Source organism: Tripterygium wilfordii, chromosome 23, assembly GCF_013401445.1.
Source record: "Tripterygium wilfordii isolate XIE 37 chromosome 23, ASM1340144v1, whole genome shotgun sequence".
Lineage (NCBI taxonomy): Eukaryota > Viridiplantae > Streptophyta > Magnoliopsida > Celastrales > Celastraceae > Tripterygium > Tripterygium wilfordii.
The window spans coordinates 2,880,634-3,158,829 of NC_052254.1; the positions used below are offsets into that span (position 1 = coordinate 2,880,634).

Here is a 278,196-nt window from a genome sequence, read left to right on the forward strand (position 1 = left end):
AAATATATCGTTGGATTAGTAAGACCGATCAAAATAAAAATATTTTTTTTCAAGTTTTTACAAAAATGTTTTCATTTTAGGACCTCACTTTAGAACCTTATAAGAGAATTCCTCTATATATATACACAGAGACTTTTGGCTCAAACAATTTGATCAAAATTTTACATGGTAGATATGAATATTCTCTTTCTAAATAAGGGTTAAGTAGTAGGTGTCATTGTAATGAGTAGAATTTGAGTTCTTGAATGGAAATGATTCATTCTCCCCCAACTCAACAATTTATCTTTTTTTGCCAAATGACTGACGATTTCTTTTGGACCTAATTATGCAAAATTCCACTAGTGGCATGATTTGTCAAATTCACATTTCTTTGGAATGGATATAATTATTTCCCAACATTTTTGGGACTTTGTTTATTGTGGGAAGCAACAAGTAGTGGAGGATGCATAGCTTGATGGAATCCCTTTCACTTGCCAATATTATGCTTATCTATGCATATATTTAGGAGGAATTTTGTTTTTTCCAAAAAAAAATCTTATGTGAATGTGTGAGCTAGTTAGTCCAAATTGATGATTCAAGCAACTTAGCATAGTAGTTCACGATTCAAATAACGTTTTGTTCATACATTTGGTGTGTTTCATGGGTGGTTAGTGGTTACAAGATAATAATTGTATAGTGTCAGAAATCACGGGGGTGATGGCCTAGTTGGTGAATCTCTACGAGACCAAATCATATGATTCGAAAGGTCATGAGTTCGATTCACATTGGAAGCAACCCTTATGGCCATGCATTACCTGTTGTCAAGTAGGAAACTCTGTGTGCACGAGCCTGACGGTCTGAGTTTAGGCTCATATCGAATGTATATGTCTGCTACTAAAATATCGTGATATAGTTAATTATTATGAAAAAGATAGCACTAATAACTCCTACATACATAATGTCATTCATGAATGTCACCCTTAAATCATAGCTTTGATTAGGAGGAAAAAAAAAACAACATGAATAAAATTTTGTTCATAAAACAAAAGAAAAAGTTAAGAGAGTGATGGTATGATTGAGTAAATTAACATAATTTAATTTCAAATACCCATTTTTGCATCATTATTTAATAGATAATGTGATAGTTACAATCTTGTTTTATTGAAACAAAGTTTTTGACCCCAAAAAAAGCTTCTTTGTGCCTTTCATTGTTGAAATCAAGCAAGATAATTAGACCAATAGAGAATGAGGATAGAAAAGGTTGAATTCCACTAAAACAACCCTCTTGGCTCTTTAGGCCTTGTTGTATTGCCTTTCAAGTGTCTTCAAAAGATAAAAGAGAGTTGAATTCCACTAAAACAACCATCTTGGGTCTTTAGGCCTTGTTGTGTTGCCTTCAAGTGTCTTCAAAAGATAAAAGAAGAACCATTATATAAAGTGCTTCCCCATGTACCACCCACTAAGGCCTATATATATCCAAAGAAGCTTCTACTTTACTTTATAAGCTAGCTTGAATTATCTTGTAGCAAGATTTAGATGAAAATTCAATAGTGTTTATGTGTGTATTATATATATGTATATTACAAAGCTAATAAATATTTGTAGCTTAATTGATTTGGTTGGAGTAAATGAAATTAATTTGATCATTTTAGGTTTAAATTAGTTCCCATCACTTGGGGTTAGCAATATGAAACTTGTTACATATACTTTTAATTAATATGGTAGAGACCTAATAAAAAAAAGATGGTAAAAGAATAAAGTGGAGTGTTGTTGCCCTAAAAGGAATTTGTTTCTTTATTTTCTTTATTTTTTTTCTTACATTAAACAATTTAAATTTTAAATTATTTTTTTCAATATATATGTGTATATATATTGAACAAAAATATAAATTTTAAAAAATATTACATATAAAATTATTATTTTTCAATATATTTGTGTATTGTAGTAATAAGATTATAATCAGTACTAATAGAATGATAAATAAAGTGGCTCATACTAGAAGTATTAATTAACATCTAAGAGCTCTAGCAAAGGGGAAGTCGTGCAAGAGGGGAGCGTAGCAATCATGAGTTCAATCCCACTGTTTTAGTACCGTCAGTAGAGATCGGGGGTGCGGGGGGCGGAGTCCCGTAGTATGGTACGATATTATTGATGTAAGTTGGCTATTTTTTTGTATAGGGAGTATAATTGTATTTTGCGTGCCCGAGTAGCTAGCTATAAAAGGCGAAACCATAATCGCAATTGTACCATTGGAATTCTCTTATTGAAAACAACATTGTTTCTGTGAACATAGACACTCTTGCCGAACCACATAAACCTTATATTTTTATTCTTTCTCTCTATTGTTTTGATTGTTCTGCTTGTTTATTGTTCGATTGTCTGTTGTCTATGAAGGACCTGTTTCACACAACATACAATTACCATACAAATTACATGGATTTTTATTTTGTTTCTTCAGTAAAAATAATTTTTATTGACCACGTGTCGCAATATATAAATTCTAAACATTTCATAGGTTTTAATTATTGTAGATAGATTGATGTCCATGTTTTGATGAGAGAAGAAGCATACACACAATAAAGCCATGCACTAGGGAGAGAATCTTTTATGGGAATCCTTCTCAGAATCTCCAACATAACATAGGCCTCCACCTCCATTATGCTACCTACACAGATTCCTTTTCAATTTGGAGAATCATTTGGATTCCATCTCATTAAAAAAAAAGAAGCACTTGTCTTTTTCTCTTCTCTTTTTATTTCTTTTTCTTTTTTTAGGTTTTGTGTATTATTATGTAGTTGGAATCATGAGTTTTGTCAAAGGGACTTTAATTACTTCGTTAGAGTTTAGGTCTGATGGCCTGAGTTTAGGCATACATCAGATGTTCAAAAAATAAGTTTGTATGGTATCGTTTTCGGCTATCAAAATAAAAATCTAACAAAACTCGTGTGGGCCAGAATCCAGGCCTTTCCTCATGTCTAGCCCAAGGGGCCCAAGTAGCCTGGGCCATTTAGTTGAAGTGGCCCAAAAGGTATAAGCCTTCCAAGGTTCCAATTCATTCAAGCCCAAATATCAACTAGCTTTGATTTTGACTCTACTAACATAACCAAAAGACAAAACGAAAAATAAATAAAGGAGGAGATAAAACAAGTAAATAATTTTTATCCACGTAATTTATTCTGTAGAAAAATTGTTTGTATTTAGTTTATCGTCCAAGAATTGTTGAGTTGGGACTTGGGAGGGTGACAAGATTCAAATATTCAGAACTTTAGAAATAAAATAGTCACTTCAAATACGGACCTATGTTTTCATTATTGATCTAAAACATTGGGAACCCAACACAGCGGGTCTCACTTATCAACTCACTTATCCACACCTTCAAAAATGATAAAATGGTCCGCATTTTAGGTACTTATTTTAAGTTCGTCTAGGAGAATTCCGGTAAGTGTGTATATATATATTTATACATATAAAATTTGTTTAGCTTTGGACGACTTGGATGTTGCTTTGTCTTTGTTCTAGTCCTATGGCGTCATGAATTAGGAATAATTCGCTGGAGATACATAAATGGACGTGCATGCACGTGGAGTGGGTAAACCTGCCATTTGACTTGGCAAAATAATAAACCATACGTTATACCAAGTCAGCGTAATAAAACCATACCTTTGTTTTCTTGTATTTTCTTCAACAAATTCTACGCTTGAATCTCTATTACATCAACCCCGGCCTTAAAAATGGAAAGCAATCCCAGCAAATCTTTATTGTTCGCCTAAGTGATCCAATCTGTCTCAACACCAAAAATAAAGAAACACAACTCTCTCTCTCTCTCTCTCCTCTCTGCTCTTGTAAGGTTTCAACAAAGGGGATTAATTGATGTGTCCTCTAAGGTTCATCTTGGTGTTTTTCTCAGCATTGTTGGCCGGATATTTGACATGGAGGACGGTTAGTTCTTTGCCGGAGACCGGTTTCAATTTGGTGGAGGATTCTGGGGATGATGCTAAGAAGGATAATCAAGAACAGCAACTCAATACACACAAGCTTTTCAAGGTACCTCCTTGTTTTTCTTTTCTTTCCTTTCCTTTTCTTGGATGGTAAAGTTTGTAGACTTTGTTTTCTTTTTTTATTTCTGAATTAACTAACATGTTGAATGAACTTCTATATGCAGGGGATTCAGAATGGATTCTGGGTATTCGTCGACATGGCCAGTGGAAGATATTTGTGGAAGAATCTCAAGGAAATGAAGAAAGATTAGCAGGTCAACTGTATTAGATTTTTGTCTTAGTTCTGTCAATTGTGCTACAGATACCTGTAAAGATTTTTTCAAGGGGACAATTGAAAGACCAGAAGCAAATTTGCTTATTCACAATCTATGATGAGTTTTTCAATGGAAATAATGCAACTATTTTGTATTCTTTAACCATGCCAAAGCCTTCTTAATTCCAACAATGTTCTAACAAGTGCCAAAGTCAGACTTTCACATGATAAACTTCTAATTCATCATTTTTATTCAAAAAGAGAATTATAGGATTCATCATTTGTATCAAAATCTCAACAAAGTTCGTGACAATCTCTGCAATGGAAAGACCTAAACTGGATCTTTAGAATCCATAATCTTGGCCTTAAAAAAAGTTTAAATAACTCAGCACTCAGCGATGGCTGTGCAATACACCGGGCTGACGCTGAGTGCATTACTCAATGAAACAACATATGTACAAGAACTTCATAAAAAGGAAAATGTAAGTGAATATATATCTAACATGAAGCTAACAAATCATCAGCAACAGCTTTAGTTCAAATCGACTTGCAGATTGATAGACATGTACAGAAGTGTAAGTAGGGCACCATGTGGAAGTGGAGCATACCTTGAACGATGGGAGCCAAGCCACATAGCTTTCACTACCAAAGCAACTGCACTACTGCTTGTTTTCCCGCAAACCCAACTTGCAAATGAAAGATACAGAGAAAGCAGAATGCCTACCCTACCACCCAAAAACAAAGCAATTATGCACCCAATCTTATATCCAGCATCCAACTTATGGTCCAGCATAGCCATCAAACAGCTAAAGGTAAGTGATAATCGAGCTCCAATGGTCTGCAGCAAAAGCATAGATATAAAGATGGACCTAAGCACCTCACTGAAGGGTCCCTTTCTTGACCAAGGACCCCCTTCTTCAGCTTCACTTTCTGTCTCCTGGGTAAAGGATGGTCCCAATATCTCTTATGTTGCATTTTTTACCAGAATTCAGCCCACCTATATGCCCTAACTTTGTCTTCAAAATCACTGTGGTAACCTTTTCCCTCTATATGACTTGCCTGTGTCCTATTGAAATTCTAGTGCTCTATCATACCGTGCCCTTGATGCTTCATTAGAGAATACCTGTTTGAAGGAGGAAATACAAATATACAATGTTCATCATCAAATCCAGTAAAGCTAAATGAAAGGGGGTTCATGGATGGCAAAAATCTGTCATGGCAAAAGCTGGTAGTCGAGTTGTTTCCCCTTTGTATTCCCAGTTATATTAAAACTTAAAGGCAACATTTATAGTAATGGAAACAAAATGATTCATCTGAGTAGAACAATAACATTTCTTAGTTAAAAGTTGGAATTCCATTGATACATATCTTTCAAATGGTTCATAGGAACTAAAATTTGAAGTTGCAGATACAAAGTTTTCAGCTATTTAGATACACCCATGTGCTCTCAATTTATCAAAGGAATTCAACACTAATATCTTTTTCTTGGGCAGAATATACATGTGTCCAGAAAAGTCCTTGAAAATATGTGGTTAGTTTGCGAACCCATGTGGCTTTAGCAATTAAAACCTATACTGTTTACGTAGTTCATAATGTAAAATTTTGAGTCCGCAACAAGTTGTAGAGGGAATGCATATCCAGTGCGCTGTGTCAATCATAAAAGACCAACGTTATCAATATTTAACCCTAGTTAGCCTAACATTAGCAGTAATTTTTATATTGGAGGCCGCATAAAAATTATTGGTCCTGCTAATCATAGCCAAAGCAATTATGTATTAAAGCCATTAAAGCTTCCTCTAGTTATAAATAAATGAGAACTCAATGATTTGAAAACCTCAAGTGATGTGGCCCAAAATAACGAGAATTCCATGTTTTCTGCATATATATACAATGAGGTTCTGGTTGGGCAATAGATAAATACTTTCCAATTTGAAAATGTTGACAAGAGAATATTCAATTTTTCACCCAAACCTTGGTATGAACTGCCAGGCTGCTCACTCCTAATATTGGAGATCCATCTAATTCACATGCAAAGTCAACCATTGCCCCTGATGGATAACCTTCATTTTCTGCACATGAAAAGCAGTTGCTACAAGAGAAACCACAAATGATACAGCAGTCTACTCAATAAAGACATGATGAAATATCAGCCTGCTTGCAAGAGGCAAGGAAAAGCAAAATATAAGAGATATATAACGATATCATCAGAAATAAATTTACTGAATTAGTAGGCATAGTCAAATCACTGTTACGAGTGTATATTAGTTCAAGAGGATTCTAATTCCACAGCAAAATAACCGTGTTCTTCTAATTTGTACAGGAGGATCACCGAGTTCACATGACAAAAATATTTCAATATTATTGGATACAAGCTGAAATTTTGGACGTACAACCATGAGATGACAAAACTTGATACCAATTAAGTGTTGTAATTTTCTTAGTTGATTTTGATAATTTTCCTTCATTTTAACTTCCAGCTGATTTGCCTAATTGACATGTTTGTTCAAAGAAATCTCAACCTCAATGCCGCTAAAACAGACACATCATATCTGAGTTAAGAGACCTTGCAACAAGTCGCTTCAATGTTGTTCGATTATTAAGAACTCATAGAAAATTTGGAAAAGAACAAACGCCACAATGTAGAACTGACTTTGTCCGAGAATCCTATTAGCCTTCAAATACAACAAAAAATAATCAACTAAGAAGTCTTCCCAACTCTTTGAATTTGTTCAATTATGCAGAAATTAAAATGACACACTAACATAAACCCTCAAGTTCAATAGATAACAGCAGCTTTGCATAGACTCTAAGAAAGAACAAATGAGCAGCAGCACCAAAGAAGAAAGTTTCTTTCTTTATCAAATTAGTTTGAAAACCGTAAATGATGGAAAACATTTCAAAATAACCTGAGAGAAATTGGAAGCATGCCGTGTACACTATGAGCTAGTAGTAGTACAGCTGGGTGGGAGCCGAGCAGCCGCTTTCTGCAATAACAAAGTTGGCACCAATTTGATCACCGCTCGTGGTTCTGACAACAAGTTGGGCCCTTCGGCCCTCCCCCTAAAAGGCCTATTAAGAGGAGGCAGGCTTGCCTCATTTATACAAGACAACAAGAGCCATCCCAGCCGATGTGGGATTTTTAACACGCCCCCTCACACATGGGCTGGGCACTCCAGTCCCCCATTTTTTTGGGCTTTTTCCATGTGCGGGATGATACGTGCCGGCTTCGATACCATGACAACAAGTTGGGCCCTTCGGCCCTCCCCCTAAAAGGCCTATTAAGAGGAGGCAGGCTTGCCTCATTTATACAAGACAACAAGAGCCATCCCAGCCGATGTGGGATTTTTAACAGGTTCACCCTGTTTAGTATTTCAAACCTCACCAAAGCTATCTCAATTATCAAAGACAAAGAAATGATTTTTCATTCGAATCGAAAAAATCCAATCACAGACACGAAATTCCATGGATCTTCAATCAAAATATTTACAAAAAAAAAAAGAAAGAAAGAAAGACGAGCATATCCATCATCGATAACACATTAGACAACAATTATACAGAAAAGCTCAATCAGAGTGCGAATCATCAACGTCGTCTTCGTCGGATAAATTGGCGGTGTTGTTAGAATGAAAAGTAATTAGGCTCCAGAGATGGATTGCGAGGCGATGAAATTGCTGGAAAGGGAAGCAGAAGAGGAGATACAAGACTCGGTCGCTCCTAATACGCTCCGGATTGCAGGCTAGGTATTGGCATAGATTTGCTGATATATCCGCCACCATCACCACCACAGAGCCATTCAGCACCATTGTCGGAATTGTCCGTCTCTCGATCTCTGTCTTTTCTTGATCGTTTCGGTGATTTTGTTGGTTCGCTACTTTTCTAACGACGCCGTCGGACACGGATTCAATTTTAAAGGCGAATCCTTTCATGAACTCCAAATTTAGGCCCAGTGTACTTGATTGCTGTTAGTGGGCTTTTCATTTCCTGGCCGATCCTTAAACTCGCATTGCATAAAAGTCTCTTTGATCAAAGTCTGGTGCATGGCTACAAGACAGGGTAATTGCTTCCGGCGATAACGAGCCTAAACTTCAATCGTCAGACCCACGCGCACATAAATTTCTAACCTGATTATATAGTAAGTTGAGTCATAATCCTGCACGTGGCCACAAATGTATTATTTTCAATGAGAATTGAATTAAGAATTTTCCGAATCCATATGATTTGATCCAAGAAAATTTACTACTAAACTATGATCCAAAGTCGTTGCTTTGAAATCCTTGAGGATGAGTGAAGTTTGTTTGCTGCACAAGGACTACAGAAATTTGGAACTTTGTTTTCCTTTGATTGATTCCCCAATCCGTGACACAATTGGCACTCAAACAGTTCCAAATCTCAGACCTTGTCCTCTTGTACAAAGTAGATACTCAGGGCATGCATTGTGCTTTCCATTACATCTTGCAATACAAGTAGGTTGTTTTACAAGTGTAGTGTTGCTTCTGTTGTCATCTTCCTTTTGTTATGGATTTTTCATGAGGTGTAATCTTTCAACCTTTTTCTGTGTAGGAGCCACAACGGCTCTGGAAGACTTGCAAATGAAGACATAACACTAACTAGATCAGTAACCCATGTTTTGAAACGGAGGGGATTCAAACCTTAATCACGAGACTAATATACACCATCCTTACCACTTCAACTAGTGACTCGGTAACCCATGTTTAGTCACAATTGTCATAGGCAAATTTACTCCGCAATTTACAGTTAACTTTCTACTTTCAATATATGAGACTCAAACCATGGATGTGGATATCCTCATAGATCAATCACCAACCAGTGAAGACATATCCTAGATCTTGTACTTACAGATATCATGTTTGCCCTCTTTTTAAAGACAACTGTTGTATGAATCTGGTAAGTACTCTCATAAGTCAACATAACAATTCTGACTTACATAAAAGAAAAATTTCCAAATTTTCAGGGAAATTAGTAAATTTATGAATTGAAAGAGGGGAAGAGAGACTTTTTTTTTCTTTTTTTTTCATTTGCAAAAATAAAGGTTTGCTTCTATACAACAAGCTCTGAAGAGAGACTCTTCTTCCACCATTCTATGATAAACCCTACCCCACCCTCCCCTCACCTCACCTCCCCTCATAACATGATGTAAAAGATGCCCTAATGTGAGAGAGCCTTCCATCATTCTGAGTCACTATCCATGCTTCCCATGGCCTTCAATCCTCTTGGTCTCTGTATCACATTAACAATACAAATCACCCAAAAACATTACTTACAACAAAAATCAAAGAAATGGGTAGAAAAAACATAAAAAGAGAGACAAAATCCAAGTACCTTCTTGGTACTCTTCTTCTCCCTAACTTCATATCTTTCTTGGCACATATCAGTCAACCAAGCCCCCGGACTCACCAACTGCCACCAACCCAAAACATCAAAAAAGAAAATTTTAAAAAATCAAAGATACAGATCATAATAACCAAATCCTCTCTCTCAACCTAATTCTTCACGGGGAAAAAAAACACCCCAAAAATGATACAAATAAAGAACAGGGGGAATGACTTACAAGCAAACTTCTTTGGATGATTTTGGCCCTCTTTTTGGGTCTTTGAGGAGGTTTACAACCTTTCATTGCCATGAAATCCTCCTCTTTCTCTTTGCTTGATAAACTGATATACAGCTTTGGCCACACAAATCCTTTCTCCTCTCCATTGTTTCCGTCCAGTGAAACCTTGCCATTCTCATCAACCCCCACCACTGATCCTCTTGTGGTGTAGTACCGGTCCTCCTTCTCTGGGGATGATGATTTCCGGTGGTTCTCGTTCGATCCTGACCGTATTATTGTTGCTGCCTCCGAATTCCTGTAACAAAACCAATCCAACAAGGAATCAAAATCTCCAGTCACTACAATCACAAAAATTTTTGATGAGATTTACTACTTTAGATCTCATTTTGATGAAAAATCCTTTAATCTATGTTTGGTTGGTAGATCTCTCTTTCTCAGATTTCTGGGAATTCTCAGATGGGTTAAACCAAACACCATGAAAACTCCTCGAAAAGCCCTCAAATGACCAAAATTTGCAGACTTGGACCAAACAGAGGACAGAAATACAGAAGGAGATGTGACAATTACTCAACCTGGTAAGGCGATGGGATTGAAGAAGGGAGGACCCCTTCTCTGTGTTCGTGACTGCGAATCGTTCAACACTACGAGCTGTGATTTTCCGACGAATTAGACCGGTAGAACGCTGTGAGATTGCAGGGTCTTTGACTCTCATCCCTCTAAGCCTTTTCTTGTTCCCCCACTGCAACAAAAAATCCGCCTCTATCGCTCTACATGCTCTCTGGTTCTTCTCTTCCGTGTCCATTTCTGCAACACACAAACCCCCCAAAAGAAAACAAAATTCAGTCTGTGTCGAACCCAGAAGTGAATAAGAGAAACAACAATTTAGATTTTTTTGCTCTTTTTGTAGACAATGGATTTGGCTAAAACTGGAATAGATTGAGAGACCCAGAAGAGGAAAACCGAAAAAAGATAGAAGATTTCAAGTCACCTCTCAAGATCTGCAACCGTTGAAGATTTCTTAACAGGAATCCCTTCTAAATCTCAATCTACTCTGCAATTCAACATGATTGAGTTTTAAACAAAGTATCAGAAAGAGACAATGAGGAGAAGAAGACAGAGAAGAAAAGGGTCAAGGTTAATTAGAAGATATCTTACCATCAGAAACTCTCAATGAGATTGGAGAAGAAAATCAAAAACATATTCTGGAGAAACCGATCTTCTCAACACAAACAGAAATATCTATTCAATCTCCCAAATGGGGAAAAGAAATTTGAGATGATTAGCAGCACAACAATTCTCTCTCGAATCCTCTCGGGTGTGATACAGGAAGCTTGTCTCTCTCCTTCCTCTGTTTCTCTGCGTTTTCTTCTCTCAGTGTGCGCCTCCGCAGTTTGTATCCTCTCAACCTCTCTGCAGATTCTTCTCCTCTGAGAAAGTCTCATCTCTTCCTCTGTGTCTCCCTATTTATCTTTACTAGTTAAACAAATATGGCAAATAACTGAACATAAAAGTAACCGTCAGATTGAAACTGGACGGTCAGATGAGATTATGCCCTATATCTACTTAACCACCTAACTCTCTCTAGGTTTAAGTTGGGTTAAGGCTTGGGCTTGGGCTCTTAAGCCCAAAAAACCTTAGTGACTAGGCATTCAAGTTTGGGCTGGGCCCTGCAAATATATGTTTAAAATGGGTCACAGAATGATGACTAGCCCATCATGTTTTATGACTTGTATTATATGGTTTACATGTATAAGACTTGTATTGATTCTATAAGGTGGATTTGGAATGAATTGCCTTTGAATTGTTTTTATAAAATTCCTGTGTGTGTGGACCTGATGGCTCGAGTTTTGATCTTTATCGAATCTCCAAATGACAAGTTTGTATAGTATCGTTCTTTCGAGTACCAAAAAAATTGATGGATCCAAGTAATGATCCACAAACTACCGATATCAAGTAAGTACGTAGTATTCCAAATATGAGTTCAGTAAGAATCGAACCACGAATTCTAATAAGGGAATACTATCTCCTAAACCCTGAGTCCTTAGTTTCATTAAGATATACCTAACAATATGTCAAACTCTGGTGCTATATTTTATCACTTTGTTGAAGAAAAGTAATGAGGAGGTAAATAATGGAGTGAAATAAAATATTACCGTTGGAGAACTCCTCCTCCCAACTGCTATTAGACGTGTGGAATAGCCAACATAAGTGTATTTAAATGGAATGGTAGATGAACTCACCAAATTCAATACATGTAATTCAACTCACCAACACCATAAACTCAACAACGCCATATCAATATTGAACAACCAAAACAAGCTTTATCACCCTACAAATTTGTTGGGAACGGTATCAACACACGGAGAATAAGCGAAAATAGAAATCAAAAGAACAAGACACCAAGATTTATAAGGTTTTGGCCAATTATGCCTACGTCTTTGGAGTTTCAGAGAGGTTTCACTATTTCAGAGAAAGAATACAAGAGATTTGCGGTTGTAGGGTTCACAATTATATACCCTAACCTTACTTAATCAGCTGGACCAAAAATTACAATAAAGGCCCCAAAAAGTTTACGCTCAACAGTTACTTGACCTGTGCTCCATAGCTGCCTACCCAATAGTCGTTCAACAAACGCTCAAGCGTATACAAGTCTAGATTGGGCAGCGACTAGTGCTCAACAGGCATTCAACAACTGCTCAACATGATTCACAACAATCTTGGTTGGATCATCAAGTCGGGTCACTGCGCACAAAAACATGCTCCATACTAAAATCCCAATAAAAATCTTCCTATAACAACCGACTGCAAGAACAAACAGGAGGCTTCCAGATTCTACAAGCATAAACTCCCCAACACCATACGAGCATTGAACAATCGAAAGTGCGTCTGCTCAAATATGCAAGCCAAGTTGCCAATCTCAAGGTTTATGCCTCATAAATCTCCCCGCAACAACCGACTGCACGAAGAAACAAAGACTTCCAGATTCGGTCTTCATTCTTGAGGTATATGAATAGGCTAGGGTTTCTCTTTTTATATACATGATATGAGATATGGGCTTGGGTTAATACCATTCGGTCTTTCAAAATGCCAAACCTCTTCATCAGTCAAAAAAACAAAGAAACCATAGTGAAACAAGTGTTGTTAATGCCCATTGTTGTTGGCTTAAGGGATGATAGCAAACCCTCTACCAACCAGGAAAGAGCATTACGTTAAAAAAAAAGTCTCAAAAGAGATGTCGAAGAAGAAAAAAAATAAAAGATGTTGCTTAGGGGTGAAGTTCAACTTTCGTATAAGAATTTTACAAGTACAAGGGAACGTGAAAAAGAAAAAGTTGAGCACCATGAAAGAACGTTAAAACAACATCAAGAAATACTACATATTGAGCAACAACGTCTCAATATGGATGTGATTCGAACTAACACTAGTAACATGGACCTCAAACAAGCAGCGTACTACGAGCAACTGAAAACAATTTTAGCGTCTCCCTTTGGAACAAAAACCATTTTACCACTCTCATTCTATGCGATTCAAGGTGCTAAAAGCCTAAAACAATATACCACTCCGTTTTACAACCCTTGGAGTTGCTCTAAACAGCTTCACCCGAAGATAATCAAAAGAGACCAAATCAATTAATATAGAAAAAACAGCCAACAAGCATCAAAACCCATCTCATCACAAGCTCCGATGATTTCATAGCCAAGCTAACATTGTGATTGCCACTTCTCCAAAGCAATGATATGATTACAAAGACAATGAGATCATTAGAGGATCCAGGTCATGATCCCAACAGCTCATACACACAACTTAATAATAAAGAAAACACATTCATACACCTTTTCTAACATTTCCGGCAAAACCCAGAAAGCAAGGAAAAAAATTTCAAGCACAATGAAATCCGACAGCTACCCTCACTTAAGCCGCTAAAAATTAGAGATGACAAAATTACATCCGGTTCAGATGATCGAATTTGTCTGACTCATATTGAAGCAAATATGAACATAAATTATATATCCGGCTTAAAGCCGGGTCCGATTTCAAACACATAAATCTTGTTCGGATCATAACTCGTATTATGTTATTGTCTGGTTTACTTGTTCCAATTTAAACCAATCCACATTAGGGTTGGATAGTGAATATTTTGTAAACACGTGATGTTATCCGACCCAAAATTGAATTTTTTTTTCCATTCCTAAAAAACAAAGAACATGCCTTGAGATAAGGTCATATTTGTCCTTTCAACGTTTTCTAAAAATAAAACAGCAAAATATTTGGGCTCCACAAACAGCCGGATGGCACCAAGAGGCCAAATCCACCCTGTCCAACGGAGACCACAACCTTAAGCCTTGTCCTTGATAAAGCAAGACATGCGCATGTGGTTGGACCAACGGTTCCTTCGCTCCCCTAATTTTCTCTCACAACAACTATATAAACAACACAAGCACCCCCAACAAATTCTTGCAACACACATTGTGCTTGTTTGTTCTCCTTTGCTAACACAAGATTTTCCAGGGAAATTTTTGTTTCCAGATCAAGAGAAATTTCAACGATGGAGGCATTGAAGATGAGAGTATTCATGGCCATTGTGGTTGTGCTTATGGTCGTATCGGCTATCCCAAATGTGGCGGCAGCGGACTCCCCTGCGCCTAGTCCTACCTCCGATGCCGCTGCCATTGTTCCCGCTGCATTTGCGTCGCTGGCTGCTCTTGCGTTCGGGCTTCTTTACTAATTTGGATTAATGTTAATTGATTCTACCAACTTTTGCAAGTCTTATTTGAGGTGATGGGTGGTTGATTGGCGATGGTGGAGGGAGAAAATTGGGGGTTTGGCATCTTTATAATTATTATTTTTGAACAATTTGATCTGAGAGATTTATGTTGTTATTAAATTATCATTATCATCAATGTTTGTAATTTTTTTTTTTGGGTTGTGACTTCATGACATTGATTAATGGAAACATATATGTTTGGTTCTTATTTCTTAAATTTCTCATTTATGTTAATGTAATTGTTGTGAACCACTTGGGTCATAATTTAATGACGAATCTATTTGGGTCAAATTGTATGGATTTGGAATGCCATGAGTTTAATTTTATTGGGAGCATTATTCTTGTGGTCATACGATGATCTCTGGTACAACTTATCCTGTCGTCAGGTTGAAAATTTCTATATGAGCATACCAGATAACTTAAGTTTAGTCCCATATCGATGGTCCGAAGAACAAACCTGTCGTTCTCGATTAAAAAAAAAACAAGTGAACCCTAAATAACCAAATTAATAATAATTCTTTAGAACCTAGAGAGTAGAGATTACGAGGGAACATTCAATTTTGGGCCTAAACTTGAGGCAAAATTGGGCCTTACAGGATTAAACATCACATTTAAAGGCCCATTTCTAGAAGCAAGTACAGTGACGAAAGCCCGGAGCCAACATAAACTCAAAGTCTAAAACCAGTTTGTACTTTGTACTAGTAGAGCTGTTGAGCATCAGAACTGGAAACTATGGCAGGGGTATTATGGTAATTGTATGAAAAGTTTTCTGGTATAAATTTATTCCAGAAACCCTAAGTACCCAATTTTTTCTACCAGCCACCAAATTCATCTAGCCTTGTCTCTTTGGCTTCAAAGTTTGCTCTTTTATGCATTGCCTCTTTGAGTAGCCAGATGGGTTGATCTTTAATTTCATATCTGGCTTAGTTAGGAGGCAGAGATCGAATTTTGAGGTGATACTTCTGTGTCATCTCAATTTGAGGCCTTTTGGAAAGGACTCTTTTGTTAATTTCCATCAATTGTCCTCCAAGAAGCCTTGGACATCTGCAGTTTACTGTAATCATTTTTGTTTGTCCTATTTCTATGTTTATTTTTGTGTGTATATATGTTGGTGTATGTATTGCCTTCGAATAACCAGAAGGTGGACTAAATGATTACACCGTTTGGTTCAGACAGAGGCACATAATAATTAATCCTGATCAGTTTGAGGGTAAGGAAACTTTATTTATGTATTCCTTTCTTAGATTGATTTGGACATTCTTTTGGTTTCTGGTTGTTTATTATCTTTAATGTTTATTCAGATGCTGCTATTTTTGATGTTTCTGTGAATGAAACTCAATAATTTAGTGTCAGAAAAAATGGATGGGATATTGGCATATATTCATTGTTGAGTGTTCTGATTTTGTTAACAACTTATTATCATAAAATTGTCTGTTTCTGCAAATTATGCAGATTAGATCCGCTTATTTACAGTTTCAATGTGGCCAATGCAAGACTGAAAATACTGTAAATGTGAGTTCAGTAGTTGATATTGATAGTGGGAATTCACTATTGTGATATTGACTATCATTATGATAGTGTTTAAAACATATTCGCTTAAAAAGAGATGTTTTGATCATTAGTCTTGTGCTAGTTCATTGCAGGATTCCGTATCATTTCTCAAGTGCAAGCATTTATGCCTATGTGTTTATATTTCCTATGTTGCATTCCTATATGTGATGTTGGAAACATATTATGGCCCTTCTTAGTTCTTATGTTCTTTAGGTAAGTAATTTTGGAGTTTCGTCCTAATATATCACCTTGTATTAATATTACATACCAGGTTAGGCACTGCTTTGAATTTTTTTTTAATTAATCTAGCACTTTGCGCTATTGCCAATTACGTGATTAGTGTTGCTTGTTAGTATACTTTTATGTTAATCATGCCGTTTGCAATGGCTTGATTATTCATTTGGTGTGATTGAAAAAACACAACACTAATCACGCCGTTGGTATTGGCGTGAAGTCCTAGATTGGTAAAAAATTTCAAAATAATGTTGAGAGGATAAGGAAACTTTATTTATGTATTCTTTTCTTAGATTGATTTGGACATTCTTTTGATTTATGGTTGTTTATCTTAAATGTTTATTATGATGCTGATATGTTTGATGTTTCTGTGAATGAAACTCAATAATTTAGTATAAAGTGGAACATGCAAAGAACTCCTTTTGGGCTCTAACTAAGAGGGTATACCCCTGATTCAATTTGAGGGTTAGGAACTTATTTCCTATGTTGCATTCCTATATGTGATGTTGGAAATATATTATGGTCTTTAGTTCTTATGTTCTTTAGGTGAGTGATTTTGGAGTTTCTTACTAATACATCACCTTGTATTAATATTACATACTAGGTTATGCAGTGCTTTGAATTTATTTTTTTTATCAATCTAGCACTTTGCGCCATTGTTAGTTACGTGATTAGTGTTGCTTGTTAGAGTATTTTTATGTTAATCATGCAGTTTGCAATGACTTGATTAGTCATTTGGCATGATTTAGATAACACAATTCTAATCACGCCACTTGCAATGGCGTGAAGTGCTAGATTGGTAGAAAATTTCAAGATAATGTTAAGTTGGTAGATAATATTATACCGGATGATATGTTGGTAAAAAACTCGTGACTTTATGGCTAAGAGATTGACATACTCAATAGATACTTGGATTCCAGGCTTCTTGAGTCATTCACTATGCGTAGGTGTTTTCTTTATGTTACATACCAGGTTAGGCATTGCTTTGAAATTTTTTTATTAATCTAGCATTTCGCGCCATTGCCAGTTACGTGATTAGTGTTGTTTGGTAGGATATTTTTATGTTAATCACGTTGTTTGCAATGGCTTTATTAGTCATTTGGCGTGATTGAAAAAACACAACACTAATCACGCCACTTGTGTTGGCGTGAAGTCTTAGATTGGTAAAAAAATTCAAAATAATGTTAAGTTGGTATATAATATAATACCAGGTTATATATTTTTATACGCCATAAGACCTGAAAGTGTATGTAATCTTTTAATTCTGCTCTCATGAATGAACCATTTTGAATGTTTTCTTACGTAATTTCAATAGATAAAACTCGTGACTTTGTGGCTAAGAGATATTGACAGACTCAGTAGACTTGGATTCCATGCCTTCTTAAGTCATTCACTATGTGTAGAGTTTTTCTCTATGTTACTGCAAATAAAGGTTAATATTTTTGAACTACAGTACATCTGTTTGGCTGGTTTATTTGTACGTCATAAGTCCTGAAAGCGTATCTAATATTTTAATTCTCATCTAATGAATGAACCATTTTGAACATTCTCTTATGTAATTTCAATAGATAAAACTGCATCTTTTGCGTAATTGTAATGTGCTTGGTGTATGTATTGTGATTTATATTTGATTCAATGGGCTTAATATCATTTTGACCCTTTCAATGATGTGTTTGCTTTGAGAAAATCTGATTGATATTTGCATTGCAACAAAGATCAATGCAGGTTGATTTCTTTTCATTTATTTTTTGTGATGTAATGCATCTATTTTTTGTTCTCTCTTTTGAAGTAGGTCATGCACATCAGATTATGTGCGAGTTAGAGAAGCGTTTTGATGAACTGGAGTTGTGGTAACTACACTGACCTTCGGTTCAAACAGAGGCCGATCGTAAGAGACTAAGAGTGTGTCCTGAATCTCTGCTTGAAGGCAATGAACAATTTCTATCTTCTGCTCCTTGCTCAACTAGCTATATTGTTTGTCCGGGGGGTTTGAACATTTCTTGTGTCTTTTAAGCGGAATACTTGTTTCATTTCATGAAGAACTCGTTCATATATTTTCTCTAATGCTTGCTTGTTTTATTGGACTAAAACTTTTTAAGGGCTTGGCACTCCTATTCCACCGATCAATTCGATGTTGTATTGGATTCATCGGCGAGAAAGGTGCGAAAGTACATGGTCTTCCCATGAATTCCCATGGATATGTTCAATGCGGCCAATGCAAGACTGAAAATACTGTAAATGTGAGTGATAGTGGGAATTCACTATTGTGATATTGACTATCATTATGATAGTGTTTAAAACATATTCGCTTAAAAAGAGATGTTTTGATCATTAGTCTTAGGCTTGTTCATTGTAGGATTCCGTATCATTTCTCAAGTGCAAGCATTTATGCCTATGTGTTTATATTTCCTATGTTGCATTGTTATATGTGATGTTGGAAATATATTATGGTCCTTAGTTCTTATGTTCTTTAGGTAAGTGATTTTCGAGTTTCTTACTAGTATATCACCTTGTATTAATATTACATACTAGTTTAGGCATTGTTTTGAATTTTTTTTATTAATCTAGCACTTTGCGCTATTGCCAATTACGTGATTAGTGTTGCTTGTTAGTATACTTTTATGTTAATCATGCCGTTTGCAATGGCTTGATTATTCATTTGGTGTGATTGAAAAAACACAACACTAATCACGTCATTGGTATTGGCGTGAAGTCCTAGATTGGTAAAAAATTTCAAAATAATGTTGAGAGGATAAGGAAACTTTATTTATGTATTCTTTTCTTAGATTGATTTGGACATTCTTTTGATTTATGGTTGTTTATCTTAAATGTTTATTATGATGCTGATATGTTTGATGTTTCTGTGAATGAAACTCAATAATTTAGTATAAAGTGGAACATGCAAAGAACTCCTTTTGGGCTCTAACTAAGAGGGTATACCCCCGATTCAGTTTGAGGGTCGCGAACTTATTTCCTATGTTGCATTCCTAAATGTGATGTTGGAAATATATTATGGTCCTTCTTAGTTCTTATGTTCTTTAGGTAAGTGATTTTGGAGTTTCTTACTAATACATCACCTTGTATTAATATTACATACTAGGTTAGGCATTGCTTTGAATTTTTTTTTTATCAATCTAGCACTTTGCGCCATTGTTGGTTACGTGATTAGTGTTGCTTGTTAGAGTATTTTTATGTTAATCACGCAGTTTGCAATGGATTGATTAGTCATTTGGCGTGATTTAAATAACACAATTCTAATCACGCCACTTGCAATGGCGTGAAGTGCTAGATTGGTAGAAAATTTCAAGATAATGTTAAGTTGGTATATAATATTATACCGGATGATATGTTGGTAAAAAACTCGTGACTTTATGGCTAAGAGATTGACATACTCAATAGATACTTGGATTCCAGGCTTCTTGAGTCATTCACTATGCGTAGGTGTTTTCTTTATGTTACATACCAGGTTAGGCATTGCTTTGAAATTTTTTTATTAATCTAGCATTTCGCGCCATTGCCAGTTACGTGATTAGTGTTGTTTGGTAGGATATTTTTATGTTAATCACGTTGTTTGCAATGGCTTTATTAGTCATTTGGCGTGATTGAAAAAACACAACACTAATCACGCCACTTGTGTTGGCGTGAAGTCTTAGATTGGTAAAAAAATTCAAAATAATGTTAAGTTGGTATATAATATAATACCAGGTTATATATTTTTATACGCCATAGACCTGAAAGTGTATGTAATCTTTTAATTCTGCTCTCATGAATGAACCATTTTGAATGTTTTCTTACGTAATTTCAATAGATAAAACTCGTGACTTTGTGGCTAAGAGATATTGACAGACTCAGTAGACTTGGATTCCATGCCTTCTTAAGTCATTCACTATGTGTAGAGTTTTTCTCTATGTTACTGCAAATAAAGGTTAATATTTTTGTACTACGGTACATCTGTTTGGCTGGTTTATTTGTACGTCATAAGTCCTGAAAGCGTATCTAATATTTTAATTCTCGTCTAATGAATGAACCATTTTGAACGTTCTCTTATGTAATTTCAATAGATAAAACTGCATCTTTTGCGTAATTGTAATGTGCTTGGTGTATGTATTGTGGTTTATATTTGATTCAATGGGCTTAATATCATTTTGACCCTTTCAATGATGTGTTTGCTTTGAGAAAATCTGATTGATATTTGCATTGCAACAAAGATCAATGCAGGTTGATTTCTTTTCATTTATTTTTTGTGATGTAATGCATCTCTTTTTCGTTCTCTCTTTTGAAGTAGGTCATGCACATCAGATTATGTGCGAGTTAGAGAAGCGTTTTGATGAACTGGAGTTGTGGTAACTACACTGACCTTCGGTTCAAACAGAGGCCGATCGTAAGAGACTAAGAGTGTGTCCTGAATCTCTGCTTGAAGGCAATGAACAATTTCTATCTTCTGCTCCTTGCTCAACTAGCTATATTGTTTGTTCGGGGGGTTTGAACATTTCTTGTGTCTTTTAAGCGGAATACTTGTTTCATTCCATGAAGAACTCGTTCATATATTTTCTCTAAATGCTTGCTTGCTTGTTTTATTGGACTAAAACTTTTAAGGGTTTGGCACCGCTATTCCACCGATCAATTCGATGTTGTCTTGAATTCATCGGCGAGGAAGGTGCGAAAGTACATGGTCTTCCCATGGATATGTTCATGACAGAATGCCATTGGCAAAGATGTTGTATTGGGGTGGCATTTGTATCATACAACACCTTGGGAACATTTGATTTCATGCCCTTTTGAGATCTTGATGTTTTGGCCAAACAAGCATTTGTGTACTTTTGGTTTGTTTTTAATTTTTTGCTTTCTGTTCTTGTTGAATAATTTCTTTACACAGTTCAAAATTGATATATTTGTTATAGTAAAATTTAATTTTATCCAAATTCATGTTATACTGCCTTACAAAAGGGTAGCAAATGAAGTTATAGCATAATGAATTGGGCATTTATAGATTGGATATAAATTTGAAACATTTGATATTTCGATCACGATCACATTCACGATGAATTTGACACAGGTCCTCCTGGATCCACGAATCTAATAATGGACAACCAAAACACTGATTGCACAAAGTACCAAATACAATGTTAGTATTGTGGTTGCTGTTTCAATAAGGCCTACAAATATGTCAAAACATTGTGGCTCAATCACCATTATTTTCTTCTATCTTGTAGTCAGTCAGATGCCATGATTTTGATCCAGTATATATATTGTTCCCCACCAAGTTCTTCCAATGAGAATATGACAATCTGGAGTGGGTAATGAGACTATAAATCTTTATTTATTTGGATGGTTATGTTGTTCAATCAGTCATTTTCTTCTCCTTTAATGGCCTTAATAAAATATCTTCTAAGACTAGTAGGAGGGATTTTAATATTTCATTAGTCAAGGTAGTGATCTGCACTCAAGTTAATTCACTGAACCGACCAAAACTATACTAGAATGACATCCTCATGAGTAATGAAGTCCATTATTAGGAGTTTCTTAAAGATTGTCTCGGACGGGAACCACGAATAACTCATATGACACTTACGTGTATAGTATTTCACAGAGGTTTTGAGTACGAGTCTTCTTCATCCACAGAAGAAAAAAAAGCTTACACCATTTATAGATAAACTTAAGTTTCACAGTACAAACAGGTTCCAGAATCTATATATAAATACAACCCACATATTATCATCTAAATATATAAAGACTTATGTACAGAACCCATCACAAAAGTTGACTTTGGGGAACCATCCAGATCTTGACAGAGGCAAAGGACACTAAAAACCATCATAGTGGCCCCCAATGGTTATCTGAGCTCTGTTCAGAGGAACTCCTCTAACTGCTGACATTGCTTCATTAAAATTTGTTGCATGGTGAACCACTTGCTTGATCCTCTGCAACCACAAAAGCACCCTACTTTCACCACAAAGAATCCTTAAATTCTGGTATTTAAGCAGCTACTCTAATGCATACCGTTTCAAATTGTGTGAGAATAGTTGAAATGAAGAAAACCCATGTCATGAAAATTGTTTTCTCAAGTCTTTTTGTTAAGTTGATAAGATCACAATAGCTCCATTATAGTGCAGTTCCATCCAAAAATCACCTTACAATTCCCTAATAAGCATGCTAATCAAATTTTCCGTTGAAGAAATGACCAATATCGATGTATAGATTGAGGGTAAGAAAGTACTCAACTTTGGTTTCTATGGGAAAATAGATCAAACAGGTAGTGTGCATAAATTTTCAAGAACTGAAGAATTTTTCAACCTTGTTATCATCAGTGTAAATCTGGAAGTTGATCTTCTGGTTCTGCTGCTGCTGTTTGTCTCTCTGATGGCTCCCCAGAATAATGACACAAAAGGTAGCAGCAGCAACACCAAATGAACAGATGGCTCCAATCCCATTTAAGCTCCACTTCCATATGTTCAATCCAGCACTACTGTTCTCCTCCCAAGTGACCTCTCTTATATCTTCATCATTTTCAACTTCCTTTTTTGGAGAAGTAACGATCTCCATGGTTTCACTTCTGTCCTCAAACTTGAATGCACCAGCATCAATTTGAGGCAGGACCCCCCTAGGACTGGCCTTGGGGGAGTAAGTTTTCATGTCGGCAAATTTATTTTCCTTCAATTTCTTGAAGAAAACTTGAGCAACCTCATCCAAGTCAGAATCTTTGACCTTCTCAGTGGTTGCAGAGGATACAATATTAGTATCAGTAGGTACCTTAACGACTTCTTTGATCAATTCAGCTTCTGGGTCCTTACCAATTTTGGGTTCCAATCGAATTTCAATTGGAAAAAGTTGTTGGTTAGGCAGCAGCAACCTTGGACTTCCTGTTCTTGGTGGTGGTGGTGGTGGTTGTGGTGATGAAGTATAATTGAAGTGATTCTTCTTGAATACACTTCTTGGGCTAGAAATACTGAAAATTTTTCTCTCACCCTCTTCTTCTTCTTCTTCATGATTGTAATCAATGGATCCATCTCTAGGAAGAATTTCCCAATCAAGATCCATTTTTTTTTCAAGTGGGTAGTGATGAATTGGATCAAAGAGAGAAATGATGAAATGAAATGGAATGAAATATAAAGGGTGTGTGATTTGAGAAGTGATGAATTATTGGAATAAGAAAAAGGTGTGCTTTTTTCATGGAATCTTATGTGTAATTTTCTCAATACTTGCGTTGCAAAGCATCCACCGCCACCTCCATCACCTCCTCAACCATGGTGTCCTTTTGCGCCCTTTGTCAGGAAATTGAGGGAGAACTTGATGCCTATCCTTCTAAAACTGACAAATGAAAGAATGGTCCAATTGGGGGTCCCTCTTTTATCAGAATCCCTTGTTTGATAGGTTTCCTTTCATTTTTCTTTTCCAATTTTTAACGCTTTGATTACTATATTGTTTAACTTCTGATGAATATGACTCCATAATAGTATTATGTTCAAAATAAGAGCACTGTATATATGCCTTTTCAAAAAGTTACCTCATTTGACCTCTTTATGAACATTTCTTTTGCGTATAGATTTCTTGAGAAGGCTCATGAGAGAGAGAGTGTAGGAGTGGCAAAAATTTCGTTATGGGTCGGACAACCTCATGTGTTAACGAAACATTTACGTGTTTAGATCCTAATTTGGATTAGATTTCGGACGTACTTAATTGACCAAACCCAAATTGATTTAAATCTGCACAAGTAAATCGGATAATAATATAATCCGAGTGAGGGTCCGGACAAGTAAATCGGGCAAGATTTATGTGTTTGGATCAGATTTTAAATCGGACAAAGGATTTGTGTTTGAATCAAGATTTCGGACATATAACTTATGTTCATACTTGATTTAATCCAAATTAGACAATTTCGATCATTCGGACTGAACAAAATTTTGCCAACCATAAGAGAGAGATAGTTTGGGTTGCTTGTGTTCATGGGCTGGTTGTATGTATCTTCTTTGATATTTTTTTTTATATATAAATCACACACAAGTTATATGACTATTCCACTCTCATAGTAGACTTCGACAATTGACATGGACGTATAAGGAATTGCCAAGTGGCAATAAAGTTCTAGAGCTACATGTACAATGGAGAAAATTACATGACAGACCATAGTTTTGCTTACATCATTTGTAGCTTTCCGTGACAGACAAGTAGATAACCTCTTGCTTGTAGTTTAAAATGTGTGAATTGTGGAAGTGTTTGGCTTGCAAGAAACTGCTTGGGTTTGTCTTTGTGCGTTGTTTCCAATTGTTAACTAAAACACGTTTCAAATGGAGAAGTTGATTGGGATGGAAGAGATAATATAAACTAAGCTAGCTTGGTTAACAGCATGTCAACATCAAGTTTGGACCAAAACCTAACTAAACTTGTTTTAAGTTACATGCTAATGTCAATTGTAAGAAGATTTGAACAAGAAAAACACAACAAATCCAGTTGATACACACAGAATTAAGGTCATCTGGTTGATAGATCAAGCTACCTTCCTTTTATATAAAGCCCCTGTCCAGCCATCTTTTGTGGTAATAGCCCACTGTTGTCTTTTCATGTATAAGTTTGACAGTGTGTTCAGTTGCAACACTCCTTACAGCACCACAATTTTTTGTGACACGCCAAACAGCTTTTGCGTTCCAACTCACCTCACAGCACCACAGCTTTTTACCTCACAACACCTCACAGCACTCCCAAACGCTTACAATATATGTTGAATTGTCCTACGTAATCAAATTAGGTCAATTATTTTATTTTAGATTAATGTACAATGTAAACCTTAAGTGATTTTATATTAATATTATTAGTCGTCTAATATAACCATAATTTAGATACGCCAAACGCACCTCAAAGCACCACACCACAGTTTTAAAAGTGATGCGCCAAACAACTTTTTGCGTTCCAACTTACCTCACAGCACCATAGTTTTATAACTCACAACACCACACCACACCTCACAACATTCCCAAACAAGCCATGTCAAATCAACAGTTTGATTGTCTAAAAATTGAAATATGTCTAAAAGTGAATAATGTTAATAGTGGAACAAATTTCAATTTTAGATCATAAAATTGAAACATTTGAACATTCGATGATTAAGTTAGACATGATGAACTCTTTTAGTGACGAAAAATTGTATTACCTCCTTCGAATCTAAGACCATGAGATCCTGGGTCAGGATGGGATAGCCCATGAAGTCAAACTCACCCAAGAAGGCAATTTACAAATTTGGCCTTCTTCTGAAAAGTTTCTGCTGCAAAAACCCCTGGAAAACAAGCAACCATACCAAAAGTGGGAGAGAGCAGGACCATTGACAAAAGCTTCTGTTGGAAGCAGAATCATTAGAAAAACAACGCGCACCAAAAAGCTACAAGAAAAACAAGGGAAAAAAACCCACCATCCCCAATGTTTTTAAAGACTGACCATGCCATCAAAACAATATATAACCTACACAATTTGTTCCATACCTTCAAGTTATTGAATGAATACTACCCACAAGATCCAGAAACCAAGAAGTGAAATAAAGCAAACCGACATTAATGGAAATTCTTGCTGAGGGCCACATAACAGAATCAAAACAAGAAGGAAAAGAAAAGCTATATGGGAACTTTGGACATGACACATGTATATGACTGCTACCTAATTTCTTGTCATCAAAAGTTCAAAATGGTATCATAATGTCCTACTTTCAAAGTTGTATGGTGAGCTAAGGTGGTCCAGGAGCTCAATAACATTACCTTTTTAGCCGGCAACAGAGAATAATCAATGGAAAGCAAAAAATAAGGGAAACATATTCAAGGTCCCAGGACAAAGAAGAAAGTAAAAGAAGTTTTCAAAGGAAGGGACATATAATATATCACCTAAAAAGATAAATTAGGCCATGTTTACACAGTCCTTACCTTACCAGCATATTCTTTTTTGGGGCAGAGGAGAGAGAGAAATTAACATGTTTACATTGCACTTATGTGTATAGGATAGATGATCCTCAAAATGACAACTATTTAATTATTTATACACAAAACAGAAAGCGGTCCTCAAATTTACATGCTCCCTTGCTTCCTCTCAAAAAAAAGAACCCAACTCTAACAGATGATAACAGCTTCACCTATGATCACTAAAAGTTACCATTAGGTGGTTGAAATACCAGATAAATAGAGAGACTACCTGTCCAGGTTCATTAGAGCAGTTTGTGATTTATTTCATCAGATAAGTAAGCTCCTTAATTCCGTCAACCTGACTCCCTGAAGAAAGAGTTACACTCTAGGATGATGATCTACCCGATGAAGATTCACCCAAAGAAACAGATGCAAAGGATGATGCCCAGACCCGTGCATTCTTTGCTCCTTGATGGAAGTTTCTAGTCTTGAATAATCTGAGCTTGGTCCAAATCCTTCTCACATCAATCATGTGAAGAGCACGGCCAAACAGTTGACGGGTCTCACCAAATATTCCCAAATTCAAATGCGGAGCATATGAGATGCAGAAAGCTTTGAGATGCGATACCACTTTTGGGAGAATATACAGAAGCAAACTCAAGAAGATGAACAATGTAGCCAGTACTAGGTAGGGCTCCCTTTTTATCATATCCCCCAAGGAGGAGCTAATCCATGGCTGCATGATGAATTGTCCATCATCCCTGAAACTAGCTGGCTCATCTTCAGTAAAATATTGAACTGGTTTCAGTCCTGAATCAAAAAACACAGAACATTAACAATATCAGCAACAGCCAAAACCAGAAAATCTAATAGGCTATGTTAAAATAGTCAGATTGACCAATGCCATACAGCAAAAATTGCTTAAAACAGGGCCATCCATCATAAATTTGATTCATCAAGAAGTCATTTACATAATGGTAAGTGAGTCAAAAAAAACTGATTATACAGCACAACCGGTTACCTGTGGTTCTTTCATAAAACTTCACAAGTGAGAGCAGATTTTTTGAACCATGGTATCGAATCTTTGATGTCTGGTTCACCAGCAATATTGCAGGCAGGCTATGGATTCCATATCTTGAAAATATGCTGTGACAAGTAGTAGCATAGATGTGTGAGAGTATGAAAATCTGTCCAAAGACTATTAGTGTTCGTTTGAACTTCAAAAAAGTAACATTAAACATACAGCAATCATCACAAACCATATTGCTGGTCAGGGGAAGCATTCAGTTCGGAGAAACAAAGAATCTGCTTTATAGAAGTCTAGACAAGAAGAATTGACTTAAATAGAAGCATGCCCCAGAACTTTAGTCATTACATTGTTTTACTTGTTTCTGCTAATGAGTTTTCAACACAAAACCCAGGTTTTGTATCACCTTGCAACCATCAAGGATATAGACACAAAGATATGGCTGTTCCCAGGGCATGCCTGTGTATCTAAGTACAACATACAGCTTAGCCATTTTTCCAAGTGCAGCTTCTGCAGAACTTTCTTCATGAAAACTCAACTAGTTATAAGTTCGCGAAAATGAAAACACAGATGCCACCCACAATGGATGGAGGAACCAGCTTCATAAAAGCAAAGACTTGAACAACATCACTTTTCACACCCCTCCAAAGTGAGGGAAAAATGTATAATAACATAAGAGGGGAACAGATAAGTCTCTCCAAAGGATGCTTTAAAGTACAATTGTTCATGACGTTCCATGGACCAAAAATTATCTAAAGCATAATAAAGTCATGTCAAGCAAAACAATAGTTACTTTGTATGATTATAATTATAGCTCTCTCTGTCAATACAAAAATTAACTCAAGGACAAGTCCTAGTTGAGGTCCATCAAAATTTCCATGATCCATATAGTGAAGAGAACAGGGCCAATGATTTACAAGTATAGTACTTGAAGCATATCAAATCAATAGCAACACACCTTGGCAAGGCTGAAGATTCTTCAACTGCTAAATGCTCAACCTGAGGAAACATAGAACTGAGCTTTTCAAATTTTATGCGCATTTGGCGAGAAAACGGACACCAGGAGGCATAGAAGAGCACAGCAGCATAAGCATTCCTCTGTTTGGAAGTCAAAGCTCTGTCAAGGAAGTTGCCATCCACCTACAAGTGGAAAATAGGATATATAACTAAGTGCCAACAAAGTGCTAAAATTTATGCCAAGGGATGATCTTTTACTTAAATCATACGAAACTGTAATTAAAATTAGCTATTCTTACAAGAGTGCCAGTCATATCCTCAAGTATCCCACAGATCAATGTTTCAATGAAGTATTCTACAGTTAGATTATCATTTTTATTTCATTCTTTACCATGCATTTTATCACAAGAGTCCCATGCCAAAAACCTGTAAATACAGCCTAAACTATGCCGTGCAGAACATTGCGACATTCACATGAAAAGTAACTTCCCCACAATCTCTTCACATGTTACCTAAGTGATCCATGATATAAATCTGAGCCAGTTTGATAACTTGTTGAGTGTCAAGAGGCAAACCCTACCTAGCATCCTAAATACAAAATTGAAGAACCAGTAGTAGCCTAAGACTCAATTTCAAAGCTTCTAGAAAAGTAATAAAATCAAAGTTCTGATACAACAGGAATATTACATCCCCTTTCTTTTTCACCCAGGTTCGTTGCCATAAATTTCATCAAACAGCCTCAAATCAGCAAATCAACGACAAATCAAACGTAACAGAAACAAGGAATGAGCCACCGATCATACCAACAAATACACATGATACCAACAAAAATAAAAAAGAAGCAAAAACACGAGAACAATCTAAACATCAATTGAACTCAAAAAATTGCATACCTCGAGCGGTGGATTTGGAGAGATCGAACTAGGGCACTGAGATTGTAGATCGTAGATAAATAAACCAGGTTTACAAAGGCACGTCGACGGTGACTCTGACTCTGACTCTGACTCGGACGCGAAAGTTAGCGATAATAAGGCGGTGATGCAGAAAAAGATAAAATATCTTGTACAGAAGGAAGCCATTATAGAGGTGAAGAGGACACGGCGAGAGACTTCGCAAAGACGGCTAGGGTCAGATCGGCACGGGAGGAAAAATTCCGAAGATGAAGGAGAATAAGAAGGAATTACCAGAGTAGGTTGTAGGTTGTAGGTTGTAGGTTGCCGTTGTAGGTTGGATGATTCCGACCTTTTTCGATCTTTTTTATTTTTATTTAATTTTAGTTGCAACAACAAAAATTCCCCCAAAATTTAAAAAACCAATTAAAAAAATCTGATTTTTGTTTATAATTTGGTTTTTCTTTTATTTTTATAAACGTTTATAATTTGTTTTGGAAACAAAAAACTATGGTCCCCAAACTTAGGTCATGCGCATATAAGTTTATCATATGACGATATAAGAACATCTTATATGGACGCAAAAAATTCTTGTGCACATATAGTTGGACACAAGAACATTGTTGTTAATAATAATCAAACTCAAAACATCTCGAGTCCATACATATCGACTTAGAGAGATTTATAAACTTAATGATCACAAAAATTATTGCTCTTTATATAGAACATGTCGAGTCCATATGATTTGACTAGGTTTTTCTTGTTGATTTATTTATGTTTTTTCAAGTATGAAATATGTAATTGGCTGTGAATTCTTACATTGTTAAAAACTTATCCAACAATATTATCCGAAAAATATTATGGATAATGCATCAGTTTATTTACATTCAACTCTATTATTTAAAATAGTAGAAAATAAAATGTATTGGAAAAAGTTATTCTTTTTTTTATCCTCAATTTTATTTACCGAAAACCTGCGTGTCCTTTCCAGTCTTTCTTCTCCAGAATTAGGGCTTTGGGTTTTAGTGTCTGAATTTGAAAACCTCAAATGGAGATCACGGAGAAGAAAGAATCGGAGATCACTAACGAAGATTACAGCACCGACAATACGCAGGTGGTTGTTGATTCTACGTTGACTGATAGTAATGACAAAGAGGCCGAAGAACGCCAAGCACGCGAACTCAAAGCTGGCTTGCATCCTCTCAAGGTTCATCTCTCTCTGCCTCGATTACAATTTGCTAACGGAGTTTTTTTTTTCGTTTCTTTATTGATGGGAAATCTAGGCGAATCATTTTTCGGCAGTAAGGATGAGTAGTATCGCATTCATGCATTGATGATTAATTGAGCATTCTCAGAAGTTTGGGGGTTTCTCTAGGTGATTGGGCTGGGGCGGAGAAGTGTTCTTACGTTGTGAAAGAGGGGCGTTTAGGCGATGTTGAACATCATGGCCTTAGCAGTTTCTACGTTTAATATCTTTTGAATGGTTTTGTTATACGGTTATGTTTTTTCACTTTGGTATTCCTGTTGTCAGCACAAGTTTGTATTTTGGTACACTCGTCGAACACCTGGGGTTCGAACACAGACATCTTATGAGGACAATATAAAGAAAATTGTGGATTTCAGTACGGTAAGTTCTGTTTTTTTTTAAAGATAAAGTTCCAAATGTACGACTGTTCATAATTTACCCTTGGTGTAACTTATCTTCCTTGTTTTCTTTTGCTGATAATTGTTTGATCATTATGTGCATGTAGGTTGAAGGTTTTTGGTTCTGCTATTGCCACTTGGCCCGACCCTCTACCTTGCCAAGTCCGACGGATTTGCACCTTTTCAAGGATGGAATCCGTCCTCTATGGGAGGTAAGATAGAAAAAACAAAGCTGCACATATTTTGTGCTGACTGCTGACTGCTGACTGCTGACTGACTGACATATTTAGGTTCTATAATTCTTTCATTTGTAACTCTTCATTGTTTGCTACTTTTTGATATTATATGATAGGCGATGTGATGTATCTGTGCATAATTTTCTTGAACTTTGTTACATTTCAGGACTCCGCGAACTGCAATGGTGGCAAATGGATAATTCACTTCAAAAAGGTTGTTTCAGGCCGCTTCTGGGAGGATCTGGTGAGAAAATATTTCTTCATGGATACTGTTGAGTAGCTGTACTTTTGTAACATACTGGTTGATATCATGTCTAGCATTAATTTGGGATTTTGACTGATGAACATCTAAGCGACTTATAAACTTTGTTTTGTCTATGACAAACTTTTAATTTGCTCTTATCCATGTCTCAGAGCATGTGTTGATTTTGAGCTAATTTAGAATTTGTCATATTTCGTGATAAATTCATTTGCCACAATATACAGTGGAGCTTCTACCTTTTTTTTCTCTCTTTAATAAAAAGCATGGAAGATTATCATGAAGTATCTCAACACACTCAAATGCTTAATAAGCGCTTTATTCTTATGGATTATTGTTTTCCTTATGTTTAGGTATGAATTATGGGAGCTTTTTTGACACTTTGGCACTGGATCTAAATCTTTGATTAAGTTTAGTCTTGGATAATAGCACTTGCTTTAGGTATTTAACATTTCTTATATGAGGTCTGCTGAGTCACTGGAGAAGTGGAGCAAGTTTTAGGCAGTTACCTCCTTGGAACTAGGACTGCACTACTCACCTCCTTGAATTGTGGGAGCTTTTTTGGCACTTGATCTAAATGTTTGATTACGTTTAGTCTTGGATAATAAAACCTGCTTTAGGTATTTAACATTTCTTATATGAAGCCTGCTGAGTCACTGGAGAAGTGGAGCAAGTTTTAGGCAGTTACCTCCTTGGAACAAGGTTGTTTCTTTCACAATCTTGTTTGGGTATATTAATTTTTTGCAGAGGGCAAATCTCTTGAACTCGGTCCAGAAGCCACCACCTCTACTTTAAATATCTCTATTCCTTGTTTGCACAAGTCAGAATCTGGGTTTTGTTTGTGCCAACATGCCTTGGTGGAGATGGACTTTTAACCATTTTTGGGATTAATCATGCTCGTTTTTATGACTTTTTGAACTTTTAGAATTTTTGGGATTAGATCGAGATGAATATTTATTTCTCATACAGATCACGTTTTCTCAATGAATTATTTGTCAGCATTGAGGTATTTGTCCTTGTTTTACTTGGTTCATGAATTGTAGTATGAGATGTAATCACGTAACATCATTGCTTGCAGGTTCTTGCCTTAGTAGGTGGCCAACTTGATTACAGCGATAACATATGTGGTGCCGTTTTGAGCATTCGTTTCAATGAGGATATATTAAGTGTGTGGAATCGGAATGCATCTGATCAACAGGTAAAGTTGTTCGGCTTGCAAGTTCTACCTGTTTCTCTTCTCTTTGTTGCTATAATCACAAATCATCCTTTGTTCTCATAGGCTGTAATGGGTCTGAGAGATTCAATCAAACGGCACTTGAAGCTTCCACACAGCTATGTCATGGAATACAAACCCCATGATGCTTCTTTACGTGACAACTCATCATATAGAAACACATGGTTGAGAGGCTAAAAGTCGCAGCATCACACAACCTGCAAATTCATAGCTGCGTGGATAATTATTTGGACGGCCATGCTTCATACGGAGTTTATTTGCGTATTGTAATATCTGAAAATCTGATTATGAAGTAGTGACCCTTATTATAGCCTTTTTTGCCAGGATTCTGCAAGTTGCTGAACTTATTAGGCCATCTCTATCAAAACTGAACTTATGTTTTTTAATTTTATGAAGACATAGTTGTCTTGTATTTGGATTTAAAATCCTATGTTGAATATGGCTTGTTTGTAGATATTGTTAAAGACATGTGAGATGCAATGGCCAATTATGTAGGATGTTTCTCTCTTAGATTCTCATTTGTCAATAGTAGATAACTGCTTATACAGTTTCAGACTCAATAATCTTTTTTACACATATGAAGCCAGTTCAAAGTTTTACAAAAACTTTAGTTGATTTGGAGGTCAGCAACCGGCCGGATCGGTTAAATTTATGTCGAAAACTAAAAAAAAAATTAAATTTATGTAAAAAAAATTTTAAAAAAAATCATAACCGACCGTTTTCGCCACTACCCAACCATGATTTTTTTTTTCCAAGGCACCAATCATTTAGTTGGAACAAAGACCCAATTATTTAAATGTAATTTATACTTCTCCATTATGTTTTAGTTGGTTACAATTATTGGCTTACATAAGATATGGACAGTCCACCAAATTAGATAAAATTTTCTATTGTCCATGAGGTGGCATAGGACATGCAATGCAACCACTAGATCTATCTTATGGGGACAAAGTTAGATCCAATATTATTGAGCTCAATTTGATTGAAGCAGTTGATATTTCATAGTTGTCATATCAACTAATTTAAGTTTCAAGTACCAAATTTTACAGCAATGCAATGTGGTGTCTCTGTCAACAATCCTCAGTGGAGGTGATTAAGGCATATACTCGTTTCGTTTTGATTGTATCCAAGTTCGAATCCTCCATCCCGTTTACTTACCAAAAAAAAGTATATATATCTTTCAATCAAATGAACGAGACCAATTAAGATTGCCCTTTAAACATTCCGTATGGATCTAAACTCGATTCGTGAGGCCTCGTACATTAAAGTTTCTCACCTGACGATATGTAAGTTCGACTAAAACTCAATATGTGGCCGAAAGTACTATTTCATCAATTCACAATATTATTTTTTTGGCTCGACCACACATCAATATCTAAGTTAGGTTTGGAAATAGAGTTATTTGATATTTTCCATTCCGGTACATGAACTTGGTTGTTAGATTCATTCTCTCATTGCCCAACCATACATTGCTTTGGGTGTTTGATTAATTGATCACTACAGATTTAGATCATTAAATTAATTTATTACAAAAGTGCTATGAATCCTAACAACTGGGATTCCAATTATTCCAATTCTTATCCCAATTGTTTATGTGTATGCACAAGATTTAATATGTTTGTGATAAGCTCCACATACACATTAAATCCTTAGCATACACCTTAATAACTGGGATAATTGAGATTTCAATTTTTGGGATCCGTAGCACTTTTGTACTACGAACTATTCCAAATAGGGTTGGCAAAACTCTGTTCGGGTTGGATGATCGAATTTGTCCGACCCGAATTAAAGCAAGTTTAGATGTAAATTATATGTCCGAAATATAGATTCAAACACAAAATTTTTATTCGATTTAAAATCGAGTCCGGGTTAAAACATAGAAATTTTGTCCGGATCCTAATCCGTATTTGATAAATTAAGTAAAATTTGGACATATAAATATTTTGTAAATATTTTGTAAAGTTTGGACATATAAATATTTTTTGTCATCCCTAAATCACCAAAGCCTAGAAGGGTCGGGCCAGACGCACCGACGAAAACCAGCTGGATGAAGCCGAAATAAGAGTTGGCGGCTAGTGGCGGGCCTCACCTGGCATGACCCACAATACAACAATAATAAACTTTTAACTACTCCCTCCCTCTCTGTCTCAAATCCACACTTTCCTCTTCGCTGCTCCACGGCCAACATCTCTTGAGTTATTTGCAAGTGTGAGAGAGATAGAGAGAAAGATGAGGGAGATAATTAGCATACACATTGGGCAGGCGGGTATTCAGGTCGGGAATGCTTGCTGGGAGCTTTATTGTCTTGAACATGGAATTCATCCTGATGGGATGATGCCTAGGTAATTATGTTCATCTGTCATCTTTGTGCTAATTTTTGTGTCTAAAATGTAAATCATCCATTTGAGAATTGGGGTTTTTTTGGGTGGTCGGATTTGTTTCGCTCTGATGATTTTGGTGTTTCTTGAAGGATTAAGTGGGTTTTGCTCTATTTTGTGAGACTGTCAACAAGAGTGAGAGTAACCTGTGTTGCAGGGCCTGATTTGTGTGGAATCAAAGTGATTTAATTTTGGTTTGTCTCACTATTGTGAATGAGAATAGAACAGCGTATTTTGATGAAGTATTAATGCTTTGCTTGCAAAAATAAAAGCTTGTGTCATTTATGGCAAGCAACTGAATTACGTTTGGTATTTGGGGTAATCACTTTCACTATTTAGGACTGAACAAGGAGTTGTTGGGTTAGAATTTATTTCAAATGTAGCCAAGATCTTTAAGTCCCATGCCAAAAATTTCTATCATTTTTGGTCGGTTTGTGCATATTGTGCCAAGAAGAAAAATTTGCTTCTCGGGCATCAGTTGGACAGCTACATATTTATCCCCAAAACAATGCCCAATCATTGACCCTTGTTGTCTGATAGTGAAGGGAATGCTTGTAAGTTTCAGCAAAGTGATCTTTGATATTGTGTATGCCAATTTAGTCTATACTTGTGGGAGTGGCCTACAAATAGGTTGATTGAGATGTGTATTGTATATTTGTATGTATCATTTGTTCATATAAAGATAATGGTTGTGTGATTTCATATAGCTGCTTCTGTTAAACTTTATGTTGTTTCTCCTATATTTTCTTGCAGTGATACCTCAGTGGGTGTTGCTGGAGATGCTTTTAATACATTCTTTAGCGAGACAGGATCTGGCAAGCATGTGCCTAGAGCTGTGTTTGTTGATCTTGAACCCACTGTCATTGATGAAGTTCGAACTGGGACTTACAGACAACTTTTCCATCCTGAACAACTTATTTCCGGCAAGGAAGATGCTGCCAACAACTTTGCAAGAGGGCACTATACTAGTAATTGCATTTTCCCTGCACCAATGGAAATGACAATCTTCTTACAATCATCTATTTGTATTAACTTACTGTTTTGGTCTTGTGTGTTGCAGTTGGGCGAGAAATTGTTGATTTATGCCTTGACCGAGTGAGGAAATTAGCAGACAATTGCACTGGGCTGCAAGGCTTTTTGGTATTCAATGCCGTAGGAGGTGGCACCGGTTCTGGTTTGGGCTCACTACTCTTGGAACGACTGTCTGTGGACTATGGGAAGAAATCCAAGCTTGGTTTTTCAATATATCCTTCTCCTCAGGTATGTATGTACCTAAAGTCCTAGACTAAAAGTACTAAAGAAGTGGAAAGGAAGAGACGCCGACACTCCTGCTAATAATAGTAGAGCATTTAATTTGAGTTGAAGATAAAAGGGTAAAAGGGGAGGTAAAGGGGGTGACTGAAGTTGGAGTAAAAGCCAAACCTGATAGGAACTTTGGGGACAATGCTGTTTTAAGAAAGAAAATTTTGATTGGTTCTCTTATTAATGCATCTTTTTGGTATTTACTTGTACCAAAGGTCGTGTTTTCTTGGATAAAAATTACTGGTATGATATTTTCTTAGTCACATTTGCTTGATCATGCAGGTTTCTACTGCCGTTGTGGAACCATACAATAGTGTGCTCTCGACTCATTCCCTCCTTGAGCACACAGATGTTGCAGTGCTTCTTGACAATGAAGCTATTTATGATATCTGCAGGAAATCCTTGGACATTGAAAGGCCAACTTACACCAATTTAAACCGCCTAATATCCCAAACTATCTCTTCTTTGACCACCTCATTGAGGTTTGATGGTGCTATTAATGTTGACATTACAGAGTTCCAAACTAATCTTGTACCATATCCTCGTATCCACTTCATGCTTTCATCCTATGCACCAGTAATCTCAGCTGCAAAGGCCTACCATGAGCAATTATCAGTCCCTGAGATTACAAGCTCTGTGTTTGAACCCTCAAGTATGATGGCCAAATGTGATCCGAGGCATGGAAAGTACATGGCTTGCTGTTTAATGTATCGGGGAGATGTTGTCCCCAAGGATGTTAATGCTGCAGTTGCTACTATCAAGACAAAGCGAACGATTCAATTTGTTGACTGGTGAGTTGACACTCTTTGCATTTTATTTTATAGAAGAAATTAATTTCAGAAACATGTACCCTAGGATATATGGAATGGAAATTCCCATCCCCCTACCCTGCCTCCATTTGAATTTCCCAGCACCACCTCACTCCCTTCCACCATCACCCAAATGGTTGCAATTGCTGTTTCAAGCAGGGGTACAATTGTTTATTCGTTGCACATTAGATGGTATATGGTTCTTTTTTAAAATAAAATTACTAATCCAACATTAGTTATATTTTTGTTGTAATTTTATCGTTTTCATGAGTTGTGTCCTGGCATTGAAATTATTGGGCGATTTTGTGCCTGTAACTTTTGAATCACTCCCATATGTAAGAATCAGAATCACATTGTTAAAGAGGACATACTTTACTTTGGTGATAGGATGCTACCTAAAGTTACAATTAGGGTGTCATTCAAAAAGGAGCAAGGATGGATTTGTTGCTTTAAAAATAATGTTTTGATTCGCTGCTGTGTGTACATACTTCTGCAGGTGCCCAACTGGTTTCAAGTGTGGTATCAACTACGAGCCACCAACAGTTGTGCCCGGTGGTGATCTCGCCAAGGTGCAGCGAGCAGTCTGCATGATTAGCAACAATACAGCGGTGGCGGAAGTTTTCTCTCGAATCGACCACAAATTTGATCTGATGTATTCAAAGCGGGCATTTGTCCACTGGTATGTAGGTGAAGGTATGGAAGAAGGTGAGTTCTCCGAAGCTCGTGAGGATCTCGCTGCTCTTGAGAAAGACTACGAGGAAGTTGGGGCAGAAGGCGTCGATGACGATGAAGATGAAGGGGAAGATTACTAAAAATCTACGTTGAGGCATCGACAGCTGTTTAATGTTTCTCATCTGTTATTCATATCTGTAGCTATTTGTTGTTTTTGTCACAACCTTTGTCCAATGTAATGTGGTCTTTAAATTGTTCTGTCTTTTACATTGTGGATTTGTAATAACAGTTGTTTTGGAAGTACACTGCTTATTTTTGTCTTTGTGAAGTTTAGTATGCTTGTTTTGTCAAGTTATGCCTAGCAAAAGTGAGATCCCGGTTGACAGTAGCGGATCCAGAATTCCAGTCATTGGGCTTGGTACATTTTGCCCATATAACGTGTTTTACATGGTTTCACTGACTTGGTACATTTTGCTCAAGACATAACATTGGTGTGGCGCCGGCTGGAGAAGCTCGGACGGTCAAGTTAGTCAACGGTTAGATAATTTATAGTGAGAGAAGTGAATGATTTTTAAGGAGAAAAATAGATACCAAGTAGTTGAGAGCCTTCAATGAAGCTGGGGTTTCTTGTATTTATAGTGCTCTTGGTCACGTTACCCGTACATGTCCACCGAACAGATAGGTCTTGGATTTTGAATTGGCCCAAGGGTCTTGGAGAGAGCTTCCTAACCACGGGCTTTGAACCTGTGGAATGCATGGGGCTTTCTACAGGCCTGCTGAAATTGGGTTCTTGTAGGCCTCTTTATATGGGCCTAGACTTTGCTATTTTTTTTCCCAAGTCCGGCCCGAAAGCCTGAATGTTCAATCCTAACTTGGGACCTAAATTTCCGGGCTGGGCCAAGCCGGCATGATGCCACGGCCTAATTTTTGGTAATGTGAAACCCACCCATCTGTTCACCAGACAATTGGTTAGTAAATCTTGAACCGCATGAAAGACCTTGCAACCTCCATTGACCAATTGAGACCTAAATTGAGGCCCAATGCAAGAGAGAACGCAGGACGACATTCACACACACTAAACTGAGCGAGAGCTTATATCGCAAATTGCGATAATGAAAACACTAATGGGACTTAAACTTAGCATGTCCCACTTGTGCTAAGAACCTAAGAGTTAGTGCGGTTAAATTCTCATTTCACCTGGTCCAACCCATTTTAGATTGTTTATTGATTTGTAAATAGCTCTTTTGCTAGTCTGCATCCTAAGTTTGCCAAAGCTTGAAGGAGACTTATTGGCAAACAAATACAATTACACTAATGATGCTACACTTCAGTTTCGGTAGGAGAAACTTTATAAGATGGCAGGAACCTGATCAATCTCTTGCTAAGTTTCATTCACATACTAGTAGTCTGTCTCTTTGAGACCAACTTCACCATTTAAAATGCTGGGACTATAAAATTGTTCTTTGAATATCAGAACTCTCCGTTAGTTACAACAATGTTGATTTCTCCATAAAAATGATACAAAAGTGTATGTATTGAACTCATAAAACATCAACTTATATAAATCAAGAAGCTCAAAATTTGCAGATATAAGTAGAAACACTTGGTCCAGATGATGCTAAAATAATGTGAAGTAATATCTGAAACTGAGTCACTGTCTTTCTTGGTCAGAGCTTCAAAGCTGTTTTAGCCATGGCCACGGCACCCTCGAAACTTTGGTTTCCACCAATAAACCCACTGCTGTGGACAAAAACACAGCCAGGAATTCCTGATTGTTTCGATAATTCGTCATCCCTTAGACCCCGCCATTGAGAAGGAAGAGCCTTTCGACTTTCAAATCCATCAAGAGATACTGCTACAGCCTGTACTCGCCAACTTTTGCTTCTATCATCCTGCATATGATATCGAGTTCATCAATATAGAACCCCCCTTGAGTTCATAATGCGTGTTTCATAATCCTTAACATCCGGGGGAAAAAAAAGAACTCAAATCTATTAAATGTCACCCCATCAAAGAAATTACAGAACATAACTACATTGGTTAGCTCCAAATCGCCAGACAATTTTGCAGAGAAAAGAGGTGTTTCAGGGAGGTGTTTTGACAAGATATTTCCTTGAGCCAAGAAGAGCTATAACACAACCATTTGCAGACGTCAACTGCCTCTGATGATCAGAGTATAGTACATTATGAACTTTTTTTATGAAAGGAAATAGTTCATGATTTACTTAATAGTCAACAAGATAATTACTTTCTTTTCTTTTTTTGAATGTGATTCACATTTGTGGACACAGTCACATACTTCTGCAATTGATATGCTGAAAAGCAAATGACATGAAAACAATATGCCGCACTACTTGGCCGGTTTTTTACAATCTTGGGTTGCAGCTATATGTTGGTGAAAAGGAAAAGAACTATTTACCTGAAAAAGAACATATTTAATTGGAGGGTCAATCTTCTGCTCCACCTCAAGCTCAAACAAGTGAAGCTTCCACTGTAAAGTCGAAAAACCAATTCAGGATCTTCCAAGTGAATAATAATAGTTATAAAAGCTTACACAATACTTCAACCTTATTTTTACAACTAAAATTTCACTATAAAACAATGGTACCTAATAAACTTAGAAACTTAGCTGTAAGATGATTAATACACCCAAAAGAAAAAGGAAATGGAAAACAACATCAAGAGACAGCACTAGATGTACGTCTGAAGTGCCTTCAATACTTTGCTGATATATTAGACAAACCAAATAACGTACAATGACAAGAAGCTAAGCATTGGCTACTTACAGGACAAAACCTAGTCAAAAAAATTATTTCACCACTGGGATCAATATCAAATCTCCCTGCAAGACATTCCATTACAATTGACCTTGCAGGTAACCATGATTTTGCATGATATCTGACATTCTGAAAAAGAAAGAGAAAGGGAAGGTTACATAATTTCGTAAAAACTTCAATTTAAGTTGCCACTGCCATCTCAGAATTTAAATAAGTTTAAAAAAAGGGAAAACAAGAGGTTTTTTCTAGCATTTAAACGTAGAAAATAATCTCACCTCTAAAAACTCAGTTCCAGTCAGAGCCATTGCTCGTGTAAAAGCTTCATTCTCCTTCTCAGTTGATTGATCGGGGTCTATCCAATCCAAATTTAATCTTCCTACCCTGGCAGACAAATGTGTATTATTTACATACCTTGGAGGCTGGTCAGTATCATACTGATTAATTCCATTGTCAACAGCATCAATTGCCTAACACAAGATAAGTATAACATAAACACAATGAATCAAATGAAACTGCGACTAACTGACTAAAATATGGGAAATAAATGCTAAAGAAATCAGGGTGCTTCCACGCATCCATGAGTCTCCGTAGAAAACTTGAAACTAAGGAAGTGACCAAATAGCTCTACTAATAACATTAACAACTGCGTATGTTGTTAATGTTCAGAAACCAATGCACCAACAAACAGATATAACAGTATCAAGATACATGCATAAGTTAAGAAACGAATGGGGATCTTCTCAATATGGCGCATTCAATGCTAACAAGGCAAGAAGGGATGAAGAGCAAATGCAACCAAAACCAATGAGCAGCAACAAGTGCAACAGCATCCATCATACAGAAGCTTATTAACTTCTTGAAACATTTTGAAAGAACCAGGCAACATGCTTACAACTCCCTTGCACAAAGCTCTTGTTATGGGCGAGGTCGGGACAAACATGATATACACATACCTTAGCCCCACATAATATGTAGAGAGATTGTTCACGGGAATTTGACCAGTGACCTCTAGGCTGCAGTGGTATAGTAGTTCAAATTCCTGAAACAATCTCTCCACATAATAGGCCACATGTTCGCCAGTAGCAGAGAGACAATAAAACTCGTAAAAAAGTTTAAAGCATGAAATGACTTGAGAAATAATGCATACCTCCATGAAGCTCTTGTAAACAGCCAGAAATAAACGATGCACATCAGGATGCTCTTCGTCGGCTCCAAGCTCCTTTGCTATTATCTGCTTCCCAAAGTGCTAAAGATTGGAAAAGAACATAAATCAAACTTCAAATTCGCAAAAATAATTTAAAAAAACCAAAAAGAAAAGAGTGTGGGAAGGAAAAAGGTAGAGGGAGAGAGCCAAAATTTTGTTTGCAAAGAGGCATGCCTTATAAACAAGACCGGCACTACTGAGCTTGGTGGAAAATCCATGTCCAAACACCTCCTCGAACCCTTTTTGATGATGGTCATAGCGGTCATGACTTGGGTCATACACACCTCCAACATCAAGAACAGCATCAAGACCCTCTAGCACCTGTAACCTCAAATAAATTTCAGACCAGCTTCACAACTCTTTTGAGGAAAAAGAAGAAGAAGAAGCTCGGATTGTCTCAGCTGAACCATAACAAATAACTCAAACACAAAACCCAATTACCCCCGATTCAGCGACCAGTAAGAAAAATTCATAAATGTGGAAAATACTACTACTTTCTTTCAACTTCACTGAATCAATCCTTCAACAACCAATCCCAAGAGCCAACTCACTTTCTCATAGCAGAGAATCAGAGTTTGCAACACTCACATTACTTCAGTTCAGTGAGCACTATTGCCCCTCGCCATCCTATTCAAAAAAAAAATAGGAAGAAAAATCACCTGTGGATCGCGGGTGCGGACTATCTCAGCGTCAGAGAACTTGTCTGTAAGGCGAATCATGAAGCAACCAAGGGCCTCATCGCAGTGGAAGCTGCCATTGTGGGTTCCCACGCGCTTCGATGGTGACCCAGTCGAATAAGTAGGAGACGAAACCCTCAAGGGTGAGTTTCCGGCGGCCGCCATGAGAGGAAGATGATGAAGGGTTTTGGTGAAGAATGAAGTAAAACGCTTCGGGTTTAAGGCTCTGGTCACAGAAATTGAGGACAACATAAACCCCTTCGTAGTAAAATTTGCGAAGAGCGAAGGCGAGAGAGGAGAATTAAAAGCTTCAACTGTAATAATGGGCCTTCTTTCGTTTCTTGGGCGGGGCTGGATCAGTAATGGGCTTCTTTCTTTTCTTGGGCTGGGCCTCTCCGGCCCAGTAATTAAAATATATTTTTCGATGGCATAATATATTTCAAAATTAATGTGCGTCCTGGCATTTTCAACCAATTAGAGCATGCCACAATACAAACAATAATTCAATAAAACAGTGATAGATTTTTTTTAAACAGTAATATTTTTTTTTTTGGGAGCATAAGTACAAATACAACAAGCCTATGAAAGTACAGGTGTCAACAGGCCCCACGCAGGAGACACAAATCAAGCCCACGCAGGGGCAGACTAAACCCACACACATCCTTATAAATATTCGGAGGAGGTGATACTAAAACCCATGACCTGAAGTCAGGGACATATAATGTCATTGTCACTCAACCAATGACTCATTTGCGAACAGTAATAGATTTTGATGTCATGTTTCTTTCTAGCAATACATTATTATTCATGAAGTATCAATCAAGGTATAGTAAGACCCACTTATTCCGACATTGTTAATTCATTAATTTATCAGGTTGTCACATCTATGATTACAACGGGGAGGATTCGGGTAGGTTACCCTCTTACCCTCATTTTCACCCTCGTAACTTACATTTTTACCCTACCATCACCTTAAGGGCATTGGCTATATTCTTATCCTCCTCCGCACCCTACACGAATATGCAATTTTAGTACCCTCACCCTCGCAAGTAGAGTTTGCGTGTACCCTTAGATTAGGGTACAATTTTCATCCCTAGAGACATCCCATTCCTATTAAAATTAATCAAAATAAAAACATATATGTAACGTCGGGTTTCTATACACACATGCCCGTGAGTTTTGTGATTTACGAGCTACAAATCTCAACCGTTGGATCACTCTAGGATTATCGTGCAAGGGTGAGTCTCATGGTGGATGGATTCTTGATTGGGTTCAATGTTACAAAATAAAAAATTCTGTAATATTAAAAAAAATAATATACCCAAAATGTGGATTCAAACTTCCAACAATGAACCCACAAACAATTTTCCTTGGACCCGGAAACAATTCCATAAAGTACAACTACAAGGTGGTGTCTCATCTCATATATAAGGTCATAAAATTATCCACATTTGTCGACTTTCTTTCTTCCAAAATCCCTCTCCCTTTCACCATCATCTCCCCCTTTGATCATTTCCTTCTATAGAATCATCACAAAGAGAAACAAACAAACAAAATGAGGAATCCAAGTTCATCAGGAGCTCCGGCAGGAAGGCCCACGCCATGTTGTAGCAAAGTGGGGATAAAGAGAGGACCATGGACACCTGAAGAAGATGAACTCTTGGCCAAGTACGTCAAGAGAGAAGGCGAAGGCCGGTGGCGCACACTGCCCAAGAAAGCAGGCTTGGTTCGCTGCGGGAAGAGCTGTCGCCTCCGCTGGATGAATTATCTTCGACCCTCTGTTAAGCATGGACGCATCAATCCTGATGAGGAAGATCTCATCCTTCGCCTCCATAGATTGCTCGGCAACAGGTACAATATATATTAGGGTTTGTTCTAATTCTACTTCTTCAGAGTTTCATATAGGCTGTATATTCAATTGGTACGTATAGATATATATTTTTCCCTTTTCACTATCTAGGGTTTTTGTTTATATAGATAGAAAAACCTGTTTGAAGAGCTTTTGGAAATAATAAGTTGTCATATTATCCATATCACTCCCTCAAAACAACTTCAATTCAAACTATGCAAGTCGCGGTTGATTCTTCGTAGTACTTGGATCGTCTCACTCTCTAAACTCATGAAACATACATAAATATGTGCTTTAGAGCTAGGTCTTAATACATCATCTCTGTGTGTGTTTGTATTCATTTATGTATTTAATTTCTTGTGATGTCTTAGGTGGTCTTTGATAGCTGGCAGGATACCGGGGCGCACCGACAATGAAATCAAGAACTATTGGAATACCCATCTTAGTAAGAAGCTCATTAGCCAAGGATTAGATCCTAGAACCCACAAGCCATTAAACCCTAATTATAACAATCCCAGTACCTCTCAAATCCAAAACCCTAATCCTAGCTTATCTGAATTTGGGGAAACAAGTGGCAGCACTATTAAGCAAGCCAAACCTACCACAAGCAGTGAGTATATCCCAGCCACTAACCATGATGATGATGAGAATAAGGTTGTCAATGGTGCTACTAATGAGGTTAATTGGCATAGTTTTGATGGATTTGTGATGGGATCTCAAGGCCATATACAAGGGTACAACAATAAAGAAGAAGAAGAAGACTATTTGATGGGGAATTACTGCTTCAATTATGAGGATACTAGATTTTCTTCATTATTTATGGACTCCATGATGGATGAAAATGGGTTTGGAAATATGGTTGCACCCACATCCTTTGATCCTACTCTCCATTCATCTTCACAAGCCTTCAATGTTCATGATAATGGCACAATTTGGGGAGATCAAGTGTTGTCCACAATAGGAGCCTTAGTTGATCATGAAGGAAGTAATAATATTCTTAAGGATCATTATCATCCTTGATCATGCATGGAGAAGCACAAAGAGGAGAAGAAGAAGAAGGGTTTGATTTTATTCTTGTGTTTTTTTTGGAAGTTTTAATATCCAAAAAAATAAGTAAAGGGTTGGTATGTTTTTAAAATTATTTCTGTGTGTGTAGATATTATTCATGATGAAACCATATAGATATGTAGTATTGAGTGATAAATGATTTCTGTCAATTATTGTATTGTGTAATATATCCTTTAATTAATTTGTTACTTAAACTGTATTTCTATAATTCATGCATTTATAATTACGGAAGCACTACATGTCCATAATTTTGATGTCCATAATCTAGGTGGTATGAGGAGAAGTGTGGAGACCATTTTGTATAGGGTCAATATTCACTATCATATATATATATATATATATATATATATCATATTTGTTTTGAAATTGAGGGGATTTTGAAAATTAAATTTCAACATCTAGTGGTTGGCATCTCATTTTCTTGACCCCTTGTAAGGTCAAGATTTTAAATCCCTCTCCCAAAGACACTTGAAAAGAAAAAATAAAAAATTTATTAAAATTTGGAAACAAAATTGAAAAGATAAAGATGAGATGAAAGGAATTAAAACTTAAAAACACACACATTAATTACATATCAAATCCGCAATCAACATCTTTTGGGTTTGTATTGAGTAAACTAACAGTAATACCTTGCAAACCACGATTATAAGACAAGTAATTCTATTTCGGGTTCAAATATGAATTGAATCCACAACCTCCAGAGAAAGAACTTCCCTACTAAGTGTCACATCTACTGAAAAGTAGAAAGAAGATGAGAAATACTTAGAAAAAGATAGGAAATTTGTTGAAATGGGAAATTAAAAATCAAGGAAAAGATAGGAAATTTAATTCCCAACTTGAGTTAGAGAGAATAAAAATATGATAGAAACTTGGAGTTCGATTACATATGTGACTAACCTGAAAAAAAATGAAGTGGGACTTTGAAGTGCGTGTATATATATATGCACTAGTTTTGGTTCTTCACCATTGAAATTTAGAGAAGAAAGGTTTGGTCAACCATATATATATATATACACATACATACATGTGTATATATATATATATATATATGAAGTTCTTGTGTAAGTCTATCACGACATTATTGGAGGAGTTAGAGTGTAAGTCACATGCAAAAATAAGCCAAGAGAAACTAACCAAACTTTCAAATAGAGAAAATCATGGTTTAGTAGATGAACCTAGCTTGCTAGCCAGCTACCCTTCCTTTACTTTTTAGTTCCAAACATATAATTTGCAATCTCGAATTGGACATCAATTATTTTGGTCGAATTATATCAACCAACAAAATTTATAACACTCTGAGAACAAGATAAAAGTTATTAGATAAAACGTAACCATCTTATGAAACACCTTGAGAAAAATGAAAAAAAAAAAAAAAAAAACGGTGATGTTAAGACGAAAATATACCACATCGATTGGGTCTTAGTATATATTGGTAAAGCCTCTCCCTTACACTCATCTAGGCTTTTCCATGAGGAACAAACTTGTGAGGGTAATTTGATGTATCCACGAGAATCGAAAACTCAAACCGGACAATAGAGTTGGAGTGTTGATTTCTGATAGGGAAAATAAGAAGATAATGTGTGTTTTTTAAAATTTGTTGATGAATTAGGACTCACTCTCCATAAAAAGGGGGAAAAAAATAGAATTCATTTGGTTTATTTTTTGTGTTTTCATTTTCTATTTTCAGAAACAGTAGTGCTAGATAGCCCATATAGTGATAGCTCATGGGAGCCCAAGTAGCTTAAACGAAATTTTAAAACGTTTTAACTCTCAAAATACATGTTAAATTTTAAAAAAATTACATATTCAGAATCAGCGCATAAAACTCTTTCTAACAAGATCCATTGTCGATGAGTTTTATCGGATAAATCTTAATTTCATTGTTTTTTCAATAGAATTTCTTAATTCTATTGTTTTTTTCAATGAAATTTCAAAAACAAATAAATTCCGAATTAAAACAATAAATTCTAAACTGTGCTTTAAAAAACAATAGAATCTATATTAAAACAATTAATTTTGGACAATGAATTATGGGATAAAAGAGTGTTGTTTTCTGTTTTGAAGTGATTTTATCTTTTTTGTGTTTTTTAAAATGAAAATCACAGATGTTTTTTTCGGAATCTTTAAAATAAAAACAAAAATTTAGTGAAAAAACAAGCATATCAAACAAATTTTGTATGTTTAAACAAGTCCCTCATCATGATGTGTGATGACCACATCATGAGTAATGGGCCACCTGGCTGGGCTACAAAATTAACATGGCCCAACTTTAGTGGTACCCAATTAATGCATACCACCAACATGAAAAAAATAAATAGATATTTTGTTTTTTCGAGGTAATATATTTTTATGTTATGTTCTTCTAGTAAATACATGGAAAAGAATATATCTCTATATATTGTTAAAGGGGGAGTTAAGATCCTTAATCTAGAATCATGATGTTGTTTGTTTGATTTTTTTTTTGTTCAGTCTATGTAATCCAACGTAGTCTGGTGGAATACGGTGTCATTCGACGGTTATATGATATAATACAGTGTCATTTAGGAGTGTCCGACAATGACTATTATTTGTATTATTTTTTTAAAAAATTCTCTTGTAATTCATTTTTTTTTAAAATGGTCCCCCACATTTCTCCTCATGCCACCTAGATTATGGACACTTATGGACATCAAAATTATGGACATGTAGTGTTTCCGTACTTTCTTACCCTTCCGATGATTGAATACAATCGATCCATGAACTTTTTATTTTTTATTTTTTTTATAAGCGAGAGGATATATTGAAAGAAAACAAACAAAAGACACAACATGGCATAAGAACCTTTTTTTTCAAAAATACATGGAAAAGTAGGACCCATTTTAGTTAGATAAGGCTTAAATCAAAACTTATCCATATTTTTCCCTAAATTTATTATTACTTCATGAGGAAGGTTGGCACCTCTATGATGGGTCACATCTACTCTTTTTTTTTTTTTAAACGGGAGGGGGAATTTGAACCCTGATTATCAAGGGTGACACATCAATCTTACCACTCCAACTAGTGGGTTGTTTCGTGTAAGTCACATCTACCTTCCTGTGACAATGAAATCAAGAAACAATATTATTTTGTGGGACTAAATATTCAATAAAACCACTTGCAATGTATTCAATAAAGTACAATTGGAATGGTGACTCATATGGTCATAGAACTATCCACATTTGTCCCAACTTTCTTTCTCCCAAATCCCTCTCCCTTTATCTTTACACCACCGCCACCATCATCTCCCTTTGATTTCCTTTCTAGAATTACAAACAGAAACAGAAAAAAAAAAAAAAAAAGAAAGAAGAAAGAAAGAAGAAGAAGATGAGGAATCCATGTTCATCTAGGGCTGGAGCTGGAAGGCCAACCCCATGTTGTAACAAAGTGGGGATAAAGAGAGGACCATGGACTCCTGAAGAAGATGAACTCTTGACCAATTACATCAACAGAGAAGGAGAAGGCCGGTGGCGCACGCTGCCTAAGAAAGCTGGCTTGATTCGCTGCGGCAAGAGCTGCCGCCTCCGCTGGATGAATTATCTCAGGCCATCCGTTAAGCGGGGGCGCATCGATCCTGATGAGGAAGACATCATCCTTCGCCTCCACAGGTTACTTGGCAACAGGTACTATTAGCTAGGGTTTAATTTGTTGCAATTCCTTTTATTCATAGTTAATTTCTCATAGGCCGTATGTTCAATTGGTGTATATATATGTATATATGTATATAAGTGAGTGTGTATAGTTTCTTTTTTACCTATCTAGGGTTTCCTTGTGCTCTCTCTATATATATAGACGTAGATATGTATACATATATAGTACTCTGTGTGTATTTAATTTTTCTTGTGATGTCTTAGGTGGTCTTTGATAGCTGGGAGGATACCAGGGAGAACCGATAATGAAATCAAGAACTATTGGAATACTCATCTTAGTAAGAAGCTCATCAGCCAAGGAATAGACCCTAGAAACCACAAGCCATTGAACTCTTACAATCCCAATTCTTCTGGAATCCAAAACCCTAACCCTAATCCTAAATATTCATCAGGATTAGGAGAAACTAGTGGCAGCACTAATAATGATCAGCAAAAACCCACCACAAACACTGGCTTATATATCCCATCATCAGTCCCAAATAACCATCAAGATGAGAATTGGCGTAGCAATTTTGATGGTTTTGTGATGATGGGGTTACAAGGAGGCTACCAAGGGGAAAGCAACAAATTATTAGAAGAAGACCATCTGATCGGGAACTATTGCATCAATGAGGATACTGCTGCATTTTCTTCCTTTCTGGACTCTTTGATGAATGAAAATGTGTTTGTGAGTAATCATCATCAACAACAAGAGACAAATATGGTTGCATCCACATCAATATTTGATCCTACTCTTCATTCATCATCACAAGCCTTCAATGTTCATGATGCCACAACTTGGGAAGATCAAGTGTTGGCCACAATGGCAGCAATAGGGGGTGATCAAGAAATTAAGTAACATACGTACGTTCTACCACAATCTTCCGGCTAGATGAAGCATATATTAAAGGGTTTGATTTATTCTTGTGATTTTCTGAAGTTTTAATTCAAAACATTAGAGGGTTGGTTTTATATAATTATTTATGTATGAACGTATTATGTAGACATTTTGGTTTGTTTGTTTGTTTGTTGTTTGGCTTATTAGTTAATTACATTGTGGCCATTAAGAAAACATATATAATTTTCATAGTAATTTATGAAAAATGCAGTGTAGACCCCCAATTTATGATCCCCATTTTATCCCAGATCCATCTAAATTGTTAGATGTGGAGCCCTACACTTGTATTTATAATCAATGAGTATCCCATGTGCCACATAGATTGGGGGTCGATCTATAGCATCGATCTTAATTTATTTATAATGAAACCAAGCATATAAAGGGGCCCTACACATGTGTTTATAATCAATGAGTATTCCACGTGCCACATGGATTGGGAGACTATAGCATTGATCTTAATTTATTCAAGATGAAGTCATGAAACCAAGCATATATGTGCGTGTTAATAACTGTCTTAATTAATTTGTTATATATATCTTTTTGTTACTTAATTTTTATTTTATGATTCATGCGTTTAATGATTACAAGGAAATTAATAGGATCAATATCATAATCAAATTTAGGAGGATTTGGAAACTAAAACTTGTAACATTACTTCCTGTAATTACACGGTCAATTCTGTTTTGATTTGCTTCAAAGTGCATATTAATATTGTAAGTTTGTAACTAATTAAAATGTTGAAACTAAATTAAGAATATGACATGAAAAGTTGTGGAAACTAGAACTTACTCAAACACACTAATAGAGGGATATGATTTACTTTCATCACATATTACTTGATGCACCCACAGAAACAAAAACAAGTAGTTTAGTAGTGTTTTTGTGGTAGTGATGAGAGAGAGAGAGAGAGAGAGAGAAGAGGAGGAGGAGGAGGAGAATTGAAGAGCTAGCTTAAAGATTTTTGATTAGAAGTGTCATCTATTATACATGAACTATGAACTATGAAGTACAAAGAATGGCAGATTGTAAATTGCATGTGTGAAGTTGATACCATTTGAGTAGGTGGAAGCATTTGATTTTTTTTTTTTTTGGTTTTTTAAAACTATTTGGAGGATTGCATGTGTATATCATTCATATATAGAAATACATTTTTAAATTATAGAAGTTGCATACAATATCCGAGTGAGTGTGTGTTTCTAATTAATACTTGATTAATTTCATATATATATTTAGACATAAACATCACCAATAATGGAATTCCCAACAAAAAAATCACATCTACATGGTGTTTTAGGCAAAGGAAAAATGTGATTAATGGAGCTTAATTAATTAGTTTACTTTGAGAACTTTCACAATATTAATTATTTAAAGATTACTAATGAATCTTGTTAAATTAATTCCAAGTCAGTATTACAATAATGAAAAATATTTCAAGAAATAATTCAAAGTCTGATGTGACTAACCTGAAAAAAAATGAAGTTAAAAGAACTACTTCTCTTTCATCACCATTGTACCTCAAAATAAATAATATTTTTTTTATTGTGAGTGGAGAGTGTGCACAAAATTCAATTGCACCATAAAAACATTAAAAATTTGAGGAGATTTGGTGAACCAATGCTATTTTTTTGGTAGGTCAATATTAGTAGTACTCTAGGGGAGTTAGAGAAGTATGTCACATGCAAATAAACAAACCAAACTTTCTAATTAAAGAGAACCATAGTTGAGTAGATGGACCTTGCTATAGCTACCATTCCCTTATATTCTTTTGGTCAAAGACTCAAATCACCATTGCTAAAAGCTAGGAATCCAACCCAATCTTAGATTGATTGTACAAAATAATTAATTATAGACTTACAATATCAATTATGGGACATCTGATTGGCATTTATAGGGTGGAATGATGGTGAGATCGATAAGGATAGGCATTTAGAGAGTGGAATGAGGGTGGGATTGATAAGGGTGAAAACCAATATTCATTCCCTCTTGTTTGGTTAATTTTGGAAGGATGGATTTCAAAACTCATTTCACTTTCTATTTTCTCTTGTGGATGACAACCAAACTCACCAAAATTATGAAAATGACTATCATCTGATTCATCTCACGATGGAGAATGAGTTTTGATATGACAAAAATACTATTATACCCTTATTTTAATTTTATTTTTCAAAAATGAAAAAGAAATAATATGAAGATTGTGCTATTAAAATTCTCACATTTATAGTCCCTATTTATTTTTCATCAAATATGATCATGCTCATCCACACTCATTGTCACTTGTCACTTGTCACACTCACCTCATGCATGTACCAAATGCCCCGTTAATATGATGGGGACTATTTAATTTGCACATCAGAGTTAGCTAAGGACACCTCAAAATCACAAAAAAACCTCTATTTAATAACATCCCAACTGACCCTACCAATTCTCATTCCTCTCATTCCCTTCACTCTCCATCTTCCCTTCACGCTCCATCTTCCCTTACAACCCAGAGAATTGAGTGAGAGAAGCAGAGAGGGAAGAGAACAAGATTCGCTACTGAGAATTGCTAAAATCCCTTTACAGGCTTGCTTTCAAGAGTGGGAAATAGAACAGTTTTTGATACAGCCCATATTGCCTTTTGCCTAAAATCCCATACCCACTTGACTAACGGACTTTCTGACTCTCACAAGAAAGGGACTTCTAGCTATTCCAGCCTTGGTGTGATCAAGCTTGTGAGTTTTCAAGTAGTCCCTTTACCGCCGAGCCAAGAGCTTCCCTAGGATCTCTATCCTTAGCTTTCTTCTTCGTCGCCTAAGAGACTGCTGAAAGCAACAACTTTCGCGAAGGCAGATAGAAGGAATGAAACTATTTCAACTTGATCCACCACTGCACTGGCTACAAAGCGAATCAGTCAAAGAGTAGATATTCCAAGGAAAGAAGAATTTTGCTTTGAAAGGCATGAAAATCACTCCAAGGGCAGCCTGCAACCGCTGAAATTTTATTTTGTTATTTTTTGTTATTTTCTTTAATATTAGTCGTTGGTGAGATCTAATGATTGAAATTATGAATAGATTGTAAAATTGGAAAAGAAAATAAAATTGGAGTATACTAATAAATGTTACGGTTTTAACTAAGATTTATTTAGAATAGAGTGTACTTAAATAGGGAGTGTAAATAGTCCTCATCCGTTAATTAAAACCAAGATTTATTTAGAATAGAGTGTACTTAAATAGGGAGTGTAAATAGTCCTCATCCGTTAATCTAGAGATATAAATAACATTTCAGCCTAATAAGAAAAAAAAAAAACAGAATATCAGATGTGGTACATTCCACCAGAGCCACCAAACAAATCTCCGGGTTCTCCTCTCCGTCGCAAACTCGTCCTTGCATTTCCACCACTAGAATGTAACAGGCGACTCTCAACCTCGGGTCCTTCTTCTTTATACCCACAAATTTGGCTCTCCTGACCTCCCTTTTCATTCTCTTGTACATTTACACTACTAATCTCTTCATCTATCACCCCCAACACCATCCCCATATTCGCCAAAATTCTTCACTTGATTCCTCTTCAATCCCTCATTCCACTCAGAAAAGAGCGACCCCAATTTTAATACTAAATGGGTCTGTCAATTTCCACACGAATTCCCAAAAAGGAGCTCCCTTGGTGGGAGATGGGAGTGATGAAAATGTTGGGAGTCAACGGTCTTCAAGGGCTCCATTTCACTCAAATGGTATGGGATTTTTTTGGTTTTGGGTATTCTATTTGACCGCGCATTTTGCTTGTTCTTATGATGGATAATGGATTGTGAATGTTGAGTTTTGTGCTTGAGGGTGTTGATGAATTGTTGAATTTCATTGATATCTTAGGGGCTGATTAGTGTTTTAAGTAAATCATGTAAACGATTACCTGAATATTTAGTGGGAAATTAGGGCTGTAAAAGCTTCTTCTTGTAAGGAATTGAGGCTAAAAGCCTTTAGAAACTTGAGTTTGTTGCTCTAGAGTCTAGACATTTGATGAATCTTCCATGTTGGGAAGGACTCCTTGAGTGTACCAGAGGGTCAATAGAGGCTTGCATGGTAATTGAATTTTGAGTTATATTGTATTGGTTATTGATTAGCTGTTGAAGATTTTTGATACTTTTTCTGTGATTGTGCATTAATGGTTATCCTTGGAGTTCAATTGGGGTAAGATGTACCAATTTTGATTTTTGAGCCTTTCTCCTATAAGTATTTTCATGCTTATTATGTTGCCTGGATTTTATAGACATATTTTCTATCAGGGGTTAAAGTTTAGTTGAAATGTTACTTGAGGGGATCTTCTCTTGTGCTATAGTTGATATTTTCTTACAATAGGTTGTCATGTAATCTTCAGAAATTCAGCAGTATCCTCTAAAATATTGACTATCAAATGATGAGACAATCTTATTGCTTAACCCGACATATGAGACTCTTTCTTAACCAGATTTTGACAGAGGCGGGGGTATAGCCATGTAGTGCAGTTAAAGAAAAGTTCAATCATGCATAAACTTTCATTTCTTAACAACAGGATCTGGAAAATGTTGGTTTTTTTTATGGTTCAGGAGAATTTGTCAGTTACAACGAGGTGTTCCATGACAAAGATATCTTTCTGGAAGACCATAAAGAAATGAATAGCTTTATTACATATGTTTATCCTCACAGGAGAAATGATAGCTTTGCAAATGCACTCTTGCCTGTGGATTTTGAATCTGGGGGTAATTATGCCAGTGATTCAAAAAAGTCCTTATTAAAAGTCACTTTCTCACAAAGGATCCAGAAAGGGCTTGTCTTTTCTTTCTGCCTTTCTCGATTGCAAGGTTGTGGCATGACCCAAGAATTGGTGTTCGAGGTATCCAAAATTTTGTAAGAGATTATTCAACATTAGTCAGAGGTACACTTACTGGAATCGAACTGGTGGAGCTGATCATTTCTATGTTGCTTGCCATTCCATTGGACACTCAGCCATGGAGAAAGCAGACATAGTGTGATATAATGCCATTCAAGTTGTCTGCTCTTCAATCTATTTCTTCCTGGGTACATTGCTCACAAGGATGCATCTCCGCCTCAATTTTGGCCAAGACAACGAGATCCTTGGAACTTTGCGTCATTGAAAAGGTGATTGTAACTTCTCTGCGTCTGTAGGTAAAACCGTCACTGATATATATTATATAGAACCCTATATCCTTGCTCATAAGACATTATATTAAGTTGTTTACGAGATAAAACTAATTATTAGACTGTAATATCTAATCCAGGGCGACAATCTATGCAGCCTTACCCCCAAAAAATATAATATGTGGAAGGATTGTTTTTAGGAATTGAATTTGTTATCTCTATGTTGCACCCTTGCAACTCTATCATTGAGCCACATTTTCGCCCGTAATCTAGGAATAGAATATTACGTTAGTAAAAAAAAAAGTTTGATTAAGCTAATCTGTGATTTTTTTTTAATTACTGTTTCTTCATTCCTGACATTTGTGAGATTTAAAGTGTCTCGAACTCTAACTAGTATGTAGATAGTCTTTCTACTTTAGCAAAAGAATGGCTCAACTGTTTATCATACTCCTAAAAAATCTGTGTGTAGGAGAAAGCTTGCACTCTTTGCTGGATCAATCAACTCTCCTGTTCGTGAAAAACTTATTCAAGTTTGGGGAACTCTGAAATTTTTCCCACTTTGGCCGGCTTAAGACACCTTATGCAGATGAGCAACGGCAAAGCAAGTTCTGCCACCATGTCAAAGGCTTTGAAGTAAACACAGCTTGTATTGCTGACTCACTGTATTTGGGTTGTGTTCCAGGATCCTCGCCAATCACTATGATCTTCCATTCTCGGACATACTCAACTGGCAGAGCTTCGCTTGCCACTTAAGATATCCCATTGCTTAAGAAAATGCTGAAAGGAATATAATCAAACCTCTGCCCAATATCTGATGTTGCAAAGAAATGTTTAAGAAGTACGGAAACATTTCTGGTGGCACCTTTCGCCGGTTGATTATTATGCATTCTACATGATTATATGTATGAGTAATGAGTTATGGCTCCAATAAGGGCTTCCGCAGATTTCAATGGATGACATCTTTGTCTGTATATGTGGTGTGACATATTGTAAATGACTCACTGTTTTGTTTTATTTTAAACCCAAAGAAATATTTAAAGGAGCAACGAACCGAACCTTCTCTTCAGATTTCATTTTCAACTGCCGTTTTAGTTCATCAATCTCCTTCAAATATCAAATCTAACCGAACCAATCGAATCTGCAAATCATTCTCTTGCATATAATCTCTCTCTGAGATACCATTTTCAGGAAGGAAGCGATTCTTGATTGCCTTTAAAGCTTCCAAATTCCCGACCCTGTTCGTTCTCGAGAAAAACCCAGTTTCGAATATTGGGGCTTTTGTCGCGTCTTGAGCTATTATATACTGTTAGGAGATTAATCTTTTAATGTCTTTGAAACGGCAGTGTTTCATATTTTACTTGTTTGGCTTCTCACGTGGCTCAATTGACAAATTACTTTGCTGCACCTTCTCTATGCGGCATCGTTTTGTTTGTTTTTTTTTTGCCCGTTGCTTGATAAGACTAGCCACTGCTGCTTGATAAGACTAGCCACTGTTTTCTTTTCTTCTCTACTGGTCCTTGTGACCGTTTGTTCTGTCAGTAGCTTATATAGCTTCAGCGACTTACTTTGTAAGTAAGTTCTTTTTTGATAAATGAAACTTCCTCTCTCTTCTTTCAAGTCTTGCAAAATTTAAGCCTCTCAATTTCAAAACAATTTTATGGTATCGAAGCTTCAGGTTTACTCAAGAGGATCTTGGAGAAAAAGAAATCAAAATCAAATGGCAGAACTAAATCCTTCTTCAAGCTTACCTGTTGTTCAAGAATCTCTTATTGAAAACTCACAAAATGCCCACCCTTCCTTTCAACATTTGAGTCAGACAACAAACCCTTTTAGAAACCCATTTTATCTTACCCACTCTGATTTCACTTCAAATCTGATCTCACTTACGTTGACTGGAGGGAATTTTCACTTGTGGAGCAATCATTTGGTGACGGCTCTCAAAGCGAGAAACAAGATGAGTTTCATCGATGGTACTCTTCAGATGCCAGAGACCGATCATCCAACGTTTCAAGACTGGGAACAATGTGATAGCCTGGTAAGAACCTGGATTACAAATTGTGTATCGCAGGATATAATGATAAGTGTTTCAACAGCAAGGACTGCCTATGAATTGTGGACAGATCTCAAGAATAGGTATTCATCGGCTAATCCTACAAGGGATTTTGAGCTGGCTCGCTTGATTTCCAACATTAAACAGGGCACTTCCACAGTCACAGAGTATTATGCAAGGATTAAGGCGTTGTGGGATGAACTTTACCAGTATAAAGAGGTGGCATCGTGCAAATGTGGCAAATGTACCTGTAGTGTTGGGAAGACAGTGATGATGCAGCAGAACAAGGATAAACTAATCCAATTTTTGATGGGGTTGGATGATTCATATGAACATGTCATTAATCAGATATTATTAATGGATCCACTTCCTGAAGTCAGCAAAGCCTTTGCTCAAGTGGGACAATTGGAGAGAAAATCAACAGTTAATCAAGTCAAGAAACAAATTTCTGTCCAGAAGGACACGCAGGAGCCAATGGCAATGCAGGTATCCAACAAGAACACATTCGTTGGATCAAAGGACTTCAAGGGAGGCAAGAAATTCCAAGCAGACAAGGAGAAATTGTTCTGTAAGTATTGCAAGAAAACTAACCACACGATTGACAAATGTTTTAAGTTGGTGGGGTATCCTTCTGAGAGTGAGAATCCAGCAAAGAGGCAAAGACAAGGAGGTGAATGGAAGAACCACAATGTGAATCATGTGGACTCCAATGCGAAAAATTCTCAATCATCTTCCTTGCAAATGTCTGGTGACCAATGTCAACAACTTTTGGCATACTTGAAGGCTAACATGACTGGAACGGATCTCTCAAACCACCAAGCATCTGTGTCAACCGTGGGAGGTAAAATTAATTTAAAGTCAACATGGATTATAGATACAGGAGCATCTAGTCATGTTGTGTGCATTCTTGATTATTTTCATAGTTATAGAAAATTGAATAATGCCTACGTGACTTTACCTGATGGTCAAAAATGCAAGATAGATTACATAGGAGATATTAAACTAGGCAATGGTATAATCTTGACAGAAGTATTATGTGTTCAAAAATTTAACTTCAATCTAATCTCTGCAAGCAAGATAGTATCAAATCCGAAGTATAAGCTGATCTTTTCCCATAATTCATGTGAATTGCAGGATACAATCACATTAATGAAGAATGGGATGGGAATCATGCATGAAGGATTGTACTACTTGCTTGAAGAGTTGAAGCCTTGTAGAAGAACATTAGCTAGTATCAACTCTGTCAAATCAAGTTTTTTGTGGCACAATAGGCTAGGACATCCTTCATCTAGAATTTCAGAAATGTTGCCTTCAACTATTTTGTGTAAAAACTGTCAAAATTGTGATGTATGCCCCCTAGCTAAGATGAAGAGAAAAAGTTTTTGTACTAGCCAGAGCAAGAGCACAAGAATCTTTGAATTAGTGCATTTTGACATTTGGGGACCTAATGGTGTAATTTCTATTGATGAATATAAATATTTCTTGACTATAGTTGATGATTTTAGTAGAACAACATGGGTGATATTGATGAAAAGTAAAGCTGAAGTAAGGAACAATATTGAATATTTCAATGGCTATGTCAAGAATCAATTTAAAACTAGCATTCAAATTGTTAGAACAGATAATGGTGTGGAATTCAATATGACAGAATTTTATAGAAGAGAAGGAATAATACACCAAAAGAGTTGTCCTTATACACCACAACAAAATGGGGTGGTGGAAAGGAAACACCAACACATACTTAATGTTGGTAGAGCTCTTAGATTACAATCTAAGCTTCCAGAAATTTATTGGAGTTATTGCATAATGACTGCTGTTTATTTAATAAACAGATTGCCATCCAGAATACTAGACAAGAAAAGCCCCTATCAGATTTTATACAATAAGGAACCTGATTATGATGTTCTTAGAGTGTTTGGGTGTTTAGGATATGCAAAGATACTTAAACCTCAGAGTTCTAAGTTTAATTCTAGAGCTAGGGCCTGTGTTTTTCTAGGATATCCCACAAATGTAAAGGGATATAAACTCATGGATTTAGAGACAAAAGAAATTATCATATCAAGGGATGTTGAGTTTCATGAGGATAAATATCCTTTCAAGGATACTGAAGTTGAGAAATTGAATGCACAGATTGAAGATGAGGCAATTGTGGATATAAGCACTGATATAGACATAGATGAGCAGAATCAGATTCATAATTTAAAAAGGAATAGAAAACCTCCAGCTTATCTTGATAATTATGAATGTAGTGTTTCTGGAAATTTCAGTCAAAACATAATATCTTATAGTCATTTTTTGGCAGCCACTACCACTCATCTTGAACCTAAAAGCTACCTTCAAGCTTCACAATCACCTCATTGGTGCGTAGCTATGCAAAATGAATTAAATGCCTTGAATGAGAATAATACATGGTCTCTGGTGAAACTTCCAGTTGGAAGAAAAGCCATAGGATCTAAATGGATTTACAAAATAAAGTACAATCAAGATGGTTCAATAGAGAGATACAAGGCTAGACTTGTAGCGCAAGGATTCAATCAAAAACTTGGTTTTGATTACCAAGAAACATTTGCACCTGTCATTAAAATGGTGACAGTTAGGATTTTTTTTGCTTTGGCTTCAATGAATAATTGGATAGTTCATCATATGGATGTGCATAATGCTTTTTTGAATGGAGATTTGAATGAAGATGTTTACATGAAAATGCCACCAGGATATGAAATGCAGAAATCTGATTATGTTTGCAAACTTAATAAATCTTTGTATGGATTAAAGCAAGCATCAAGACAATGGAATTCAAAATGTAAAGAAGCATTGCTTAAATTTGGTTTTATTCAATCAAGGTGTGACTATTCTTTATTTGTTTACACTAAGAATACTTCTATTGTGTTATTGTTACTTTATGTGGATGATATGGCTATTGGTGGAAATGACATGTCATTGATAAAAGAAATCAAGAAATACATTGCATCTTGTTTCAAGATAAAAGATTTGGGTGAGTTAAAGTACTTTCTAGGTCTGGAAATTAATAGAACTAAAAATGGCATGACTGTATGTCAAAACAAATATGTTGTGGATTTGCTTGTTGAAACTAACTTCAGGGATTGCAAAGCTATTGATTCCCCTATGGATACAAACTCAAAGCTGCTTGCTGATCAAGGGGATGCTCTTCAAGATCCTATGGTGTACAGGAGACTTGTTGGGAAATTGATGTACCTGACCATCACCAGACCAGACATCTCTTACACAGTCAATACTCTAAGTCAGTTTATGAGGTCTCCTTCTGATCAACACCTCAAGGCTGCTCAAAGGGTTCTTCGATATTTAAAGTCTTCTCCTAGCAAAGGACTTTATTTCCCGTGTGACAACAATGCAGATATTCAGGCTTATTGTGATTCAGATTGGGCCTCTTGTCCCAATTCCAGGAGGTCTATTACAGGATATGTTGTCATGCTGGGAAATGCCTTGGTAGCTTGGAGATCAAAGAAACAACAGACCATTTCTAGATCATCGGCTGAAGCGGAGTATAGATCTATGGCATCTGTTACCAGTGAACTAGTATGGGTCAGTGCTTTATTAAAAGACTTCAGGAGTTTCATGAGCAAACCAATGAAACTCTACTGTGATAGCAGAGCAGCGATACATATAGCCAATAATCCAGTTTTTCACGAAAGGACAAAACACATAGAGATCGACTGCTATTTTGTCCGAGAGAAAGTTGAGAAGAAGGTCATTCAGCTTCAACACATACGCACCACTGAACAACCTGCAGACATGCTCACAAAACCCATGGCGGTCTATCAACTACATAATTTTTCGTCCAAGCTCAACCTGGTTGAAACTCAACCAGCTTCAGCTTGCAAGGGGGTGTTAGGAGATTAATCTTTTAATGTCTTTGAAACGGCAGTGTTTCATATTTTACTTGTTTGGCTTCTCACGTGGCTCAATTGACAAATTACTTTGCTGCACCTTCTCTATGCGGCATCGTTTTGTTTGTTTTTTTTTTGCCCGTTGCTTGATAAGACTAGCCACTGCTGCTTGATAAGACTAGCCACTGTTTTCTTTTCTTCTCTACTGGTCCTTGTGACCGTTTGTTCTGTCAGTAGCTTATATAGCTTCAGCGACTTACTTTGTAAGTAAGTTCTTTTTTGATAAATGAAACTTCCTCTCTCTTCTTTCAAGTCTTGCAAAATTTAAGCCTCTCAATTTCAAAACAATTTTATATACTTGTAAGTAACTAGCTCTCCTATTCGTATCGGGATTGTAGGGGTTTTGTGGTATTCAATTCAAAGTATATTATGTCGTGAGCGAAGATGGTGGTGTTCACTAGAAAGCGGATGGTTTTGTTCGTGGTGTTGTTATCACTTGTATCTGGGTTGGTGCACCTCGCCATCACAAGCAATTATAGGTTGAGGTTGTCTTGGGATGTGGATACTCCTTTATACGCGAAGAGGCCGGTGGGTTCCTTTTCAATTTGTTGTCTTCTTTCTTTTACATTTCCTTTGGTTTTTTTTTCTTTCTAATTTGTAGGGGGTAATGTTACAGCGTCCTCTATGGAGGTTTTACCAGTGGGAGCCTGTGAAGTCTTTGGAGCCTTTGAGGCCTTATGCCAACCCCAGAGGCAGCTATCCTGGTAATTGATTTTGTTCAAGCTGGCAACTTTTATTCACTTCCATTCTTATTTGTTCTCAGTTTGAGCGAGTATGTAGAATTTCTTCAGTCTGAAATAATGAAATACCAATCATCTTTATCACTTGCAATTTATATGTATAGTTACCGTAAAATGCATGCAGATGAAGTACATTTTGATTGTCTGGTTATGGGAAAAACATTTATTACTATTGTCATTGGAGTACATTTAAGTGTCCCGTTGAACTCATATTCCCCAATTGCATTTTTTTAGAAGAATCAAAGCCTGACTCAAGCTGGTCGATTGGATTTAGTTTCATCTAGCTGTCTTTTCTCATTAATTATGTGTTGCTAACAGCATCAAATTCCTGCTGGAATACCAAAGATGGTGGAAACTGGAAACAAAATAGATTGAAAGCTAGTTCTTTTTGTCTTTACCTTGTATGATACCCTTTTATCAAAGCTGTAGTCTTTTCTCGGTTAAAATCTTCATTGAACAAGATAACTTTGCATGCTTTAGTTGTTCTCTAAGGCTTCATTAAACTATATGATTGGATCTAACCCTGGATTTTTGACCTTCTTGCTTTCTTTTTTCTTCCCTTGTTTTCATTCTTTATAATTTATTTTGACAGTTCCAAGAGAAAAGAACAATGGTTTCATCTATGCAAAAATTTTTGGTGGCTTTGCAAAAGATAAGAGCTTCGGTATGATTCATTTCATTTCTGTAAACCATCCTAAATTTTAAAGTCAAAGCAAGTTTGTAACAATTTTGTTTATTTTCTAGATCTGTGATCTTGTCGCCATATCCAGGCTTCTAAATGCTACTCTTGTCATTCCAGAGATCCAAGAAAGCACTCAATCGAAACACATTAGGTATTTATTCTGTCTATGTTAGTGGCTTCAACTGTCATCTTTTGCTGCTCCTCAACCTTGTTGTTTTCTGCTTCTTACATTTTGTCTATGACTATACAGTCACAAATTCAAAAGCTTTTCGTATCTCTATAACGAGGATGAGTTCATAGCATCACTCTCAAAAGATGTAATCATTGTGAAGAGCCTACCTGAGGATTTGAAGGCTGCTAAGAAGAGGAATGAGATCCTCACATTTAAGCCAAAAGGTTTTGCTTCTCCGAATTTTTACATGAAAGAAGTTCTGCCACAGCTTAAGAAAGCAAAGGCTATCGGACTGGTTATTACTGATGGAGGATGCCTGCAGGTTGGCTAATATCTTTATTATGTTTCCTAGTGGTAGAGGTTTGGTTATTTCTTAGCTGGGACAATTGTTTGGTGCTTTGCATTTTGTATGATGGTTTTCTTTAAAGTACTATTGTAAAGTATTTTAATATGGTTTATCCAGCATGTTAGTGATCTTTCTACCATCATCATGTAAATGGCAACGACCACGTGCTTTGACTTTATTAGTTGACAACTGCTACTTTTCAACTTTGCTGTTATGTAATCGCTTGCTAAGTATAGAGATATGCTTGGCCTATTGGCCATCAAGCAACACGTTTTCCCCAAGCAAAAAGCAAATGCTAGAGGGGGGAAGAATCCTAAATTACTTGATCAAATTTCTCAATATTAAGAGAATAAACTTCCCTTTTGTTACTTTTACTTCACCATGATGCTTTAAGATTCGAATATATTATAAAATAGAGTCCAGCCCCCTTCATAGCCCCTTTAATTTGTTTTCCTCTTCAAGTAAGGTGTTCATAGATCCCGATTGGCACTCAAGTGGTAGTTTCCTTTACTGGAGGTATTAAAGTAACTTCTCAACATAATTCCATATAGTCAGTGTTTAGGGAAATATGCACTCTACCAGCACCCTTTAGTTGGTTGCCCAAAATTGCCCATACACATGCATTGTGAAGGACTATTCCTTGTGGCCAAGTCTTTTCATTCCAACAATGAAAGCACTTTCTAAGCTTAATTAATATCATATAGGTAAACAACTCCCGTGCACAATGCTCCCTCAGTGGCTGGGTAAGGGACAAGATAATTCTATAATAATAACTCCGTTTCTCTCTTTTGTTTCCTTTATATACATATTTTATTTTTCCATTTCCGGACTCTAGATTTGTTTTGCGATTATCTTTTAACTAAGAAATTCTAAACCCAAGTCGGGAATCCATTCTTGACTTAATAGTTTGAGATCTCGAAAAACTTCTTATATAGTCTTCCGATTTCGGCAGATTTAGTTATTTCGCGCTTAAGTTTTGTACGCACAAGCTATGTTAGTGTGTATTACATTGAAAAATTGGAACATACATTGAGGTTCTTGAGTCAAAAAGAATAAAGAATAATAAAAGGTAAAAGGGTAAACAACTCCCATGCACAAGGCTCCCGCAGTGGGCGGGATGGGAATAGGTAGGACATACGCATACCTGATCTTCACTAATATGTGGAGAGGTTGTTTCCAAGAATTGAACCTGTGACCTCTAGGTATGTGCTCTATAATTCATTAGTGGTTTGTTTTTTTTTTTGGATTTTGTTCCTCAGGTTTCTTCAGTGAAAAAAGTGATAAGTTTTGTTAAGCCTTATGCAAAAGTACTAATATTTGCTTGGATTTTTCCTTGGTGCTTTAGTTTCTTCATCATCATCCTGATCTTAACTACCGTGACATTTGAAACCATCAGATATGGATAGTCTGTATGTTTGATAATAACTGAACTTTAGCCTATTGGTTGCATGGATTTTTATAAATTGCTAGGATCTTTGAGCTCCATTTTTCTTTGCAGAATGTATGACTCTTTTGCAATGCCCCATTAACTAAAATTCAGCCAGGAAAAGATCTGGATCATAGCTTAGAAAGGGTAAAGGTTAAAAAGGAAGAAGGTTTGGCACAGCTGTGCAGAAATAGCTGACTTTGTGAACTCTAAGTGCCGGGATTTACCCTTGAACTGATTTTCTTTTCCTCTAAAAGGAAAAGGTTTGGTACAGCTGTGCAGAAATGGCTAGGTTTTTGGACTCTAAATGCCAGCATTTTCCCTTGAACTGGCCTTCTTTTCCTTTAGAACTTGTTGATAGTTTTGAGATCATGTTGTCTGAACTCTGAAGAAGAATAGTGACTGCTGGAGATGCTACTTTATTATCTCCCGCCATATAAACTTGCCCTCTTTTGACTCGGTGACAGCGAAGCATATTTCTTAATTCCCATTCTGGATGTCCCCAAATGATTCTAGGGTAGGAATTAAAGTGCTCTTTGTTATGCGTTAAATTCAATTTGCCTACTGATCTTGTAGGAACTTGTCTTTCATCATTTGATCCATTACTTTTTCACTGGGCTGATTGGAACTTATTATTGTTATCGTCAGTGATTCTATGGTCGTCTCCGTTCTATCACACAGTGGTCATGTTTGATGATATGAATATTAGCATTTGTAATTACACTATGGTTATTGGCTTATTGGCTAGCCAAATTGCATTTTCTGCGATAATACTTCTTCCTTACACAATCAATCTTTTTAAAAAAATATTTTCGTTCTTTATTTTTTCTTGGAGTTTATTTACAAATCAATGATATGTTTCCAGTCATTGCTTCCACCCAGCATGTCTGAGTTTCAAAGGCTTAGATGCAGAGTTGCCTTCCATGCTCTCCAATTTCGCCCAGAAATTCAGAAGCTTGGTCGATTGATAGTAAATAAGTAAAACTCTCTCACTTTCTTCTTTTGATTAGAATGTAATGCATGTTGAATATAAGAAAGAATGATGTATAGAGTGGTGATGTTATCAAATAATATGACCGGTGTTCATATGAGGGAAAAGTTCAACAAATGTTCTCCGTGTTGACACTGGGGCTACCGCAGTTGATGTATTGGTCATCCTGATCTTTTTCTTCTACAGGCACCGTGAATCGCACAAACCTTTCATAGCATATCATCCTGGACTAACCAGAGAGACGTTGGCATATCATGGTTGTGCAGAACTCTTTCAGGTCAGTCATTTCTGGTCGTTCTTTTCTTTCTCAGGCAAGAGGTGAAACAGCCATTTTCTTATTGTGGTCTTTAATCTTACATTGCATTACATTTTTTAGTGTTCCTTGCTTCTTTTAAAGAGAACAAATTCTTTGATTGGATTACTTATCATAAACTTTGCAATCAAAATAGCTCCAAATAACTGAATCAACACATTTTCTCACATCTTGATAGTTTTCCTGACCACATCTTCTCACTTGGTACTTCTAGGACGTGCACACTGAACTCATACAGTACCGAAGGGCACAAATGATCAAACGAGGGATTATTAATGATGAACTTAGAGTAGACTCCCACTTGCGACGAGATAATGGCTCATGTCCCCTGATGCCAGAAGAGGTATGTTGGGTAAAACTATCAATTGTTGATGATTTTCCTATTTTCTTTTTAGTAATTGTTTATGTTTTCTTTTGTTCCCATAAAAAAATTTCCTGCTAAATAAAAATTTTGGCAATCTTTTCGGTGTAATCCTGCATGTCCCGGACCCCGTCTACTGTGCAAGCCTTGTGCATGGGCTTTTTTTACCTTTACCTTTTCAATGTAATCCAAAATTTTCATGTTGGTTTCAATGAACTACTACTGTATATATCTAATTTCCTGTAAGAGGCTTCTAAATTTGATGAAGTTGCTGAACATCCTTTTGAGCGTAGGGGAAGTTTTATTGGTTTTCTACCCTTCCTGTTTTTCTATGGAAGAAAAGCAGCGTTATTCTCATTTTTAGAAGAAATGGGAAAAAGAGCACCTTGTTTCTTTGTTCTTCTGGCAACTTGGTTTGAAAGTGCTCTTGTTTATCTTTTATAGTTGGAACTTTTGCAGGTTGGACTTCTCCTCCGAGCCATTGGCTATGATCGTCAAACAAATATATACATAGCAGGTGCTGAAACTTTTGGCGGGCAACGTTTCTTGATACCTCTGCTTGCCATGTTTGAAAATGCAAGGGATCGTACTTTCCATGCTAAGGCTGAGTTGCCTGATTTGGTTGGTCCTGAAACTCATATTCCTTCGAATAATTTTCAACCATCTCCAGTCAAAAACGAAGAACAACTCAAAGAGGAGTGGAACAGGGCAGGTCCTCGCCCTCGGCCCCTTCCTCCACCTCCGGACAGACCTATGTACCAACATGAAAAAGAAGGGTGGTATGGCTGGATCACAGAAACTGACACTGAACCAGACCCTTCACCTATGGATTTGAGGCAGCAAGCACACAGGTTGCTTTGGGACGCTCTTGATTACATTGTTTCTGTGGAAGCAGATGCATTCTTTCCTGGTTTTCATAATGATGGTAGTGGATGGTCAGATTTCTCAAATATGATCATGGGACATCGGCTCTATGAAGGTGCTGCTTCCAGAACATATAGACCAGATAGGTAACATTCGATGAACTTGGCATTGGTTAAATAGAAAATAATTTACAATTTTACATCTATTTGGAACATTAAAAAAATTCAAATCAGATTCAAGGAAAGCAGAGATATTTTACATTCTCTTATGTTTTCTCGATAACGTGGACTCATTTGAGAATATTTCTGCGCTTCTTTCTTTCTGGGTCTCTTTATGATTACTATTTTATATGCGAACTGCTATCTGCTTCTCGTAACAATGATTTTGCAAGTTTTCTCCTCTCTTTTGATCATGCCATGAGCTTGAGTAGCATAAATATTTATTATTGCACTACAAGAGTTCTGTATATCAATGTTTTAATTTTCTGGCACAGTATCCTATTTTCTTAACAGGAAAGTTCTTCAAGAGTTTTTCAACATGATCCGTGATGATCTGTACCATCCCAAGCATAATTGGACACTTAAAGTAAGGGAACATCTTTGGAATAGCATCGCTGAGGAAGGCCTTGTCAGGCAGTCTCTGCTCTCAAAACCAACCTCATTCCTGTCACACCCTCTGCCTGAATGCTCTTGTAGAGTTCCATCCGAAGATTCACATCAAGTAAAAGGTGATGATGGTCGATTGCTGTATGGAGGTGAGGTTGATTGCCCTGAATGGATGCCGCGTAAGCCAGAAACTTTTACTGTTTGGCAGACTGTAGAATTTGCAAAAATTGAGAATAATGGATCGTCAGAAAATGGAAGTCCAGTGGTTGAACGGCCAGAATCTGATGACAGTGTCGAAAAAAGCAGCACATCGTTGGCTCTTGATCAGGATGATGAATGGGATCCCAACGACTAGAATTAGAATATAATGTGCAGAAGATCCAGCTTTCTAAAACTAAAGCTCCATATCAAGTATACCATCTGGAATGGATTTTTTTGGGGAGGAATTTTTTTTAGTTCTTTTACATTACAATTGCAGCTTACTCCTTTGCCGGAAATAATATTCAGATTTATTCTTTTGAGTAGATTTAAGTAAAATTAAATTATTTGTATACCTTCATACATGGTGGGACTTGGTGGACATGGAAACAGTACAAAAAGGTTCAATACACTTGGGAAGTTGGAACAAGCTGAAGCATAGACTCTCTCTCTCTCTTAGCTATTGCTAACTCTTAAGGCATTGTTATCATGAGGATGATGTTGTAGGGGTCAAGAAAATTTTTATGGTCACTTGCATCTGAAAGTCCTCCTGTGTTCTTTTCAGTACTAATCTTGCTTCTTTTGTTTGTTGAACACTGTATTTCTTGTTTATTCCAGTAACATTTCCAAAGATACTACTGGAAAAATATGAGTACAGAGGCCTTGATATGGACAAATTGATGAATGACGAGAGGATGGGTGCGTATTGGGTACTTTCGAATTTTCAGTTAGAACATTCAGTGATTTTCCTTTTTCTTCTTCCATTATAACTCTTAAGGATGCTATAAGCTAGTTTTTGGGTATTCAAGCCCTGAATAAAAGTTGCTTCTGCAGTACAGATTAATGCTTCTTCAGGTCTGAATCTGTCAGTGACTTCTGTATCAACAACTTTGATTCAGTACCGTTCATCTCTTGGATTTGGTTCTTGAATTGGACTGGCAAGTCTGATTCTGGAGGTGGGTTTTAGGCCTTCCTGACCTACAATTGCTGCGTCTTTCATAATCTCTGGCTTCTTCAGTCTCGTTTTCTCATCATTGTGATCCTTCCATATGCATACTCCCTTGTTCTTACTGAGATTCCTATTGTGTTCCTCAATTATTGGCTTTCTTCCTCCAACAATGCTTCTCTTCTTCATGAGAAGTTCACTATGAAGAACCTCCCTGCATTCCCCCCATCAGTTTTCTTTCATTATCGCCTCTCTGAACATTGTTTGGAGATCCCAAAAGTCGATACAATCTTCAGCTTCTTGGGTTTCTTACTGATTTCCTCAGCAGGCTTTGTTTCTGATTTATGTGCCTGAGCCACTGCATAACTTCTAACGAAATTGCACTTCTTGAAAGGAATCAGCACCGTCTCTGTCCATATCTTCTCAAACCCAGAAAGCAAAAACAGAGGGACAGCTACACGAGCTCCGAAACCCAGAAAAACCAAACAGAAACTGAAACAACAATTGTGTCTGAGAAAGTGAAGTACTGAAGTTCCTAATAGGGGTATTTGTGTAGGTATATAAAGACAAGTGAAAATTCAATAATTCATAGCAGTACTATGAATTCGAAGAGGACAAGGATTTGTCAGTGAAATAAACATATCATTTCCTTGAAAAAATGTTAAACAAACAGAAATTGAAGCTGATTTCAAACACAAGGTAAACAATTTAACAGAGATTGACGGATGAGTTCAAGAAGTATCAGTGTCTCGACGCGTATCTTACATTTATACAGTGTACAGATGGCATGCCAGCTAAGCACCGTTGTTCTTATTCCATGGCTTGACCACAGCCACAATGATGATTGCAACGATTATGAGAAGGATGATAATGGCGATGCACATCCATTTCCTGGAGCTCTTCTGTAGCGACTTTGCCTTTTGAAGTGCGGTATTTCCTGACTGCACATGATCTACGGCACTCGAGACCTAAAAATGTCGAAGACGAGCGTAGATCAGTAATTAGAAACCAATGAATTCTGCTGTGTCACAAAGTTCGCATCATGTACGATTAGTTACCTGTGATTCTATATTGTCAAGCATGTCTCCTTGTGCATCCACCAAAACAGCCATGTCCATGAAAATCTTCACAAGACAGATTAATAACATCAATTCCAGAATCATGATTTTAATAATGTTCAGTCTTCAACATAACTGTCATAACATAAACATGTTCCCACACATTATCCTCCCTCTTCCCCCTGAAAAATTCTGCAGAAGAGATATGGATAATCACCACCAAAAAATTGGAATGCTGGGCCTCTTTGAGGCTGTTTCACGTCTTAAAAATGGTGATGACTCAGCTCAATAGCTGCTTGACTGACAAACCTTGTCAATTTTAAGGAAATTGCACTAAGTTTAGCAGAGATCTTTATACGATGACAAATAATGATATGAACCGAGTTCCCTGTTGACCATTAAAGTAAATCTAAAAATTGAAAACCATAAATTGGATAGCTGTGGTGTCGTTCAGCATTGGATGTTCTAAATTCTAATAGAATCAGAAAATGTCAATACAAAGACCGAATGAAACACCTGTTGTAGCTCAAGAAGCTTTTTCTCCAAATCTCTAACAGCAACATGGCGCTCTTGAATTTCTGCGACAGTGTCCACTACCTGCAAACACAAGAAAGAATTTATTGGGATCAGATACGACTAGTTAAACTTTACTTGAGCTAATGCAAATACTGGCCAACTGACCCAGTAGTGATTTTTTTCCTTTTTCTGAGCAACAGAAGTAGCAGTAAACATGATCACAATGTTGGGCGAGCAGTAAAATAGACCACTGAGGATGAAATATATGGAGGATTTATTAATCTTTCAAAATCACCTCTCAGCTCCAGGGTTTGGTGAAAAACTAAATCATTCAGAAGACTCAATTTCCTCAACAGGAATTCAACTCTAGATTCTAAACTAGCATCACACTTTTCAACTACTGAAGGACAAAGGGAAAAAGTAGGTGGAAAAAGAAGGGACAAACCTGGCCTCGTCCTTGCTCATGAATTGCTTTCTGGAAAATTTGCTCGCTGTCTCCAGTCTCAATCAATCTATCAATTGTCTGTACATTGCTGAATATCAGAATGTAGCTTATAGAAAAATTCAGGAAATTTTAAGTGTGCAATGATGCTTCACCTCTTCATCAGCTCTTGTGCCCGTCACTGACAATCACAGAAAACACAAAAGACAATGAATAATAACTCACCATATCATGCAATTTCAGGGTGGGTGTCACGTGACAGATTGTACTATGATCAAAATGCATCGAGTAAGAGTACAAACCTGTAAAAACACGCCTCTCAACAACCTCCCGGTACTCTTGATGAATATTCTCCCTTAAAGTCTGCAAAGCGTATTAATAATAACAGGTAAACATTGAGAGACCACAGAAACAAACACAGGGAGTAAAGGGAGGAGAATCTCAGTTTATATAGATCTGAGTCATCTGACAAACCTGAGATTCAGTCATCTTGTCTTTGAACTTCTTCTTTAAAGCACTGTAAAAGTATATAGCAGAAGGTGAAGTCACATCGAGGTATCGGATAACTAGGAGGCTAAGAATGTAATGCTCAGCCTAAAGGACAGAGCAATGACAATAGCAATGATAATAGGATGAAACTCAGCAGGCAGATAAATAAAAGTTCATCCATTCAGCAATACCATCAATGGTGGCTACAATGTGTCTATCAGTATTGAAAATTTTAGTAATTCGATACAAGGACTTCACTTCAAAGAGGCATAAGAGCTAATTTAAGCCATTGAACTACTGGGGCGTTGGTAAAAGTGGGGAATAACAAGAGTCCAGTGACACGACCCAAATGTTTTTCATCATAGTATCATATTTTATAAACTTGAGGGTAAAATGCAGTCATGCAACATGAGGTTTTTTTTGCTAATATCCGTTTATTTGAAGTTAGCAAGATATTGCAAATACTTTTGCTATCACAAAGCATATTTCTGTGGTCATCAATTTTGTAATAAGACAAAATAAACTATTCTTTCTCTATTCCTAGCACTGCAGGGTGTAAAACAAAAAACAACTCTAATTTTTTAATCAATTCAGCCTTTCTGTTAAGGTTTCACCTCTCATGTCCCATGTAATCCTAAAATAACTTAACGCATGGGATACATCAATAAAATGTTAATATCAGAGTTGTAGTTTCACTTACATGGTTGTCGCCGTTCTTGAGCGGTCTACCCCTGTTCCTTTTCCACATCCAGGCTTCTGCCTATTTGCCAAATTCTGAACCGCATAAAAGAGCAACACATCAGCAAAACAAAAGAATCAAACCTTTAAAACAAAATTCAGGTTTTGATCTTACCTCTTTGTCAAGCTGCTCGATTTTTGTTTTAATAAGACGGGCAACTTTCCCAACTTCATCAACATCTTTCTCCATTCGCTGTTTGATAGCTGTGGTCAAGACGGGTTCAGGTGAGTACAATTTAAAAAAATAATATTCAACGATGGAAAACACATGCAACAAATTAACAAGCACATCATATTTGAAGAAAAAAGAAATATTTACCACTATATAACAGAAAAGCATCTGCCAATGTGATGGCATACTTATGCTTATTACTTCATGAACAAATATGAGGCTTATGAAATAGAAACTTCCTTATTTATAAATCCTTTGAGCATTTCTCATTTGAAGATTGCATCAGGGCCATATCAATACTCAAAATTGAAAAAAATTCTGAATGAAGATACACATTCAACTGATTGAAAGTTTGTAATTAGCTATTAGTGTAAGAGATTGTTTGTGTTTTGTACACTTAGTTCTGGTGTGCTAATCTAGGAATTGAACATCAGAAATACAGAGTTGCACAAAATGGTACATGCACACGTATGCGCAGCTCTGTTCTTACGTATATCCAATCCCCTTATTATAATATCCTGTTTATATATTTAGTTTATGAAAAATTTAAACTAAGTGGCATTCTACAAACAAATGATGACCATATTTTAATTAAAACGCAAGAGGTTCTTGATTACCTTTCATGGCAGGAGCCTTTGTCACAGCCTTTGACTGCTCATGAGCATCCTGCAGACACCAGTTTTTTGAAAAAAATAAATAAAGGAATTGCATCATATGCACTTAGCAGAAAGTCTGCTAAATTAGGTTAATCTGCATTCCCTAGACAATGGAAGGACTCAATGCCAATGCTTTCAAAGATGACAATACATTATTTAATTCTAAAATGTGCAAGCTTTGAGAGACCATTTAGCAACACCCAAAACTAGAAAAGGAATCTAAGAGCCTTAGCATATGTTTCTTCTTCTTCTGTATCCCTGAAGAGCATTTAACTGCTCTCTCTCAAACTCTAACACCTCGAGGGAAAATTTTAAGATTATTTAGGGTTTTTTTCTTCCAATATATTTTAATTCTCCTATCTTTTCTAATCTCCTCTTGCACAAATCCCATCTGCTAGGATTGCGCTATTCTTTTGAGGCAGTCGGGCTCATTATTATTTGGACAATCCACGTAACCATCTATTTCCTAGGCGGAAATTCAGGTACCAGGGGGACTAGATAACTTTTTAACCAGAAATGAAAGGCCCGACAGCATCCATGGGAGACCACTAATGTAGAAGGAATATTCAATTGGTAACAAATCCCTAATAGTCCTTGTACAAATAAGTACCTAGGAAAGAGAAAGCATAATGGGAAGGGAAAAAGTCCTTGTACCTGGAGCTTCTTAAGTAGCTTATCAAGCTTCTCATTTTGCTTTTCAATCTCTTGGACCTGGAATAAATCAGACACTTAGACCGTATTATACTTAACAAGGAAATCAACAATCAACAACTTAGTTCTACAAAGAATATCTCTAATGTAATCTATAAGAAGAAAGAAAAATTAAGAAAACACTATCGTATATTGATCATTCTTCTTGCTTAGGCATTCAAGGAATACTCATAGAGAAAATCTGCAGTACCTTTTTGAAAAAATCTTCCAAGCCTAGATCTCCCGAATTCATTGGAGCATTAGTTCCCATCTCAATATCTCCACCTCTAGAAGGTTGGCCCCGAGGGATCTCAAAAGAATCCTGCAAAACCATCATCAAGCTAAGCCTTTGCAACTTAGGAAAGCCAAGCCTCGACCAGATATACTCAACCCATTTTTACAGAAAAAAGGGGATAAAACAAAAACAAGTCCATTGCCTCTATTAAAATAATTAGCATGCACAGATAACCATTCTGAACAGATCAGACTTTAAAGCCGATAGAAAATTGGGAGCTAAAGAAATGAGACTACTTCAAGATGAACCTTTTTTTGCTTCTTGCACTAAATGGGATTTCTTGAATCCACAATCTAAGACAGTGCAAAAATATTTAAATTTCAACCGAGTAGAATGACTTTAGAAGAACTGGAAATCGTTTAATGCAGGTATTGTAAATGTAATGACCAGAAACCATAGTTTCAGTTCCAAACCAAGTAGCTCCAAGTACCATGTGAAAATGTCTTAATTGCTTGCAAATAGAAGCAAGCTGGTAATGTGTTTGTAACTCAGCAAGATTAAAACAAGCTGATATATATTATATAACAAAATAGCAATTCAATTCTAGAAAATAAGTAATCATAGAATTACAGCTTGATAGCCATATAAGATGGAACATGTGATTTAATTTTTAAGTGGGGCTGCCGACTCTATTCACTTTCTACAATTATTACTATTTCTTTCTCAATGGAAAAGCAAAGCAAAGCATTACAAAACATAAAAACAGTGTCTATAAATGTCCAGGAAAAGAAAAGCTAGCAACTGCAGCTCTTTGAGGCACCAAAAACCACAGATTCAATAGTCGATAACTAAAACAGAGGCCTTTTGATTTTCATTCTGGCGAACTTTCTCATCAACCAAATAGAAAATTCCTGAAAACCTATAACTAAAATAACCAACAATATTCAAATTCTCAATTCTCCTTATTAAAAAAAAATACCCAATTGATTTTAATCAGCTATCGTAATCGAGCTTAGATTAAGACAAAACCAAGGAAACCCAACTCTTAAACACGTCCAACCAACTACCAAACAAAAAGAAATTCATATATGAACAAAAAAATCCAAAATTGAAAGAACACATTACCGCTAAAAGGTCATTCATTGTCGAAGACGGAGCTCAAAGGACCTCGCGAGAGAAATCTTACAAATATTCTGAAATTCAGACACCAAAGGGGGTCGGGAAGAAATTAAACTGAATGAGCTTAAAAACTCAAACTTTCGGATCTAAATTGTTGTTGAACAAAATTCACGCAAGACCTGGTTTTTGTTTCAAAAACCAGGCCTTCTTAGGGTTCGTAATTTCTGTAATCCACAATAATTTCGAGATCCAGAGAGAGATAGAGAAGGAGAGAGCCCCCTGTTTTCGTGTTGAAACAGCGAGTGGAGAGAGAGAAGGAGAGGAAGGTGAGAGAGCGTGAAGGCAGCTTTTTATGGATATGATAACATACAGCGCAGTCCATGAATGTAATAGATATGGACAGTGGATCCCACAACGTGTTTCAGTAAATGTACGGCTGTGATCTTCTAGCAGTTTTGCTTCATTCCCTGTCTGTCTGTCTGTCTGTCTGTCCGCCGCCAGTCAGGGAGGTTTGTTTTTTTTTTTTTGGCAGTATAAATAAAGTCATTAATGGTAAAAGAAATAACAAAATTACGGCTCTGTTTGGTAGATTATCTATCAAAAGCCCAAAAACTGCTCATAAACCGCCTTACATATAATAAAATAAGTTGGTACCAAACAAAACCCAAGAATCCTAGTAATCCTACTACCAATTTGACAAAATCCATTGTAACCCAAGTAACCTTGGCATGTTTGAGCTAGGAATGAATGAGAGCACAAGATGATGGTGCCTGGATCCATTAGTCCAAAGAGCAAAAGAGCTATTCAGTTCCAAAGAGACTAGTCCTCAAGTTGCAGAGTTGTGCCTTCGTGCTTTGATTGTTCAGCGTGCAAGGATAGCATCAGCATTCACAGCCGATTGGTTTTGGTTCAACCCAAAATGAACGCCAGCTACAGAAGCAGCAGCAGGGTGGCGTCTGATCTTTCGTATTGCTCTTTCAGTATTGTGTTTTTCCCACCCACATCATATTGCGGCAGAAAACCTTTTTTGTAAGGACCGAGAAGAAGATATCTACAAGGAAGATGCAGCAAAACATAACCAACTTTGATAAAGAAAAATAACTTGCTTGTTATATCATTAAAGGAATGGCTCCTTGACCTGTTACATTACAGAATATATTATCATATGAATAGTCCGACGTATAACCAAAGCTTCCAAAGTTTATAACAAATCAAATGAATGAGAATGACCCAGATGACAGTGAATAAACACATGAATTCCAGAGAGGAAGAAAGACACTAGCGTTCTTCACTGATAAAGACTTGCAGATACTTTTAATCAAACCACATTAAGTCTATGTGCTGGTGAACTATGAATGAGAGTGTCAATCTACAATTTAGGCAACACATTCTAGGTTAAGTTGTAATTGCAAAAAACAACAGGTCAGGGGCAACCACAAATACAGTCCAAGTTGGTTGTGTGGTCGAGTTGGAGGGCTAATACAAAGAGGACTTCATTGTTGACATATCAAACAAGAGAGAGATTCCAAGAACACAGGTATTTTGTTTCTATATGAAAAGTCTGATACATACCTACGAAATAAATCAGTCAACATTAGTGTAAGTGTGCGATTCTCATCAGGATCATGTTCCAGTGCAGTTTTCAAACTCAAAAAGGTAGCAATTGAGTTACTTATACATCTGTTTTTGTGTAATCCTCTATTGCAGGAAATATATTACTGGAGCCAGGAGCTAACCTCAGGTGGATGCGCAGTCACTTCACAACCATCTTCTCCTCCAACCGTGCATGCTGGCAGCTGAAATGTCAAGAAGGCAGCCAAAGCGGCAATATTGGCTGCATCCACAAGATTCCTGTTTCAAAAAAAAAGAAACGTAATTGAAAAATAAAGGTAACTGGCTTGAGCAAAGGAAAAGGGTCAAACAACAATTAGCAACAAGGGAAAAGAAGAAAAAAAAGATCATTCCCCATTATCAAGAATAAGGAGATCGACGGTTCAACATGCACTGCCATTACCAATTTCCCAGTTCCTAGCAAGAACACAAAGCGACTCCATGTCAACTTCCCTGCTTTCCCTGCAAGACCACTCCAAATATCAAAATAAGGTTATTCCAATACAGAATTCACCGCAAAAGTTGTAGTTGTCCAACTAATGTTCAGAAGCTAACATTTCCATCCTGCTGTGATATACAATGATTATAAGAATACCTACTTGTTTACAACAAGTCAACAACTAAACAGCAAAACATCAATCACCTTAAACAACGATCAATCATGCGCCCCCGACTCCACTCAGACTCTCCTGGATGGCATGGCTCAAATGTAGAAGGTTCAGCCATTGGGGAGAATCAGTAAAAATTGTAAGCGTCCCTTCATTTGGTCGGTCTCGATAAGGTTGAACTAATTGTGAAGTCATGTCTGGCCTATCTATACCTCTGATGACCCATTATCTCTAGAAAGTTACAACAATATCTAAACAAAAATTTTGATCAGATTGATTCCACATTCCATTACAAAGAAAGCCAACTATACAAGTACACTTGACTGCCAAAATCGATGCATAATTCACGACATTGGAATGGCCAACCACCATCGATTCAGAGGTCGGAAAGCAAAGCAGTCTCTATAAATTTCTTCTTATTCACAGTTAACAGCCAGATATTGGTTAATCACACATCACCAATCTTCTATACAAACAAAAGGGCAAACAACAGAGTTGAATTGGAGTAGAAAATATTCAGCTCCTCAAGCATTGGAGCAAAAATAGCAGCCCAAGCAAATCAAGCAACCCAAAATCAAAAATCAAATAATAACCCCATCAATCACGTTATGAAGCAATTAGGTTTCACAAGTAAATCCAAAGTTCACATATTTACCAAAAATAAACGGAAAAAATGTTCGAATTTGTTGCAAGGGACAACCTTTGCTGGTAAACCAGTGATTAAGCAACAAGTTCACATATTCACCAATCAATGACGTTGACACATGGAGTCTTAATGTTCGATAGAATTCAAGTTTACCTCTTAGAAGAATACACTGGGAAGTGGGATAGGGGGGGCTGGAATTGCCAGTTTGTGAAATTGTGAAATTTTTTAAAATCTGAACCATTGATTCAATCTTATGGCTCAAATTAAAACTCTCCCTCATCATCTTGATGATAGAATTATTTTCTGTATATTGTTTTCCCCTTTTTCAAAATTTCATTTTACTTTCTTCTACCTCCCTTCCATCCTTCCTTTTACTAATTGCAAGATCTCCTTGTCCAGGTTTTGGTTCATCTCTGATTGAAGAGCCATCACTCATAGCGGACACTTTAACTAGGTAGGTTCTCATTTTCCACCCAAAGAAAGAACAGTCAACGGGTATTGTGTTTAAGATTAGGGAGAGGCGTTTGATGTATGGTTCTTCCTCCTCTCTTATGTCGAACAAGAAATTACGATGGAGGATTTATAAATATGTAAAGCCAACATGATTTATGAGTCTGGGAAGCCAAATGTCCATCTCCACACACAACAGAGAGAGAAAAAGCTGTATCTTTAAGAGAGATTCTATAAAGAGAAATGAGACTCTTTTAATCTGAGCCATAAGATTGGATCAATGGTTCAGATTTAACAAAATTTCACAATTTCACACACGGGCAATTCCAGCCCCCCCCAATCCCATTTTCAGAACCCTACCGTACCACCGGTTCTACCGAAAAAACCATGAACCAACAACACTCACGTTTTTTTGTTACTATCATACCGCACATGTACTCAAACCGTGCGACTTGAGGTTAAACCGCGGTATTTCGTATAAACCAGGAATCGTCGGTTTACAATAAAACTTACAGGTTTTGTAATTACTACCGAGTACAAACCTCAGGGCTTCACACCTTCACCTTCAAATGACCGCCTGAGGGAGGTGCGATTTGAGTCTTCGACTTTGACAGTGATACAAGCAGCGACTTTAACAATGATGACAATGAGATATATTCGGCAGCCTTCAATGGTCCATTGTCTGATGAATTAGGGGCAGAGGAGAGCGATTGATTTAATATGGAAGTGGATGAACAGGCGGTTGCAATGGAGAGCGATTGATTCAGGCTGCTGTAGCGATTTTCTTTGTGGGAGACGTAGTGGATGAACAGAGACAAAATCAAAACCTCGATCAAAGTTCTCAGATCTTGTGCTGGAAAAAGATGCTAGTGTGAGTGTGCTTAATAGTTAATAGATGTTAATGAGATAAGCCCAAACATTACATGGCCAATGAAACTAGTAATATCATAACCGCAATGAGCCCATGTGAAGTATACATTTTTTTAATTATATATGTAATATTACATATTATATAATTAAAAACTATTAATTTATTATGTATTATAAGCAAGCAGTTCAACCTTCATCGTACTGGTTAAATCTTGAAAACCTCGAACATTCAACCTACACAATTTGATGCACGGTACGGTTTTGAAAACTATGAATTGCACAGTACTTGATAGTTAGAGTAACATAGTCGATAAGATGTTTTTGGTTAATGGTTGTTTGAGACTCTAATTATTTACGTTAATAAAATTTTGTTGTGGCTTTAAACTTTTACAAACTGAATCAAATGAATTATAGTGCAGTAGTTGCTACAGCTATACCATTGTAGTTTGTAAAAATAATGTTGGGAGTAAAGAAAGGTTAATATTGAAGAAGTATGTTCCCCGAGTAACTTAAAAACTTTTAAGTTTAGACTACTTGAATCATTTAGCATCACCACAAAAACACAAGAAAAAAATGGGGAGGGGCTACCAATCCTCGAGGGTGATTCTTTGCTAAAATCAATTCAGAGAAAAAACAAAATTTAGAGATAAACTTGCCAAGCAAGAGAGGTGAAGACGATTGTGCCTAGTCGGTGGCATGCTCTAAAACTCGCGACTCTTCGGTGATATATATGCATAAAAATCAGTAGCGTAACGTCGATTCAGTCAAAGTGACTTTCCAGTTTTCTTGATTGAGAACAACTCTAATGGGCATATTTTCAACATCTGAAAGTGAATGTTACGGAAAATTTAGAGTGCTAGAACTCTACAATGGATGAAAATGAACACTTGAAAATACATGAGATAATACCTTCTTGATAATAACACTTGTTTTATAGGTTGTTATGAAAAATAACACTTAAAATATCGAATATGTATATAATTGATGAATAGTAAAGAGAGACGATGAAAATGAAGATAGAGGTGATGAAAATGAAGAGAGATGATGGAAAAGAAGAGAGAGAAAATAGAGAAAATGAGTATGAAGTATTAGAAAATATGAAGTGTTATGAATAGTGCATATTGTAAGATCCACTCACCCAATTAAATTATGCCACCTAAGAGAGAGGAGAATAGAAATAAATGGTTTTGGAGTAGTTGATATTTCTGTTGTCATTGGAATTACTCTAAACATTATGAATCAGGGAAAGCGCGTGCAGGAAGAAGGAGGGCATGGGGAAAGGAAAAGTCTTATGCGGGAATCGATAATTCAGCCATAAAGTGATTTTAATTCAATTAAATTTTGAACATAATTACGTGTCTAAATCCATGTCGTAATGTAGTATTAGATAGATAGATATAGATACATAGATAGATGGATAATATTGTGTAGACAGATAGATAGATAGATAGATAGATATAGATAGATAGATAACCATGTTGATTTACGCGTCGTGTTCTTTACGTGTCATATGTGAGTATGTGACCGACTCGGGTTCATTGCGGGCCCAGAGGAGACAAAACAAAGGTGACACAGATCCCCAAATAGCTATAAATGCATATTCTACACAGCTCCATTTCTCATTTATATTATTTTCTTCATATATCTGTTTGTCTTGAGCCATACAGACTCCTCTGGAGTTTCAAGAATAGTGAAGGTACGAATCGTGGGTTTTTTTTTTTGTTGTCTGATGTTTGATTTGCTTAAAAGTCTGCTATGATTCTTACCACTTGATCGCTTAAAATCTCTTATATTTTGCCAATTAAAGAGAGAATTTGGAAGAACAGGATCGTTTTGATCTGGGTTTTATTGATGTTTGATTCTTTTTAATAGAATTAGGAAGAACAGGATCGTTTTGATTTGGGTTTTATTTGATGTTTGATGTTTGATTTTCTTTTACATGATCTTAGATGTTGTGATATGTTCTTAATCGACTCAGTTGGAAGAAATTTAGCGGTGTTTTAAAGCTTGTTATTGCCTTCTCTTTCTGGGTATATTTTAATGTCAATTATGTGCTGATTTGGTCACAGATTCACTGGTTCTTATATGCTAAGAACTTTTGAGTAAACCTAATTTAAAGGAGCCAATTTATTGTTTTGTTTGGTTTACAACCAGGAGGTAAATTATCAATGATGTCTTAAATTTGGTTTCTTTATTGTTTTGAAGGCTTCATTTTGGAGAAATTTAGGTGGTTCATCGTTTTCAAAGGTGGTATATCTATCTATCTATCTATACACGGAGAAGCTAGATGCAATAGGTTATGGTTGTTTGCAAAAATGGACTTTCAATCTCTGAAATGATTTTTTTTTTTAATTAGCAGTTGATGAATGTGCATAGGTAAACAACTCTAGGGCAGTACATTTCCGCAGTGGCATAGTTAATAAATTTGCAATTTTTTAGTCTTGGTTTTGGCATGATAACATGTAGCCAAATTAGACTGTAGGATTAGTTCTCTTGTTATGGAATCTTCTCTGGCAATGAAAGCCTTTTCTTTTCTCCTTGAAATATCGGCATCAATGGAAAGATTTGGTTGCTTGTATGTATTTTTCATTGTTTCACATGGAAGTTACTACTCAACTCTATAAAAGTAATGGATAATTATGCCCACCATGAAAGCTCTTTTCATACGACCAATATAGGCTCAGTAATTGGAAACCTGGGATAATTATCCTTTTATACCATTTCAGCTGCCATCCCTCTTCAAAAGAGAGAAAGTATATGCAAAGTGTTCCCTTGTATTTAGGTGAAAAAGGAAAGGAAAAGGCTTCGAGCCTGGTGATTGTACTCAGTTTTAGTCCTGCATTTTTGGCTTCGGTCCCCGTTTATCTAGAAAGAATAATGCAGATTGTCATGAGTTCATCATGTAGCTTAGGCACCTTTATCTGCTTGGTCAGTATCTTTTTGCGATAAACTATAGAACAGTTTATTTCTTATTCTTACCCCATATTTGGGATTGATCTCTTACCCATCTGCTTTGTTGATTTCAGGAAATTTGAGCTTAAGTGAGAAAGCGTTGATATTGCAATTTCGACGTGTTGCAACAACTCATGACATGGAAGACAAATCTGAATATGTTATGGTCGAAGAAGAAAAACCCAAAAAAGAAGAGTTACATGTCAAAGTTCAGACAAAGGATATACAAGTTGCTGGTGAGAAGGAAAATAAGTTAGAGATAGAATTTGAAGAGAGAACCAAATCAGTGGAGAAAAAAAAGCTGAAAGGTGATGAGAACAAGGTCGATAAGCATAAGGAGAAGGAGGGGGGGGAATCCAAGAAAAAGGAGAAAGAGAAGGAAGATAAAGAGGTAAAGTTGAAGGTAAAGGAGAAAGAAAGCAAGGAGGAGAATGAAGATGAGCATAAGGAGAAAAAGAAAGAGAAGAAAGGAAAGAAGGAGAAGGAGAAGAGTAAGAAAGATGATGGGGACTCAGGGGAGAAAGAGGGGACGATGACAGACGTGAAGGACAAGAGGAAAGAAGTGAAGAAGAAAAAAGATAAGGAGAAGAAAGTGAAGAAGCAAAATGAAGGGGATGAGAAAGTAGAAGATGAAGAGAAAGAGCAAAAGAAGAAAGACAAAGAGGAGAAAGGGCAGAAGCACAATGAAGGGGATGAGAAAGTAGAAGATGAAGAGAAAGAGCAAAAGAAGAAAGACAAAGAGGAGAAAGGGCAGAAGCACAATGAAGTGGAACAGGGGATGATGACAGAGGTGAAGGACAAGGGGAAAGCAGAGAAGAAGAAAAAAGATAAGGAGAAGAAAGTGAAGAAGCAAAATGAAGGGGATGAGAAAGTAGAAGATGAAGAGAAAGAGCAAAAGAAGAAAGACAAAGAGGAGAAAGGGCAGAAGCACAATGAATTGGATGAGGAACTAGAGGATGAAGAGAAAGAGAAAAGGGACAATAAGAGAGGAGAGAAGAAAGACAAAAGGCACAGTGATGAAGTGGGTGTGGGAGAAAGAGAAGAGGAGGAAGTAGAGAAGAGAAAGAAGAAAGACAAGGAGGACAATAAGAAACAGAAGGATGATGCCAACGAGACAGCAGGTAAGGAAGGAGGAAAAGAGAAATCAGAGAAGAAGAGTGACGATAAAGATAAGGAGACGAAGAAAAAGGAGGAGGAGAAGAAAGAAAAGAAGCAGAAGAATGAGGAGGGAGATGAGGATGGAGAAGAGAAAAAGAACAAGAACAAGAAAGAGAAAGTAGATAAGAAGAACGGGAAGAAAGAAAAGGTGGACAAGGAGAAGAAGAAACTTGATGAAGCGGATGAGCCAACATGCGACGTTGGAGTTACCTCTAGGGATATTGTAATTGAAGAAGGGGAGGAGAAGCAGAAGGATGAGTTAAATGAAGCTAAAGACAAGAAGAAAGAAAAAGACAAGAAGAAGGGTGAGAAGAAGGATAAGGGCAAGGATATTGGTAAGCTGAAAAAGAATTTGGAAAAGATTAATGGGAAAATAGAAGCTCTCCTTGAGGAAAAGGTAGATATCATGAGGCAAATCAAAGAAGCTGAGGCTGCTGGTTGTGTTGTTGCTGAGTAGGAAAATGGGTTTTTGCAGGCTGATATGTCAGATGGCATAGCATGTTAGCTTTCTTACTCTTGACATTTCTTTTGTCTATTTTGCAATACTATGTTCATATAAATGTTCTTTCTTTTTGTGTCTTATGAAGAAACTGATTATATGAAGAGAAATCTTTGTATAAGTGTAATGGCAGGTTTTGTTGTGGGTTCAACTTCTATAAATAAAAAAATTTCCTATTTTACCTTTTGTGTTGGATGTTGAATTAAGAGTTCCAAGCAAAAGATGAAGATACCCAAATCATATTATTTTATTATTGTAAAAATGAGAAGTTACAATCTATAACATAAGGCCCAACAAAAGCCCATATTTAGTGTTAAAAAAACCCTTAAAAAGCCCATTAAGGGTCTTGATGAATGTGAAGAATATCAGAGCTTTGTGATTTTGGCGAGGCAATTATCTTTGGGCCTTGGATCCGGAAAGTACACCATTGGGCACCCAGGATGAATCCTCTCCAGCCTGAAACATCATATTTTATATTTATAAATTAAAAAGAAATTATATATTTCAAAAAATATATATTTTCTTCTTTCTTTCCATTAAAAATGTTGTATATATGTTGTTTCATGAAGAAATAGTTAAATTAAATACTATGTGAATAGAAAAGAAGGACTTACTTGTAGTGAAGAAGGAAAGAATGGACAAAAATGCAAACAGCATTCTTGGCTAAATCACTCCCCGCACAATATCTACTTCCTAGTCCAAATGGAAGGAAAGCTCCACGTCTCATTTGCTTATTCTGCTTCCAACTCAAGAAAAAAAACTCCCATTATTATTATGTATATATATAGTTCGCCACCCTTTAATATATATATATATTATGTTAAGTGAAAACACCTACATCCCATCTTGAAGGATCAAATTCTTTTGGGTTTGGATGGATTTCAGGGTCCAAATGAACACTTCTAATCATCACCAAAACTTTCCATCCTTTCGGTACGGTATATCCTATACATATATATATATATATATATATATATATATATATATATATATATATATACACACAAATGAAAAATGTTAGCTTAATTATAGCATATGACATCAAATATTAATAATCGTACTTAATTAGTATCCAATGAATTTAAAAAAAATGATCATACCATTGATGTTTACATCGACTTTCGTCTCTCGGAAAAGTGAAGTTACGATATTAGCCCTACGCAAAGCTTCTTGAATTACCTTAAAAAAGAAATTAATTAATCAACTTATTAGATTATTTGATTGAATTAATGTTGTATAATATATGTACTATCAATTATATATATATACCTTCATGGTGTAACTCATTTGTTTAATTTCCTCCATAGTCAAACCTTTTTGTGTAGCTGGTCGATTCCTTATGATAGCCTCTTGTTCTTCCTGAAATACAGAGATTAAATCAATATAATAGCAATATTAGTTACTATAATTCAAAATAATCCTGAAATTAAAGGGGGTTGTAGAGTGTTTTTTTTTTTTTTTTTTTTATAATTACCTTGACTTTCTGAAGGATTTGTGGATGATCATGGAGGAACAACATAACCCACATTATAGCACCAGCAGTGGTATCATGACCAGCAAACAAGACTCCAATTAAAATATCAACAATTGTCTCATTGTCTAATTTCTCACTATCTTCATTCTCAGCCTCCAATAGTAAATCTAACATGCTTTTCTTTTCCTCCTTTGATTCATTACTTTTGTTTCTCACTCTCACATCTTCAATAGCAGCGTCAAGGATCTCCCCCAACTTTCGACGCGCCTAATAATACACAGTCAAAACCACAAACACGTCAGCCAATTTGGTCGAATTGATCGACAACTTTTAACATGGTATTAGAGCAGAAGGAATCTATATATACGTACCTGAACGGCTTTGTGAAACGCAAAGCCGGGAAGATTTATACCCAATTTGAACACTCCTTGAACAAGATCATTAAAGGGATTCTTCAATGATTCATAGATGGAAGACCCTAGTTGGGGTCCAAAGGAGATGTTTGTGATGACCTTAAGGGTAGCTTCTTTCAATACATTACGAAGCTCGATAGGGTTCCTCATGCTTGACCATTCATCTAATGAATCCATCATCACATCCTCAATAAACCCAATATACACTGATAATGCATCATGGCCATTGATTGGACTTGCCGTTAGTCTGCGTAGACGCTTGTGTTCTGTGCTATGAAGTGTATCAAATAATTTCTTCCCTATTAGCGCAAAAAGACTTGAGTATCCAAGTTTGTAGTTTTCGTCGTCTGTTAACACTGCCTTGCATGTTTCAGGGAGACAAACTATGGCACTTGGACTGCCAAACAAATGGGTCTTGTAGATACCCGTTTTTCCGTACCTATACCCACCGTTGGATCATAACGTAAATTTCATTAGTTATGATAGGGATCTCAATTGCTGAGTTGTATGCATAAGATTTCATGTAAATTATGTGGGACATGTAGAACCTACGAATTCACTTGGATCCTTCAACTACTGGGATCTTTAACATTTACGAATATTCATAGACTGAATTCTAGTTCTTTGATTTCATGGTAGGTATGTTATGTAAATAGTCAAAGATAATGAGTTTCTAAAATATATAAGCTTAAACTTTTAGGAAAAAGACTCGGAGAGTGAAGAATACATACCGTTGAGCCAAGTTATTGATGAAGGAGTGTGGTTCGTCGGAATCTCGAAAAGCTTTCAGGAAGGAAAACATGTTTCCGATGATCGGCCATCCCATGTCTCCCGGAGGAAGAGGCCGCGGTTGCTTGAATCCTAACCGTTGAATGTAACAATAGTACAATTCATTTGCTCTCTTGAGGAACCAAAACACAAAAACATAACCACCTAATATGAATATAACACCCATTCTCAAGTACTTCAAGTAGTACTCCTCCTCCATTACTTGTGTATATGAATATGATTCTCCAATTCTCTCCACTCTATATATGGAATAATAAGAAGAGCATTTGCATAAATTTTTAGGCTTCACTTGGTGTATTGATTTCATTATTATTTTTTATTTAAATAAGTTGAAAAACGTTGTCTCTAGAAAGGGACCATTATATATAATTGATTTGAACAGGATGAAATATTTATAAATGGTAAGAAGTCAACGCTCTTTAATTATGATATATATTTTATTTATTTTAATCAACTTCGGCTAAACATTGCTGAGGTAAATCTTTCGGATCTACTTTGAGTCATTAGTTGGAGTGGTAAGATTTGCTATAATTATGGGTTGTCCAATAACAGTGGGAAGGTGTGTAGACTTCGGAAGGCTCTATATGATTTGAAACAATCTCCATGACCACAAGGATGATTTGGGAGGTTTACTGAAGCAATAAAGAAATATGAATATTATCAAAGTAACTCGGATCATACCCTATTCATCAATCATTGGGATGAAAAGGTTACTAATTTGCTAATAATCTATGTAGATGATATAGTTGTTAAATGTGATGATATTGATGAAATTGGTAAATTACGCAAGTTGGGAATAAGATATATATATACCAACTTGAGAGGGAGTGTTGAGGTGAGTCACGGGAATTAATTAGGATTCTAGCTATTCCTCATAATTGGCTCCTTGTTGTAACTTGTAAAGGTCAATTGTGTATGTATATATATATATATATATGTATATATATATATCCTCCTTGAGCAATAACTACATATCCCAATTTTTGACCCTATGTTACTTCTAATCCTATGTGATATGTGTGATAGTTACACATATAGGATCAACTCGATCAATATCTAACACTCCACATATATTGGGGATTGGAAAAATGAGAGCTATAAATTTAGGGTTTCAAGCATTTTTCATCTTCTTTATGGAGGAGTATCAATACAATTAACAATTTAGTTTGAGTATGGGTAGTCAAATTTGAGTTGGTGCCTTCTCATACACAAAGATGAGGATAAAGAGAAGTAATAATAATAATAATAGTTATTATTATTATTTTAAGAATAAGAATAAGAATAAGGTGGCCTGTAATAATCATAATAACGTGTCCAAGAGAAGTACCAATAGTTAAACTAATGTTGCAGTGACCCAGCAAGAGATATGCATATCTTTGAGTAGTTAAACTATGTAATGTAATACGTAGGTACATTCGTTGACAATTAATTATAAATGTAATTATTAATACATATAGAACATAAATGTCAACATCTGTTTCCAATTTGTAACTTTAATTTAGTACTCTTGCATATGGAATATTCTTGACCAAAAAACAACAACATAGTAAAGAAATTAACAGGTACTATGTTTCATTATTATGCAAGGTTGTAAAAATCGAACCGATCATTGAATCAGAAAATTCTTCAATTCACGATTCAAAGGTTTAATCGGGGTTCAAACCGGTTCAACATAATGAATTATTAAATATATAAATAATAACTAAAAATATCATATTTTATAATACTTAAAATAATATGGAAACAAATGTACGTACTACGGTAGGTTTTTGTTATTGATCGTTAGAGGGAACTCGTATAAGGTATAATGTCCACAAAATATTTGAAAAAATATATTAATGGAATCATAATCATTTTTAGTAAATTAAATATGTTTACTCATCTTTTTTATAGATATTTGATATTATTATTGTTGCAATCAAGGTTTACAAATTTAATATTTGAAATATATGTTTATATATATATATATTTCTACACACACACATTCAACAGATAAGTTACTTTAATACAAAATAATGTGTATATATATATATATAGAGAGAGAGAGAGAGTAATTCTTCTAAAAAATATATATATAGAAAGTAATTGTATATACATACGTGTATAAGAAAATCTTTATTTTCAAATGTCATTCCAATAAGAAATGGTAATTTTAATACAATATATACAATTAATGTGTTTGCTTAAACAAAGCAATGAAGTGGATTAGTTGGTTTGGGAACTTGTTATCCAATTTCTGTTTGGTGCAGTGGATCCGCTGCACAACCTCTATGTTGTGCCATTGCACCAAACGGTGCAGCGGAACTAGTGGATCCGGTTCCAAAAAGAAGCTCCCTTAGGAAGCTTCTTTTGACAGTGGGAGACGTTTTAGGCTTTTGTTTTTTATTTTTTTTGAAAATATGGGCCCATGCATAATTATATGGTTTAGATGTGGGTCCTACTTGTATATAAGTTTATTAAAAGATCATTTTATACAAAATATGTCATTTAATTGATATATTACTAATAAATCATATAATACAAAATATGGGTCCCACTTTTATTAATTAATATTTTTATTAATATAAATATTACAATATAAAGCTCACAATAATATAATAAAAATATTTATTAATTAACACTTAAAATTAATTTTAATAAAAATTAGATTTAATTTAATATTAAATTTTAATAAGAAAATATTTATTAATTAATACTTAAATTAATTTTAATAAAAATTATATTCATTAGATTTAATTTAATATTAATTTTAATATGAAAATCATAAAATCTAATATTATAATACTTTATTTCAACAGCTTTTCCGCTAGCGTCAGCTTGTACTTCACCAAACATTTCACAGCTTTAAGCTCAGTTTTTTTTTCATAGCTTTTCCGCTAGCATTGAAAATCAATCTTTCCGCTCTACCAAATAGGCCCTTAATATCTAGCCTTGGGTTCTACTCTTACCAAATCATTAGGTATTTATCTAGGTCAATTCGGTTGAATGAATTGGCGGGTTTAACGGATTGAGAATCATAGGCTCTCCTGAAATTGACCGAACAAACTCGACTAGTTTGAAGACCTATCCACAGTTGACCGGCTGATCCAGTCCGGTTCTCATGACCTTGTTATTTTGATGGATATCTCCTAAGTAGTTTCATTAGCTTAGCTTATAAAGTTATAATGATTTGTCTATGAGTGGCTTTTGGGAATTATTGAAAAAATATAATGACAAGTATTGTTGTGAGTTCGCTCCAAACCTGCCCCGTTGACATCCCTAGTTGAACCTCCACAAATAGTAAAATTTCTTATTTTACCTTTGTAAATTGTATTGGATGCTTGCAAATTTTCTTTTCTTTTCTTTCTTCTCCTATATTTGTATCTTGAATTAAGAGTTCCAAGCAAAAGATGAAGAAACCCAAATCAAATATTATTTTATTATTGTAAAAATGGGAAGTTACACAATATAACATAAGGCCCAACAAAAGCCCATATTTATTGTTAAAAAAAAACCCCTTAAAAAAGCCCATTTAGGGTATTGATGAATGATGAATGTGTTGAATATCAGAGCTTTGTGATTTTGGCGAGGCAATTATCTTTGGGCCTTGGATCCGGAAAGTACTCCATTGGACACTCAGGATTAATCCTCTCCAGCCTGAAACATCATATTTTATATTTGTAAAATTAAAAAGAAATTATATATTTGATAATATTTTCTTCTTTCTTTCATTTAAAATGTTTTATATATCTATATGTTGTTTCATGAAGAATATATATATATAAAAGAGCTTACTTGTAGTGAAGAAGGAAAGAATGGACAAAAATGCAAACAGCATTCTTGGCTAAATCACTCCCTGCACAATATCTACTTCCTAGTCCAAATGGAAGGAAAGCTCCACCTCTCATTTGTTTATTCTGTTTCCAAGTCAACAAAAAAAAAAAATCCCATTATTATATATATATTGTTACTTGTTAGCCACCCTTTAATATATATATATATATGATTTGAAGTAAAAACACTTACATCCCATCTTGAAGGATCAAATTCTTTTGGGTTTGGATGGATTTCAGGATCCAAATGAACACTTCTAATCATCACCAAAACTTTCCATCCTTTCGGTACAGTATATCCTATACATATACACATGAAAAATATTAGTTTAATTAATATAGCATATGACATCAAATATTATATAAGAATGGTAGTTAATTAATATCTAATTAATATAAAAAATGATCATATACCATTGATGTTTACATCGGCTCTCGTCTCTCGGAAAAGTGAAGTTACGATATTATTAAATTATTTGATCCAATTAAATATATGTACTAATAATATCACAAATATATATACCTTCATGGTGTAACCCATTTGTTTAATTTCCTCCATAGTCAATCCTTTTTGTGTGGATGGTCTATTCTTTATGATAGCCTCTTGTTCTTCCTGAAATACAGAGATTAAATCAATATAATAGCAATATTAGTTATTATAATTCAAAAACATTTGTTAAAAATCTATGAAATCAAGAATATTAATAATAAAGGGGGGTTGTAGAGTTTTGTTTTTTAAAATTAATTACCTTAACTTTTTGAAGGATTTGTGGATTATCATGAAGGAACAACATAACCCACATTGTAGCACCAGCAGTGGTATCATGACCAGCAAACAATATTCCAATTAACAAATCACCAATTGTCTCATTGTCTAATTTCTCACCATCTTCATTCTCAACCTCCAATAGTAATTCCAACATGCTTTTCTTTCCCTCCTTTGATTCACCACTTTTGTTTCTCACTCTCATTTCTTCAATGGCAGCATGAAGGATCCCCACCAACTTTCGACGCGCCTAATAACACAATGAAAACGACAAACACGTAAGCTTTTAAGGTCGAACTGATCGACGACTTTAACATGGTATCAGAGCAGGATCAAGGTATCTATACGTACCTGAACAGCCTTGTGAAACGCGAAGCCGGGGAGATTTATACCCATATTGAACACTCCTTGAACAAGATCATTAAAAGGATCCTTCAATGATCCATAGATGGAAGACCCTAGTTGGGGTCCAAAGGAGATATTAGTGATGACCTTAAGAGTAGCTTCTTTCAATACATTACGAAGCTCGATAGGGTTCTTCATGCTTGACCATTCATCTAACGAATCCATCATCACATCCTCAATAAACCCAATGTACACTGATAATGCATCATGGCCATTGATTGGGCTTGCTGTTAGCCTGCGTAGACGCTTGTGTTCAATGCCATGAAGTGCATCGAATGATTTCTTCCCTGTGAGTGCCAGAAGACTTGAGTATCCAAGCTTGTAGTTTTCGTCGTCTGTTAACACTGCCTTGCATGTTTCTGGGAGACAAACTATGGCGGTTGGACTCCCAAACAAGTGGGTCTTGTAGATACCAATTTTCCCGTACCTGTATATATTCACCATTGGATCATATATAACATGATTTGATTGCTTGTTAAGTATGTTATGTAAATAGTCTAAGGTTAATTCATCGATCGGTTTTTAAAATTGTTGAAATTCTCAACCCAAATATACGGAAGATATTATCCGTTCTGGGGCATGAGCACGCACGAATTTGTTTTTCATGGGTCGTCGCTATTGGTACTTAAGCCCATGAAAACAAGTCTATAATATGAGAAGAGTTGGGCTTTGCTTATAAACCACTCGGCTAAGTTATGTCAGACCGATGTAGGTTTTTTAGTCTTGACACTCCCTCACACTTGTGGACTGCGTTATATCAGACCCAACAAGTGGATAGGTAGAGACCCGTCCAACTAGACTGAGATATTTCACCGATATAATATTGATTATTGAAATTCTCAACCCAAACACATTGAAAATATTGTTCGTTCTAGGTCACATGCCCGCACAAATTTAATCTACAGAGGCTGTCGCTGTTGAAAATTAAGCTCGTGAAAATGCGTCTACAATGTGAGAAGAGGTGTGTTTTGCTTATAAACCACTCGGTTGATTATGTCAGACTGGTGTGTGATTTCTAGTATTAGAAAATAATATAAATATATAATTTTCATTCTAGTCAATCGCTGTTAGGAAAAGGACAGGAGAGTGAGAATACATACCGTTGGGCCAAGTTATTGACGAACGAATGTGGTTCGTCGGAATCTCTAAAAGCTTTGAAGAAGGAAAACATGTTTCCGACGATCGGCCACCCCATGTCTCCCGGAGGAAGAGCCCACGGTTGCTTGAACCCTAACCGTGGAATATAACAATAGTACAATTCATTTGCTCTCTTGAGGAACCAAAACACAAAAACATAACCACCTAATATGAATATAACACCCATTCTCAAGTACTTCAAGTAGTACTCCTCCATTAATAGACTCATGGTGTATATCAATAGGAATATGGAATTCTAGCTATTCAACTCTCTCTGACACTCTAATCTCTATACATGCAATAGGAAGTATGAGCACTAATTTATAGCTTCACTTGGTGTATTGATTTCAAAGTTTTTTTATTCAAATAAGTTGAAAAACGTCATCCCTAGGATTTGAATAGAATTAGTGGTGGCAAAACTCCATCCGATTCGGATGATTGAATTTTTTCGACTCAGATTAAATTAAGTCTGAACATAACTTGGATTAGGTTATTGTCCGATTTGTTTATTCGGATTTAAACAAATATGAGTTTGGTCAATTAAATACCTCCAAAATCCAATCCGGATTAAGATGGGGACATGTAAATATTTCGTAAACACGTGATATTGTCGGACTCATAACCGACTCGGAATTGATTGATGAGATATATATATATATATATATATATATATATATATATATGGTCAAAAATGAACGCACTTTATGGTTTTTTTTTTTTTTTAATTTTTAGCCAACTTTTCATTTTTGCCATCTTTGACCGACTTATGATGAGATAATTCAATTCAGATCCCCCAAAGTCATTTTAAATTTATTACATTTGCACACCTTTCGAAATAGACAAGATCCCCAACATTATATATTTTTTTATGGAAAAGTGTATTTAGGGATGAGAAAAATCTTTCTTTTATGAAGCCATCATCCACGGATGGGTAATTGCTTTGAAGGACAAGAACAAGAGGTGGCTGGCTATATATATAGTCAAATTTTAAGGTTGTGTTTGATATCACTTCCAAAAATTTTGAAAACAAAATTAAAAAACAAAAACATAAAATTGAAATTTGTTTGATTGAACACTTAAAACTGACAAAAAATGAAAGCATAAAATTGAAAAAAAAGAATGTGTGTTTATGATTTTATTTTCATAATAATGGAATATATCCACACCATTATATTTTTTATAACTGCAGCCTTTGCCGTGTTTCACCATTGAAAACATTAGCAGAGAGAAAAAAAGATAAGAAATAAAACAATAACCCAAAGTATATTTCATCATTGTCTTCATATCTCTATACAATTTACAATTTAAAATGTTAAAGAAAGTGTAATCTATAATAAGTGTAATTAGTTCTGTTTCCAAAACTTTTAAAAACCTTTTTTTCTTGTTTTCAAAATTTTTGAAAACCTGTTTTTGGTTTTCATAAAAACCAAAACATAAAATACAAACAAACAATTTTTTTTTTATTTTCTATTTCTTGAAAACTAAAACAAAAAACAAGAAACAAAAGCGATACCAAACACACCCTAAATTTGTGTAATGGCGTCTTCTCATACAGAAAGACAAATCAAACAAGTAACAATAATAAGGTGGCCAAGAGAAGTACCAATGGCAATCACAAGAGGGCAATGATATAAGCCATCACAAGTGGGTTATACTGGTAGTTGCCTGGAAATGAAATAGCATTAATTTGCTCTTCTAGGATGAAGTAATTACGTAGAAATTCTTCTTTTTGTCCTCCCTTGATGTAATATCGTGACTTTGAACTCCGCCTGTGTTTGCAGCCGATTCCAAACCAAGAAAAAAGAGGAAAAATACAGTAGGTCAGCAGTCAACATGAAATTACGTTTTTGAGGTCTCTTAAATGATAGATATATTAAGTTATATGAGTCTATACTAAGTTTAGTCTTCATGGTTATGAAGACTAGGTGTTCTAAGGTGTTTGTCAAGTTGGAGAACATATTTGAAAAACTCTGATCAAGCATGGGCTTTTCTAGATCACTACCTCAAAACCCAACACATAAAAACATACCAAAAAAATTACGAAAGTCGAGCTCGTAAACATAGTAAATAATATGGATCCTAACACTTGGTATCCCAATTACAGAGTTGTGCGCACATAATTTTATGTGCATAATGTGGGACATGTGAAGCTCACGAATTCACTTAAATTCTGTGCGTCTAACTCACTGTTGGGATGGCTTGGATACTAACCAACCACTAAAAACTTTATCATTTTCATTTATGTTAGCTGTATTAATTTTTTTTAAAATTTTTATGAATCTTTATTCCCTCAATGTGCAAGATACTTCCATTTGTTGTCAGGATTGGCACACTATTCCACTTAATTGGCACATTATTCCACAAAGGCACACAATTTGCTATCCACCTATTTCCAAGAAGACCCATCTGAAATTTCCTCGATCAAAACTTACATGTGCAATAGTCTGCAAACTATAAGGGCAAATGCAATAAGAAATAATTTATTGGGCCAACATTTTTGTTGGCCCTGTCCCACCTCTATTACACAAAAAGTCAAGTCAAACACGTATTCTAATACAGTCACATCAGCAAAACACAAATTTCTATACACTTTTTCTTCCCACACACTTTCTCTTTCCACCCAACCCAACAACATTCCATTCCTCCATATTATCCACAACAAAACTACACCAAAACATTAAATATCAATACATCCACATCAGCAAAACACTTATCCCAATACAGCCACATAAGCAAAACACATTTTACAATACAGCCACATCAGTAAAAGACAACATCTTTGTTGGCCCAATACCACTTCACCATTGCATTTGCCCTAAGTATACATAACATACAAACATATGAAAATTCCAAACTAGATGTGCAATAGTCTGCAAACTATACGTATGCATGCTAGACAAACACATATGAAAATTTCATGTATGATCTCCCATACGACTTCTAGAGATGACTCAAAGTAGATGTTTTACAACTTTTAACTAGTTTCTTGTGAAAGGAATAAGTACTGAAATGATCCGTGCTACTTTTGTTTCGAATTAAACAAACCCCTATACTTTGAAGGTTGTGCTACGTTGGTCGGAAGGTTGTGCTACGTTAGTCTTCCGACCAAATTGATATTAAATTTAACTGATGCGGACTCTAATATGTGACATCACTTTGAAGATGATATTCCATGTGGTGTAGGAAGTGAATATGCCTTATCTAAGAAGCATCGATATAGGTGCGGAGATACGTGATACGAAAAAAATTTGTCATTTCTTTCAAAAATTAGGATATGAGTGCGACAAGATACGACTTATATAAATATTTATATAAAACATTAATTAAACAAAATAACTATATTATAATTCAAGTATTTAATTTTAGTTTAAACTTTAAAATTAACAGTCAAAATGGAAAACATTTGTCCCACAAAGAGACTTGGTCATGTAGTGATGATTGATAACATGTGATTAATTTATCTAAGAAGATTGTCATGTGTCATTTCTTCGATGGCTCGCATGATTCTCACGATAGAAGAAATCTTGTAGTGATAACGTGTATAATAAAAAAAACCCAAGTTCCAACACTGTTGGAATCAGTGCTGGACTATTTTGGTCATTTGCTGTACTCCGCCAAATTCCAACGTATCCTAGCCGTATCCCATTAAAAAAAAAAAACACACTCAGTACGGATGCCTCGGGGAGATTGCCGTACTAGTGCTTCCTAGTGCCTTGTATATGTGGGAAAAACAAAACTGAATCTTGCATATAACTAATGCACTTCATGGTGAGGTAGTGAATGAACATATTTGCAAGTCCCTGCTAAACTGAATTTATTCAACCAGGAATTGATACTCTAACTTCCAGAAAGATTAAACAAATACTCTAAATTTGCAGAAACTTAATCCTACAGGAAGATAATCTGTACACTTGAATATACAGATGTGCATTGTTGTGATTCTATTCAAGAAGATTAGTTCTTGACTATCTTAACACTGCTGTAAAAGCGCCTTAGGTCCTTCACAGCCTTTTCCTCGATCTGAATTGAACGAATTGACGAGGGTATGTCAGTTTCCGGTTTGAACCAGCGGTTCATCCCAGGAGAATCTGACGGCGATCCCTGACTGGTAGAAACTGAGAATCCAGCCGTCCTTATCTTCGGACTGTGGGAAAGACTCTGCGGATGTTTTCCCTGATTCAAACCATAAGCAATGTTTTAGATAATAAGTTGCAGATAAACAAGAAGTTGAAGTCACAAGATTGTGTATGGCAGAGAATAGAGAGGTCATTGATGCCTACTAGTCCGGGAAAAACAAGGAGAAAGATTGGCATGATGGCATCGCAGTCTCGACTCTCAAGTATATGCAAATAACATAAGTTCAAAATAATATCGAGTTCAACCATACTTTTCCAATAAAAGCAGCACTCCGTAAAGTCATATGATAAAGAAAATAAACGGCACAAGGAAATAATACTTCAGAAGCATAAAAAATGACCATAATACAACGTATATATAAAAGATATCATGTTAACAATGCCGATATGTATTGTCAGGGAAGTGAAGGAATTATGTGTAAATTTACATACCTGCTGCATCTGAATGTCCCTAAGAGAAGGCCGAGATAGATGAGGAGGAGTTCCAGAAGCCCACGAAGGTGTGATTCTTTCGACGTCAGAAGCCAGAGATGCAAGGGGTGGTGGCACCACAGGGATTGGCTTTGAAGGGAAAAAAGAACTCAATGAAATTTTGCTGTCGCTTTTACCGTCACACAGATCTCCAACATGATCTACTTTTCCTGACTTTAGGTTGCCCTTGGTTTTACTCTGCTCATCCTGGATTGCGCGAAGTGAAGCAGAGTCCTTTGAAACCTTGGTCCCACCCCATGCAGGACCCTCCGCTTTTGGTGTTGGTGGAGGGGTAACGACTTTTGGGGTGTCATCAAGAGCACCACTCAAGAACAAAGAAAGTCCACCCTTCCTGTTCTTTTTCTTAGATGCCGACTTACTTTTGGTCGAGTCAGAACCGTCTTTTTTCTGAACAAAGAAAGCAGGCTCTTCAGGGGCTTGGCTAACCATGCTCACTTCAGACATGGCATCTTCCTCCTGCCCATTGCAGTTAACCAAATAACCAATGTAAATATATTTCTCAAATCCCATTTTACCTCTACTGACTCTCAACTAATTGTGTACTGTAATTCAATAATCTCCAATTCGGAGTCTGACATTAATATAATCAGTTTACCTGATTCATAAAAGGAAACATATTAGGCAAGAAGAGCTTTTACAAATGTCATTTTTCATTTCAACGGCCAATTTCACACGTGAAGTACAAGAAATGGAAGGACCAAGAAAAACAACTAGCTCTAACTAGAAAAGGAATGCAGAGTACCAAGAACCACTGGACTCTATTTCTTAACCAGTAGATGCAAAATCATTTTGATGTTCTATTAAGACAACTAACATAGGTGACCTTAAGAACAAAAGGTAGACTCATTTTGAGTACTCTCAAAATAATAAGCCAATGACACAGTTCACTCGGGGTTAAGTACTGACGTGTAAAACAACTGTCTCAGGCCTTAGAACAACACACTCGTATACATCTTCATTTGGCTAAAAATTCATTTTGCTCAAGAATACTTCTTAGAAGAAGAGCATCCCCAAACTACTCTTTTAAGTCTTAACTAGACTAAAGATGAACCAAGAACAGTGCATTTAATAAGATACAACAAAGCTAAAGGGTTTACAGAAAAATTTAAGGAACCTGACCTTATTGGAAACTTGGGAGAATTCAGAGAATTCGACATTCAAGAAATCCTTCACAAGTTTTGGATCTGTTGGAGTCTCACCAATACCATATACTGTTTCTACTTTCCCTGCCTTCTGTTTGCTCTTTCTCCTTTGTTTTTTTGATACATCAGCTTTCTTATTCCCTTTTCCATCTGCCAAAACTGAAGGTGATGGTTTCACCTGGAGCGCTTCCCCGACAACACCAAGGTCAACAAGTGAACTCTCAAGAGCTGACTTTGTTTTAAGCTTTGCAATTTGCTGGTCATCGAGATGTTGCCCACTCAATTGCTTTGTTTCCAACATCTCAATCTGTTGCAACTTCTTTCGTAGAGCGCGAACCTTTCTGCAACTGCCATGATTAGGATAATCATCAGGTTGAAGAAAGGAATCCAATCTCCGGTCTCTTTCAACTTTCCAGGTGGAACTATTCATATGATTATCCCGAATCCTCAAAACCTCGCTGTCACTGTCCTCTTCTTCACTATTGATGACAACAGGAAAAGTAGCGGTTGGAGTTGGAAGCCTGCGATAACTCCACGATTCAGATGACTTCTGGTCCAAGAGCTTTTCAAGATTAGCCAAAATATCCAGTGAAGCACTTGCAAAAGCATGCGATGAGACAGTTGCAACATAGTCAAGGTTGCGAATAACAATCTCCTGCAGAGAAGAAAAGCTACGAGCTTCAGAATTTAGAAGCTATACAACCCATATACATATCCTCATTTAAGACATCAAAAAGGTTATATTTAGGGGTGAAAAGCAAAAGAGAACAAAAGCCAGGGCAGTACGAGAACTTGAGGTGAAAACCACACCATGCTTCAATCCTCAAGTGCATTTAATGCATTTGTCAAACAAATCGTGGCAGTGAAAAACAGCATGCCAATGATGATAACCATCTTACTAAGAATTTCAAACTGATTTATTGCGGGGATGAAATCCCCATGACGTAATGGTCGTCTCTACTGTCACCAAGAGCCACTGAACTAAAAGTGCCGAAACAATTTCACATCATTCTGGTTCACTTTGCCAATCAATCATATGTGTTACAAAGACCGTTCTCTTCAACCACAAGTAACTGCATGGGGCTTCAGGGACATTGGTGGCAAAAAATAGTAAACATTCGTTAAAAGAGGAAAATTGTTAGATTATTCTCCACATGACTCCTGATCATTTTTCCAGTCTTGAGTATGAGAACATAATTGGAAGGCATAAGGTGAGCCAGTTTCACGTGGTTGCAAACCGGACATAGCACCCATAGTTTAGGCCGTCTAACATAGTCCATCATACAAGAAGATACTACAACACAAACAATAACAAAAACATTAAAGGTTCTGGCACGACATAAAATTTTGTCACGGGCATGAAGCTCGAAACAAGCCATACCTCACAATGCTTCCTCAGATTATCTGCTTCAAGAGAATCTGCAATTTCAAGCATTTGGATAGCATTTCGAGGCTCAACTAGACACTCTGCAGCAACTTTTTCACATAGACTTTTCAAGCTTGGTACAGGCCTTTCCTTAGGAACATCCTTTGGTGCACTAGATGAAATTCTATCAGCCTCCATATTGTTAAACATTAAAACTTCATCAATCTCTTCTATTTCATTCGCAGCATTCAACTTTTGCTTCGGAGGATTTCTGATCACATTGGGAGGATAAACAGGATGATGGAGAGAAGCGACAATGAGTAGATGTGTTTCACCAACTGCGACTGAAGTAGCCCTCTTTACACCATGTAGCCGAGTAATAATTGGTGGCTTATCTTTGCTGTTCTTTCCATCCCACATGTAAAGATCCCCTGTAGCGATAACTGCTGCAATCCAGTACTTGCCTGCAGATATTCTCACCACATTTTTTCCAGAGAGCGAATATAGCTACAAATAAAACGAGCAAGCATGACATATAAGTGACGCTTCTTTTCTGGAAGCAAAGAGAACTTTCAAAACAAAAGTCATCAAATTAAACCTGTTGACATCTAAGGTCATGATCTGATGAAACCCAATAAAATAATGCACCATCTTTTGTGAGAGCCATGCTATGCACCATTCCTGCAGCTATGGAAACCACATGTAGCCGTTCCATGCGATGAAACTTCAAAGGTGCACTACCAACTTTCTTCAAATTTCTAGCTACAACAACACGCCTCGGTGTAACAAGCCGATGACCCCAAGTGTACACCTGACATACAAAGTGCAGAATTAATCTAAATATATTTATGATAAAGGCTCAACCACAATAATAACATAACAATATAAATCTATTTAGTCTACCTCTCCATCAGTTCCTAAGACAATTGTGTGGTACTTTGCTGCTGCAACTTCAGTGAAAACCTTGCCTTTCAGGAATTCAACCACTCTTGGAGTGTAATTTGATGCTGAGTTAGAGGTACCATAACCAAGCTGGCCCTCCCTGTTGCAGCCCCATGTGAAAACTTCACCAGATTCAGAAACTACAGCCGTGTGTTTGTTTGCTGCAGCCACAGTAACAATCCTAGACTTAAGTGAAGTAACTCTTCGTGGTGTTGGTTGGGTATCCACGGAAGTGTAGCCAAGCTGCCCCTCTGCATACCATTTGTAAAGAGTCAGGACCTCAATCATGTCATAAATAACCGAAGCCAGCAAAACAATGAGGCCAGAAGACAAAACATATTTTGTCTTTTGGATTTTTCATTTCACATAAGAACCACAAACTGCAGAGTAAATGAGTCATAACGGTGACATGCAACTGAACTCGGGAATCACATTATCAACATTTGGACAGTCAATTTTGTACGCACATATTCTCAAAAACTCGGCAACTTGTACCTCTATTAGATCCCCAAGTGAATACTTCCCCGCCTTCTGTAGCAAGAACTGTGTGATGTTTAGCTGCCGCAACTGCCTTTACACGGCGGCAACCTAAACCAGAAGTCACCTGGCGGGGCGTGATTACAGCTGCCTGACCACTGAAAGGAATAAAATCGAAAGGCATCTGAATTTTTATTCACGGTATATTGATCATAATTAGCTAAAAGAATCCCAAGCAAGTGAGCAACAGTCCTGTTTCCACGATACAACGCACTATGATTCTCAAATTTATAATTTTTCTGTCGTCTGAAAGAGGGCACCTACTCTTATCTCTTAGTTAGAGTGAAATGAAGGAGATAAAAATGGAAACACTTATTGCACTCATACACACACACACACACAAAAAGTTCAGCCATTTATCATCACAATTAATTCAAAATACACATGTACATCTGCAAATCAAATCCACATACATCTGATTCATGGTTAAGAATCTAATCTCCGACTCCAAGAAAAAATAATTTAATCCTAATCTGTATATGCAAACTTACAAAACATTGCAATCAAATTATGCACACAAATTCGATGGACCGAAATTGATTCTATCATTTGGAAATCGGTTTTTAATTCACACAGAATTTTATTCCACGTCATTGTAAGAGGCAATGTTTGCCATCATTGATTTAGGAAGATATATGGAAAAAAATACCTATGGATGTCGAAATCAGGGTGTCCAAGACGGCCCCCCCTTCCAAATCCCCAAGTGTAGACTTCTCCACGAGCAGTGACAGCTACACTATGGAACTTTGCAGCAGAGATCAACTTGATAAAAGAGCCATGAAGTGAATCAACTTTGCATGGCAACTTCTGTATGTGTTCATTTCCGGTTCCAAGTTGATAGTTGGCACCACTTCCCCAGCTAAACACCTCAGTAGCTACTGCAAGACATATAAAATGTCACAGGTTCAAGTTGGATAAAGAATACCTTCTCACCAATCACATAAACATAAAGCAGTAGATACCGGAATTTTGTCCACTTCCAACAGCCTGCAACACAGGCCCAGAAAGAAGATCGACAGGAATTCGATATTTAGAGTCCTCAAGAATAGTAGAAACGCCAGATTGAAGAAGAATACTTGCTACAGCGAGATGTCCAAAGTGCAGGGCCCTATGAAGGCTACTCCATCCCGATTCACCATCCTGAGATAGATAATAATAGGATTAGTCATCCATAGTGGAATTTAAAATGCTTTTAGCTTTATCAAGCCCCCTGAAGACATACCAATCACAAAGCACAGTTAGAGAAGGATAAGACTTACTGAAATAACAACCTGAAAATGTTTATAGAAACTCAAATACTAGCGGATTATTTCAAGTACCAATAGTTCAAGCGATCAAGGTTCTCAGCAGTCAAAAGACTCAAAACCCTCCCTCAAATCCACATCCTCAATATTCATTAACAAATGAAAACATTAAAAAAATGAGAATCAAAACAAACAACGAGAGTTCTGACAGATTTTCAGTACAATCAATCAAGTATGGCTATTTAATACTAACAGCCATCTAACAACCAAAGAACTTTGAGATCTAACATCAAAACGTCTTCTGATTTTTCTTTTAAAAGCAAGATGAAATAAATGATCCGTGTAACTACTAAAACAGAATAAATGAATAATACGATCTGCAGGAAAAGAAAATATCAAGTGAGCTAAGGGCTAAGAAAAGCAACACACCCGAGCATCAGGGTCAGCACCTGCAGCAAGCAGCCTCCTAACAATGGGAATATGATTTCTCCAAATTGCAATATGGAGAGGAGTCAGGCCAAAAATGTTCCTCGAATTGATATTTCCTCCATTCTTCTTCAGTAGTGCTAATGCCGAATCCACATCAGACAGGGACCCTTCTCTCACTACAATACATAGATCTTTTCTGAAGCTGCACAATGAGGATTTTCGGGAAGGTGTTTCGAGATTCTTCCTTTGTCCTTGAGGTGACAATAACATCTCCATTGTTGGATGTCTTCAGAAAACACAACCTTTTTTCCGTTTCGCAAAAAAATTCACGTATATCTCAGGACTGCAGCTGGTGCTTCACAACATATCTACCTTCGGCCACAGTATCGGATCTGAGGTCCTCTTAATAAATAAATCAAAGCAACTAAAATCAGACTGCTCCCATGCACTTCATATTATAGCTAATTTCTGATCTGAAGACCAAAAGAATCAAAGAGAAATATCTTATGCAGAGACAAATCAATACACGACTATTACGCAATCATCATCACCATCCTTATTATTTACAAAGACCAACTGAAGCATCCATTCACAGATCCCTGTTACAATTCATGTGCCACTGCCATAGAGTGATATCCTGTAAACAGGGCACACACATGATATTTTCAGTTAATCTCTCAGTTAATATACTTAATAAAGGGAAATTTTTAATTGAACTAGAGACCATTAACACACATCAAAGAAGTAGCAGATCATAAGATTTTGAGCTGATGCTCACATCAAATCTAAATGACAGTAATAATTAGAAATCAAGGAAATTTTATCATATCTATGTCATTGACATGACCCCCAAATGATCTGAGGTAGTATTTTCAAGAATTGCTCAAAATTTAACTATAACAGAAGGACGCAACAATCTGCCTCTGGTACCCGAAAAAAAACTTAAAACACACTAGTGGGGGGTGACAGTTTTTTAATTGACATCATTCCTGCTTTTTTAAAATATAGCCCTCCATTATATGTATATTGTACACAAGACACTAATCCCACATGGAAAGAAAACCATTACATCGAATCATCGATATTCAAAGAGACTAGAAACCAGACAGTTGAAGGACAAGCATTTCAAATAGAATAACTTAATTTGATCTCGTAACCCAAAATCTAAATCTGATCTGCATATCTAAGAGAACACCAACAAAGAGTGCTTTTCTAGGACAAAATTCTCTACCTAAATCAGAAGGCTTGCAAAATAGAGGAATCAGAAAGCGTGAACGCTGTAAGTAAACATTGCAAAAAAAAAATATAACCAGCTCGAATCAAGAGAACCAAAAGCAAGTATTGTAGAAAAACCAAAGAAATTACCACAATGACCACACATTCGATCAAACAACATGTCCAAATATCCGGATGCCATAAACAAAAATAACCGGATCAATCCCATTAGCTAAAATCATAAATAACACACAAAAAAATCGCACATTTCAACCAAAAATAAGTAGTAACAATCAAAAACAACGATATCACACCTGCCCACCTCTATATGATTGCATTCAAGCACCAACCCAATCCATAAATCAAATCATAACAACAATAAAACAAAATACCCATCAATGAATTCACACCGAACTTCGCAACAAAAGACTGAGAATACCCAGAAATGAAGAAGCTAAATCAGATTGAAACAAATGAAGTTACAAAACAATATTTAAAAAAAATTCAAATATATGTTGTTATACATCACCTGCGACTTTCACATAAAAAAGCGGGGCAGGAAACTTGGAGTGAAGAAGAATCCTCTATAAAAGAATGCTGATTTCAGTTGCAGAAGACAAGGGAATAGAACCCAAGAATATACCGACGAACAAAACCGCATAAAGAAGAGAGAGACGGAGGTCGAGAACGGAAAGGGCAGTGTAGTAATTTAAAACTAAACGATTTAAATGACGATAATGCCATTGCATCTTCGCCACGTAAGCCGCACATGTATGTCAGTCTCACACGTGTCGAGTCACAGGGTAGTGAAGTGAAGGATCTAAAAGAAGCGAAACCTGAGGAGCTGTTTTTGGGTATTTGGGTGCTTTTTGGTAATTTTGTTTTATGTTTTCTGGTCGGAGACTCAAACTGTCAGTGTCAACCCCGTAAGTCTCGTGTGCTTAAAGCCTTAAAGACCGCAAATGACTAATATGCCCATCTACCTTTTGACTTTCACTAAATAACCATAAATAAATTATAAAAAGAAAATTATAGTATTATTTCTTTTGAAATACACATATAAATATACCTAACCCGATTGTCAACCTTAAACACAAATATACCTAACCCGATTGCCAACCAAATCAATGCTCATTGATAAGAAAATTATAGTATTATACTCCTTTTGATACCAAAATTGAAATAAATTAATTTTTTTATCATATCCATTTTTTTTGAGAAGGGTATAAACTCAAACAACCCACCTCATGATAGCAAAGTTACATTAAGCATCGTGATAGTAGCCTAAGAAATTACACCTAGGCAGGAGGTTCGTCACCGTCCTCCTCCCCTTGTCTTGAAAAAAAAAACTTCCAAAGTTCATGGAGTTTTAAGAGGGAAAACGCTCATTTTGAGAGAGAGCGGCTGAGCTTAGAATCCTAATGACAAGTCTTTTTATCATCACTAAATTAATCATAATAAATTAACACTACATAAGTTTTTCCTTTGGACATCCGATATGACCCTAAACTTAGGATGTCAGGCCTGCTTATATAGGAATCCCCCACGTGACGATCGACAACACGACAAATTAGGCCAAAACCAACCCAGTTGCCACAAGGATAGTACTATATTACTCCCCCGTAAATAGACCTGCCCCTAAAGAGGATTGAACATTCTGTAACATACATCATGGTAGGGCGTATACATATAACGTTTCAACTTCATCTCATGTCTATTATTCCATGCGAACATTGCGTATATAACAACTCTCCATCACTAAATCTCCATGAGTCTCACTAAATCTTTCTCAAATTTTGATTGCCAAGCTAACACCGGACCTGCCACCAACAGCTATGGCTCTAATTAAAAATGGGGCAATGGCATCTTCAAAGCAATCAACAAATCAGAACATAAGAACAAGTAATGACAGTTGGGATCATTTGGCATCACATGCACCCACCAGAAAGTGCTGCTAAAGGAAAGTATAGGAGAAAGATTTCTTGTTGGCTTGTTTCACTTCACATACTGATCATAATGGTCTACAAAACAATCAATGGCCTCTAAAATATCCAAAGTCAAATGTTAATGGAAATTGTCAATAATTTTTGGGTCCACAATACCCAGAAAGAGGAAACCTTTACACATGAAACTTGCAAAGTGCTTGTTACTCAAAAATAATGTTTTTTGTTTGTCATAAAAATAATAACGAATCCAATGAAAACTTGACAGTAAATACACAAACGTTAGGTACAAGAGCTTTCTCTTGGTTTTGATTTTGACCTCAGAACCAATGTTACAACAAGAAGTACAAAAAAATTAAAGAAACCCCACAGCCACAATAATACCCTATGAATTAAAGAATATCAAAAAAAAGGGGGGGGGGGGGGGGGGGGGGGGGAGGGAGCAATAGAATTTCATGCACACATAAACCAACTATGCATGTAGCACGTGTTTCCAACTGATATCATGTCTGCAACTATAATTTTGAACCCATCCTCCATTCTAGTGATGAAAGCAACATCATCACGCATGCATTTGTTAAACAAACTTCCAGCAACCTTGAGGGCTTAAGCAGCAATAGGGGAATCCTGCATTCAAATGATGTGAGACAAATTATGCAAGGAGATTCTGAAGCAGACCAATTATGCAAGGAGGTTTTTACTCATTAGACAATAAAGAATATGGTCCGTCCTTGGACAACACTATCTACTTACTAACACCCCAGATGTTCCCGAAAAATTGAATATTTGACTTATTACTTTCCCAGAAAACCACATAACATTCTTTTTTGCATTAGAAGCAAATTACGAAATAATACTAGTGTCTTGCCATGGTTATCCTAAACTATGGAAACATCATGGGAGTAAGACCCACCCCTTTTGAGTCTCGAGTTCCAGATCATAAAGAAGTCAATCCTCATAATGGAGAGCATAAAAGGTTCAATGCCAATATTTTACAGTGCAAACAGAAATACCCACCTTGGAGGTCAAGTTTGACACAGCCATATGAAACTTCTCCCTAGTTTTTGTGCCTGCACTCTGACCGGCTCTTGCCATCTTACTGAAAGCGCCATTTAGCCAAGATGTTCCAGCACTCACATACCTGTCAAGAACGAAAACAAAGAGTCAATTACCTTTTCTTTTCCCCATCTTAAAATCATAACAGGAATAAAATAATTTAACATACAACCAAAATGAATAGAAGACATCATAAAGCATCCATCAAATACATAAATTATAAAAAAAAAAAATCCTGAAAAAGATTTTGGGTGCCCAATCAAAACTCACTTTACAAGTTCTGTACCAGTACATCTTTCTGAATGAATCTCATTTAAACAAGAAATTCTATTCAAGTTGATTCACGCAACAAAGTTATAGAGACAACTAACGGGTGATGAGTAACATCATAAGAATATAACAATTACATCGATGCAGATCAAAGAACTAGCAAATATGGTTTCAGGGAGCTGATTTACACCTGCTTGATTTGACAGCTGATCCTGTATTGTTTATTTTCCTCTCAGCTGCAAATACAGCAGCCATTGCTTTGTCTGAAACTTGAAGCCTTTGGTCAACAGACTTCACCTTCTCATTAACAACAGCAATCCCAACTGTCAGTTTTTCAGTAAGACCAACTCTCCTGTCAAAAGAAATAACCTTGGCAGATGCAGTGGCCGTCAACCGGTGCTTCTCATCAAATGCTTTAGCCTTACTCACTGCTTCTTGCCCAATTGCTGAACCTTTTGCCAGCATATTTGTAACCGCATCTTGTGCTTTACTAACATAAATTCTTCCACTGCCAGGTGGGCTATGTTGCTCCTGCTAACAGAGACAGCTTAACAAATAAGCAAACAAATTTGAACTCAACTAATGTTCAAGGTGTAACTGAACAGACATAGTGAGGGAATTGGAAGACAGCAAAGTGCAAAATAGATATATTCCACATGACTTTTCAAGGCTGTACCGTCATACCCAAAAAAAAAAAACCCGAAAATAAGGCCACAGATCGAAGTGTTCAGCATTACCTCAACATTTGGCACCACATGCTGAACAGGAGAAAAAGACAGAGAACTGTCCAACACCCTCACTGCCTGCACAAGTTTCACATGGAATAATAAATTTCAGCCACAACCTGCAGAAGGACTGCATAGACTTCATAATCTACTCACCTGCACCTCATTCTTTGGCACATAATTTTCTGCTGCAGTTATAGTAACAATCTTATCTACTATTGTTGCTCCCTACAGCAAAAGAATACAATATTTTTAGTATCTTGGTCTATGTGTGAAGATTGTTTGATAATGGAAAAGAAAAAAGAAACACAGACACAATTTGGTGCCTGTCGATGAGCGATGCTAGATGTAATTTAAAAATTCAAAGAGTAAGCATGTCATAAGGGTTTCATTGGAATTCTGGTGTAAAAGTTATCAAGCTATAGCAGGGATCACTGTTCAATCTATCAACATCACAAATAGAAAACTCCTTTAAATAATTGAATCACAAATCAAGCACTAGCTTAGTTACACAATCTCTCTGAAGGAATATGATAAAAGGTTTTAGAAACATTTGGGGAATTTAACCTATTTCACAGAAAGTGAAATCCACAAGAAATAGTATGATGCAGTAATTACCAAAACGAAAGTGAGAAATAGCAATGCATTAAACCATATTCTGTTCCTTCTAGGCAACCTAGAGAACATAATTCTAGTTCCTGTTTTCTTTTCATATAGATACCCATAATGATCAATGAGAACATTTTGAGCAATTAGAACACCATAGGTTTTTCATCGGTTAAGATTTGCCAATTTACTTGGTTCTAATGTTTAACTCAATCCAAAGAACCAGCAAGAATTGCCTAAAAACTACATTAAGGGACCATCCCGAGGGGTGAACTTGAAGACAAACATTCAATATTTGAGTCCTCCTTCCATGAAATGTCTTTAAATTCACTTAACATTGTAAATAAAACAAGTATAACAAACTTTTGCTTATCAAATAACAGCGACTCAAAAAGAAAAAGATTAAGAAAATTAAACAAACCGATAACAACAATGCAATTTCAAGTGCTTTTGGATCCTTGAATGTTACAAATGCTGTCTTTGATTGTCCTGATTCTCTGCATAAACAAAGGGCATAGGCTTAGAAACCTGAATTAGTCATCACTCTTAGGCTATTATTACTCAAAATTCGAAAGAACGGAGTATTCAAGTGAGCCAAAAGTGTAATTAGCTCTAGTTAAATGAGCATGTTAGCATGTGAAAAATCCAAGGAAAAAAAACCCCACACAATATAAAAATCATAAATTTGTCTATCAATTTCCTGCCTTCCACTCTCATTCCCAGTAACAATGAGGACAATAACAGAAGAAAACGATCAAAAAACTGCATTTGCTTCATTCTAGTCAAGCTGCTCGTAGGAAAACCAAATACTAAAACTCAGACCAACAAAAAAAAATCTCCTTTCCCGCGTTCTTCAGCGACCAAGCAGAATTCCGAAAATACTCCAACTAATCAAATCTACGGAACAAATTTAATAAAAGAAAATCTCTTAGAATGTGCGTGAATGTTCAACGTACTGGAGGATCTCGACGTCGTCAATATCGCCGGAGAAGGAGAAGAACTCGTGAATCTCTCTTTCAGTCGCTAGATCTGATAAGTTCTTCACTTGAACAGTTCTCGTCTACAGCAACATCAACAACAACATATAATGAAACTGAAAAGGTCTCGATTTAGGTCTCAGCACTTCAAAATTATACATAAGAAACTTCACTTACCATCGTAATTGACTACACAGCAACGCAATGTCCGCTTATTAGCTTGTTGCGGCTTACAGATATATATATATAAAGAGAGAGAGAGAGGGGGGTGGCGAACGGGGGAGAGAGATAGAGAGAAAGGCTTTCAGGTAACACCAGACAAACTGGACCTGTAAGGCTGTAAACAAGAATGTGAGTTGGAGAGGGAATGTGATGGAACTATGTTCCATAAATGCCCCTGACTCTTGACATAATTACATCTCCCAAATTTCCCATTTTACCCGGTTGTTATGGAAAATGTTTTTTTTTTATTTTTTTTCAATTCCATGTACGTAGGAAAATAATACTTCTTCTAAATAAAGCATGCATTGTCAGGGGTGGTTACCGAATAATTTGACATAGTTTAACTCGGAAATTCATCTTTTAAACATTTCATGTTAAGTATCAAATTATTAAATTTGTTTCAAACTCATCACATGAGTATATTTCTATTTTTAGGACAGATAATTTTTCTATGTGACAAATAATACTCAGTGACTAAAAGTGTTATTATCTCATTGTCAAGTTGGGATGGGATAGGGAAATTGCACATGTTTAATTTAATAGTCAAGACAAATATGGGACATTATCATAAAAAAAAATCAAGAACTTTTTATTAACAATAATATATATATATAAGTTGAAGAACAAGCATGCTTTGTTTGAATGATACACAACTCTTTTGACTTCAAATTTAAGTCTTCGAGAGAAATTTTATAACAATTTTAAAATTATATTTAAGTAATAGGTGTCAAAGTTGGAATTTAAGTATATTAAAATGAAAAAAAATAAATAAAGTGGAAATCATATTTAATCATTAAAAAATTGAGAGGGTAAGTAAGAGTAGTCCAATACAAAAGTTTTGAATTATTTGATTCCTTTGTAATGTGTGATAATATATGTCTAACTTTATTGGATTTGTCTACCTTTGCCTTTTCTATCTCATCCTCTTTTGGTCCCATATTTGTCAAACTTGTTTAGGATTCTTAAAATAGTCATATTTTTATAACCAATAATGGCACCCGACAAGTTTACTTTTTGAACAGTTGACATGGAATTAACTAGGTCCGTCAGCTCGCACATAAATTTTTCACCTTATTACAAGGTAAGTTAGGTTAAAGCTCAGTGCATGATCATAAAGGTATTACTCCTAATGATAATCGACTTCGGGACCTTCTTGAGTTTATACGGTTGGACTCCAAAGAGAATAGATGAGAGTGAATGCAAAGACATTCAAGACTCTTGGGAGAACCTACACCAATTGGTTCAAGTCTTGGCTAGCCGGACCGAGCACGAGCCTCAACAAATCGGGGAGACTTACGAGGAAATGTATGGAAAAGAACTGGTAGATCTTCCGCAAAGGATGGTGAGGCAGAGAGATGATGAAGCCAAGAATGCCTTGTCTATGTTTATGATAGACCCACAAGAGAGAGATGTAATAGTAGCAAGGGAGGCACTTCGAGATACCAAGCACAAGGCATTTGTTGACATTTTTGTGGATAAGAAATCAAGTCATAATGTGCTCTCATCAAACAAGCCTATCAAGCAAGGTTTAGAAGGCAACTTCACCAAGCCATACTCACCATTGAACCCCCTCAATCATACCAAAGTAAGCTTGTTTTTGGTAAAGATAACATCTTTCCTAGCATTTTCAGTGTTAATTTTGATGGGTGTTCACATATTCTTGTGGCTTTGTCTACATTACACAAGGCACACCAAGTAGATGTGAGCCAACACATTCGTTGTGGTTGGGACAATGAAGTTGACTGTGGTAATTCATTACAAACGTGGGAGGTCGCAAGTTAATCTATTATGTCTAAAAGTTTCAACGTTATTTCTCAGGGGTTTTAGTATGATCTTTTTCTGTCACCAGTGTGAAGCAGACTGAATTAACATCCCGAATTTAGAGTTTAACAGTTGAAGTTGACATTTTGTTGCTACAAACACATATATGGACATGACTACACGAAGGTAACACATTACCTTTGTTTTGTGTTTTGTTTTTTGTGTTTTCACTACATTGAAAAGCAGATGGTTCCTAGTTTCAATTTCTCTCTTCTTTTTAGTCTCTCAAGAACAGGAACTCCATTGATTTCTTGTCATAAATCCACACTTACTTACTTATCAATTATATTGTCTGTTTTAAGTTGTCCAATTCCTGTGGATACATCGGATCCACACAACTTTGTTTCTCTCAAGTTTAACAAGTGGGTTAAGTCCAACTCACTAAACTAAGAAAAATGCCTAAGTGACAAGTAAGGGATGAGCTTGCCCTTATTAATGGGTATTACATCCTCACATCTTATGACGTGGGATTCTAACAAGATTCTCTAAGAATGGTTATGAAATGCATATGTAATCCTCCCAACCCAACTACTATGCCAAGGTAAATAGACACTCTTCTTTTTCTGAAAAAGTTTGAAACTTTATTTTGTTATCTAAAAAAATCTAAAAAAAAGTTGAAATCTTTTTGATATATATGTACATGCTGTTGAGGCACCGTATGGAAGCATCAAGGGGATCACAGTAACTGATAAGGGTGCCTTGGTGAGGGTGATTCTGAGCAGGAAAAAAGCTGCCGTAGACATGGAAGAGATTCAAATTTCAGAGAATTTTCAAGAAGAAATTTGGGGTGGAATTGAGAGATGCAAAAAACTATAAGGGACAATTTCGTCAATCAAAATTCCCAAGTCTTCCCTTTCTCGTCCCTTCCGCAATCGAACGACGGCTTCTTTTCCTTTTACGTTGCAGTTACACGAAAGAACAGATCATAAATCCACCTGAAAAAAAAAGTTAGTTAAAAAATGCCGCCGAAGAAGAAGCCTCAACCCCCCGGGCCTCGCCCAAGGCGTTCCCTTAGAACCGCCGCGAGACGCGCAGCCGCCGAATCTGCTGCTTTAGCAGCATCAAAGGAAGATACGGAAAAGGCGCCTGAGGTTGCCGTTCCGCTTTCTGAATCTGGCTCCGAGACATGTAGGATAAACGAGGAAGATGATGGAGAAATGACGACGGTGACTACTGATTCCGCTCCTGAAAGTGCAGTCTTGGATTCTCCGATTGGGACCGAAAGCGCTTCAGCGGATGCAAATTGTGGTGACGGAGGATCTGCAATTGGAGACGGAAGCACACAAAAGAGGTCGTGTGAGGAGGGAGGCCAAGCTGATCGGATTGAGAGATTGAGTGGGGATGAGATTCGAGAGGAGAAAGTGGAGCAGAGTGGTGCTGAGGCGGGAACCCTAGGAACTGCCATTGGAGACTCTGCTTGTGGAGGAGGGGGAACGAGTCCGAGAGACGATGTTGTCGCTGAAAGAGTGGAGGCGGAGAATGGAGTGATGAAGAAGAAGAAGAAGGTGGTGAAAATTGTGAGGAAATTAGTGAAGAAGAGAGTGTCCAAAGGGGTTGAAAAGGGTATGACTGCTTGTTGGAGCGAAGAATTGGAGAGACACCAAGTATTTGGTGATACTAATGCTACTTCTCTAATGGCAGTAGAAAAGCCTAATTTAGCTGTGGACGGAGCAGAAGATCCTAATTCCCTTACTGATGGTTCTGTGGAAGTCAGAAAATCTAATTTAGCTGTTGATGGAGTCGAAAACCTTAAGTCACATACATATGGCTCAATGGAAGTCAAAAAACCTAATATAGCCGTTGATGGAGCACAGGATCCTGCTGATGATTCAATGGAAGTTGAAAAACTTAATTTGCTTGAGGACATAGCTGAAAATAGTAACTCAGCAGCTGATGGTTCAATGGAAGGGAAAGAGTGTTCTGTGGCAGAAATGCCGTTGCAACCTGAGAACAATGTGAATGTAGTTGTAAAGCCTACAACTGTAACTGAGGTTCCAGAGGAACGCCCAAACCTAGATTTATTAAGTGAAAATTGTGAGTATGGTGCTATGTGTAAGGAGCTGGGTGGTGGAGCTGAGGAGGGAGTAAACGAAGAGGGGGAGAAGGGGGACGATGTCAATTTGACTGCGGAAGGTAAGACAGGTACAGTGGGGATAGCTCTTAGTGGGGAATTAGAGGCACTGGAGAGGAGGAAGAGGAGGCAAACAGAGATTTTTATTGGGGGGCTTGACAAGGACACCAACGAGGAGGAAATAAGGAAAGTGTTTGAGGATTCGGGGAAGATTGTTGAGGTGAGGTTGTTGATCAATGGTAAGACAGGGAAGAATAAGGGTTATGGGTTTGTGAGGTTTTCTTCTGCAGCTGATGCTAAGAGGGCATTGGAGAAACACCCCCGAGTCAAGGTAAATTTCTTTGAATTTGAGTTTGAGTATAATTACATGTGCCAAAACATGAAAGTTATGTCTACAGCTGTGTAAAATATGACTCCTTAACTCACTAGACTACCATGTGGCAAGCACTAGCTTGCTGATGGCGTCAACATGATTATTGGGATGATTTGAGGCTCTCAACAATAAGGGCATTTGTTTCTTCAGCAGCTTGATATGATTGGAGCACAAGATTGCGCAAAAAAAGACCTTTATACTGGAGAAGTGCATAATTTTGGTTTTGCACAAAAAACTACCTTTAATATTGCTAAACCAATAGTTAGCTCTCATGCATGATTTTGCTAAAGTTTTTAACTATTTTTCAAGCGTATGACGAATGATCGTTTGCTTCTTCTTCATGTTGACTGTGGGACTCTGTATAATTTGGAACCTGTACCTGTAATGGAATTTATGTTTGCTAGGAGTCAACTTGCTTACTTGATTCCAATAATAATAAAAAAAATAAACTTCTCTCTCATAGTTCCGGAAGTATTTCAAACTTTTATTTATACTTTTAACAGTTTTAAGGTAATATATTAGTTTGTTAGAACATATATGGTGATCTAAGCAGATATAATAATGTCTCGAATTTGTGCTTCTAAAGATTACTGTTTAGATGCCAGTTGCAGTTAATGATGTGTTGGATTTAATGTTATGTCATTTTCTTAAATTTGGAAATAAACTACTCATTGAGATTGAATGTTTCATATCATAGCATTTTTTTTTTGTTTTCTGTACAGTTAACTGTAAATGTTTGATGTTTGTTTCCAAAAACCATATGATTATTGTTATTTTTTGAGTCCTTTAGCATGGGTAAGATTTGATAGCATCAAATAAATATTGCAAAAAAAGCCCAAAACATGAGAGAGTACATTACGTTGTCATTGTTGTTCAGCATAATTTTTCTTCCATGCAACTGTTGAAGCAGATTGAATAAAGACTGCAGTCATTAGATGGACGTATGATGTTTGAAACTCACCTTTTATTTCTTAAAATTTTGTTCTTTTATACTTTTGTACTGTTCTTATGCAATATATTGATGTGATTTTGTTGTAGACGAGGGTGTATGTGGATCCTGGAAGAGAGTTATGTTTGAATAACCTTGTCTGTGGGCTTTCTTTTATGAGTTTTATCTTGTGTTAACATGTTTGTGGGTTTTTGTTTTAACTTGCATTGAAAATTTTTGTCTTGTACTTAACCTTTGGTTGCATTAGGCTGGCATTCCATTCGCACTCTCTAATAGCCTTTCATTTTGCTATTTTAAAATAATATCACTAACGACTGGCTTTGAAAATACTTTATTGGACACTTTGTAGAGTTGTAGTTGTTTTGATCGTTATTAACTGATGCTGAGCTTCGAGCAAAATTCTTTGGTCTCATTGGTTTTGAACGCTAAGTTCTGTTGTACTTTTCTCTTTCTTGCTCAAATTGGGGCTCTCCTTTTTTTTTTTTCCAGAGTTTTTTCCTGTGATTTCTTTTGGGGATACACTGGCATTTCACATTGACTGCATAATGACAGCTTCAGGCTTAGATTTCCATTTCTTTACCAATCTGCACATCTTTTCGTGAAGATGTTGCTATTGTATTATGTTGTATTATTGACCTTTATTTGAGTGCAACTAGAGGATACTTGTCATTCCTTGCATAACCAATTGTGCTACTTTTTAAAAAATTGAACCATAGATTTGTGGCAAGCAATGTAGTCCCGCTCCAGTTGAGGGCAATGACACATTATTTCTCGGGAACATTGACAAGAAGTGGAAGAATGAAGATGTAAGGATTCACATGCCATATGTCATGATTTCTTTCCTCGGGATTGAATATGCACCTTAAGGGAAGTATTCTTGTATTTGGGCAGGTTATCAAATTGTTGCAAAATATAGGAATTGAGAAGATAGACAAAGTCACAGTTATAGCTGATCCCAATAATATTGAACGAAATCGTGGTTTTGCGTTCGTGGAACTTGAAAGTAATAAAGATGCTCAAATTGCGTACAAGATACTTCAAACAAACGACATGCCAGGGAAGCTTCAGAACATTAAAGTGGCATGGGCTGAACCCTTGAGCGAGCCAGATGAAGAAGAGATGCTGAAGGTCTTTCTGGCTCAAAGTTCTTGATTCTATTGTTGCTGCACTACTTTGATTATAAAATAATAGATGCTCAATGATGGGTCCTGTTTGCAGGTGAAATCAGTTTATGTGGAGTACCTTCCTTCCTCATGGAATGAGGAGAAAATAAGAAGCTATTTTGAAAAGTTTGGGGAGATTGAAAATGTAGTGCTTTCCCGTAATCTACGTTCTTCTAGGAGAAAAGACTTTGCATTTGTCAAATTTGCAACCCGTGAGGCAGCTCTTGCATGCATAGAGTCATTTAATCAGGAAACATTGAGTGACGAGGGATCTAAGGTTTTGTTTTTTTTCACAAAGACAGCAGTATAGTCTGCTATTATTTTCAAATTATAACATAGATGTGATAATTGCAATTGTTTAGGTACATGTTAAGGTATCTCTTGCAAAACCACAACCGAAAAACAAACTGCACCAGAAAGTCTCCAAGACTATCAGAACTGAAGTAATTTCGAAGCAGAAGCCCACAGTAACCCAATGTGAGTGCTATTTTAGTTTTTAATTTGGGTTACATTTCCTTCTATAGATGGGATGCCTATGATACTTTTCAGCTATCATGCTGTCCCTTTGGCAGTGTGGTCACAAGGGAATCAACAAAGTGGAACCCATTCCTTGACTCAGAAATGTTATCATGCCACATGGAATGGAAAGAGAAAAAAGAGTAAAAAAAGAGTTTATTGTTTGATCCAGATCAGGAATCAGATAGTGGAAATAGTGTATATTTTCATACTTATGTAGTTGCATGAGCTTTGGGTTAAAAGTTTTAATATCCCGCATTCCCCATTTCCCATTCACAAACTTAGGACTAGGATGCCTTTACGAGTTCAGCATCACAATTGGAAATCATAATGCAACCTAGTAAATTACTCTTAAAGTTGCTGAGTAATTTTAATCAGATCAGTTTCTTATACATACAACTGTTAGGAAACATATTTTCTTTTGCTGATGAATGATGTATTTATTTGCTTCAGATGAACCCAGAAACAAGAGCATATCTAGTATTCACCAGAATATAAATACACTAGATAATAGAAGGTCTTCTGCTGAAGTCGAACGACTCTTAGCAGAGCGAGCTTCTTTCCGGCAATTCCAATCTAGATTTGATACAGGTATGTTGTCATTTTGGTTCATTTTCTATGTGGTGCTTGTTATATTTATTTTGACATGAAATATCAATTATGGTTTCCAATAGGGCACATATTGTTTTAACTTTTTTCTCAAGACTAATTGGCGACCTCCCCATCTAAGTTTGTCTTATGTGGTGTTGCCTAAGTTCTATTTTCTGTTTCAATTACTTCACAGAAACTAGGGGAAAGAAAATTACATTGAATTGATGATAATTAAGGGGATTTTGGACTTTTGGTTGAAATCTTCAAGAACTTATATATGATAAGTCTTGATACTAATTAATTACTTATGATCGGATCCATTTTAAAAGTTGGTTTGGTTTGGGATGGGGCGGTCATCGGAAAAATTACCTTTTCAGTGTGAGAACATACACAACCTAGTTTATCATTTTTAGTGGGAGATCATACACAACCTAATCTTTTTCTCCACTTCCTTTTATCTTTTTTATATAGGGTTTGGTACAAAAATGGTGCCCGTAAAGTAATCCTTGCAGGTTGAGGCTTCAACTTTAGACATTTCTTTGAATGAGTTGATACGATTTTTTTAAAACTTGGTTCACATGCTTGGAACAATGAGTATGGTTACTATATGGGCTTGATTTCAAAATAATTTTGTAATTATTGGAACCATGCTATTCTTTGCGAACTTGTTTCCTGCTTTTGAAAATTTGATATTTTTCTTTGTATTTTGGGCTGCTGAGTTTTTATTTATTTCATTATTTTATAGTAGCAGTTTAGCAGAAGCAAAATGTTTTACCTGATGTTAACCCCTAATTTTGTGGCAGGCTCTCCCATTGTAGGTGATTCTTACTCCTTACCAGGAAGGAAGCGTCCTCCTCCTACATTCGTAAGCCGCCCCTCTCGTTAATTAGATGGATCTTTGATTAATGGAATCTTTTAAATTTTGTCTTTATCTACCGCTACTCTTTCTGCCAATCAGGGAGACAATTTGTACAATACAGAACCTAGAGGATATCCTCGTATGCGTTTGGAGAGTTCTTTTCCAGTTGCAAGTCCAAGGTACTTTTATATCCGTATGATTTATATGTTCAATACATATTAAATACTATTAGTGAAAATAATATTTCTCACTTGGTTGTGAAATATTTTCACAGCATGCCTGCTTGTGGGAATGATATTTGACCGACTCACATTAATATTTCTGCTTTCTAGTTACAGCACATATGCCTCTGGTGTTGGAGTGACATCTCTTTCCCATCAACAGCAACAAGGCACTGGTTATAGATTAGGTAAGTTCTTATTTGGTAAATGATTGTGGCTGACTTGAATTAAGTTTTATTATTAATTTAATCTTTTCTTCATGTTGTTGTCAGGCTTTGGGCGTCTGGATTATGCAAATGGCTTCCAGGTAGCGGATTGATATGTTTGGATTACTCATCTTTCGTTTGTTAAAAAGCTATTGCCATGGCTCTTAAAAACCCAGTGGAGTATGTTAAAAAAAGGAAAAGGAAAAAGAAAAAGAAAAAATAAGAAACGATTAAGTTTACTGCTCTCTTGACATTCCTTGTTTTTCTAAATTGGCTTGGAAAGTAATCTTCAAAACAAACCCTTTGGTGTTCCTTGACGTGCTTTAATTTCTTATGCCTGCTATCAAGACGTAGCCTTTAGATACTGAAGGTATTGTTTGTTAAACATACTATACGCTTTATATTCGCATATTGTGTTTGTGCTCATGGATTTTGTTTGCAGAATGAACAAGCTCCATACCTTGGTAGAAACAGTCCGCACTATAGATGTAAGTACAATGTTCACGTTTCTTTATTACGTGGGCCTTTTCTATTTCTTATAGTTGTTAGTATTGGCTTTGAGGATGTGCATCCAATTATCCATATATCCAAGTTGTGCGAGGGGGTTTCAAATTTTGGATCAAGTTTACTACTGTTCCCAAATTCCCTTTCTCTTACCAGTAGACTACCTTTACGGTCATTAGTACGATCTATGGATATTTTTAATCCGCTTGTCTAGGAGCACGATTTATGCTTGTTAAGTTCACTGCATGTATTTTCCTTGTTTCATCACTGTATTGATCACATTGCATTCGCAATTAGTATATAGGTATGGCTTCAGTTCATTCAATTCGAAGAACTCTTGTACATGTTTTCCGTTGGTGGATGATTGTGTAGCGTTTGAGTTTAATAATTGGATTTCGTTACCAAGTGGTCTAGCTCATTGGTCAAGGAGTTGCTTAAGACATGGCATCTCCACCCGTTTACCATATAATTGAACTGAAATTTACACAATGGTATTTTGCCTGGCAATTGACGTCGTTTGATGTGCTACTGCCTCACTGTATATTTCCATTTTGACAGATTTTTGCCTAGAAACTTAATGGATTTCATTCTAGGACTTGGTAGCCTTTGCCCTTTATAGGGTGGTTGTTTATGCTTTCAGTTCTGCAAAACGTGTATTTATGCTTTTGTTTTTGTCAGAACTATGGCTGTGAAGGTTAATTTTACTTCTAATATATACTTGTGTATAATTCTCTTGTTAATCATTATTTGACCTGTACTTCATCTATGATTTTCAGACCAACAGCAGCCGTTCAATACAGATCGATGAGATCATTTGAACACGTTGAATGACGGTTAAACTATCGCTGCTGAAGACTATCTCGTCTCTTCAGTCGATCAAGTTACTCAGCAGTCCAGTTTTCCACATTGTACAGTCCCACAAATTATTGTAAATCAATGTGTTAATTGACATTCTTCAATGGTTAACCTATTGTAGTTCTGATATAAATGTTTATGCCATACTGAACCACACTGCATGGCTTTATACAATTCAAACCTTCTTTTTCTCCAATTGCTTACCTTCAATGGGAGCCAACAAGCTTTAATCTAACTTAAATAGGGTTTTTTTTTTGGTGATCGAGAATGATGTTAAATAATTTTGTCTTTTGAACAGTTGACATGGGTCTAAACTTGGATTGTCAGACCTGAGGGGATAAAAATTTCATAAGGGTATTGCTTTAGTGGAAATTGAATTCATGACCACCCTAAGTCTATATGTTTCTTTTATGGTTCTGTTTAGCAAAGTTTATTTATTGTCAAAATAAGCTAACTAATAAGCAGTTAGGTGTTTGGTAAAATTTATAGCATAAGCTAGCTTATAAGCCTCAAAAAAAGTTTATTTAAGTTTAATTTAAAAGATAAAATAAAAAAAGTTTATAATATTATATATAATATTATCTTAATAAAAAAAAAGAAATAAAATTGGAAAAAATAAACATAAACTCTAAAATAAGTTTCCAATATAAGTTAGCTTATAAGCTAGTTTATGTTGGGTGTTTGATAGAGCTTACTTTGAAACTTATAAGCTCCAACATAAGCTCTACCAAACCGATCAATATGTATAATCTAACTTATACGCCAACTTATTTTTGATACAGCGACCGAAATCCCAGTATGATTTTTTTGATTATGTGTTGCTTAAACTTATTCTAGGTAAGCCTAGCACTAATTACATATGTATTAATTCCAAGCTTTGTGAACAGCTATGGCCTCTCAAATACTGATTCAAACAGACAAATCCAAAATCCCTTGTTCGGCCAAAGCCGTCCATGGCCTTCCACATTTGTCACTATTTGCCATTCCAAGTCCCATAAATACATAACATATATCTTTCTATTGAATCATCAACAAGCAAATATCTCTATTAATTGAAGAGCTTTTTTGGTATTCATATTAAATCCATGGTTTCCTCTCGTGTCCTTGTTGTCTTCTCCATCGTCGCTGCCATTGTTTCAACAACTCTGGCTAAGGAATTCATCGTCGGTGATGAAGTCGGGTGGATCAAAGGGTACAATTACAACACTTGGGCCAAGAACAAGGACTTCAGGGTTGGAGATACTCTAGGTAAAGTATTGGCAAAATATACCTTTTGATCCTTGAAAGTTATTTATCTGCGTAACTATATCAAAAACGATAAAGATCCCAGCAGTCGGGATCCTAGTTATCCTGAGTTGATGCACATAAAACATTGTGCGTACATCTCAGCAACTGCTGGGATCCCTATCGTTACTGTAACTATATATTGTCATTGTTATACCGATCGTAGGACTCTGCAGACTGACTAAAATCTTGTGAGTTATATATTCTTTCCCCCTCTTTCTCTTGTAGTTTTTAAGTATCTGGCTGGAAGTCACAATGTGTGGAAAGTGAATGGAAGTACTGAGTTCAAAGACTGCAAAACGCCGCCACCACCAAACAAGGCACTGACTACTGGGAATGACATAATCACACTGGCAACATCAGGAGTAAAATGGTACATTTGTGGTTTTCCAGAGCACTGTGAGTATGGCCAAAAGCTTGCAATATTTGTGAGGCCTCAGGCGGCTCTACCTCCATCATACATGGCTCCGGCTCTGGCACCGACTCAGGAATCAGGCAGGGACATGTCTTACAATTAGACTCTCTGAGGAGTCTCAAAACATGACCATATATTTGATGATCAAGATGAAGATGGGAGTTGCAATTAGTGAGTGTAATAATGATGGTGTAAGTTGCATTAGTGACTTTAATAAATTGGTCATGGTTTAGGTCTTGTTCCACTAATTTTCTTTTTTGTTCAAGATGATGGTTTTTAATTAATGGTTATGTACCAAATAAGATCTTATGATGGAAGTACCCATGTTGTGTGTTACTTTGATTTTATAATGATAATAAATCTACCTTTTTTCAATTGGATTTAGTACTTTTAAGTAATTAATTTAATTTATTGGATTACTAACAAAATTGACAAAATTGGATTGCACGAGTTATTACTTGGCGGAAGACGAGCCTAGTTTTGTGCCCAAACCGTATAGACTCGAAATGACTTGAATTCGATTTTCATTGGGAACAATACCCTTGTGGCTACGTGCTGAATTTTAATCCCACTTACCTTGTCATCAAGTGCAAACTTGTATTGTATCATTATTGGCTACTAAAAAAAAGACGATCATAATGGATTGATGGTTGTATGTTGGCCTTATTAATGATATGATTTGTTAATTGTCATGAGCAAGAAGAAACAAACAAAGTGCTTGAATTCAATTTTGGCTTCCAAATCCGAACAAAATTAGCAAAAATAGTGTTGTGTATGTACAAATTTAATTATAATGATTCTCTTTATCCATGAATAAAATCCCACATCGGCCAAATCAGAAAGAGTCAGAATTTTTTTGATACTAATAGAGGTCCCATAGCAACATGATAACATACTTACCTGGACGGGGTCAATGAACGATCACGAAGGCTCATGGCCTAGGTCAGTGACCTCCATTGCACTATGGGAGGGGTGCTGCCCTAAGGTCTCCCTAAATTGGAAGAACCTACGTCGTAATTTGTGGAAGCGGGGGCCTGCGTTCGCGCGGCCCCTACCCAAACATCAAACCAAGATTTTTAATTCGTTTTGAAGGCAGGACTAATTAGTAGTATTCAGGAGCAAAAGATTATTATATCTTTATTACAAATTAATGACATCCCTTAAGTACTAGTAAAAAATATTGTTATCATGAAAAATGATAATATGAAAATTGTAAAATTCTTACTTATACTCGCTTTTTATCTCCTACTAAACATGATCATACTAACTTACCTCACCGTCACACTCATTCCATTATGAACGAATTGTCCAGCATAGGTTTTTCCTTGGCTATTCTTTTAGGTTTAGTCTCATGTTCCACTCATACTGGGTATGGATACTTCCACCACCACCACCAAAAACGCATTAGCACCTCCCTCCATGACTTGACCAAATAGTGAGAAATCTATCCGAGTGACTGGATTGGAACGATTTTATTTGAATTTTAAATAACTAAGTTGGCACATTTGATCTTTTGCTGACCAATTTGGACTTGGCCAAATTTTTCAGTGCTCGGAAGTTGCGTTAACCCGACAATATCAATACAGCTTTACTATATTATTATCACATCGATCACATAAAGATGATAGTGACAAAAATATTGTAATCATCTCCAAAAACTTTGCAATCATCTCCAAAAACTTTGTAGGCATGGTCATAAGTTAACCTTTTGCTTGCATCCTCCATTGCCCCTCGCCGTCCTTGGCCGGCCAGTGCTTGGTCTTAGGACACGCCATTCCAAAGTCCCTATAAATATATTTATATACCTCCAAGAGATATCCTCATAGTCATCAATATCTAGCTTCTAAGAAACATTGGAGCAAGAATCAATGGCTTCCTCTCGTGTTCTCCTCATCTTCTCGCTCGTTGCTGCCCTTGTTTCAACAACCACTTTGGCTAAAGAATTCACTGTTGGCGATGAAGCTGGGTGGACGAACGGGTTCGATTACCAGAAATGGGCGCAGGGCAAGGACTTCATGGTTGGAGATACATTAGGTAAAGTAACTACCTTCATATCGGTTGGATATTTTCGAAATAGGAAGAGTTTTTTTTTTTTCCCCTCTTCAGAAAGTGTGTGTTTTGAGTAAAGAAAGAAGAGGGGTGTAGAGAACGATGTTGGATACATTGAAAAGAGAGAGCAATGGGTTTGTGACCCATTTGGATGGACATGACTCTCCTTCGCAATTGGTCATGATCCATCTGAAGGGGTGTGGGTTGTGACCCATACGAATGAACATGACTCATATTCGCAATGGTTTATGACCCATCCGAAGGGTTGCACCATTGGCTATATATATATATATATATATATAGCTCATGGGTTTGTCAACCAACACACATAATATAATTGATAAATATTCTAGCTATCTCTCAAGTATTCACTCTCTCTCTCTACACTTCTCCCTCTCTCTAAAGGCATCACGAAGTTTTAGTGCTTTGTAGAAGTATCTAATTTTCGATTCACATTCTTGTTTTTCTAAGTTTTTAAGGTTTCACTTTCGGTAGCACATACGCAAGTGAAAGAAATACTCATTATATTTATATCCTAAAGAAAATTAATTGACAACCCGTTGAACTACTAAATTGGTGGACGCTAATTTACTCGTAAGAAGATCCATAGTATAACGTGCCTCGAGTCTTCATCTCTACTAAATCCATCTTCCGCCGATATTATCCCTAGTTTCTCCAACAATATTTTTGTCCATATATTTGTATATTTACACACATTTTAGATGGAAAATTGACTAAATCTAAATTGTATGGAATGCTGTAGTTTTTAACTATGCTGTTGGAGATCACAATGTGTTCAAGGTGGTGAATGGAACTTTGTTCCAAAACTGTGTTAAGCCACCAGCAAATGAGGCTCTCACTACTGGAAAAGACCAAATTGTGTTGGGGAGTCCAGGCAAAAAATGGTACATTTGTGGTGTGGAGAAGCACTGTGCAGAAGGTCAAAAGCTGGCTATAGAAGTGATGGGAAGTATGGGTCCAGCACCTTCTCCAAACAGTGGTGTCAAAGCCAGCATTTCTAAGCTTTCAATGATGATCATATTTGCCATGGTGAGCTTGGTGATGATCATGGTTTAATCTGGACTTTGATTTCATATAGCTTTCATGATTTGTTTAGACCAATCATTTGAAATTGGGAATAAATTAAGTTTGTTTTTTTTTTTTTTTTTTTTTATGGAATAATTCTCTTTATAAGAGATCAATGAATGATTGATGATATCATTTGTGTTTAGTCTGATTGATTACTTATTTTTACCCTCTATCTGTTATACTTGGCTAACAGAAGATAGATAGGTAAAAGGTTAACAACTCTCGCTTTGGACGAGGTCGGAAACAGACATGACTATTTTTAGGAATTGAATCTGTAATCTTTACGTTGTACCACTGCTACTCTACCACTAGATCATATGTTCGCTTGTATCTAGTAACCAAAATCTTACTTTAACATAAAATTAAGTTCGCCCTGCCAAACTTGCTTGAACCCAACAAAAATATAGCAAACCGATTAAGCATTGACATCCTTGGAGATTCTGTTAAACAGTTTCTCTTTGCAGCACTATAGAACCAGAATCAAGATCAATAGTTAAACTGCAAAACATTAAAAACCTAGCTAAATCATTGTTGTTGTTTATGCTTGTCTTTATAAATTTTCTAACATTCGCATAAACAGGAAAAACAATGCGATGAATCAAGGCCATCACACAAACAAACAAAAAAAGCTAGTGAACGTGTATTACAAAGACATATGATTTAGAAGAATTCATTTTCATAAGCCAACCCTAGCCAATTTCACCATACATGGAGTATTCCTAATGTATTTCCCTAACGAGGAGGTAGCACCGACACGCCAAAACTGCCGCCGCACCCGCACTGAGTGCGGCAGGGACTCGGCAGAATACGTATGCTGACTCGTGTGGGATGTCTGGCATTGAAGAACAATTTCAATCGTATGGGATTTATCTGTTATCAACATATAAACCCCAATAGACATCTGTCATCTCCATTAAAACTCAATTGCCAACTGTCATCTCCACTAGAACAATTTTAGTCTTGACTTATAAATATTAGACATACGCCTTTGCAGACAATTTGAGTCTACCTAAACTCTTTGCAGACAACAATTTAAGGCACAAACTTTTAGAACTTGGGTTGGGCCTGCCCAAGGCTTAGTACAGCTAATAACTTTTGTTAGTTGAGTTTGACCCACACCAATATTTAGATGACAATGGTCATAATCATCAATGAAACTTTGGATTAATACATATAAAAAAATCTTTTATTTGCTGAGTCCTCCCGCACCCGCACCCGCACCCACACCCACACCCACACCCACACCCGTATCCTGGATTCTTTAAGGATTTGCGAATCAATGTGTCCCGTCACCCGCATCCTGTGTCGTCGTATCTGAGTCGGTGTTATTGATGACAGTAGACGCACTCAAGGTCAACCAAGGCCTCCAGATTTTATTACAATGAGTATAGATATCTTTCTATATAAGCTTAGCATGAATCATATATCTATATATATATATATATATATAATTGTAGCTAATATTACTTTTTGTTTGTTTATTTTTTATTTTTGTGTCAGCAGGAAAAATATTTCCGTGATACTCATATATTTTCAGACATGATGACACATTGGCTAGATGTTAAATACTAGCGAAACATGACGGCCAACGTAGATTTCTGGCGATGGGAATGCATGGTTTAGACAAGGAATGTGTTTTAACAAACCTCGTACACCTTTTCATTATTTGATCAGGACTGGCTTAAATGCTATAAAGAAGTTTGATTTTCTCCACACTTTGGGATTAGGTAAATTTTACATTGTTTAGCATTATATTTTCAGAACATTAATCAAATGAGGTATCAGAATACTATACTGTAACAGTAATCAAATGAGCTTATATTAGTTAAAGACATGCATATCCTTAATCTTTGAATACATTAATTTCCTCTATGAAACAGCAAGGATAACTCCCGACAATGGAAAGTATAACCAAACTGTCATCGGAGAAGTTGCTAGTCGTTATGTGAAAAGTCAAGTTGAAATTGTTTGCAACAAATTAAGATTCAGGAGGAAATACAGTTGGAGGAGATTAGGGTATGCTACGACAGAGGTGGTAACGAGCAACCATGCCCATATGGATTTAGTTATTGCGGGGAAGAACATGAATTTATACATTTCCCATCTCCTGCTGCTACTGCTGCTTAGTCAAATGCTTGAAAAACTATGCAACTTATTTTGACTCGCTTTTTTTTTTTTTTTTATTTTTATATCATTGTCCGGACATGAATATGAAATCCAGTTGTGAAGAGAGAAGCCATGTATCCCTTCTTTTCTGCTAATCAGGTTTAGTAGTCAAAATATGGAAGTCAAATATATAACCTTTCTTTTCATTCATAACAATGAAATAATGATGCGGAAATCCCACATCGGTTGTGGATGGACTCCTTGTCTAGCTTATAAGTCTAGAATAACTTTACATTGGTAAGCCGGTTTTCTAATGATAAGTGAAGCCCATTCTTTGTGGTTGGGCCTGGGCCTTGGGGATTGCCCCCTAACCATGTGGGCCTATGCATTCCGTTAGGGGTGTACCCCCTTCCCTTGGGCTTGTGCGGACCTCGCTGCATATTTAGGCCCATTCTTGTGGTTGGATTTGGGCTTTGGGATTGCCCCCTCGTCATATGGGCCTGTGCATTCCGTTGTGTGGGCCTAGCTGCATCAAATAACACATTTAAAATAATCAAAAGGTACAAGGAATTACAATATAAGTTACCAAAACAAGTTAAGGATGCATAACAAGGGGAGAGAGAAAGAGAAGAAAGGAAAGCGAGATCTGTGAAAGGGAATAAGAATTAAATTCTCAAAAATAACACAATTATCATTAGTGGTGATTGAGAAAATTCAATATTCTTGTATTATTATTATCGGGTTGGGCTCAATGAGCGGAGCCTAGGGCTTGTCAAATTTTTGAGACCCTAACGAGCTCGGGCCTCCTTGGGAATGAAAGGACCGACCCTAGAGCCCGTCAAAGCCCTGCTGTCTTTCATCCTTTACCATAAAAAAAGCAGACAATTCAGTACTTGTCCCAAAAATAAACATATCAAATTCAATATTCTTGTATTATTATTATCGGGTCAGGCTCAATGGGCGGAGCCTAGGGCTTGTCAAATTTTAAATGAGCCAAGCCCGAATTTAATTTTTTAAGACCATAACGAGTTTGGGCCTTCTTGGAAATGAAAGGACCGACCCTAGAGCCCGTCAAAGCGCAGCTCTCTTTCATCCTTTGCCATAAAAAATCAGACAATTCAATACTTGTCCCAAAAATAAACATATCAAGTGTCACGTTCGATAAACAGTAACTAAATTGAAATGTACAAAGATCAAAATATAGGCACACTAGTGTAAACTCTAAAAGGTGTCCCAAGTTCATAGTTGTGTATTCAGCGTATTGGATAAGTCCTCTATTCACTCACCTGTACCTCTAAATCTGCTAGTGGGCGATCTACTCCCTCGTTCCTCGAGTAACCATGAACTAATTAACAATATCGCATATATAGTTTCATGTCCAAAAAGGTTTAATCTTGAACACATGTTAACTCACCCTGCATCTGAATTGAAGGGTTTTACATCATATCAACAATACTCTAAACATGAGCACAAGTACTGATTTTTTACTTATTTAATTTATTTAATTTCGTGATTTTTTAATCCGATTTTTTTATTTGATTTAAATTTTATATAACCATTCTCGAGCCTAAAATTCCATAATTATTTTTTCCTAGTTTATTTTAATATTTTTAGTACTTCAAAATTTTTGAGGGTAACTTTCGGATTCAAAGTCAAGTTTCCTCGGAATACATGCAAACAAGGAAATATGTGACAATTGGGGGTAAGTTTAGTGCATTTTGCACCGGACTAACGACCAATGCACCATTTTGGTGCATCAAAATGTTTCTTAATTAAAAAAAAAATTATGGATGGACTTATTCTAACATTATGAATGCAACCATGTATTTATTCTTGAAAAATAATTTAATTCATCAAAAAGAGTACTTAGCAAAAAATATGAACTGTCGGATGAATTTTAGATAATAATTTGTTTTATTTTCAGCGATTTTCAAGATAGATTTGACATCTAACGGTTAAAATCACTTGTATTTAACATCTACAATTTTTAGAAAAAAAAAGAAAAAGAATATTGGGGCACAAAAATTGTGCACCGGACCTAAAGCAAACCTAATATGTGGAGGGATTCTCTCTAGAAATTGAACTAAGTGTAATTTAGATTTTAAATAAAAAATTGGCGTAATGTTCAAGTTGTTCATATAGGGAAACAAACAAGAAAAACAATGCGATTGAATCAATGCACCACAAACAAACAAATCAAGTTAACGTGTATTACAAGACATGTGATGTTAGAAAAGCCTTCAATAATGGATGCAACATCAATGAATGCAAGCAAAACTCTTCTTTCTTTCTTTGTTGAGAAATGGGTCTTAAGATTATCATCATTTTTGCAGTTGCAGTCATCCTCTTATCATTTCAAACAAGAGCAAAGGCTCGAGGTAGATATAACTTCATCAAAATTGCAATCCGATGGCCCAAATCAGTTTGTAATACTCTCCATGTAGTTGGGAGAGGAATTCATTGTCATCAGCCAACTCTAAGCAATTTCACCATACATGGGCTATGGCCAATGTATTTCTTTAACGAGGAGGTGCCACCCTATAATGAGGACAGCGGATGCACTCAAAGTGAACCAAAGCCTCCAGCTTTTATTACAGTGAGTATATATATCAATTATATCTTTCTATATAAGCTTAACATGAATCATATATATAATTATAGCTGATCATATTACTTTCTGTTGTTTTTTTTTTTGGTATGAACAGATGGAATATTTAAGTGACAATGATATCTTATCCGACATGAAAACATATTGGCCAGATGTTAAGTACTACAGAAACATGACAGCCAACATATATTTTTGGCGATCCGAATGGGAGAAACATGGAATGTGTTTTGACCAACCTGATAAACCCGTTCATTATTACCAGACTGCCTTAAATGCTATAAAGAAATTTGATTTTCTTGATATCTTAGAAAAAGGTAATTTTACATTAGTTAGCATTATATTTTCATAACATTAATCAAATGAGGTATCGGAGTAAAGTGCTGTAACAATAACCAAATGGGTGTTTTTGATTACAGAAACAACATATATTTATGAGACAGTTCACAGTTTATGATTGAGCTTACATTAATTTGCTCTATGAAACAGCAAGCATAAAACCCAACAATGGAAAGTATAACCGAACTGTGATCGGAAAAGTTGCTAGTGATTATGTGAAAAGACAAGTTGAAATTAGTTGCAACAAAGACTCAGAAAGAAATATCCAATTGGAGGAGATTAGGGTATGCTACACCAGAGGTGGTAACGAGAAATCATGCCCATATAAATTTAATTATTGCGGAGATAAAGATGAATTCATACAATTCCCATCTGCTGCTGCTGCTGCTGCTGCTTAGTCAAGTGCTTGAAAAACTATGTAACTTATCTTGTCTTTCACTTTTTTTTCATCACTGTTTGGACATGAATGTGGTATATCTTATGAATTTGAAGTCTAGTTGTAAAGATATATAGAAGCCATATATACCTTCTTTTTTCTGCTAATCGATCAGGTTCAGTAATCAAAATATGGAAGACGAACTGATTCGATCTCAAACACAACTCATGCCGACCACATTGCAAGCTAGCTAAGACCATTGTTTCTCTGCACCAATCGTGAAGAAATGTAGGAATAAGTTGGCGAGTATATTCGTGATGTAAACAATGAATTGGCCGGGTTTGTTTCGTTATTGTATTAAACTTAGTGAATTGGAGGATATTAAACATTTTAATATTATTATTATTATATTTGAATTATAAAAATCAAAATAACCGGCGCTAAAAACAATGAGATTAATTTCTAGTGGGGAGCGACCCTATCAAAGCGGAAGAATGAAAAAATAGGTCCACAATAAATTCCCAGTCGCACATCATATATAACCAGACTTCCAAGAGATACAGACTGTTAAGAATTATTAGGTAATCTGATGACTCGAAACCTGATAATACGGTAACCATTAACAGGATTAACTTTGTGGCAAAACGGGTTCCCTCACAAACAATCACAGATTATAAAACAATATAGAGAAGTAATCGAAAAGAGAGACAGAAGAAGAAGTGTGCAAGATTTATGAGGTTCGGCAATGTCCCTACGTCTTTGGGGTTTGCGGCTGTTATCAATATAAGAAATTTCTTAGTACATTCGGTTAGCGCTTTTAACCCTTATATACCAGCTATCTAGGTACTCGACCGGTACGCTATGCTTTCCTCTCGCACAACTTTCACTTTTCTCAGAGCTTTTAAGTATTAGATAATACTTCGAACATGAACCATTATTTAACTTTGTCGGGGAGTAGGAGAGAGAAACATATGAAAGTGTGGTTAAGACTTGGGATGAGAAAATTTGAGGGAAGAGAAGCGAAATGGATGAAAGTGTGAAGAGTTGGATTTACTTTATAAAATCCAATCCTTAAACAGTACAGGAGTATAGTCAGGTATTTACTATCACATAAGTCAAGACATCTACAAACGAAATTCTCCATATCTACAAGCATGGAATGTTATTGATGAATAGGGTCACTATTTGACCCTCGAGCTGGCTTGGACTCTATTTCTCAAGCCAGGGCCCGAAACCCGACACCTCGGGCCAATTTTGGGTCGGCCTGAGCCCGACCAATGAAATCATACATTATATATATAATATGTATATAATATATATATATATATATATACACACACACACACAATTCCACTGTCTGTGTGTGTATATAAAATATATATATATAAATATTAAATAGTCAAAGTCGGGCCCGACCCAAAAGCCCTAAACCCAAGGCCTAGCCAGAAGCCCGGTCCAAAGGCTTGGCCCGGCTCGATGCAATCTCTATTGATGAATAATTCCATATCAAAATCTTCATAGTGACACCAGGAAGAATTGACCTTGGGTGACCACGCGAGAAGGCAACTACCCTGGTCCAAGATGAGATAGTCCTTCCATCGGGGAATTCTGTCAAAACTTATTAAAAATGTCCCATAATCTCAATAAATGTGGTTTATAAGAAAAGTATTACTCCTTCACCATCTATTTTCCTTGGGCCTAATTAATTAAGTGTCATTATGTGAGACGGCCTAAGAAAGAACAAAGTCGCGTGGGTCCGATGTATCCGTAAAAGTCGGATAATCCAAAGTGAATAATTTATTGACATGAGTGGGTTGAGAATTTTTTTTTTTTTTGATAAATCGGATATATTAATAAAGAAGGCTTTATGCAAGCCTAAGCAAGAAAGTGGGTTGAGATTTCTTACAGATTCTGCGTCCTTATATGAATCATAGAAATTGGAAGAAGATGAGGATAATTCAGTAATTCACCGTTGGCAGCTGAAAAGCCCCGACGTCCTGGTGATTGGATGCAAATAGACGATTACCTAGCAGACCCATGTAATTGTTGACCCGCATATAGTGCATGCGAGAAAACTGCAATTTAGCTCAGTGGACAAGGTCGGAGATAGACATGATGTACATACGAAGACCCTACCTCACATGCTATATGGAAGTATTCTTTCTAGAAATTGAACCTAGGACATTTAGGTAATATCACTACAAATTTTAATACTGAACCAGATGTTGGGCAGACAATAAAATCATAAGATTCCGCATAAATAAACCGTTTGACCCAGTGGTAATATAGCTATTAATTTTGGTGTTTTCACTAATAAAACATTTAAGCACTGTTTTTTTAAAATATTTTTTTTTATTATTGAATAATTTTGACTCACACACTACTTATGAATGTAGTTTAGAATTTCAAACAAGACAAGCAATGGGATTGAATCAAGGCACCACACAAACAAACAAACCCTAGTTAACGTGTATTACAAAGACATGAAGATGTTACAAAAGCCGTCAATGTATTTGTCTCCAACATCATTGGATGCAGTTGCAGGCAGCAAAACTCTTCTTTCTAGCTTTCTTTGTTTAGAAATCAATTAATGGGTCTTAAAACTATCATTTTTGCACTTGTACTCATCCTACTCTTAGCATTTCAAACAAGAGCAGCACGCAGATTTAACTTCTACAAAGTTGCATTCCGATGGCCCAAATCATTCTTGAATACTGCGAAATCAGTTCAGAGAGGAGGTTCTGGTCATAAGCCAATCCTGAGCAATTTCACCATACATGGGCTATTCCCAATGTATTTGGTTAACGAGGTGGTGCCACCCTATGATGAGGACAGTGGATGCACTGAAAGTGAACCAAAGGATCCAGATTTTATTACAGTGAGTATATATAATATATACACATTATATCTTTCTAAATAAGCTTCACATGAATCATATATGATTGTAGCTAATATTACTTTTTTGTTTGTTTATTTATTTTTTTATGAACAGATAGAACTTTTTGATGAGTATGATCTCTTAACCGACATGAAAACATATTGGCCAGATGTTGTGTACTATCGAAACATGACATCCAACTTACGTTTTTGGCGACAGGAATGGAAGAGACATGCAATGTGTTTCGACAGACCTGACATGCCTACTCATTATTTCAAGACTGCCTTAAAAGTTATAAAGAAATTTGATTTTCTTGATATTTTGGAAAAAGGTTTTTTTATTTTTTTTTTACATTATTTAGCATTATATTTTCATAACATTAATCCGATGAGGTATCATAGTACTAATGTAACTGTAATTTCCTCTATGAAACAGCAAACATAAAACCCAACAATGAAAAGTATAACCAAACAGTCATCGGAAATGTTGCCACTGATTATGTGAAAAGGAAAGTTGAAATTAGTTGCAATACAGATTCAGAAGGAAATAGACAATTGGACGAGATTATGGTATGCTACACCACAAATGGTAACGAGAGATCATGCCCCTATGGTTTTAGCTATTGCGGAGATAAAGATGAATTTATACAATTTCCATCAGCAGCTGCTGCTGCTGCTTAGTCAATTGTGCTTGAAAAAACTATATATGTAACTCAACTCGTCTTTCACTTTTTTTCATCACTGTCTGGACATGAATGTGTAATATCTTATGAATTTGAAGACCAGTTGTGAAGATGGAAGCTATATATATATATATATATATATATATATACCTTCTTTTTCTGGTAATAATGTTCAGTAATCAAAAATATGGAAGACGAACTGATTCTATCTCAAACACAATGTTAAATCAAGCAAAACAAAATAATATTATTTTTAAAATTGTGGTCCAGATTATTTTATTGAAAAGAAAGAAAAAAAAAACATGAAGTATCTATTGCCGATCACAACCAAAGCTAACACCATTGTTTCTCTGTCACAAATCGTGAAGATCGTGTAGGAATAAGCTGGCGAATATATTCTTCATGTAAGCAATGAATTGGGGTTTGTTTTATTATTGTTTGACTTGGTTGAGTTGGAGGATATTTCAAGATTTTTTTCATTAATTATTATATTGTGCTAATAAAAACCAAAATCACCAACGTAAAAATTGATGAGATTTCTAGTGAGAAGCCACAATGTCAAGGGCGAAACTATGTTTAGCTGAGGGGGGCAGCTGACCCCCTCAAAATACATATGCGTTCAAAATATTATACCTTGTGTGCAAAAGGATGATGCTTTATACAATTTTATTGATTGAACATATCATAAACATTGTCACAGATCAAAAATGTCAAATCTTACATGTAACACCATATATAGAATGAACATATAGGACCACTCCTCTACAAACTCCCCCATCAATTCCAAGTTCTGATTTGAGAGGGAGCCCAGAAAACCAAAGATGTTAACTACAGCACAGCCAATGGTAGAGAGGAATGATCAAAGCCACCAAACAAAGCTCTTCCTCTATGTCGCAACCGGGGTCACGACGCGGACCGGCGATGAAAGGATGAAAAATATTTAGAGTCGCCACCAATTGATTCAAGTGCAATTGGACACTAAAAAATGTAGTCTACAACCAGAAAATGGGTAAGGAGGTCTATTGAGTGTGGGGAAGGTGTTAGACACCCCACAACTCCCTAAAAGGTTACCTTGATTGATATGTATGCTTTTTCTTAAAAATTTGTTTGTGATGTTTTTGATTTTAAAAGATAACGTAATTAAAGCTAGGCAAGAGCTGAATTTTATCAAGTCCTCCTCCTAAAAAACTTTAATTCACGTATCTAATAAATTAATTTATCATTTATTTAAATAAAGATAATACAATTAAAATCTAGGCATTTGACTTTAATGTATTATCTATTAATTTATTTATATGAAAATTTGGTAGAGATGCGGTTATTGAATTGATGGCTTGGCAAAGCTAAACCCCTAAACATGCATACTAATCACGTAAAATATGCAATAAACTAAACTACACTACTTTCCATTATTTTCAATACCCTATTACATGGCTTACATTTACAAGAATATACATGCCAAATAAAAATAAGATAAAAATATATACAAAATAATAAATAATACAAATACAAATACAAATATGACCACAAAGCCCGGGTTCAATCTCTAAGTAAGCTCTCCGGCCCAAGTCCTCTAAATTACCTCTTGACCCATGTGATCCACTCAGTCCAAGTCCGACATCAAACACAAAAATGGGTTAAAATTGTGCTCAAATGCCATAGAAACTCAAATCAAATCAAGTCCATATACATTATAAGCACACATATACAAACACATATATTCAAATACACCTATACCAATATACAAAACGGGATGCATACATACGAACACAGATATATATATATATATATATATACACACACTTACACACCGTATATATATATATATGCACGCACTATATATATATATGCACACACCCACACACATACACACACACACGATGCACACATATACACACGCCCACTGCATATATATATACGCACACACTGCACACCTATATATACATACGCTATACATATATATACACATCCATGTAAACATATATATATGCAGAGATCAATATATGCTTACACGGAATACAGGAAGCAAAATCCAAACATAGAGTCTCAAGTACAGGAGACAAAATCTCAATCACTCATTAACATATAACCAGCACAACAAACTCAAAATGGGAATCGAGACATGGATCTAAGAATATGGGTCCAGAAAATGGATCTAAGAACAAATCAGAAAAAGAACAGAATCACAATAGCATGGAGCATCGAGTACGAATGTGAATCCAGAGAAATAGGAAAAAGTGCATCAAAAACACATACACAAGATAGCACCAAATCTAAACAACAACAAATGCATGTTTTAGAAGATTAAAACCAGAGGCAAAACTAGAACCCGCATCCTACTGCTCTGAAATAGAACCATAAGCTCACAACAAAAGTGGAATCAAGAAAATGGTAGGGAAGTAAATCAAAGCATATGACTACCTTTTCCGATTTTGCTTCTCTCTTCTCGATCCGACGGCGGCTCTTCTTTCTTTTTCCTCTCACGGTTTTCTCCCCCTTCCTTCCTCTGTCTTCGTTCCCTTCTTTTATTCTTCTTTTCTCCCCAAAAACTTTTTTTCTCTTTTCTTTTTCTTCTTTCTCTTTCTTTCTTTTCTCTTTTTCTTCTCCTTTTTCTCCTTTCTCTTTTTACTTTCGGCTACTTTTTTCTTATATATATATTTTTATTTTTTTATATGATATATATATTATTATTATTATTATTTTTTGTATTTTGTATTTTTTTTGGCCGGACGAAAACCGGGTACTACAGCTGCCCCCCTTTGGATGTCTTTTATGAAATAAAAGGCAAACAAAGGCGTAGTCAACCGAGTTTCGTACGGGACTGAAATGCACGGGATCATTGTGGCCATTCCCGGCTTGGCCAAAAGTTTGTGCAAGAAAATAAAGGGGCACGGGATCACAAGGCCATTCCCGGATTGGCCAATGTTTGTGTAAGAAAATAAAGGGGCACGGGATTACAAGGCCATTCCCGGATTGGCCAATGTTTGTGTAAGAAAATAAAGGGGCACGGGATCACAAGGCCATTCCCGGCTTGGCCAATGTTTGTGCAAGAAAATAAAGGGGCACGGGATCACAAGGCCATTCCCGGCTTGGCCAATGTTTGTGCAGGAAAATAAAGGGGCACGGGATCACAAGGCCATTCCCGGCTTGGCCAAATGTTTGTGTAAGAAAATAAAGGGGCACGGGATCACAAGGCCATTCCCGGCTTGGCCAAATGTTTGTGCAGAAAAATAAAGGGCACGGGATCACAAGGCCATTCCCGGCTTGGCCAATGTTTATGCAGGAAAATAAAGTGCATGGGATCACTATGGCCATTCCCAGCTTGGCCGACAAAAAGAAAGTGCATGGGATCACTACAGCCATTCCCAGCTTGGCTGACAAGAAAAGAAAGTGCATGGGATCACTACAGCCATTCCCAGCTTGGCTGACAAGAAAAGAAAATGCACGGGATCACTATGACCATTCCCGGCTTGGCCAAATGTTTGTGCAAGAAAATAAAGGGGCACGGGATCACAAGGCCATTCCCGGATTGGCCAATGTTTGTGTAAGAAAATAAAGGGGCACGGGATCACAAGGCCATTCCCGGCTTGGCCAATGTTTATGCAGAAAAATAAAGGGGCACGGGATCACAAGGCCATTCCCGACTTGGCCAAATGTTTGTGTAAGAAAATAAAGGAGCACGGGATCACAAGGCCATTCCCGGATTGGCCAATGTTTGTGTAAGAAAATAAAGGGGTGCGGGATCACAAGGCCATTCCCGGCTTGGCCAAATGTTTGTGCAGAAAAATAAAGGGCACGGGATCACAAGGCCATTCCCGGCTTGGCCAATGTTTATGCAGGAAAATAAAGTGCATGGGATCACTATGGCCATTCCCAGCTTGGCCGACAAAAAGAAAGTGCATGGGATCACTACAGCCATTCCCAGCTTGGCTGACAAGAAAAGAAAGTGCATAGGATCACTACAGCCATTCCCAGCTTGGCTGACAAGAAAAGAAAATGCACGGGATCACTATGGCCATTCCCGGCTTGGCCAACTGTTTTTTTTTAATCTTTGACTTTTTTTTTTTTTTGGTGAAAAGGCGCTCGGGATCACTGTAGCCATTCCCGGCTTGGCTGAAAATTTTTGATTTTTGATTTTTTTTATTGTGAAAAAGGTGCTCGGGATCATTGTAGCCATTCCCGACTTGGCTGGAAAAGATTTTTTTGCTTTGATTTTTTTTTTTTTTTGATTTTTGATTTGATTTTTTTTTTTTGAGAAAAAGGTGCTCGGGATCATTGTAGCCATTCCCGACTTGGCTGGAAAAGATTTTTTTGATTTTTAAAATTTTTTTTTTTTATTGAGAAAAAGGTGCTCGGGATCACTGTAGCCATTCCCGGCTTGGCTGAAAATTTTTTATTTATGCAGTGATGATGCATGCACTGACCTATTTTGCTCAATTATGAATGTCTCATGAATGAATGGATGCATGTTTTCTCATGGTTTTGCCATCCTCCAACAAGCGCACAATTACGAATTGCTAAACCAAATTTGTTTCTCTGTCAGGGTTGACTTTCTAACTCACTGAGCTTTCAATGTATCTTCTCTAATCTGATTAGTGAAGGCCTTTTTCCGTTCTGGATCCCAGCTCTTGAGCTATCTCTTTTCCTTTTCCAATGTGCATTCCCATAATCAATTCATTTTCCCTGAAATTTACATGTTCGTACGCATCTGAATTCAAAGCTACCCATTTATCTGAATTTCCTTATTCAAATCTTCTTTTTTTTTTTTTTGCACGGCTTAGGAATGTGAGCTTCTTTTTCCTGCTAACACCTGCTTCAGCTTCAGGCTTTTCACTCAGATCCTTTCCAGCTTAGGATGCCAAAATCCATCAACTTCCTATCAAAAGTATTGTCCTGATGCACTCATTATATTTCCTGTCAAAACTTTGTCAGTGATAAATTCAAAAGTACAGCTATGCTTGTCAATTATTGAAAGCAAATGATAATAATTTGTTTTTGGAGTATGAGATGAGAATTGAATTGGGATATGGAAAAAGATGCCACAAGTGACAAAACCGAAGAAATGAATTTCCTCACAATTTGTTTTTTGGAGTATGAAATGAGAATTGAATGGAGATATGTAAAAGATGCCACAAGTGACAAAACCGAAGAAATGAATTTCCTCACAATTTGTTTTTTGGAGAATGAAATGAGAATTGAATGGAGATATGTAAAAGGAGACTACAAGCAACAAAATTGAAGAAATGAATTTCCTCACAATTTTTATTGAAAAGGATAGGTGGTAATAAAATATTTTAGAATGAAATATGTACAAGAAAGTAGAGAAATCAAAGGCAGAAAGGACAAACCGAGCTTATTCAAGATGAAATATGTGATAATTCAAAGATTGCACCAAAATTGCCCCAATTTTGGTGTGCACCCAATTAACAATAATCAAATCTGACTTGTATGAGGCTATCTCTGAACCTTCCATTTCTGCCAACAAACTTCTTCTTCTATGTAACAGACTAACATCTTAGCAAGGTAAAATATCTGATGGTATCAAAAGCACCCCAAAATCTGCCCCAGTTTTGGGTACATATCCAATTAACTGATCTCCAACCCTTTAATTACGAAATTAATTTTGCACTCCCACCTATGTCAATGTGAGACAAGTTAACAGCCAACTCAGGCACCACTCATCAATTCAACAAACTCGTAATCCAACCATCCTTCTTCAAACAATCTGAAATTTGAACTTGCAGCCCAAATTGAAACGCCTGTGAGGGTTTTTTCACTTAAGCAGATTTTTTTATTATTATTTTTTTTTACCCCTATTTTTGCCTAGAGCGCCCTTGCGGGTTTTAACTCTAGCGGTTTTTTTTTTTTTTTTTTTTTTTTGTATATTCCCAATTTTGCCTAGAGTACCCTTTCGGGTTTTCACTCTAGCGGTTTTTTTTTTTTTTTTTTTTTTTTACCAATAAAACTTAATAACTTCCTTGAAATTGTCCCGAATGTGCATTTTGAGGGGTTCAACTTCAACTAGTGTCTTCTCAACCTTTTGAACAAACTTTTCCAAGTTAATCATGTGATCTTCATCCTCACTTGGCTTAGCAATCATGTCATCCACATACACCTCAATCTCTTTATGCATCATATGATGAAACAGAGTGACCATGGCTCGCTGATAAGTAGCTCCAGCATTTTTGAGACCAAATGGCATGACTTTGTAACAAAAGGTACCCCATAAAGTGTTGAAAGTAGTTTTCTCCTAATCCTCTGGTGCCATCTTGATCTGATTGTAACCCGAAAATCCATCCATGAAAGAGAAAGTAGAATGTCTAGCTGTATTATCCACCAAAACATTGATATGGGGAAGAGAAAAAATTATCCTTCGGGCTTGCACGATTGAGATCTCTATAATCGACACATATCCGAACCTTACCATCCTTCTTAGGAACAGGTACAATATTTGCCATCCATTCAAGGTATCTAGCCACCGCTAAAAAAACAACATTAAACTGTTTCTTCACTTCATCTCTTATTTTCAAAAGTATATCTGCCTTCAATCTCCTTAACTTTTTGTTTCTTTGGGGTACATTCTGGAATCAATGGCTTGTGGACAACAATATTTGTATCAAGACCGGGCATGTCCTGATAAGACCATGCAAATACATCCTGGTATTTTCTTCTTGGTATTCATGCAACAACTCTATCAATCTCTTTCTATCCTCTCCTTCAAAGGCTGCACCAATTCTAACTTCTTTTCTAATCTTCAGCTCCCAAATTAACAACCTCAGTCATTTACTTGCGTGATTGAATTATCTTTCCTTCTTGGTTAACTTGTCTCAACACTTCTGGCGACATCTCAGATTTATCCTCAATGTTCAAGTCAGATTCAACATTGTTAATGGGTGCCCCAAAATCTAGTTCATTAGGTTCATCTTCTTCATTATCATCAATTTCAATCCTGTCAAAATGGAATGTGTGAGATTTAGAATTTGCAAGTGATGGACAAATAAAGGCAAATAAATGTGGGAATGATGAGTGTAACAGGGCATCAGAAACATGGGAACATGGAAATATTGAACATGCAAAAGCCGTACTATAGAAATTTATCAAAGTAAAGTAAAGACATGCTCATTACTAAAACCCAATCAATGGTCGTGAGCTAGACCACAAATGGTAGTGCACAAGGATATTACTCTTGAAGGCTGTTGGTAGAAACTGACAATTCCAAATTGATCAAGTTACTGAGCTTAAAACCTAGACGACATGGCAAGGCTTAACAACAAAGTTTCGATCATCTTCCACAATAGCAACATGGAATTCCTTAAACTGCTCACATAACTCCCCAAAATTTACCTTAGCTTGATCCATTCCAACTTGATCAACAGGAAAATTAAGAGTCAATTTCCTCAAAGCTGCCCCAGTATCAGACGAGTTGACTTTTCCTAGAAAATCTCCAAAACTATGGAGAGTCAAGGGATCAACTTTATGACATTTGACTGATTATCATGGCTATTTACTCTTCCAAATCTGTAACTTTTTGACTTTGCTTCTGGACTAAGTCCTCTTCACTGTTCATTCTTCATTGTTTTAGCAATTCAACTGTAATCTTGTACGATAAGGATGGCAATGATATGAGTGAATTGGTGTTTTCCTTTCTCTCTTTTTTTCTTGTTTTTTTTTTCTTTTTTTTTCTTTTTACCACCTAAATGATGAGAAAAACCTTTATTAGTTAGTCAAATTTATTATTTATGCTCATGCATGACTGTGCATTTTATGTGGACTTATTAGTTTGTCAAATTGCAAAGAATGTGCCTAGTGAACGCATGAGTATTAAAAGAACAAGTGTAAGATGTGTATGAACATGTATGGGTGATTAACAATTATGCAAGTATATATGGACATATACAAGTATATATGAACATGTATGAATGAATAACAGATGTATAAGTATATATGGATATGTATGGATAATTAACAAGTATGCACATATGTACAACCTAGGCTAATATATTCATGGCAAGGGTATGAAAGATGAATATGTGTGATTGAATGTATCTATACAGGGGTAATCTAACTAATGCATCCAATGTATATGAACATGTAAGTGATGGGTAAAGGTAAAGGTACTTAAATGTACAGGAAAATTACACAATATGTGAAAATAAATAGTTAGGGATAGGGATGCCCCTTTGTTCCTAAAATGGGTAATACCGCCTAAAAATTTCTGGAGGTTTATAACCATGGCTATGGTTTATCTATGATGCATATGGGTGGTTTAACTAACTAATCACGAGGTCTCTGGATCAGGTGGCTTTTGCTCCATTGGATCACAAAAGCCCATCCCTTAATGTTATAAGAGGACGTCAATCCAGGAAGGTGTCTTTCTCCACCCATACAGGGAAGTGAATCCCATGAAAGTGGTAGGTCAACCTTCACTAATCACTAAGCAACCCGGGTATAGGGTTATGTGTGTACAGTGATAAGTGAATGTGTGTGTGGGGGCATACAAACCAATATCCCTAACATTCAAATTTCACAAAGCCCATTTATGAGGAAGATATCTACAACATTGAACAAATCCATCAAATTCTTCAAATTTGATATACAAATACAAATAGAACTAACATAAAAACTATACAAGAAAAGCACAAAAATCAATCATACAGGCTAACCCCTTTGGTATAAAAACCAATGTCCCCAGCAGAGTCGCCAGTTGTCGCAACCGGGGTCACGACGCGGACCGGCGATGAAAGGATGAAAAATATTTAGAGTCGCCACCAATTGATTCAAGTGCAATTGGACACTAAAAAATGTAGTCTACGAACCAGAAAATGGGTAAGGGGGTCTATTGAGTGTGGGGAAGGTGTTAGGCACCCCACAACTCCCTAAAAGGTTACCTTGATTGATATGTATGCTTTTTCTTAAAAATTTGTTTGTGATGTTTTTGATTTTAAAAGATAACGTAATTAAAGCTAAGCAAGAGCTGAATTTTATCAAGTCCTCCTCCTAAAAAACTTTAATTCACGTTTCTAATAAATTAATTTATCATTTATTTAAATAAAGATAATTAAAATCTAGGCAGGAGCTGAATTTTGTCAAGTCCTCCTATTTGACTTTAATTGAGGTATCTTATAAATTAATGTGAATGAAAATAACACAATTAAAGTCTAGACAGGAGCTGAATTTTATCAAGTCCTCCTCCTATTTGACTTTAATTGAGATATCTAATAAATTAATGTGAATGAAAATAACACAATTAAAGTCTAGGCAGGAGCTGAATTTTATCAAGTCCTCCTCCTATTTGACTTTAATTGAGGTATCTAATAAATTAATGTGAATGAAAATAACACAATTAAAGTCTAGGCAGAAGCTGAATTTTATCAAGTCCTCCTCCTATTTGACTTTAATGTATTATCTATTAATTTATTTATATGAAAATTTGGTAGAGATGCGGTTATTGAATTGCTGGCTTGGCAAAGCTAAACCCCTAAACATGCATACTAATCACGTAAAATATGCAATAAACTAAACTACACTACTTTCCATTATTTCCAGTACCCTATTACATGGCTTACATTTACAAGAATATACATGCCAAATAAAAATAAGATAAAAATATATACAAAATAATAAATAATAAAAATACAAATACAAATATGACCACAAAGCCCGGGTTCAATCTCCAAGTAAGCTCTCCGGCCCAAGTCCTCTAAATTACCTTTTGACCCATGTGATCCACTCAGTCCAAGTCCGACATCAAACACAAAAATGGGTTAAAATTGTGCTCAAATACCATAGAAACTCAAATCAAATCAAGTCCATATACATTATAAGCACACATATATTCAAATACACCTATACCAATATACAAAACGGGATGCATACATACGAACACAGATATATATATATATATATATATACACACACTTACACACCGTATATATATATATGCACGCACTATATATATATATGCACACACCCACACACATACACACACACACGATGCACACATATACACACGCCCACTGCATATATATATACGCACACACTGCACACCTATATATACATACGCTATACATATATATACACATCCATGTAAACACATATATATGCAGAGATCAATATATGCTTACACGGAATACAGGAAGCAAAATCCAAACATAGAGTCTCAAGTACAGGAGACAAAATCTCAATCACTCATTAACATATAACCAGCACAACAAACTCAAAATGGGAACCGAGACATGGATCTAAGAATATGGGTCCAGAAAATGGATCTAAGAACAAATCAGAAAAAGAACAGAATCACAATAGCATGGAGCATCGAGTACGAATGTGAATCCAGAGAAATAGGAAACAGTGCATCAAAAACACATACACAAGATAACACCAAATCTAAACAACAACAAATGCATGTTTTAGAAGATTAAAACCAGAGGCAAAACTAGAACCCGCATCCTACTGCTCTGAAATAGAACCATAAGCTCACAACAAAAGTGGAATCAAGAAAATGGTAGGGAAGTAAATCAAAGCATATGACTACCTTTTCCGATTTTGCTTCTCTCTTCTCGATCCGACGGCGGCTCTTCTTTCTTTTTCCTCTCACGGTTTTCTCCCCCTTCCTTCCTCTGTCTTCGTTCCCTTCTTTTATTCTTCTTTTCTCCCCAAAAACTTTTTTTCTCTTTTCTTTTTCTTCTTTCTCTTTCTTTCTTTTCTCTTTTTCTTCTCCTTTTTCTGCTTTCTCTTTTTACTTTCGGCTACTTTTTTCTTATATATATATTTTTATTTTTTTATATGATATATATATTATTATTATTATTATTTTTTGTATTTTGTATTTTTTTTTCTCTACTCTGCTGCCTCTTCACGACCGCCTTCTCTAGTTCCTTCGTACCGTATTTCTCAAATGAACGCACCACAGATCCGGCAGTCACGCCACCTTCTTTGGTTGCGCCGCCATGAATTAGTACTCGCGCAATCCCAACATCGTGCAAGACTCCGCGATTTGTAATGCAGTAGCTCGCTTATTAGTCCTCGCCTCAACATCAGCACCTTTTTTCACCAACAACTGGATCACGTCCGCGTGACCGGACTCTACCGCACAATGTAGTGCAGTGTATCCATCCTCGTCCTTGGCATCGACATCAATACCCTTCTCTAGCAATGCCCGCACAGCGTCTACATGACCTTTGAAAGCCGCCCTATGTAGGGCAGTCCAACCATGCTGGTCTCGCCCATTTATAGCCGCGCCACTCTCGAGCAGTTTATGTATTGTCCTCACCTCACCTTTTCTTGCAGCGACGCAGAAGCTGTCTCCTAGTTTTAGCGCTTCAAAAAGGCGCGAATGACCATTTTCTGCTGCCAAATCGTAGGCAGTTTTCCCAGCTTTGTTGCGGAAGTCTTTGTTGGCACCTTTTGTTATTAACAGCTTCACCATTTGTTCATCACCTAAACTAGCTGCAATGTGCAAGCAGGGAGTGTCACCATCTACAGTGTTTGGTATATCAGTTCTTGCTCCACTTGCTAACAGGATGCGCGTACAATCGCGCCCCCATATGAATTGTTTGCAACAAAGATTCAGGAGGAGATTAGGGTATGCTACGACAGAGGTGGTAACGAGCAGCAATGCCCATATGGATTTAGTTATTGCGGGGAAAAACATGAATTTATACATTTCCCATCTCCTGCTGCTGCCGCCGCTTAGTCAAATGCTTGATCTGTGAAAGGGAATAAGTATTAAATTCTCAAAAATGACACAATTATCATTGGTGGTGATTAGGAAAATTCAATATTCTTGTATTATTATTATGGGGTTGAGCCTAGGGCTTGTCAAATTTTAAATGAGCCAAGTCCGAATTCGAATTTTTGAGACCCTAACGAGCTTGGGTCTCCTTGGAAATGAAAGGACCGAGCCTAGAGCCCGTCAAAGCCCGACTATCTTTCATCCTTTACCATAAAAAAGTACACAATTCAATACTTGTCCCAAAAATAAACATATCAAATTCAATATTCTTGTATTATTATTATCGAGTCGGGCTCAATGGCCAAAGCCTAGGGCTTGTCAAATTTTAAATGAGCCAAGTCTGAATTCAATTTTTTGGGACGCTAACGAGCTCGGGCCTTCTTGGAAAGAGCCCGTCAAAGCCCGACTCTCTTTCATCCTTCACCATAAAAAAGCAGACAATTCAATACTTGTCCCAAAAATAAACATATCAAGTGTCACAGTGTCATGTTCGATAAACAGTAACTAAATTGAAATGTACAGATCGAGATCAACAAATAGGCACACTAGTGTAAACTCTAAAAGGTGTCCCAAGTTCATAGTTGTGTATTCAACGTTTTGGATAAGTCCTCTATTCTCTCACCGTATATGTAATCGGTACCTCTAAATCTGCTAGCGGGTGATCTACTCCCTCGTTCCTCGAGTAACCATGAACTAATTAACAATATCGCATATATAGTTTCATGTCCAAAAGGGTTTAATCTTGAAAACACATGTGAAGGGTTTTACATCATATCAACAATACTCTAAACATGAGCACAAGGTTTAGAAGATTTACCTAGTAAGATCCGGGTTCAATACTACTCCTTCTTGAGCCTACAAAATTGAGTTAGAATCTTATTGATTAATTGAATCATAGACATTCTAGAGTGTGGAGCCACTGTTTTAAGCACTGTATTGGGCATTTGAAACTTGAGGGATCGAGTTGTTATAAGGGTCATTTGTTAGTGGTCAAAATACGTGCAAACAAGGAAATATATGACAATTGGGGGTAAGTCTAGTGCATTTTGCACCGGACTAACGACCAATGCACCATTTTGGTGCACCAAAATGTTTTTTTAATTTTAAAAAAACATTATGGATGGACTTATTCTAACATTATGAATGCAATCATGTATTTATTCTTGAAAAATAATTTAATTCATCAAAAAGAGTACTTAATTAGCAAAAGATATGAACCGTCGGATGAATTTTAGATAATAATTTGTTTTATTTTCGGTGATTTTCAAGATAGATTGAACATCTAACTGTTAAAATCACTTGTATTTAACATCTACAATTTAAAAAAAGAAAAAAGAATGGGGCACAAAAATTGTGCACCGGACCTAAAGCGAATCCAATATGTGGAGGGATTCTTTCTAGAAATTGAACTAAGTGTAATTTAGATTTTAAATAAAAAAATTGGCGTAATGTTCAAGTTGTTCATATAGGGAAACAAACAAGAAAAACAATGCGATTGAATCAATGCACCACAAACAAACAAACCTCCAAATACTGTAAAGTGGATTTGTGATTTTCTTACTCTCCAGCAGAGGTGATAAGGTCCGTTTGGTAGAGCGAAAAAATTTATTTTCAATGCAAGTGGAAAAGTTGTGGGAAAAAAATTGAGCTTAAAGCTTTGAAATATATTGTGAGGTGATTGACGAACTACAATACTATTGGAAAAGTTGTTGAATTAAAGTGTTATAATATTAGATTTTATGATTTATATATTAAAATTTATTATTAGTGGAAAAGTTGTTGTATTTATGGTTACGAAAGTGGCTCATCTTTAATTTTCACTTCTTCTTCATGGTATTTAATATTTATGATTGAATTTCTAGAGTGCATTAATTAATTAATTAATTACATAAAAATATTAAATAAAATAATTATTTTAATTATGTGTATGATATATTTAGGTTTAGGAAAAAAATATCAATTGATTTATTATTCAATTTTAATATGGGTTGATTTAATGTTATGATAGTTGTAAAATGAATTGAGTTTAAATCAATAAAAATTGATTGTAAAAATTAATATTTAAATGATTTAGAGCATGGTTTAGAGAAACTATAAATTTATGGAAAGTGTATTTTTATTGTAAATTTAGAGAATCTGTTACGAATATCTTCCGTCGCGTATGGTCGAAACAAGTCTAAACAAGAAAAACAATGCGATTGAATCAATGCACCACAAACAAACAAAACTAGTGTTTATCAAAAAAAACAAACCAAGTTAACGTGTATTACAAGACATGTGATGTTAGAAAAGCCTTCAATGGATGCAAGCAAAACTCTTCTTTCTTTGTTGAGAAATGGGTCTTAAGATTATCACCATTTTTGCACTTGTAGTCATCCTCTTATCATTTCAAACAAGAGCAAAGCCTCGAGGTAGATATAACTTCATCAAAATTGCAATCCGATGGCCCAAATCAGTTTGTAATACTCTCCACGTAGTTGGGAGAGGAATTCATTGTCATCAGCCAACCCTAACCAATTTCACCATACATGAGCTATGGCCAATGTATTTCTTTAACGAGGAGGTGCCACCGTATAATGAGGACAGTGGATGCACTCAAAGTGACATTATAGCTGATATTATTATTATTATTATTTTTGGTATGAACAGATGGAATATTTAAGTGACAATGATATCTTATCCGACATGAAAACATATTGGCCAGATGTTAAGTATTACCGAAACATGACAGCCAACGTATATTTTTGGCGATCCGAATGGGAGAAACATGGAATGTGTTTTGACTAACCTGATAAACCCGTTCATTATTACCAGACTACCTTAAATGCTATAAAGAAATTTGATTTTCTTGATATCTTAAAAAAAAAGGTAATTTTACATTATTTAGCATTATATTTTCATAACATTAATCAAATGAGGTAATTTTACATTATTTAGCATTATATAAATTTAATTATTGCGGAGATAAAGATGAATTCATACAATTCCCATCTGCTGCTGCTGCTGCTGCTTAGTCAAGTGCTTGAAAAACTATGTAACTGATCTTGTCTTTCACTTTTTTTTCACCACTCTTTGGACATGAATGTGTAATATCTTATGAATTTGAAGTCTAGTGGTAAAGATATATTGAAGCCATATATACCTTCTTTTTTCTGCTAATCGATCAGGTTCTGTAATCAAAAATATGGAAGACGAACTGATTCGATCTCAAACACAACTCATGCCGACCACATGGCAAGCTAGCGAAGACCATTGTTTTTAAGTAATTAATTTAATTTATTCGATTACTAACAAAATTGGATTACACGACTTATTACTTGGTGGAGCACGAGTTATTACTTGGAGGAAGATAATCATAATGGAACCACTTGGGTGATAGCCTAGTTTTGTGTTCAAACCGTATAGACTCGAAATGACATGAATTTGATTCCCACTCGGATCAATACCCATGTGACTACATGTTGAGCTTTGACCACACTTACCTTGTCAACAGGTGCAAACTTGTATCGTGTCATTCTTGTCTACTAAAAAAAATACGATCATAATGGATTGATTATGTTGGCCTTATTAATGATATAATTTGCTAATTTATTTCCATGGGATATGGATGTTTAATTATATATTTACTTTTTCCCTCTATATTTAATTGTCATGAGCAAGAAACAAACAAAGTGCTTGAATTCAATTTTGGCTTCCAAATTCGAACAAAATTAGCAAAAATAGAGCTGTGTATGTGCAAATTTAATTATAATGATTCTCTTTATCCATGAATAAAATCCCACATCGGCCAAATCAGAAAGAGTTGGAAATTTTTCTGATACTAATAGAGGTCACATAGGAACATGATAACAAACTTACTTGGACGGGGTCAATGAGCAATCTTCGGGTTCATGGCCTAGGCTAGTGACCTCCATTGCACTATGGGAGGGGTGCTGCCCTAAGGTCTCCCTAAATTGGAAGAACCTACGTCGTAGTATTTAGGAGCAAAAGATTATTGTATCTTTATTACAAATTAATGACATCCCTTAAGTACTAGTGAAAAATATTGTTATCATGAAAAATGATAATATGAAAATTGTAAAATTCTTACTTATACTCATTCTTTATCTCCTATCAAACATGATCATACTAACTCACCTCACCCTCACACTCATTCCATTATGAACCAATTGTCCAGCATAGGGTTTTCCTCGGCTATTCTTTTAGGTTAAGTCTCATGTTCCACTCATGCTGGGTATGGATACTTCCACCACCACCACCAAAAATGCATTAGCACCTCCCTCCATGACTCGGCCAAATAGTGAGAAATCTATCCGAGTGACTGGATTGGAACGATTTTGAATTTTAAGTAACTAAGTTGGCACATTTGATCTTTTGCTGACCAATTTGGACTTGGCCAAATTTTTCAGTGCCCGGAAGTTGTGTTAACCCGACAATAACAATATATTATTATCACCTAAAGATGATAATGACAAAAATATGGTAATCATCTCCAAAAACTTTGCAATCATTTCCAAAAACTTTGTAGGCATGGTCATAATGCTTGCATCCTCCATTGCCCCTTGCCGTCTTTGGCCAGTGCTTGGTCTTAGGACACGCCATTCCAAAGTCCCTATAAATATATTTATATATCTCCAAGAGATATCCTCATAGTCATCAATATCTAGCTTCTAAGAAACATTGGAGCAAGAATCAATGGATTCCTCTCGTGGTCTCTTCATCTTTTCGCTCGTTGATGCTTTGTAGAAGTATCAAATTTTCGATTCGCATTCTTGTTTTTCCAAGTTTTTAAGGTTTCACTTTCGGTAGCACATGCGCAAGTGAAAGAAAGATTCATTATATCCTAAAGAAAATTAGCTGGTAACCCGTTGAACTACTAAATTAGTGGAGGCTAATTTAGCCTTAACGAGATCTATAGTATAACGTGCCTCGAGTCTTCATCTCTACTAAATCCATCTTCCACGGATATTATCCCTAGTTTCTCCAAAAATATTTTGTCTATATATTTATACACATTTTAGATTAATTTTGGATGGAAAATTGACTAAATCTAAATTGTATGGAATGCTGTAGTTTTTAAATATGCTGTTGGAGCTCACAATGTGTTCCAGCTGGTGAATGGAACTTTGTTCCAAAACTGTGTTAAGCCACCAGCAAATGAGGCTCTCACTACTGGAGAAGACCACATAGCGTTGGGGAGTCCAGGCAAAAAATGGTACATTTGTGGTGTGGGGAAGCACTGTGAAGGAGGTCAAAAGCTGGCTATAGAAGTGATGGGAAGTATGGGTCCAGCACCTTCTCCAAACAGTGGTGTCAAAGCCAGCATTTCTAAGCTTTCAATGATCATCATATTTGCCATAGTGAGCTTGGTGATGATCAGGGTTTAATCTGGATTTTGATTTCATATAGCTTTGATGATTTGTTTAGACCAATCATTTGAAATTGGGAGTAAATTAAGTTTTTTTTTTATTATTTTTTTTTGATGGAAGGGTGCCTCAATAATTCTCTTTATAAGAGATCAATGAATGATTGATGATATCATTTGTGTTTAGTCTGATTGATTACTTATTTTTACCCTCTATCTGTTATACTTGGCTAACAGAAGATAGATAGGTAAAAGGTTAACAACTCTCGCTTTGGACGAGGTCGGAAACAGACATGACTATTTTTAGGAATTGAATCTGTAATCTTTACGTTGTACCACTGCTACTCTACCACTAGATCATATGTTCGCTTGTATCTAGTAATCAAAATCTTACTTTAACATAAAATTAAGTTCGCCCTGCCAAACTTGCTTGAACCCAACAAAAATATAGCAAACCGATTAAGCATTGACATCCTTGGAGATTCTGTTAAACAGTTTCTCTTTGCAGCACTATAGAACCAGAATCAAGATCAATAGTTAAACTGCAAAACATTAAAAACCTAGCTAAATCATTGTTGTTGTTTATGCTTGTCTTTATGAATTCTGTATGATTCTCATACACAGTAAAAGCAATGAACAAACCTAGTCAACGTGTATTACAAGACATATGATGCTACAAAAAACCTTCAATGGTTCAAAACTCTACCTCTGGCCCTGCGGGGGATGGAGTGAAAGGAGTTTTGAGAATTCAAGAGAAGGTCACGTGCAGAACGAGCTGTTTATCATTACGATTGGTGTCACGTGGAAGTGCACTGATGTATGCAGCTGAGGCATCCTAACACACTGATACACTTGAACCTTTTTTTCTACATGACCCGATCAATTCGATTAGGCATTCACCATCCCATCTATTTTCATTGTTCAACTCTTTGACGACATGAAAAAACCTAAAGTTCTGCCCTCATTGTTCAACTCTCTTCTGCGTACTTAGTATTTCTCAAATGCAAAAGAAATAACATGTATTTATAGGGTTGTTGACGAATCAATATATCTATTATACATAATGTTTGAACACAGACATGTCTGTTGAAAAAAAAGTCTGTCAAAATATGTGTATGTTGGAAAAGTCGCTTGAGCGCCTTGCCATCTGATCTATATAACGATTCTTGTCTTCTAATATTGCTCGAGCGCTTCCAAAAATCGCTCGAGTGGCTAACTCTCTGTGGAATATCCTTCTGTGGTCGCTCTAAAGCTTTCGAGCGATTATCTTTCTGACACCACTCTTTTGCTTTGTTAATCCGTGTTCACACACGCAACACAATTAGATCGAAGCTAATTTCCATTTACAATTATCATGAATTTGATCTAGTGAATGTTTGACTTTATTGTTTACATGAAACTCTTTTAGATTTGAGTTCATACACATGATTTCCCTGATTTAAAATTCCCAATTAATCATGCTCAAATACATAAATTCACACATAATTATTAACCAGCCGAGTCCAAACTCAAGTTCGCCCCGGCCTGCCAAACTTGAGACCAGCTCAAACCCAACAAGCATGGATTGGCCGTTGACAATCCTTAGAGATTCTGTTAAACAGTTTCTCTTGGCAGCACTATAAAACCAGAATCAAGATCAATAGTTAAACTGCAAAACATTAAAAACCTTGCCTAAATAATTGTTGTTGTTTATGCTTGTCTTTATAAATTTTCTAACATTCGCATAAACAAGAAAAGCAGGGCGATGAATCAAGCCACCACACAAACAAACAAACAAACAAACAAAGAAAGCTAGTGAACGTGTATTACAAAGACATATGAAGCTCTAGAAAAAGCCTTCAATGGATGCAAAACCCTAAAGTGTTGATCCAGAAATGGGTATTAAAGCTACCATTGTTGCACTTGTAGTCATCCTTTTAGCATTTCAAACAAGAGCAGAGCCTCCGCGCAGATACAACTTCATGAAAATTGCAATCCGATGGTCCAAATCATTTTTTTTAATGTCATTGTTAGAATACAACTTTTAAGTTTTGTCATTGGATAAAAGCCCTAAATTTAGAGAATCTATTACGGATATCTTTCGTTGCGTATGGTCTAAAAAAGAAAAACAATGCGATTGAATCAATGCACCAGAAACAAACAACCAAGTTAACGTGTATTACAAGACATGTGATGTTAGAAAAGCGTTCAATGGATGCAACATCAATGGATGCAAGCAAAACTCTTCTTTCTTTGTTGAGAAATGGGTCTTAAGATTATCACCATTTTTGCACTTGTAGTCATCCTCTTATCATTTCAAACACGAGCAAAGCCTCGAGGTAGATATAACTTCATCAAAATTGCAATCCGATGGCCCAAATCAGTTTGTAATACTCTCCATGTAGTTGGGAGAGGAATTCATTGTCATCAGCCAACCCTAACCAATTTCACCATACATGGGCTATGGCCAATGTATTTCTTTAACGAGGTGGTGCCACCCTATAATGAGGACAGTGGATGCACTCAAAGTGAACCAAAGCCTCCAGATTTTATTACAGTGAGTACACAAACCAAATTATATCTTTCTATATAAGCTTATATAACAGGAATCATGATGCTCCTTTTTTCAAATAATTATAGCTGATATTACTTTTTGTTGTTTTTTTTTGGTATGAACAGAAAGAATATTTAAGTGACAATGATATCTTATCCGACATGAAAACATATTGGCCAGATGTTAAGTACTACCGAAACATGACAGCCAACGTATATTTTTGGCGATCCGAATGGGAGAAACATGGAATGTGTTTTGACCAACCTGATAAACCCGTTCAGTATTACCAGACTGCCTTAAGTGCCATAAAGAAATTTGATTTTCTTGATATCTTAAAAAAAGGTAATTTTACAATATTATTTAGCATTATATTTTCATAACATTAATCAAATGAGGTATCACAGTTTATGATTGAGCTTATATTAGTTAAAGACATGCATCCTGTCACGACCCACAATAAGGATACGTGACCGGCGCATGACCTCAATGAACCTAAGCACACTAAGGCCAAGCAAGCCTCTGAACAGGTGGTTTGACACTAATATAATCAAAGAAACAAAACATACGTGATATGAAAATACCTACAACACAGTCTGGCCCATAGCCTTACATATCATTATACCTTATCTGTAGTTAACGGAGCATCTAGAGTCGATAAAATACGGTGATACATGAGTCCAAAATAATACATAATCACACCCGCACTATATGTGCTGGGCTCACCAGAATAAGGAGGTTGAAAGTCTATCTGGCTGTAGGAAGGTCTGGCTCTACTGGATCAACTATATCTGGAAAAAAAATGCCGACAACGCAAGCGTGAGTCACAAGACTCAGTGAATGAATAGTAACTCAACCAATACAGAGGGGGACAAGCATGCTAGAACAGGTACGGGATATCGATAACATTAAACATGTGCAACATGATCAATAAGCCAATAGGTATAAAGGAATAGTGACCATACGGGAGGACTTCCATACAGAATAAATAGGCAGCACATACAATGCGGTAACAGGCAGCACAATGAGTGCCGAATCAGGCAGCACACTCAGTGCCGAAACAGGCAGCACATTCAGTGCCGTAACAGGCAGCACACTCAGTGCCGAATCATACTTGGTGCACCAAGGCTAACGAATACTGTCGTTAGCACACAGTATCCTAATCAAAGTCACTCCCAGAACAAACATATGAGCAAAAGTCGAACAGACTAGTACATCGTCAAACTGGAATTAAGAAACATAATAAAGAGCCATATAACATGCTTGTCCCATAACGTACGAGAGAACGATACCATCATATATCAAGCACGGTAACATAACCAAAAATGCTAGATTCATCAATAAAGTCATATTGGATCCAAATCTAGAAGAAAGCGCAGGGCCATAAGAGAAAAGAATCCAATGTATCGAACAAGTTGCCTATTCACTCACCTGGTAATAGCAATTAAAACACCATCTAATTCCTCCAGTAGTCGCGTAGTTCACCGGTCAACTAATCACCTAAACAAAACATAATTTACCTACTTAGAATCTCCCAATGTGTCCCCATTATTACTGACATGTTAAAAAAAAATTTTGACAGCATAACGGCGCACCTATGCGAATCCCAAAAATTATATAACTCAACCAGTTCAAGAAAAATCCAATACTTCAATAATTCCCAATCATGTCAAACTCATATCCACATCTCCAACATCCAAATTCAACACAATTATTTTTTTATTACTCAAAGGCTTATAAGATATGCTTGATCATAAATCACACTTACCCTTGAAAGCTTTATTACTTTCCTTGCCTCCTTGATGATGATTTTTTTTTTATTCACCTGATTCACTACAAAAGATTCACATATGACCTCATTAGGCTCCAATAAGTTCCATTTACCATTTTAAATAATCAAATCTCACATTTAGCACCACTTGGTGCTTACCCTGTGTATTTCCACCAAAATTTCTAACTTCAACAAAAATTCCAGCAGCTCATATATCTGGGATAATCTCATATTAGCTCCCACATTAAATCTCAAATTCAGATGTACAGTGCTATTAAAGCCCTTACCTTCGTAAACACAAGTCTTCAATTTCCCTTCAAGAACATTCTTGAGCATGGCCCTAGTCTCTATTCTTGGTAATCACAACATCACAAGCAAGGGACATCTCCATTAAAACCATTTACTTCACCCAGAAATTTAAATCAGAAGACCAAAGTCTTACCTTAAAGAGTTTCTCACACCCTTGTACTGCAAATCGTCCTTCCAACACTTCACAAGAGAAAACCCAGCTGTAGACACAACAATCATAAGCTTCAAACTATTTTGACCCAGCCGGACTCACTACCCAAGCCACCCATCATCCACCACTCACCGTCTCACTTGTTCTAGAAAACTCTCAAAGAAAATGGTTCTTTGATGGCTTACACGGGAAGCTCAAGTCTGATTGTCAGTGGAATTTTTTTTTTTTTTTCAAAAGACCTTTCCACCCTCAGCACTTATCAAAATTTACCACTCTCTATTTATGATTTTGCCATTATTCTAATTGACTATTTACGATTCATTTAAGTGGGTATTACACATCCTTAGTGGGTATTACACATCCTTTCATCTTTGTATACATTAATTTGCTCTATGAAACAGAAAGCATAGAACCCAATAATGGAAAGTATAACCGAACTGTGATCGGAAAAGTTGCCAGTGATTATGTGAAAAGACAAGTTGAAATTAGTTGCAACAAAGACTCAGAAGGAAATATCCAATTGGAGGAGATTAGGGTATGCTACACCAGAGATGGTCACGGGAAATCATGCCCATATAAATTTAATTATTGCGGAGGTACAGATGAATTCATACAATTCCCATCTGCTGCCCCTGCTGCTGCTTAGTCAAGTGCTTGAAAAACTATGTAACTTATCTTGTCTTTCACTTTTTTTCATCACTGTTTGGACATGAATGTGGAATATCTTATGAATTTGAAGTCTAGTGGTAAAGTTATATAGAAGCCATATATACCTTCTTTTTTCTGCTAATCAATCAGGTTCAGTAATCAAAATATGGGAGACGAACTGATTCGATCTCAAACACAACTCATGCCGACCACATTGCAAGCTAGCTAAGACTATTGTTTCTCTGCACTAATCGTGAAGAAATGTAGGAATAAGCTGGCGAGTATATTCGTGATGTAAACAATGAATTGGCCGGTTTGTTTCGTTATTGTATTAGACTTAGTGAATTGGAGGATATTTAAAGTTTTATTATTCTTATTATATTTGAATTATAAAAATCAAAATAACCAGCGCTAAAAACAATGAGATTAATTTCTAGTGGGAAGCGACACTATCTAAGAGGAAGAATGAAAAAATAGGTACACAATAAATGCCCAATAGCACATCCTAACCAGACTTTCAAGAGCTAGATATAGACTATTAAGAATTATTAGGTAATCCAGTGACTCGAAACCTGATAATACGGTAACCATTAACAGGATTATTAGTCGGGTTCAGTTCATCTTTAAAAAATATTGGGTCGAACTAACTCAAACCGATAACTATTGACAGGATTATCAATCAGGTTTAGTTTATCTTAAAAAATACCAGTCCGCCAAATCGGTCGAGTGATGAAAGATTTTATTCTGTTTGTGAGTTGTTGGGTTTTATAAAATAAATCCAACGGTCCAAATTTCATTTCGGTATCCTTTCTTTCTCCCTAACCTTTATGTGAGAATTCATCTATATACATATATATATATATATATATATATATACACACACGCATACACACACACACAACTGCACTGTCTGTGTGTGTATATAAAAAAATATATATAGATATATAAATATTAAATAGCCAAAGTCGGGCCTGACCCAAAAGCCCTAAACCCGAGGCCCAGCCCAAAGCCCTGTCCAAAGGTCTGAGTCTTAGGGGCCCGACCCCGGCCTGGGCCTCATTTTGAGGGCCCGACCAGATTCTCAAAATCGGGCTTGAGCCTAGGCCGAGCAAGCTCGATGCCGACCCCTATTGATGAATAATTCCATATCAAAATCTTCGTAGTGCCACCAGGAAGAATTTCCCTAAGGTGACCACTCGGGAAGGCAATTATGGACTAACGACCAATGCACCATTTTGGTGCACCAAAATGTTTTTTTTAATTTTAAAAAAACATTATGGATGGACTTATTCTAACATTATGAATGCAATCATGTATTTATTCTTGAAAAATAATTTAATTCATCAAAAAGAGTACTTAGCAAAAAATATGAACCGTCAGACGAATTTTATATAATAATTTGTTTTATTTTCAGTGATTTTTAAGATAGATTTAACATCTAACCGTTAAAATCGCTTGTATTTAACATCTACAATTTTTTTAAAAAAATAGAAAAGAATGGGGCACAAAAATTGTGCACCGGACTTAAAGCAAACCCAATATGTGGAGGGATTCTTTTCTAGAAATTGAACTAAGTGTAATTTAGATTTTAAATAAAAAAATTGGCGTAATGTTCAAGTTGTTCATATAGGGAAACAAACAAGAAAAACAATGCCATTGAATCAATGCACCACAAACAAACAAACCTCCAAATACTGCAAAGTGGATTTGTGATTTTCTTACTTCCGACGGAGGTGATATGGAGTCCTTTTGGTAGAGTAGAAAGATTTATTTTCAATGCTAGCGGAAAAACTGTGGAAAAAAAAGCTGAGCTTAAAACTGTGGAATATGCTGTGAGGTGATTGACGAACTACAAAACTGATGCCAGTGGAAAAGTTGTTGAATTAAAGTGTTATAATATTAGATTTTATGGTTTATATATTAAAATTTATTATTAGATTGTAACTAAAATTAATTTTAAGTATATATCAAAATTAATATGATTATTTTAAATATTAATAAAGTGATAATAATAATATAAATTATTTTTTTAAGTAAAATTAATGAAGAAATTATAAGTAAAAAATGGTTAAGCATGATAATATAAAATTACATATTATAATGTTTATATTAATGGAAAATATTAATTAATAAGGTGGGACCCACGTTTAATATAAATAATTGTTAAATTTAATAATATTACAATGGCCCCCACATTTTTTGAAAAAAATAATAAAAAAAGCTTCTAAACACTTCCGCTGACTCAGGCGGATCCGTTGGCATTTAACCAACGGATTTGCTTTGCCCCTGCACCAAACACTACCATGAATTCAATCTATGATTATTGTTAACTTCTCGATTTAATTGCAGGTGAAGAAAAGCTAGAAGGAGGTGAGAAAGAAGAAGGAGATAGAGAGGAGAACAAGCACATGTTATTACAGTGTCTCATTCAAAATATGTTAACATATATATGGATTAAAAAACATATATAGATAATTCAGGTTTCTAACCATAACATCCTGTAATAAACAACAATATTGGACTTTTTAAAGAAGCCCACTAGTTGTAAGATGGCCCATTGACTAGAAGATCAATAATTTGACAAGCCCAACGTTAAGTACTACGGAAACATGACCGCCAACGTATATTTTTGGCAATCCGAATGGGAGAAACATGGAATGCGTTTTGACCAACCTGATAAACCCGTTCATTATTATCAGACTCCCTTAAATGCTATAAAGAAATTTGATTTTCTTGATATCTTAAAAAAAGGTAATTTTACAATATTATTTAGCATTATATTTTCATAACATTAATCAAATGAGGTATCAGAGTAGAGTGTTGTAACAATAACCAAATGGGTGTTTTGATTACAGAAACAACATACATTTATGAGACAATTCACAGTTTAGGTTAAAGACATGCATTCTTTTATCTTTGAATACATTAATTTGCTCTATGAAACAGCAAGCATAGAACCCAACAATGGAAAGTACAACCGAACTGTGGTCGGAAAAGTTGCTAGTGATTACGTGAAAAGACAAGTTGAAATTAGTTGCAACAAAGACTCAGAAGGAAATATCCAATTGGAGGAGATGAGGGTATGCTACACCAGAGATGGTAACGAGAAATCATGCCCATATAAATTTAATTATTGCGGAGATAAAGATGAATTCATACAATTCCCATCTGCTGCTGCTCCTTCTTTTTTCTGCTAATCGATCAGGTTCAGTAATCAAAATATGGAAGACGAACTGATTCGATCTCAAACACAACTCATGCCGACCACATTGTAAGCTAGCTAAGACCATTGTTTCTCTGCACTAATCATGAAGAAATGTAGGAATAAGCTGGCGAGTACATTCGTGACGTAAACAACGAATTGGCCGGGTTTGTTTCGTTATTGTATTAGACTTAGTGAGTTGGAGGATATTTAAAGTTTTAATATTATTATTATTATATTTGAATTATAAAAATCAAAAATAACCAGCGCTAAAAACAATGAGATTAATTTCCAGTGGGGAGCGACATTATCTAAGCGGTAGAATGAAAAAATAGGTCCACATAGATAATCAGTTGCAAATCCTAAGCAGACTTCGAAGAGCTAGATACAAACTATTAAGAAATATTAGGTGTAGTAACCCATTTTCATCCGATAAACAAAATAAAAAAATAAAAAAAATGAATAATAATAATAAAAATGAATAAATAAATAAATAGAAGGTGTGGAGAATTTCGGTGGAAAAGAGGAAAAAAGGGGATATTTTTGGGGAAAAGTGGGAACCACAATATAATTGAATGAAAAAAGAAGAGAAGGAGAAAGAAAGAAAAAGGGAGGGGAAATCGGGAAAAAGGGAAGGTGAAGAGAAAAAGGAAATAAGAAAAAGAAGGAAAAGAGAGAAGAAATGATGGAGAGGGGGAGGAATAAAAAAGGTCAGGACAATGGGGGGAAGAAAAAGAAAAAAAAAAAAAGGAAGAATAGAAGACGGGCTTTGAACAAGGAAGCAAAGAGGAAAAGCCGAGAGAGGAGAGAACACAAAAACAAGGAAAAAACAAAGCAATAGCAGCCGCCGGAAGAGAGTAGAAAAACGGAGAGAAAGAAGGCGATGCACAAGGAATCGGGCAGAATCGGAATCGGGCAGAATCGGAATCGGAGCATTGACAAATTCGTGAGATAAGAAAAAGAGAGGTAATAATCGGCTACTTCTTTGTTATTTTTGCGATATTATTTCTGGTTTGATTCCCGGTTTTGTATCTTTGAATCTTATGGTATATTTTTGAATTGATCTTTGGATTGAAATTAGTATAAGGATTCCATGTTTTGCTTGCTAGTGACCGACACCAAAGTGTGTGTGTACTTACCCCAAGTGTAGGGTATCGTCAAGTAATAAACCGGTGAGTCCGGTATCGATCCACGAGGAAGCAATGCAAATTTGAAGTGAATGATATGCAAATGACTAGCTAACACTAATAAACACAATGAATATCAAATAAAAGCAAGTAAAAGAAATGGGCCGACTGACTCGGTAGCATGAGCGATTTTGTGATCAAAGTAAGCACAAATTGGACTTAAAACAATTAATTAAAAACCTAGTCTCTAGTCCGTCCCGGTGGCTACTCGGTTCTCATACTCAAGGTATCATTGCAAACACACACAACGCATTGTGTGATACTATCAATCATGCATATGCAAAGAGAATTGGGTTATAAGACTTCAATTCATACATGTAGGCCATCGGGTCTCTTAATCTACGATGAACGCAAAGGGATAAGCACCTAATATTATGAATTAATATTCCCCCTTGGGGCTTGGCTTGGCTAACACCCTAGTTTCACACTCAAAGATCAATTAACCATAACTCTCCCATGCACATTCCTAATTTAACCCAAAACCCCATCATCAATACACATAATTAATAGCTATGCAATGAAAAACTCAATTAATTAAGGAAATCATGCAATGGGTTTAACAATTCTCAATTGAACACATTAGATGCAATCCCTAGACTAGACAATCCAAGAATACAAGCAAATATGTCATTCCCATAGATCCAATCACACAACTATCACGAAATTAAAAGAGAGAAATCGAAGCTACAATTCTTTGAGCATACCTTAAGTAATCGAAACCGAGCACCCACCGTTTGGGACTAGAAACTAGAAAGAGAACTTAGCCACTCATCATAATGGACATAAACATCAATTTTATAGATGAAAATCAATGTCTACACACGAAATCACAAGAAACCAAGAAAAACTTAGAGAGAGAAATAGAGAGAAAAACAATGGAGGCAAGAAGTTCGAGGAGATGAATTGTGTGGAAGCCAACCAAATCTTAGAGTTTTCTTCTCTTTTTACAATAGAAAATACCTAACTACCCTTATAAAATCGTTTCCCATTGGTTACATACATGATTTACCCCAAATGCCCTTGAAATTTCGGTGCAGAAAATTGCAGATTCGCCGTAGGTGTCCGGACGGGTGTCCGGATGCTTCATGCCTCCAACTTTGTCCGAACAAGGTCTAATTCCAAGCTCTTGTGATTTCCACCATTGGATATTTTTCCATCTTCAAATCTCGACCTTCAATTACATGTGCAAATCTTGGCATGTGCACTTGCAGCCATCTTTGACCATTTGATTAAACTTGCACCAAATCTTGACCTTGGTATCTCCAACAATTTTGTCATCTTTGACCATTTGATCAAACTTGCACCAAATCTTGGCATTGGTATCTCCAACAATTTCCTTTTAAATGTGTAGCAACTTGCGGCCATCTTTGACTCCAAAAATCAAGTAAGATCTTCTTTTAAGTCAAAAATTGCAAGCAAGAATGTTGTCTTATGCACAACCATTAGATTCACCTTTAAATGATCATCTTAACCCTTCAAGTCTTGTTGTAATCTAATCCATTCATAATTCAAAACAATTCAATCTCGGCCATAGATTAGTGTACCGTTGGAGCTTGTAGTCTTCAAGAATATTTTCATAATCTAAGTCCCGACACCTCACAGCAAAAAGTGCCCAAAAAGTGCTCCAACTTGCCCAATTCAGTCATTTAAGCCCGATTTCCTGTAGAACCAACGGGAAACATGTATAAGGGTAAAATTACTTTATTTAAACACAAATGAATTACTATAAGCACTAGAACCTCCTAATTAGATAGTATTAGGACCTCAAAATAGAGGTCCGGTCACACCCCCCAACTTAGACGTTGCTAGTCCCTAGCAATGCAAACACTTCTAAAAATAAAATCCTAACTCACTGACGTAGGAATAACGGTTGCATTTAGCATATGCAACAAGCCTTTAAACCCCTAGGTCACCCTAGTGGACGAGTTGTAGTCTCGTGAGGGCTTATCAGAGCGATACCCACAAACACTTGCCAAGGGATCCACTATTACTTTGAAAGCACCATAAATGATTCTTAAGTTCTCACATGCAAGAAATAGAGCTAATCCCCCAATTTCCCCGCTAGTTGAAGACATGCAAAATCTTTAGAAAATCAATCTCAAATCCCCTCAAAGATGACTAAGAACATTTTTATACTATGAAAAATATAAGTGCAATCAAGCAAGACAACTCAATACATTCACACAAGTAAAACCTTGTTACGGAACCTTTTGGTGTTCATAAATCCCCAATCCCAAATGTACACAAAAACATAAAAACATTGTGCTAAGTAAATGACTTACACAATTGAATTAAATATATGTGTTTATAAAAGATAATTTGGATGGGCATAGCTTTGAGAAAGAAATCACCTACAAGAGCAATTAATGCATCCGCCAACTCACTTGCTTACCTTGAATCAAATTCATCAAAAGGTTAAATGGTTTGTAATGTGGCTAAGGGACAAGGTAGGAAGAATTTGGACTAGGTAACAAGTTGCAAGGTTAAGTTCAAACATGTGAGCTAAATTCTCATTTTGTCACCCCTTCCATTGCACCACAAATTCAAACACTTCTCATCCTTTACACACAAAGGATTAACTTTATTGCATACACCTTTTTTTGATTTTTTTTCTATGCACTTTTTTTTTTCTCGAAAATGAACAACATTTGAACAATAACCCTCAATTTTTTTTTTTCAACATAAGAAAGGGTAATATCACTACCAACTTTTTTTTTTTTCTTTTTTTTTTTCAAGCTCCTACTCAACCTTGCAACCAAAAGTGGGAAGTATTTAAGGAAGTGGTGCACACAAGGCTTGTAAGTGAAAGAAAAAGGCTTAAAGAAATTTAGGCTTATAATCACTCACAAAGGAATAGGCTAAGCTCAAATCTCTCAACCTAATGAATCATTCAATCCTAAGTTCACAGGCAAGTGGCAGAATACAAAAATCACACTTCTCAGTAATCAAATGTAATGGATGCAAAGCTATTGAAGAACACGTACATAAGATGTCAAATGAATATCAATGAATAGCATCACCCAGAACCCAATGTATATCAAGGAAGAATGGCTCAAAAGATTGAGAAGGGATAAAAGGTAGTTTTCCAGACAAAATGATCCAAAAACGTAGTCATACATATGCTTCAATGCCAAGATGCCCACTTAATCACAGTTTTGATATCAAACTAGGTCCCAATCATCCCAAGAAAGATTGATCATAGTCATCCTACTCAATCACATGCTTCGACTTCACAAAAGAAATCAAGAAACCTACTCTACACTTGCACGTTCGAATAAGAATAAGAAATTAACGTTGAAATTGGTAGTGAATCCCAAAAGCATCTACCCTTCCCTTCCTAAAGTCCATCTAGCATGTATGAACAACAAAGCATAACACAATAGGATAGAGGGTAGGAAATCATACCATACTCTTCAAAAGTGATCGGAATCATGAGAAACGAAGCGTATCCTGAAAAAGTTAATACCAACCACACTATCCAAGCATGACACAACAAGATTTTATTTTATTTTATTTTTTTTTAATTTTAATTTTTTTTTTTAATATTCACAAAAGCACATCAAAATAAAGCAAGTTTACAATGAATTCACAATATTCCCTCACCCCCCAACTTAAATGAGACATTGTCCCCAATGTCAAGCATGATAAACAAGGCAAGAACAAATTGTAAAATGCATTGTGAACATACAAAAACACACCAAAAATGAATGAAAAATAATCTAACACTACATATTTACAAGAGAGCTCTTTTCATGCACACTAGGAAGGAGTGGGATCCACAAGGTCCCATTCTTTGGCCAATTCATTAAAATTTTCCAAGTATGGTTTCAAACGTTGGCCATTAACCTTAAAAGTTTTTCCACTCCTAGGATCATCAATGTCAATGCTTCCATATGGGGAAACCTTGCGGACAATAAAAGGTCCGGTCCATTTGGTACGTAACTTCCCGGGAAACAAGTGTAACCGGGAGTTGTATAAAAGGACCTTTTGTCCCTCGTGAAAAACTTTCCTCACAATGTGCTTGTCATGGTATCTTTTCATTTTAAGCTTAGCAATTTTGGCATTTTCGAAAGCATCATTCCTCAACTCCTCAATCTCTTGGATTTGGAGTTTGCGATGCCCCCCAACTTGATCGGTGGAGTCATTCAAAGTGCGAATGGCCCAATAGGCCTTGTGCTCCAATTCCACCGGCAAGTGGCAAGCCTTGCCATAGACAAGTCTATAAGGAGACATTCCAAGGGCAGTCTTATATGCAGTACGGTAAGCCCACAAAGCATCAATCAATTTTGAAGACCAATCTTTTCTATTGGGACCAACCGTTTTTTCAAGAATACGTTTAATCTCCCTATTTGCCAATTCCGCTTGGCCACTTGTTTGTGGATGATATGGGGTGCCAACTTTGTGCAAAATGCCATATCGTTTCATCAAAGTTCTAACCGGGGCATTGCAAAAGTGAGACCCACCATCACTTATGATGGCTCGAGGCATCCCAAATCTTGAGAAAATGTTTTCTTTTAAAAATTTTATCACAACTTGGTGATCATTTGTTCGAGAAGGGATAGCCTCTACCCACTTTGACACATAATCCACACCAACCAAGATATACAAATAACCAAATGAATTAGGGAAAGGTCCCATGAAATCAATGGCCCAACAATCAAAAATTTCCAAGATGTTAATAGGTTGGAGGGGCATCATCTCACGTTTTCCTAAATTACCTAACCTTTGGCAATTGTCACAAGATAGGCAATAAGCATGGACATCTTTGTGCAAAGAAGGCCAATATAAGCCACTTTGAAGAATTTTGGCCGCGGTCTTTTTGGAGGAAAAATGGCCTCCACAAGCATATTTATGGCAAAAGGCCATGACACTTTCAAATTCATTATTGGGGATGCACCTCCTAATCACTTGATCGGAACAATACTTGAACAAATAGGGGTCATCCCAAAAGAAGTTTCACACATTGCGAAGAAATTTGGATCTATCAATCTTGCTCCAATGAGATGGCATTTTTCCGGACACCAAAAAGTTGGCGATGTCCGCATACCATGGAGTCAATTTGGAAGAGATGGCATTGGTGAGGAAGAGTTGTTCATCCGGGAAATGTTCATTGATGGGTATGCCATGTGAAATCAAATTTTGTCCGGGAAGTCTAGATAAATGGTCGGCCACTACATTCTCCACTCCTTTCTTATCTCTAATTTCAAGGTCAAATTCTTGAAGTAAGAGAATCCATCTTAACAACCTAGGTTTGGCATTCGCTTTTGAAAGCAAATACTTCAAAGCCGCATGGTCGGTAAAGATGATGACTTTCGAGCCAACCAAATAAGATCTAAACTTGTCCAAAGCAAAGACTATAGCTAGTAATTCCTTTTCAGTGGTGGTATAATTCACTTGAGCATCATTCAAAGTCTTACTAGCATAGTATATAACATGAGCATTTTTTTCTTTTCTTTGTCCTAGGACCGCCCCAACCGCCACATCACTTGCATCACACATGAGTTCAAAGGGCATACTCCAATCGGGAGTTTGCATAATGGGTGCGGTGGTTAGGGCACCTTTCAAATCATCAAAGGCTTTTTGACATTGTGGTGTCCATTCAAAAGAGACATCTTGAGCAAGCAAGTTACTTAAAGGTTTGGCAATGGCACTAAAAGAATTAATGAACCTTCTATAGAAACCCGCATGACCCAAAAAAGATCTCACATCTTTAACACATGTAGGGGGAGGTAACTTTTGAATTGATTCAATTTTTGCCTTGTCAACCTCTATCCCTTTGGATGACACAATGTGTCCCAATACAATTCCATGTGTCACCATGAAATGACACTTTTCCCAATTGAGAACCAATTGGCTCTCCTCACATCTTTTTAACACACTTGCCAAATTAGCAAGGCATTGATCATAGGTATCTCCATAAACCGAGAAATCATCCATAAAGACCTCCACAATTTTCTCAACCATGTCACTAAAGATACTCATCATGCACCTTTGAAAGGTAGCCGGAGCATTGCATAACCCAAAAGGCATGCGTCTATAAGCAAAAGTTCCAAATGGACATGTAAATGTGGTCTTATCTTGGTCTTCTAAGGCAATCTCTATTTGATTATATCCGGAATACCCATCAAGGAAGCAATAATAGGCTCTACCCGCTACTCTCTCAAGGACTTGATCAAGGAAGGGTAAGGGGAAATGGTCTTTTCGAGTAACCATATTGAGTCTACGGTAGTCAATGCACATGCACCACCCGGTTTGAATTCGAGTGGGAACCAATTCGTTCTTGTCATTCTTAACTACCGTAACTCTGGACTTTTTGGGGACCACTTGGGTAGGAGATACCCATTTGGAATCCGCAATGGGATAAACTATCCCCGCGTCAAGCAATTTTAGCACCTCCCCCCTAACTACCTCCTTCATGTTCGGATTTAAACGTCTTTGCATTTGTCTAATGGGCTTAGCTTCCTCTTCCATGTAAATCCTATGAGTACAAACCAAAGGACTAATACCCTTCAAATCAGCAATTGTCCAACCTATTGCCCTTCTATACCTTTGCAACACTTGAACAAGTTTCTCTTCTTGGGAAGAAGTAAGTAGGGAAGATATCACGACAGGGTATGACTCATTTTCTCCCAAAAACACATATTTCAGCTCACTTGGTAAGGGTTTTCTTTCCGGTGTTGGTGGATGCTCTAAAGATGATTCAAGCTTAGTCTTGGAAGGTTCTAATTCCTCAATGGGTGGGTTGAATCGTCCTATGCTATGGATAGCTAAAGACTCCAAAACCTCATTAATTTCCTCTTCCTCAACTAAAAATTGACTACCTTTTTCACTCAAAGCTAGCACACCTTCCACCGAATCCCTAGCAAGAGTTTTCTCTAAGTTCTCCTCAACATATGAATGGATCCAATCTACTTCCCTAATGTCTTCAAACTCTCCCATTTGCTTAGACACATTAAAGATGTTCATCTCCGCTGTCATATTCCCAAAAGATAGCACCATGACACCATTCCTACAATTGATCAAAGCATTTGAAGTTGCTAGGAAGGGTCTACCTAGAAGGACCGAGATTGGTTTGCTAAAGCTGGGGAGGGGTTGAGTATCTAAAACCACAAAGTCAACCGGGAAATAGAATTCATCCACTTGAACTAGCACATCTTCAACTATTCCTCTAGGAATCTTGACGGATCTATCGGCTAGTTGCAAGGTAATTCTTGTAGGCTTAAGCTCACCTAACCCTAATTGTTGATAGACCGAGTATGGAAGGAGATTAACACTAGCACCTAAATCCAACAATGCTTGTTCAATCCTATGGTTCCCTATGACTATTGGAATGGTAGGGCAACCGGGATCCTTATATTTAGGTGGAGTGGTGGCTTGTAAGATGGAGCTTGCTTGCTCCGTAAGAAAAGCCTTCTCCTTCACATTCAATTTACGTTTCACGGTACACAAATCCTTGAGGAACTTTGCGTACGAGGGAACTTGTTTGATGGCATCTAAAAGAGGTATGTTCACTTTCACTTGTTTGAAAAGTTCAAACATCTCTTTGTGTAGAGCCTCATTGGTTTTCTTCCCTAAGCGGTGAGGAAATGGTGGCCTTGGGATACACTCTTTATCCTTAGATGTGTCTACCCTTGTCCTATATGATTGCCCCTCACTCTCCTCTTCTCCTCTTGGTATTTTCTCACATTTTTCTGAATTTCTGGATGAAGTGTCCGGACAATCCAAAATAGGTGTCCGAACACTTGCACCTAGTGAATCATTTTCCTGCACAAATTTCTCCAAACTCTCTTCCTTTCCACTATTTCCTTCATCCTTTTCCCCCACTCTATCACCAAAATTCTGCACATCATCACTTTGATCAACATTCTCATTTGGTATGGGTCTATCCACAATGCACCCATTCCTCAAAGTGAGGATGGATTGGGCTTGTTCATGTCCACTCACCCCCCCACTAGTAGATTCTAGCAAATTGGCTTGTTTGGATGGATTGGGGTATGGTTGAGCTGGGAATTTACCCTTCTCATATGTGGTGAGAGCTTGGGTGACCTTAGTGATTTGACTCTTAATATCCTCAATGGCCCTATTGGTTTGTTCTTGGAATTTGGTGGCCTTTTGATTCTCCCCTATTTGAGCTTGCATGAAAATGTTAAGAGTGTCTTCAAGAGACCTCTTAGGAGGTGGAATGTAAGGTTGTGGAGGTGGTTGTGCAACACTTGGAGGAGGCAATTGTTGTTGGGGTGGATTGGGGAGTGATTGGGATTGAACATTCCCATCATTCCTCCACCCAAAGTTTGGATGATTCCTCCAAGGGTAATTCTCATTGTACGAATTGTTGCCTTGGTGATTGGTAGGGTAGGGCTTCCTAAAGTTCTGAGAATTGTTCCCATTGTAACCTTGCCCAAATAGGACTTCCTTACAAGCCGGTAAGGCATTACACTCATCCGTCCTATGATCCCTACTTTCACACAAAGTACAAGCAACTTGGTCATCAACACCCACCACATTTATAGGGGCCTTTTGTGACTGTAAGGACTCCAATTTCTTGGACAACAAAGCAAGTTTAGCATGCACGTCATCATTTTCATTCAACACAAACTTGCCACTAGAGCTTGGCACAACATCATGTCGGGTTAGTGGAGGAGCTTCCCAAGATCGGGATTCCTCCGCCAACCCATCAAAGAAAGTGAATGCCTCATTGGCATCCCTATTCAAAAACTCACCTTGAGTCATAGTGGAAACCAATTTCTTCAAAGATGGAGTCAAAGATTTGTGGAAGAAATTCACAATTTGAAAATTTTGAAATCCATGGTGAGGACACATAAACAACAAATCCTTAAACCTCTCCCAAGCTTGGAAGAAAGTTTCATGTTCTTTGCAATGAAAATTCATGATTTGTGTTTGATAAGAAATGGTACGGTGGGAAGGAAAATATTTGTTGAGAAATTCTTCTTGCATTGCCGCCCAAGTCGCAATGGATTGGGGGCGCAAGTTCTCAAACCATTGTTTTGCATGATCCTTCAAAGAGAATGGAAAAAGTTTGAGTCTCAAATTTCTTGTGTGCATGTAACATCACCAAAAGTAGTACACACCGATTCAAAATCACCCACATGTGAATATGGTCGTTCCGATTCCATTCCATGGAATTTGGGAATCATTTGGAACATTGATGGTTTAAGGCTCACATTTTGTTGGTTCGGTGGCATGATGATGCAAGAAGGTTGAGTTTGCCTTGCGGGATGCGTGAGCTCCCTCAAAGTGCGATGCTCTTGGGCATGAATGTACTCCACAGGAGGAGGTGCATGTAAATTTTGCCCAAAAGGAGCATATTGTGGCACTTGTGGCATTGGGTAATACATAGGATGCACATAATTATATAGGGGAGGCATATGGTATGCGGGAGGCATATTGGGAGGTTGGTAGACATTTTGTGGGGCAATTTGTGCCGCATTGTCTTGTTGAAGTGGTTGAGGTGCATTTTGCAAAGCATGCTCAACTTGAACATTTGGTAAATTCTGGGCATTTGGCACATTTTGGGCATCTTGCCCTTGCGCCGGATTCATCAATTCATCAATGTTCACACGTTGCAAAAGACGACGTAATACATCAAGATTGATATCACCCCCACGTACACTCCCCGCATCACTCGCATTTATGTCACCACCTCTCCCATCTCTATTAGACCCATGCCCACTAACGCTATCTCTAAGATGAGACATGATGGCAAACAAAGCTATCAAGTAACACGAAAGATGACCACCAACCAAGTCAAGTAACATCAGATTTTTTTTTTTTCAATCAACAAACAACCAAGAGCAATATCAAGCAAGAACAAGAGCAAAGATAGGAATAGAATGACAATCAACCTCAGGAACAATTACACACCAAGATGTAGCAAGTAGTGATAGAAAGAAAAATGCGCAAAGCTCTCTCAAACAACGTATCACTACCAAGCAGCAAACAAGGTGGCATCCATCGCCCACAGGAATCTAAGTTAGCCCCATCCGCCAAGTTCTCCTCACAATTTTTTTTTTCTCTTTTCAGCAACTACACTAATTCAACTACACTAGAAAGCAAGTAAAAGGGAGGAACGAAGTTACCCTTGAAGCGTGACCGTGCTCCTTCCTTATTTGATGACGTTTAATAGCATAAAGCTAGCATCTACAAGCCACCCAGCTCCGTCTTTGACACTCGCTTCCCCGGCAACGGCGCCAAAAACTTGACCGACACCAAAGTGTGTGTGTACTTACCCCAAGTGTAGGGTATCGTCAAGTAATAAACCGGTGAGTCCGGTATCGATCCACGAGGAAGCAATGCAAATTTGAAGTGAATGATATGCAAATGACTAGCTAACACTAATAAACACAATGAATATCAAATAAAAGCAAGTAAAAGAAATGGGCCGAATGACTCGGTAGCATAAGCGATTTTGTGATCAAAGTAAGCACAAATTGGACTTAAAACAATTAATTAAAAACCTAGTCTCTAGTCCGTCCCGGTGGCTACTCGGTTCTCATACTCAAGGTATCATTGCAAACACACACAACCATACACAATGCATTGTGTGATACTATCAATCATGCATATGCAAAGAGAATTGGGTTATAAGACTTCAATTCATACATGTAGGCCATCGGGTCTCTTAATCTACGATGAACGCAAAGGGATAAACACCTAATATTATGAATTAATATTCCCCCTTGGGGCTTGGCTTGGCTAACACCCTAGTTTCACACTCAAAGATCAATTAACCATAACTCTCCCATGCACATTCCTAATTTAACCCAAAACCCCATCATCAATACACATAATTAATAGCTATGCAATGAAAAACTCAATTAATTAAGGAAATCATGCAATGGGTTTAACAATTCTCAATTGAACACATTAGATGCAATCCCTAGACTAGACAATCCAAGAATACAAGCAAATATGTCATTCCCATAGATCCAATCACACAACTATCACGAAATTAAAAGAGAGAAATCGAAGCTACGATTCTTTGAGCATACCTTAAGTAATCGAAACCGAGCACCCACCGTTTGGGACTAGAAACTAGAAAGAGAACTTAGCCACTCATCATAATGGACATAAACATCAATTTTATAGATGAAAATCAATGTCTACACACGAAATCACAAGAAACCAAGAAAAACTTAGAGAGAGAAATAGAGAGAAAAACAATGGAGGCAAGAAGTTCGAGGAGATGAATTGTGTGGAAGCCAACCAAATCTTAGGGTTTTCTTCTCTTTTTACAATAGAAAATACCTAACTAACCTTATAAAATCATTTCCCATTGGTTACATACATGATTTACCCCAAATGCCCTTGAAATTTCGGTGCAGAAAATTACAGATTCGCCGTAGGTGTCTGGACGGGTGTCCGGATGCTTCATGCCTCCAACTTTGTCCGAACAAGGTCTGATTCCAAGCTCTTGTGATTTCCACCATTGGATCTTTTTCCATCTTCAAATCTCGACCTTCAATTACATGTGCAAATCTTGGCATGTGCACTTGCAGCCATCTTTGACCATTTGATTAAACTTGCACCAAATCTTGACCTTGGTATCTCCAACAATTTTGTCATCTTTGACCATTTGATCAAACTTGCACCAAATCTTGGCATTGGTATCTCCAACAATTTCCTTTTAAATGTGTAGCAACTTGCAGCCATCTTTGACTCCAAAAATCAAGTAAGATCTTCTTTTAAGTCAAAAATTGCAAGCAAGAATGTTGTCTTATGCACAACCATTGGATTCACCTTTAAATGATCATCTTAACCCTTCAAGTCTTGTTGTAATCTAATCCATTCATAATTCAAAACAGTTCAATCTCGGCCATAGATTAGTGTACCGTTGGAGCTTGTAGTCTTCAAGAATATCTTCATAATCTAAGTCCCGACACCTCACAGCAAAAAGTGCCCAAAAAGTGCTCCAACTTGCCCAATTCAGTCATTTAAGCCCGATTTCCTGCAGAACCAACGGGAAACATGTATAAGGGTAAAATTACTTTATTTAAACACAAATGAATTACTATAAGCACTAGAACCTCCTAATTAGATAGTATTAGGACCTCAAAATAGAGGTCCGGTCAGCTAGTTGCTGGTGATGATTGAGGCTTGTGTTCAAATCAATTTTTGTGCTAAATTTGGTGGGAGAACTTCATGGTTTTGTCTGCCATACCCAGTTGCCAGCATGTTGGTTGATATTTAAATCTATGAATTCTGGATCCAAATGTGGGTATGCTATGTACAACTAAAAATTGTGTTTGTGTTTATTAATCTTTTACTGATTGTTCTCGTTTGCTCCCATTGTGTTTGTGTTTGATTTTTGACTTGGACTAGGCTTGATGTCACTGGGGATCGGACCTGACTTTACTTGGATCGGAGAGTTCATTTGGAGATTGGACCGGATTTGAGCAATTAACGGGCTTCAAGGATCACATTTTATATTTGTAGTTTTATCTTTATATTTCATTATTTGTATATATTGTTATCGTATTGTTATTTGGGCATATGTATCCTTGTAAATGTAAGCCATGTGTTAGGATAGTGGAAATAGTGAAAAGTAGTGTAGAGTACTATCGTTTAGTTTCATTTATGTTTAACGTGATTATTATGTATGTTTAGGGGTTTAGTTGTGTAAATCCATCAATTCAATAACCGCATCTCTACCAAATTTTCACATAAACAAATTAATAGATACTACATTAAGGTCAATTAGGAGGAGGACTTGTTGACATTTAGCTCCTGTCTAGACTTTAATTGTGTTATCCTTATTTAAATGAAAAACAGATGGTAAATTAATTTATTAGATACCTAAATTAAAGTTCATTAGAATGAGGATTTGATGACATTCAGCTTGTATTTCTAAACACAATGATAAATTAATTTACTAGATACTTAAATTAAAGTTCATTAGAAGGAGGACTTGATGACATTCAGTTCCTGCCTATGCTTTAATTATGTTATCTTTTCAAATCAAAATATCATTGATATTGGACAAACAAAGTTTTTAAGAAAAAACACATAGATTAATTTAGGTAACCTTTTAGGGAGTTGTGGGGTGCCTAACACCTTCCCCACACTCAATAGACCCCCTCATCCATTTTTCGGTTCGTACACCATTTTTAGTGTCCAATTGTACTTAAATCAATTGGTGGTTTCATCCTTTCATCGTCGGTCCGCGTAGTGATCCCGGTTGCGATATTAGGTAATCTGGTGACTCAAAACCTGATAATACGGTAACCATTAACAGGATTATTAGTCGGTTTCAGTTCATCTTTAAAAAATGTTAGGTCAAACCTAACCTTTTTTTTCCTTCTTTTTAAGAAAAGGGCTTAGCCTAGAATTTATTAATCAAGGAAGAGAAAAAGCCTCTCTTCGATGGCTTACAAGAAACGAGGGGGACATGAACCTGACCTCGACAACAAGAAGAAAAACACACAACAAAAGTACAACCAACCACACAACAACGAGCAGAAAACCCACAAAAAGTTTATTTTCTTATACGAAAAGTTGAAATTCCCAACTTATCCATATGGAGTAAACCTTTAACAGTAGGAGGGAGATTACAAAAACTGTCAAAGACTACAAAAACTTTACTGTTGAAAGCTTTGGAAGCCATGAAATTTACAGCACCATTGAGCTCCCTGTATACATGTTTGAAGCTGATGTCTAGCGACATAAAATTTTTGGCTATAGCTCTCTTCAAGTAGATCAGATTCCAAGGGCAACTCACGCTCTCAGAAAGAATGTTAATAACAATTAATGAATCAGATTCAACAAGCAGGTTTGAGAGCCTTAAGGAAGCAGCAAGATTTATACCCTCATATATAGTCATCATCTCAGCAAAAGTAATGGAATTAGAGCCATAAAAATTAGATAAAGCAGCCACAAAAATGTCAGAGCTACTTCTAATAACACCTCCACCCCTTGAATCTCTAGGATTATTAAAGGCACTGCCATCACAATTAATTATAGTAACATCGTGAAGAGGAGGGTTTCAGTAAAGAATAAACACCTTACCTTTGCTGTTGGCTCTCATAGGAATGTGGAAGAGCTTACTAACATTTGAATCTTTGAAATTCATATTCGAAGTCTTGGCTTTGCACTGGAATTGCACTCTGATTTGATTAATAATTGCCTCAATAATTTATCCACCAGCAAGCTGAGTTTGTTCAAACCTGCATTTATTGCAAGCATACCACAAATTCCAACAAATAAAAGTAGGAATCATGCAAGGCAAAACCCCAATGACTGACGTTTTGCTATCGATAACTCGATAACTATTAACAGGATTATCAATCGGGTTCAATTTATCTTAAAAAATACCGGTCCGTCAAATCGGTGAGTGATGAAAATCTTATTCTGTTTATGAGCCGTTGGGTTTTATAAAATTAATCCAACGATCCAAATTTCATCTAGGTATCCTTTCTTTCTCCCTAACCCTTTCTCTCTCATAATCTCTTCCTGTATATCTCGAACAATCCCTTCTCACTAAGTGCTTTTATACAGAGGTGCTTCTCATATATATATATTTTCTTTTGCCTAATCCTCAAACTTATCTTTCCTTTTCTCCCAATCCTCGTATGTTTCTCTCTCCTAACCCTACATGCAGATCTCGTCCTAATCCTCCAACCTATCTTTCCTTTTTCCCTAATCCTCATCTGTTTCTCTTCCCTAACCCTTTATATAGAACTCGTACAATTCCTATACATCTAGATAACCCGCTAGTTAGCTACGTGTGAATTATACTGATGTTCAAGCACGGATTAAATTTTGTTTTTGGACTGTTCAATATTTGTTTTGCGATTTTAACTTTCAATTTTGAAGCCTTTAATCTTGTTTGATTATCACTATCAAAAAAAATAAATATATTGTTTGATTATTAAGGAGGTGTGAGAAATGAAGGAGAATTCGGGTTCCCTCACAAACAATCACATATTATAAAACAATATAGAGAAGCAATCAAAAAGAGAAAGAGAGAAGAAGAAGAGTACATGATTTACGAGGTTCGGCAATGTCCTTAGGTCTTCGGGGGTTGCGGTTGTTATCAATATAAGAAATTCCTTAGTACATTTGGCTAGGGTTTTTAACCCTTATATACCAGCTATCTAGGTACTCGACTGGTACGCTACAATCCTCTCTCGCACAACTTTCACTTTCATAAGAGCTTTTAATGATTAGATAATACTTCGAATATGAGCCATTATTTAACTTTGTTAGGGAATAGGAGAGACAAACATATGAAAGTGTGGTTAAGACTTGAGATGAGAAAATTTGAGGGAAGCGAAGAGAAATGAATGAAAGTGTGAACAGTTGGATTTACTTTATAAAATCCAATCCTTAAACAATACAAGAGTATAGTCCGGTATTTACTGTATAAAGCATCATCCTTTTGCGCACAAGGTACAATATTTTGATTGCATATGTATTTTAAGGGGGTTAGCTGCCCCCTCAGCTAAACTAGCTTCGCCCCTGGCATTGTGGCTTCTCACTAGAAGTCTCAACGATTTTTATTCCGGTGATTTTGGTTTTTAATATCAAAATATAGTAATTAATCAAAAAAATCTTGCAATATCCTTCAGTTCACCAAGTCTAAAACAATCATGAAACAAACTCCAATTCGTTGTTTACATCACGAATATACTCGCCAGCTTATTCCAACACGATTTGTGATAGAGAAACAATGGTGTTAGCTAGCAATGTGATCGGCAAGAGATACTTCATGTTTCTCATCGGTTTTTGCGTTGGTGATTTTGGCTTTTATTATCAAATATAGTAATTAACCAAAAAAATCTTGAAATATCCTCCAGCTCACCAAGCCTAAAACAATAATTAAACAAACCCCAATTCATTGCTTAATTACATCACTAATATACTCGCCAGCTTATTCCTACACGATCTTCACGATTTGTGACAGAGAAACAATGTCGTTAGCTTGCGATGTGATCGGCAAAAGATACTTCATTTTTTTTTCTTTCTTTTCAATAAAACAAATCCGGAATACATTTATAAAAATAATATTATTTTGTTCTGCTTGATTTAACATTATGTTTGAGATCGAATCAGTTCGTCTTCCCTATTTTGATTACTGAACCTTATTAGCAGAAAAAGAAGGTATATATATATATGGCGTCCATCTTCACAACTGGTCTTCTAATTCGTACATAAGATATTACACATTCATGTCCAGACAGTGATGAAAAAAAGTGAAAGACAAGTTAAGTTACATATATAGTTTTTTTCAAGCACAATTGACTAAGCAGCAGCAGCAGCTGATGGAAATTGTATAAATTCATCTTCATCTCCGCAATAGGTAAAACGAAAGGGGCATGCTCTCTCGTTACCATTTCTGGTGTAGCATACCAAAACCTCGTCCAATTGTCTATTTCCTTTTGAATCTGTATTGCAACTAATTTCAACTTTTTTTCCCACATAATCACTAGCAACCTTTCCGATGACTGTTCGGTTATACTTTTCATTGTTGGGTTTTATGTTTGCTGTTTCATGGAGGAAATTACAGTTACTGTAGTACTATATATGATACCTCATCGGATTAATGTTATGAAAATATAATGCTAAACAATGTACAAAAAAAAAAAATTACCTTTTTCCAAAGTACCAAGAAAATCAAATTTCTTTCTAGCTCTTAAGGCAGTCTTGTAATAATAAGTAGGTATGTCAGATTGGTCGAAACACATTGCATGTTTCTGCCATTCCCGTCGCCAAAAATGTAAGTTGTCTGTCATGTTTCGATAGTACGCAACATCTGGCCAATATGTTTTCATGTCGGTTAAGAGATCATAGTCATCAAAAAGTTCTATCTGTTCATAAAAAAATAAATAAACAAACAAAAAAGTAATATTAGCTACAATCATATTTGATTCATGTTAAGCTTATTTAGAAAGATATAATGTGTATCTATATACTCACTGTAATAAATTCTGGACGCTTTGGTTCACTTTCAGTGCATCCACTGTCCTCATCATAGGGTGGCACCACCTCGTCAACGGTATACATTGGGAATAGCCCATGTATGGTGAAATTGGTCAGGGTTGGCTTATGACTATAACGTCCTCTCTGAACTGATTTGCCAGAATTCAAGAATGATTTGGGCCATCGGATTGCAACTTTGTAGAAGTTATATCTGCCTCGAGGCCCTGCTGCTCTTGTTTGAAATGCTAAGAGTAGGATGAGTACAAGTGCAAAAATGATAGTTTTAAGACCCATTACTTGATTTCTAAACAAAGAAAGCTAGAAAGAAGAGTTTTGCTGCTTGCAACTGCATCCAATGATGTTGGAGACAAATACATTGAAGGCTTTTGTAACATCATCATGTCTTTGTAATACACGTTAACTAGGGCTTGTTTGTTTGTGTGGTGCCTTGATTCAATCCCATTGTTTGTCTTGCTTCAAATTCTAAACTACACATGGTTCATAAGTAGTGTGTGTCAACATTATTCAATAATAATAATAAATTAAAAAAACAGTGCTTAAATGTTTTATTAGTTAACTAGGCTTTGTTTGTTTGTGTGGTGCCTTGATTCAATCCCATTGTTTGTCTTGTTTAAAATTCTAAACAACACATGGTTCATAAGTAGCGTGTGAGTCAACATTATTCAATAATAAAAAAAAAACAGTGCTCAAACGTTTTATCAGTGAAAACACCAAAATTAATAGCTATATTACCACCGGCTCAAACTGTTTATTTATGCAGAATCTTATGCTTTTATTGTCTGCCGAACATTTGGTTCAGTATTAAAATTGTAGGGATATTACCTAAATGTCATAGGTTCAATTTCTAGAAAGAATACTTCCATATAGCATGTGAGGTAGGGTCTTCGTACATCATGTCTGTCCCGGATCTCGCCCACTGAGCTAAATTGCAGTCTTCACGCATGCACAATATGCGGGTCAACAATTACATGGGTCTGCTAGGTAATCGTCTATTTGCATCTAATCACCATGACGTCGGGGCCTTTCAGCTGCCAATGGTGAATTACTAAATTATCCTAATCTTCTTCCAATTTCTATGATTCATATAAGGATGCAGAATCTATAAGAAATCTCAACCCACTCATATCAATAAATTGTCCGCTTTGGATAATCTGACTCTTACGGATACATCGGACCCACGTGACTTTGTTCTTTCTTGGGCCGTCTCACATAATGATAATTGATCGATATTTTTTATCACAAAAAATACCTGCAATTCAATACCGATGAGTTTAACCCATTCGCAAGTGTATATGTCGAAAGACAGTGACATAGAATGGGCTGAGGAAGAATTCCTTAAGAATTTGGAACATGTTTGGAGGAAGCCAAATCGAAATTGGAATTGAAGTTGCTATTTTTGGGAATTAAAGATTTAGTTTCCAACTTTGACCGTTCATAACTTCTGATTCCCTCGTGTGTTTCCTTATTATAATATGTTTCCGAGGACTGAGTTTGAAGACATAAAGTTTAGAGTCGGAAGAAGATCAAAAAGATGTCGTTTTATAGTCCAACGGAGCTAATTAAATTTCCTGTACGTTTTATGTTTCCAATTTTCCAATTCTAGTTTAATTAGGAGTTCAAATAAGGTTTGATTGTTTGTGAGTCTATAAATAGTCTCATAAACGTTTGTAATTGACACATTCAGTTTTATTAATAAAATTCCTTGAGGTTTTCTCAATTGTTCTTGGTGGATTCCAAGTTTCTTGATTTCGTCGTGAACGAATTCAAGTGTTCTAGCTTCCGCACTGCTTTAGGTGGTATCGGAGCAGGTTGTTTTCCTGTCGGATATGTCTAACACAGAACGGAATCGCAATCCCAACGACGCTGGTCAAGGGATAGATGATCTATGGACTGTGTTTGATGAGTATAGGCAACATATGACAGAACAGATGGCCCAACAAAGGCAACAGATGGCCAAAGTTGTGCGTATGCTTGGCGAATTGCGAGTCAACTCTGGCCAGAATCAACAGGCAGCAAGGGTAGATGCTCGTGATGTGGCACAAGATCTCCCTAGTGGCCGAGGCAAGCTTTTTGAGAAAAATTATCGTAGACACCAACAACATCATTCAGTTAGTGATGATGATTTGAAGTTTGATGAAGGTGGGATGTTGTATGAAGAAAATTCAGAAATTTCTCAATTAGCCGAAGGAATTGAAACTAATCAAATCTCAGAAGAGCCCGAGGAGCATACATGTTCTAGTGATTTTATAGAAAAAGAGTTGGAAAATTTTTCAAAAAATATAATGCAGGTTGAGGATATGGAGAGAAAAAAAGAATTCACAAGTCAAGTTTTGATCGAAGAAGAAGTTAGGGAAGAACTTATGCACCATAATGACAACATTGTTGTGATTGAAGATGCATATTCAATTGAAGACCATATTATTTACCAATCTCAAAATTCTATAAATTTGGCAAGAAAGTGTGAGATGCAACATGTTGATTTTATTGGGGTTGAGGATTCTAATTTCATTATTAGCTCCTCAATATTAGAGATTGTCAAGGAGTTGATGTTGAAAACTATGAATTTTGGTCGTCTAAATTTTATGGAATTTGTTGACTTTATGAGTATATTGAACAAACTGTATTATTCGAAATACTTGTTTCTTTGGGATGGAAGAATACAAATTCAACCAATGGACTCGAAGATTTCAAAGGATCAACTCTCTTTGAGTATCATAGTGAAGACAACTCTTTTTAGACAACTCATAACTCGAGGGCAAGTTCTTTCCAAGTGGAGGGGAATGACGTAGAACGGTCTGAGGAAGAATTCCTTAAGAATTTGGAACGTGTTTGGAGGAAGCCAAATCGAAATTGGAATTGAAGTTGCTATTTTTGGGAATTAAAGATTTAGGAGTTCAAATAGGGTTTGATTGTTTGTGAGTCTATAAATAGTCTCATAAACGTTTGTAATTGACACATTCAGTTTTATCAATAAAATTCCTTGAGTTTTTCTCAATTATTCTTGGTGGATTCCAAGTTTCTTGATTTCGTCGTGAACGAATTCAAGTGTTCTAGCTTCCGCACTGCGTCAGACAGTAAATGGTGAATGGGATCGAATCCATGAAGACTGTATTAATTATCAACTAGCTACTAACAATAGTGCAAAATAAATGACGGATACTTCAAATATCAACTAACAATAAAATTGAACTAAATATCAATGGATGAAAACTAGCTTGGGTTTGGCTTGCCAACTACCTCCACCTGTGCACACAGAATAATACGCAATCACATGCATAATTTAAAAGTTTAACAATGTCAATTGAAAGGCCTTGGTCCAGCTGCAGTCAATTAGATTTCCCTAAACAACGATCCTGACTTCGGTCCAATTGCAAGATCTTTTCTTATCAAAGGAGTCTTGGTTGGTCTATCCTAAGAATTTCCTAAGACAAGCATAAGCATCATGAAATCGAAAATTGCATAATTTAGAGTAATGGTCTATTACCCAATCAATTATGTCCTATGTTCCCAAAACTTGGATCTTACGCAAGTTCTTGTTACTTTGTTAAACACCAAATCATGGTCAGCCGAATATGTTCAACTAACAATTCCTAGAATTATGATGTTGATCAGGCATGCATAACAATAGGAAATAAACAATCAATCCAAAGAACAAAAAATTAAACTTAGTCTGATTGTCAATCAAATCTGTGTACAAGGTTTGTGGTAGAAGAATTACCAAACTCTAGCTAGAAAGGGGTTTAGTTACACATAATCATAATAAAAACCATAAAAAAAACTCATTAACAATGTTTGAATCAATGGAGGACTTGAGATTTTTCAATGGAGATGAATTGCCCAAGCTTTTATGCTCCTCATCTCCTTCTTGCCGTCACTCTCTCTGTCCAAATTTGGTCTCTCTTCCTCAGCAGCGGCAGCGTGTATTTTTCTTCAGCAGATCTGCCTATTTATGTATACTTTAAACCCTAATATGACCAAGTTGTATTTGCCACGTGAACAACTTAAACTTGCAGGACTGATTCCTGCGTTCCACGGCTGCAACAGGTTACAAATTTTGTCCAGTGACAGTTTTATTCTCCAACAGTACCTGTTCAGAAAATACCAATATGGACAGTATTTTGCACTAAAAAATATAGAAAAATAACAACTTTAAGCCTAAAAAAATAGGTATATTTTACACCTAACAAAATCCCCCAAACTTAAACCTTGCATGTGAGGAGCCTGAAGGAATTAGACAATTGGAAGAGATTATGGTATGCTACACCAGAAATGGTAACGAGAGACCATGCCCCTTTGGTTTTAGCTATTGCGGAGATAAAGATGAATTTATACAATTTCCATCAGCAGCTGCTGCTGCTTAATCAATTGTGCTTGAAAATACTATCTATGTAACTTAACTCGTCTTTCACTTTTTAAATTTCATCACTGTCTGGACATGAATGTGTAATATCTTATGAATTTCAAGACCAGTTGTCAAGATGGAAGCCATATATATATACTTTCTTTTTCTGCTAATAAGGTTCAGTAATCAAAATATGGATGACGAACTGATTCGATCTCAAACACAATGTTAAATCAGGCAATGCCCGCACAGCGTCTACACGACCTTTGAAAGCCGCCCTATGTAGGGCAGTCCAACCATGCTGGTCTCGCCCATTTATAACCGCGCCACTCTCGAGCAGTTTATGTATTGTCCTCACCTCACCTTTTCTTGCAGCGACGCAGAAGCTGTCTCCTAGTTTTAGCATATCAAAAAGGCTCGAATGGCGATTTTCTGCTGCCAAATCGTAGGCAGTTTTCCCAGCTTTGTTGCGGATGTCTTTGTTGGCACCTTTTGTTATCAACAGCTTCACCATTTGTTCATCACCTAAACTAGCTGCAATGTGCAAGGGAGTGTCACCATCTACAGTGTTTGAGATATCAGTTCTTGCTCCACTTGCTAACAGGAGGAGCGTGCAATCGCGCCCCCATATGAATTGTTTGCAACAAAGATTCAGGAGGAAATAGACAATTGGAGGAGATTGGGGTATGCTACGACAGAGGTGGTAACGAGCAACCATACCCATATGGATTTGGTGATCCTGCTTGTAATACCCGGTCTAAAACAAAAAAAAAAAAATGTTGGAATTAACAAATAATGGTAGTATTGTAAATCTATGAATGGTAACTTCTGATAAAGTTGGAGGACATAATGGTCTTTGAAAAGGGTAAAGAAATTGAAATGTAATGAATGATAAATGAAATTGAAATGCAAAAAGTTATATAGATATTATGTTTAGCTTCCCGTGGAAGTCAAGCACCTGTAGCCAATATGAGAGTAGAGACGAGAAGGATCTAGAGATACAAACAAAGGAGATAGAGCTAGTCAGAGAAACAAGAATTGAATTGAAATTCATCTGTGTTTGTCCTCAGCAGTTGGAACCAGTTGAGTGGGTGTGGGGGACTCTCAAGAGTTTGGGTTCAGGGATCCAACAAGTGTGAATCGATGATGCACATACAGACCATCCTCAAGAGTGACATGAAAATGATTTTGGGGCTAAAGCAAGAAGAGATGTGTTCTCGGGTACACCAAGGTAAGGGCTTTAAATCCATGTCTAAAACTATGATTTGTGATTTGGGAATAATGTTTAATTTAGGATTGCTTTCGCATATGGCTTATACTGTAGTCTAAGCTGAGTTTGAGTAATTGAGGTGTAATTGTTTTGAGATTGTTGGGTATTTAAAATTTCGAGATTTGTCGGTTCAGATGTCGCTATGCTGTCAAACTGTGAACAAATTGCGAAGATTAGTGGGGGAAAATCAAGAGATTGAAGGTTGAAGATTCCAGAAAATTGTGGTATTGGGTAAAATTGGTTTAGTACGGATTCACTAAGTTTGGATTGCTTTTGAGTTATTGGTTGGACTAAGGTAGAGAAGATGTTTGGAATTCAATTACTGATGCTTGGGTTGGTGTATATCAAATGGAATAATATAAGTTTTTCGAAATTGAATTGGATATTTATTTAGTTTTGATTTCTAGCATTGGGGGCCATTATGTTGCCGAACTTTTGTAAGATGTGTTGGTAGTAATTGGAACGCTTGATAGATGTCTCATGATGTTTTTTTGTGCGTCTTAGGTAATTTGTTGTCTGGTGGATTTTATGATTATGCGAGGGACTTGGGAGTAGCAGCACGTTGGCTGCGATTCCGGTGAGTGGATAAATAACTTATCCGATACATTGTACACACTCTTATGATTCCGCATTCTGATCTTTGATCTGATATTATTTTATTCGTATGACCCATCGACTTCTATTGAAATCCTTTGACTGATATACATGTTGGGACAGGTACTGGGACACCAGTTTGTTATGCTGGTTCCATTTTGATTCTGTTAACCGTTCAAGTATCGTTTCTGAAACTTTGACTATTTGGATTCCAATTCTAGTATGGTGATGTTGACCTAATTCTGATTTTGTTTCTGTTTCCGACTTTGGTACTGTTTTTGTATCGTATGGGTTATGTTGAATCTGACTATGGTTATGAGTTCCTCTCATTGTGATTCCGATATTGGACATGATATCTGATTCTTGTCTCGGATTAACCGACTCTATTTCTATCTAATTGACAATTTGACATTTCTGATCTTCTGTTATTCGGGAGTGACTTTTTATCAGGATGTTGTATGCTAACGACAGTAAGCGTTAGCCTTGGTGCACCAAGTATGTTACGGCACTATGCGTGCTGCTTGTTATGGCACTTTATGTGCTGCCTGTTACGGCACTTCACGTGCTGCCTGTTGATTCTGTGTAGAAGTCCTCCCTCCCAATTATCGCTAACTGGACAACTATTGTTTCTTGTGACCTGAGAAAGAATTTGATTTCCATGCTACTTGATTATTCGTCGTCTTTAGTTTGCTTGTCCCCTTTGTATTGCTTAAGTTATTGTTCATTCACTGAGTCTTACGACTCACGCATCATATGTTCATTTTTTTTCAGATAGAACTGACCCAGCAAGTTTCAATCCGTTCTGAGCTTGTTAGAGTATACCTCGGTTCTGGTAAGCCCAGCACTTGTTCGTGCGGGTACCCCTGTATTTCGCCCATATGTCCTGGTTTGCTATTGAGTTATGTACTTAGACGCTTCGCTGACTATAGTTAGGATCATTAAATTTGTATGATCATTGGGTCCTATTTATGTGTGAAAAAAATTGATAAGGTATTGAGTTTGAAATCATGATCTGTTATTAGGTATGGATATTAATGTTCAGAGGCTTGCTTGACCTTTGTGGGCCTTCAGTCCATCGGGGTCTTGCGCCGGTCACGTGCCCCACTTTTGGGTCGTGACAAAGGTGGTATCGGAGCCGGTTTCGTCCCTAGGTAATGAGGTTATTCGTAGGTCACTGTGTTAACAGAGCAAGTGTTCTTTAGTAAAGTTCCGATTAAGTATGTAGCCGGCCATACTATGATAGGGACTCTACCAGAGGGTTTTTAGGATGATGTATCATTCTGTTACATTCCGTCTTTGACTATGGTAATCGACATCCGAGCTTGATATTTTGTATTTGACTTTGATCGTCCGTACTACTTTTGATATTTCGTATACCCCAATATTCAGTATTCTGAGTCATGCCTACTGGTCATATGCAAAGGTTCGCTCATTCCGTGATATAGGGAACAGATTGAATTTGCTTGGAGGATTGAGATTATTCCTAGATTGGATGAGGTTATTGGTCTATGAGATTTAATAGGGATCTTAGAAGTGAGAAAAAGGGATGTGAACCTTTTAACAGAAAACAGTTTGTTGCCGATAGGATAATTTTCGAGATAGTATAGTAATATGTTAATTTGGGATTTGGATCCACTAAGTTTGTTAGATCAGTGATCATGATGCTAATATGTTAATTCTGTGGGTTCATGGTTGAGTTCAGTAGTTAGAAGGCTGATAGGTAATTGCACGTTAAATTGGGAAATGATTGTGATAGTAACTAGTTGTCTAATGAGTTTGAAATAGATTGGACATTAAGAAGGGCCTTCTGGGCCTATTGCTGGAACTTATGGATCAGCATCAGGAGGTGGTAGGAACTAATATAATGAGGATAATGCAAAGAAAATGTTGTTACGGTGGGTTCTAGAGATCATTAGCTTGAGATATCGTTGCATGTTATTGCTGAAACCTTAGACTCAAGATTGCCAGGATGATTGATCCAAATTGAATGTAGTATTCTTACTTGATACATGATCCACTCATAATTTTGTGGGTACTTATGTGGTTTTGTAACCTGACAGTTAAGCCTAAAACTACTCTTTTGTTAAGATAGCCAATGGGTTTCAGATTGATGTGTTGGATATAATCCCTATTTACTATTCAAATTGTAAGCTTTTGATTTTGAGATTTATATTCTGGAGTTAAGAAGTTGTGCTATGCTATGGTTTTTGGGATTATATGATTGGCTGATTTTAGTGATGTTGTGTAAGGTTGTGGTTTGGATGAACATTTGTGGTGGTGAATTAGATTGAGTTTGTTTTGGTATTGAAATAAATAAGATATGTTCTTTGATGACATTGTCATTGAGCCTCTAGAGTTTAAATCTGGATAAGTTTTATTTAATTGTCAACAACTGGGGTTCCTAAATGTGGAGTTAGTTTATGGAGATGATTCTGGACTCATTATATTAATTGAGAATTTGATATTTTTTTTAGATAGTCCCTAGAAAGGTTATTATACTTTGATCGGAGTGGCGCAGCGAAAAACGTTATGGAGCCACAGCTCAGATTTCAGAGTGTTGAAATATTAGATAATAACAAGAGTCAAATTAATTGAGGCATGTAGAAGGATGTACTATAATCTTTGCTCGAACAATTGTGACAAATAATCGGTCTATTTGGATTACCTTCAAGACTGCTAATGTATGCTATGTTATGGACAAAGACCATTATATTACATGATCACTACCAGGAAAATTTTAGATCATTTACTGTAGCAGGATTTTTTTTTTTTTTTTTTCTTGTGGAGGATTGGGAAGGTAGAGATTGCAGGCATTACACAATCATGAGACAGGTAACTGGGTGTACTATTGGAGTTCAATTGAATAGAATTTGACCTGACAAGGTTGTGTGATACTAAGTATAATTGTGAAATAAGATAGTTATTTGTTGTAGATGTTTGACAATGGAAGACATGAATGAATAAAATTATGGTTGTTAAGCTTGTTGGGTGAGCGGTGGCAAGGATAGCTGGTGGTTAAAAATGAATCCACATATGGTTAGGCAAAGATAATATACAAGCATAGTGGAGCCTAGGCAATATGAAATGATGGTAACATGTCTGCAGAAGGAATTTCTGACTTTGGCATGCGGCGAATCTCGAGGACGAAATTCTTTTAAGGGGGAAGAAATGTAATACCCGGTCTAAAACAAAAAAAAAATGTTGGAATTAACAAATAATGGTAGTATTGTAAATCTATGAATGGTAACTTCTGATAAAGTTGGAGGACATAATGGTCTTTGAAAAGGGTAAAGAAATTGAAATGTAATGAATGATAAATGAAATTGAAATGCAAAAAGTTATATAGATATTATGTTTAGCTTCCCGTGGAAGTCAAGCACCTGTAGCCAATATGAGAGTAGAGACGAGAAGGATCTAGAGATACAAACAAAGGAGATAGAGCTAGTCAGAGAAACAAGAATTGAATTGAAATTCATCTGTGTTTGTCCTCAGCAGTTGGAACCAGTTGAGTGGGTGTGGGGGACTCTCAAGAGTTTGGGTTCAGGGATCCAACAAGTGTGAATCGATGATGCACATACAGACCATCCTCAAGAGTGACATGAAAATGATTTTGGGGCTAAAGCAAGAAGAGATGTGTTCTCGGGTACACCAAGGTAAGGGCTTTAAATCCATGTCTAAAACTATGATTTGTGATTTGGGAATAATGTTTAATTTAGGATTGCTTTCGCATATGGCTTATACTGTAGTCTAAGCTGAGTTTGAGTAATTGAGGTGTAATTGTTTTGAGATTGTTGGGTATTTAAAATTTCGAGATTTGTCGGTTCAGATGTCGCTATGCTGTCAAACTGTGAACAAATTGCGAAGATTAGTGGGGGAAAATCAAGAGATTGAAGGTTGAAGATTCCAGAAAATTGTGGTATTGGGTAAAATTGGTTTAGTACGGATTCACTAAGTTTGGATTGCTTTTGAGTTATTGGTTGGACTAAGGTAGAGAAGATGTTTGGAATTCAATTACTGATGCTTGGGTTGGTGTATATCAAATGGAATAATATAAGTTTTTCGAAATTGAATTGGATATTTATTTAGTTTTGATTTCTAGCATTGGGGGCCATTATGTTGCCGAACTTTTGTAAGATGTGTTGGTAGTAATTGGAACGCTTGATAGATGTCTCATGATGTTTTTTTGTGCGTCTTAGGTAATTTTTTGTCTGGTGGATTTTATGATTATGCGAGGGACTTGGGAGTAGCAGCACGTTGGCTGCGATTCCGGTGAGTGGATATATAACTTATCCGATACATTGTACACACTCTTATGATTCCGCATTCTGATCTTTGATCTGATATTATTTTATTCGTATGACCCATCGACTTCTATTGAAATCCTTTGACTGATATACATGTTGGGACAGGTACTGGGACACCAGTTTGTTATGCTGGTTCCATTTTGATTCTGTTAACCGTTCAAGTATCGTTTCTGAAACTTTGACTATTTGGATTCCAATTCTAGTATGGTGATGTTGACCTAATTCTGATTTTGTTTCTGTTTCCGACTTTGGTACTGTTTTTGTATCGTATGGGTTATGTTGAATCTGACTATGGTTATGAGTTCCTCTCATTGTGATTCCGATATTGGACATGATATCTGATTCTTGTCTCGGATTAACCGACTCTATTTCTATCTAATTGACAATTTGACATTTCTGATCTTCTGTTATTCGGGAGTGACTTTTTATCAGGATGTTGTATGCTAACGACAGTAAGCGTTAGCCTTGGTGCACCAAGTATGTTACGGCACTATGCGTGCTGCTTGTTATGGCACTTTATGTGCTGCCTGTTACGGCACTTCACGTGCTGCCTGTTACGGCACTTCACGTGCTGCCTGTTGATTCTGTGTAGAAGTCCTCCCTCCCAATTATCGCTAACTGGACAACTATTGTTTCTTGTGACCTGAGAAAGAACTTGATTTCCATGCTACTTGATTATTCGTCGTCTTTAGTTTGCTTGTCCCCTTTGTATTGCTTAAGTTATTGTTCATTCACTGAGTCTTACGACTCACGCATCATATGTTCATTTTTTTTCAGATAGAACTGACCCAGCAAGTTTCAATCCGTTCTGAGCTTGTTAGAGTATACCTCGGTTCTAGTAAGCCCAGCACTTGTTCGTGCGGGTACCCCTGTATTTCGCCCATATGTCCTGGTTTGCTATTGAGTTATGTACTTAGACGCTTCGCTGACTATAGTTAGGATCATTAAATTTGTATGATCATTGGGTCCTATTTATGTGTGAAAAAAATTGATAAGGTATTGAGTTTGAAATCATGATCTGTTATTAGGTATGGATATTAATGTTCAGAGGCTTGCTTGACCTTTGTGGGCCTTCAGTCCATCGGGGTCTTGCGCCGGTCACGTGCCCCACTTTTGGGTCGTGACACTGCTGCTGCTGCTGCTTTGTCAAATGCTTGAAAAACTATGCAACTAATTTTGACTCACTTTTTTTTTTTAAATCATTGTTCGGACATGAATATGAAGTCCAGTTGTGAAGATAGAAGCCATGTATCCATTCTTTTCTGCTAATGATGAGGTTTAGTAGTCAAAACATGGAAGTCAAATTTATAACCTTTCTTTTTCATTCATAACAATGAAATAATGTTACGGAAATTCCACATTGGTTGTGGATGGACTCCTCGTCTAAGCTTATAAGTCTGGACAAACCTAACATTAGTAAACCGGTTTTCTAGTGATTAATGAAACCCATTCTTTATGGTTGGGCCTGGGCCTTGGGGATTATTGCCCCTAGCCATGTGGGTTTGTGCATTCCATTAGGGGTGTACCCCCTTCCCTTGGGCTTGTGCGGGTCTCGTTGCATAGTTAGGCCCATTCTTGTGGTTGGATACGGGCCTTGTGATTGCCCCCTCGTCATATGGGCCTATGCAATCCGTTGTGCGGGTCTGATGAGTATCCCACATCGAAAAAATAGGGCTACCAACTCTAGTTTATAAGGATCCAAGGCACCCTCACCTGGTAAGCCGGTTTTCTGGGTTGTAGTTCTACCTTGGGCCTTATGGGCTGATGTGGGTATTCATCATTGGTGCTTTCGTTGAGAGAGTTGCGTTTGCGGAGAGGGCTGCCGTCTGAAGGGCGAGCGGAGCCGCCGTGGACGTCAGCTGTCCAAGGGGGTGGTTTGATGAGTATCCCACATCGAAAAAATAGGGATACCAACTCTAGTTTATAAGGATCCAAGACACCCTCACCTAGTAAACCGGTTTTCTGGGTTGTAGTTCTACCTTAGGCCTTATGGGCCGATGTGGGTATTCATTAGGGTCTCGCTACATCAAATAACACATTTAAAAGAATCAAAAGATACAAGGAATTACAATATAAGTTACCAAAACAAGTTAAGGATGCATAACAAGGGGAAAGAGAGAAGCAAGGAAAGCGAGATCTGTGAAAGGGAATAAGAATTAAATTCTCAAAAATGACACAATTATCAATTGTGGTGATTGGGAAAATTCAATATTCTTTATATTATTATTATCGGGTCGGGCTCAATGGGTCGAGCCTAGGACTTGTCAAATTTTAAATGAGCCAAGCCTGAATTTGAATTTTTAAGACCCTAACGAGCTTGGCCTCCTTGGAAATGAAAGGACCGAGCTTAGAGCCCATCAAAGCCCGGCTGTCTTTCATCCTTTACCATAAAAAGGCAGATAAGTCAGTACTTGTCCCAAAAATAAACATATCAAATTCAATATTCTTGTATTATTATTATCGGGTCGGACTCAATGGGCAGAGACTAGGGCTTGTCAAATTCAAATGAGCCAAGCCCGAATTCAATTTTTTGAGACCCTAACGAGCTCGGGCCTTCTTGGAAATGAAAGGACCGAGCCTAGAACCCGTCAAAGTCCGGCTCTCTTTCATCCTTTACCATAAAAAAGCAGACAATTCAATACTTGTCCCAAAATAAACATATCAAGTGTCACGTTCGATCAACAGATAGGCACACTAGTGTAAATTCTAGAAGGTGTCCCAAGTTTATAGTTGTGTATTCAGCGTATTGGATAAGTTCTCTATTCACTCACCTGTATTTTTGAAAAAAAATACGAGTGTCATAGTAACCGTGTAAATCCATTTAAGTAAAATATGACATTATATTTTTTCTTGAGGTTCTTCTTTTAGAGTTGTTCCGAAATTAACCAGCCAAAAGCCTAACATGTGCTGCCGGAGATTAAGCACAGCCCGTGTAGGACTCGCGTGAATGGCCTCCACTAGAACTCAAATCCAAGCTTTCATCATTTTCCTCTCTCGCATCTTCTTCCATCTCGTTTTCACTTTTGTTTATCGCAATTCCACCATTTACGTATTTAATTTCATGATTTTTTAATCCGATTTTTTTTATTTGATTTAAATATGATATAACCATTCTCGAGCCTAAAATTCCATAATTATTTTTTCGTAATTTATTTTAATATTTTTAATACTTTAAAATTTTTGAGGTTAACTTTCGGATACAAAGACAAGTTTCCTCGGAATAAGTACAAACAAGGAAATATGTAACAATTGGGGGTAAGTCTAGTGCATTTTGCACCGGACTAACGACCAATGCACCATTTTGGTGCACCAAAATATTGTTTTAATTAGAAAAGAAACATTACGGATGGACTTATTCTAACATTATGAATGCAATCATGTATTTATCTTTGAAAAATAATTTAATTCATCAAAAAGAGTATTTAGCAAAAAATATGAACCGTCGGATGAATTTTAGATAATAATTTGTTTTATTTTCAGTGATTTTCAAGATAGATTTAACATCTAATGGTTAAAATCACTTGTATTTAACTTCTACAATTTTTAGAAAAAGAAAAGAATGGGGCACAAAAATTGTGCACCGGACTTAAAAGCAAACCTAATATGTGGAGGGATTTCTTTCTAGAAATTGAACTAAGTGTAATTTAGATTTTAAATAAAAAAATTGGCGTAATGTTCAAGTTGTTCATTTAGGGAAACGAACAAAAAAAACAATGCGATTGAATCAATGCCCAACAAACAAACAAACCTCCAAATACTGTAAAGTAGATTTGTGATTTTCTTACTCTCTGATGGAGGTGATATGGGGTTCGTTTGGTAGAGTGGAAAGATTTATTTTCAATGTTAACGGAAAAGTTGTGAAAAAAAGCTAAGCTTAAAACTGTTGAATATGTTGTGAGGTGATTGTCGAACTACAAAACTGATGCTAGTAAAAAAGTTGTTGAATTAAAGTGTTATAATATTAGATTTTATGATTTATATATTAAAATTTATTATTAGATTGTACTAAAATTAATTTTAAGTATATATCAAAATTAATATGATTATTTTAAATATTAATAAAATGATAATAATAATATAAATTATTTTTTAAGTAAAATTAATAGAGAAATTATAAGTAAAAAAATTGTTAAGCATGATAATATACAATTACATATTATAATGTTTATATTAATGGAAAATATTAATTAATAAAGTGAGACCCACGTTTAATATAAAATAATTGTTAAATCTAATAATATTGCAATGGACTCCACATTTTTTTAAAAAAATAATAAAAAAAGCTCCTAAACACTTCCGCTGACTCAGGCAGATCCGCTGGCATTTAGCCAACGGATCTGCCTTTTGCCACTGCACCAAACACATGGTGAAATCAATCTATGATTGTTGTTAACTTATCGATTTAATTGCAGGTGAAGAAAAGCTAGAAGGAGGTGAGAAAGAACAAGAAGATAGTGAGAAGAACAAGCACATGTTATTACAATGTCTCATTCAAAATGTGTTGACATATATATGTAAATAATTCAAGTTTCTAACCATCAACAACACTTTTTTTAGAGGAGTCTAAACAAGAAAAACAATGCGATTGAATCAATGCATCACAAACAAACAAACCAAGTTAACGTGTATTACAAGAGATGTGATGTTAGAAAAGCCTTTAATGGATGCAACATCAATGGATGCAAGCAAAACTCTTCCTTCTTTCTTTGTTGAGAAATGGGTCTTAAGATTATCACCATTTTTGCACTTGTAGTCATCCTCTTATCATTTCAAACAAGAGGAAAGCGTCAAGGTAGATATAACTTCATCAAAATTGCAATCCGATGGCCCAAATCAGTTTGTAATACTCTCCATATAGTTGGGAGAGGAATTCATTGTCATCGGCCAACCCTAACCAATTTCACCATACATGGGCTATGGCCAATGTATTTCTTTAACGAGCAGGTGCCCCCCTATAATGACAGTGGATGCACTCAAAGTGAACCAAAGCCTCCAGCTTTTATTACAGTGAGTATACACATGCACCAAATTATATCTTTCTATATAAGCTTATATAACAGGAATCATGATGCTCCTTTTTTCAAATAATTATAGCTAATGGAGTATTACTTTTTGTTGGTTTTTTTTTTTTGGTATGAACAGATGGAATATTTAAGTGACAAAGATATCTTATCCGACATGAAAACATATTGGCCAGATGTTCTGTACTACCGAAACATGACAGCCAACCTATATTTTTGGCGATATCAATGGACGAAACATGGAATGTGTTTTGACCAACCTGATAAACCAGTTCGCTATTACCAGACTGCCTTGAATGCTATAAAGAAATTTGATTTTCTTGATTTGTTAAAAAAAGGTAATGTTACATTATTTAGCATTATATTTTCATAAGAGGTATCAGAGTAGAGTGCGGTAATAAATAACCAAATGGGTGTTTTGATTACAGAAACAACATATATTTATGAGACAGTTCACAGTTTATGATTGAGCTTACATTAATTTGCTCTATGAAACAGCAAGCATAAAACCCAACAATGGAAAGTATAACCGAACTGTGATCGGAAAAGTTGCTAGTGATCATGTGGGAAAACAAGTTGAAATTAGTTGCAACAAAGACTCAGAAGGAAATATCCAATTGGAGGAGTTTAGGGTATGCTACACCAGAGATGGTAAGGAGGAATCATGCCCATATCAATTTAGTTATTGCGGAGATAAAGATGAATTCATACAATTCCCATCTGCTGCTGCTGCTGCTTAGTCAATTGGGCTTGAAAAAACTATATATGTAACTTAACTTGTCTTTCCCTTTTTTTCATCACTGTCTAGACATGAATGTGTAATATCTTATGAATTTGAAGACCAGTTGTGAAGATGGAAGCCATATATATATATATATACCGTCTTTTTCTGCTAATAAGGTTCAATAATAAAAAATATGGAAGACGAACTGATTCGATCTCAAACACACAATATTAAATCAAGCAAAAGAAAATAATATTATTTTTAAAATGTGGTCCAGATTTTTTTTTATTGAAAAGAAAGAAAAAAAAACATGAAGTATCTATTGCCGATCACATCGCAAGCTAACACCATTGTTTCTCTATCATGAATCGTGAAGATTGTGTAGGAATAAACTGGCGAGTATATTCATGATGTAAGGAATGAATTGGGGTTTGTTTAATTATTGTTTTAGACTTGGTGAGCTGGAGAATATTTCAAGATTCTTTTGATTAATTACCATATTGTGATAATAAAAACCAAAATCACCAACGCAAAAATCGATGAGATTTCTAGTGAGAAGCCACAGTGCCAGGGGTGAAGCTACGTTTAGTTGAGGGGTAGCTGACCTCGTCAAGATACATATGCATTCAAAATATTATACCTTGTGCGCAAAAGGATGATGCTTTATACAATTTTATTGATTGAACATATCATAAACATTGTCACATATCCAAAATGTCAAATCTTACATGTAACACTGTATATAGAATGAACATATAGGACTACTCCTCTACAAACTCCCCCATCAATTCCAAGTTCTAATTTGAGAGGAAGCCCAGAAAACCAAAGATGTTAACTACAACACAGCCAATGGTAGAGAGGAATGATCAAAGCTACCACGTGTTGAAGACTGATTCAAAGTGACTGACTTGGTCTTTTCTGTTACCTATTTTTATGCAGTAGCTTAGTCCTTAATTTTCTGGTTACTGGTATCAATAATCTCAGGATGTTGTTGAGATACTTTAGCATTTTCTGTTATCTTGTAAGCCTATAAAAAGGCATGTTTAAGCTGTTAAATGCAGAAAAAGTAATAAGAGTTCTGTTTACAGCAAAACACTTGTCCTCTTCTTTATCCTTCACAGCCCACAACACTTTTTTCCCAACACCACGCAAAGCTCTTCCTCTACTCCGCTGCCTCTTCACGACCACCTTCACTAATTCCTTCGTACTGTATTTCTCAAATGAACGCACCACAGATCCGGCAGTTACGCCACCTTCTTTGGTTGCGCCGCCATGAATTAGTACTCGCGCAATCCCAACATGGTGCAAAGACTCCGCGATTTGTAGTGCAGTACCTCGCTTATTAGTCCCAGCCGCAACATCAGCACCTTTTTTCACCAACAACTGGATCACGTCGGCGTGACCGGACTCCACCGCACAATGTAGTGCAGTGTATCCATCCTCGTCCTTGGCATCGACATCAATTCCCTTCTCTAGCAATGCCCGCACAGCATCTACACGACCTTTGAAAGCCGCCCTATGTAGGGCAGTCCAACCATGCTGGTCTCGCCCATTTATAACCGCGCCACTCTCGAGCAGTTTATGTATTGTCCTCACCTCACCTTTTCTTGCAGCGACGCAGAAGCTGTCTCCTAGTTTTAGGGCGTCAAAAAGGCGTGAATGGCCATTTTCTGCTGCCAAATTGTAGGCAGTTTTCCCAGCTTTGTTGCGGATGTCTTTGTTGGCACATTTTGTTATTAACAGCTTCACCATTTGTTCATCACCTAAACTAGCTGCAATGTGCAAGGGAGTGTCACCATCTACAGTGTTTGGTATATCAGTTCTTGCTCCACTTGCTAACAGGAGGAGCGTGCAATCGCGCCCCCATATGAATTGTTTTCAACAAAGATTCAGGAGGAAATAGACAGTTGGAGGAGATTGGGGTATCCTACGACAGAGGTGGTAACGAGCAACCATGCCCATATGGATTTGCTGCTGCTGCTTTGTCAAATGCTTGGAAAACTATGCAACTTATTTTGACTCACTTTTTTTTTTATTTTTAAATCATTGTTCGGACATGAATATGAAGTCCAGTTGTGAAGATAGAAGCCATGTATCCCTTCTTTTCTGCTAATGACGAGGTTTAGTAGTCAAAATATGGAAGTCCAATTTATAACCTTTCTTTTTCATTCATAACAATGAAATAATGTCGCGGAAATCCCACATCGGTTGTGGATGTACTCCTAGTCTAAGCTTATAAGTCTGGACAAACCTAACATTGATAAGCCGGTTTTCTAGTGATTAGTGAAACTTATTCTTTGTGGTTGGACCAGGGCCTGGGCCTTGGGGATTGCCCCTAGCCATGTGGGTCTGTGCATTCCATTAGGGGTGTACCCCCTTCCCTTGGGCTTGTGCGGGTCTCGCTGCATAGTTAGGCCCATTCTTGCGGTTGGATATGGGCCTTGGGATTGCCCCCTCGTAATATGGGCCTGTGCAATCCGTTGTGCGGGTCTCGCTACATCAAGTAACACATTTAAAAGAGTCAAAAGATATAAGGAATTACAATATAAGTTACCAAAACAACTTAAGGATGCATAACAAGGGGAAAGAGAGAAGAAAGGAAAGCGAGATCTGTGAAAGGGAATAAGAATTAAATTCTCAAAATTGACACAATTATCATTGATGGTCATTGGGAAAATTCAATATTCTTGTATTATTATTATGGGGTCGGGCTCAATGGATCGAGCCTAGGGCTTGTCAAATTTTAAATGAGCCAAGTTCGAATTCGAATTTTTGAGACCCTAACGAGCTCAGGCCTCCTTGGAAATGAAAGGATCGAGCCTAGAGCCCGTCAAAGCCCGACTATCTTTCATCCTTCCCCATAAAAAAGCACACAATTCAATACTTGACTCAAAAATAAACATATCAAAATCTATATTTTTGTATTATTATTATCGAGTCGGGCTCAATGAGCAGAGCCTAGGGCTTGTCAAATTTTAAATGAGCCAAGCCCGAATTCAATTTTTGAGACCCTAACGAGCTTGGGCCTTCTTGGAAATGAAAGGACCGAGCCTAGAGCCCGTCAAAGCCCGACTCTCTTTCATCCTTTACCATAAAAAAACAGACAATTCAATACTTGTCCCAAAAATATGGAAAGCATAACCGAACTGTGATCAGAAAAGCTGCTAGTGATTATGTGAAAAGACAAGTTGAAATTAGTTGCAACAAAGACTCAGAAGGAAATATCCAATTGGAGGAGAAGAGGGTATGCTACACCAGAGATGGTAACGAGAAATCATGCCCATATAAATTTAATTATTGCGGAGATAAAGATGAATTCATACAATTCCCATCTGCTGCTGCTGCTGCTGCTTAGTCAAGTGCTTGAAAAACTATGTAACTTATCTTGTCTTTCACTTTTTTTTCATCACTGTTTGGACATGAATGTGGAATATCTTATGAATTTGAAGTCTAGTTGTAAAGGTATATAGAAGCCATATATACCTTCTTTTTTCTGCTAATCAATCAGGTTCAGTAATCGAAATATGGAAGACGAACTGATTCGATCTCAAACACAACTCATGCCAACCACGTTGCAAGCTAGCTAAGACCACTGTTTCTCTCCGCTAATCGAGAAGAAATGTAGGAATAAGCTGGCGAGTATATTCGTGATGTAAACAATGAATTGGTTTGTTTCGTTATTGTATTAGACTTAGTGAGTTGGAGGATATTTAAAATTTTATTATTATTATTATATTTGAATCATAAAAATAAAAAATAACCAGCGCTAAAAACAATGAGATTAATTTCTAGTGGGGAGCGACACTATCTAAGCGGAAGAATGAAAAAATAGGTCCACAATAGATACTCAGTAACAAATCCTAACCAGACTTCTAAGAGCTAGATACGGACTATTAAGAATTATTAGGTAATTTGGTGACTCGAAACCTGATAACACAATAACCATTAACAGGATTATTAGTCAGATTCAGTTCATCTTTAAAAAATATTGGGTCGAACCTAACTCAAACCGATAACCCGATAACTATTAATAGGATTATCGGTCGGGTTCAGTTTATCTCAAAAAAATATCGGTCTGCCAAATCAATGAGTGATGAAAGATTTTATTATGTTTGTGAGCCGTTGGGTTTTATAAAATAAATCCAACGGTCCAAATTTCATGTAGGTCTCATTTCTTTCTCCCTAACCCTTTCTCTCTCATAATCCCTTCCTACATATCTCAAACAATCCCCTCTCACTGAGTGCTTTTATACAAAGGTGCTTCTCATATTTATATATATTTTCTATTGCCTAATTCTCAAATTTATCTTTCCTTTCTCCCAATCCTCATATGTTTCTCTCTCCCAACCCTACATGCAGATCTCGTCCTAATCCTCCAACCTATCTTTCCTTTTTCCCTAATCCTTCATGCAGATCTCGTACAATTCATAACAATTCATAACAATGAAATAATGATGCGGAAATCCCATATCGGTTGTGGATGGAGTCCTCGTATAGCTTATAAGTCTGGACAAACCTAACATTGGTAAGGATGCATAACAAGGGGAGAGAGAGGGTACAAGGAATTACAATATAAGTTGCCAAAACAAGTTAATGATGCATAACAAAGGGGAGAGAGAGAAGAAAGGAAAGCGAGATCTGTGAAAGGGAATAAGAATTAAATTCTCAAAATTGACACAATTATTGTAATACCCACTTTAAAAAAAATAAATGAATGAAAATGAACCTAAATAGTCAATTAGAACAATGGCAAAATCGTAAATAGGGAGTGGTAAATTTTGATAAGTGCTGAGGGTGGAAAGGTTTTTGGAAGAAAAAAAATAAAAAAAAAATTTTATTCCACTAACAATCAGATTTGGCTTCCCGTGTAAGCCACATCAAAGAACCATTTCTTTGAGAGTTTTTGAGAGTTTTCTAGAACAAGTGTGAAGGTGAGTAGTGGATGATGGGTGGCTTGGGTTGTGAATCCGGCTTGCTCAGAATAGTTTGAAGCTTATAATTGTTGTGTCTACAGTTGGGTTTTCTCTTGTGAAGTGTTGGAAGGACGATTTGTAGTACAAGGGTGTGAGAAACTCTTTATGGTAAGACTTTGATCTTTTGATTTAAATTTCTGGGTGAAGTAAATGGTTTTAATGGAGATATCTCTTGCTTGTGATGTTGTGATTACCAAGAATAGAGACTAGGGCCATGCTCAAGAATGTTCTTGAAGGGAAATTGAAGATTTGTGTTTACGAAGGTAAGGGTTTTAATAGCACTGTACATATGAATTTGAGATTTAGTGTGGGAGCTAATATGAGATTACCCCAGGTATATGAGCTGCTGGAATTTTTGTTGAAGTTGGAAATTTGGTGGAAATACACACAGGTAAGTACCAAGTGGTGTTAAATGTGAGATTTTATTATTTACAATGATAAATGGAACTTATTGGAGCCTAATGAGGTCAGATGTGAATCTTTTGTAGTGAATCAGGTGAATTAAAAAAAAATCATCATCAAGGAGGCAAGGAAAGTAATAAAGCTTTCAAGGGTAAGTGTGATTTATGGATCAAGCATATCTTATAAGCCTTTGAGTTATGAAAAATAATTGTGTTGGATTTGGATGTTGGAGATGTGGATATGAGTTTGACATGATTGGGAATTATTGAAGTATTGGATTTTCTTGAACTGGTTGAGTTATATAATTTTTGGGATTCGCATTGGTACGCTGTTATGCTGTCGAATTTTTTTTTAACATGTCAGTAATAATGGGGACACATTGGGAGATTCTAAGTAGGTAGATTATGTTTTGTTTAGGTGACTAGTTGACCGGTGGATTACGAGACCACTGAAGGAAGTAGATGGTGTTTTAATTGCTAATACCAGGTGAGTGAATAGGCAACTTGTTCGATACATTGGATTCTTTTTCTCTTATGGCCCTGTACTTTCTTCTAGATGTGGATCCAATATGACTTTATTGATGAATCTAGCATTTTTGGTTATGTTACCGTGCTTGATATATGATGGTATCGCTCTCTCGTATGTTATGGGACAAGCATGTTTTATGGCTCTTTATTATGTTCCTTAATTCCAGTCTGACGTTGTACTAGTTTGTTCGACTTTTGGTCATATGTTTGTTCTGAGAATGACTTTGATCAGGATGTTGTGTGCTAACGACAGTATTCATTAACCTTGGTGCACCAAGTATGATTCAGCACTGAGTGTGCTGCCTGTTATGGCACTGAGTGTGCTGCCTGATTCAGTATTGATTGTGCTGCCTGTTACCGCACTGTATGTGCTGCCTATTTATTCTGTGTGAAAGTCCACCCGCCTGATCACTATTCCTAGGTATCTATTGGCTTATTGATCATGTTGCGCATGTTTAATGTTATCGATATCCCGTATTTGTTCCAGCATGCTTGTCCTCCTCTATGTTGATTGACTAACTATTCATTGACTGAGTCTTGTGACTCGTGCCTGTGTTGTTGACATTTTTTTTCCAGATATAGTTGATCCAGTAGAGCCAGGTCTGCCTACAGCCAGATAGACTTTTAACCTCCTTATTCTAGTGAGCCCAGCACATATAGTGTAGGTGTGATTATGATTCTGTATTATTTTGGGCTCATGTATTGCAGTTAGTTTACCGACTCTAGATGCTCCGTTAACTGCAGATAAGATATAATGATATGCAAGGCCATGGGCCAGACTGTGTTGTAGCTATTTTCATATCACGTATATTTTGTTTCTTTGATTATATTAGTGCCAAACCACCTGCTCAGAGGCTTGCTTGGCCTCAGTGTGCTTAGGTTCATTGAGGTCATGCACCGGTCACGTATCCTCATTTTGGGTCGTGACAATCATCATTGATGGTGATTGGGAAAATTCAATATTCTTGTATTATTACTATGGGGTCGGGCTCAATGGGTCGAGCCTAGGGCTTGTCAAATTTTAAATGAGCCAAGTCCGAATTTGAATTTTTGAGACCCTAACGAGCTCAGGCCTCCTTGGAAATGAAAAGACCGAGCCAAGAGCCCATCAAAGCCCGACCATCTTTCATCCTTCCCCATAAAAAAAGCACACAATTCAATACTTGACTCAAAAATAAACATATCAAATTCTATATTTTTGTATTATTATTATCGAGTCGGGCTCAATGGACAGAGCCTAGGGCTTGTCAAATTTTAAATGAGCCAAGCCCGAATTCAATTTTTTGAGACCCTAACGAGCTCGGGCCTTCTTGGAAATGAAAGGACCAAGCCTAGAGCCCGTCAAAGCCCGACTCTCTTTCATCCTTTACCATAAAAAAACAGACAATTCAAAACTTGTCCCAAAAATATGGAAAGCATAACCGAACTGTGATCAGAAAAGCTGCTAGTGATTATGTGAAAAGACAAGTTGAAATTAGTTGCAACAAAGACTCAGAAGGAAATATCCAATTGGAGGAGAAGAGGGTATGCTACACCAGAGATGGTAACGAGAAATCATGCCCATATAAATTTAATTATTGCGGAGATAAAGATGAATTCATACAATTCCCATCTGCTGCTGCTTAGTCAAGTGCTTGAAAAACTATGTAACTTATCTTGTCTTTTGCTTTTTTTTCATCACTGTTTGGACATGAATGTGGAATATCTTATGAATTTGAAGTCTAGTTGTAAAGATATATAGAAGCCATATATACCTTCCTTTCTCTGCTAATCGATCAGGTTCAGTAATCAAAATATGGAAGACGAACTGATTGGATCTCAAACACAACTCATGCCGACCACATTGCAGGCTAGCTAAGACCATTGGTTTCTCTGCACTAATCATGAAGAAATGTAGGAATAAGCTGGCGAGTATATTCGTGATGTAAACAATGAATTGGCCGGGTTTGTTTCGTTATTGTGTTAGACTTAGTGAATTGGAGGATATTTAACGTTTTATTATTATTATTGAATTATAAAAATCAAAATAACCAGCGCTAAAAACAATGAGATTAATTTCTAGTCCGGAGCGACGTTATCTAAGCGGTAGAATGAAAAAATTGGTCCACAATAGATACCCAGTCGCAAATCCTAACCAGACTTCCAAGAGCTAGATACAGACTATTAAGAATTATTAGGTAATCTGGTGACTCGAAACCTGATAATACAGTAACCATTAACAGGATTACTAGTCGGGTTCAGTTCATCTTCAAAAAATATTGGGTCGAACCTAACTCAAATCGATAACTATTAATAGGATTATCGGTAGGGTTCAATTTATCTTAAAAAATACCGGTCAGCCAAATCGGTGAGCGATCAAAGATTTTATTTTATTTCTGAGCCGTTTGGTTTTATAAAATAAATCCAATGGTTCAAATTTCATGTAGGTCTCCTTTCTTTCTCCCCAACCCTTTCTCTCTCATAATCCCTTCCTACATATCTCAAACAATCCCCTCTCACTGAGTGCTTTTATACAAAGGTGCTTCTCATATTTATATATATTTCTTTTGCCTAATCCTCAAATTTATCTTTCCTTTTCTCCCAATCCTCATATGTTTCTCTCCTAACCCTACATGCAGATCTCGTCCTAATCCTCCAACCTATCTTTCCTTTTTCCCTAATCCTCATCTGTTTCTCTTCCCTAACCCTTTATACAGATCTCGTACAATTCCTGTACATCTGGATAATCCACTAGTTAGCTACGTGTGAATTATACTGATGTTTCAACACGGATTAAATTTTGTTTCTGGATTGTTCAATATTTGTTTTGGGATTTTGACTTTCAATTTTGAAGCCTTTGATGTTGTTTGATTATCACCATCAAAAAAATATATATATATTGTTTGATTATTAAGGAGGTGTGAGAAATGAAGGAGAATTTGGGTTCCCTCACAAACAATAACATATTATAGAACAATATAGAGAAGCAATCAAAAAGAGAAAGAGAGAAGAAGAAGAGTACATGATTTACGAGGTTCGGCAATGTCCTTACGTCTTTGGGGTTTGCCGCTGTTATCAATATAAGAAATTCCTTAGTACATTCGGCTAGGGCTTTTAACCCTTATATACCAGCTATATAGGCACTCGATTGGTACGCTATGTTCCCCTCTCGCACAACTTCCACTTTCCTCAGAGCTTTTAAGATAAACGTAGTTTCGCCCCTGACATTGTGACTTCTCACTAGAAATCTCATCGGTTTTTGCGTTGGTGATTTTGGTTTTTTTATCACAATATAGTAATTAATAAAAAAATCTTGAAATATCATCCAGCTCACCAAGTCTAAAACAATAATTACACAAATCCCAATTCCTTGTTTACATCACGAATATACTCGCCAGCTTATTCCTACCTGATCTTCACGATTCGTGACAAAGAAACAATGGTGTTAGCTTGCATTGTGATCGGCAATAGATACTTCATGCTTTTTTTTTTCTTTCTTTTCAATAAAAAAATCTGGACCACATTCTTAAAAATAATATTATTTTGTTTTGCTTGATTGGACATTATGTTTGAGATCGAATCAATTCGTCTTCCCTATTTTGATTACTGGACCTTTTTTTTTTTTTTTAGAAAAGGGCTTAGCCCGGAATTTTATTAATCAAGGAAGACAAAAAACCTCTCTTCGATGGCTTACAAGAAACGAAAGGGGCATGAACTTGACCTCGGCAACAAGAAAAAAAAAACATAACCAACCAAACAACAACAAGCAGAAAACCCACAAGAAGCCTATTTTCTAATACGAAAAGTTGGGATCCCCAACCTATCCATCTGGAGCAAACCTTTAACAGTAGGAGGGAGATTACAGAACTTGTCATGGGCTACAAAAACTTTACTGAACCTTATTAGTAGAAAAGGAAGGTATATATATATATGGCTTCCATCTTCACAACTGGTCTTCTAATTCATATATAAGATATTACACATTCATGTCCAGACAGTGATGAAAAAAAGTGAAAGACAAGTTAAGTTACATATATAGTTTTTTTCAAGCACAATTGACTAAGCAGCAGCAGCAGCTGATGGAAATAGTATAAATTCATCTTCATCTCCGCAATAGGTAAAACGAAAGGGGCATGGTCTCTCGTTACCATTTCTGGTGTAGCATACCAAAATCTCGTCCAATTGTCTATTTCCTTTTGAATCTGTATTGCAACTAATTTCAACTTTTTTTCCCACATAATCACTAGCAACCTTTCCGATGACTGTTCGGTTATACTTTTCATTGTTGGGTTTTATGTTTGCTGTTTCATGGAGGAAATTACAGTTACAGTAGTACTATATATGATACCTCATCGGATTAATGTTATGAAAATATAATGCTAAATAATGTAAAAAAAAAGAAGAAATTACCTTTTATCAAAGTATCAAGAAAATCAAATTTCTTTCTAGCTCTTAAGGCAGTCTTGTAATAATAAGTAGGCATGTCAGGTCTGTCGAAACACATTGCATGTTTCTGCCATTCCCGTCGCCAAAACTGTAAGTTGTCTGTCATGTTTCGATAGTACGCAACATCTGGCCAATATGTTTTCATGTCGGTTAAGAGATCATAGTCATCAAAAAGTTCTATCTGTTCATAAAAAAATAAATAAACAAACAAAAAAGTAATATTAGCTACAATCATATATGATTCATGTTAAGCTTATTTAGAAAGATATAATGTGTATCTATATACTTACTGTAATAAATTCTGGACGCTTTGGTTTACTTTCAGTGCATCCACTGTCCTCATCATAGGGTGGCACCACCTCGTCAATGGTATACATTGGGAATAGCCCATGTATGGTGAAATTGGTCAGGGTTGGCTTATGACTATAACCTCCTCTCTGAACTGATTTGCCAGAATTCAAGAATGATTTGGGCCATCGGATTGCAACTTTGTAGAAGTCATATCTGCCTCGAGGACCTGCTGCTCTTGTTTGAAAGGCTAAGAGTAGGATGAGTACAAGTGCAAAAATGATAGTTTTAAGACCCATTAATTGATTTCTAAACAAATAAAGCTAGAAAGAAGAGTTTTGCTGCTTGCAACTGCATCCAATGATGTTGGAGACAAATACATTGAAGGCTTTTGTAACATCATCATGTCTTTGTAATACACGTTAACTAGGGCTTGTTTGTTTGTGTGGTGCCTTGATTCAATCCCATTGTTTGTCTTGTTTAAAATTCTAAACTACACATGGTTCATAAGTAGTGCTTAAATGTTTTATTAGTGAAAACACCAAAATTAATAGCTATATTACCACTGGCTCAAACTGTTTATTTATGCGGAATCTTATGATTTTATTATCTACCGAACATGTGGTTCAATAGTATTATCTAATGCTTAAATGTTTTATTAGTTAACTAGGGTTTGTTTGTTTGTGTGGTGCCTTGATTCAATCCCATTGCTTGTCTTGTTTAAAATTCTAAACTACTTATGAACTACATTCATAAGTAGTGTGTGAGTCAAAATTATTCAATAATAAAAAAAATATTTAAAAAAAACAGTGCTTAAATGTTTTATTATTGAAAACACCAAAATTAATTCCTATATTACCACTAGCTCAGACTGTTTATTTATGCGGAATCTTATGATTTTATTGTCTGCCCAACATATGGTTCAGTATTAAAATTTGTAGTGATATTACCTAAATGTCATAGGTTCAATTTCTAGATAGAATATTGCCATATAGTATGTGAGGCAGGGTCTTCGTACATACATCATGTCTATCTCCGACCTTGTCCACTAAGCTAAATTACAGTTTTCGCGCATGCACTATATGCGGGTCAACAATTACATGGGTCTGCTAGGTGATCGTCTATTTGCATCCAATCACCAGCACGTCGAGGACTTTCAGCTGCCAACGGTGAATTATTGAATTATTCTCATCTTCTTCCAATTTCTATGATTCATATAAGGACGCAGAATCTGTAAGAAATCTCAACCCACTCATATCGATAAATTATCCGCTTTGGATAATCCGATTCTTATTGATACATCGAACCCACACGACTTTGTTCTTTCTTGGGCCGTCTCACATAATGATAATTGATCGATACTTTTTATCACAAGAAATACTTGCAATTCAATACAGACAAAACAGCTCAGAGAGGAGGTAATAGTCATCAGCCAACCCTGACCAATTTCACCATACATGGGCTATTCCCAATGTATTCCGTTAACAAGGAGGTGCCACCCTATGATGAGGACAGTGGATGCACTGAAAGTGCACCAAAGCTTCCAGATTTTATTACAGTGAGTATATATATATATATATATACACATTATATCTTTCTAAATAAGCTTCACATGAATCATATATAATTGTAGCTAATATTACTTTTTTGTTTGTTTATTTATTTTTTTATGAACAGATAGAACTTTTTGATGATTATGATCTCTTAACCAACATGACAACATATTGGCCAGATGTTGTGTACTATCAAAACATGACATCCAACTTACGTTTTTGGCGACGGGAATGGAAGAAACATGCAATGTGTTTCGACAAACCTGACATGCCTACTCATTATTTCAAGACTGCCTTAAGAGCTAGAAAGAAATTTGATTTTCTTGATATTTTGGGAGAAGGTAATTTTTTTTTTTTACATTATTTAGCATTATATTTTCATAACACTAATCCGATGAGGTATCATATATAGTACTACTGTAACTGTAATTTCCTCTATGAAACAGCAAACATAAAACCCAACAATGAAAAGTGTAACAAAACAGTCATCGGAAATGTTGCTACTGATTATGTGAAAAGCCTAGTTGAAATTAGTTGCAAGACAGATTCAGAAGGAAATAGACAATTGGAAGAGATTATGGTATGCTACACCAGAAATGGTAACGAGAGATCATGCCCCTTTTGTTTTAGCTATTGCGGAGATAAAGATGAATTTATACAATTTCCATCAGCAGCTGCTGCTGCTGCTTACTCACTTGTGCTTGAAAAAACTATATATGTAACTGAACTTGTCTTTCACTTTTTTTCGTCACTGTCTGGACATGAATGTGTAATATCTTACGAATTTGAAGACCAGTTGTGAAGATGGAAGCCATATATATATATATATATACCTTCTTTTTCTGCTAATAAGGTTCAGTAATCAAAATATGGATGACGAACTGATTCGATCTCAAACACAATGTCAAAAGAAAATAATATTATTTTTAAAAATGTGGTCTAGATTTTTTTTATTGAAAAGAAAGAACAAAAAAAAACATGAAGTATCTCTTGCCGATCACATTGCAAGCTAACAACATTGTTTCTCTGTCACAAATCGTGTAGATCATGTAGGAATAAGCTGGCGAGTATATTCGTGAAGTAAGAAATGAATTGGGGTTTGTTTAATTATTGTTTTAGACTTGGTGAGATGGAGGATATTTCAAGATTTTTTTGATTAACTACTATATTGTGATAATAAAAACCAAAATCACCAACGCATAAACCGATGAGATTTCTAATGAGAAGCCACAATGCCAGGGGCAAAGCTACGTTTAGCTGAGGGGGTAGCTGACCCAGTCAAAAATACATATACCTTGTGCACAAAAGGATGATGCTTTATACAATTTTATTGATTGAACATATCATAAACATTGTTACATATACAAAGTGTCAAATCTTACTTGTAACAGTATATATAGAATGAACATATAGGACTACTCCTCTACAAACTCCCCCATCAATTCCAAGTTCTAATTTGAGAGGAAGCCCAGAAAACCAAAGATGTTAACTACAGCACAGCCAATGGTAGAGAGGAATGATCAAAGCTACCACGCAAAGCTCTTCCTCTACTCCGCTGCCTCTGCACGACCACCTTCTCTAGTTCCTTCGTACTGTATTTCTCAAATGAATGCACAATAGATCCAGCAGTCACGCCACCTTCTTTGGTTGCGCCGCCATGAAGTAGTACTCGCGCAATCCCAACATAGTGCAAAGACTCCGCGATTTGTAATGCAGTAGCTCGCTTATTAGTCCTAGCCTCAACATCAGCACCTTTTTTCACCAACAACCGGATCACGTCCGCGTGACCGGACTCCACCGCACAATGTAGTGCAGTGTATCCATCCTCGTCCTTGGCATCGACATCAATTCCCTTCTCTAGCAATGCCCGCACAGCATCTACACGACCTTTGAAAGCCGCCCTATGTAGGGCAGTCCAACCATGCTGGTCTCGCCCATTTATGGCCACGCCACTCTCGAGCAGTTTATGTATTGTCCTCACCTCACCTTTTCTTGCAGCGACGCAGAAGCTGTCTCCTAGTTTTAGCGCGTCAAAAAGGCGCGAATGACCATTTTCTGCTGCCAAATCGTAGGCAGTTTTCCCAGCTTTGTTGCGGATGTCTTTGTTGGCACCTTTTGTTATTAACAGCTTCGCCATTTGTTCATCACCTAAACTAGCTGCAATGTGCAAGGGAGTGTCACCATCTACAGTGTTTGGTATATCAGTTCTTGCTCCACTTGCTAACAGGAGGCGCGTACAATCGCGCCCCCGTTCCTGCACCGCGAGGTGGAGACTAGTGTTGCCGTCTTTGGTGAGGGAATCAACATTGGCTCCCTTGAGCAAAAGTAGCCTCAGAATACCTATGTTTCCATTCCCTGCAGCGAGATGGATTGGTCCCCAATTAGAGGCTTCTGATCTCTCTGTTCTTGCTCTCCTAGTCAATAAAAGCTCAACAATCAGTGCCTCACCGGAACCCGCCGCGGCCTCAAGCGGTGTCGACCCTGTCGGGCTCTGAACCTCAATATCCGGCTCGAATTCAAGCAGTAATTGAACAATATCTGGTCTACATTGAGCAATCGCGATGTGAAGCAGAGACCGTCCATGTGAATCAATAGAGTCCGCTGGATTCCACGCCGGATCGCTCTTCTCCAGAACCTCTCTTATCTCATCCATCGAACCGTCCTTCACTAATCGACCCAAAATCGGTGAACCCACAAATATGATCTTGATCCCACTATCTATAAACACTTGTTTCTTCTTTGTTGTGAACCAATCATTAGGGACAGCATCGAAGGTCGATGAAAGGTTATTGATTGTTGCGCCAGGAACCACCACACTGTTCAAGAGAAACGAATCCTCAGAGTGAGGATAAGTTTCAGGGAGGCAAACACCTGGGGGAAGAACATACGTGATCTCCACAGTCAGGGTTGCAAGAGGAGATATGATCCCTGATTGTGGCTTCACTGTGTAGCGAGTCTTGTTCATTGGTTGCAGACTAAACGCGACCGGCATAGTGTACATAACATTGCGAAGTGTTAGTTCTCCCACACATTTCAGGCCTGGCTCGATCTTTATTGGGACCAGATTTGATGGCTCCAAACTAATAAGCCTGTCCATATCCCCCTCTCTCTCTCACTTTATATGCGCATATATTATGAAATTCTTCAAATGGGTGTTCGAAAGTTTTGATTTTGTGTTGTTTTTCTAAAGTGGGTATTGGAGGGTTTTGCAGGGGAGGCAAAACCCAAGAAGGGATTTGTCGGTAAGAGAGTCGAGTGAAGGATTAAAGAAGTTGAAGGAGAAGTTATGGTGCCTGGTGGTGGTTTTAAGAAAAGGAAGAAGGAGAGGACGGCTTTGATGAGAAACTGCCATTTGTTGGTGTGAAAAACAATGGACTCGTTCCATTCTTTGTCTCCTTCACTGTGTAATTTCTATGTCACAGTTGTACTTCCTGCAACAAAGTCACTTTCAGTGAGCTAATTACACACTAAAAAATTTATGAGCATAAAACCAATTTGTTTACAATGAAGGAATCTGTGAAGAACCACCACCTGAATGGGGGGGGATTCTCTTCAGATTTTTTTTTTAAATTTTGTGCAGACAAGGTGTTTGTTTTAAGTGCTCAATGGCACTTTCATTTACTTGGCCAACTACAGTGACTGTGGCATGGCAAAGCAAGATAGAAAAACTTGGTCTTCGTTTTTTTGTTGTTGAAAGAATTGGTTATTAATAATTCTTTCAAATCGGCTTGACAGGTAGATTAGGTGAAACATGCTTGCTCTTAATGGCCAATTGGACGGTTTGGACATACAATTCCAAGATCTTGATGGGTCTAATATTATTTTTTAACTTTTGGAAAGAAAAAAAATAAAATTTAAGGTGGTGATGTGATTGTATTTATTAGCAGGCAATTGTAGGGAAATCCAAATTCAATAAATAATCCCCAAAACAATGTTTGTTTTTTCTTCGCGTTACAATGACTTAAGGATACCTTTCTTCAAAGCAAAATCTGTAGACTCCAATGAAGTAAAACAAACATTCACCAAAGTTACCAGCGGAAAGAATGAAATGTGTGGAATTTGTAGCAAAGAGAGAACAACCGATACTTAAGGTGACATAGTGAAATTAACCGCGGTATCTCTTAGCACAAACAAGAGATCATGAGTTCATATCTCATGCGAATGCTGACAGATTGCTGGTAGAGCAACTCGCACACCCTGCCAAGATTGCCGGTAAAGCAGCAGCATTGGACATTCCTCTGGAGGACTATTTGCTCTCTATTTTACCTGGAGATGAGGAATTGTAGTACATCATATTGAGATCGTTCAACCAACATGTACAGCTCCTGGCTGTCAAGTCTGTACATACAAGTCGAAAGTTCTTGCTTATCAATTTGTTTTTCTACATGATTCAATTATGTATATAAAAGAACTTGAGTTTACAATCAGTAGGGATGATTTAAGAAAAAAAAATGACCAATTTATTTGGTTGGTAGCATACAAATTGAATAAACCCTATCTATCTATCATTTTCTTTCCAAAATTGCTTTATTCTAGGTACAATACATCAAAATGTGCTTATAAGACCGATTCCTAGCTCCTCCGCAAGCTCATCCCATACAGGAAGGAGTGTCAATACAACAAGTAAAACGGCTACTATAACAGCTGCTTTCCTCCATGTTCCGACCTCTGTCACATCGTTTAAGCATGGTTTCTCGGGAGCCCTCTGAAGAAATAAATGAGGATCCCTCTGTCAGAGCTTGAAATGTAAAATCCAAGTTTACATGTTAACTTATAGTCTCTTTCTTTTCCTTATTATCCCCATACCTGACATATCAGCACATAGAGTCCCCAAGGAAGTGATAAAGGTCCACCGAGCTGAAAGACGGAAAACAGGAGCTTAATTGTATATATGTCTATACTTCAGGAGCCAAGATATGTATCAAACCAAGCAAATCTAGTTCAATGCAAAATAAAAAAATAAAAAAGAAAAAAAGAAGAAGGCAATGAATGCATTATGATCCACCTAACACTAGTTATGACCAGCAACATTAGTAGGTCAGGCAGGTAAAGTCCAGTACAAGGAAATATAAAAGCTTCCATAATTATACCGTTTTGACGAAGTTAACATGAAAATGAAAAATTAAAGAGCCCGGGTACTTCTACTTACTATAGTTTCTGCATAATGTAACTTAAACAACGACCGAGGAAAGAAGTCGAAAATTACTTAAACAAGGACATATATGAAATTGAGACACAGCAGTGCAATTGAACTGTAAAATGACCGAGTGTCTGAGTGAAGATCACGCATACCACTCCCAATCCAAGCAAAGTATAAGTAGTCAAACCAACCCCAATCAAGGCATTATTTCCAAAAGCGCCCTGAAAGCATGAAATCATATTGTCATTCATTATGTACAATTCAGACTTAATCAACTTGAGAAAATTTGTCATCAAATACCACAGAGACCAACATAGCTTATTCCCCAACAAAAATTGACATATGAAGCAGGCATGCACTTACGTATGTACTTTTTATTCATATGCTAGACGTGATTGCTTCACATTTACCCTTTTCAGCAAGAAACTTGACCTTTTTTGATGGGATGGACATTTCCTTTTTAAGGCACAAATGAGAAATGGCTAGGTAATTAAACTACTTTACTCTGAAGCAGAATGCTCTTGATTAAGAAATTTGCCACTGAAGCATATCCCAGTTTCCGTGTGTCCCAAAGAGGGAAAGAGAGAAGTGTACCTGCACAGCTCTTCCACCATCAAGGCACCCAACTGGAAGCATATTAAAAGCTGTAGTGGTCAAGCCACACCTGCAACAAATAGTTATAGAAGCATATTACAAATGACAATAAAGATAAAAGAACAAAGAAAAAGGATAATTGAAAATGGTACATTACCAGCCCGCAATCACCAGGGGATGAATTGAAACTGTTGCAGCATGCATTGCTCTGAACATTGATAGAGGCATTGTGTCACTTGAAATTTTATTAATTCAACAGAAATGCAATGACCTCAAGAATATCCAGAAAAGATATCATCATTATTTAATTGAAAATGATTACATAATGAACATAATCAAATAAATTTTGATCTGAATAAAGATATAGCAAAGTAAGGACGTACGCATAACCAAGAGTAGCTCTGCTGATGAGTCCAAGAAGTAAGGAACCTTGGAAGAGCACGCTAGGAACCTGTACCAGATCTCCTGCACCATTTGGATTTGAAGAGAGCAGCAGGCCAACTGAAAACATTGAAAAGGATAGTGCAGCACCAGCAAATGGGCCGGCAAGTGAAACATCGACTTTTGTACTCCGATCAGGAAGGATAGATTTGAACTGTAGAAAGTAACAGCTGATGAGCAGCAATGCTCTAGATTATCATATATGGAACTAGCTTGTAATAAAGTTTGGCTTTCACATTCCATATAATCAATAAATGCCAATCCTGATGATGAAATGCTTCAATTATATAATTCCCACTTACAATAATGGACAAGTCACAACTTAATATGCAACAATAGTGGTTAAAAGGCAGCAATATGGGTGCTGGTAGCCTTTGGTTGGCTGCTATAAAGGTGGGCATTGCAAAAGGAGGAGGGACAGAAGATGACAAGGGGATGAAGGGGACCATATTATTATTTAGTTCGACAGAAAATTTTGTTCTAATGTTTTTTCCTTCATTTTCAAGAAATAAATGAAGCATAATTCTTTTTTGCTTTATTAAAAAGTGGAAGTCAGAAATTGTTGCAGATTCATTATTATAATTGAAAACTAGTTGCTGTTTAACAAAAAATGCCAACAACTCACAGACAAGGAAGTCATGTAGGATTAAACAAAAAAAGCTAACCTGAGTTATCGCACCAAAGCTACCAAGAGTGATGTTAGGAATGAAGTAAGGAATGCTTAGCTTTACTCTCTTTGGGAAAGCAGCCAAGAAGTGTCCAACTTCCTGCACATATCCAACTTAGTACATGGACAAAAAACCAACCACAAATTTTTTCATTCAACAGAAGCTGATTGACAACAACTATAACATTATTTGCAGTCAAAGGACTAATCTGCAGTAGATGAAAGTAAAATGTCAACACATCAATTATTAACTGAATAACTGAAGAATTCTCCTTTTGATACTTTATGTTCAAAAGGTCTAATTGAAAAAAACATCTGTGACTCATAGTTTAAACAACATAGGTTTATTTCATGTCCATGACTTATTTCTAAGTGCATTTATTTCCTCATAAATATCAACAATAATGCCACATAAGCTATATTGTATGTTTACCACTTGCAACATTAAAAAAAAGTAAGATTTAAATGTCAATGAAGGCAGAGTATAGTTGGCATATAGTGCAGAGTTAAATGATAAGCACAAAAAGTTTTCTACAGTGAAATACTTCTATTTATGAAACAACAAGCATCAATTAATTCTCTTACATGAAATAAGAGAATTCCCAACACGCCATATGCCAGGGGTAAAGCAGACTCCACAAAGGGAAATAGCAGCTCCATATCTGGTGGCTCAACGGCATTTGGATCTGTGAAGTACTTCAATACCTCTGGAGGAAGCCGATTAATCTGGTTCATAATAGGAGGGAAGATATTGCTAAACCCAAAATACACAATGAAACCAATGTTGATATATAATACAGACAGTATCTGCGCAAACATCTGCAAATAAACAAAACCAATAACACATAGCTAAACAATATCGATAATACCTGAGATGCAATTCCTAACTCCACAGAGGAACCAATAGTCAAAAGGAATAACAAGAGGGAAATCAAGTATTGCCAGAGTGTTGTTGGCCCTGGTTCAGAGACTTCTTTCCGCAGCAAACCAAAACTAACACGTGGCCCACCGCGTGGATCTTCTCCTTCTGAATTCGGTTCCTCCACCATAAAGATGTTGTATTTGTCACCTGTGATATTAGCCAGCTGACTCTGGAGCTTAGCAAAGACGTCCTCACTTTTTCCCCTTAAATTACCAAGGAAAAGGATGCCCTCACCAAGGTTACCAAACGGTTCTTCTTTGGTAACCCAGAATGTGGAATAGCCAAATAGTTTTTCCTTAATCAGCTTTACATCAGCTGGGTCAACCTTCTCAGGTCCAAGAAGTTCCATCAGTTTAAATGAGTCGACTTGAAAATTGCTATAAGCTGGTCCAAGTGGGGATGTAGTTGGAGGCTGAAGAAGAAAAACTGATATGAGCTTCATCATCTTAATAAAAGAGACATGTGCAAATGCTTGAAGAATGAAGACACTAAAACAGTCAAACCCTCTATTCACATGGTCAGCTATCTCTTGTTAACAATCTTTCAACCTCTTCTCACATATTATTAAAGCATATAATGAATGATAGGGGAAATTGTTCCAAAGACTGAATATGGGAGAAAACCCCAAATTGGAAATTTTATTGGTTAAACTTGCAGCACCCTAAACGTATATTAGGATTTGAAAAGACAAAACAGATTTTAATAAGTTGTCCTCAAAAGAGCAGCTAAAATAAGAGAAAAGTAAAGGAATTTCCCCGAAAATCTCAACTCAAACATCCAAAACAATGATATGGTCCATTATTTGCAAGAAATTCCATGTGAACATCCATAAAAAAAGTGGTATTCATAATCTGAAGTGAGAATGTTTCAACCTAATCGAAAAGACAGTTTTGTAAAGATATTCTGAATACCAAAATCAGGACATGAATTCTGTAATAATGCAATCGGTACTTGGCAACATGGGATTAGGTTAAAGTGGATACATTTCAGAGGAATAAATTACCTTAAATTCACATGGAATATGATGATATCACTATGCACAACTGAACTATGTTAAATGCAATCCCAATTGGATTCCCAAGCCCAATTGGTTCCAAAGGCAACCAAACAATCAACCAACTTAGCACAGAAGGACAAAAAGAATGACAAGCACCTAAGTTCCCTGATAAAAGCCTGTCAATCCCATACACCAAGGGACTTATTATTTGATACTTCAGGGGGAAAAGAAAAAAAATGGATAAAGAGCAAAAGAATACAAGAGAAGATTGAGACCAATGTACCCTGGAAGGAACTGAAGGAGGTTCCTTATTTGAAATAAAGTCATCGCTGTTTGGCAACTCGGGCTTTTCCGGTGGTTCCGTGGTAGCCACACTAGAATCATTGGCCATTTTATCACTCTCTCCTTCATTATTGTTATTACTACCACTAGAGCATCTTAACCTAACAGAACTCCTATAAGAGACCTCCCTCCTGGAGATTTCTCTGCACAGAAAACACGAGTTGCTCTTCCTCCCCTTGCTGGTCTCAACCAATGATCGAGTTCTCCGACCATTGAAGACAACAATTCCAGGACCAGTAGGGAATCTCAAACTCACGGCTCCAAAACTGCTTGTGAGGGTGCCCATGGCAGAAACAGAGAATCTCAGAGAAGAGTTAAAAACCCAATTGCAGAAATCAAAATTAAATGGGTTTTGACTACAAGAAATGGATTTTACGGGGAGACATTCTATGCGTTCATTGGTGTGGATTTCGTGTAGGAAGCAATACGATGAGGAAGTAGAAAAAGATATCTTCTTTGATAGTTTTCCAAGAAGTGAGAGAATATCCTGTTTTCCGAGAAATTTTATTTTATTGATTTTTTCTAAAATCCACGTAAGACGCACGCCACGAACCTAAACCGGTTTGGCGTTTGGACAAACCGAGACATATGAAGCACCAAAGCGCGATCAATCCCTTCACTCTCCTCGTTTACACAAACGCAGAGGGAGAGTGATGGGCGCTTCTTCTCCCACTTCTCTTCTTCTCCTCGCTTACTTTTTACTCTTTTTGTCGAACCTCACACATGCCTCTGACGAGACCAATCTGAAAGGTATTTATATTTATCTTCCTTGCTTTGTTTTGAGTGTTATCGTCACTGATGTGTTTGGTTATGGTACCCGTGATAATTCGGGGAGATTGAGTTTTTATTGTTACTGCAATTCCTGTACATGTGGGAATGGCTTGTTTTATTCTTCCGATCTCTGTTTTTTGGATTTTGATGGAACCTATTCGGAAATCAAGTATATTTTCGTTTTCCATCCCTTTTCTGTGTGGTTGTTTTAGGTTTTAGGTTTGTTTTTTTTCTTTGGGTGTCGAGAATATGTGGAAAAGATGTGACTTTTTGGTTTTGGGACTTCAGTCTGAAGTCTTCTGCCCCCTTTGCCTTTCTTTCTTGGTGGCCAAACGTGGATATTAGGGTTTGGTTTCTTCATGTTGCTACTGATTGAATATACTGTAAATGGTGAATAGTTCCAAAGGAAGTTTGTAGGACTCATAACTCATTTGATTTTTAAAAATGAGTGCCAACTTGTGGAATGCCTATTAAAAAAGCTGTATTCAATAGAAAAGGAGAAGACTGTAGAACTGATGTTTTAGCAGGCCACTCATATACTTCAAATTGTGCATGCAAAAGAACATCAACTTTATACCTTATAACCGAGAAATAACAGGTTCTGGGATATCATAATTGGAATTTGTTGCGATTGTTTTATTGACTTTTGTTTTGTCACGTATTCGACTATTCGTATAAGGAAAAGTATCAGTTTCGAACTAATGGTGATCTTTAAAAAGTGGGCTAATAGTGATTTGTCATCGTAGTTGGTAGAGAAAATCAGTTTTCTGATTATCATTGTCAATGAAAGACATTTAGTTAGTGCAACAACAAATCCCCATTTGGGTTTGGTTGGAGCTTAATTGCATTAGTTACAAGTGTTCTGCTGCTCATCTTTTTGTCAACATTATCTTTGTCATTTAATCCTATAGTGTTACGTTAGCGGGGGACAACTTTGACAAATGCTGAAAAATAGATGGAAAAATTCTTTGTGGCTAGGTACTGATAAGAGTTAGAACAGAGTTATTATAAAAGTCTTGGTGTATGAGATAATAGTAGCTCTCTTTATGGGTTATTTATATAAACAATGAAAGATTGTTTACTAGAGGTTGGTGAATTTTAGAGGCGACTTTAGTGTTTATGATGATTACTTGAATGTACACAGAAAACTGTAAAAATTCACTAACTTTAGTGTTTATGATTGTTGCTTGAATGTGCACAAAGAACTATATTTTCCAGATAATATTGGTAAATCAAGTCTGCACCCCGTGGCTGGCTCTGTTTCGTCAAGTCTGGATTTTTCTTGTACTAGATAATTGTCTAGCACTAAGATTTATTCTTGTCTAATAAGGTTTATTTCAGTATGAATATGCATCACAACAAGGGGTTTTTTTACTACCAGTATCAATGGCTAGCCATTGGGTGAGCTTGAGACAGATTGCTTTATCTATACAGCATAAATGTGTGTTTATGGAAATTTATGAGACCAGCATTTGTTATTCTTTGTCATTTTGGATTACTGGGTAGGTAATGCCTGGGTCAATGGGACTTGTTTAGCTTGCAGTTAACTATTGCTTCTGTTTTTTTTTCAATATTCGAAAGGACTGTTATGGAGGGTTTTGGTGTTGTAATTGTCCAAAGATGTCTATTTAGACTCTTGTTCCTAGTGGCTTATTGGCGTATCTCTTTGGGTTTTATTACCATATGTTTGCTTCTTGAACTTCCAAGTTCAAAGTTGTTGGAGTTTTAGATGTATCTGTTTTGCCTTTGTGAATTTGTATGTATTGGTTTGACATTCCTGCATATTTTTCCCTTGAACTTTTCCCAGTTTGAATGAAACTGATCCTTGACACGTTGAATTCTCAGGAATTAACCTAGAACATCCGGTTCTAGATGTCACCCCATATTTCATATCCAGCCATTCATCTGTCCGTGGTTCAAAAGATGTTCTGTTGTGTGAACGCGTCCAGGTTTCTGGTCACTCCAGGTTGAGACTTGCAAGTTATGCCAGTGCATTTCGAGTTACCTTGATTCCTTCTGTTGAAATTCCAGAGAGACTGCATGGTAAAATTCAGATTTGTTTTCACCGGTAAGTGAGATATTTTATATTTGCTCTCATGTTAGGTTCTTTCGTTTGGAGTATCTTGATTAAATTTAGTTAACTTAATGGTTTAGATATTCTGCGGAGCACTATGTCTCACTCATGGAACATTTTCAGGAATTCGTCGCTTGGATTGTGTCAGTGTGAAAAGGATGAGTGGAAAACTCTTCAGAAGGGGCTATGGAGCTCTGTCATGTCACCTTATGAAACCAGATATGTTGATGTCAAGTTCAGTGGTGATATATCCGGTTCTGTCAGAGTTTCTGTTGAAGAAGGTCTGGTTCCCCATTATCCACTCTTTTCCATATTTAATAGTTGGAATGTTTGTCTTCTCTTAATATTAAGCCTGTGGCCTGACTTGTTTGTGTTTGTTCAGATTCTCAGAAGTGGCGTCTCCTGTTTCTTGCTGTAGGATTTGTTCTACTGCTGTCAGCTCCAATTGTCAGCAGTTGGGTTCCTTTTTACTATAGCACGTCAATGGTCATTGGAGTTCTTCTTGTTTTTATAATTCTTCTTTTCCAGGTATCTGAATTTAGTGAGAACAATCTTCTTTTCCTTTAATGTTACTAATTTTGGGAGTTTTCTTTTACTTTTTCTAGCAAATCTAATACTTATAATCTTATGAATGCTCTGAAAGTATCATCCTCCTAATGTATTGCGGGTTGCATTAAGCAAAAAAAAAGTGTAAGCATTTGGATTTTGTATTCTTTCAAACTTCATGCTGTGACTGTGAGTAATGAAGGTCATTTTCAAGTAAAATTGGAAACGATGCAAAGATGATCTCCTAATGTATTGCGGGTTGCATTAAGGGAAAAGATAGGTTATCAGATTCTTATAGATGGAATTCACGGTGTGGTTACCATCCCACATGCCTTGATTAGGTTTTACATATTTAAATATATGGATGTGTATTACTTTGAAAAAGTTTTTTTTTTAATGGTTATATTCTTGATAACATCCTTTCCTTTTAAGAAACTTTTAGGCATGAAATTCCTTTTTTAGTGGTTGTTTTCAAAGATAATGAAAGCTCTTCACTTTGTGAACTTTGTGAAAGGATCGAACTTCGTTTATCATTGTTTTGATGCATTATCATCCGAGGATGCTATATGCATGCCCTAGTGTTGTAGATATGTTTATCATTGGTGCATTTTTTAGCTCAATGCTGGGTATTTCTCATATTTATCTTTTATCATAGCTCAGTGATTTTTGTTTTTCTCGAGATGTGCTCATTTATTGGTATAATGGTGTAGGGAATGAAGCTATTGCCCACTGGAAGGAAAAATTTCTTATATCTTACCATATATGGATCGGTGGTGAGTATGGTTTTACTTATGTTACACTTTGGCCTACTCTGTAATGTTTTGTTCTAACACGTGTTTTAAGCTTTATTGTTTCAGCTTGGAGTGGGTTCTTTTCTTTTACATCAATTCTCGCTGCTGGTTAATTCAGTTCTTATCGGTTTTGGGCTGAATGAAGAGATGCACAATCCGGTGAATTATTGTTCTCTTTAATTTAACTTTCGTGCAATGCTTGACCAAGTTAATAAGCATTTTTAGATTCAAATTGTGGTTGCTTTCTAAGCTGAAAGATGCATGGTCAGCTGAATATTGTTCTGTCAGTGTACTATAAAACTACTAGCAAAGGAGATATTTAGTTTCAGTCGGAGATCCATTCTTTTTATTATTTCTCATATGGGAAGGGGTTGAAAGAATCTAATTTCGTAATTATTATGTGATACCTTTCTATAATTTTAAATTTTCCGTGATATTAAATCTGTTTGATATGCTTCATTATGTTGTAACCGTTTGACAATAGTTATCCTCCTTGTTTCTCCTCTTACAGGTCTCTATATTTCTACTAGTAGGAATTATTCTTGCAGGAGCAGCTCTAGGTTACTGGATGGTGAGGAAATTTGTGATCTCCCAAGATGGAACTGTGGACATCGGCGTTGCTCAATTTGTGAAATGGGCAATGCGCATTATTGCCGCCACCTTAATTTTTCAGGTGCACTATTGCATTGATGTTCTCTGCATTCATTGTTTTACCTTCACGTAAAGATTTGAGTTTAATAATGCTGATATAACAATGACGTGAATTTTCTTAGTCCATACTGATGCACGCTTAGCTGTGCTTTATGTCACGAGGTTTCCTATAGATTGAAATATGTTTTTCTTGGACATACGTGGCATCAGCATGTATATATAGCTAATAATCTAAATATGACTTTGACCTTCTTGATATCAGTACTTCCACTGCATATTGCATGAGATCCTGAGGTCAGAGCATTACATTGTTTAGAACTTTAGGACATGCCTAGTGTCTTCTTCTTCTTCTTTTTTCTGTGGAGTTGATTTTCTATTTTATTGGCGTAAATAAGTCCTATAATTATAGTTTAATGCATTGACACTCATCATGCCTTTTTCAAATTTCTTTTTAAGTACATTATGTCAATTTCACATAGTATGTCCTCACTTTCTTGTGCACATTAATTGCTGTATAATCTCAAGTTTTATTGTTTTCTACTGTTTGCCAGAGCACTATTGATTCTCTTCTAGCAATGGGCTCCTTTATAACCTGCTATGCAGTCTGCTCTCTGATAACTTCACCGGAGTGGTTTCGTTCAAGGTAAGCTTCTTAGTTCCCTTGGTACTTTTTGGAAAACACATTATGTATGAAGTACAGGCGAGTGGTAGAGTTGCATGGGTGCATTTTAAAGGTCACATCTTCAATTCCTGAAAAGTTTAAAAATTAAAACATCCTCGCCTCATATTATGTAGGATAAAGTCTGAAAACATTATGTCTGTTCCCGACTTTGCCCATTGCGGGAGTCTTGTGCATGAGAGTTGTTTACCTTTTTACATTATTTATGAAGTAAATGTTCCAACTGGAATGTTATGTCTACCCTCGTCATTAACCAACTAATAGCAGAAATGTGAATTATGTCGTGTTACTTATTTGAATTTGATAGGCCATTGGAATAGTGGTTTTGACCATTGACAAAGGGTTTTCCCGATTTAGTAAAACAAACATTGAGCATAAAAGGAGATGCTGCTTTTTTCTTAATTGGTATAATAAAGAAGATATTTGTTTGGTGTTGGAATCGTAGAGAAACTCGAGAATCCTCGTATATTTTCTTACTGTCAAAAGCTACGGTCGTACTATACACAAAGCGTATATATTACTAGGAGGAATATCTAAAATAACAGGTGGGTCTAAACTACCCTTAAGGTTATTTACATAACTAATTATGTGAACAGGTATACTATTGGGAATATGGTTTCCTGCATGCGTTCGTAGAATTTTGACCGCACTTCATGTATGCTTGAAGTTAAATATTTATTGCTGAGCTTCAAACTTTCGCTTAGCTTATCTAGGCAAACTTATTCTGGTGGCAGTAAAAGGACTGGATGGAGAACGATACAGCACAACCACGCAGAATTTCTTAGCAGGTCCCCACAGAAGGGCTCTGGTGGGAAGATGTGGAACAGTCCTAATTATTCGTATGCTTGGTCTGATTCTCCTGTTAAAGGTATTCTTCTTTTTTTTGCTGGTTTTTATCTTTATTTTACATTTGTTATCTGAGATTTTGTAATTCAACTCATAGATTTCGTAAATAACGAATCCTTCATTTCCCACATTTGGCGAGGCTTTGGGCTCCGAAGCTTATAGCAACCCTTTAGCAGGATCTCTTATATTTTCCTTTTTGCCTGTAACAGATGTGATATCTCCGTCTACTCGTTCAGGGAGAAAGACAAGGCGGGATTACTATTCAACCTTCCACCAGATGCCAACGCGAAAGAAGTTCACGAAGAAAGAGTGGGAAGATTTTACACAAGTATCTACTCGGCAGGCTTTAGCTGAATTGTCAGCATCTCCAGATTTCACCGATTGGATCATTGACAATGCTGAGCGAATACAGCTCCTTCCTGACGGCTATAGTTCAGAAGAAAGAGTCAGAAGTGAATCGGATTCCACAGACGAGACTAACGCAGGTAGCTGCAACCAATTCAGGTTATTTAATTGGTTTTGTGACTAGATTAGGAGATAGACCGAAGACACGGATTTAGGAATAGTACTACATTTCAAGCAAAAGGAAGAAAAAAAAATCTCTGTGCCGCTTTGCCGGTTTCTGCAATTAGCTGACAGTGTAAAAGTAGGTTCTTGTTTATGTAAGTTTGATTTCTTCTGAATGGTAGATGGAGCTGAAAATCATTGCAAGCTTTCATTGTTGGTGGATGTTGGAAGTGTTTTTTTTCTTTAAATCTTATTATCAAAGTCTTGATTCAGACTGTTTGGCATAATTTGTTATGAATAAAGGCCTGATTTTTTTAAAAAAATTTATGATGATATTTTCTTGGGAATCAAAGAAAATGTTATCAAATGGAATTAGATATAACGCAAATGTTCTACATTATTAGAAGAAATGGTGAATTTGATTGTGCTAACTTTTAGCATAAGCAGAAAAGGTCATGACTTTAAGTCCCATGATTATTTTCATTATCACAATTTGTCCGTTATCCGATGGGTAGTTGGTGTATGGGTTAAAAATCGTATGCCTGAAATACTGGAATCCATGATGAAAGGCCCACGAAGACTTCGGCTTAATATGGTCAAGAATTCGCCCTAAAGTTAGCCCATAAGGGACCAACTTGGGCCCAAACGGAGTAAAGGCTCGAGACTGGGTCAAATGCAGAAGCCTTGGACACAAGGCCCGTAATGGTAAGAAAGCCCACGTTGGGCTCTGGACCCAATCAAAACCCAAGTGTCAAAGCTTGTCCGTATGGTCTCAACTACCCCATATCTCTCCCTCTCTCTTTAAAAATCATTCACTTTACTGTCGGAGCTTCTTCGGCATGCACTACACCGGTGACCAAGTTTTATAGTCACCTTTTTTTGATCTTGCAGGGTTGTCATAGATCTCGATCGACAATAACAATAACAAGTTGATTGTAGATTCTAAAATCTACAGTTGGGTGATTGCTAAGCGGGAAGTTATGAGTTCAAATTTCATGATTGTTTCCATTATCGTAATTTGTTAGAAAGTCGAATTCCTCTATACTGTTATAGCGTTTTGTTCATTTATGCACGGAATAATAGGAATATACAGCTAGACCTGGTCATATGGGCCAAGGAACCAGAAACACCTGGTTGGCCCAGCTACACCACTTTTTTGGCAGGTTTGGGCCGCATGAGTATTTTGCCCCTCGGCTTGGGCTTGGCTTTCATTTACGGGTTTGGTCCGATGCTTCGGGTCTAGCCCGGGTTTGATCCAAAACTCCTCAACATCAGACAAGGTGATTGGTAGGTTTAACCCAATCCCCTAAATTTAGGCAGAGATGGAGAAAATCACGAGTAGATTCACGTTATTACCCTTAGTAAATGCTCACGTGAGAATCACGTGCATGTGAGACCAAAGAAGAATTGAAGCATTATCAGTCGCCTACCAGTCTCTCACAGTTGAGCCTCCCACAGCAGTCGGAGAGATCCCTGGATTGGTCTCTGGTAAGTCTCATCTTTGTCTACGCAAACCCTAACGAAATCTTCGCGTAATTCAAGTCCTCATTGTGTCTTCAATATTAGGGTTCCTTCTTCACAGTCCGAAATCTTAATCGGTTTTTGTGAATACAGTCACGATTGTTCATCAACTAAAGCCTACTGTGTGGGGATCGATTGTTGTTTAACGTTCTTGTATGATTTCTCTATTATTTAGATTTTTTTAGAAAAATGTGATAATTATGCAGAAATAGATTTTGATTTTTTTTTTCAAACACAACGAGTAGAATCAGAGAGAATCGCAGATAAATTTTCCTTATGTATCAACGCACCATATTTATTGCTATAAGAGTGAATGTAGTGTATGTGCGTGTATATAGCATAATCTTAATTAAATTGGTGAGAATAATCAGTGTCAATGTAGTGTGTTTTGTGTGTGAGCGTAATTTTGGCAAAATCAGTGATACTTGTTGCAGTCACATTCTAGGCTGGAAGTGAGATTAAGAAGATCTCCAAAGGATATTGGTAATTGTTAATGTGACTATATATGTAATATATCCATATTTGCAGTCTTAATTTTATATATGTATATGGTTGGTGTTATTGCCTTTTAACTTGATATTTCTTATCTTCCGCTGCGCTTGCGCTAGAAAAAACTTGTTTTGTGGAGGCCTTACACCTGGAGTGGATGGAACAGGTACTTGATTTGTGTAGATATGACTGAGTATTTTTCTATAAGAGTACTGCTGTGTTTAGCCCCTCATTGCATGTATTTAATCATAATTGTTGTCAATGAGTTGTGATGTTCAAAATGGCAGTATGAGAAAGTCGAGAAGATTGGTGAAGGAACTTATGGTGTGGTTTACAAGGCCCGTGATCGTGCAACAAATGAGACTATAGCCTTGAAAAAGATCCGCCTCGAGCAGGAGGATGAAGGCGTACCAAGCACCGCCATAAGAGAAATTTCCTTATTGAAGGAAATGCAGCACGGCAACATCGTTAGGTATATTTTCAGTCAGATGGCCTATGTTTGATTGAGCTTTTCAAGTTTTGGAACTGGATTCAGTACAATGGCTTTTGTGTTTGGTGCAATTTTTGTTCTGCTTCATTGGTCTTATCTACTTGATGGGTGGCTGATCTTTTACTATGTTTTTAAGCCCATAACGAGATGATTATCCTTTAACTGGCTGAGTATATGTTCTTTGGGGGCATTTTATAGAGTCAATGGAGTAGCTTTTTCTTGGCTCAAATGACTTTGAAGCTCATATTTATGCAGGAGGCTTAGGGAAATAAAAAATCTCTTGGCATGACGTTCTTGAAAAGTGTTTTTATGTAGGCAACATGGATTGATTCCTTAGAACAACAAATTTCTACTACCTTGGTAATCAGTTTGTTTATGAAATTATTTCATAAACTTCTGTTCAAAAAAAAAGAAGAAATTATTTCATAAACAGATTGAAATTGAAAATTGAAAATTTTGAAAGTTGCTCTGTTCCCATTTTCCATCCACCTTACTTTCTGGCTGTGATGTTTTTTGAATCTATGTAATGTTTTGTTACTTCTTGTCTTTGTTTCCATCTGATATTTCTAATTATAATTTTATGTATTAACAGTTTATTAGAAATTTTTCTGATGGATATTGAGGTGACAGGTTGCAGGATGTAGTACACAGTGAGAAACGTCTATACTTGGTTTTTGAGTACCTGGACTTGGATTTGAAGAAGCACATGGACTCGTGCCCAGAATTTTCGAAGGACCCCCGTGTGGTAAAAGTGAGTGATATGTTTCTCTTTTGAGGTCTTTGTATTCGTCCTTAGATACTACAATTATTTTTAATCATTCACTTCGGAGTCCACTCAGGTACTTTTCCAGCGATTAATTATACTTTTTTTGTTGATAGTGCAAGTGATTTAATAATTTGCTTCTGAAGTGTGTGTAGTTATTGTTATTTATGAGAATAGTAATTCCATGTATTGTGAAGGCTCATGTTGCTACCACCACATGTAATATTTGTGTAATTACCCCTTTAGCTTGTTGGACAGAAATGCAATGTGTCGAAGTTGCACCTAGAATGACACTCATGTTCTTTGTTATCGTCTTTATAACCCTATGAGTATGCACAATTGTTTGATCAGTTGTTCACATAGTTTTTATTAATTTTGATGACTGATATCAAAGTTGAGCAGAATTTAAATACTTATTTTCTTATGCAGACATTTCTTTATCAAATTCTCCGTGGCATTGCTTATTGTCATTCTCATCGAGTTCTCCATCGAGATCTGAAGCCGCAGAATTTGTTGATAGATCGTCGTACCAATGCACTAAAACTTGCAGATTTTGGACTGGCTAGAGCCTTTGGTATACCTGTTAGAACATTTACTCATGAGGTAACACTTTATCTCGATGTTAACTTTTCTTTTTTGAGTATTTGTGCTCTATGGTTTACTAATTTATATGATGCTAAAGTGTTGAATGCAATTTATTCCGCCTTTTGTTTCAAATTTCTCAACAGAAAATCATATCTAATATACTGAGTGCCCCTGTGGTATTTAATATTTAATTTGAGTATTACACGATTTTCTTCTTTTTTTTAAACGAAATTAGAGACATGAAATGGCCATAAAATAAAATAAAATAAAAACAGAAAATAAATGATGACATGGAAAATACCCCATTTTCCCCAAATTTTCTTCTCCCTGTCTACTTTCATCTAATATCGAAGAATCCTGTAAGTTTGCATCCTTAATCTCAAATCTAAATTCAAGCCTTTTTGGATCTTATATTTTTCTTCTGGGGCTTCAAATCTCGTTGCTTTCCTTTCATACAAGAATTTGGCCCTTCTCTGGACCTAGGCATCTGTCTTGTTGCTTCTATTTCTTTTACCTTCGTCTTTACCTTGAAGTTATGGGTATTTTGGGCTGTATTAGGTTGGATTTGGGGTGTGGTAGATGGTCTTGGACGTTGCATTGGTGGTGGTGGTGTTGGGCGTGGTGTCAGTGGTGGTAGAGGTTACGAGTATTGTGGCTGGATCAATGGCTGTGGCAGATGATGATATGAGAATGGAGATGGCAAATGCAAGTAAAAGTTGTACCAGATCTATACAATCACTAGTTATTGAAAAAATAATAAAATAGATTTTTCTTTTTTATCCACATCACACATTATCTATGTAAAAATTAATTAATTAATATTTTTCTCAATTAATATTTTTTTTCATTTTGTCATGTCATATCATTAATTTATTTTATTTTTTTTATCCAAGTAGTATTTAAAAAAATATTAAATGCCATTTGAACACTTTGGCTCCTAGATGGTACCATGTTTCAGTGACCAAAATGATAGTTTACTGTTTTACACTTCTAAGTTTATTTCTGCTGCCACATCCAACAATGAAAAAAATTTTGAAATACAAAAATAGTGGTGGCTCTGTTCCTATTAGGCACATAATTAAAACAGAAAAAGGTAACTGTTAGAGTACCGTTTCGTGGTAAACATAAGATATATGAGTTTATGCTCTTTGGTGAGTATGGTATTAAATATATTATGTTGGCTTTGTCTTGCTGTGAGTGATATAACATCACTGGATAAATCCCAATTTTTGGTATAAATAATTCGGGGGCAGTTGCAATCAGCCGATGCTTGTTGTTTCTGGTAAATTAGAGTCTTATGTTTTTGTCCATGGACCATTGTGTTTCTGGTTTCAATAACGAATGGTTCTCCTTAGGTGGTGACCTTATGGTACAGAGCCCCAGAAATACTGCTAGGGTCTCGTCATTACTCCACCCCTATAGACGTTTGGTCCGTGGGATGTATATTTGCTGAGATGGTGAACCAGCGGCCATTGTTTCCTGGGGACTCTGAGATTGACGAGCTATTCAAGATTTTCAGGTTTTATAACTTCCAATCGCTGTTTTTACTTGTTTTACTCGTATACAGATATTGAATTTCTCTATTCAGAGAGTGGGAAATTATCCTTCAAATGAGTATTGGTTTTCTGAAATCCCTTTCTAGGCTGTTTGGACATAAAAATTCACAGCATGTATAAGGTTCCCCTCCTCACATTTGTTATGGTGGTGGTTTTCAACGAACTGTATGATATGTCCTGTCCATTCCACCCCTTGATTAGACACGCTGAAATAATTGTAAATACAGCGGCTGAAAGTTTTTGGCAAACACTCATGCCGTACAATTTCCTTTTCAACCTAAAAATCTGTGGTTTAGAAACTCAGTTCTTCTGCCACACTATATGAGACTATGACTGCTTCTCGAAATTGCTATCATAAGTCCAAAAGCATTTTGTGTTTTGTTTTGAGAAATGATTCATCTGAAATGTTTTATCGTCTGGTTTATTGCTTTGACGACTGACGTAACAAAAAGACCTGGCAATGTCTAATTTTTTCCATTTATATCCATCAATATACTTTTAGTTTCTTAATGTGTAGATACACCATTTATTTTTAGATTGACAGAACGCAGGGCTTTATAGTTTTTCCATGGCATCTCCACTACTGGGTCAGCTTTGTATGTTTATGAAATCTCATTCTTACTAAGTTCTTTTTGAGATGTTAGTTTATGGTGCTATCAGTGTGTGTGGGAACTGCATAGGGAACATGACAAATATCAATTTGTTATTATTAAGGAATTATGTCTATGAAGATCTTGGGGAAAAACACTATTCTTCAAAACTCAAAAGACATGCCTTGTATTTTTTCTTATTATCCACTTGCTGTTTTATGAAGAGTCTTGGGTACTCCAAATGAGGATACATGGCCTGGAGTGACATCCTTGCCTGATTTTAAAACTGCTTTCCCTAAGTGGCCTCCAAAGGTAATTCAAGGACTTTTGTTGCTAACAAATAATATTTTCTGTTGCCACTCTTAAGAAATTCAAATTTGTATGCTTCACTTGTAGGATTTGGCAGCTATTGTTCCAGACCTCGATTCAGCTGGAATTGATCTTCTTTCGGTCAGTTGTTTCTATCACACTTGATATGTGCAAAACCTCATTTGTTTGCATTTGTTGATACAACGATGTTAAAAGCCTCTGTAATAAGAAACAATACATATATCTCAACCCCTAGTCCTTCTACCTATGTTAATTACTTGATGACTGGAAACTGTGCTTTTTTTTTTGCCGAGTAAAATTTATATTTATAATTAGCAAATAATGCTATTACAAAATTAAAGAAAATCATCTACTTACATAAGTGCATCTGGAAGCTAGAGGATTTTTCTCATTTTTCTTCCTCGTATTTGCTGAATGCTGATAGCATGCTCCCTCTCCCTCTCCCTCTCCCTCTCCCTCCCTCTCTCACTCTCTCTCTCTCTACATGGCTGCTTCTTTTTTTCCCTTTTGTCTGGATTCAACGCGTTTCATTCTCAGCTAATCTCACATTTGTCGTTTGCATTTCAGAAAATGCTCTTCTTGGATCCTAGCAAAAGAATTGCAGCCAGGGCTGCTCTGGAGCATGAATATTTCAAGGATATTGGTTTTGTACCTTAAATTCCCATTTTTTTCCCACCTTCCTCCCTTGGGAAAATGTCTATATTTAATGTGTAGCATTTTGTGGGTTTTGGTTTTGCTTGAGAAAATGCTCCATTTGTTTTTCAAAATATTTGAAATTGAATCCTCCTGAGTGGTTTGATTGATTGGTGTGACAAAATTCATTGTCCTTTGTAGCTATCTTGCTTTGGAGTGTTTTGAATATACACCATAGTTACAATGAACTGGCTTTGTATTGGTCATGTTGAAGTGTTTTTTGGCATCGATTGTTATAAGTCTTGGTTATTATTGCATTATCGATCATTGGTTTATTTCCTTTTCTTTTCTTTTTTAATATCCGAGGGACAGCAATGCCATATCCAAACCTCAGGTCACCAACCCACTCTGACAATGGACTTGACTGAGCTTACCTATGGTTGTCGAAGTAGTCCTGTGAGAATATACCTTGAGGGAGCACTTAGTGGGAATAGAACATGTGACCTCTATCTTTGATAGAGTTACACACCTTGTCTCAACCATTCAAGCTACACCTCTTTGGTTATTTGCTCTTTGATAGAGTTACACACCTTGTCTCAACCATTCAAGCTACACCTCTTTGGTTATTTGCTCGTATTGTTTGACAAGAAACAAAAGAAGGTCTAGTATAACAGGCATTGTAATCAAACTAATTGATTCACAATTTTGTAGTGAAGGTAATTTATTGTGGATTACAAAATGATATGACAAAAATGCATGAAAGGGAGAGGAAGCGAGTGAACAAATCATAAAATCTATAAATTATAAATGTGAAATATTTATCGAAATTATGTGTTTTTCAAAAAGATATTATAGGTATTTAATTACGAGATGTTATATACATCGCAAAATATGATATCGTTTTATTCTAAATCTATATAACATTTGAATAGCCATTGATAATAAAAATACATATAGAACCCACTTAACATCGAATATTTCACATTGATGGGGATAAAATAGGAGTTGTCATATTTTGGGGATATCAAACATTATTCTTAAAAATAAGTGAGAATTCATAATCCTTCGGAATGATTCTTTTTTTGGGAGAAAAAGAGAATTCCTCCTTTGAGAGAAATCTAACTTTCTTTAAAATTCTAAATTCTAAAAACTTTACCAATCAAATATAAGAATCATCAATAAAAAGAAAAACTCTTATTACTGGAAAGTATCGATAAAAGGAAAACTCTTATTATAAAAAAATTAGATTCCACGATTTTAAAAATTTCACCAATCAAATATAAAAATTATTGGCAAAAAGAAAAATCTCTTGGGAAATTAAATTGAGCAAACCAAAAAGGCCAAAAATAATAGAAAAAAAATTAAAATGGGACCCACCAGATCTTCACACATTCCAACGACCAATGAAGCGAATAAGGGCGGTGGATAGGGCATGTATGTATCCACGTGTCTTTCCCCCTTCCCCTGCTCACCTCTACAGTCTACACTCCTACAGGTATAGTATAAGGGCGGTCGATATAAGTAAGTTATAAATTCAAGGGCAGCGGGCAGCGGGCAGAAGCAAACGCCATTGGAGAATGAATCAATGATAGCTCGAGGAAGACTTCCAAAATTATCAGGGGGACAGAGCAAATACAGAGGGTCTGTGTCAATCTCGAATCCGCCTGCTTCCCTCTCGACAACCCATAGAAGATTCATCAAAGTTTATATGATTCAAATCTTTGTGAAGGGGTTGGCAGGCAGGTTTTATAGCTCCTGGAATTCTACGTACAAATTTGGATAACCTTTTCTGTAAATAATTATTATTATATCAAAGAAGAAGAAGAAAAGCTGTGATCTTTTCCGTTTACGGTGGAAATTTGTGATTCTTTGCTTGATGGGTTATCTTGTTGATTCACAAAAGAAGGGTGGTGGTTCCCCATGGAGTGCTTGTTTGAGGAGCTTGGTGAGGAGGAAACAGGTTGATTCTGTTCATGCTAGGGCTGGGGTTGGTCACCAATTGGCCAGGGAGTTGTCTGTTCTTCACCTAATTGCTATTGGTACTATTCTTCACCTAACGGCTTTTAAATTTTCGGCCAATATATGCTTGTGGGTTGGAGTTATCATCCAAAATTTGATGGAAAGTTTGCGTATTTGATGATGGGGTACTGGTGTAGCTAGATTTTTCTTCTTATTTTCTTCTGTGGTTAGTATTGGTATATGATTATTGATATATTGTGTATGATTAATATGTTTGTATTCTGATAGTATGACTCAAACGTATGCTCATATAAAGCCTAATGTAATTATATGCTCATATATAGTTTCATTTGTTTCAATCAGTATAATGCTATGCAATTTATAGAGTTGTTTGTGATTTGGCAGTAGCCATGAAACTTTTAATTTCTTAGCTCTGTTCTGCTCTGTATATGTGGTGGAAAGTTAAGAAATTTTGTATGCTCTTGTCAAAATTGTATATTTCATCATAAAAGATCAAGGAAGAGTGTTAAGGAGATGGCAGACTTTTCTTGGTTTTAACCTTTTTATTTTGTTATTTGTTGCATTTTGCCTTCACATTCTTATATGCTACCACTATTGAGTTCTTACTTCTTTAATCAGGCGTTGGCTCTACAATTGGGGCTGGAGTTTATATTCTTGTTGGAACAGTTGCTAGAGAGCATTCTGGACCAGCTCTTGCCATTTCTTTTCTAATAGCTGGAATCGCTGCTGCGCTTTCGGCCTTTTGTTATGCTGAACTCGCAAGCCGTTGCCCATCTGCCGGGAGTGCGTATCACTATTCCTACATTTGTGTTGGAGAGGGGTATTATTCTTACTACTCAAGTTTGGTTGTTTGTTGCTAATCCTCGTGGTAGTATTTGAGAGTTATTTTCTCGCCTATAAATACTGAAGCAAATTTAATATGCAGTGTTGCTTGGCTGATTGGTTGGGCTCTTATATTGGAATATACAATTGGTGGTTCTGCAGTTGCTCGTGGCATATCTCCAAATCTGGTTCAGTGAATTTTTCCCTTGACTTGTTATTTTTGTTTGCATGTTCTTGTTCATTATTATTTTTCAAAGATAGACTGAAATTTAGAAAACATTAGGTTTCCGGTAAGCTGTAATGGATTCACCTTGTAGTTTTTCAGTGTGTTATCATCTTAGTGACAAATGGCATCTGATTTGTTATCTGGATTCCATTGCCTGTTATGAAGTGCCATCTGTATTCTTTTCATCTGACTTACAAAAGTTACGTACGTATTTACATGCACATGAAGTGCACTCCATTGACTACAAATTTTCAATATAAGGCAGGTTGTTTGACCTCTTGAGCAGTTTCATAACCAAAATCTTTTCTCCTGAAGAGTTTTTTCATGTGCATCAAAAGGTGCAGAAAGCTTGAATATAGTGCAGTGCTTATTTTTTCACAAGTACATGGTATAGCATATGGTTTTGGTCTTCATAATGGGATTGCATCGTGGTTGTAGGAATAGTTTTGTTCTTTACTTTACTTCAGGTTCCATCGTGTTCATACATTTTTCGATCTTATTTGTTTTATTCTATGTAACCTAGGCATTTCTGTTTGGAGGTGAAGATAGTTTGCCCGCTTTTCTCGCTCGTCAACATATTCCTGGGTTTGATATTGTGGTTGATCCATGTGCTGCAATTCTAGTTTTTGTTGTCACTGGACTCCTCTGTGTGGGAATTAAGGAGGTATTCTGTCTTTTTCTTTTCTTCACTTCTTCCTTCTATTTAATTATTTTTCCACTTTTTGTAGCCAGGCTTTGGTTAAGTTCATTTTGTTTCTCCTATTAAACATGAAGATGGCTTGTGCAGAGCACATTTGCACAAGGAGTTGTCACCACATTAAATGTGTGTGCTATGATTTTCGTTATAATAGCTGGTGGCTATCTTGGGTTCAAGACTGGGTGGGCTGGATATGAACTCCCTACTGGGTAAATGGAATCTCATGCTGTATCCTCTAATACATGGTCATTTTGTTGAACTAAACTGTATCTCTGATGTAATGTCATTAAATTGGTAGGTACTTTCCCTTTGGAGTAGATGGGATGCTTGCTGGGTCTGCGACAGTTTTCTTTGCATACATTGGTTTCGATTCTGTTGCCAGCACTGCTGAGGAGGTAAATATGTTTCCTTTCCCGAGTATGTCTGATTGTCTGTAAGTCCTATCTATACTGTAGTTCAAAGACACTTACCTTAGCCATTTTCATTCCGCCATTATAGTTTTGATGAAGTTACGTGTTCTAATTTATTATTCTGGCAGGTGAAGAATCCTCAAAAGGATTTGCCACTGGGTATAGGACTTTCACTGTCTATTTGTTGTACATTATACATGTTGGTCTCCATTGTCATTGTCGGTTTGGTCCCATATTATTCAATGGATCCTGACACACCCATATCCTCTGCATTTGCACACCACGGGATGCAATGGGCAGCGTAAGCAAATCATTACTTTGCTCAATCTTTGTAAAACATTCAGCTTCCTCTGCCCCCCATTTTTTGGTATTTTTTACCAATTGAAATCTTTTTATCCGAGCATTGGATACAGTCTTAAAAGTGTTTCTTCCAGGTATATAATTACTGCAGGAGCTGTTACTGCCCTCTGCTCTACTTTAATGGGTTCAATTCTTCCTCAGGTAATTCAATACAGTCCTAAAAGTGTTTTTTGTTTTTTTATTTATATTTACAGCATGTTTATTTTGATTTACTTACCGGGAGTAGGCTTGGATCTACCCCTGTGATATGGTCAGTGCAAGCTCATTTTTTCTATTTTTAGAAAAGAAATTGGAGCATGTTTGTTTTGTATTTCCAACTGCTTTGAATTCTTGGGAAATAGTTAATAAAATGATTTGGGCGAGTAAGAATTTTATACTCTTATGTATCGCACCATGAAGTGATAAACTTCCGTCTTCTCTTTTTCCCGAGTGCTATAGATTCTATGTTTAAGATGTTTCTTTCCTACCTAAGTGACGCAATGTGTTGAAACTTCATTATCCAAATTCTGTGAGATTCCTTTGATCTAATTGTTCATGTCTATATCTGGAATGAATTATTAACCTGGGTTACAACTTTGAAAAGGGTGATCTGGAACAACTGAATCATGGTTACCACATGAGAGGAGCTTGGGTAAAATTCCATTCGAAGTGTGATTTAATTTGTTGAAAATTGTTTCAGGTTTATCACTTATGTAATTCGAGTTGCTTAAATAAAACCATTGTGTATGAGAACATTTGCCACTACGTGGTAGCAGATGAAAAAATCTGTAGTTGGCATATAGTTAATTTTTACTGGGTATACTTCTTTTCTCTTTTATAATAATGTTTCTCTTAAGATCCATTGCTCAGCATTAGCCATTAGGGATCTACCAATGTACTCCTGGTCTCTGATCCAATTTTTATTAGTTGTTTTACCTTTGAAGAGATATTTTACATTCAAATGGTGGAATTCTCATGTTCCTCACCTCCATGCGTTTCTCAGCCTAGAATCCTGATGGCAATGGCTCGAGATGGATTACTTCCCTCGTTCTTTTCAGATGTCAATAAACACACACAAGTTCCAGTCAAGGGCACACTGGTGACGGGTTTTGTTGCTGCGGTCTTGGCATTTTTTATGGATGTTTCACAGTTGGCAGGGATGGTATGTGGTAAATTTTTAGGATCAAGATCTATTGACATCTTTGTTGGTTGGATTCCCCACCTTGATGTTAATCTAAACTCGGATGTGAATATGCTGTGTTTTGGTTAACCAGCCTTGGTGCATTGGTTTGAGCCCAACATAAATGTCAAGTCTAATCAAGTTAATAATTTTTGTAATCATGTCATGGACATAGACCGCACTAATTTGTGCGCATATGCATATTTCAATTTTCAATATCATATCTAGTTGTGGCTGTTTAGGAACATAAACTTCGATGGAAATCCAAATTTAACGGCCTTTACTCTTAGATAAGAACATCTTCTAGCTTGTGACCTCGCATGGGTCCCTTTGTTAAAATGAAATTTGTTTTACTTTTTTTCTTAAATAGACCAGCAGATCTGCTTTTATGGTTTCTGGAATAATCTCTGATTATGTGTAGAATGATACTGAATTCATTTTAATTACTTTTTTATTTTGGCAGGTCAGTGTGGGTACACTCCTTGCATTTACTATGGTAGCGATTTCTGTATTAATACTCAGATATGTTCCTCCAGATGAGGTGCCACTTCCATCCTCGTTGCAGGAGTCAATTGATTCGGTGTCATTGCGATACAGTAAAAGTTCTCAGGAAATTAATGTGGGAAAACCTGTAGTTTATGTTGGGACTTCCAAGGACAGTACCCTACCTTTACTAGGCAGAAAGGAATCGGCAATTGACCATCCCGTCTCTGAGAAACAAGAAGCTCAAGGTAGATTTAATTTCTTTATGTGCTTTTACCGTTATTGTTATGTTAGTGTGGTGCACACATATGTGGTCATCTGTGAAAGGTTAGAGGTTCCGCTAAATTTATCTACATCATTGAGAACCTGTGTTGTAATATGTCCCATTTTGTTGGAATTGCCAGTACTTCATATGCATGCACCTACAAACAACATTTATCAAAATAAACACTAAGCTTTAATTTCTTTAAGAAAGCGCAAATGCACATCCTGTGTATTGGTAACTGGTAAGTGAGAATGAAAAGCAAAAAGAAATTCAGGAGGGCAATTGCCCCTCGCTCATACTGGCTGGAGACACCAATCTTTGCTCTTCTTCACTTAGTTCTGAGTAGGTTCAGGTACTTTCACCTATCGATTTGTCATATACTCATAGTAATAACTTATAAGTACACAACTATTAACAAACCTAACCTACCTATATAATTTGGGCTCTGCTTAAATATGTGTTTCATTCCTTTTTGTTGCTTCCTCCAGGCATCCTAAATGAAGAGAAGAGGCGAAAAATTGCTGGTTGGACTATAATGTTAACTTGTATAGGGGTGTTTCTCCTTACCTACTCGGCTTCAAGTTTGGGCCTTCCAGGGTGAGTGGAGTGCAAGTCCTTAACTTTGCTCCAATGACTGCATTTCTGGTTAGATTTTTTTCCCCTAATGTTACTGGTCAAGATAAGCAAAATGCTGGAAACTGTAATGTAGTATCAGTAACTTATTTAATGAAAATACACTTAAATGAATCTATACTGATTGTTTGCTATGCCGAAGAGGGACCTAATATCATGTTTATATAATGCACATTTTGCTTAGATAGAAGACCCGCGATGTTTCATGTTCCATAGTCTTATTATATAGTATTTGGAGCACCCCATTTCTGATAGGGCCTATATTGGAGAATTTTCTCGGTAATATGATTTTTTAGATTGTCTTATATACGCATTAAATTGAAGATTTTTCTCTCTAGATAGGAATGAGTGCTGAACATATATGGGCTCTACATGATTAGTGGGGACTGGGGTGTAGCTTTAGACAGGAGGAAATGGTGAAAGAAATTTCTTTTCGTGGATTTCGACTGCTTTCTCTAATGGATTTATGTAGCCAATCCCAAACTATTTGGAGGCTTTGTTGATGATAATGATGATGATATATACACAAAAGTATTTCCTTTCTTCTGTCTTGAATTGTAAATAATATAATTATGTTATTTAGATGTATCTTATTATAGTTTCAAACTCTGCAAGTTTTTTAAGACTTTTATCAATGTAGTAGTCTATTGTATTAATTTTTAATAATAAACTTAATACACTTCTTTTAATTTCTCCCAGTTTTCGATAGATAGGTTTACATGTAAGATAAATGGATGCCATATAACAAAATTTTAAGTACTGGTAAATTGCTTATAATTAACTCTGTCTCCTCTGTAGCTCTGTATATAAAGGGGTACTCTAAGTAAAGATTGCAATAGTTTGGTGTAGCTATCGACATTTAGTGACATTATTTTTTGTTTTGTTTCAAGAAGTTTGGTGTACAATTTTGGTTCTTACATATTTTTCTTTACCTCCTCCCGTGCCTTTTCTTTCCTTCACCAGGCTTCTTCGTTTCACATTGTGTGGAGTCGGTGCTGCTCTTCTTCTCTCTGGATTGATTGTTCTCACCGTTGTAGATCAAGATGATGCAAGGCATAGCTTTGGTCATTCAGGAGGTTTGGATTTTACATTGTTGCGTTTCGAATTGATTGCATTGGCTTGACTAAGGGATCCAATTCAGACTTATTTAGTCAGTGAATAAAATTCTCTCTTTCCAGGTTTCATCTGCCCTTTTGTTCCACTTCTACCTATTGCTTGCATCCTGATCAATGTCTACCTACTAATTAATCTTGGGTGAGTATCCAGTTGGCCAATCTGCTCTGCATATATATGCATCGAAACTCAGTCTTCACTACATTCTTAGTTATGATTCACCCCGTATAATATGCTCTCTTCTTCTCGACTTTCAGAGCTGCGACCTGGACCCGAGTTTCCGTATGGCTAGTAATGGGGGTACTAGTTTATGCATTTTACGGCCGAACGCACAGCTCACTGCTGGATGCAGTTTATGTGACTGCAGCACAGGCTGATGAAATTTACCGCAACTCTGGAGGCTCCTTAGCCTAGTTGAACACACAAAACTCTTCAGCCGTTGCCTTAGGGTGCTGAATTATCTGCCATCAGAAAAAGAATCCTCTGTTGTTGTATGATTGTGATCCTCCTTTCCCTTTATGAATCTCCTCATCAGTTATGTCTTGATGTATTATAATTTTTCATCATCGTGTTGTATTTTTAGGGTATTATGTTAAGTTAGTGTAAAATCGCGCTTCGAAATGTAAATAGTTCATGAATTGCAAGACATGGTTGTTCTCCCATTGCACTGTAAATAAAATGTTTCAATGGCTATAATGCCATAAACTGCAGACTTCTCTGTTTTTTGCAGCCTCTGTTGTTTCTAATGCAGATTTGTTACTTATATAGACCAAGATTTGTTCAGAAATTCCCTAAACATTCATACATTATCTGGATTTATTTTGAATTTAATTTATACTGAGTTTTATTGCACACAATTTCGTACAGTTAGAACAAACATTAGCGATGACAATTATTACTTACCTGCCTCAATGTCATCCCGACCCATTTTTCCTTATCTGATTTTGGGTCGGGGTGGAGAAGCGGTAAAGAAACGCAACCCGCATGAGGGGGGCCCGGGATCCGCATCCGATCCGCTCCATTGTCATCCCTCATTTACTTCCAGTTTTGTAGGCATGGTAACAACCAACAAGGATTGTAAAGATGGGCCTGCACAGAAATACAAGGCCCAAATATCGTTTAGCCCCGTAAATAATGTGCACTTTGGAGCTCCGCTTTAATGCGTGGGTGGGTAATCCGACAGATTAACCCGAGTCTGACACCACAGTCTGCTTGCTGGTTTGAAGATTCAGTCGCAAACCCCTTCCGGTTAGTAAGAGCTGATACGTTCTATACGAGTAGGGTTTTCTGCTTCGTCTTCTTCGCTCAGCGATCACCCATTTGGCGTTCAATCACCGTTCGAAAATGAGGTATTTTCACGCACTCGTACTCTCTGTGCATTACGTTGCATGATTTTCATTTCCATTTTGTGTGACTTCGCTTGTTTTTATGTCTGAATCGAAATTAGTCTACATTAGAGCATGTTTTGATCAGGAACCTTACATTATTCATTTTTTGGCTTGTAATTTTTGGGATTTTCTCTACTTTCACATCTGCTTGTTTGTCAAATAGAGAAATAATATTGATTAACGTTTGGTTATTGGTTTTCTAATGATTTTTTAGTTTATTACCCCCCATATATATTTTCAGTGTTATGCCTCTGTGATGGAATTTTTCGGTTAGTGTTGTGATTAGCATTTTGATGAGTTAATGTTGGGTTAGAGTTATAATGAGAATTGTTCTTTGTTTAGCCGCCATCCTGAAGTTCTTTGGGCTCAGCGCTCTGACAAGGTTTACCTGACTGTTGCTCTACCGGATGCAAAAGATGTATCAGTTAAATGTGATCCTCAGGGTTTGTTTAGTTTCTCTGCTGTGGGGGTACAGGGCGAATCCTTTCACTTCAGTTTGGAACTTTATGGAAAAGTCAAACCTGAGGTGAGCTCTTGACTTAATGTCTATCAGAATTACTCACTTACTCATTTAATGCAATAGTAAATTACATATATGTTGTTTCCGACACTTGATGCAATATTATTGTTCTTGTAAATTTGTTACATATATTAATTTGTCAATTGAGATAGTTTAAGACATGATACTGACTCAAAGTAGCTTTGAGAGCCTATGTTATACTATGTTCTGCTTTTTTGCACTCTTAGCTTAACTAACTGTTGTTTCAATGAATAACGATCACATTATCATGCTCTCTGAAGTGCGCTGCGCTGTGGTTCTTACTGTTTCTTGGTTACCTTTTATGCAAACCAAATTTTGAAACAGTAATCAGTTTCATGATTGACCATTCTCATCTATGTTTACATAATATGTACAGGCAAAATAGGTTGAAGAAAGTTAACCCATTCCCTTAGCAAATGTAGATATTATGGCTCAGTGCTGTTAAATCTTTTCATTGTTTATGGGTCAGCATGATTGAAGGGAAAGAATGGTAAAGAAGAGTGTTTATTAAATCTGCCCATTATGCACTGTTGCTTATCGCCAACAGTATCTCCACTGCTCAAGCACGTTTACTGCCCGGCATGACTTAGGCTAAGTGATTTCTCACACTCTTTTTAGCACGATTATGCAAATTACATGATTTTGGTGAGTGAGTCATGATATTTTTTTCAAAGCCTGACTATACCGAATTGTTTTAGGCTACTATATGGTTAACCATAATATACTGTTCAATGAATATCACTTTGCTGTTTTTCTGTATTGATTTTATCTTGCCTTTTGCCATTCCTTCTTGTTTGTTCGTTAGTGTGATTTTAACTTTGTATTGCTAAGGACTCTTGATTTGGTTTATACGTGTTAATGTCATTAATACATTAATTGATCTTCTACCTTGCATGACTGAAAATGGGTGGCACCACCTTGGTGCCTAACTGCCTATATTAATGCAAATTTTTTGCCCTGATAAAATGCACATACATTTAATGTTTTTAGGCTACACATCTTTGTATCATAATCTGAGTTGTCTCTCACTCTCTCCATGGATGGTGCAGGGTTGTAAGACTAATGTTGGGTTAAGGAACATAATATGCTCAATCCAGAAAGAAGAGAAGGGTTGGTGGAAAAGACTGCTCAAGACAGAAGAGAAACCGGCACCTTATATCAAGGTTGACTGGAACAAATGGTGCGATGAAGATGATGAAGAGTCCAATTGTAAGTTCTGTCCAAACTTGCACACTGGTTACTTGATTCGATTTTACTTGTTAAAATCGTTGAAAATCGTACGATTTTGAACTATTTTACTGATTTTAGAAATGTGTGAAATAGCTGGGTTATTTATTAGTTTAAGCTCTTCCCTCTGCAGCCTTATCAGTAACATGATATTGAGCTAGTTTTACTATTGTGCATGTTTGGATGTTGGAAGATGGTTTTGTATGATATATTATATTTTTTATTGCATTATATTATTGTTGTAACATGTCCTTGTATTGAGAATTATTCTTATTTTTACATAGTATGTAAAATCTTACGATTTTACGATCGCGAATTTACACCCCTTCTCCGATTCCAATCCGATTTTACTATTTCACTACCATGCATCTGACGCAGGACTTCCATCTATGGGAGATGCAATCTTTATATTATCTGTGCATGGTACTTGAGTTTACTTCCTGACTTCCTGTTGTGTCACACTGGATATGATATTTGCTGGTTTCCCTTGCAGCTGACTGGGCCGCTGATGGAGATGCTGCTGAGGTAACTTGTTTTCTCTTTCGTTGATGATACATAGAGTTCCAGAGTTTTGTCTTTAATATTGGAAGTCTATATTTTCACAGGACATCAATCAGGAGGAGGGAAGCAGTGATGACGAAGGAATGCTTTGTGAGTCGGAACTTATTTACGTTTAGATAACAGTTACTTTGAAAACCATCTAATCTAAAATGCGCACACAATGATATCTGCACTCTTTACTTCGCCACGCTATACCAACTGCCAGTATGCTGCTGTGATCTTCTTTTTTTCCTGCTTTTGTTACTGAAGTTGAAGTGTGTTACTTCTTGTCATGGTTGTATGCTTCAACCCTTTTGTTCCCCTTAATTTCCTTCTTGATATGCCCATGCTGTCGCGTGACTTTTGTTTTGTACCATTGCAGATCTTCCTGATTTGGAAAAGGCAAGAGGAAAGTAGTGACTATTACTTACAAATGGTAACGCAGATATAAATCCTAGATAGGTGAGAGACAAGGTTTCACTAGGCACTGCTCGGCTGCAGTCTGTAAGTATTACAGTCCTTAAAAGTCTCGACTCTAATGGTTGTAAGCATGTACATCTTTCGTCTCGATTAGCTTTGCTGAAGATGTTTCTTAGTGTTTCCAGGCATTCATTTTGCTTGTTTACCACTATTATGATATTACATATTACAATCCGATTAGAGGATATCTCAATCGGGGAAGAAAACGGGGAAATCCCATATGATATTACATGTAATATTTCCAAAGGGGGTGTGTGTGAGACTAAGAGTGTGTTTGGATTGAAGGATTGAGGGAAGAGAAGGAAAAAGGAAGGAAGAGAAGGGAAGAGATTGGAAAGGAGAATACATTTCTCTCTTTCATGTCTGGATAGATAAAAAATGAAAGGAATGAGAAGTGATTTAATTTACTAATTTGTCCTTATTTTTTATGTTTAAGTATTATGTACAAGGGTAAAATAGGTTTTTAACTTATAAATAACTTAATTAGTCATACATTCCCACGCCATTTTGAGAGGAAAGAATTTTGACAAAAATTTAATGAAATATTCCTCCTAAATCCCCTCAAATTCCTTTCTTTAATTTTTCATAAACTATCCAAAAAAGATAATTAGAAGAAACTCCATTTCCCTCTATTCTCTTCTCCCAAATTCCTCAATTCAAAGACACTCTAAATTGCTTGCTCATGTGATCAGCTTGTATAGGCGGTTGAACCAAGCAAGAGTTTCTCATGGAAAAGAAATAGAGAGGTTTGAGCGACTTATAAACAAGTGGTTTGACCTAAGCTCACAAACAATGGTTTGGTTTTGTGACCAATAATCGGCCTCCCAACCGCTTGTGCAATAAGTGTACAAATCAATTAAGAGTATGGTGAGCAAGCCCAGGAGAAATGATATATATATATATATATATATATATATATATGAAATCTAACAGTCACACACAATTATGATTGGAGGGTTTTGAGTAGGAAAATAAACTGAAAAGATTAATGAAAATAATAGTTAGCTAGGGCTCACTATCCGCCACTGAACAATCAAACAATATCCATGAATGATGATAGATTGAAACTTACGCACCGAGTGACTAGCCTTGACCCTACCATTGAATATATGGGGGAACAATTTGTTCGGTAGCGGGTAGTTGGTGGACAAGTGGGATCCTCACTTTGAAATTGTGGACATATAGGTGGGACTTGATCTTGCAAATGGGAGTGCGAGGTGAAGTGATGGAAGTAGATGTAAGTGGATGTAGGGGGTAGTGGACTTGATTTTGACACCCACCATTTCTAAATGTAAGCTTTTTTCCTTCTCCTACATGAAGAAAATGAATAAATAAATATCAATCAAATTCCGAAAGGTTTCATGAAAACATATCTCTTCCTCCATATTTCGAGAAAACATATCTCTTTCTTTTTCACTCCATTGTTAGTGGAGGTCGATTCCCTAGGAATAAGAGATATAGGATACGATTCCCTCATAATTTAATGTATTCTTTGTCATTACTATGGGGTCCCGAAGCATAAGGAGATTTTTACTCATTGGTATCAATCTTTAATAAAGGGTTTACTATTGTTTCGTTGAGGCAAAGTCGACATCATTCGAATTATGGATTAATATTACTTTTGGTCGTTGAAAGATTTTGAATTTTTCATGTTGACCATTCATTGTTCAAATGTTTCAACGCGATCAATAAAAGTTGTAATATGTTTCATTATAGTAATTTTTTGTGATCATATTGAATCATTTGAACATTCTAATATCGTCATTATGAAACATATTTATAAAAAAAATATTATGAAACACCTTAGTTCAAAACAAACTAGCTATATATACATATACCCCTAGAAACCCTCACAGGTAGAAACCACCATGGATTCTTCATCTTCCCAAAATCCCACAGATAAAGATACTACTGCACAACTCAGTAAAATGCTTTCCATCGACGACATTTATGATTTTATGAACTTCATACGCCATCCTGATGGCACAGTCACTCGTAAACCGAGGAGACATCCATTGACATCAACCGCACCTGACCTTAGCCACCCTACTCCGGTGCTCTCCAAAGACGTGACAATCAACGAATCAAACCACACTTGGGCTCGAATATTCTTGCCTCGCCATGCACTCGATCAATCTTCCTCCTCAAATGCAACACTTCCTCTCATTGTATTCTACTGTGATGGAGGGTTCGTCACTTCGTCTGCAGACACATCTTACTGTCATGACTTTTGTTTCAACATGTCTTTACAACTCTCTGCGGTGGTTGTCTCCCTCAACTACCGTCTCGCGCCGGAGCACCGCTTGCCGGCAGCCTACGACGACGGCGTGGAAGTATTGAACTGGGTCGCAAAAACAAACAATGAGTGGTTAAGAGAGCATGCCGATTTGACTAAGGTGTTCATCATGGGATCTAGTGCCGGCGGCAACATAGCTTACCATGTCGGATTACGCGTTGCGGCTGCGGGGGTTGATCAATTTAAGCCGTTGAAGATTAACGGCTTGATATTGCACTATCCATACTTCGGTGGGGCTGAGAGATGTGAATCCGAGTTGAGATTAATAAACAGCAACCTTGTGTCTCCTTGGTTAAGTGATCCAGCATGGGAACTCTCATTGCCAATCGGAGCCGATCGAGATCACGAGTACTGCAATCCGATGGTAGGGGATGGACCAAAGTTGTTGGAGAAGATCAAGTTATTGGGTTGGAAGGTATTGCTGTCTACTTGCGATGGAGATTGGGCGGTTGACCGACAAATTCAACTAGCAAACATGATGGAAGAAAAGGGTATCAGAGTGGAGAGAAGGATCGTTATTGGAGATTATCATGGTGACGAAGCCACAGAATTACCTAAGCAGCAAAAACTGATTATTGCCTTAAAAGATTTCATATTTTCTTCAATTGCCCAATTTCCTAGTTGATGTTTGCTTCGCTCTGTTCTAAGTTTGTAAGTCATGTTTCTCGTGGTGGGAAATTACCCAGTATCCTCCTTCAGAAATAGTAACCAATTAATAGTAGAGTAATACTTGTTCTTAAGCTTTATCAGTCTCACACCTCCTGCTCTGCTCCTCCTGGTGATCACTCCCCCACCAAGAATTCTATCCGGTAACAACTGCATCACCTCCGACTAACATCTCCACCATGAGCTTCACCACTCATGCATGAGCTCTGCCTATGAACTATATCCGGCACACTCTCCCGTGCATCACAGCACCGGTGCACACTCCTCCGCCACTGCCTCTTCACAGTTCACAAGGTGCTTCACATAGCACACCTAACACAAAGCTCCCCTCTAACCGCATAAAGAGAGCCAAGTCACGTCAACCACAATTTGTGTTCCCAAATACAACACGCAAGTTGAAGTCCTGTATTTCCCATTCGATCTTTTTACTCCAGTGGGGTCCCAAGTGGGTTGCTTTTCCTCTCTTCAATCATGGAGACTTAAACTCTCATCAATTTTTTGATCAAATCCTAACATCATGTTTGGTTTGTTCTCCTTTTCTGGCAGCTTCTAATAATAAGTCACAGATGGCTGCACACGTATGTTTTTTTCGAGTTGTTGAAACTGATGGTTATTCGTATAATTATTTTATAAGTCATTATCTTTCATTTTTTACACTTTTTCAATAAAATCTAATATTACTTTGTAAAGTTTTTAAGGTGTAAACATTTTTACTTTTTATAAAGGGTATATTTATCATTCATATATATATATAAAATAGTATAAAATTAGTAGATTTTGTGGTGTCAATAAAATTTCTCATTATTTATTATTTTGTATACTTGGTTTATTGAATATTTATACTTTATACACATATAGAGTGATAGAGGTGATAGAGACCCTCACAGCTAGAAACCACCATGGATTCTTCATCTTCCCAAAATCCCACAGATACAGAGAACGCTGCACAACTGATCAATCAAACGCTTTCCATCCCCGATCCTTAGGATCATCTAGACTTAACACGCAATCCTGATGGCACAGTCACCCGTAAACCAAGCAAACACCCAGTGAGATCAACCGCCCCTGATCTTAGCCACCCCACTCCGGTTCTCTCGAAAGACGTGACAATCAACGAATCAAATCACACTTGGGCTCGAATAATATTCTTGCCTCGTCATGCACTGGAAGAGGATTCTTCCTCCTCAAATGCTCCACTTCCCCTCATTGTATACTATTGCGGTGGAGGATTTGTCATATTGTCCGCAGCCACAATCTACTGTCATGATATTTGTTTCAACATCTCGTCACAACTGTCTGCGGTGGTTGTCTCCCTCAATTACCGCCTCGCACCGGAGCACCGCTTGCCGGCAGCCTACGACGATGCCATGGAAGTATTAAATTGGATCTCAAATACAAACGATGAGTGGTTGAGAGAGCATGCCGATTTTACCAAGGTGTTCATCATGGGATCTAGTGCGGGCGGCAACATGGCTTACCACGTCGGATTACGTGTTGCGGCTGCAGGGGTTGATCAATTTAAGCCGTTGAAGATTAACGGCCTGATACTGCACTATCCATTCTTCGGTGGTGCCAAGAGAAGTGAATCCGAGTTGAGGTTACTGAACAACCACGTTTTGCCTCCCCGCCCTCGGCACAGTGATCTATTGTGGGAACTCTCATTGCCGATCGGTGCTGACCGTGATCATGAGTACTGCAATCCAACGGTGGGGGAAGGGCCAAGGTTGTTAGAGAAGATGAAGTTGTTGGGTTGGAAGGTATTGTTGTCTACTTGCGACGGGGACTTGGCGTATGACCGGCAGATTGAAGTAGCAAATATGATGGAAGAAAAGGGTATCAAAGTGGAGAGAAGAATCGTTATTGGAGATTATCATGGTGATGAAGCCTTAGACTTACCTAAGCAGCAGAAACTGATTATAGCCTTAAAAGATTTCGTATTTTCTTCAATTGCTCGACTTTCTAATTGATGTTTGCTTCGCTAGCTATGTTCCAAGCTTTGTTTTGTAATTTATGTTTCAATAAGATGTGGTGTTGTACACACAATTCAAGAGTTGAGATAACTGGGATACCAATTGATGATCACTATCATTATTACTGTTGGATTATTGGATGATGAATGCGTCATACATTGTTTGTATGCAATGGTGGTAGTATTTTATTTTATTGTTATCAGAGATTGAGGTTAATAATTTGAAATTGATGGGAGGCTACCAAATTGAGTTTATGTTATTACTTTGAAAGTGGAGGTCTCTCTTCCAAAATTGAGGCTTCGCAATTCGTTAAAGTTTACAATTTACATCTGATAGAGGAAAAGTAACACAAGTTTTAAAAATAAAAAAATAAAAATATGGTATGATATGACACACCTCCCAAACCATTAGATTCAAATTATAAAGTCTACAATTCTAAAAGAATTACGGAGTTCCCATATCCCTCTCTTCCTTCGTACCATATTTCTTATAGGCTCGCAATCATTGAATAATATATATATACACCACTTATTAAATACCGTCCAACTCCAACTTCAACCTAGCTAACTTTAAACTCATTTTCGTCCACAAGTAGCTGCACAATCGTGCATTCAAGCCACAAGCTTACCTTCCTTTTTTCGTTGTGTTATACATTGTCTTTTGCTGCTATGGCGGGCTTGAAACTGTCAGAGTAAATTGTCTGTTGCTGCTCAGTGGGAGTGGATAGTGCATCAGTTAGATGTCAAATGTGCTTTTCTAAACGGTGTTCTTGAAGAAGAAGCTAACTTTATGTCTGTAATCTTGTGCCAAGTCATGGTGCCACGTCACCAGGGTTCTGATGTCTTTTTACTTGAGGACTATTATGTCTTTTAACTATGTATCTGGGTTCGCAAATCTGTCTTTTTGTTTGAGGACTATTATGTCTTTTTACTTGGTCTCACAAGTTCTTTCCTTGACTTGATGATTCATTGTTTGTGTTTCTGAGTTTCTCAGCCAATAGAAACCACCATGGATTCTTCATCTTCCCAAAATCCCACAGATAAAGATAATGCTGCACAACTACTCAATCAAACGCTTTCTGTCCACGATCTTTATGATAATCTGGACTTAACCTGCAATCCTGATGGCTCAGTCACCCGTAAACCAAGCAGACGCCCATTGAGATCAACCTCACCTGATCTTAGCCACCCCACTCCGGTACTCTCCAAAGATGTGACAATCAACGAATCAAACCACACTTGGGCTCGAATATTCTTGCCTCGTCATGCACTGGAAGAAGAATCTTCCTCCTCAAATGCTCCACTTCCTCTCATTGTATTCTACTGTGGTGGAGGATTTGTCAAATTGTCTGCTGCCACAACCGTTTGTCATGATCTTTGTTTCAACATCTCGTCACAACTGTCTGCGGTTGTTGTCTCCCTCAATTACCGTCTCGCACCGGAGCACCGTTTGCCGGCAGCATACGACGACGCCGTTGAATTATTGTATTGGATCTCAAATACAAACGATGAGTGGTTGAGCCAGCATGCCGATTTTACCAAGGTGTTCATCATGGGATCTAGTTCAGGCGGCAACATGGCTTACCATGTCGGATTACGTGTTGCGGCTGCAGGAGTGGATCAATTTAAGCCGTTGAAGATCAACGGCCTAATACTGCACTATCCATTCTTCGGTGGTGCGAAGAGAAGTGAATCAGAATTGAGGTTAATGAACTGCCATGTTTTGCCTCCACGGGTTAGTGATCTATTGTGGGAACTCTCATTGCCGATCGGTGCTGACCGTGATCACGAGTACTGCAATCCGACGGTGGGAGATGGGCCAAAGTTGTTGGAGAAGATCAAGTCTTTGGGTTGGAAGGTATTGTTGTCTACTTGCGATGGGGATGTGGCGTTTGACCGGCAGATTGAAATAGCAAACATGATGGAAGAAAAGGGTATCAAGGTGGAGAGGAGGATCGTTATGGGAGATTATCATGGTGATGAAGCCTTAGACTTACCTAAGCAGCAGAAATTCATTATAGCCTTAAAAGATTTCATATTTTCTTCAATTGCTCAACTTTCTAATTGATGTTTGCTTCGCTATAGCTATGTTCCAAGCTTTGTAATTCAAGTTTCATGTTTGGTTTCTTCGCCTTTTTCTGGTAACTTGCAATAATATTGGCAGCTGCTGGATGTATGAGAAATGCACACCTCTTTCCGCCGTACGGTTTTATTTTTTTTTATATCACTTAATGATACTTAAGTCCAAAAGAAAATATTTTAATGATGTGTAAGTATGGACTTTGACTTTATTAACTCATCGGTTGAGCAATGAGTTTGACTCTGTTCGCAGCCTGTTCCACCAAACATAGTAAATCGTTGGGCGTTACTACCTACAAAATGAGTCGCTAAGGCCCCATTTTTTTTAAAAAAAAACTTTTACGTCGCAGCCTGTTTCACCAAACATAATAAATCAACAGGCGTTAGTGCCTACAAAATGGGTCGATAACACCCCACTTTTTTTAAAAAAAATTTCGTGTGGACTCACCTGCTTAAAATTAACATTTTTACTTTATTTTTTGAGAAAATGATGCGACCCACCTGTGTTTAAAGTTGAATTATATTTGTTGGGTTTGACTGAGGAAAGCTGAGATCTACAGCTAGCCTATCGAACGTGGAAATGGCCATTTCTTGGCCTGGTTTGACAATCTGCAAGCAGATTCCACATCCATGACGAAAGCTGAGTTTAAGAAGAGAGAAAGCGGAAGGAGAGTTTGTTTTCTGAATGTAATTTGGGGATTATTGTAGATAAGGGAGATTTCAAAACAATGTAATTTGAGGATTATTGTAGATCCGGGAGATTTCAAAACAATTTGAGCGATTCTTCAAACAGATCTGAAAGTATAGTTACATCTAGATTTAGATTCACTGAAATCCTACATATCGATACGTGAACTTAAAGTTTGAAATCCAGAATGCGTTAAGGGATCTCCAATCATACATTACTCTATGCCTACGTTTATTACATTATATATTTGTTATAATGTAATATTATAATACTTAATAATAAATATAATATATAATATCGAGTTAAACTAAGTCATATTATTGAGTGACAAAAAATTATATTAACCCAATTTGAAAGTGAAGGTCTCTCTATCGTACGTACCACATTGATTAGTGATTATACAGGCCCACAATCATTGAATAATATATGTACTAGTCTGGGACTAAACTACTTGCACATGTGATAAGCTTGTATGAGTTGGTTGGATGCCGGTTTGGGTTGGCAATTGATCAATAAAGACTTGAAGACAACCGAATTACCTGGCCTTGCAAAGTCATTGCTCTCTTATTACTTTCAGCTCAGGGAGATCGATTTTTTAAAAAATATTTTGAACCCTAAAAATTCAGATCTCATTTTAAAAACTCATAGAAATTATGAAACACATGTTTATAAAAACAATTATGAAACACGTTAATTCAAAACAAACCAGCATAGGCCCACAATCATTGAATAATATATGTACCGGTCTGGAACTAATTAAATTGATGAACATTATTTGCATCCCATTTTTTACTAAGTACACCCACTCTAATGTGTTCTTGAAGGATTAATGGGGTGTATTTAATAAAAAATGGAGTACAAATAATGTTCATCAATTAAATTACTTGCACAAGTGATAAGCTTTTTTTTATATATAAAAAGAAATATATATATATACAGATTCTACAGATAAGCAGGACAATAGAGTATAAGATGAGATGCGTAAAAGTTACAAAAATATTCTTATCAAAATTGAAATGAGTTAAAACTTTTATAGATGATTTTGGAAGTAATAAATAAACTTTTCTCTCACCTCATAAACTAGAGATGACAAAAAAATTTGATCCGAGCACTATCCATATGATATCCGATCCATTTAAAACCCGAAAATCGATTCTATAGGTTTTGAAAATGGTTTTAATTTGGTTTTGATTTTAAAACCCGTTACGATTTAGGGTCGGATTTGATTTTTTATATTGGGTTTAGGGTACCAGAACCGTTTCATTAAAAAAGTGAATTATAGTAACAATATTATAAATCATCTATATAAAGTTATATTATTAGGATGTTAAATTTTAACATGATCAAGCATGTTAAAAAAAATTGTATAATAGAATTATATATTATACATTCAAACTATAACAACATGATAAGTCATATTATTATTTAAGAAATTGAATTATACATTTATAGAAAAACAAAAAAAATTAAAAGTTAAATGGTAAACGGTTATGGAATGGCTCCAGTTTTAGAAATTTAAATGGGGTTTTAAACGATTTTGGAACGATTTTGATATTGGGTACCTTAAATGAAAACGGTTTTGATATTCACTAATTGGAAGGGTACCCGATCCGTTGCCATCCCTATCACAAACCTTTCAAATTGAGGTATTACAAAATGTACAGTTTAAGAGTTAAATGAGCAGAAACTTCCACTCTCCTTCACCCCACTTAAGTCTCTCTCTTACATTCCAAGCAAGGTGGAGTTATTCATTCTTCCTTTAACCCTCACTTAACTATCTAAAACATCAATCCAAGTAAGCTCTTATTGAGGATTGATGAGAGTTAAGAAATGTGAGTCAAGAAATGAGAGTCAACTCTCCTCCCTTTTCTCTCACCTCACAAACCCCTCAATTGAGGGGTTACAAAATTTTGAATTTTCCGTGTTGGCCACTCATTGTTCAAATGTTTCAATACGGTCACCAAAAATTTAATATGTTTCATTATAGTAATTTTTGGTGACCATCTTGAAACATTTGAACATTGTAATATGGTCATTATGAAATATATAATATGTATGTGTGTGTATATATATATATATATATAGGAATTCCTTATGAGATCCTAATTTTTTGGGTTCAAACTATTTTTTAAAATTTGAAAAAAATATATTTATATTTTGATCGGTTTTATGAATTCAGCGATATTTTTTTGTTCGAAACAAAAATCAAATGTAAACTGAAAAGTGTAATATATATATATATATATATATATATATATATATAATGAAACATGTGTTTATCAAAGAACGAAAACTCTATATATCCCTAACAATTTCTTCTATAACCAGCCATAACAGTATTACGTTATCTAATTACCTTGAATTTAGTTATTACGTTGTCTAATTAGTTTGACTTTTGTTATTACGTTGTTTAATTACATGTTATGATTGAATTTGACCGGATTTCTGTCGGCGACAACTTTGTCTGACCAAGATTCGAAAATCTTCTGGTGATAGTCATGAGACTGAGTTGGGATATTTAGGTTTGTGTATCAAAGAAGAAAGAAGGAAGAGAATTATATTGATGGAGATTCTAATGTCACCGGATCACCAGTGATTTGGACGGATCCAATTTGGGCTTGAGGCTTGGAAGGAGAAAGAGAAACGAAAGTTATTTCTGAAAATAAATTAAATATTTTAATAAAAGATTTGATGAGTTTATAATTCTTAAATGGTTAGATGTGTGGTGTGGTTGAGATTATTTGGATAACAAAGAGTACAGGTTTTTGAAAACTAATTTATTTATAGCCTTAGGATGATAAAACATGGCAATACATCAGCCACATAATATGAATTGCGGATTCTTAAAGAATTTGAGAGCCCCAAATCCCAGGAGGAGACCCTCATAGCTAGAAAGCAGAAACCACCATGAATTCTTCATCTTCCCAAAATCGCACAGATGAAGACAATTCCGCACAACTCAATCAAACGCTTTCCATCGACGATCCTTATGATCTTTTCGACTTAACACGACATCCTGATGGCACTGTCACTCGTAAACCAAGGAGGCATAAGATGCCAATTGGAGCTGATCGAGATCACGAGTACTGCAATCCGATGGTAGGGGATGGACCAAAGTTGTTGGAGAAGATCAAGTTATTGGGTTGGAAGGTGTTGCTGTCTACTTGCGACGGAGATTGGGCGGTTGACCGACAAATTCAACTAGCAAACATGATGGAAGAAAAGGGTATCAGAGTGGAGAGAAGGATCGTTATTGGAGATTATCATGGTGACGAAGCCACAGAATTACCTAAGCAGCAAAAACTGATTATTGCCTTAAAAGATTTCATATTTTCTTCAATTGCCCAATTTCCTAGTTGATGTTTGCTTCGCTCTGTTTTAAGTTTGTAAGTCATGTTTCTCGTGGTGGGAAATTACCCAGTATCCTCCTTCAGAAATAGTAACCAATTAATAGTAGAGTAATACTTGTTCTTAAGCTTTATCAGTCTCACACCTCCTGCTCTGCTCCTCCTGGTGATCACTCCACCACCAAGAATTCTATCCGGTAACAACTGCATCACCTCCGACTAACATCTCCACCATGAGCTTCACCACTCATGCATGAGCTCTGCCTATGAACTATATCCGGCACACTCTCCCGTGCATCACAGCACCGGTGCACACTCCTCCGCCACACAAGGTGCTTCACATAGCACACCTAACACAAAGCTCTCCTCTCCCCGCATAAAGAGAGCCAAGTCACGTCAACCACAATTTGTGTTCCCAAATACAACACGCAAGTTGAAGTCCTGTATTTCCCATTCGATCTTTTTACTCCAGTGGGGTCCCACGTGGGTTTCTTTTCCTCTCTTCAATCATGGAGACTTCAACTCTCATCAATTTTTTGATCAAATCCTAACATCATGTTTGGTTTGTTCTCCTTTTCTGGCAGCTTCTAATAATAAGTCACAGATGGCTGCACACGTATGTGTTTTTTGAGTTGTTGAAACTGATGGTTATTCGTATAATTCTTTTATAAGTCATTAACTTTCATTTTTTACACTTTTTCAATAAAATCTAATATTACTTTGTAAAGTTTTTAACGTGTAAATCTTTTTTATTTTTTATAAAGGGTATATTTATCATTCATATATATATATAAAATAGTATAAAATTAGTAGATTTTGTGGTGTCAATAAAATTTCTCATTATTTATTATTTTGTATACTTGGTTTATTGAATATTTATACTTTATACACGTATAGAGTGATAGAGGTGATAGAGACCCTCACAGCTAGAAACCACCATGGATTCTTCATCTTCCCAAAATCCCACAGATACAGAGAACGCTGCACAACTCAATCAAACGCTTTCCATCCCCGATCCTTATGATCATCTAGACTTAACACGCAATCCTGATGGCACAGTCACCCGTAAACCAAGCAAACACCCAGTGAGATCAACCGCCCCTGATCTTAGCCATCCCACTCCGGTTCTCTCGAAAGACGTGACAATCAACGAATCAAATCACACTTGGGCTCGAATATTCTTGCCTCGTCATGCACTGGAAGAGGATTCTTCCTCCTCAAATGCTCCACTTCCCCTCATTGTATACTATTGCGGTGGAGGATTTGTCATATTGTCCGCAGCCACAATCTACTGTCATGATATTTGTTTCAACATCTCGTCACAACTGTCTGCGGTGGTTGTCTCCCTCAATTACCGCCTCGCACCGGAGCACCGCTTGCCGGCAGCCTACGACGATGCCATGGAAGTATTGAATTGGATCTCACATACAAACGATGAGTGGTTGAGAGAGCATGCCGATTTTACCAAGGTGTTCATCATGGGATCTAGTGCGGGCGGCAACATTGCTTACCACGTCGGATTACGTGTTGCGGCTGCAGGGGTTGATCAATTTAAGCCGTTGAAGATTAACGGCCTGATACTGCACTATCCATTCTTCGGTGGTGCCAAGAGAAGTGAATCCGAGTTGAGGTTACTGAACAACCACGTTTTGCCTCCCCGCCCTCGGCACAGTGATCTATTGTGGGAACTCTCATTGCCGATCGGTGCTGACCGTGATCATGAGTACTGCAATCCAACGGTGGGGGAAGGGCCAAGGTTGTTAGAGAAGATGAAGTTGTTGGGTTGGAAGGTATTGTTGTCTACTTGCGACGGGGACTTGGCGTATGACCGGCAGATTGAAGTAGCAAATATGATGGAAGAAAAGGGTATCAAAGTGGAGAGAAGAATCGTCATTGGAGATTATCATGGTGATGAAGCCTTAGACTTACCTAAGCAGCAGAAATTCATTATAGCCTTAAAAGATTTCATATTTTCTTCAATTGCTTGACTTTCTAATTGATGTTTGCTTCGCTAGCTATGTTCCAAGCTTTGTAATTCATGTTTCATGTTTGGTTTCTTCGCCTTTTTCTGGTAACTTGCAATAATATTGGCAGCTGCTGGACGTATCAGAAATGCTTACCTCATTCAGCTGCACAGTTTTATTTTTTCTTAGACTGTCTCCCTTAATGATACTTAAACCCAAAAAATAATATTTAAATGATATATAAGGATGGACTTTGACTTTACTAACTCATCGATTGGGCAATGAGTTTGACCCTGTTCGCAGCCTGTTTCACCAAACATAATAAATCGTTGGGCGTTATCACTTACAAAATGAGTCGGTAGGGCCCCACCTTTTTTAAAAAAACTTTTAAGTCGCAGCATGTTTCACCAAACATAATAAATCAATAGGCGTTATTGTCTACAAAATGGGTCGATAACACCCCATTTTTAAAAAAAAAAAAGAAATTTCACGTGGACTCACCTACTTAAAAAAAACATTTGTACTTTATCTTTTGAAAAAATGATGCGACCCACCTGTTTTAAAGTTGAATTATATTTGTTGGGTTTGACTGAGGAAAGCTGAGATCTACAGCTAGCCTATCGAACGTGGAAATGGCCATTTCTTGGCCTGATTTGACAATCTGCAAGCAGATTCCACATCTATGACGAAAGCTGAGTTTAAGGAGAGAGAAAGCGGAAGGCTAGTTTGTTTTCTGAATGTAATTTGGGGATTATTGTAGATCAGGGAGATTTTTAAACAATGTAATATGAGGATTATTGTAGATCCGGGAGATTTCAAAACAATTTGAGTAATTCTCCAAACAAATCTGAAAGTATATTTAGATCTAGATTTAGATTCGCAGAAATCCTGCATATTCATATTGCACTATCAATACTTCGGTGGGGCCAAGAGATGTGAATCCGAGTTGAGGTTAATAAACAGTGATCTTAGAGCATTCACATTGGTTGCTCTAAAACTTGATCTGTATGTAAAACACCGCGTCAAAACAATAAATTTGAAGAAAATCACTCCACATTGGTATCTGTGGAGCATTTGATAAATTACGATCGTCTGAGAGATTCACATCGGATGCAATAACTATGGCGCAACTTTTGTCCAATCTGAACCCAATAAACAATAAAATAATAAGAAGAAAATGGGCGGACTTAATTGACTTTGGATTTTGGATGCTCTCTTGACAAACCATTGAATGACACGTGGATATGACATGCTTTGTTATCATTTATCTGTAATAATGGACACAGATTGATTATTTTTTAATTGTATGTTTATTAATATATTATATTCATATCTTTTAGTTTTTTAAGTATTAATTATTTTTTAAAAAATAAATATAAAATAACCAAATACTAATAAAAAAAGAAGAAATTAATATTTTAATAAAAATTAGAAACTCACACATAGAAAGTAAATTTTAACTTGAAATCATTAATTTATAAAGACATACTAATAATTGTTGTAAAAAACAAAATTCTATTTATAAATTTAGAAATATAGCCGTTGAGAATATTTGCTTTTCAAATATGATCGTTAAGAATCTTTGTTTTTAAAATATAGCCGTTGAGATTATTTGTTTTTCAAATATAATCGTTAAGAATCTCTGTTTTTAAAATATAGTCGTTGGAAATATTTTTTTAAAATTTATTATAAAGTAATAAATATTTTAATTTATTAATTATTATCTTTTACTATTATATTTTTATTTTTATTAATATTAATTATTTTGTCTAAAATTTTAAAAACTATAATATGTTGTGTTAATATTTTAATCGTTACTTGAAATTATATAATATATATAAGGAATAATAAAATAAGAAGAAACAAATATTTTAATGTTGTAGAGATTTGGAATAGAGATACTGATGCAGTTGTTGTTAAATAGAGAATCTGTAAACTGTTAAAAAGTGATATTTTGTAGATAAAATAGAGAATCTGTTAAGAGATACAATGAGAATGCTCTTGTGCCTCCTTGGTTAGTTGATCCAGCGTGGGAACTCTCATGGCCAATTGGAGCTGACCAAGATCACGAGTACTGCAATCCGACGGTGGGGGATGGGCCAAAATTGTTGGAGAAGATCAAGTTATTGGGTTGGAAGGTATTGCTGTCTACTTGCGATGGGGATTGGGAGTTTGATCGGCAAATTCAAGTAGCAAATATGATGGAAGAAAAGGGGATCAAGGTGGAGAGGAGGATTGTTATTGGAGATTATCATGGTGACGAAGCCACAGAATTACCTAAGCAGCAAAAACTGATCATTGCCTTAAAAGATTTCGTATTTTCTTCAATTGCTCAACTTTCTAATTGATGTTTGCTTCGCTAGCTATGTTCTAAGTTTGTAATTTATGTTTCATGTCTGGTTTCTTCGCCTTTTTTTGGCAACTTGCAATAATATTGGCAGCTCTTGGATGTAACAGAAATCTCGCGGCCGATGATTATGAGAAAGCTCAGGTGGAGATTAGCCTTTTGCGCACGGCACCAGTACAAGAGGTTTCTTCTCCATCTTTAAATATTTGGCGAGGCCTAACTCTTAATTTCATTAAAGTGAATTGGGACGCTGCTGTACATTCTCAATCTCAGTGTATTGGATTTGGTGTTATTCGTCGGGATGCCTGTGGAGATGTTATGGCATGTAGTACAATGATGAGGAGGAGTTTGATTGATCCTACTCTAGCGGAAGCCATGGCTGCACTCTATGCGGTTCAGCTTTCCTTATAGCGAGGTTTCATACATATTATCTTAGAGGGAGATTCTTCAGTTATAGTGGCTGCAATTAAAGGTGAGGAGCTGAATCTTACAAACTGGTATTCAGTCATCTTGGAAATTCGACGTTTGCTGCTGAATTTTTATGGATGTTCGGTGTCTCATGTGCGACGTTATGCTAATGCTTCTGCACATTCAGTAGCCAAGATTTCCTTCCAGTATCAAGAAGCAAGAGTGTGGATAGAGGATGCTCCAAGTTCAGTCATACAAGTTGTTCATTCATATAAAATATCTTGGGAGAGTTGGCAGCAACAATTTCACCATGATTCCTGAATTAGTTGATCTTTATGGGTTTTTTCTCTTGCAATTTTGATTATATTATTTTGTTACAGTCTACCTACTTAGGCTTGTTTCATTTCACGTTATGGTGGCTCAAGTGCCAATTTTGGCTCCATGTTCTTTTACTCATGTGTTGAGTCGATAAATATATATGGTCCCTGATCTTTAAAAAAAAAAAAAAAGAAGGCAAAAGTGGTTTGGCCCGCGACCTAACTTCACAACAACATTAATAATATGTGTTCCCTATAATACTTTTAAGCCCTTAAACTTTTCGTGGAAGCAAGATAATCAAAAGTGAACAATATTGTTACCATGTATGGAGTGTGGATTTCAAACATAACAGCGGAACAATTCGATCAAGTTGGACATAGCATCCACTCCATTTGTTGGGTTTGGCATAACCCAGCCCATAAGTGCGGGATAGTGTCACAAATCCACATCGGTTGGGTCCCGAGTGGCTTATAAACTTCAAGCCCCCCTTAGATACAACAAAACTTTTAATTTCACGAGCCTAGTGCGTTGAGATTTGGCCCGTAGTAGCTGGGCTTCGGCCATAAATAGTTGGGCTCATGAGCTCATGAAGAACAAAAACGTGTGAATCCGATATATCCATGAGAACTGGATAAACCAAAACGGATAATATTGTTGGCGTGTATGGGAGTGTGGATTTCAGACATCATATCATATAGACGAAACGTTATTCAAATTATAATTTAGTCACCGAAAGTTCAAACATTACAACTTAGTAACTGAAGGTTAGAATTTATTGTAAACTGGTTACTCAAGTAGAATTTGAGATTTTCGATCAATCAACTTGCTTACTAGAGTATAAAATTAATAAAATCATTTTTTCTTGCTTGACATGGACTAACTTGGTTGGAACTAGTGTAAAATAAATTTCAAAAAAAATAATTGAGAATACCGCATCATCTACATATATATTCTTCCTCAATTCAAGCCCTCTCTCCCACACCCACATCTTCTTCCCCAAAGTGGTGAGTGCTTTCCTTATGTCATTCATACTTCTATTTGAGTACTATTTGCACAGATGTCAACTCCAAGGAGTTTTTTTTCCCCGTAATAACATTTTGACTCATTTTAAATACTAGAATAGCACTTCAAAACTTTTTTTGGGTAGCGTCATTGGTATTATTCTACAAAGATGCTATTATCAATAAAATCATTTTTTCTATTGACATGGGCTAACTTATTTGGAATTAGTTTAACATAAATTTCAAAAAAAGAATTGAGAATACCACATCATTACATCGTCTTCCCCAATTCAAGCCCTCAAAAAAACTTAATAAGCGTATGTAGATACAAAAAATTTGTAGCCCAATTAAATAAAATAGTGGGCTCTAAATTAAAATAATTTATGAAGCCCAAAATATTGTTAAATGGATAAAATCTAAGATAAATTCAAATTAAATCAAATTCAAATAAAATAAAAATAAAATCAAAGAGATAATCATTGATTAAGTGATTTCTCTACAATACCCTTAATGTCAAGGGTTAAGGCCAAGGGTACATAAGTAAATTACACTTCTCCCTTCGCCTATAAATACCAAGCTCATTTGAGAGAAAAGAAAAAAAAGGGAAGGAGGAAAAGGAGAAGAGGAGTAGAGAGAAACTATCTAAAGACTCTCTCAAATTTCTTCTCTAAATTCGGAATTCTTAGAATTCCTTCAAGTCTCAAATCCAAGTCAAGTCTCGGAAGTGAAAAGTCCAAGTTCTTTAAATCCGGAATTCTTAGAATTCCTTCAAGTCTCAAGTCTAAGTCAAGTCTCGGAAGTGAAATTCAAGTTCTCTAAATCCATAATTCTTAGAATTCCATCAAGTTTCAAGTCCGACAATCAAATCCTAAATTCAAGTCCAACACTCAAATCCAACTGGATTTTATTACAAATTCGTAGAATTTGTTTGAAGCACTCAACTAAAATCAGAGGATTCCGTATTCGTGTGGAATACGTCAAAAGAAGAGATCAAATCCACTTTGATTTAAATATTTGTAATTTGTATCAAATTCTAAGTGTATTTAATTTATACTGAGGAATTTGGTGCGTACAGCGTAACGCTAAGTTAATTTACGTAAAAGGTCTCTTGAATTTTCAATTTAGACCCTCTTGTTATAATTTATAAAAAATCATGATCATAATTAAAATAAGAAGACATGTGACAATCATTACTTATCGTATTTTATAAAAAAAAATTAATTTTAATGTTATTTTTTGAACTTTCTAAAGTTTAATTAATAGATAACGAAAAAAAATTTCAAAGAGATTGAGAGAGTGTTTGTTGGGGTTGAGTGAGGAAAGCCTAGATCTACAACCTATCGGCCGTGAAAATGGCCATTTCTTGGCCTGTTTTGACAGTTTTGCAAGCAGATTCCACATTTATGGGGAAAGCTGAGTTTAAGGAGAGAGGAAGCGGAAGGTGAGCTTGTTTTCTGAATGTAATTTGAGAATTATTGTAGATCCGGGAGATTTCAAAAAGAAAATCGCAGAAAATAACACATGGAAGAGATGGAGGTTGGGCTGGAGAAAATCAAGGGAAAAAAAAAACACGGACGGGCCGGGGACGGCCGAGCGTCGTATATGGGCATTCTACTATAGAGACATATGGACATTTGGCCTATATATATATTATATGTACAATAATTGCTTCTATATATATATATACACACACACAAACAGAGCCTCATAGCTAGAAAGCAGAAACCACCATGGATTTTTCATCTTCCCAAAATCGCACAGATGAAGACAATTGTGCACAACTCAACCAAACGCTTTCCATCAATGATCCTTATGATCTTTTCGACTTAACACGCCATCCTGATGGCACTGTCACGCGTAAACCAAGCAGACATCCATTGAGATCAACCGCACCTGACCTTAGCCACCCCACTCCGGTACTCTCCAAAGACGTGACAATCAACGAAACAAACCACACTCGGGTTCGAATATTCTTGCCTCGCCATGCACTGGAAGAGGATTCTTCCTCCTCAAATGCTCCACTTCCTCTCATTGTATATTATTGTGGTGGAGGGTTTGTCATATTGTCCGCAGCCACAACATACTGTCATGATATTTGTTTCAACATGTCATTACAACTGTCTGCGGTTGTTGTCTCCCTCAGTTACCGTCTGGCACCGGAGCACCGCTTGCCGGCAGCCTACGATGACGCCGTGGAAGCACTGAACTGGGTCTCAAATACAAACGATGAGTGGTTGAGAGAGCACGCCGATTTTACCAAGGTGTTCATCATGGGATCTAGTTCGGGCGGCAACATAGCTTACCATGTCGGATTACGTGTTGCGGCTGCAGGAGTCGATCGATTTAAGCCGTTGAAGATTAACGGCTTGATATTGCACTATCCGTATTTCGGTGGGGCTAAGAGATGTGAATCCGAATTGAGGTTAATAAACAACCATCTTATGCCTCCCTGGTTAAGTGATCCAGCATGGGAACTCTCATTGCCAATTGGAGCAGACCAAGATCACGAGTACTGCAATCCGATGGTGGGGGATGGGCCAAAATTGTTGGAGAAGATCAAGTTATTGGGTTGGAAGGTATTGCTGTCTACTTGCGATGGGGATTGGGCGTTTGATCGGCAAATTCAAGTAGCAAACATGATGGAAGAAAAGGGGATCAAGGTGGAGAGGAGGATCGTTATAGGAGATTACCATGGTGACGAAGCCACAGAATTACCTAAGCAGCAAAAACTGATCATTGCTTTAAAAGATTTCGTATTTTCTTCAATTGCTCAACTTTCTAGCTAGTTGATGTTTGCTTGATTCGCTATCTGCTAAGTTTGTAATTTCGGTTGCGTTATTAGATGATGAATGAATGCGTCATATATATTTGTTTGTATTCAATGATGGTAGTATTTTATTGTTATCATATTGAGTCTATGTTATTAATTTAAAAGTGAAGCTCTCTCTTTCATCGTACCACATTTCTTATAGGCCTACATGCAATCATCGAATAATATGGGTTCGTTTGGAGGACGTTTATCGCCATGGAATCGCAACAATTTACGTCTTAACCGTCTTAACCATCGTTTTTGGACATTCGCTTGTTTGGATACACGTTTTGTCTCAAATGGACTGTGAGAATTCTCGATCGCAGTCAAAGTGCCTACGAGCTACTTTGACAACTATCAAAGTTTTAAAAAACAGAGGTTCCATTATAAAAAACACGGAGCTCGTGTTTCGGCGTCAAAGAAATCACTGGTATTTTCATTCTATCATTGACATTCTGCTCTACCCAATTTGGATCCAAAGGAAAGGCAAAGAAGGGAATCATTCACTTGACCAGAGATCTCGGCGAAATCGTAAACACTAAAAAAATACAGAACACTCCCAAACCAACCCTATATATACCACTTATTATATCGTCAAAGCAGCTAGAGGAAATGTAATTAGAGTTTGATTTTTTTTATGTAAGTTTAGGTTTTTAAATATAAAAGAAAATGAGGTTGTACTTTTAAAAAAATTATTTTGACTAAATTAAAATTTGTGTAATCTTTGATCATGAAAAGTATACTTAACACACACTAGCAAACATAAGCTTACTTTATCATCTAGAGCTGCACTCTTTCTGTGGGGCCCAAACGAGTGGACTCAAACTCTTGATTTAGGAGGAAAAAATAACATAGTCGGCCGGAAGGGCGTCGTATGTGGACCCCACAGAAAATCAAAAGTCAAACCTTGATTTAGGAGAGAGAAAAAACACGGCCGGCCGGCCGGGTATGTGGACATTTTATTGGAGACCTATGACATTTGGCCTATGTACAAGAATTGTTACCGTATATATAATACACACACAAACAGCTAGAAACCACCATGGATTCTTCATCTTCCCAAAATCACACAAATGAACACAATGCTGCACAACTCAATCAAAAGCTTTCCATTGACGATCCTTATGGTCATGTAGACTTAGCACGCCATCCTGATGGCACAGTCGTCCGTAAACCGAGCAGACATCCATTGAGATCAACCACACCTGATCTTAGCCACCCCACCCCTGTACTCTCCAAAGACGTGACAATCAACGAATCAAATCACACTTGGGCTCGAATATTCTTGCCTCGTCATGCACTGGAAGAGGAATCTTCCTCCTCAAATGCACCACTTCCTCTCATTGTATACTATTGCGGTGGAGGATTTGTCATATTGTCAGCAGACACAATATACTGTCATGATATTTGTTTCAACATGTCGTTAGAACTCTCTGCAGTTGTTGTCTCCCTCAATTACCGTCTCGCACCGGAGCACCGCTTGCCGGCAGCCTACGACGACGCGGTGGAAGCATTGAACTGGGTCGCAAATACGAACGATGAGTGGTTGAAAAAGCATACCGATTTGACTAAGGTGTTCATCATGGGATCTAGTTCGGGCGGCAACATAGCTTACCATGTCGGATTACGTGTTGCAGCTGCAGGAGTTGATCAATTTAAGCCGTTGAAGATCAACGGCCTGATACTGCACTATCCATTCTTCGGTGGTGCGAAGAGAAGTGAATCTGAGTTGAGGTTAATGAACTGCCACGTTTTGTCTCCTCGGTTAAGTGATCTGTTCTGGGAACTCTCATTGCCGATCGGCGCTGACCGCGATCACGAGTACTGCAATCCAACAGTGGGGGATGGGTCAAAGTTATTAGAGAAGATCAAGTCTTTTGGTTGGAAGGTATTGCTGTCTACTTGCGATGGAGATGTGGCGTTTGACCGGCAGATTGAAGTAGCAAACATGATGGAAGAAAAGGGGATCAAGGTGGAGAGGAGGATCATTATTGGAGATTATCATGGTGACGAAGCCTTAGACTTACCTAAGCAGCAGAAACTGATTATAGCCTTAAAAGATTTCGTATTTTCTTCAATTGCTCAACTTTCTAATTGATGTTTGCTTCGCTAGCTATGTTCCAAGCTTTGTAATTCATGTTTATGTTTGGTCTCTTCTCCTTCTCTAACACCCTCAGTAAATTATTTGTTACTTTGCATTATTGGATGATGAATGCGTCATACTTTGTTTCTATTCAATGGTAGTTGATGATCCATGTCAAAAAAAAAAGAAAAAAGGATTGACTTAAGTGACAAATCAATTGGTCAGGCCAGCTTTCTCTAATGGTTGTTTGGCTGCCAGCATATATAGTAGAAAACATAAACTATGGGGGGCTATGTGTTCGGAAGAACCTTTTTGATGCTCAAGTCAGTACAAAATTTCATTGAGAAGTGTTTGGTGTTCGAAACGCTCTCTCTCTCTAAACTAGTAATTGAAAGTGCAAAGTTCATAATTAATTTATCTACCACTTGAGGTCCCCTATTAAACGAGCTGGAAAGTTCTAGTAGTAGTAGGAGTAGATCCCTCTCCTTCTGATCTTTAGGAGGATTTTTCAAAGACCTGGTTTCACCGATGAGCATCCTCGATCTATTACCCATGTGTCTCCTCATGTCGATACGTGTCTCCTCATGTCGATACCGATATGTCTCTTTGGATACCTCGCCAATACTCCTCGATTCGGATTTACTTTTGTTAGCACTATGGTAAGAATGCTTCGGTCTTTGGAACTCCCTCCTCCTCTCATCTTATGTGTAACGTATCTGCATTTTATTGGAAGAATTATTTTGATATTACCCGTGTAGTATTTTATTTGATGGCTATCAAATTGAATTTTATAATTCGATGATGAATCCGTCATTCTTGACCACATTTATTATAGGCCCACAATCATTGAATATAATATATGTATCAACTCACTAAATAGTAAATATTGTCCAACTCCAAACTTCAAACTAACTTGACACTCAAAAGTTTCAAACTATACCATTCTCGTACACAAGCAGAAGCATAATCATGCATTTAAGACGAATAGAGATGTAACGTGGACCGACCGGCTACCTAACTTCACACTTCAAACTAATTCTCGTCCACAAGGCATATACATAAAATCATGCATTCAAGGTACAAGTTGAGATGTAAAGTCGCAATTACTTTAATGACTAATTGCACGCCCGCGCTTCGCGCGGCATCATGTAATACGCAACATTATTAAAATGTTACACCAGAGCATTATTAAGTGTTACACCCTTGATTATGAAGTGAAATGTTATAGTTTAATGTAGAACACATTATACAAAAGAACACATTATACAAAATGACACAATTTAATGTAAAATTTCACGTGAAATTATTAACTTTGTAATTTATATAAGTGTAGATTTAAAGATGTTACTTCTAAAAAGCTTTTTCAGAAGCCGGAAATCCAACACATGGGATATATATCATGATAAAGTTGTATCCATAGATCCTAATCCATTAATGAAGTTATATAAAGGCTACAAAAATGACACCACCAGATGCCACGACCTAAGACTGCATGTATTGCAAACCACGACTAAACCTGTCGAATACAAGTTATTCTTAATCAACAATACCATAATGTCCATGCATGTTTCAACTTGAGAATTCTTCTTTCACTGAAATTAATTCGGTTCCAGCTTTTATACATGTCCAAGCCACCTTTTGTCACTTTCAGGATCCTAATGCACCACCCAGTGTGATTTTCCTTGCAATTTCGTACCTGTCCAAGGTCGTGGCCTGACGAATCTGAAGTCTCAAGCATCCAAATGTTCAACCCAATTCCACCATAGAGGCCAAAATAAAAAAGCAAGAGGAATAAAACAAACATAACCTATGAGGGTTAGGTTAGAAACAAAGCAATTTGAGCAATAATGCAAACAAAGCACTTTCATTAATGGGGAAAAAAACCGCAAACAAAAATGAAAAATTAAGTGAGTCATTCTTAATTTGTTGACAAAGTGGACATGTTTGCAGAATGAAACAAAAAGAACCTGTTAGAACAATTACTATCCAATCCAAATATAATTGTAATTAAACCAAAATTATTGGTACCCCTCGAGCCATGGACATATTTGTAACAACATTCCCACCATCAAATGCTACATTCAGGTTAAGAAGTCGTCGACCTTTTAAGGTTTTCACTCAAACTCAAGCAGGTTGTAATTGGATTTTGAAGCCTGTCTCTAATTAGACCTGCGAAAGTCATGCTGTATTTAGGTAACTTCGGAATCCGGTAGTTCCCACTTAATATTTGCAGCTTTGATTCTCCATCAAATGCATTTTTTTAAGTAGCATATACGAGAAAGGAGATATCCTAGAGTCTGAGGATTTAGACGGTCATTTAAGGATAACATTTAACTATTTTCAGATCTGAAAGAATTATGAGGATCACTTGATTTACCCATATGTTGTCTTTCTCAATTTTAATATCTCTCCCGAACAGATCCAATATCCATCTCAGCAAAAAAGAGAAGCATGACTAAACCTTTGAACCACAATTTATCACCATTTAATTTGTATGAAATCATAATTTTTAATACCTCGGGTGCTCTGTAGAATTATATTCATTCGAATCCCCAAGAAAGGAAGATGTAAAACCCTACATCCCTATGAAGCCACTACTCTTAAGTGTCCATTGTTTACATACTCATATACAAGCATTCTATAATCAGTCATGAGTATTAAATGTTTCCGTTCAACATCTCTAAACACAGAAACATGTTTACGGCACCAAAGGTACAAAAACATGAAAAATTAGGCAAGAACAGGTACCCGTGAACTCCTTTAGCGCAGTAAGGAAGCAATCTATCTAAATTCTTATGCCGAAATCTTTCAATGGCTTCTATGTCTACTTTGAATTCCCTCTCAGTTAGTCCCATGTCCCCTGCAGAATAACATGTAGATAAGCACACATTTTAACACCCTACCAATTCACTACATACCATCTATGCTTGACAATTAAACAATCTCAATCATCATTCAATTGGTGAGACAATCATTTGTCAATCCAAAATCGGTGAACGTGCTACATTTTTCATGGAACAGTGTCATTAAAATCCATAAAAATTAGACCTGTTGTTCAGGCCAATGGCTTCTACCCCTACCTTAAATTTCCTCCCAACTATTCCCCTGCAAATTAGCATGTAGATAAGAACACATTTAAACACACTACAAATTTACTACGTACCATTTATGCTTGACAATCAAACAACCTCAATCATCATTCTATTGGTGAGACAATCATTTGTCAATCCAAAAGCGGTGAACGTGCAACATTTTCATGGAGAAGTGCTATTAAAATCCATAAAATAGCACCTGTTGTTAAGCTATTTTTTGTCAACAACGTCAGAGTTATATGTTAATACACCATGATACACAATGCCATAACCGCCTTCACCTATCACATTCTCAGCAGCGAAACCATTTGTGGACTCCTCAATCTCACGCACATGGTGGCCGGGCTTGAGCTGATCCTGATCATCGCCCACCACGGTTGGTTTCTGAATTGACCATGATTCCATGCTCACTCTCCACAACAACCATGATTTTTCCTAACAGAAAAACACAAAATAAGATAAAACTCCACTGAGCATCAAACCACCAAAAAAAAATAAAGCCAATTAATTATTCAATTGAACAAAACCCAATTGCGAACACAAAGAAAACTCAACTGATATAGCTTAAAGACACCTCATTGAACACCTATAGATCAATACAGAGAACCGGGATGGATAATTAATCACATAGCAAAGTTAACCAAGAAGAATACATAATAAATTAAATGAGGAAACTTCTTGGCAGTTCTTACAGTGGGATGAGCGAAGCAGGGGTTTTTGGGTTGGAATAATTTTCACAACGTTTGTTTGAGAGAGAAGGGAGCGGATCTGACTCTCAAATCGTCCGTCGTGGTTGGTCATGGAATCCGTAAAAGGCATAGAAGCACCGCTCATGTATAGACCCCATTTTGATCTGAAGAATCGTTTCGAAAATCACAATGCGAACCGTCGTGAAGAAATTCAATGACAGGAGTCGATGAATCTCTCAGGCAGCATTAAATTTCAACTTTTTTTTTGTTTTTATTTAATTTGATCTAAATGACACGTGGAAATCAATTGGTGAACACAGCAGCCGAACCGAGAATTGCGGGGAAGCATCTTTGAACCTCCGTTTTATATATATAAATTGATGATGATTGATGATGATATGTACTCCCTCTAATACTTTTAAGACCTTTCAACTTTTGTTGTACCATACTTAAACCATGTGGGCTTGTCAAGCCTGTCCGCGAGGGCCATGCTCAGAAAACCTTGTTGTCTGTTATAGGCTAGGGATGACAAAACTATGTTCGATCTAAATGAACGAATTTGTTCGATTTGGATTAAACAAAGTTCGAACATAAGTCATATGTTCGAAATCTGAGTCTAAACATATAAAAATTTTTGTCTGGTTTAAAACAGAGTCAGTGCCGAAACGCATAAATCTTGTCCAGTTTAGTTGTCCAGACCTTAACCCGGATTAACTTATTGTTCGATTTATTTGTCTGAATTTAAACCAATCAGAGTGTGGTCAATTAAATACATTCGAAATCCAATCCGGATTAACGTTTGGACATGTAAATATTTCGTAAGCACGTGATGTTGTCCAACCTCCACCTAAAACCAATTTTTTGCCACCCTAGATCTTACCTTCCTTTCCTTTTTTTTTCAAAGTAATAAGGATATAATTGAATGGGCTGGGCCACAAATGAAACCCAGATACCGGACCTTTCATAAAAGAAGTTGGGCCTACATTGGGCGGAATAGAGAGCCAAACCCAAGCCTATGTAGTAACATAAGAATACGGCCTTGTGAAACGACGGGATTGATTTCGTCGCCACAAGCGCATCTATGAAGTGCTCCAAGAACGAACAACAGAGCCAAAATCTCTACATCGATAACAATCTCTTCTTTGAATGTGCAGATTTGGTACTTCCATGGCTGTCCCCGCCTGAAATCGCCAACATCTCCTTCACCTGCAAGACCCTTTACAGGATCTCCAAGACCCTCACTCACCGTCGATCACTCGACGCCTCTAGATCCTTAGAAAAGCTATGCATTCCCTTCTACAACGCAATCGATGCACACCCGTATGCCTATTTCCGCTACACTCCTTCTCAAATCCTCAATTCTTCTTCGACATCCCCACAACGCCAATCATGGGGTTCCATCTTTGACTCTGCTGGTCGACCCAGTGAGCAATTGGGGGGTCATCTTAGTGTGAGTTTGATGGATGAGTCAGGTGAGAGTGTTCACGGGTGCGATTGCAGTAGTTGCGAGGAAGTGGATGATGATGGGTTTGGATGTCCTTGCGTAATTTACTGTGAAGGGTTGGGGATAGTGAGTGAGTGCGGACCGATTTGTGGGTGTGGAGTGGAATGTGGGAATCGATTGACTCAAAGAGGGGTCTCTGTGAAGTTGAAGATTGTGAGGGATAGGAGGAAAGGCTGGAGCTTGTTTGCTGATCAATTGATTCAACAAGGGCAGTTCGTTTGTGAGTATGCAGGTATTGTGTCTGACTTAAATTTATGCAAAACATGCCATTTAATTGCAGTTTCATCTATGTGTATTGAATAACAAACTGATTGTTAGTAAAGAAAGGTCATTACTTTCTAGTATTATGTGGTAAAAACATGATATGGTGGTGTTCTTGGGATTGAATGAAGTACATTGAGCTCTTATTCTAGCTAGTTTGAGGGTTGTGTTATTCCCTCCAAGCTTTTCATTCACATTTGGTTTGACTATGTGGGCCAAATATTAATAGACATGATGCATTGTTCTTAATAGGATGAATAACAGTCCGTGAGTTCTTATTCTAACAGCCTTAGGTTTCTGCTATTCTATCTTGGCATTTCAAAGGTTATAAAGTTCTTTGTGATAACTATATTGAACAAGAAAGGAGAGAGTGGAGATTACATGTCATTCACTCATGGTGAAATGGCACGGCATATCTTGTCATTTATGGGTTGATAGGAGTCTCAGAGTCTGTGGATGTGAAGGGGAACTCAGATGTGTATTTTGCTGTTGTAATAGCATCCATCCATAACTAGATGCCTTTTGCTGTACTACAACTCCTTGGCACCTATGTTCCTGAAGTTTGTACAATTGAATGTTCTTGTAGATCTCATATGGATTGATATACTGGCAATGGATAGCTTTGAGTAACTTAATTTCATGTCCGTTCAGCATTCTATTGACATGGATGAACTGAATTTAGTTATTACTTATTATTTACAGCCTGTTTGTCTTTGTAGATGGTCATTCTTCTTGTCATATTGCCCTCTTTCCCCCATTATTGTAGCAACATTTTTGGTTGCTTAAAACTGGATGCCTGTGAATTTACTCTTGTTTTCTTCTGATTGCAAAAGAATTTCAGTGAATGGGTTGTTGCTGCCAAAGAAGTTAGTCAAAGATCTAGAAAGCCTATAAAATTTAGAATGCCAAGCCAATTGAGGTTACTGGAGGTTTCAATGTTGCTGAAAATCTTGTAGTTTTTCTTCGTCCAGATCAGGCCACAGTTGCTTAAGAGTAATGGTTTTGATCTCTGCCTCTACCCAAAAAAGTCTTAAGCTTTTGTCTCTGATTCTAGACTGCTGCTGATATCCCATTTATCGTTGTTTTCAAACTTTTGTTTATTTCATTGGAGATTTGATTTAAACTTGGTTTTGATTCACTCCTTATTGAAAATAGGTGAGCTTTTGACAACCAAGGAAGCACGGAGGCGGCAACAGATCTACGATGAACTGGCATCAGGTGGCAGGTTTTCTTCAGCACTTCTAGTAGTGAGGGAGCATCTTCCATCCCAGAAGGCTTGTTTGAGGATGAACATCGACGCAACAACAATTGGAAACGTTGCACGGTTCATCAACCATTCTTGTGACGGTGGCAATCTGTCAACTGTGCTAGTGAGAAGCTCAGGAGCTTTGCTGCCTAGGCTTTGTTTCTTTGCTGCAAAAGACATAAAAGAGGGAGAAGAACTCACTTTCAGCTATGGTGAAATTAGGCTTTCATCAAAAGGCTTGCAGTGCTTTTGTGGTACTCAATGTTGTTTTGGAACTTTGCCTTCGGAGACAACATAAATTCTTGTCTAAGAATCATGTCAAATGCTCCCCAAGCATATGAGACTTCCAATTGTATTTGTTCATAGATTTCTATGAATGTAATTTCTATTTCATATGACAGTATCTAAGAGTCTTAAGTCCAATATTCTTCTAACAACTTTCAGAACACAATCTAGGTATGAAGATGATTAAAACAGAATAAAAAGGCAAAGAGTGGATGATGTCATGGTGTGATACCAACATGGAGGTCAGGTTCCACGCAAACTCCCCCACACGATACGGGCAGCACAAATTTTGTGGCTCCCTCCACCACCAACACACACACACAACTTTCTTCACTTAATTATTTACCATTATTATTCAACAATAATAAATAACTATCTTACCAACCATAATGCCCCTCTGTATGTATATATATTCACAAATTTTCAAAGACACCCACTTTCATTTATTTATGTTTTTTTCATAGCCGAGAATTCGCTAGCTCAACATGTCCACCGGTAGGGGTGGCAAAATTATGTCCGGTCTGGATGATCGAATTTGTTCGACCCGAATTAAACCAAGTTTGGACATAAATAATATGTATGAAATCTAGGTCCAAACACAAAAATTTTGTCCGATTTAAAACTAAGTCAAAGTCCAAACACAGAAATCTTGTTTGATTTACTTATCCGGACCCTAACCCGGATTAGATTATTATCCGATTTACTTGTCTGGATTTACACTAATCCGGGTTTGATCAATTAAGTACATCTGAAATCCAATCCGGGTCAGGGTTCGGACATGTAATTATTTCGTAAACACATGCACTTGTCCAACCTCGAATTGATTTTTTTGTCACCCCAACCCACCGGACAACTGGACCAATTCTAAACTCAGGCCGCCAGACCAGGCAGAAACCCGTGAGAGAAATAACGTAGAAAATTACTAGACATGGGAGTTAAACTTGCGTCCTCTCATATTTGCAAGAATTACCACAGTTATCATCCCAATCAAAGTTTCTTTGTTATATTTATTTATTTATACAGATATTTATAGAATAACATGTAACAAAAAGGAGAAAAGAAGGCTTAGCACATTCACCTCGCCAACCTATTCACGAGACTAACGTTTCCCCCTCTTTCATTTGCTTCACATATAAGCGCTCGCACACATATACACACACCTTCCTGTCTTGTTCTTTCTCCATGGCCGATCATGGACCCTCCCAGACCACCAACCGGAAGGGCATTGGCAAGCGAACTGCCTCCGCAGTGGAAGAGTCCGACCATGTTGTGTTGGCACCTACCCCAACTGCCCCATGTGGAGCATGCAAGTTCTTGAGGAGAAAGTGCATAAACGGCTGCGTCTTTGCACCTCACTTTGGGTCAGACCAGGGTGCAGCCCGGTTCGCTGCGGTTCACAAGGTTTTTGGTGCTAGTAATGTCTCCAAGCTCCTCTTGCACATTCCTGTGAACCGCCGGCACGACGCTGTTGTCACAATCTCCTACGAGGCTCAGGCCAGGCTATCTGACCCGGTTTATGGTTGTGTCTCAACCATACTTGCTCTACAACAGCAGGTACTCGTATGTTCTAATAGTTATGATAGGGATAACTACGATACTAACAGCTGAGATCTTTATCATTTTCGATATTCTAATTGCTATTTTATCACTTATATGGCATTTTACAGGCGGCATCTATGCAAGCAGAACTGGCAATGGTGCAAGCCCAACTGATAAATAGTCGACTTGCCATGGCGAATGCCCTTCAAGAGCAAAACCACCATCACTACCACCAGCAGCAACAACAACACATTGCGATGCTCCAACCCGCATACTCGAACAATAATTCTTCGGCTTCCACCACAAATCTAATCAACATGAGTAACTTCACTTCCAATTTTGATCTTGAAAATGCACCATCGGTTCCATCTTCATACAGCATGGAGGCAGTACTCCAGCAACAACAGCAGTTCTCGAGGCCAATCCAGGATGAGGAGGAAGACGAGGAGGAGAGTCGAATTCCGGCCATGTTTGCTAATCAAATGCTTCACCGGACAAAAATATAAAGTTGATTGGCTTAATTTCCTTAGTTTCTTAGTTTCTTTTCTTTCTATAGTTGTGTTCATGTAAACTTACCTAAGCATATATACATATCTATGATACTACCCTGTTATAGTAGTACCCTGTTCAGGGTCAAGCTTGAAGCTTCTCCATATGTATGTATAAATATAGATCTCGGCTTCTCTGTCATGAACAAATATACGTGATGGGTTTATATCGGCAAAGCACACCCTTACATGTCATCTAGGCATTTTCATGAACTTAAGTGACTTGGGCCAAGACTCAGTTGTTGGGCGCATGAGAAATAAACCCGTGAAAGTAATCCGATGTATTCACGGGAATCGAAACATCAAAGCAGACAATATAATTGGCATGTATGAGGTGTGGATTTTTTTGATATTCTCATCTAGTCCCTGTAAGGAACATATCCACGTTAATCAGCTAGATTTGGCAATTTTTTAGCTCAAAAACAAGAACAAAAAATAAATGTCTAATCTAGTATGGGTTTGTTGTTTGTTCATGTAATATCAATATTCAATAGTCAATACACACCTCGATTTTTAGACTGGTGTGGTGGGCCCAACTTATTGGGCCGAGTTCCAGATTGATTACAGTATGTGCTTGACGGCCCAGGACAAAGACCAATTAGAGTCGCCTCAAAAGCCAGGCCCGATAATCAGTTATTACTTTACTAATATATGGGCCTACATCTCAGCCCATAGAGGCCCATAAATAGTGAAGGGAGATTTGGACGTTTGGTGAAGCTTGTACTCATTACTCAACAAACACTTAAAAATAGTAACAATGGAAGACGAAGTTCTGCAAAATCTCTGGACCCGTTTGAGAAACCCATAAAGGAAATCTCTCTCTCTATCTCTGTTTTCTTCTATCATCAGAAAGTTAAGCTATAGATCTATCCTTGTCTTTCTAGAATTATCTGGAGAGTGTGGGGACAAGAAGAAGCAGAAAACATGTCGACGTCGGCGAGGAAGAGGCTGATGAGGGATTTCAAGAGGCTTCAGCAGGATCCTCCGGCGGGCATCAGTGGTGCTCCGCAAGATAACAACATTATGTTTTGGAACGCCGTAATTTTTGGGTATTTAATTCCTCTTCCTTTTGGCCTCTTGATTTGGTTCACTTTTGTGTTCTCATCCCTGATTTGTTTCTGTTTCTCTTCTTTTTTTTTTGGTTTTCTTCTTCTTTTTTGTGGTTTCTTCTTTTGTGGGTTTATAGACCAGATGATACTCCTTGGGACGGAGGTGGGTATTCCAATTCTTGTTCTTTTATATAGTTTTATGTTTCTGTAACTTCATTTGCTAATTGGCTCTTTTTTTTTACTGTAAACTTCAATTGCTTGAACTGTGTTATGACATACTGTTTTGGATTTTGATGGTTCTGCATCTAAGTTGTTTTGCCTGCGAGAAGAGATTAATTCATAATTATGCGTAGTATATTTATAATTATGCTGATGGTGTTTGTTATGGGTCATGGGCATGGATAACTTCAAATTTATGGTTTTTTTTTTTTTTTTTTCATGTGGAATAATGCTCTATGATGATATGATCTACATGTTTATATTTTTGGTGTATTTGGTCCATTGAACTATGCTTGAATTCGTTTTTTAACTGTAATGATAACCGGGTTGCGGCTTTATTGCTTAACATGTTGACCTTTGTTCTACCTTTCTCCTTAGGAACCATTTGGCTTGTTGTTTTCCTTCCATTCACTTTCCTTTTGCTCGGCCTGTTATTATCACATTCAGTGTGTTAGGTTATATTTTTCTGAGTTTTTCAGGTACGTTTAAGCTGACTCTGCAATTTACAGAAGATTACCCTAATAAGCCTCCAACAGTCCGCTTCGTCTCACGAATGTTTCATCCAAATAGTATGTCAGCATCTTTTAATAAGTTTCCTCTCATCAAGTAGCGATAAACTGCATCACTTTTAGTTTCTCTTAATTTTTTTCTTTTAAAAACCTTGTAGGACTTAACTAGCATGGGTTTTTTGATTAAATGTTTGTATTTGGTCACTGACCATATCAGCGGATTTCATCAGTTTATGCAGATGGAAGTATTTGCTTGGATATATTACAAAATCAGTGGAGTCCTATATATGATGTCGCTGCCATACTCACTTCCATCCAGGTGTAATTTTCTAGGACGCTTTTTCAATCATTCTCTTCCTTCTTTGGCAGGTTCTTATATTTTCATTATAACATCAACTGTGAGGCCTCTATGTTTGGCCCCTCTTTTTTTTTTTCCCTATTTGTGTGTTTACCCCTTCCTTCTACTTTCCTCTTTTCTTAAGCATCTTTGTGCTAATCCTTTGGTTGTGTTATTGCACTGTCATTGCTGCCAACAAATGAGCTTCATTAGTGAGGTCCATTGATTCATCCTTATTGCTGTTGCATCATTACAGATCATGTGATGAATTCAAGATACAACAAGTTCATTTTTGTGAAACCTTGTCCATTGATCCTTCGGACTCTTTCTTGATTTTTGATCTGTAGATATGTATATGCCATCTCCAGCTGGTCAATCTGACTGTTAATTTAGTGTTCTGTTGTTCAGTTTATGATCACTTTCTTTTTCAATACAGAAAAAACACCAGGGTTTTTCTTCCCCATTTCAATTGAGATTTAATTGGTTTTCTATTTAACTTGTGAGACTTTGCACCTATCATTACTGACTATTGTTTCACACAAGTAATTATATATCTTATTTGAGATTTTATATAGTGGCCCAATGGTAGAGTTGCATCCCTGCAACGTTGAGGTCACAAGTTCAATTTTTGGAAACAGTCTGTATACATCTTCTCTATCTCCGACGCCACCCAACGCTGGAGCCTCTTGCACAAGTGTTGTTTACCTTTTACCTTTTGTTTGAGAATTTATAGAACTTGCATTTTTGAGCTATGCAAATGCTAACCAGCGATATGTGTATTGACCAGTCCCTGCTTTGTGATCCAAATCCAAACTCTCCCGCAAATTCTGAAGCAGCTTTAATGTTCAGTGAGAATAAGCGAGAGTACAACAGAAGAGTGCGCGAAATAGTGGAGCAGAGCTGGACAGCTGATTAAGGGCCTGTTTTAGGCTCCAATGCCCCCCCCCTCACATGAAGGGCAAAAAAGAAGCACAGGTGGTGGGCTCTTTTCGGGACCTCCTGTTAGAAGTTGTTGTACCTTATTTTGCTTTCAAATGCATTGCTTGTAGAAAAAATTTGCCTGAAAAACTTCATTTCTGCCTCCTAGACAGCTCAGCTAAAACTTCTTTTTTAATTCTCTATATGCCTTTCCATTCTACTTCTTCTGTAGCATGTGCATAAGATAGCAGTTTTGTTGTTGGTTTTGGTTGTGAGAAAGTGGGGAAAGTAGTTTGTAATCTTTTTCTCAGTAGGTTTCCACATCATGATTTGCTGTTGGGCATAATTGCTAGGCAGCTTGTTCTTATCAGCTCCTCCTTATATCTAATTATATTTGACATGGAGATTATATATATATATATATATATATATATTCTTGCTTTTAAAGTGGTGAGGACTGATGAATTTGATGAAATACTGCTGGAAAACATACCATTTTCAATGAAAACTCTGCAAATTTTGTTTGATATTGTATGCTGATACGGTATTCTATCATCATCCAGGTTAAATCTGCGCCATCGTCTTTAACGATTGATCTGGGCTCCTTTGAGTGGCTTTGTCTGATGTTGTGCTTGCTTGTAACTGCATAGTTTACGACTGTTAATGTCATTGCACAGCTAAGAGGAAAAGGCCTCTTCTTTACAATGCAAAAAATGAATGGAAAATGGACGTAATGCAAAAGTGCAGCGATTCTTACCAGGCCTTGTCTTGTTTTTAGTTCATGTAAAATCCCTAAAATGATCTTATACTATGTAAATTCGGTAAAATACATATAAAATTCCTTAAAATATAACTTACATATATATATTATATATATATATATATATATATAAATACACACAAATCCATATTCCATAACTTATTTATCCAAAAATTAACATGGATAAAAAAAAGAAGCTATACCAAAACCCAAGAAAGAAGTAAGAATTTGGTTTTCCAAGACACCATGAAGAAGGCAGGCAAGCAGGACCATATAATCTACACACATTGGAGAACTAAAAAAACTGTCATAACACAACTCTCAAAAAAAACCCTAATTTTCATTCATCAATGGCTCTCTCCATAATCTATATAAACTCTCTAGTACCAAACTAAATTGCACATCCAACTAAAGTTTTAACTACAGAAGGAGAACAAGTAGCTAGATTATCATTACATTTCTTGCAATTCCACAATGAAGAACATTTTCTTCTCAATGGTTTTCCTCCTCTCTCTATTGTTCTTGCTTGCCAACGTCAATGAGGCTGCCGTGCCATGCAATGCAGTAACAGCAAAGGCTGCTGGGTGTGTTGGGTTTGCAATGGGGAGGGACTCCACGCCGTCCCCTGCTTGTTGCAGTGGACTCCAACAGCTTGCCGAGACTGTCAAAACCCTCGACGATAAGAAGGCGATTTGTCGATGCCTAAAGGGAGCCGTTAAGGCTTTTCCGGGCGTCAAGGACTCCTCCTTGAACAAAATTCCTGGTGCCTGCCATATCAATGTTGGCTTTCCAGTCTCATTGACCATCAACTGTGAAACGTAAGACAATATTTCTTCTCTAAGTAGTTCATTTCTTATTGATTCTTTCAGAAAAAACTCAATTTTGGTTTTGTTTTGACAATGCAGGATTCACTAAGCAAAGTGGAGCTGGCTAGCCAAGTAGTTTTCATGTTAGGAAGGGATGAATAAGACATTGAGGCAGTGCATTTGGTTCTTGTTGGAACCTACCTTTTGCCTTACTAATGCTAATAATAATGTAATCTCTGGTTTTAGTGGAGGATCAGCTATTGAGGCTTTCTTTAATTTCTTCTAGCGCAATTTTGAGTTCCTGGTTATGTGTGATGGATATGAACAAAAATAGGCAGAGGAAGTCAAATAAAAGAACTGAAGCAGAAGAAATCTATACAAGCAAACCATCAAGTATTATCATATTCTAATAGAAACTATGGACATGGAAAAATGCAACTGAATTTTCTAAAATTAGAGAGCTATAGGAAAGGATGGACATTGAAGGGGAGGGAAAAGGGGGCTTCGGACGATATCTAGAGCCACAGATTATTCAGCAACCTTTGGACCAGAGTACTCAATGAAATACATAGCTGCGCTCTCTGGTTCCTCTATCTCTTCAAGCCAACCATACTTGTCTTCTTCCCCTTCCTCGACTGCCTTTTCTCCATCTGCAATATTGATGGCATTGAAGGTGAATAAAGAAAATACTAAATGAGGATATTTGGCTAAACAACAGCATATATAACTCACAACAAAAAGATCCCCATATCGAAATGAAAACGGAAGCATGGGGAACAGATCGTTTGCTTACGTAAATAACAAGGCGAATTCATAGCTGTTCAGGTGCAAACACTGAAGTAGCTTAAAGTATCAAGATAAGAGTTAACTTACTCGATATTGCGTTATATGGATATTCCTTGTAGTGGCTGCAGTCTCGACCATCTTCTTTAGAATAAGGAGGTCCAAGCACGTCAAGGACTACACATGGAGTAATCGCTGTGAAGGAATGTATATTGCCTCCAGTTGTCGGAAATAAAACAGAAGTCTCGCAAGAAGCAGTGAAGACACTGTCAACTTTTAAAATTACAGGTCTCACTGCAAGATAATTATCACATATAAGTTACTACAATTTCACCCAACGAGGAATTTGATATGTTTAAAGAGTGAGCAAGAGGGTGACTCACATTTAGAAGTTTGAACACTCTTATCCACAGAATCAACCCAATCATACGATTTGATGTGCATTGATCCCCGCAAAAGCTTGCTAAAAACAGTCATTCCCGGATGGTTGTGAAGAGGAATTACAGCGGTTGCAGGAAGAAAGAAGAGAGATAGCTGCAAAAGGTAAATGAGAAAACGTTTATCATAAACTTGACAACAATAACACACTTTGAAACCCTGGCGTTTTGTCTTTTTTTTTTGTTATTACATAGGTAAAGCCCATCAGTAGGCACGGGGAACGCAAGTTTCAAACTCAAGCACCATTTTTGGTATTCACGGATGCTTTCT

General features: G+C 36.7%; 43 protein-coding genes, 2 long non-coding RNA genes, 4 other non-coding genes and 4 pseudogenes across 61 annotated transcripts in view; 38 read left to right on the forward strand and 15 right to left on the reverse strand.

Moving 5' to 3' along the window:
• The first annotated feature begins 3,648 nt into the window (after positions 1-3,648).
• LOC119992547 lies at positions 3,649-4,385 on the forward strand. Its single transcript, XM_038839292.1, has 2 exons — positions 3,649-4,023; positions 4,142-4,385. Exons 1-2 carry the CDS (start codon positions 3,850-3,852, stop codon positions 4,226-4,228), a joined length of 261 nt encoding a protein of 86 aa, XP_038695220.1. The 5' UTR covers positions 3,649-3,849; the 3' UTR covers positions 4,229-4,385.
• Positions 4,386-9,152: 4,767 nt separating this feature from the next.
• LOC119993522 lies at positions 9,153-11,239 on the reverse strand. Of its 2 annotated transcripts, none has more exons than XM_038840690.1 (6): positions 10,955-11,239; positions 10,788-10,850; positions 10,372-10,603; positions 9,800-10,094; positions 9,571-9,648; positions 9,153-9,468 (listed from the first exon to the last, which is right to left on the reverse strand). In XM_038840690.1, exons 3-6 carry the CDS (start codon positions 10,599-10,601, stop codon positions 9,418-9,420), a joined length of 654 nt encoding a protein of 217 aa, XP_038696618.1. In that variant the 5' UTR covers positions 10,602-10,603; positions 10,788-10,850; positions 10,955-11,239; the 3' UTR covers positions 9,153-9,417. The 2 variants fall into 2 exon arrangements, with proteins under 2 accessions (XP_038696618.1, XP_038696619.1); XM_038840691.1 differs by having other exon boundaries at positions 10,788-10,845; positions 10,955-11,235.
• Positions 11,240-14,204: 2,965 nt separating this feature from the next.
• Positions 14,205-14,784, forward strand: LOC119993696 (arabinogalactan protein 13-like). The gene has a single exon (XM_038840909.1). The coding sequence runs from the start codon at positions 14,346-14,348 to the stop codon at positions 14,523-14,525; it is 180 nt and encodes a 59-aa protein (XP_038696837.1). The 5' UTR covers positions 14,205-14,345; the 3' UTR covers positions 14,526-14,784.
• A 576-nt stretch (positions 14,785-15,360) lies between these two features.
• LOC119992990 lies at positions 15,361-21,240 on the forward strand. 2 transcript variants are annotated; one of them, XR_005466469.1, is made up of 5 exons: positions 15,361-15,774; positions 16,017-16,076; positions 16,208-16,328; positions 18,139-18,509; positions 21,007-21,240. It is a non-coding gene; the product is annotated as an uncharacterized LOC119992990 (long non-coding RNA). The 2 variants fall into 2 exon arrangements; XR_005466470.1 differs by lacking the exons at positions 16,208-16,328; positions 18,139-18,509 and having other exon boundaries at positions 15,361-16,076; positions 18,706-21,233.
• LOC119993916 lies at positions 15,481-15,610 on the forward strand. Its single transcript, XR_005466609.1, has one exon. It is a non-coding gene; the product is annotated as a small nucleolar RNA U19 (small nucleolar RNA).
• On the forward strand, positions 15,684-15,824 carry LOC119993918. The gene has a single exon (XR_005466611.1). It is a non-coding gene; the product is annotated as a small nucleolar RNA snoR138 (small nucleolar RNA).
• Positions 21,241-21,964: 724 nt separating the features above from the next.
• On the reverse strand, positions 21,965-23,750 carry LOC119992989. 2 transcript variants are annotated; one of them, XM_038839850.1, is made up of 2 exons: positions 22,644-23,742; positions 21,965-22,270 (listed from the first exon to the last, which is right to left on the reverse strand). In XM_038839850.1, exons 1-2 carry the CDS (start codon positions 23,385-23,387, stop codon positions 22,154-22,156), a joined length of 861 nt encoding a protein of 286 aa, XP_038695778.1. In that variant the 5' UTR covers positions 23,388-23,742; the 3' UTR covers positions 21,965-22,153. The 2 variants fall into 2 exon arrangements, with proteins under 2 accessions (XP_038695778.1, XP_038695779.1); XM_038839851.1 differs by having other exon boundaries at positions 22,137-22,270; positions 22,571-23,750.
• A 2,485-nt stretch (positions 23,751-26,235) lies between these two features.
• On the reverse strand, positions 26,236-29,436 carry LOC119992508 (5'-adenylylsulfate reductase-like 5). Its single transcript, XM_038839237.1, has 4 exons — positions 29,105-29,436; positions 28,213-28,394; positions 27,249-27,373; positions 26,236-27,037 (listed from the first exon to the last, which is right to left on the reverse strand). Exons 1-4 carry the CDS (start codon positions 29,288-29,290, stop codon positions 26,613-26,615), a joined length of 918 nt encoding a protein of 305 aa, XP_038695165.1. The 5' UTR covers positions 29,291-29,436; the 3' UTR covers positions 26,236-26,612.
• A 642-nt stretch (positions 29,437-30,078) lies between these two features.
• On the forward strand, positions 30,079-32,984 carry LOC119993078 (eukaryotic translation initiation factor NCBP-like). Its single transcript, XM_038839994.1, has 6 exons — positions 30,079-30,308; positions 30,633-30,728; positions 30,853-30,957; positions 31,148-31,225; positions 32,319-32,438; positions 32,520-32,984. Exons 1-6 carry the CDS (start codon positions 30,150-30,152, stop codon positions 32,649-32,651), a joined length of 690 nt encoding a protein of 229 aa, XP_038695922.1. The 5' UTR covers positions 30,079-30,149; the 3' UTR covers positions 32,652-32,984.
• A 1,634-nt stretch (positions 32,985-34,618) lies between these two features.
• Positions 34,619-37,963, forward strand: LOC119993077 (tubulin alpha-5 chain-like). The gene is made up of 5 exons (XM_038839993.1): positions 34,619-34,816; positions 35,606-35,820; positions 35,913-36,112; positions 36,437-36,945; positions 37,460-37,963. The coding sequence occupies exons 1-5, from the start codon at positions 34,704-34,706 to the stop codon at positions 37,773-37,775; spliced, it is 1,353 nt and encodes a 450-aa protein (XP_038695921.1). The 5' UTR covers positions 34,619-34,703; the 3' UTR covers positions 37,776-37,963.
• Positions 37,964-39,084: 1,121 nt separating this feature from the next.
• On the reverse strand, positions 39,085-42,573 carry LOC119992839 (MYG1 protein-like). The gene is made up of 7 exons (XM_038839627.1): positions 42,276-42,573; positions 41,791-41,937; positions 41,560-41,658; positions 40,688-40,879; positions 40,422-40,541; positions 40,055-40,126; positions 39,085-39,527 (listed from the first exon to the last, which is right to left on the reverse strand). Exons 1-7 carry the CDS (start codon positions 42,543-42,545, stop codon positions 39,303-39,305), a joined length of 1,125 nt encoding a protein of 374 aa, XP_038695555.1. The 5' UTR covers positions 42,546-42,573; the 3' UTR covers positions 39,085-39,302.
• A 1,165-nt stretch (positions 42,574-43,738) lies between these two features.
• Positions 43,739-45,436, forward strand: LOC119993629 (transcription repressor MYB5-like). Its single transcript, XM_038840831.1, has 2 exons — positions 43,739-44,144; positions 44,514-45,436. Exons 1-2 carry the CDS (start codon positions 43,849-43,851, stop codon positions 45,160-45,162), a joined length of 945 nt encoding a protein of 314 aa, XP_038696759.1. The 5' UTR covers positions 43,739-43,848; the 3' UTR covers positions 45,163-45,436.
• A 2,903-nt stretch (positions 45,437-48,339) lies between these two features.
• On the forward strand, positions 48,340-49,859 carry LOC119992904 (transcription repressor MYB5-like). Its single transcript, XM_038839733.1, has 2 exons — positions 48,340-48,848; positions 49,080-49,859. The coding sequence occupies exons 1-2, from the start codon at positions 48,553-48,555 to the stop codon at positions 49,711-49,713; spliced, it is 930 nt and encodes a 309-aa protein (XP_038695661.1). The 5' UTR covers positions 48,340-48,552; the 3' UTR covers positions 49,714-49,859.
• Positions 49,860-54,355: 4,496 nt separating this feature from the next.
• Positions 54,356-55,930, forward strand: LOC119992436 (annotated as a pseudogene).
• Positions 55,931-56,031: 101 nt separating this feature from the next.
• Positions 56,032-67,876, forward strand: LOC119992435 (protein EMBRYO SAC DEVELOPMENT ARREST 30-like). Of its 2 annotated transcripts, XM_038839115.1 has the most exons (11): positions 56,032-56,164; positions 61,135-61,368; positions 61,442-61,544; positions 62,173-62,264; positions 62,325-62,413; positions 62,513-62,756; positions 65,072-65,184; positions 65,384-65,474; positions 65,725-65,853; positions 66,331-66,881; positions 67,248-67,876. In XM_038839115.1, the coding sequence occupies exons 2-11, from the start codon at positions 61,225-61,227 to the stop codon at positions 67,693-67,695; spliced, it is 2,004 nt and encodes a 667-aa protein (XP_038695043.1). In that variant the 5' UTR covers positions 56,032-56,164; positions 61,135-61,224; the 3' UTR covers positions 67,696-67,876. The 2 variants fall into 2 exon arrangements, with proteins under 2 accessions (XP_038695043.1, XP_038695042.1); XM_038839114.1 differs by lacking the exon at positions 56,032-56,164 and having other exon boundaries at positions 61,137-61,368; positions 61,457-61,544; positions 62,173-62,244.
• A 1,229-nt stretch (positions 67,877-69,105) lies between these two features.
• LOC119992438 (syntaxin-132-like) lies at positions 69,106-74,940 on the reverse strand. Its single transcript, XM_038839116.1, has 13 exons — positions 74,606-74,940; positions 73,457-73,567; positions 73,210-73,266; positions 72,517-72,565; positions 71,843-71,931; positions 71,690-71,763; positions 70,975-71,017; positions 70,803-70,863; positions 70,656-70,681; positions 70,504-70,581; positions 70,059-70,139; positions 69,543-69,608; positions 69,106-69,452 (listed from the first exon to the last, which is right to left on the reverse strand). Exons 1-13 carry the CDS (start codon positions 74,621-74,623, stop codon positions 69,279-69,281), a joined length of 927 nt encoding a protein of 308 aa, XP_038695044.1. The 5' UTR covers positions 74,624-74,940; the 3' UTR covers positions 69,106-69,278.
• Positions 74,941-75,161: 221 nt separating this feature from the next.
• Positions 75,162-77,900, reverse strand: LOC119992660 (annotated as a pseudogene).
• Positions 77,901-80,324: 2,424 nt separating this feature from the next.
• On the forward strand, positions 80,325-83,576 carry LOC119993270 (myb-like protein X). 2 transcript variants are annotated; one of them, XM_038840320.1, is made up of 4 exons: positions 80,363-80,480; positions 80,990-81,031; positions 81,811-82,262; positions 82,512-83,576. In XM_038840320.1, exons 1-4 carry the CDS (start codon positions 80,378-80,380, stop codon positions 83,349-83,351), a joined length of 1,437 nt encoding a protein of 478 aa, XP_038696248.1. In that variant the 5' UTR covers positions 80,363-80,377; the 3' UTR covers positions 83,352-83,576. The 2 variants fall into 2 exon arrangements, with proteins under 2 accessions (XP_038696249.1, XP_038696248.1); XM_038840321.1 differs by lacking the exon at positions 80,990-81,031 and having other exon boundaries at positions 80,325-80,480.
• Positions 83,417-92,463, reverse strand: LOC119993269 (beta-amyrin 11-oxidase-like). 2 transcript variants are annotated; one of them, XM_038840318.1, is made up of 9 exons: positions 92,373-92,463; positions 86,012-86,231; positions 85,239-85,719; positions 84,868-85,134; positions 84,663-84,752; positions 84,494-84,572; positions 84,232-84,338; positions 84,008-84,129; positions 83,417-83,849 (listed from the first exon to the last, which is right to left on the reverse strand). In XM_038840318.1, the coding sequence occupies exons 1-9, from the start codon at positions 92,416-92,418 to the stop codon at positions 83,759-83,761; spliced, it is 1,503 nt and encodes a 500-aa protein (XP_038696246.1). In that variant the 5' UTR covers positions 92,419-92,463; the 3' UTR covers positions 83,417-83,758. The 2 variants fall into 2 exon arrangements, with proteins under 2 accessions (XP_038696246.1, XP_038696247.1); XM_038840319.1 differs by lacking the exon at positions 92,373-92,463 and having other exon boundaries at positions 86,012-86,328.
• Positions 92,464-95,970: 3,507 nt separating this feature from the next.
• Positions 95,971-104,376, reverse strand: LOC119993338. Its single transcript, XM_038840437.1, has 11 exons — positions 104,222-104,376; positions 102,478-103,114; positions 101,767-101,944; positions 101,454-101,682; positions 100,763-100,902; positions 100,229-100,518; positions 99,924-100,136; positions 99,341-99,832; positions 97,937-98,614; positions 96,758-97,273; positions 95,971-96,362 (listed from the first exon to the last, which is right to left on the reverse strand). The coding sequence occupies exons 2-11, from the start codon at positions 102,751-102,753 to the stop codon at positions 96,144-96,146; spliced, it is 3,231 nt and encodes a 1,076-aa protein (XP_038696365.1). The 5' UTR covers positions 102,754-103,114; positions 104,222-104,376; the 3' UTR covers positions 95,971-96,143.
• Positions 104,377-105,810: 1,434 nt separating this feature from the next.
• LOC119992864 (binding partner of ACD11 1-like) lies at positions 105,811-109,587 on the reverse strand. Its single transcript, XM_038839667.1, has 8 exons — positions 109,447-109,587; positions 109,249-109,352; positions 108,714-108,789; positions 107,843-107,914; positions 107,699-107,764; positions 107,152-107,495; positions 106,653-106,776; positions 105,811-106,262 (listed from the first exon to the last, which is right to left on the reverse strand). Exons 1-8 carry the CDS (start codon positions 109,447-109,449, stop codon positions 106,242-106,244), a joined length of 810 nt encoding a protein of 269 aa, XP_038695595.1. The 5' UTR covers positions 109,450-109,587; the 3' UTR covers positions 105,811-106,241.
• Positions 109,588-110,596: 1,009 nt separating this feature from the next.
• Positions 110,597-111,345, forward strand: LOC119992661 (annotated as a pseudogene).
• A 579-nt stretch (positions 111,346-111,924) lies between these two features.
• On the forward strand, positions 111,925-119,816 carry LOC119993361 (protein gar2-like). 4 transcript variants are annotated; one of them, XM_038840475.1, is made up of 12 exons: positions 111,934-113,714; positions 115,422-115,511; positions 115,597-115,833; positions 115,924-116,145; positions 116,231-116,345; positions 116,838-116,975; positions 117,779-117,840; positions 117,934-118,013; positions 118,167-118,243; positions 118,328-118,362; positions 118,704-118,749; positions 119,542-119,816. In XM_038840475.1, the coding sequence occupies exons 1-12, from the start codon at positions 112,272-112,274 to the stop codon at positions 119,571-119,573; spliced, it is 2,577 nt and encodes an 858-aa protein (XP_038696403.1). In that variant the 5' UTR covers positions 111,934-112,271; the 3' UTR covers positions 119,574-119,816. The 4 variants fall into 4 exon arrangements, with proteins under 4 accessions (XP_038696406.1, XP_038696405.1, XP_038696403.1 ...); XM_038840476.1 differs by having other exon boundaries at positions 118,173-118,243; XM_038840477.1 differs by lacking the exons at positions 117,779-117,840; positions 117,934-118,013; positions 118,167-118,243; ... (1 more) ...; positions 118,704-118,749; positions 119,542-119,816 and adding an exon at positions 117,447-117,493 and having other exon boundaries at positions 111,931-113,714.
• An 889-nt stretch (positions 119,817-120,705) lies between these two features.
• On the forward strand, positions 120,706-124,466 carry LOC119992662 (blue copper protein 1a-like). The gene is made up of 4 exons (XM_038839459.1): positions 120,706-120,868; positions 121,133-121,399; positions 123,168-123,353; positions 124,132-124,466. Exons 1-4 carry the CDS (start codon positions 120,706-120,708, stop codon positions 124,443-124,445), a joined length of 930 nt encoding a protein of 309 aa, XP_038695387.1. The 3' UTR covers positions 124,446-124,466.
• LOC119993891 lies at positions 122,212-122,374 on the forward strand. The gene has a single exon (XR_005466586.1). It is a non-coding gene; the product is annotated as a U1 spliceosomal RNA (small nuclear RNA).
• An 8,007-nt stretch (positions 124,467-132,473) lies between the features above and the next one.
• LOC119992663 lies at positions 132,474-133,441 on the forward strand. The gene is made up of 3 exons (XM_038839460.1): positions 132,474-132,761; positions 132,876-132,966; positions 133,197-133,441. Exons 1-3 carry the CDS (start codon positions 132,474-132,476, stop codon positions 133,439-133,441), a joined length of 624 nt encoding a protein of 207 aa, XP_038695388.1.
• Positions 133,442-144,397: 10,956 nt separating this feature from the next.
• Positions 144,398-145,108, reverse strand: LOC119992664 (protein VAPYRIN-like). Its single transcript, XM_038839461.1, has one exon. The coding sequence runs from the start codon at positions 145,106-145,108 to the stop codon at positions 144,398-144,400; it is 711 nt and encodes a 236-aa protein (XP_038695389.1).
• Positions 145,109-149,027: 3,919 nt separating this feature from the next.
• Positions 149,028-149,183, forward strand: LOC119993903. The gene has a single exon (XR_005466597.1). It is a non-coding gene; the product is annotated as a U1 spliceosomal RNA (small nuclear RNA).
• Positions 149,184-149,872: 689 nt separating this feature from the next.
• Positions 149,873-150,564, forward strand: LOC119992665 (blue copper protein 1a-like). Its single transcript, XM_038839462.1, has 2 exons — positions 149,873-149,888; positions 150,251-150,564. Exons 1-2 carry the CDS (start codon positions 149,873-149,875, stop codon positions 150,562-150,564), a joined length of 330 nt encoding a protein of 109 aa, XP_038695390.1.
• Positions 150,565-158,560: 7,996 nt separating this feature from the next.
• LOC119992667 (ribonuclease 1-like) lies at positions 158,561-159,148 on the forward strand. Its single transcript, XM_038839463.1, has 2 exons — positions 158,561-158,702; positions 158,898-159,148. Exons 1-2 carry the CDS (start codon positions 158,561-158,563, stop codon positions 159,146-159,148), a joined length of 393 nt encoding a protein of 130 aa, XP_038695391.1.
• A 9,992-nt stretch (positions 159,149-169,140) lies between these two features.
• On the forward strand, positions 169,141-169,240 carry LOC119993886 (annotated as a pseudogene).
• A 23,226-nt stretch (positions 169,241-192,466) lies between these two features.
• Positions 192,467-193,567, forward strand: LOC119992668 (ribonuclease 1-like). Its single transcript, XM_038839464.1, has 4 exons — positions 192,467-192,526; positions 192,751-192,813; positions 192,949-193,165; positions 193,326-193,567. The coding sequence occupies exons 1-4, from the start codon at positions 192,467-192,469 to the stop codon at positions 193,565-193,567; spliced, it is 582 nt and encodes a 193-aa protein (XP_038695392.1).
• Positions 193,568-194,494: 927 nt separating this feature from the next.
• Positions 194,495-195,303, reverse strand: LOC119992669 (protein VAPYRIN-like). The gene is made up of 2 exons (XM_038839465.1): positions 194,638-195,303; positions 194,495-194,578 (listed from the first exon to the last, which is right to left on the reverse strand). The coding sequence occupies exons 1-2, from the start codon at positions 195,301-195,303 to the stop codon at positions 194,495-194,497; spliced, it is 750 nt and encodes a 249-aa protein (XP_038695393.1).
• Positions 195,304-198,646: 3,343 nt separating this feature from the next.
• Positions 198,647-199,368, forward strand: LOC119992463. Its single transcript, XR_005466402.1, has 4 exons — positions 198,647-198,787; positions 198,859-198,915; positions 199,013-199,077; positions 199,344-199,368. It is a non-coding gene; the product is annotated as an uncharacterized LOC119992463 (long non-coding RNA).
• Positions 199,369-203,491: 4,123 nt separating this feature from the next.
• LOC119992670 (ribonuclease 1-like) lies at positions 203,492-204,465 on the reverse strand. The gene is made up of 3 exons (XM_038839466.1): positions 204,169-204,465; positions 203,843-204,059; positions 203,492-203,733 (listed from the first exon to the last, which is right to left on the reverse strand). Exons 1-3 carry the CDS (start codon positions 204,463-204,465, stop codon positions 203,492-203,494), a joined length of 756 nt encoding a protein of 251 aa, XP_038695394.1.
• Positions 204,466-207,030: 2,565 nt separating this feature from the next.
• On the reverse strand, positions 207,031-209,370 carry LOC119993699 (protein VAPYRIN-like). Its single transcript, XM_038840914.1, has one exon. The coding sequence runs from the start codon at positions 208,814-208,816 to the stop codon at positions 207,209-207,211; it is 1,608 nt and encodes a 535-aa protein (XP_038696842.1). The 5' UTR covers positions 208,817-209,370; the 3' UTR covers positions 207,031-207,208.
• Positions 209,371-210,064: 694 nt separating this feature from the next.
• Positions 210,065-215,263, reverse strand: LOC119993343 (probable zinc metalloprotease EGY1, chloroplastic). The gene is made up of 10 exons (XM_038840444.1): positions 214,764-215,263; positions 213,431-213,895; positions 213,147-213,287; positions 212,560-212,661; positions 211,837-212,048; positions 211,611-211,661; positions 211,454-211,523; positions 211,012-211,080; positions 210,526-210,576; positions 210,065-210,424 (listed from the first exon to the last, which is right to left on the reverse strand). The coding sequence occupies exons 1-10, from the start codon at positions 215,106-215,108 to the stop codon at positions 210,266-210,268; spliced, it is 1,665 nt and encodes a 554-aa protein (XP_038696372.1). The 5' UTR covers positions 215,109-215,263; the 3' UTR covers positions 210,065-210,265.
• A 141-nt stretch (positions 215,264-215,404) lies between these two features.
• Positions 215,405-221,974, forward strand: LOC119993345. 2 transcript variants are annotated; one of them, XM_038840446.1, is made up of 10 exons: positions 215,405-215,572; positions 217,439-217,661; positions 217,791-217,948; positions 218,050-218,195; positions 218,924-218,986; positions 219,071-219,163; positions 219,516-219,677; positions 220,207-220,298; positions 221,069-221,202; positions 221,417-221,974. In XM_038840446.1, exons 1-10 carry the CDS (start codon positions 215,476-215,478, stop codon positions 221,707-221,709), a joined length of 1,461 nt encoding a protein of 486 aa, XP_038696374.1. In that variant the 5' UTR covers positions 215,405-215,475; the 3' UTR covers positions 221,710-221,974. The 2 variants fall into 2 exon arrangements, with proteins under 2 accessions (XP_038696374.1, XP_038696373.1); XM_038840445.1 differs by having other exon boundaries at positions 215,407-215,572; positions 221,390-221,974.
• Positions 221,975-223,048: 1,074 nt separating this feature from the next.
• On the forward strand, positions 223,049-228,943 carry LOC119992497 (cell division control protein 2 homolog A). 2 transcript variants are annotated; one of them, XM_038839225.1, is made up of 9 exons: positions 223,063-223,175; positions 223,817-223,863; positions 223,985-224,169; positions 224,818-224,938; positions 225,380-225,553; positions 226,891-227,054; positions 227,906-227,993; positions 228,078-228,131; positions 228,579-228,943. In XM_038839225.1, the coding sequence occupies exons 2-9, from the start codon at positions 223,855-223,857 to the stop codon at positions 228,666-228,668; spliced, it is 885 nt and encodes a 294-aa protein (XP_038695153.1). In that variant the 5' UTR covers positions 223,063-223,175; positions 223,817-223,854; the 3' UTR covers positions 228,669-228,943. The 2 variants fall into 2 exon arrangements, with proteins under 2 accessions (XP_038695154.1, XP_038695153.1); XM_038839226.1 differs by lacking the exon at positions 223,817-223,863 and having other exon boundaries at positions 223,049-223,175.
• A 1,211-nt stretch (positions 228,944-230,154) lies between these two features.
• LOC119993720 (cationic amino acid transporter 2, vacuolar-like) lies at positions 230,155-237,559 on the forward strand. The gene is made up of 14 exons (XM_038840940.1): positions 230,155-230,683; positions 231,243-231,444; positions 231,550-231,634; positions 232,196-232,336; positions 232,460-232,578; positions 232,668-232,764; positions 232,908-233,080; positions 233,214-233,280; positions 234,122-234,280; positions 234,762-235,029; positions 235,535-235,643; positions 236,643-236,755; positions 236,858-236,933; positions 237,050-237,559. The coding sequence occupies exons 1-14, from the start codon at positions 230,521-230,523 to the stop codon at positions 237,204-237,206; spliced, it is 1,929 nt and encodes a 642-aa protein (XP_038696868.1). The 5' UTR covers positions 230,155-230,520; the 3' UTR covers positions 237,207-237,559.
• Positions 237,560-237,980: 421 nt separating this feature from the next.
• On the forward strand, positions 237,981-241,192 carry LOC119993587 (co-chaperone protein p23-2). Its single transcript, XM_038840774.1, has 6 exons — positions 237,981-238,141; positions 238,523-238,706; positions 239,771-239,930; positions 240,442-240,473; positions 240,554-240,599; positions 240,871-241,192. Exons 1-6 carry the CDS (start codon positions 238,137-238,139, stop codon positions 240,903-240,905), a joined length of 462 nt encoding a protein of 153 aa, XP_038696702.1. The 5' UTR covers positions 237,981-238,136; the 3' UTR covers positions 240,906-241,192.
• Positions 241,193-242,725: 1,533 nt separating this feature from the next.
• On the forward strand, positions 242,726-252,569 carry LOC119992869 (probable carboxylesterase 120). Its single transcript, XM_038839673.1, has 2 exons — positions 242,726-244,224; positions 252,346-252,569. The coding sequence occupies exon 1, from the start codon at positions 242,837-242,839 to the stop codon at positions 243,887-243,889; it is 1,053 nt and encodes a 350-aa protein (XP_038695601.1). The 5' UTR covers positions 242,726-242,836; the 3' UTR covers positions 243,890-244,224; positions 252,346-252,569.
• LOC119992671 (probable carboxylesterase 120) lies at positions 244,143-246,040 on the forward strand. The gene is made up of 3 exons (XM_038839467.1): positions 244,143-244,335; positions 244,477-244,508; positions 244,917-246,040. Exons 1-3 carry the CDS (start codon positions 244,143-244,145, stop codon positions 245,895-245,897), a joined length of 1,206 nt encoding a protein of 401 aa, XP_038695395.1. The 3' UTR covers positions 245,898-246,040.
• Positions 246,817-248,092, forward strand: LOC119992868 (probable carboxylesterase 120). The gene has a single exon (XM_038839671.1). It carries the CDS (start codon positions 246,909-246,911, stop codon positions 247,965-247,967), a length of 1,059 nt encoding a protein of 352 aa, XP_038695599.1. The 5' UTR covers positions 246,817-246,908; the 3' UTR covers positions 247,968-248,092.
• Positions 251,574-252,026, forward strand: LOC119992672 (probable carboxylesterase 120). Its single transcript, XM_038839468.1, has one exon. It carries the CDS (start codon positions 251,574-251,576, stop codon positions 252,024-252,026), a length of 453 nt encoding a protein of 150 aa, XP_038695396.1.
• A 315-nt stretch (positions 252,570-252,884) lies between the features above and the next one.
• Positions 252,885-254,108, forward strand: LOC119992870 (probable carboxylesterase 120). Its single transcript, XM_038839674.1, has one exon. It carries the CDS (start codon positions 252,952-252,954, stop codon positions 253,999-254,001), a length of 1,050 nt encoding a protein of 349 aa, XP_038695602.1. The 5' UTR covers positions 252,885-252,951; the 3' UTR covers positions 254,002-254,108.
• A 5,440-nt stretch (positions 254,109-259,548) lies between these two features.
• On the forward strand, positions 259,549-260,852 carry LOC119993845 (probable carboxylesterase 120). The gene has a single exon (XM_038841130.1). The coding sequence runs from the start codon at positions 259,782-259,784 to the stop codon at positions 260,835-260,837; it is 1,056 nt and encodes a 351-aa protein (XP_038697058.1). The 5' UTR covers positions 259,549-259,781; the 3' UTR covers positions 260,838-260,852.
• Positions 260,853-261,785: 933 nt separating this feature from the next.
• On the forward strand, positions 261,786-263,093 carry LOC119993458 (probable carboxylesterase 120). The gene has a single exon (XM_038840610.1). The coding sequence runs from the start codon at positions 261,903-261,905 to the stop codon at positions 262,956-262,958; it is 1,056 nt and encodes a 351-aa protein (XP_038696538.1). The 5' UTR covers positions 261,786-261,902; the 3' UTR covers positions 262,959-263,093.
• A 4,586-nt stretch (positions 263,094-267,679) lies between these two features.
• On the forward strand, positions 267,680-270,138 carry LOC119992859 (histone-lysine N-methyltransferase SUVR3). The gene is made up of 2 exons (XM_038839658.1): positions 267,680-268,460; positions 269,645-270,138. The coding sequence occupies exons 1-2, from the start codon at positions 267,806-267,808 to the stop codon at positions 270,031-270,033; spliced, it is 1,044 nt and encodes a 347-aa protein (XP_038695586.1). The 5' UTR covers positions 267,680-267,805; the 3' UTR covers positions 270,034-270,138.
• Positions 270,139-271,202: 1,064 nt separating this feature from the next.
• On the forward strand, positions 271,203-272,065 carry LOC119992673 (LOB domain-containing protein 20). Its single transcript, XM_038839469.1, has 2 exons — positions 271,203-271,574; positions 271,688-272,065. The coding sequence occupies exons 1-2, from the start codon at positions 271,203-271,205 to the stop codon at positions 272,063-272,065; spliced, it is 750 nt and encodes a 249-aa protein (XP_038695397.1).
• Positions 272,066-272,830: 765 nt separating this feature from the next.
• Positions 272,831-275,504, forward strand: LOC119992536 (ubiquitin-conjugating enzyme E2 2-like). Of its 2 annotated transcripts, none has more exons than XM_038839274.1 (5): positions 272,831-273,156; positions 273,294-273,319; positions 273,855-273,944; positions 274,115-274,203; positions 274,478-274,793. In XM_038839274.1, exons 1-5 carry the CDS (start codon positions 273,032-273,034, stop codon positions 274,484-274,486), a joined length of 339 nt encoding a protein of 112 aa, XP_038695202.1. In that variant the 5' UTR covers positions 272,831-273,031; the 3' UTR covers positions 274,487-274,793. The 2 variants fall into 2 exon arrangements, with proteins under 2 accessions (XP_038695202.1, XP_038695201.1); XM_038839273.1 differs by lacking the exon at positions 274,478-274,793 and adding an exon at positions 275,009-275,504 and having other exon boundaries at positions 272,833-273,156.
• A 722-nt stretch (positions 275,505-276,226) lies between these two features.
• LOC119992609 (non-specific lipid-transfer protein D, cotyledon-specific isoform-like) lies at positions 276,227-276,983 on the forward strand. The gene has a single exon (XM_038839386.1). The coding sequence runs from the start codon at positions 276,374-276,376 to the stop codon at positions 276,719-276,721; it is 348 nt and encodes a 115-aa protein (XP_038695314.1). The 5' UTR covers positions 276,227-276,373; the 3' UTR covers positions 276,722-276,983.
• A 96-nt stretch (positions 276,984-277,079) lies between these two features.
• Positions 277,080-278,196, reverse strand: part of LOC119992607 (plant cysteine oxidase 2-like) — a 2,702-nt gene continuing 1,585 nt past the window's right edge. Inside the window, exons 3-5 of the mRNA XM_038839385.1 lie at positions 277,872-278,022; positions 277,579-277,782; positions 277,080-277,355 (exon numbers count right to left, since the gene is read on the reverse strand). Of these exons, the coding sequence (XP_038695313.1) occupies positions 277,234-277,355; positions 277,579-277,782; positions 277,872-278,022 (477 nt within the window). The 3' untranslated portion in view covers positions 277,080-277,233. The remainder of the gene's footprint in view (positions 277,356-277,578; positions 277,783-277,871; positions 278,023-278,196) is intronic.

Bases quoted from the DNA above. Each gene is read 5' to 3' on its own strand.
- LOC119992547 (XM_038839292.1), top strand. From the start codon at position 3,850: ATGTGTCCTCTAAGGTTCATCTTGGTGTTTTTCTCAGCATTGTTGGCC. The intron at 4,024-4,141 runs GTACCTCCTTGT...TTCTATATGCAG, and splicing joins ATACACACAAGCTTTTCAAG to GGGATTCAGAATGGATTCTG.
- LOC119993522 (XM_038840690.1), bottom strand. From the start codon at position 10,601: ATGGACACGGAAGAGAAGAACCAGAGAGCATGTAGAGCGATAGAGGCG. The intron at 10,095-10,371 runs GTTGAGTAATTG...GTTTTGTTACAG, and splicing joins CAATCCCATCGCCTTACCAG to GAATTCGGAGGCAGCAACAA. The intron at 9,649-9,799 runs GTAAGTCATTCC...GGTTGGTGGCAG, and splicing joins TCATCCAAAGAAGTTTGCTT to TTGGTGAGTCCGGGGGCTTG.
- LOC119993696 (XM_038840909.1), top strand. From the start codon at position 14,346: ATGGAGGCATTGAAGATGAGAGTATTCATGGCCATTGTGGTTGTGCTT.
- LOC119992989 (XM_038839850.1), bottom strand. From the start codon at position 23,387: ATGGATCTTGATTGGGAAATTCTTCCTAGAGATGGATCCATTGATTAC. The intron at 22,271-22,643 runs GTTGAAAAATTC...TTGTGGTTGCAG, and splicing joins TTTACACTGATGATAACAAG to AGGATCAAGCAAGTGGTTCA.
- LOC119992508 (XM_038839237.1), bottom strand. From the start codon at position 29,290: ATGGCTTCCTTCTGTACAAGATATTTTATCTTTTTCTGCATCACCGCC. The intron at 28,395-29,104 runs GTATGCAATTTT...TTCCACTTGTAG, and splicing joins CTCCAAATCCACCGCTCGAG to GTGGATGGCAACTTCCTTGA. The intron at 27,038-27,248 runs GTAACCGGTTGT...TTTTTGATTCAG, and splicing joins GTTTTATGAAAGAACCACAG to GACTGAAACCAGTTCAATAT.
- LOC119993078 (XM_038839994.1), top strand. From the start codon at position 30,150: ATGGAGATCACGGAGAAGAAAGAATCGGAGATCACTAACGAAGATTAC. The intron at 30,309-30,632 runs GTTCATCTCTCT...TCCTGTTGTCAG, and splicing joins CTGGCTTGCATCCTCTCAAG to CACAAGTTTGTATTTTGGTA. The intron at 32,439-32,519 runs GTAAAGTTGTTC...TTGTTCTCATAG, and splicing joins GGAATGCATCTGATCAACAG to GCTGTAATGGGTCTGAGAGA.
- LOC119993077 (XM_038839993.1), top strand. From the start codon at position 34,704: ATGAGGGAGATAATTAGCATACACATTGGGCAGGCGGGTATTCAGGTC. The intron at 35,821-35,912 runs GTAATTGCATTT...TGTGTGTTGCAG, and splicing joins TGCAAGAGGGCACTATACTA to TTGGGCGAGAAATTGTTGAT. The intron at 36,113-36,436 runs GTATGTATGTAC...TTGATCATGCAG, and splicing joins CAATATATCCTTCTCCTCAG to GTTTCTACTGCCGTTGTGGA.
- LOC119992839 (XM_038839627.1), bottom strand. From the start codon at position 42,545: ATGTTGTCCTCAATTTCTGTGACCAGAGCCTTAAACCCGAAGCGTTTT. The intron at 41,659-41,790 runs GCATGCCTCTTT...TCCAATCTTTAG, and splicing joins GTGCCGGTCTTGTTTATAAG to CACTTTGGGAAGCAGATAAT. The intron at 39,528-40,054 runs GTAAATAGTTCT...TATCATATGCAG, and splicing joins TTAAATATGTTCTTTTTCAG to GATGATAGAAGCAAAAGTTG.
- LOC119993629 (XM_038840831.1), top strand. From the start codon at position 43,849: ATGAGGAATCCAAGTTCATCAGGAGCTCCGGCAGGAAGGCCCACGCCA. The intron at 44,145-44,513 runs GTACAATATATA...GTGATGTCTTAG, and splicing joins CATAGATTGCTCGGCAACAG to GTGGTCTTTGATAGCTGGCA.
- LOC119992904 (XM_038839733.1), top strand. From the start codon at position 48,553: ATGAGGAATCCATGTTCATCTAGGGCTGGAGCTGGAAGGCCAACCCCA. The intron at 48,849-49,079 runs GTACTATTAGCT...GTGATGTCTTAG, and splicing joins CACAGGTTACTTGGCAACAG to GTGGTCTTTGATAGCTGGGA.
- LOC119992435 (XM_038839115.1), top strand. From the start codon at position 61,225: ATGGTGGTGTTCACTAGAAAGCGGATGGTTTTGTTCGTGGTGTTGTTA. The intron at 65,185-65,383 runs GTAAAACTCTCT...TTTCTTCTACAG, and splicing joins GGTCGATTGATAGTAAATAA to GCACCGTGAATCGCACAAAC. The intron at 65,475-65,724 runs GTCAGTCATTTC...TGGTACTTCTAG, and splicing joins GTTGTGCAGAACTCTTTCAG to GACGTGCACACTGAACTCAT.
- LOC119992438 (XM_038839116.1), bottom strand. The intron at 70,582-70,655 runs GTGAAGCATCAT...AGCAATGTACAG, and splicing joins GCACAAGAGCTGATGAAGAG to ACAATTGATAGATTGATTGA. The intron at 70,140-70,503 runs GTTTGTCCCTTC...TTGTGTTTGCAG, and splicing joins ATGAGCAAGGACGAGGCCAG to GTAGTGGACACTGTCGCAGA.
- LOC119993270 (XM_038840320.1), top strand. From the start codon at position 80,378: ATGCATATTCTACACAGCTCCATTTCTCATTTATATTATTTTCTTCAT. The intron at 80,481-80,989 runs GTACGAATCGTG...ATTGTTTTGAAG, and splicing joins GAGTTTCAAGAATAGTGAAG to GCTTCATTTTGGAGAAATTT. The intron at 81,032-81,810 runs GTGGTATATCTA...TGTTGATTTCAG, and splicing joins GTGGTTCATCGTTTTCAAAG to GAAATTTGAGCTTAAGTGAG.
- LOC119993269 (XM_038840318.1), bottom strand. From the start codon at position 92,418: ATGAGTCTATTAATGGAGGAGTACTACTTGAAGTACTTGAGAATGG. The intron at 86,232-92,372 runs GTGTTATATTCA...ACTTGAGAATGG, and splicing joins CTTGAAGTACTTGAGAATGG to GTGTTATATTCATATTAGGT. The intron at 83,850-84,007 runs GTAAGTCCTTCT...ATGATGTTTCAG, and splicing joins TCTTTCCTTCTTCACTACAA to GCTGGAGAGGATTCATCCTG.
- LOC119993338 (XM_038840437.1), bottom strand. From the start codon at position 102,753: ATGGAGATGTTATTGTCACCTCAAGGACAAAGGAAGAATCTCGAAACA. The intron at 100,903-101,453 runs GTATTTTTTTCC...TATTCCTTTCAG, and splicing joins CCTGATTTCGACATCCATAG to TGGTCAGGCAGCTGTAATCA. The intron at 100,137-100,228 runs GTAGACTAAATA...TTTGTATGTCAG, and splicing joins TCTTAGGAACTGATGGAGAG to GTGTACACTTGGGGTCATCG.
- LOC119992864 (XM_038839667.1), bottom strand. The intron at 108,790-109,248 runs GTACGTTGAACA...TTGTTTATGCAG, and splicing joins GACGACGTCGAGATCCTCCA to AGAATCAGGACAATCAAAGA. The intron at 106,777-107,151 runs GTGTAAATCAGC...CGTTCTTGACAG, and splicing joins TCAGCTGTCAAATCAAGCAG to GTATGTGAGTGCTGGAACAT.
- LOC119993361 (XM_038840475.1), top strand. From the start codon at position 112,272: ATGCCGCCGAAGAAGAAGCCTCAACCCCCCGGGCCTCGCCCAAGGCGT. The intron at 113,715-115,421 runs GTAAATTTCTTT...ATTGAACCATAG, and splicing joins AGAAACACCCCCGAGTCAAG to ATTTGTGGCAAGCAATGTAG. The intron at 116,346-116,837 runs GTGAGTGCTATT...TATTTGCTTCAG, and splicing joins GAAGCCCACAGTAACCCAAT to ATGAACCCAGAAACAAGAGC.
- LOC119992662 (XM_038839459.1), top strand. From the start codon at position 120,706: ATGGTTTCCTCTCGTGTCCTTGTTGTCTTCTCCATCGTCGCTGCCATT. The intron at 120,869-121,132 runs GTAAAGTATTGG...TTTCTCTTGTAG, and splicing joins CAGGGTTGGAGATACTCTAG to TTTTTAAGTATCTGGCTGGA. The intron at 123,354-124,131 runs GTAAAGTAACTA...GGAATGCTGTAG, and splicing joins CATGGTTGGAGATACATTAG to TTTTTAACTATGCTGTTGGA.
- LOC119992663 (XM_038839460.1), top strand. From the start codon at position 132,474: ATGGGTCTTAAAACTATCATTTTTGCACTTGTACTCATCCTACTCTTA. The intron at 132,762-132,875 runs GTGAGTATATAT...TTTTATGAACAG, and splicing joins AGGATCCAGATTTTATTACA to ATAGAACTTTTTGATGAGTA. The intron at 132,967-133,196 runs GTTTTTGGCGAC...TCTATGAAACAG, and splicing joins AAACATGACATCCAACTTAC to CAAACATAAAACCCAACAAT.
- LOC119992664 (XM_038839461.1), bottom strand. From the start codon at position 145,108: ATGTATAAATTCATGTTTTTCCCCGCAATAACTAAATCCATATGGGCA.
- LOC119992667 (XM_038839463.1), top strand. From the start codon at position 158,561: ATGACCGCCAACGTATATTTTTGGCAATCCGAATGGGAGAAACATGGA. The intron at 158,703-158,897 runs GTAATTTTACAA...TCTATGAAACAG, and splicing joins TCTTGATATCTTAAAAAAAG to CAAGCATAGAACCCAACAAT.
- LOC119992668 (XM_038839464.1), top strand. From the start codon at position 192,467: ATGGATGCAACATCAATGGATGCAAGCAAAACTCTTCCTTCTTTCTTT. The intron at 192,527-192,750 runs GTCTTAAGATTA...TTTAACGAGCAG, and splicing joins CTTTCTTTGTTGAGAAATGG to GTGCCCCCCTATAATGACAG. The intron at 193,166-193,325 runs GTAATGTTACAT...TCTATGAAACAG, and splicing joins TCTTGATTTGTTAAAAAAAG to CAAGCATAAAACCCAACAAT.
- LOC119992669 (XM_038839465.1), bottom strand. From the start codon at position 195,303: ATGGTGAAGCTGTTAATAACAAAATGTGCCAACAAAGACATCCGCAAC. The intron at 194,579-194,637 runs GTAAACAGAACT...GCCTTTTTATAG, and splicing joins AAGAGGACAAGTGTTTTGCT to GCTTACAAGATAACAGAAAA.
- LOC119992670 (XM_038839466.1), bottom strand. From the start codon at position 204,465: ATGGGTCTTAAAACTATCATTTTTGCACTTGTACTCATCCTACTCTTA. The intron at 204,060-204,168 runs GTAAGTATATAG...TTTTATGAACAG, and splicing joins AGCGTCCAGAATTTATTACA to ATAGAACTTTTTGATGACTA. The intron at 203,734-203,842 runs GTAATTTCTTCT...TCCATGAAACAG, and splicing joins TCTTGATACTTTGATAAAAG to CAAACATAAAACCCAACAAT.
- LOC119993699 (XM_038840914.1), bottom strand. From the start codon at position 208,816: ATGGACAGGCTTATTAGTTTGGAGCCATCAAATCTGGTCCCAATAAAG.
- LOC119993343 (XM_038840444.1), bottom strand. From the start codon at position 215,108: ATGGGCACCCTCACAAGCAGTTTTGGAGCCGTGAGTTTGAGATTCCCT. The intron at 212,049-212,559 runs GTTAGCTTTTTT...TACTTTCTACAG, and splicing joins GCTTTGGTGCGATAACTCAG to TTCAAATCTATCCTTCCTGA. The intron at 210,425-210,525 runs GTATGGGGATAA...TTATTTCTTCAG, and splicing joins TCTATGTGCTGATATGTCAG to AGGGCTCCCGAGAAACCATG.
- LOC119993345 (XM_038840445.1), top strand. From the start codon at position 215,476: ATGGGCGCTTCTTCTCCCACTTCTCTTCTTCTCCTCGCTTACTTTTTA. The intron at 218,987-219,070 runs GTGAGTATGGTT...TTATTGTTTCAG, and splicing joins TTACCATATATGGATCGGTG to CTTGGAGTGGGTTCTTTTCT. The intron at 220,299-221,068 runs GTAAGCTTCTTA...TTCTGGTGGCAG, and splicing joins CCGGAGTGGTTTCGTTCAAG to TAAAAGGACTGGATGGAGAA.
- LOC119992497 (XM_038839225.1), top strand. The intron at 225,554-226,890 runs GTAACACTTTAT...GGTTCTCCTTAG, and splicing joins TTAGAACATTTACTCATGAG to GTGGTGACCTTATGGTACAG. The intron at 228,132-228,578 runs GTCAGTTGTTTC...TTTGCATTTCAG, and splicing joins CTGGAATTGATCTTCTTTCG to AAAATGCTCTTCTTGGATCC.
- LOC119993720 (XM_038840940.1), top strand. From the start codon at position 230,521: ATGGGTTATCTTGTTGATTCACAAAAGAAGGGTGGTGGTTCCCCATGG. The intron at 232,579-232,667 runs GTAAATGGAATC...TTAAATTGGTAG, and splicing joins GGATATGAACTCCCTACTGG to GTACTTTCCCTTTGGAGTAG. The intron at 236,934-237,049 runs GTGAGTATCCAG...CTCGACTTTCAG, and splicing joins TACCTACTAATTAATCTTGG to AGCTGCGACCTGGACCCGAG.
- LOC119993587 (XM_038840774.1), top strand. The intron at 238,707-239,770 runs GTGAGCTCTTGA...TGGATGGTGCAG, and splicing joins ATGGAAAAGTCAAACCTGAG to GGTTGTAAGACTAATGTTGG. The intron at 239,931-240,441 runs GTAAGTTCTGTC...TTTCCCTTGCAG, and splicing joins AGATGATGAAGAGTCCAATT to CTGACTGGGCCGCTGATGGA.
- LOC119992869 (XM_038839673.1), top strand. From the start codon at position 242,837: ATGGATTCTTCATCTTCCCAAAATCCCACAGATAAAGATACTACTGCA.
- LOC119992671 (XM_038839467.1), top strand. From the start codon at position 244,143: ATGAACTATATCCGGCACACTCTCCCGTGCATCACAGCACCGGTGCAC. The intron at 244,336-244,476 runs GTATTTCCCATT...CTTTTCTGGCAG, and splicing joins AACACGCAAGTTGAAGTCCT to CTTCTAATAATAAGTCACAG. The intron at 244,509-244,916 runs GTATGTTTTTTT...CCCGATCCTTAG, and splicing joins AGTCACAGATGGCTGCACAC to GATCATCTAGACTTAACACG.
- LOC119992868 (XM_038839671.1), top strand. From the start codon at position 246,909: ATGGATTCTTCATCTTCCCAAAATCCCACAGATAAAGATAATGCTGCA.
- LOC119992672 (XM_038839468.1), top strand. From the start codon at position 251,574: ATGAATTCTTCATCTTCCCAAAATCGCACAGATGAAGACAATTCCGCA.
- LOC119992870 (XM_038839674.1), top strand. From the start codon at position 252,952: ATGGATTCTTCATCTTCCCAAAATCCCACAGATACAGAGAACGCTGCA.
- LOC119993845 (XM_038841130.1), top strand. From the start codon at position 259,782: ATGGATTTTTCATCTTCCCAAAATCGCACAGATGAAGACAATTGTGCA.
- LOC119993458 (XM_038840610.1), top strand. From the start codon at position 261,903: ATGGATTCTTCATCTTCCCAAAATCACACAAATGAACACAATGCTGCA.
- LOC119992859 (XM_038839658.1), top strand. From the start codon at position 267,806: ATGAAGTGCTCCAAGAACGAACAACAGAGCCAAAATCTCTACATCGAT. The intron at 268,461-269,644 runs GTATTGTGTCTG...TATTGAAAATAG, and splicing joins GTTCGTTTGTGAGTATGCAG to GTGAGCTTTTGACAACCAAG.
- LOC119992673 (XM_038839469.1), top strand. From the start codon at position 271,203: ATGGCCGATCATGGACCCTCCCAGACCACCAACCGGAAGGGCATTGGC. The intron at 271,575-271,687 runs GTACTCGTATGT...GGCATTTTACAG, and splicing joins TACTTGCTCTACAACAGCAG to GCGGCATCTATGCAAGCAGA.
- LOC119992536 (XM_038839273.1), top strand. From the start codon at position 273,032: ATGTCGACGTCGGCGAGGAAGAGGCTGATGAGGGATTTCAAGAGGCTT. The intron at 273,320-273,854 runs GTGGGTATTCCA...TGAGTTTTTCAG, and splicing joins TGATACTCCTTGGGACGGAG to GTACGTTTAAGCTGACTCTG. The intron at 273,945-274,114 runs GTATGTCAGCAT...GGATTTCATCAG, and splicing joins ACGAATGTTTCATCCAAATA to TTTATGCAGATGGAAGTATT.
- LOC119992609 (XM_038839386.1), top strand. From the start codon at position 276,374: ATGAAGAACATTTTCTTCTCAATGGTTTTCCTCCTCTCTCTATTGTTC.